At 49.4% G+C, this 284168-nt stretch overlaps 4 protein-coding genes across 6 annotated transcripts; 3 read left to right on the forward strand and 1 right to left on the reverse strand.

Annotated features, from left to right (window-relative positions):
- Window positions 1-12245: 12245 nt before the first annotated feature.
- On the forward strand, window positions 12246-57816 carry UBTD2 (ubiquitin domain containing 2). 2 transcript variants are annotated; one of them, XM_082063848.1, is made up of 3 exons: window positions 12246-12375; window positions 36891-37127; window positions 54697-57816. In XM_082063848.1, the coding sequence occupies exons 1-3, from the start codon at window positions 12306-12308 to the stop codon at window positions 55092-55094; spliced, it is 705 nt and encodes a 234-aa protein (XP_081919974.1). In that variant the 5' UTR covers window positions 12246-12305; the 3' UTR covers window positions 55095-57816. The 2 variants fall into 2 exon arrangements, with proteins under 2 accessions (XP_081919974.1, XP_081919975.1); XM_082063849.1 differs by lacking the exon at window positions 12246-12375 and adding an exon at window positions 12754-12877.
- Window positions 57817-70733: 12917 nt separating this feature from the next.
- Window positions 70734-115453, forward strand: STK10 (serine/threonine kinase 10). Its single transcript, XM_082063282.1, has 19 exons — window positions 70734-71041; window positions 82224-82388; window positions 97238-97286; window positions 99609-99758; window positions 101136-101208; window positions 101912-102106; window positions 103015-103096; window positions 103801-103935; window positions 104731-105234; window positions 106522-106652; window positions 108625-108748; window positions 110012-110191; window positions 110436-110528; window positions 110686-110815; window positions 111224-111348; window positions 111879-112067; window positions 112385-112510; window positions 112779-112892; window positions 113008-115453. Exons 1-19 carry the CDS (start codon window positions 70886-70888, stop codon window positions 113146-113148), a joined length of 2862 nt encoding a protein of 953 aa, XP_081919408.1. The 5' UTR covers window positions 70734-70885; the 3' UTR covers window positions 113149-115453.
- Window positions 115454-120511: 5058 nt separating this feature from the next.
- SH3PXD2B (SH3 and PX domains 2B) lies at window positions 120512-190962 on the forward strand. 2 transcript variants are annotated; one of them, XM_082063283.1, is made up of 13 exons: window positions 120512-120653; window positions 133727-133807; window positions 152078-152153; window positions 161223-161299; window positions 165300-165391; window positions 174450-174475; window positions 178772-178906; window positions 180356-180460; window positions 182573-182690; window positions 183996-184222; window positions 184766-184815; window positions 185291-185416; window positions 186328-190962. In XM_082063283.1, exons 1-13 carry the CDS (start codon window positions 120582-120584, stop codon window positions 187822-187824), a joined length of 2682 nt encoding a protein of 893 aa, XP_081919409.1. In that variant the 5' UTR covers window positions 120512-120581; the 3' UTR covers window positions 187825-190962. The 2 variants fall into 2 exon arrangements, with proteins under 2 accessions (XP_081919409.1, XP_081919410.1); XM_082063284.1 differs by lacking the exon at window positions 120512-120653 and adding an exon at window positions 133269-133308 and having other exon boundaries at window positions 186328-190961.
- A 2078-nt stretch (window positions 190963-193040) lies between these two features.
- On the reverse strand, window positions 193041-202947 carry NEURL1B (neuralized E3 ubiquitin protein ligase 1B). The gene is made up of 4 exons (XM_082063420.1): window positions 202568-202947; window positions 199080-199787; window positions 198021-198146; window positions 193041-196452 (listed from the first exon to the last, which is right to left on the reverse strand). The coding sequence occupies exons 1-4, from the start codon at window positions 202818-202820 to the stop codon at window positions 196208-196210; spliced, it is 1332 nt and encodes a 443-aa protein (XP_081919546.1). The 5' UTR covers window positions 202821-202947; the 3' UTR covers window positions 193041-196207.
- Window positions 202948-284168: the final 81221 nt, after the last annotated feature.

Genomic DNA, 284168 nt, shown 5'->3' on the forward strand with positions numbered 1-284168 from the left:
AATTATATATTCTAAAGAGAAACGGATAGGGTAATGCTGATCATCACTGGAAAAAATAGCAGCGCATGCTTGGGGAGCTAAAGCAAGGAAAAACAGAGCCCCCAAAATAGCACCTATGAACCAGGTTATATTTTTAGCCTCCTGTGAGTTGAGGAGCTGGGCGGGTGGGACAGGAACAAGAGCCAGGCGGGATCTGCACTTGAGCAGGGCTGTGCTCCCTCCCAATAGCACAGGACGAGCAGATGTTGTCCACAGCACAGACACTGAGCCAGCAGAAGCTCTGCTCGGTGTATCTCTGCTTACCACCCCGCTTTACGGGCACTGCACGCCAAGCCGGCTGGTCAGCAGGATGGGACAGAGGACGCCTGGTCCAAGACAGGGAAAAAAAGAGAAGAAATATGAGCCAGTGAGTTCTCACCTCCTTTTGATTTGGAAACGCCACGTCACTGTTAATGGTCTATATTATCACCAAGTGTTTCACTCAGAATATGAAATCTCTTACTAAGGAGGGAACAATCTGGGCTAAGGTTTCCAGAATCCCCGCGGTGCAGTAACAAAAAAGGGGATGAGGGATGCAGGGATGAGGGAGCCTGGCGTACAACTGAGTGTGGATGCTGAAGCGCAGATATCTTGATTGCTTCCGAGCAGGCAGGCAGTGCCTGTGGTTTAGGTGTATGAGCAACCCTATAAAAACAAGGGAGCAGCAGTGTTAACCCTGAAAGCCTGACGGCATCAGCACCAACACAGAGAAACATCTTGAAAACTCTGTCAGTTCTAAGCAGAAGGTAGGACCTGGCCACACATGTGAGTGCCACAGATAAAAACATATCTATTGATCGCCAGAGGCACAAAGAAATACAGGGACCATTCTTGTTACTCTGCTTTAAAGGCAATGAAATGGCGTTATAGATCCGTAGCACTGTGGAGCTGAGGCTAAGCGATGTAAAATGCATCCATGAAATCGAACAACACTGCAAGGGAGGAACAGGGTTAGGAACTCGGCTGTGCTGCTGGTAGACAGCGAGGGAAGTAAGTTTCAGTACATTGGGTATCACTGACCACGGACACCCAAACTTTTACAACTGAGCCTGGTTTCTGGGATGCCTTGTTTGCTTCTGAAGAGGGTCAGCTCTGCCTCTTCAGCGCTGCCAGCTCTGTGGCCTCTCCCACAGCGTCCTCTGTGTGCAGAGCGACCCTGTGCAAACCCATTCCTGGGTTCCAGAGACTGCTGAAGGCAGCTCGTCCGCAGAATCAATACGGCCCTGAACCAACAGGCTTTCCCAAGCAGTTCACTTTGTGCAATGAATTGAGGATCAGACCTTTTAGTCTTACTTGTTAGTATCCATCTGTTTGATGAATTCAGAGAAGGGAACCTGCTCAGTGATGGACAGTGAGTTACAAAGCCTGCATCCTAACAGACACCTTAAGGTGTTCTCAAGGTCCAAAATGTGTCTTAGCATATGTGTTGTGTAAAAGTCTTTTGCTTATTTAAAATTTTAGTCTACAGCTTGTTTTCTGGAGCTCTGGAAACGCTGAACCAGAGCTGGAACACAAAATCAGGTGTATAGTGTATCCCAGACTCCAAGCTTGAACTTGAACATCCCCTGGTCATGTTTGCTCCAAAGGCGGTCCTGAAAGTCAAACTCAGATACATTTGGACCAAAATGACCCATGTTCTCCCAAGCCTCCATTTACGTCCAGAAGGTTTCCAGAGCTCTGCCAGCATCCACAATATGCCTGTTTGTAGCTTTGCATCCTCTGACAACACTTTGTCTTTATTCACCTTCTCGGAGTGAAGCATTTTCAGCCCAGGGATAGATGTGTCCCGTTGCTGATGACTAACGGAGTTTCACTCCCATTAAGCTGGTACATTAATCTGCCGAAGATCACCAGAGAGAGCAGGGACTCGGTGCCTCCATAGGCTCTGTGAGAGCCTGCCAGTCCATATCCCGCTGCCCGAGCTCTGCACACAGGCAGTTGCCTCCAAGAAAGCCTCCAGCATGCAGGAGGCCAGATGGCTCTGATAAGAAGCGGAGGGATGGATCAGCACGATGTGGTTGGTGGAAGAAGGGGCCTCCTGGAGTGACACTGCTGTCGGTCCGAAGGACAGGCAGGGAAAGGGGATGTCAGCAAAGACCGACGTGCAAAAAGCCAAAAGCAGCTCAGCTCACCCTGCCTTTGTGCATTAGGGCTGAGTGTCTCGGCACGGGGCACCGTGGATCACGCCTGGGAGACCAGCCTTGCCGGAGCCATTAAGTTTGCTCTTTCTCTTCCAAACTTCCACTGCACATCCAAGACTTCATCTGCATTTCTTTCCCTGCGATATCAACCTAATAGAAGTTATTCTTTTTCTCTGCCAACTTTGTCTTACTCATACCCTTAGATCATCAGTGTTTCCTCTACAGACTTTACTACTAAGCATTCATGCCTTGACTTTTTTAGTGCCATTGAGTCCCTCCATTTATTTCTGTGATAAGCTGTGATTTAACAGTTTACCCTGCCGGTGGACACGGCTGATTCTTTATTAGGCTGCCAGGTGTGTGCTCCCACAGGCCAAAGGCAGGCTGTGTACAGTCTGGATCAGCATCAGCTCAGTGCCACAACCAAGTCCCAAACCGGAGCTGGCTCAGAGCTGGGGGCCTCAGATCACAGCAAACCAGGCTCCTTGCACCAGCCACAAAAACACGCCCTTAATCTGGGCAGTTGACCCTAATTCCAAACTGAAATGTTCTTCATTTGCTCTTCACATTAACCCCTCCAGCACAGCACCTTGTATCCACTCCCAAGTGAGGTGACAAAGGGGACACTTTGGTGGGCACCATTTTTTCCCTTGTACAAGTCAGGCAGCATTAACATCTCTTAGTTAAGAAATGTGTGAAAACCTTTTAAAATCGTTTTTTCTGGCGCAGTTGCATAGGCAATAAGAGAGCTGCCTAGACATAGAATGAAATTCGGCACCTTGGAGCCCCAGGACAAGAAATGGGTGACGTTGGGCAGCCAACGTGCCTCATGCACGAAGAGGGTGGAACTTCCAAAGCACTCGCAGGAGCCGTTTCAACCACCACAGGAGGAGCCAAACTTTCAAAGGGCAGGGGAAAGGTGAAGTACCTTAGTTCTGATATGACGGGCATGAGCTCTAATCACACATTTTGACTTATTGGTTCTGAATCTCACGATCTGATTATGTCATTTCCATTTCACGCCACACAACAGTTGGCATTGGCTATGGTTTGGCTCACCCTAGTGGTCTGCAGCTTAATGAGATGTACGTAATGCCCTGTAATTGCTTTGGGTGATTTAAGTATTAATGAAAAGTCATCCAGTCACTTTTGAGCAGTTAAATTAAAAGCAAACTGGATTTTTTAACTATGGTGTGTTTCCAGGTGATAAATGCTTTTTAACAAATCTCATAAAACCTCCTCTTTCTGTTGCACTGAATGTAATTTGGATTTTTATGGTTCTTTTTAATAATTCCTCAAATAATTTCATCAGCATAAAATCTCCTCCTGGGTGGAAATTTAATAAAAAGCTGAATTGTTGTGAAAGATATGGGCATGATTTAATCTTGCCCACTTTCATTCCCAGACCTTGTAAATGTATTTGTAACAGTCTGAGAGTTAATAAGTAATAAATGTAATAAATTACTTGGAAATTTCAAGCTTACACTCTGCTCTCCCCACCTGCCTGGCCAACGATAATTAACACTTGCATGTTTAAGTCAGATGCCCTGATGCCTCTGGCCCAGTGTAACCAGCTACGCTACCCAAAAAAAAGTCCCACGTGTTCGTACCATGACTGTGCCAGTGCCTTGGGCACCTGCAGGATCTCTCATATTTGTAAAGCTGCGCTGGTGTGAATTTGCTGGGTTCAGACCTGGGCAAAAATGCACTGAAATAAAGATGCAGAAGATGCCTCGTCCTTCTTGCAGGTCACGACGTGGCAAAACAACAGCCCGAGGACACGAACCATCATCTGGACCATGGCTGAATAAGCAAGAGAAGAGTGGTAAAGTTCCCAGAGCAGCGGATGGACTGTGCTCGATATTCAAACTCCTTTTCAAAGTTGCAGTTGCAAGTTCGGAACTTCCAGAAACCCCTGAATGCATCCGCATCCATCTCTGGGCCACAGATGTCCTCACAGACCACTTTGGGTATATAACCATCATTTTAGAGAGTTTCACAATCCGCTTGATAATTCAGTAGCACTACAATAGTGTTCTGTATCTCGCATGAATAAACCCATGATCAGGAAACAATCCCTGTTCAGTAGCTTGAGCTTTAGGGATAATTGCTGCAAAACCACTGCCTCATTTTTCCTGCAGATCTGCACGAGAGGCACCATTTATTGAAATGAGCAGGTGTGGGTAAAGCAGCTCGGAGCTCCGTTATGATCGGCCAGTCCACGTCTGCTGGGGGACCAGGACTCCCCAGCTGCTGGCCTGGGCACTTGCCCGGCTGTGTCTGGGCTTTGTTTTGGAGAGATGCTGCTTCGCTCCATCACGACATCCTCCCTCACATGAAGCATCACCCGGTGCCTGGGCTGGAAAGGAGCTGCACATGCAGGCGAGAATTAGGGGAGAGCACCGTGTGGAAGTGTGGGGATGTCCTTAAGTTGGCAGAGCTAACGGAATTCATCCCGGAGCGCTTGGGAACCAGCCAAGGACATTTCTAAAGCATCAGTGGTTATATCTGAGAAGTGATGGTGGCAGGACCCAAGGGACAAGAGAAACAAACAGTGCCCCGGCTTTAAAAAGGAGAAAAAGAGCCCCCAGGAGTTATCCACCAGCCTGCCTAACTCTGTTTCTTGGAAAGATACTGGAACAAATTATTAAATAATCAATATAAACACCTAGAAGATAATAAAATGACAAGAAAGAGCCAGCATGGATCTCTCAAGAACAAATCACATCAAATCAACCTAATTTCCTTCTCTGGCAGAATAACAGGCCTGGTGGACAAGAGAGAAGCACATGTGATATATCCTGACCGTAAAAAGGCTGTGTACTCAGTATTACATGACAATCTCACAAGTAGATTAGGGGCATATGAGCAAAACAGGAACATAAACAAAATTGCTATAATTTAAGTGTATAAGCAGGAGAAAAAAGCACTTCCCAAACAGGCCATTTCAAGTGAGAACAGAGGTGTCTGGTTTGTTCATCATGTCCATTAATAACTGATTTGTTTGATAGTGAAGATAATACAATTTCATAAGCTGGAAGGCATTGTAAACAATACAGAGGACAGGATCTGAATTCAAATTGATCTAGATAATGGGACAAAATCTGTAAGCTGAAACTCAATGAGGACAAATGAAAAAGAGCGTGCTCAGGCAGGAGAAATAGAATGTACGAATACAAAATGAGAAATAACTAACAAAGCATCTCTGAAAGGATGATGATACCAATTACTTTATCACTTGTCTGCGTGTGGAGGATTTCTTTTCTGATTACAATGGTTGACCTAGAATTTACTGCTGTGTACAGATACGGTTGATGTTGACAGAGCTGGTGGAAGTTCATGCTTTTTATTTTTGTCCAAGAAAATTCCTTTTTCCAAGGTTTATTCATTAAAAAGTAACTATTTTGAGGGGAGCTTAGGTGGAGGAAACAAGCTAATGTTGCACAATAGAAGCGATCCCCTTCCTATTGTCCTTTGGCCAGCAGCTTTCAGGTGTGATGTGAGGTGACATGAATCTGGGCTGCGGTGTTAATCATAACACAATGGACAAAGTTTCCTGGTAGAAATACTGGAGGTTGCTGCTTAGCATCACTTCAGCTGAACTGGCTTCCTCCGAGGTTCCCAATCCTGCCAGAACCGCTCCGATCCCTGTGTCACTTCTGTTTAGACTGCAGAGTACACAGTGCTGAACTGCAAATTAAAGCAACGCTTACTCGTCTGAATTGATGGGTTTTTAAACTTGGCTCTGTGTGTCCCTCACTGGCTTCCCTGCACGTGCTGGAGGCCACGTCCCCAGCAGAACAGGCCAAGGAGGGTCGTTTACACCGTGCTCCATCACACACAGACGTGTTATTTTCCTCAGTTCACAGAAAGACTATCTAATAACGCAGGAGGAGAAACTGCCTCTTTGTTTATTGGAAATATAACAATAGGATCTTATTCTAAATCCTGAGGCCGTATACAGTATAGGGGACAAACAAGAGCTGTCATGAGCCAAGATCTCTTGTTGTCATTATTGTTTTTTTAATACGCTTATCAAAAGTTCAAAACAGATTTTCAGCCAAGTGTATCATCCCTGATGCAATTCCACCAACTCAATAGAGTTACAGTATATACGAAATAAGCTTCTCCTCGGAGACAATTGTGATAAGAAGAGACAAGCATTTGACGTACATCCAGGCAAAGCCATCCAACAATTCAGTGTAAGTGTATCCTGCTATGCTGGGGATCTGGTTCAGGGTTTTATTTTCCCTTTCCATGCAAAGCTCAGTCATACAAAAGAAAACAAAATATTTCACCTCTGAATACTACATGTCACTATTGGGAACTAAGAGCTGGCAAGAGTCTGGGAGATGTGAAGTTGTATCATTTCTCCTCTTGGTAGTGCCTGGCCAGTGATAGCTACTGTTGTCACTGTTTTGATTTCTGGTTTTACCTCTATGACTGATAGAAATGAATGGGTCTGGAGCTTGTGCTCATTTACCCCTTGCCCTTTTCCTCTCCTTCCCATCCGCTGTTGCAGGGACGGTGTGGGACATCCGGACCCGCATGGCTGTGGCTGGTGGTGCCTCTTTTCCTGCCAACCCACAGAATGGGGAGCAACTGGCGGTGCTGGCGTCCCTGACCTGCCCGGGTGTGCAGCGAGCCCTTGTCCCTTTCTGTGCCCCTGTGTCCCTTCTGGGCCCAGACACAGGCGCTGCTGTGCTGTGCTCCCAGCATGGAGCCGGGAGAGCAACGCAACAGCTCACCCAGATGTTTCCTACTGCTGAGGAGAGCGGAGGAGGAAGGAATATCCCACTGGAGTACGTCTGCAGCCCAAGCGAACACTTCCTGAGCACGTGCATCTTCTTCCAGCTCTGCAGCCCATGAGAATGTCCAAGACACAAAGCTCAAATATTTGGAATATTAACATCTCTCAATTTCACATGTTCCTTAAAGCAGCATATTTCTTGCATGACTGATCCTGCCATATGGTAACATTAGCCTGTACCATTACCATCTGGCTCAGCTTCAATTTTATCAAAAGCACTTTGACAGGAGGTAGTATCTTTCCTTTTCTACCCCCCCTTCTCCTCCCACCAAAGACTGTGTGATTTCTCCTCAAATGAACCCAGGTTTTGGTCCTGTGTGAGAAGTTTGTCTGTATAGTCTGTCTAGGAAGTAGCTTTGATTTCAAATGCTTTGCCTTTGGGAAGCAGAGCTAAAAATCAAGGAATGAGGGAACTCTCAAAATTCTTCCCAAAGGAACTTCTGGTGTTCGTTAACGCTAAGCCAAAAGAGAAGCAATGGGTCATAAATCAGCCACTGCAGAGCTTCTCCTCATCGTCTCCTTTCCTCCACCCCGCCAGGCAGTGAGCAGCTTTACCTACACACCTGTTACTCTACCGGTACGATTCTTCCTCCCCAATATGGAGAAGACCCCTCTGTCCATGGATTACAGCAATTGGGAGGCCACGTTGCACCTGGGGTCTCTCTCATTCCAGCATCCAGCTTCCAGCACCAGCTGCATCCCGAGGAGGTGCAGCCAGCCCCGCAGCAGGTACAGACGAGCCAGGACACCCCTGAGGTGCCTCCAGCTCCACGTATGGACCTCTGCGAGCTTTGCAGAGTCCTGGGTCCTTACGCATTTCTTCCATTCTTTACTCAGTTACATGTTCCTGAATCAGCTCTGACTTCTCCTGTTCCCATTGTTAGTATATGCTTTCATTCTTGCACAACAACAACAAAAAAGGAAATCCAAATCTCTTACCCTGTTTCCTCTCACTTATTCATGGCCACAGATATTTCTATCATGCCCCCTGCTATGTTAAACCACATTCTACACCCCCATGTCTTCCCTTTGAAACCTCGGTGTCCTTTCGGGTAGAGAAACAGGATCCTGGGTGAGCCGTCCAGATACCAAATGCAATATTGATAATTGTAGTACATGCAGAAATGGTAATAACATAACCCACTTGTGTGGCCTCTCCTTCCGCGCTGGTTCAGGGACCCAGCAGCCCATAAAACAGCTCCTGCTGCATCAGTTTGCAGGTGGGGTCGGACCCACATCCACGCTTGCTCTCTTTGTCCTGCTGCCACTAATCCACTTCATTATTTAGCACCCGGACACATAACACTCCCGCACCCACCCAGGTAGAGAATCAATTCAAATGCGGCTGAAAGAGGAGGAGAACTTGTCCACAAACAGCAGGTCGTAACGAGATACGGTTCTCACGGCTCCTATCGCAGCCGATTAGCCCTTCACATGCTACAAGAGTACGGTTCGCTCAGCTTCGAAAAGAAAACTTAAATCCAATGCTGCAACAATAACAGCGGGATGTGAACAACTGCTTGGCTGCAGATTAGCAAGAGAGCGATACTCTTTGAATGTTGTCGGAATAATTAAAACCAAAAATCACTTAAAACGTGCAATTAATTTCTTTTGTCTGTACCGAGCGTCTCTGTGTGCAGTCAGGAAGGTCGCCACAGGAGGGAAGCAGCGTTTCACTTTTGTTTCTTTCGTTTTCAAGGCAATTTTTTCTATTTGACCATTAGGAAAAGCTCCCTGAAGTGACAAAGCAATAAATATCAACCAGGAAGATTCAGAGAATTTAAGTTGACAGGAGCTGGTTGAGACAGTGGGTTAAAACACCCTGCTTTCAGAACAGCTTGCAGAATTCAGCATTTATTGAAAATGAGAAGCATCTTTAAAGGCAAGAGCAGCAATAAAGCTGTCATGAATCAGAAAATGAAAGCAGACAGCTCAATTGCCAGCTGCCTGCGTGCCTGTCAGCACAGCACCTGCCGGTCAACACCTTGCACTTTCAGATATATGGTACCTCTACCCAGTTAAAAAATGAATTTGTAAATTCGTGATTTCCAGTGCAGACAAAAAATTGAACTTGTAGTGGAATTGCTTATACACCTATCGCCTGAAGTTAGAGCAACTCTTTTCCCACAGAAATTAAGCGTTTGAGAGACACAACAAAATTCTGGTTTTAAAGATGTGAATGAAGGGAGAGATATCTGACTAAACTCTGGACTGATTCATTTATCCATTTTCAAGGTTTCAGGCTAAAAAGCAAAATATTTGCACAGTTGCTGTAAAGTCACATCAGTACTGAACTGCCCAAGGAGAAATGAGCCTTTCCCCACCAGGCCGTTGGCAGAGGGTGGTGACGCTGGTACCTTCTGGCCCCTGGGACTCCTGCAAAGTGAAACTGCCAGCAAGGAATATTTGGGGGAATTTTGTGGGTTCCTGCAGCAGAACCCACCACCCCTGGAGATTCCAACCATTATCTGTGATGCTGCACCATTAAATAGCAATTTTTAGCCTTTCCAGTGATGCCTTTTCTACAGCAATCGAGGAGAGAAACCACAGAGCTTTGCAGAAACGTCCAAAGGAAAGCTGAAGCATCACCATTCCTCCTGTTATTAACAGAGAAGACATACAGAAGCTGCCAAAGCAGTCCGCAGGAGCATGCGTTGGGCTTTGCAGAGGTCCTGATGCCTGATGGGGTCACCTCTCTGTGCAGTAGATTTCTTTCCCTTGGTCATTCCAGGAAAACAAACTCCGCTCAGTTTAACATCGTTCCCACACAGCTTTGCGGTCTCTAGGTGGTGGAGATTGATCCCAGTCGCTTTGGTGTGGCTTTCTAAGGGATGGATTACATTAGCTTGCAATCGGCCTAAAAAAAATCGCTGGTGGGAATTTTGGAATGGCAGCCAGCGCTCCTCAAAACCGCATCTGACTGTGAGTGCTGCGCACCACGTGGGGCAGGGAAACCTCCACCACGTCGCCTGTGAAAATGGGGCTACAGCCTCATTAGCTTTCAGGGAGAGCCATGCAGAAGTACATCTGAAAATAGCAACTTGCTGAATTTCTTCGGACTCTCTGAGGAGGAAGACGGGCTCAGCATCACACAGCGGTTGGACTCCACGGTCCTTTCCTGCTTCTGCTTCCTGTAGGATCTTTGGCAAATAGCCTCATCTCTCGTGTCTCCATTTCTCATCTGTCAAAAGAAGATGAAAGAGATCTGGGTAGACTTTCACTGTAAGTGATAAGACTTTGATACTACACTTCTGGGTAGCGCTGATAAAAAATCCAAATGTTGATGCCTGAGACAGAAGTTTCAGCACTGGTGCAATTTGTCAGCATCTCATACTGGTTCCCACGCAAGGATGAATCATCGGAGAACAGGGATGTATCATACCGTATCATCATGTGATGGCAAAACCCACCACCATTGACTGCAAGCAAACTGTGAGATCCCAGTTGGAGAGAAAAACTGGTGAAGAATACAAAATATTTGAATATATAGGAATACAAATGTAGATCCACTTAGGGATTTTCTACATGCTGCATTCCTTGGGCCATGAACCCACCACTCTGGCCCTTGTAGTACAACATGCAGTCCAGCACCTTGTGCCCAAACAAAATCTTTCAGCTGTTTGCACCGTTGGGTTTATGACCCACAAAGAATAATTTCCAACCATAGAGGGTAGTTGCACCTATATGGAACAGTCAATTCACTGCACCATTTAATTTGTGAAATGACATTTCTGATCTTCAAAGTGTTTTACATCCCACATATTGCAGGCAGTTAACAAGTAATAAAGAGTAAGAATTAATTAATCCTAGCCATACACCCAAGAGATATGTAGACAAACATTAATCTACTGATAGAAATAGAGCAACCGAGGTTATGTGACTTGTCCAAGGCCACAGTGGGTGTCTAGGGCAGAGCCGAGATTAGAGCACAGAAACTCTGATTGCAAAGCTCAGTCCTTGCCTCCTGTGAAGCTTATTTTGAGAAGGAATATAATTTTCAAAAGAGATAATACATTTAGAAAAAGTCTTGGTTTGTCTTTTGCACTTTATTAGCACCTCGCAAGTGCTTCCTCTTACCTGGGGTCAGACAGTAAATATTGACTTCGGCCCACCTCGAGTGTTTATGTACACACGAGCACATATATGTATGTTTTATAAACAGTGTGTGTGGAGAGCAACAATGTATCTAATGAAAGAGTTCAGTACCAAACACACAAAATAACAAGTGCTGATGTGCTATTGCAAGGCTCAGTTTGGTTTTCTGCTCTTTTACTCATCAGAGCACTGTGTGTAGCAGAGCTTGTGTGGAGCCCAGAGCTGTTACTATGCTTTATTTTTTGCACTATTTCTCAGTGTTCTGACTTACTGCTGGTTGGTTCAAAGATCTACAATACATCTGAGAGCATATGAACCCTAACTCCCTGAACCCATGTCAAGATTGCTACTGAAATAACATAAGCCGTTGCAGCCCTAAGTGCACAGAAGTCATTTTTTTCTTCTCAGAGGATTGAAGTCAGGTGCTGATTGATCAAGAAGCGGTTTGTTTAGTTTTTATTTTAACAAGCACTGTGAACACAAGAGGTGGTTGGATTATTAGGAGGATACAGATCTATCTCTGGGTGCGTGGGTACTTTATTTCCATGTGCAGATGAAATGCGGGCGAGCACGGGAAAACCCGACACGGCACAGTAAGGAGCAATAAATACATCTCGCCGCCCAAGGCCCAGCGACCCAGCCGGGGGGTCCCTGCTCCCCGACCCCTGCGCCCCCCCGAGCCCGACGCCGCCCGGGGCCGCTCGGCAGCGCCGCCCGCAGCCGGGGCCGCCGGACCCCGCAGCCCCCGACGGAGCCCGCGGCCCCGACCTCCCGCCCCGGCCGCCCTGCGCCAGCGGCCCGGTCCCCGCGGGGGGCCGATCGCGACGCCCCAGGGCCGTCCGCCAACTTCTACGGGGCTTCGCCCCGTCCCGCGGGGCCCCGACCCCGCCCGCGGGATGAGGTGCGGCCGCGGGCTCGGCGGCCTCGGGGCCGCGCTCAGGCCCGGCCCGGCCCGCGGGGCGCCCCAGCACAGGGCCAGGCGGACCGGCGGGCCTGCCCGGTGCGGGCCGGGAGCGGGGCGAGCCCGAAGCCGGGGCGGGCCCGGCGGGCCGGAGGCGGAGCCGGGCGGCGGGAGGAGGCCGCGCCTCGGGGGCGGTGTTGCAGAGCGAGGAGGCGGCTCCGGAGCCAGCGCGCCTGCCCGGCCGGCGGCGGAGCTCGGCTACAGGGGGAGGGGGGTGGGGGGGCGGCTCGGCGGCGGGTCTGCGGGCCGGGCGGGCCCCATGGGCGGGTGTGTGGGCTCCCACCACGACTCCTCGGGCAGCCTCAACGAGAACTCGGACGGCACCGGAGGTGAGTGCCGGACCCCGGGGCTGGGCGGCGGGAGCCGGGCGGGCCGCCCCCGGCGCCGCGGGGGGACCCCGGGGCGGGCGCTGCGGGCCGGGGCCTGCGGCGGGGCCGAGCCGGGCGGCGGGCGGGGGAGCCGCGCTGGCCTCGCCGGCCTCGGGGCGCCGCGCCGCCTCCCCCCGCTCCCCGCGCCCGGCCCCGGGGCGGCTGCCCGGGCCGTAACTTTCCCGGGGCGGTGGGAGTGCGCGGGGCCGTGCCGGGCTCCCCGGCCGCACACCCCCCGGGGCTCGGCGGGGCCGGGCGGGCGCAGCCCCGCGGGCAGGGCGGCCCCGCTGCGGCTGGGGCTCCGCCGAGCGGCCTCTCGGCCGGCCTGGGCGGCTGCTGGAATAGAGACCGGCCGGGGAAAGGGCCTGCCTGGGGCTCCCAAACTTTGTTTTCCTTGGGCTCAGCTCCTTGTGGTGTGCGGAAAAGAATTGTTCAGACAACTTAGATCCTGGCACTGCTGCGGGTTGGTTTGTTTGTTTCTTTTTATTCTCTCCAAGTAACATGGATGCTTTCCTCCAGCCAAAATTAACCATGCTAAGTAATCAATTTCCAGCGACTTCAGATGCTGGAGCAGCCGAGTGTTGAGGTGCACACCTACTGAGCGAGTGTGGCTTATGTGGAAACTGCTGCAGTGGAAGCGGCTTTTGCCCTTGTGTTTTCCTCTACCTAAATGTGTGAATGATTGCTTTTTCAACGGCCTTGGGTTTGTGGACCCCTGATGTTCTCCTGCTGAGCTGTATATGCTTTATAGTCATTTAAAGGCAGCCTACCAACGGGAAACTTGACTTATAAGTAGTCCTCACACATGCAAGGTCCATAGATTTCAGGTTGAAAATTGCTGACCTAGGTCTACGTTTTCCCATGTGCCTTATGCAATATTATTTATCAGCCTGGTTTCATTTCAGATGCCCCAGCTGGTGGGTGTTCTGTCATATCAGTGACTTTGCTGTCATTCCATAATGTAAAAAAATGCAGCACTTACAATTATATCTGAAGCAGCCACCTGCTGATTAATACCACATAGAAATACCAGAAAGTCCAGCTGCTAAGAAGTGTGTAGGATGTAGTCACATCATTGTCATTAAAAGGAATTTTACAGCTGTGACTAGTATGAGTCTTCCTTACTCTTTTCCTTTATTGAAAAAAACAGGGGGGTGGGGGGAAGAAGTGGGTTATCTAAAATGTGTCTGTACTAAGAGGATTTATCAACCAGTAAAAAAATGCAAGAGTTTGAGTGTGGAAAGGACCAGAGCATATTAGAAGTAGAAGAAAAAGAATGGCAGGAATCATCATATACCCAAGAAATCTTGATCAGAAAATACCGTGAAAAGCTACACCGACATTTGTTCCGAAACCTGCTTCAGCAGCTAGGTGTTAGGAGGTGAGATCATGTCGCAGAAATAACCTCGCTTTAATTTCCTCACTCTTATCTTGCCTGTGCTGCCGAATGAATGAGATGATAGGAGGGAAAAATGATCAAGAGTTTGGCTGATACTATGGAATAGTCTTTTGACACAGGCGGTAGCAGCGCGTGAGGTGGGCAGTGTCCATCCAGGGGTCGTCGGGTGCTGTCCTGGATGGACCAACTGGGAGCACGTTTCTGGTTGGTGTTTACGCGCAGGGACACGCTGCTGTTTTGGGGTTAAATAACCTATTGTGCTTAGTGCGTTGGAACAGCAGCTGGCTTTTTCAAGATGTAAGAGATGCGAAATGCATGTCAGCTGGCTCGTGTTGATTCATGCTCTAAGGATAATGTTCCTTAAGGTTGTCTCGCTGAAGTGAGAAGTGATGAAATTTCAGTTGAATTATGGGCTTCTTAGGACTGTCTTAAACAATCAGCTCCAGTGTGCAATAGCCTGTTTTGTAACATTACGTATCCATTCCTGCCTTTCAACAAGAAAAGGGGGTGTAAGTTAAGCTGAAAGAACCTCAGAATATCTTTTATAAAAGCAGCACCTGAGATGTCAAAGTCCAGTCTGCACTAATTCTCTTGGCTTTACAAATTCTGCAAACGTGCCTGCGCCAAGTGTGAAATGTAACTTGCTCTCTCAAGAGAGAGCGTGTGTCTTGAGGCATCAGCAAGTGAACCAGCTGAAGCACAAGCACACACGATGTGGTGGTGACTGGACCTGTGCAGAAAGGTGATTTATTCCTGTTTCCCATATAAGGCTCATTTCCTCCAGCTCCTGAGCTGTGACCTGCCTTGGTGTGTTCACTTTCAGGTTGCTGTCAATGAGCAGGGCCAGATCATTTCTAAATCTCAGCAAGGTATTTTGGAACAGGAACATCTCACTTCTAACCAGAGTGTTCCCAGTGGTGGACTGATTTGGGGGAGGCTTCATCTTTTCCCCAGACTGGAAAAGTTTTTGGAGAATTACAAGTGGTCAAGCGATTGATAAGATGGTAATAGCTGCACTTGATGCTGTGTCAAAGCGGGAGCTGCGTCTCCAGTCTGATTCATACCAGTCTCAATCTATTAGAGTCCTCTGAGGAGCTGGTGGAATCTTGCTCAGTTGTGTCACTGGAGTTGAGATGAGGATTTGTTACATCCCCATATTCTCCTTGGTCCTTTTGTCAATCAGTGGCACTTCCCATTAGTTCTGTGCTGCTTGGCAGAGCTGACAGTGTGTCCTGACCGCCTGGGCTTCCTTTGTCTTTTACTGGGGGGATTTTTCAAGGTCAAGATGCTCGTATGTATCCAGAGAGTCTTTTCATATACTCGGGTGTGTCTCTGTGCGTAAGTTTGAGTTAATAAAAAATACTAGCTCTCCTATATGTATACCAGCTTATTGCACGTTTCTGTTTGCATTGACCGAAGCAGGAGGAGTCTGTTCCTTAACAAGAATTAAACAGATGCTTCTCTGCCCATCCTGCTGGAAGTGAAATGGGCTTTGCAGATTGGTACCAGCTGTTTCATTATAGCTGCTCTTTTTAGCAAGTTTGCATTTTGACAGAACACTGTTTGTTCTAATTGGGAAAAAGTTCCTGTCTCAATGCTTGGTGCATTGTAGTCCAGCGCAGCTCTCTTGTGGTGGGTGAGAGTCCTGGACGGTGAGATTGATTTATTGGTGACACTTTAAAGGACATAGGAAGAAGAATAAATGATGATCGTTAAGTGCTTTATAGACACAGTGTGTTGTTTGGGGTTTTTTTCCCCATCCCTTTAGCTCAGCTGTCTCCCATCAGATATTCCAAGCTTTCAGGAGCCCAGCACTACACTTTTTGCTGTGTCTCACCAAAGGTGACCGAATTTCTGCAGGATGGTGAGACTGGGGGAGAAAGAGCTGTTCTCTGGCCGCTTACAGGTTGAATTCTTCTGTTGTGTGTTCAGAAGAGCATCGGGTTTGGAGTTAAGTGCTGGAAAACTCTGCGTTTCTGCCTATAAGAAAGGTTTAAGAGCTGATCAGGTATGTTCAGACCAGCACAAACAGGAGACCTTGCATTGCCAGCTTGCCATCCCCACAGATAAGTCCTTTTTGGAGAGTTGTCTTAAACTTATTTTCTTTCTTTGGAGGGGAACAACAGGAAGGAAAAGGATAAACATAAACAGGTTCATTTTCTGGCAAACTCTGACCCCTTTTAGAAGTTGCATATTACTTTGTTTTGGTAAATTTCAGCAAGACAGTTATTTGTGTGGAATAAGGAAAGGGCAGGAGATCCTGTTTCTAGGATTATGGGCATGACAAGTCATTACAGATTAAGCCTTTTGGCTGCCGCTGTCCGATTGCCGCTGCGCTCTCCTTGACGTGATGTTCGCCTGCCTGCCGGTGTTCTTATCACCCTTCTTTCTTAGAAAAGATGGTGATTCTGGTTGAAATCTGTCGTCTTTACTGCTGGCCCATCATCCAGCAGTGATAACAGGGCCGAGCGGAAATAGGGCTGCTCATTTGACTGATGTTCCAGAACAGGAGTTTATTAAAAATACAAGTTCCTCCCGCAGTATTTGATGCGGCGCTAGAGCTTCATTGACTTCGAGAAACCAAATATTGTGCTCAACCGGTGCGTTTGGTAGTTGGACAGCAACTTCTTAAATATTTCCTTTGCAGTGCTGCACATCACATGTCCAATTTGAACTTACAATAACTGCTTTCATGGTGCTTCCATGGAAGAGTGACCAAGGGAATTTGCATATTAAGCAGTCAGATTTGTTGCTCACAATTGGACTAATACACTAGGGCTATGCACAGCTTGCACAGGGGCTTAAACGAGCGTCTCATGACCAAGCAGTTAAGACATTTGGTGCCTAGCCCGGCTATGGGGGCACACAAAGGATCTCCCGCGCCCACGTCGCCTTTTGCAGCGTTTTGTGTTGGTTGGTTGTGGTTGACGATGTGCATGTCCGTGCTGGGCTTTCATTCCCCTCTGAAAGAGGTGGCTCTGGACTTCAGGTGGTCCCTGCTGAGTCCCTGAAATGCTGCGCTAGATAATGTAATATTACATCGGAGCTGGCGTGACCCCTCGAGGTTATTAGGGTCTGTGTGTGGATCTTCTCCTGAGAACACCTGGTATTTCAGTCCCAGGTATTTTTCAACCGGATGGTATGATGCTTTTAATTTATAAACTAATAGGCTTTGTTTTATTTTCAGGTGATAACAAGTAACTCCTAGAAAATGAAAGAAAGTGTTATTTTTAGTGTTAATAAGGGCTGACAAACGCAGCTGTTGAGTTTCCTTTTTGGCGTTGTTCCTCCGTGTAATTGTTTGTTTGGTTTCTAGACGAAGTGATTTGTTTTAATTTCTTTATTTGGGATTTCAGTGTTGAAAGCAACAACATCCTCCTTCGCTGAATATTAAATATAATAATGGAACATTCATTCTGCTTTGGAGATTTTTGATAAATGGAAAATATTATTAGTTGCCTGTTTGAATAAACTCTAGAAAGTAATCATCCACTCTTATTGCAGCAGGTAATAGGATAGCTATTATTTTTCATGTGAATGTTGAATAGTATAATTCATGAGTCACAAATTATAATACAGTTGAAGCCAGAAACAAAGCTTTGTCTGCTAGTTAAGTTGTGCCAATTCCTGCAAGTCTGCTTGCAGGTACAGAGAGGGACCAGGTTGGCTACAGCTGGTGCGGTCACCCAGCTCTTGGGGGGGAAAAAAGGAAGAAAATAAATATGTGAAAAACTTCTGTGTTTGAGACATGAATACGACTGTTCCTTTGGTTTCTAAGCAAAAAATGACTCTAAATCTTACAGGGTTTGATGTAAAAAGCTCTTTCACCCTGTCCTGCAGACAAATGCTGTGTATAAAAATCAGGCACGTCTTTAGGCAGTTGTTTCCAATTTGCTACCTCTGCTTCGCCGCCTTAAAACTCAGACTCTTTTGATGCGAATACTGGCCTTCATGATCCTTTCAGTTCTTTCTCACCAGATTAAAACCGACTTTGTGAGCGTGGCCGGGGGGTTGTGTCCGTCCTCCCCTGCAGAGAGTCCATCCAGCGGGCTTGCCCAGGCCCTGCTGTGCAGGAGAACGTGGGGAGGGCTGTTTTCCTTCCCGTGGGGTGTCCCTGAGCCGAGGTGCAGCTGGATGTTTGGCCTCTCGCAGAGCTGCCGCCATCCCCGTCTGGCAAGGGAAGAGCGTTTGTGGCACCCAGCAGCCGGGGTGACGCAGGACGGGCTGCGTGTGGCCTCTCACGGATTTGCAGTGTCTAAGTGGCAGCTTAAAAGCAAGAGCCATTGGTTCACCGTCATCTTTCCCACATACAGGTGCTTCGGGTGCAGTTTATGTGGTTTATTGTCCCCAGCTGGAAGCTCTTTCCTTTGCAAAAGTCACGTTATGAAATCGAGCCTTTTAAATCTTGCGAATTCTAGTTTTAAACACTACTGCGCTTAGCCATAGTCATCATAATTGTAGTAAAAATAGAAAAAGCAAGCGGATGAGGTGGATGTCCTAGGATGTCCTGCCTCTTTGGGATGCTGAAAGGCACCGACCTTGGGTGATGAGTGTTGCACATGTACAGTGGGGCTTCCAGTGGTGTCTGCTTGCTTTGTTTGGCACAAACGTGTGGGCTCTGGTTGCTCCCAGCGATGCGAAGCCTTTGGCACTTGAATTGCGACTTGGCAGGGCTGGGGAATCCTCATTGGGAGTGAGTGTGCGTGACACGTCGGATCCACTCGCCGGGGCAGCGTCTGTGCCACGCTCGGCATGTGGAGAGAGCAACAGGGCTCCGGAATCAGAAGGGAAAGGCTGGGAAGTGACCCCTTCTGTGAAGCAGGTGGAGCACAAGGAAGAAGAAAAAAGCTGGAGCCAGTAACCTGGTTTCTGGCCGTCGACTGGAACACTTTACTTGCACCCTGAGGTTTTCACTTACAACTTAATCTGCTGCCTATATGTTGTTTGGCTGAAATCTGGGGTTTGAAGAAAGAGAATTGTTTTGCTACTTGGGAAGCAAAAGAAGTGCAGGTTTAGGGTTTTTAAGAAGAAAAAACACCCATAACTTTTTGCTCACATCAGGATTGTGTTTCCAGTGTGAAAAGTGCAGAATCTAATTCAGTGTTTCATACTGGGTTGGCACATCCAAAAGCAGCGAGTGCTCATGGCGCTGCTTGTACAGTCCATGGGCAACACCTATAGCATAGGATGTAACTTGGTATCTTACCATCTTGACCTGTGTGCAGTAAAATAAGCAGGCTGCCTAATGCAGTTTATTTAGGGTTCAGGTGGAACGTGAATTTTGCATTTGCTGCCTTCTGCTGACCCTGGGCAGATCTCACACTCTTGGGCAGGTAGGAGGTTTCTCCTTGCACACTCAGATTAGGTTTGTGCAAATGAGAGGTGGATAAAAGAAGGGGCAATGCAAACTGTCTAAAGGGGTTTTGTTCTGTTTTCCCACCGTTGAAGTAAATTAAAAGCTACGTCTTAAGTGCTGAAGGGGGCTGGAGTTTCTTAGGCTACCTTAAATATTTAAAATGACATAAGTAGCCTGTCATCCTGAGACTTCGCAGTGCTGAGAGATGCAGGTTCTGCAGGTGATAAGTGCATGAGCAATACTTATGTGCTATCAATTTCCAGGAGCTGTTCTACATCCATTTTACCTGTTAGGACCTATTAGGTAAAGCATTTGAAAATTATACTCCGTAAAGCAGAAATAGTGGTGGGGATGGGGATCCTTGCTGCCGTGCTTGCGTATTAAATCACTTAAACAGCTCCTCCCTTCATCCTTTTCTCAATGTCTGCTTCTCATCTCCCCCTTCCTTAGCAAACATGGTTTAAAAGGAAAAATTCAAAGCCCTGCTTGAAAGCCATTTGTGGGAGGAGATGGGCACAGCTCTGAAGAAATGATTCTTCACTTCTGTAGATACTCAGATGTGCTGTAGGATTTTATATATGTGGATATATAACAAGACATCCTTGTGCTGAAGGTTAGGTAGAAGGGAGGGGGTTTGGGGAGTTTCTGATCCATCCCGTGGTTTTACCGCATCTCAAACATGAAAGAAAAGGTGCTTTACAAATGGAAGTGAATGTTTCAGTAGTTTTCAGCAAGAACAGGAACTGCCCAGGGGAAAAGATTAGAGACTAAAATGTATCATATGATGCTGTAGATTGCCTGTTATCTTTGCATGTGTTTAATAGGGAAAGTTCACCCTTAAAACATACAGCTATCCCATCTACTGTTATTGACACTTCTCTATAAATAACTAAACATTTATAGTTCATAACAACTTACAGTTTATAGTAACTTATAATAAATGCAGCAGCTATAAATAATTCTCTTGCCTGGGATGGCATCGGGAGCAGAGTACAGCGGCTTGGGGTTGGAAGCTTCTTACCTTTTTAGCATTAAAATTCAGCCATGTAGCTCAATTTCTGCTTCCACGCTGTGATCAAGGGCACTCTGGATTCACGAGCAGGTTCTCTCATGGCATTTACTTTGTCGTTTTACTTTTCCGCCACGGAACTATCATCTCCTGTGATTTCTTGTCTGTTTAGGTAAATACCATCTTTTTGTAAAAGAGCACCTTCGAAATAGCAGGTAGATCTGCAGCTGCTGAATGCCATTTGCTTCTGCCAATTTTTTTCTTGGCAACCCGCTGCTGCTGGAGCACCTGAAGCTCCTGTAGAGCATCAGCAATCCCAGCGTAATGGCTGACTGGCGAAAAGGTAAATGGTTTGAGTAAAAATTGCTAATTCGCACACTTCATATGTACTGCACAAAGGATTTCTTGGCAAAGGGGGAAACATTGTAAGTGTCATAAATGCAGGACTTCTCAATTCCTTCGGAGTGGTTTCAGATGCATTCGCTTCATCTCTGATGCATGTTAAAGCTGTGGATGTCAAAATAACGTCTTTGATGGAGGATGTTTAGCACCTGACAAAAGCATCTGAACCTCTATTGCATGAGTCACTGTGTTGCGTGTACGTACCCCATGGGGGACAAGAGGACCTGTCCTGTGTGCGGGAACGTGCTGGAAGTGGAGAGGGGACACTCGGTGTCTCTGACCGTGGAAGCACATTTTAGATGTTTTTTTGGTACGGGACCACACTGCAGGTACAAGTCCCAGATCTACTGATCGCCAGCTCTAGTTGCTCCAAGCTCGTTAACACACGGGCTGAAGCGAGGGTGAGAAGACACGAGCAATAAGCAGTTTGGAAGTGTTAATGGGAGGCGAAGCGTAGCACACGTGTTAAATAGTTTGGAAAGCATAAACGTGACGTGAAGCTTGGACTAACAATTTCCCCAGCTCTCGCTGGATGCATTCGCAAGCAGGCTATATTTGGTAGTTAAACATACGTTCAGATGAAGCTCAGCGCTCCAGTCCTTCACACCTCCACGTCGCAGCATCCTTCGCTGTGCCCGGATCCGTTCTGGAGCCTGTTTGGGACGCGATGCGAACGCCCCACGGGTGAGCAAATCCCTTCCTTTGCCCCAGCATTCTATACATCCCATGCATGTGATGAGCAGACCCGCTGAGCGCTGGAAGTCCCAGGTCCCAGCTGAGGGCTGGCACTTTGAGGGGTGAAGAAGGGGAAAGCTGTCAAATATCTAGTTAAACTTCTTTTTAAGAGTTGGAACTTGCTTGTGAATTGCATGTTGATGACTTGGCTCAGTAAAATACAGAACAGACTGATTTTTTTTTTTTCGCTATGTGCCTACAGAAGTACGTTAAAAGAACATGGGTTGCTATAAATACAAGCAATTATCGAATAAAAATATGTGCTGTAAAGTGCTTATCAATATCAGATATTATTCTAAGACAGGTTTAAATGCTCATTTGAGATAAGTTTTTCACATCTGTAGACTTCCATTCTATCTTCATCCAAACCTAAAACTCGTTCTGGTGCCAAAACAGCTTGAATTGCAACAGAAACCCACATGAGTATTGAAACCACGTTGCTCGATGAAAGTCACATGCTTAAAATCAGACATGTATTGTATAGACTCATGCTGATGTTACTCAATGCAACTTCCCATCGCTGCCTTAATAATACAACAGAAACAAGCGGATTCGTTGTACGTATCCAGGACACTCCAGCTGCTGCAATGATATTACAGCACAAAAAATAGCTCCAGGAACAGTACAGGTGTGGGTTTTGGCTTTAACCAAAACTCCTTCAGAGTGGAACAAGGGAAAATGCATAATTTTAGTCTCTCTGGGAGAAAAAAGGAGCAGCAGTGTTGTCAGGGCAAGTGGGCATGAGTATTGTGGTTTGGTATTGTAAAGCAATACCAGAATGAGAGTCCTTTAGGTTTAAATAATCCTCTACCTCTTGAACTGTGGCTCATGATATAGACTTTCTAAACCGGTGTGAATGGGAAACAACAATCCAGCACGCAGAAAGATTGGCTGTAAACCTTGAAAAACTGTTTAACTGTATTTGGATGTTCTTTTTTTAATGGTGTGAATCCTTAGGAGACAGCAGGTGGTTCAGAGCTGCCCGGGCCACCAACGCCTTGGAGAGGTCGTGACATAAATAACGGCACATGTCCACATCCAGGTTTCTATCACCTTTTCTACCTGTTGTTTCTTACGGAAAGAAATGTGACCAAAATACACCTTTAAAGGAAAACTTCACAGTTTCATGACCTTGCATATCTCTCATGGATTCTGTCCTGCTGGTCCCTTCTTAAAACCCCGTTTCTTTGCGGGAGATGCTCTTACAGCTGGAATTGTGCAATTCCAGAGTACAAGTCGTAGTCAGGGTCTCTGTTGTGCCAGCTCATGAACACAATAAATGGAACAATGCTGGCCTGGTCTGTTGTACACCTAATTCTCCTAAATACCATTTTTCTGGTCATTAGCTTTAAGTTGGGGAGGAGGATGAGAAGTCATGGTTTGTGATTGAATTACCACTCCAGTTTTTTAGACAGCTTGGAAAGTGAAATATTCCACTGGTTTTTGGAGAGTCAGCGCCCAGCGGTGGGGAGAACACAGGATTTGGATTCTTTGTTCATCTTTAACACTCTGGGTGTCATGTAGTGTGTTTAGTTTAGCCCATCGCTTCACCTTGGAGAGGCGATTACAGGACATGGTCCGTCATGGTCGGCTCCCAGGGAGAAACTTTTTCTCAAGAATTTCTAAGTAATCATATTTAAAACAGCGTTTACCACAGCTTCCTTAAAACACTGCATTGGAAAATAAGCAAGTATTTCTTCTGCATTGCATATAACTGTTCATTTATGGAATTCACTTTTTTCTGGCTTTATCCATCCCAAAGAAGACAGGTATTTTATCTTAGGAATGTAAGTACTATTTTTTTACTCCAATTATGTTCTTTCTGATGATTATATTCAGAGAAAATCGTATAAATGGTATGCTGCAGCACTATGGAAGAAATGACATTAGCATTTTATCTTACTGCGGTGGGAAACTTATTAGCAAGAGTTAATAATTTGCATTGAGCTCCACTTTAGGTAGGAAAATATTACAGATGCTTGGGGGTGGGGAGGCAGCATTTCAGTGCTGCCGGTGTCCTGCATTGTCATCATCTCTCGGCAGGTGACATCCAGAGAGATGCCAAGAGCGCCGCTATCCAACAGTCACACCTGTTGAAGGAATTGTTTTATTAAGCGGTGACAATTCGGCTTAAAACAAGGTTGTGCAAAGTTCAAGGTGCCGGTGCCAGCAGGGGCTTCTGTATTTGCTAGTTCAGTGCTGTGTCAAAAAGGATATTCTGTCTTAGAAATTCTACCGACTGATCTAATCTTGTCCCAAAGCTCTTTCAGGGCTGCCTGCTCGAGTGTGCTGTTGCTATCTGATCCCTCTGCCTGCCAAATTTCCAAGCCGAATTCATCTCCCATTGATAAAGTGAACTTCTAGCTGCTCAGGGCACCCACCTCCCTTCCTTCACATGTCTCACTTCACTATTAGAAATTAACGTGAGGGTTTTTTACAGCTGAAGGATCTCTCGCCATGCAATTCAGATTTAGGTGTCTGCACCATTTATTTTCTTGTTCTTATTTTGAAGCTTTCCAGCTTTCACTTTTTTATGCTGAAGGCCAATAAATAAGGAATCGCTTCTCTTGCAAAACAAATATTTTTGTTTCAAGGTATTTCAGTGCGGATTCTTATGTGTTAAAGTCAGTTTTCATGCTAACTAGTGAGCTCTTTTCAGCAAAAGAGCATAGAAAGCAAGTCGTTAGCCTGATTACAGAAGAACAGAATCTATTTCCTTGGAGATTGCAGCTCAAAACAAGCTTTAACTGTGAAAACTCAACTCATGGCAGCCTTTATCCTGCTTCCATGCTCTCAAGGTGATCCTAGTGTGGAGCTTCCCTCTCTGAGCTGTTCTCATGTCTGGGTTTGGGTTTGTTTTCCTCCCGTGCTTTGTGATCTCCAGCATCTCCCGCTGGAGAACAGAGCTGGCAGTCAGTTGCTATAAGCTGCTTCTGGGTCCTCACAGCTCCTGTAATTAACTGCTTTCATTTTACTACTTAATGCGGTCACTTAAGCAGATCCCAGTGTCCGCTTCAGATTCTGTGGCTCTTTCACACCTTGTTTTAAGGCAAGTTCGTATCCTTCACGTGGGGTGAAAACTAAATGTAGGTTTGGCCCCACCAGGGTTTTTGGCAGGAGTTAATTTTCAAGGAGACAGTTCCGACTTCATCTTCAGTTGTTCTTCACTGCATGTTCTAACCCCTGGTGGAGGTTTGGGGAGGAGCAGACTTTCTCAGCATCCCAAGACAACCGCCGATAGCTCCAAATGACTCTTGTCTGAGGAGCCCAAGTCTTGCACCTTTGAGCTATTGATGCTGCTTGGCCTTCACACCCATTCCTAGACCTGCCAGCTGCTGAGCTTTCTTTAGTCTTGGCTGCTGGTGTTTCTTGGAGAATGATTGTCCAGAACAGATAAGAATTTAGTTTCAAAATGGCTTATTTAAAAATCCAACTTGCATCATTTTCCCTTAGCTGTTTTTTCCCCCGCGTGTTTTAGATGACGGGCTGTTGAACTCAGAGCTGGACTCTGCTTGGGCTGTGAGCCTATGTGCTCCCATGAATAAATTTTCAAGCTTATTAACTGGATTGTGGATCCAGAAAGTATTGGCTATAGAAGAGAAGTGAATGTGTTTGATTTTTGGCAGGGCGTTAAGCCCCCGTCTGTCAGACTTCTGCCCTGCAGAAGTTCAGTGTGCGCAGTCAAATACATGAACGCTGATGGACCTTGTTCTTCTGGTTCCTCACTGTTTGGGAGCACCTGGAGGCTCATTTAGCTGCTGTGGTCATAACTGGTTTGTTAATGTGGCAAATTGCTGTTAACTGATGGGAAACCAGGGACAGCAGGGGAGGAGAATGAGTCCTGCGAGGTAAAATATTGTAGCATGTGGAAAACTTCTCTGGGGACGAAGAGCCATTTGTGCTAAGGGCAGCTGAAATATAGAGGGGATCTTGTTAGATTGAGGGGTTTTAATGTTTGTTTTTAATCAACCTGCTGCAGAAATGAAGTTTTCCCCTTGCAAGGCTTTGGGTTGTTTTTGGTTTTTTATCCTCTGGCTGTAAACTTGCCAGGAGGGTCAAATATTCCCAAAAGATGGGCTTGTTGGTAGGTGGAAAACCAGGTCCACATTCTGGAGGAGTCTCGAGTGATGCTGTGGTGTCCTGACTTGTGCTGTGTGACCCTAAAGGATGAACCTCAACAAGTGAGGTATGTTAATTTCTGCTCTTAAATAGCTCTGTGTGCTGGGCATGGCAGGATTGACTTGGCAGCTACTACAGAAGGTGGTAACACCTGCTGTTAAGAGCTGGGTGAGAGGCTGCTTTGCAGAAAGAAGCTTGACATCCGAGGAGCATCGAGGGTGCGTTATCCTACGTTACACATCTGTCTGCAGCTGCAGGTGCTCAGCACGGCCATGTGCCCCAGGTCTGCCTGCTCAGCTCACGCTGCCAGAAACACTTCTCAGAAATTACCAGGGAAAATGAGTAGTAGGTGTTAGACAGCAAGATAAAACACTTCTTTCAACACCAGGTTGAAAGCATCTAAAAATTGATACAGAAGTCATTTATAATGGGTGTGAAATGGTAATTTTATCATGAAAAACCACCTTGTAAAATAGAGCTTATCAAAGCAGCAAGTATCGTTCCAAGGAATACAGTTTCTTAGATTAAATCTTTAAATGTTTGCTTAGGCGTCTTTCACCTGTTCCTTAAACTGAGTGGTTGCCTTCCAGTTTTCCAACTGGCATCTGTGAAACATAATACAGAACTGTAAAATTAAATCATTAAGATAATGTATGTTTGGTATGTGTGTCAGGTAAGATTCCTATTTTCAGCTTATACTGATCTCTTAATTAACTGATGAGCTTAAGTAGCTGAGATACAGTAATAGTGCATTTAGTTAATTGGCTAATGTGAAACTTTATCCCTGCCAAGAACTGTGACACTGGAATAAATTCAAGACATGGTGTTAGATCCTGTAACTAAGCTCATTTAATCACTGGTCATTGTGAAAACAGTTACTGACTTGGAGGCTTTTTTTGTTCACTCTCTTGTGGGATTTGTGCCGGCTGTGCATGGGAGAAGTGACATGGCAAAGCAATGCCGTGTTCACCTGGTATTCATTAGGAACATCACACTGCCCACCTGGCTTGGGTATTATACCTTATATTACACAGACCGTGTTCAAGTTCAAATTTTGGTGGAAGGATTTAATGCAACAGAGCCCAGTGCAAATGAACAGTGTGGTGAGATGGGATCTGAAGTCGTGCTGACTTCTGCAGCTTCTCCTAAGCAATTTGACTTTAGGGGAACTCTGGATTTCTAGTCTCTCTGTTGGTTTTAAATTTTTCCCAGGTAGCACTGAGCTGTAGTGGTGACCTGAAGAGGTTTAAATGATGTCGAAACTAGTGGTGCTGACAGAGCTTGTTTCTTTCTGTCTTCCCTTTTGGTCCTTCCTCCCAACCCAGTGAAGAGCTGCACAAGTCTGGGTTTACTCGGTGTAATGACCTAAATTCACTGGTGGCATCGTTCAGAAGTTGCGGCACCATGTGCGCACTGCACGTGGCTGCGCCGAGGAGGCCGCTCCAGCCGGCTGGGCGGAGCCGCCGCATTGTTTAAAGAAAATTATCACTTCAATATTTTTGAATGTTTTGGCAGGATGAAAGATAAGGCTGCCTTTTTTTTCTTTTTTTTATGGAAATTGTGCTAGAGTTGGGAGCACTCGCGGTGCGTTAAACACAGACCAGATGTACAGCAGATGTCCCCGTCTGTCACTTACCAAACCCGGAGAATTTGTGCTGACCTTGTGTGGTCCTGCTGCGTGACAGGCTGGCACTGGCCGCCTTGCTCCTGTGGTTTAAGCCAACAAAAAAGCAAAGCTTTAGTTTAAACGCCGCTCAGCCAGACCCTGATTTGTGTTTTGCTCAAAGCGCACAGAACTTGGCTGTTGGCGTGCAGAGCAGCACTTGCAGTTGTGTTTCGGCAGGAGGAATCTCAGCTTTTAGTAAATGTCTTTAAACCTTTCCTTAGCAGTTCATATAGACGCTTGTTACGTAGTGGTCAGAGGGAGGATGTTATCAAGGAGGACGGGGCCTCCCGAGCCAGGACAGTGTTCATTTGCAGCTGGGAATGCTCGATCTTGTGTTAAACCCCGAGGCAGGTGCCCAGGTCAGGGCGAGACACCGGCAGCGAGCTGGCCAGTCCTGGGAACTCACCGCTTCGTGGTTTTATCTGATGTGTCTCAGGTTTCCCTGTTAACTGAATCGAGAGGAAGACATGAGGGGGTTTTTGTACTTCAGAAGTCAAGTTGCTGAGTTGCATTTGTCCTCATGGTGGGAGACAGAAAGCACCAGGGATGGTTTTTTGGGGGTTTGTTGTTTGTGGTGGTGGTGTTGTTGGTTTTTGTTTGTTTTTTGTTGTTTTTGTTTTTTAATAGGTAAGTTCTACACAGCTTCCCGTTGCCCTCCCACAGCTGTTGCCAGCTCCGCTGTGCTGCGTACCGCGCTTGCTTTGGTTTGCATGCTGCATTGATGCCAAGCTCTTGGCTGTAATCACGTCTTAGCTTAAGCAGAGCTTTACACAAGTCAAAAGAATCGTCACATTATGCAGCCTATCTCAAATAGAATATTTTTCATGTTGCTGACAGTGTCCTTAATGTTGCTTGTCATAGGCTTCCGAAAAGATAGTCTGGTTGTGCACTGTAGATGGTACAGATTGAAGTCTTGGTGCTTGCACACCATGTTTCACGAATAGGTAAATCTTTATCCTGTTCTGAATCCAGCTGAAAACACGCATCTACCAGGGATAGGAACACCTTGAATTCTAATGTAAGCAGTGCTGAGAGGTAATTGCATTGATAATGTGTGTCCCTTGAAGCGGTTCCACCGTGGCACTACCAGAGCTTTCTTGGGAGGCTGAAGCGAATGAGCAGCCAGTGTGGCCACTGCTCCTCTGAGCAGCTGAGGAAGCAGGATTTGTGGCTCCAGGACTCCTCTCATGGGTGATACCAGGACAGATGGACAGTCTGGCATGTTCCTGCTTTACCCGTGGTCACCCTTTGACTGAGGTGCTAAGAATTTGAGGTGGTGATTGTAACAAAGGGGTTCGCTCCGTTCCATGTTCTCAGCGGCTGGGAGAAGAGCTGTTGCATCATGAGCTTAATCGAGGTGATTGGGAAACATTCTGTTTGTGCTTCCAGCGGGAAGCTGGTGGGTGTGCAGGGCTTGGGAGGAACCACGGAGCTTTTGTGAACTAATAACAAAGCCATAGACCTGATGCTAGAATATAGTGCTGAGCTTTTGGTGGGAGACCAGTGTGAAAAATTACCTTTGAAAAGCTGTTTGAAATGTTGAGGCAATAACTGTAGAAACTTCACAGTGGCTTTGTTTGAATTATTGCTTTATCCAACACCGTTTACTCAGAGTGTTTGTAAGCACTGGGCTTTGCCGTCCTGCTCTCGCAGCCCTGGGAGCAGAGGAATCATCCTCAGAAAAGCCGCGTGAACAGACGGGAGGCTGAAGTTCATCTCTTGAATTGCACCTCAGGTTAGACAGAATACACTGGTGTGGCGACCTGTGTTATCGCAGGGTGTCCCAGCGCAGTGTGTGCATCGCGGCTGGGCCGTCTGCATGGATCCGCGTGTGCTGGGGTGAGGGGCGATGCTGGGATCTGGTTGTACCATCAGGGAGCAGGTCTCTAACACGGGAAGCTTTTCTTCCTCACTGCAATACTGTTGGCTGCTTTGAAGTGCAAGGAGTGATTAGTGATGAGCTGCCTGGGAATACCAAGCTCTCTTGATTTCTTCCGTACCTCCTGTTGAAAATGGTGGGAGAAATGGAAGAGACAGTGTAATAACTGGTAATTAGGGCCAATTTTTCTCTTTGTCCAGCACATTCATATGCCCTCATCCTCTCATGTGTGTTATGTCTCATGCTGTGAAACCTCTGGATGGACTCAGCAAAGCTTTAGTGCACTGTGTACAGGGAAGCAGTGAGCACGGGTGACTTGTCCAAAGCTGCCTGTAATTACCAGCGTAACTCACATTTTATTCACTACAGTTTCTCCTGTGTCATTAACTCCTTTTGGAGGAAGGTATTGGGCAAGAGTTGAGGAGAAAACAAAGCCTCACGCCACAAGTTCACTTCATGCCTGGCTCAAAATCAACTGCTTTGCCTAGAACATCGTAACATGCATTTGAGTCTATAGCCTGATGTTTTATTATAGATCTGTTTAAAGACATCACTTGAATTTCTATCAGGAACTGTTTTTCTTGCAGCGTTCATTTTGCCTTTCCCAGTCTCCCTTCACAAAAAAGCCTAAAAGAATTCAGTTTCAAGCACTGTCTTTATATCTGTCCATCTGCATCAGTCTGTCTGTCTACACACAGAATTTGGAAAGCTCCCGTCTTTCTCAGACCACAGGACCACCAGAAATATCACTGTGCTCTGAATTCCCCCACACTGCACTAATAGATATTTCCTTTAGTCTTCATATGAAAAAATCGGTGCTGCTTCATTTCCTTGTTAGGAAAATTTAATTGTTCAGTGAAATATTTCATTTGTAAGGCTGGAGATCTTTTACTGCTATCCGGGGATGCTTCCTTTCAAAACGACTCTTCTTGCCTTGCAAAAATGTAACCTTCTTAAGAAAGAAAAATGCCAAAACCTAGCAATAAACAGATAAGATTCTGCCATCTTCCTGTTGTTGTGTAAGCCTGTTCTACTTAATGTAATTGAAATTGTGTAAGCCAATGCTACTTGATGTAATTCAAATTGTCTGCCTCTTAGATGCCGTGTTTCCCCGTCCCCTCCCCAGTTTCGCTGTTGCTCTGCACCCATCCTTGGTACTGACTCTTCTTCCAAACGCTGTTGTAATTCAGCGATTGAAGGGATTACACTAGAGAATGAGGCAGAGAAAATTATGGAGATGAATTGGATCTAGATATTGATAGCAAATTACAAGATACCTTATGAGGAAGTTGGAGCAAAATAGATTTAAATTGAGACTCATTTGATAAAGTAGAGTATAACTTGCTGATTGCAGGGAGGGAAACCCTTGGGACTATTACTAAAAGAAACTTTATGGGTAATAAACCGTTACCGTGCATTTAATTTGTCTTAGAAAAATACTTTGTTAGCAACTGATCCTCAACAGGGAGGCAATTTTGTAAAGAAAATATTTTTGATCATTAGTTCAATTTGAATAATATTTAGTTAGCTTCTCCTGCCTGTCTTCAAATAATTACCCGTGGCTGTTTCTCAAATTGCACATCCCCAGGAGGATATCGCTTCCCTTCTCGAAACTGGGTCTTTGGTTTAAGCAAACCAAACTGTACCTGTGTGCCACGTTTTCCTCGCTGGGCTCAGCTCTGCAAGTCTTGGTTTTTGTGGTTTTCTTGACCACTTATTTCTGTCCTTCCCCCATGAGCCGCCAGTTGGCAAATCCCACCCTCTGCACATCTCCTCTTTCCCATTCAGACAGGCTCTGGTTTGGTGTGTGTGGTGGTTGTTGGTTGGTTTGGTGGGGTTTTTGTTGTTGTGTTTGGGGCATTGTTTGGTTAGGGTTTTAGTCGGTTTTGTTAATTTGTTTTTAATTTAATTTTATTCTTGTTTTCTCCCTCCTTCAGGACTTCTGTTCGCCGCTCCTGCTCCTTTCCTCACAGTTCATTCAAAATCTTTTTCATCTCTCAACTCTTAAGCGGTTTTCTTCTTCTCTTAGATATTTTCCTAAACAAAACAAAGGGGGTGGGAACCACCACCAACAATTAAAGTATTACCAGATCTTGTAATTTCAACATGTTGATGTTCTCTTCTAATAGCTGCCTGGATCAGCTGTTACTTTGTGCCCCGCAGGCAGAGGGTCCCTCCGTGCCACCCTTCCCCGGCGCTTGTTCCTTGTTGTGCATCCATCTTCATCCATCTCCACACCCACCTGCAGAGCTCGGAGAGCACACACAGGTCCTGTTCTTGTAAATCCAGCACACAGCTGCTGGTGGATTCACGGACATCAACAGCTTTGGGCCTCCGGTCCTAAAATGGAGCATGTCCAGTCCAGGTGTCACCTCTTGGGACTTGCTCTGCCAGGCGATCCGTGCCCTGGGTGGGTTGTGTGTGCACATGGAGACTTTTCCGACACACACTTGGGCCAAATTGGGACATTTTCTCCCACCTCTTACAAGAGCAGCAAAACACCAATGCCACAAGCAACAGATGCTTTTGTTTCCAAGGAAAAGGAAGAAATGCACTGTGGAGCGCTTTCATGAGTTCAACACGCCAAATTTTATTCTGAGCGTTATTTTAAGGTAGAGGTAAGATACTTGAAGAAAGGAAGTGAGAGCGAAAGCCCACGTCAGGCTGACTGTCAGCAAAGGAGGCATTTCCTCGAGAGCTTAAATTTCAGCTCAGTTGCTGGAGGTAACTCTGGGCTCTAACAGGGGATCAGACCCCGTGGCTCCTCTTAGAGGGGTCGCCCGTGTGGTCAGTAACTGGGAAGGAGGAAAATCTGATTCCTGATGGAAGCAGAGACCCACCTGCCCTCAGCAGGGCTGGGAGCTGTCTGACGTCTCATTCAGCTCTTGCATTTGCTTTATCTGATTTGACAGTAAGCCCTTTGGGGCAGAAATATTATCCAATTTGATTATCGAGTGCTATATAGTTCATGGGTGTATAAAGTAGGAATTATGAATGCTTTAGCTGGATATTGGCTTTTAGTATGAGACTCTTCCATTACCAGCTGCTCCTGCTCATCTGGGCTGCTTTAGAGGAGGCGGCAATACTGTGATCCACAGTGATAGCGACATAACAAACACCGCAGCTGTTAAAGAAAGAGCCCTGCACAGGCGTTTTTTTGACATTCTGTTAAAAAACTGATTTAAATATCTGGAGTTATCTGCAGAAGCTCACTCGAAAGAAGTGTAGATAACTTAATGATTCCATTGCTTTGATGGGAAACTGTGAGGAAGGGAAACAAACCTTTGTAATTTGGGTTATAAGACAGTCTGCAAAGAGTGGAGAAATATGTCTTTGCTTCTGAAAAATCAGACTTTGTAGTTTTCCAGGAGCTAAGGTTAGTGGGTCAGACGGTAGTAGCTGCCTCCAGGATACTCCTCCATGTGTGAAGGGAAACACCTTATATGCAGCCAAATTCTAATAGGACAGAGCCAGCGAGCTGCTCATCGCCCACTGGTCTGGGGTCACTTTGAGGCATTAAACAGTCTAATGAGGGACCCTTGGCTGGGGAGGGGGCCTGAGCAGTGCTTGGATTTTGTGTGTGAGGGAACACCTGACTGGCAGCCGTGCTGGGTTCGGACGCGACAGCCTCTCCTCGCCTGCTCCTCCAGCCCGTTGCTGCCGTCCCCGTCCTGCCCCGGCCTCGCGCCGTGTCCCTGACGGGCTGGGTTTGGGGTTCTCCTGTGCACGCTGAGCCCTAAGTTCATTATGAATTCACAGGACTTCTTACCTCCTCAGCCATCGCTCCTGCTGCTGTTAACCTGAATGGACCTCAGCAAGTTCTACAGGTGATGTTTGGAGTTTGTGCTCTGTGTGCCAGGCAAGTAGCAGGTGCAATTGAGACTGGAAGGGAACAGGAACAATGCAGGAGGCATCTTTAAGGCAACTCTCGGGCTAGAAAAGGTCAAATGTCCAGGAGGATGAAGAGCATCTATAATCTCTTTGCAGTGACTCCTCCGAGCAGCCCAGGAAAATCCTTTGTAAGGCCACATGTGTGGTTGCTCCTCACTGAGAGAGGTTGTTGCTCTTGAGCAGAGTCCTTCAGGTTGTCAGCAGCTTCTCACCCCTCTTTGAAATGCATGGCACCACCCGAATATTTGTGAGCTACCGCAGCAAGAACAGCCTAAATTATTTTGAAGTGTCACTAATGTGCTGATCTTTTCCTTGTTGAAAAGTAGACTGCTGGTGGTCTTGTTATTTCCTTCCGAATGAATCTCTTGCCAAAAATATCAACCATTGACATCTAGTGAGATGTGCAACTTTCAGTATTGCTTCAGAGAGAACATGCCTTTTTGGCATTTGTAAAACTCTTCATATTTTCAAGCAGTGTATTAATAATTTCTTACTTATGTTGAAGTGATGTAAGATGAAAAATTAATGTGGCTGTGACTTTCTCTTCCAGATTTTGCAAGCTGGTTGTGCCTCTGATGTGCTTGGTCTTAAATGAAGTCAACATTTTCTTTTGAGCCCTAATTTACTTCCAAAGTGAGGAGTAGAAAACTGACGCTGTGAATACTTGACAGTGTGTTTCAGACTGCTGATGGTTTCATTGCCTAGTTTGAGTAGTCTTTATCAGTCTTATTACAGGAAGGGGAAAGTCCTCTGGTGTGGTCCAACACTTTGTAGAAATTAGTGTAGTGATGTTTCTCTTTAGTGACTAAAACACAAGGTGGAAAGTGAAAGATTTGGGCCCTTTTACATATCAGGGTTTTTTTACGGGTCTTAAGTTTCTTGTATCCCCTTCTGCTCCATCTGTCCACACAGCTAGAGAGAGATTAATATTTTTTCAGGGGAGGCAAAAGTTTTTAGGGGATCCGTGAAGCACTTCTAGGAAGTGGTAAACACACTGAAGACCTTTTTAAATATTGGTTTGTGGCGCCAAGTTGTGTTTAAAGGCTTAGTACTGGGATGGATGGCTTGTTAGAGTGGATTTGGCTTTAGAGCCATTTGTAGAGTCACTTTCTTCCACCATCCTTCTTTCCAGCAGGGAAAAAACAGACTTTATCACCGGGTTTATCACCGCTGCTGTCTGTGCAGGAAGGATTGTATCTCCAGGGAGAAGTTACTGGAGGCTGTTAGGATCTCTGTCTCCTTAGCCTCTCCCCTGCTATTCTTGTCTAGTGCAGAGCAATATGTGTGGGTGCTGTTGGGCAGAGCGATGGGCCGTGGCGGTTTCTGCAGCATCAGGCGGGTCCGTGTGCCTGGGGACCGCGGGAAGCGCCTTTAACCCGCTTCCATAATTAATGTTCGGGGAGAAGGAGAGGGCCCTGTGGGATAAATTAGCATTCATTGAGTGTACATGCAAACAGATGTTAGCTGAAGTAGAATGGAAGAAAAGATGCCCACTGACCCAAATTTCCTACAGTGTCCTGTTCAATCTGTCTGTCTGAAATTTTCATGCTTTGGCTGCTGAGCCTTAATAAGGAAACAATTCCTTGTTGAAGTGTTTTAGCACATATGTTTTTGACAGTTTCATAATATAGTGTTTAATGCACAGTGCATCTCGTCTGGGCTGGACCACCATGGGCTCAGCTGGGGCCGGCGCTGGGCTCTGCCAGGAGACCCCGTGCTTCGCAAACACTGGGTTTGCGGGTCTGAAATCTGTGAAATGGGCAGCGCTGCTTTGAGAAGCAAATGGGAGCAATCCCATGGAAACAAAAAGCAGTAAATGCTTGCGGTCACTTGAAAGGACTCCGAAGTTTATTATTGTTACTTTCTGCGTGGGATACGTAACACCAGCTGGAGACACGGCGTGTGTGCCGTGCAATTGTCATTTGCTGCTTTTAATTATGATCTGACTTTGTTTCCACTCAAATATATCCTCTATTATGCTTTTTTAATCAGAAGGCTCATACCTTGACATAGTTGCCAATGTCACCTTAGCATCAAGAGTTCTTTTAAATACGCTATTTTCAATTACTTAAGTCTCACCTTCTGAAGTGTGAATGTCACTCTGAGTTATTAACTGAAGTGGGTAGTTGTTTGATCACATAAGGTCAGAGTGTGTAAGGACGTGAGGTGTAACCTCGTGTGTGTTTTGGTGTCCTGCAACACCGATGGTCGGCCCTGAGAGCCAGCGCTTGGTGTTGGCTTTGAAAACAGCTGAATGCAAAGGAGAGGGAATGTTTGAATTAAACACTGGTTTTGCAAATGTTACAGCTCACCTGAAACGGGTGTTTATGATACCTTGACTCTGCCATGTCCCTCACACGCACCCTTTGCCATAAATATGTAGTTAACTGTGGAGATACAGTGTAAGTCTAGATTAAAAACTATGGAGAATATTTAGACATTACACTATTCTTCAATTGCAAACTGCGTGCTGGTGTAAGGAGATTTTTTTGTCAGCTATTGTCGACTTTCTGGCAAAAAAATAAGAGGGTGTGGAGAAAGGAAATGTTCGTTGGACACGGGCTACAGAATGCTGAATGTAAACCCGTGTGTCTGCTGGTGCTCTCCATCCTCGCAGACAAGATCAGCAGCAGCTGTGGTGTCTCGTTCTCCAAAGAGTGGCCGTGGGGTGACAGACGGTGTCTGTTTGTGGTCCCCTGGCCTGGCGGCAGCTGGGGCTCCTGTGACCCCCTGGGACAGCGAGGGCTCTTCCCGGATGGGTCTCCAGCAGCACGTGTGGTGGGGTCTTTAATTGCCCTCAGTCCCCTGTAGCTCATCTGGATTTGAAGAGCACTCAGGACTCATCACCCTGTTTCTACAACATGTCCCATGGAGGGGCTGCTGCTTTTCAGCTGCAAACGCGCTTACATTTAGTTGAACTGTTGAAGACGTTTGGACTGTGTATTCAAGATTTTGCAGTGTTGAGCTGTGTTTTAGTGGTTTGTCGCTACGATCTTCCCCGTCCTGTCCTCGCAGGGTCCAACTGCAGCGAGATTCTCAACATTCTTATGTCCAGGAGGGGCTGAAGGAAATGGGGTTTTGAGTCTTGCAGGGAGAAGGTTCTTCCCGGGGCGCACTGAAGTGTGCTCCCTTTGTTCTTCCCTTCAACAGAAATTGAAATAGCCCCGTACACGCAGAAATGGAAGAGGAGGTTTTAGCGCAGTGCTGTAATTTAAAGTGAGTAGGTAGTTTTAGTCCACCAGCATCACACCTGTGTGATTATCCTAACTGACTATTACACATAAATAGCTGTAGATAAAATGAAACAAATGCTCATTGTGAATGAGGTAACCGCTTTTTAAAGCTTGATAGATTCCTGGGTTATTCTTTTGTTGCGGTTGAGATGGACAAACGACGTAGACCAAGTTCTTCCAGGATGAAAGTAGTAGATGCCATTTATTGCCACAAGTGCATTTTTATACAGTTTTACCAATTCATGTGTCTCTTCCCTATTGGTTCCAAGTTACAGCAGTAACATCTCATTGGCTATTTTTGCTATCATTTTGTTACTCTTTTACTCCCTTCTCTCTCACAGGTACATCCTTAACATCTCCGGATACTCCTTTACTCCCATCTTTCTCATGGGTAGGCTGTAATGTCTTCAAGGCTAATTTCTGTTCCCATGCCTTCCATCAGGGAATCCACAGACCCACCATAGTCCCCCACATTCTTTAGAGATTTCTTTCTCTGACATTTTTAGCCCTTGTGCGTCTTATTTGCCTTTCTATATATACTTAACTCTGAATTAAAACTGTTTAAAAGGTGATGATGCAAAAAAAGCATCCTTAGCCTCTTAAAACTCATGTATTACCAGAGTATCATGTGGAGCCCAGGGAAGTGAGGCGATGGCTCGAAGAAGGATCAGAATTGCTCCAAAGGAAATTTTAGCTCCATAGATACTAAACAGAATAACTAAAGGGCACTTTAATCATTTTGTGCTGTTACATCTTTTAAATGTTCCTTCCTCTTTCTCCTCCGCAGTTGCGCTCGGTCGTAATCAGCCCTTGAAAAAAGAGAAACCGAAATGGAAGAGTGATTACCCCATGACAGACGGACAGTTGCGCAGCAAGAGAGATGAGTTTTGGGACACGGCGCCGGCTTTCGAAGGTCGCAAGGAGATTTGGGACGCGCTCAAGGCTGCCGCACACGCTTTTGAGAGCAACGATCACGAACTGGCACAGGCGATCATTGATGGTGCAAACATAACACTACCACATGGTAGGTGCATCGAAGGTGGATGTGGCCTGAGAGAAACAGTAGGTTAAGGCAAATGTTTGATATACCTGTATTTCAGTATGCACAATGTCTCCCTGTTTAGTGTTTCAAAGCAAAATTATATTAGTGTGTAGCGTGATCAAGAAATCTGCCTTTTTATCATTACCTACATGTCAGTGTATGATCAGGTACATGCTGCAATACACAAGTGTCTCATCTCTGTAGGCAACACTTTTTATGATCAAACACCTGCATGCTCAAAGGTACAGTTTGCTCCATTCTTTTCCAGCCTCCCTTTGTAATGGAGTAGATTGTTTTCCCTGATCTTATGGGTTTATTTGGCGCTTGAATTGTTTTGTTTGGGGTTTTGTTTGTTTAATTGATTGGGGTTTTTTTGTTTGGTTGTGTTGGTTGGTTTTGTTTGTGTGTGTGTGTTTGTTTTTCTTCTCTGAAGAGTGTGAAAACCTTTCCTGAAAGCTTGTACAAGACCTTAGAGCAAATTGTCAGCATCAGGGTGAAGTGTGAGCACACACTTCAGGTGCTTTCCTTTTCACCCTGTTCTCAATTCTGATTTATTTTTCAAGCTCTCTTCTCCCTTTATCAATCCCCTTTATTCCAAACTGAAACACACTTCAAGTTCTGCACTAAAAAAAAATATGAATGGATTAGTGGCTCCAGTGACCTGAAAGAATCAGGATGAAATAAAAATACTCAAACCACAACCAAAACAACCCACACCAAACCAAACCCCCCGCCAAGCCGTGACAAACGTTCTGGGGGGTTCTGCTGGGCGCCCTCCCTGCCAGAAGGGGCACGAAGAACATTATTGTACCAAGTAATGAACTTGTTCCAGACACGTGCAGCTGAATGCTGTATAAAAGACGTTATAAATATGCGGATTAGGGGAAGAGAAAAAGGATGATACGGAAGATTGCCTGCCTTGCTTTCCAGGATAACTAGTCTTTGTGAGATTGACAGCCCATATTAAGCTCTACTTCCTTAAGTAGTTGCAGTTGATCATGTATTTAGTTTGGAAGGGGTGGATTTGGGGGTCTGTCTGTTCCCATAGGTAGGTGTGAAACACCACTGGTGGTTGGCGCTCGGTGTGTTTTGTTCCTCCCCTCTCCCGTTCAGCAGCATCGCTGAGCGGTGGAACCTTCAGTGCTGCAACGCGACCTGGCTTTTCCATAATTCATGGGCGATCTTTTGTGCTCCTCTGGATCATTGTTTTCAAGGAGCTTTGTGTTTTGCTTATAAATGGGTGAGGTTTTGTTCAGGGCAGTTACACCAATGGAAATGACTTCTGTAGTAGCTGTGAAGAGAAATTTGTCAGCTGTTTCCAGAACCTGCCAATACCAAGAAGACATCGGGTCTTCTCTGACAGACCTGCTGGAGGTCTGTGTACATTCTAGTCTTGATCCAATAGAGAGAGACAAATAATTTCAGTGCCATAAGCTGGTGTGGTTTTCAGAAGGTGGAGAAAGGAGTTGGGTTGTCTAGTGTGGAGCTGGTACCAGAAAACCTCTGCCTGTGCTTCTCATACCATGTTTCTTTCCTTGCACTAGTACATAAAACTGGTCGGAATCTGGAAATCCTAAATTAGAATACCTACTGGGTTTCTTGATTTTTTTATATATCAATAATGAACTTTAAATAGCATTTTGTGTCCAGAAAGCGACAGAATATTCTCCTTCTAAATCAACAGTATTGCTGGATTTTTGATCTTCCAAAACATCTCTGTTGCTGAAAATGTCCCAGAAGAAGTTGGGTGTTTAAGCAGCTTGTGAGCTGGAGATAATTGTATAGGTGAGAGGGGTCTGGCAAAATGATAACAAACATTACTGGTAATTTTAAGTCCCTATTCAGGTAAATGGAAATAATTTCTTGGAGAATGAGTATTTGCAGCCCTAAAGTAGTCGCTGCGTTGTTTTGCTTAGTTGCTACAGTTAAAATAGTAGAGGTCAGGAAAACAGAATGTTATATATGGGGCAGGTTTCACAAAATACAGATTACTGTGGTCACTTGGTGCTTACGTGAGTTGGTCCCCAGGTCAGACTTTGGCTTAGCATAAAAAATCGTGTCTTAGTGTGTGAACGTTCAGGTTCTGCAGGGAGGGTCGGAGTCTGACATCAAAGACTGATAAAACATAATTCATTTAGTAAATGAAAATTCAAATCGCAAGCATGCTTTTGCAGTGAGAGGGATATTATTTGTATAATGTCGTTATGGAATTTGACGAGACCCCGGTAATTAGGTATTTTGACAGCATTTGATTATGTTTTCAGTTGAAATGCTGCATAAGTGTTCATATGAACAGCACTTCCAGAAGAAATGTTGAACTTATGGCATCAAGGCATGGAAAGAAGCCGTTTGACATGTTAGGTCTCTGCTTCCTCTTGTTCGAGCGGCGTAACAACTTGTAATTGTGGAGGAGGGTTTGATTCAAGTCGGAAGGTTTAAGTCTGCGTGGAGGATGCATCCTTGGGTTCGGAGATAAATCGCTTGTACGTCCCTGCTCCTCGCTCACAAGAAGAGAGGATGGGTGATGTATAGTTTGAAAACAGCGTTTCTTAGTTTCTCGAATCACTGCTTATTAAGCTTATCCAGAGTTTAGGGCTTTGAGTCTCAGCAGTTTCTGGTTGCAAGCAAAAATCTGAAACTGGGCAAATAACTCGCATTTCTTCTCTCTGGGCAGTCTGAGGAATGTTGGATGGATGGTGTGCCCTGGAAATTAGCCCTTTAATGTCATCCAGTGTAATACTTAAGGGGGAAGAAATATGTGAATGCTTGAACTTGGCTTTTCAGCAGACAATTTGCCTGCAGTCTGCATTCGAATGCCCACATGCGGAATACTCAGAATATTTCCGAAATAAGTCAGGAATCAAACTGGTGTCAGAAGCTCCGTTGTGAAAACCAGGCCTGACCTGAGTCCCAGTTCCAAATACAGAGTGTATGTTGGATATCCAGGATCTCAAGTTTAGTAGTGATTTTTATACCCACAAAATTGCATTCGTTGTTATCCAGCTTTCTGCTGGTGCCACTTGTTCTGTGCATCGGCTGCTTCCGTAGTGCTCTGTGCAATGTGACCTTTCCACGACAGAGAAAGCTGCTGCTTTTAGAAATGCAAGTATTTCTTAGTCATCAAGCTTTGGTAGCACCATGTGTGAACAGATTATGGATAAAAGCCTTCAATTTATGGGCTCAGAATAATATCTGTTATCAGCAAACTGAGCCTTTCTCCAGGCGGATAGAACAAACAAACTGTCCTTGTTCCAAGTGACACCAAAAACCTCTGTGCTTTTGTTTAACAAAACTTACTTTATGCAAAATTTAAAAAGGTGGAGGAATAGTTGTTAAGAAATCCAGGTGCGGCATTAATGAAGCGACCTGTGCTTACCCGACTCGCACAACCACCTGTATTTACCTTGGATCTGCTGAGCTGGGCTCTGCGCAGGACATGTATCCCCTCTAAACTTCGTCTTTTATACCCGTTTTGTTGTGTGTAGAAACTGCTCAGGGGTACCAGAGATCCCCTTGGAGTTGAGGATTTGTGTCTTCAGATGGGAGGAAAGGGGAAAATTTGCTGCTCAGGCTGTGCTTGTAAAACCTTTGTATTTCCCCAGAGAAAGCAAGCAGTTAGGAAGATGACATCTAGAAATCAAGTCAGCTTTGTTTTCCTGAGTAAATAACTTGACAGTGTAGCTCTGGCATTTTTGTGCGTGCAAACTTGTATGTGTGGTGGGGGGGGTGTCAAAGATGCGATGTTCCTCCTTTGGTTTCTTAGCTTACCGAAGAATCTTGATTCCTAAGGAAAACTGCGTTACCAACACCAAGCTACATTTCTTTAGGTCTTCTGCAAAATGATGCAATACTATGAGAGCGTTTCCTCTCATTTATTTTCTATGTGTGCAACCAAGGCTTAAAAAACCCCCAACTGAACTCCTACATCTCCATTTTCACTGTCAGCATGTTGTGTGTGCATCCAAACTCTGCAGTACTTACAAAATTAAACCTGGTGGGAAGAGGGGAAGGGAATAAGGGCTGACAGAGGTTTGCAGGTAAAATTCTGGTCTAGCTGATGCTGCAAAAATAAAATTGCTCTTTTTTATTCCAGAAACCAATAGGAAAGGAAGGGAAAACCCCCATCTCTTAACACTGCATTCAGCCAGATACCTCACTTGTTTAACCTGTTTGAGGAGGCCTCTAACCAATGTAATTTTTCTAATGGATGCCTTTTGCTGGCTTCTGTGGTTAAAAATAGCTCGTAAGAGGTATTAAATAAATAAATAAGCTTGTGGGATGGGCTTAGCACTTCTCATCTATCTTGGGTACCTCTGTGGGATGTATTTAAAAATAGAAATAACGTTATCGCCAGTTTATACTTTTTTTTTTTTTGCCTGATGTCTTAAGGTAGCACATCCTCGATATTTTATTAATGAGTCCATTTAAATGTAACGAAGGACAGTTTTACATATTAACTATCAAAAAGGAAACGTCGCAGTGTGTAGTATTTCATTAGAGTCTGCACCAGATGTTAGTGTTGAGCTGAACTTGTCCTGAAAGTAGTTAATATTAATTGGAATTTGGCTCTGCTTAAGTGGAGTTTTAAAATTTCGGGATGGACACCGAATCTGCTTTAGCATAGTTACCAGTATATTGCGTTTAACTCCTTTAATGCTGTTTAAATGATAAAAGGGCCTCTTGTTAAGCAGCAGCTTTGTGCTGGGGAGCAGCCGACTTGTCTGTGCCTTAAACCAGCTCCCATAGGTGTCCAGCGGGCAGGCTGAGCCAGCAGAGCTGTCACATTTACCGTGTGTAACACCTGAGGTTATGAAAAGCGGGGATGTGAGTATTTATCTTAAATGCTGGGGAAAAAGCAGGTGAAATTGCTGAAATGTACTTGCCATGAATAGGGCATTTTTTCCCCCTTTGGGTGAAATATTCAACAGAAAACCATAAAAAAAACCCAACGCCAGAGCCAACAGCAGCATGTAGAGGAAAGCGTGCTACACCTCTGCTGTTCACCCCAGCCCAAACGCAAATTTCTGATTCTGGCAGAACTCTTTTTTTTTTCCCCTATTGACCCGTAAGTGTGCATCACACTGTGATATTTGCTGCCTTTGGGCCTGATGTTTCCACACGGTAAAGAGCGGCTTTTAAAGCCAGGCCTGCAGCCCTGCACCCCCCTGTGTGCTGCCCCCGTCCCGTGTGCTGGGGGTTCAGAGGCTGTTGAGCCCGACCGGACACATTACACAACATCATGTGGAGCACAAGTGTGATGGAGCGGCTGAGGGACCTGGGGGTTCAGCTGGAGAACAGGAGCTGAGGGGAGACCTTCTGATCTCTGAACTGCCTGAAAGGAGCTTGGAGCCAGGGGGGTCGGGCTCTGCTCCCAGGTAGCAAGTGATAGGACAAGAGGAAATGGCCTCAAGTGAGATATTAGGAACAAATTCTTCATGGAAAGGGCTGTGGGGCATTGGAACAGGCTGCCCAGGGCAGTGCTGGAGTCACCATCCCTGGAGGGGTTTAAAAAGCGTTTAGATGAGGTTCTTAGGGACATGATTTAGTGCTGCAGTGAGGTTATGGTTGGACTCAATGATCCTGAGGGTCTCTTCCAGCCAAAATGATTCTGTGATTCTCTGTTCCTGCAGCAGCGTCTGGGTACAGGTCTGTGGATGCACACACTCCCTATTTATCAGGTTGGGTTTGTTTGCTTTTGGTCGTCCTTTTTTATTAGTTGTGCTCAACAAAGAAATTTACCCTCTGCTGTGTTGAAAACTCAATTTTTGGGGTAAATGGTTTCACGCTGTTGCTCGAGACCTTGGGAGTGCAAGGTGAGGGGAGAGAAGGTGATGGGGAAAGCCGATGGGATAGGATGATTTGGGGTGAACAGGAGAGCACGGAGCATGGGTGCGTTTGGCAAGATGTCAGCGTTGCTTTTAGCGCTGATTGCGTTGGTTGTGCGAGAAGTCCCAAGGAGGTTTTTTTTGTGGCTGAAGTAAATCACAGGGAGGGCTGGAAAACTTCTGCTCCCTGCTTGAGCTCATATTTCACCTTCTCTCGTTGGCCTCAAAGTAAATCAGAAGAATTATTGAAGGTTTTTTGGAAACGAAATGGGTTATTGATGGTGGGATCAGTGTGTTTTTATCCTGCCCGGTGCTGCTGGACTGTCTGTATGTTCCCGTTACTAGGATGGCATTTTATTAACTTTGATCACTGGATGGTTGTCCATCCTTACTGAGAGTGTTCTGATGGGGAAATTTCAGGCTGACAGGTTTTGCCTTGCTCTAACTTCTTTCCTGCAATAGTTTTATGAAAACTTTACATACCAAGATCATGCCGGTGCGAGAAATACAGCATTTGCATAAAGCGAACATTTAAAAAGGCAGAAGTCAGTTATCACACCGATTATTTCACCTCTTACTGCCCTTTGGAAAAGGGATTGAGAACTGAAAATGTAGATGCAAGTTGCAAATGTTCGAATCTTTTCTAAAGCCTCGTTTCACATTCTCTTTTACCACTTTCTGCTGTTGGTTGGTTGAACAGCGCTGTCAAGTCTGAAAAGCCTCAGCCTGTGATATTGGCACAGTTGGCAGCCTTAGCTGCATTTTTCTTTTTAAACTGGAACTTCAAGGAGGAGATATTCAATTTATAAACATGAGTGAGAAAACAGCTCTTCCCGGCTGAAAATACAGCATGTTATTTCAGTTCTTGGATGCTTAAAGCAATCCATTTGTTTACCTTCCCACTGAAAAAGGGCAAGTTTGCAGCATTAATTTATAGACTCCAATGCAGTAGAAACACCTTATTTCATAGTAACCACTTCAGAGCTGGGAGTTGGAAGCTTTGGAGAAACCTTTGATTTGGTTTTGATGTTTTAAGTGGAGTTGTGAACGCTTACACTCCTGAGTGCTTTCCCCATTTCCCTTTTGAAAACCTTCTAGGGGAGAGGGGCAGGGAGTTAATGGAAATAACCCCATCTTGCATTGACCTGGAGTCTCAGACAGTTGTTTTTGCACTTCAGCTGTGTTTTGTTTTATCCTCTCTCCGGTTTTTACTCCGAAAGGACCCATGGAAAGCAGCACGTTACTGTGAAGGTACCTATAAAGCACAAAATAAACTGAGGAAGATAAACCCTTGTTTTTATGGGAACTTCCTTGGTCCCCCTGCACGTCTCTGGAGCTGCAGGATGCTGAGCAGGGTCAGTGTGCATCTTTGGGTTTAAAATGTCCTTTGCCACAATGTTGGGTTGCTTTTGACATTGACCGCTTCCCCTGTTCAGTTTATATCAAGGCGATTTGATGGATATTGTGACAACAGGAATGAGCAGGAGCTGAGAGTCAGACCATACTGGGCTGGCGCTGCTCAGAAAAACCTCTGTGAATCCACAGCCTCCCAGGTGCTGGGAAGGGACCATTTGTGAAGGGCCTTTACTTTCACACCCACTTGCATGTGTTTTAGAAAGAGAAGGGTGTAAACCAGCAGTGATTTTAAAATGCGACGTGCTGCAGAGGAACCATCATCTGCCACATAATGAAGTGATTCCCAACAGTGGCTTATTCATTTCCACCCCCTGGGCTGGCTGGGGCTCCAGGTTTCTGAAGAGCACCAGGGTGTCGCCCCCGTGTCCCGGGACCGTGCTCGGCTGGATGTGGTTGAAGTGAGAGGCAGAGATGCGTGGAATGTCAGCCATTGCCAGGCTGCCACCGTGCAGCTTGTGGCTGAATCAAAACCGCGTCTTTGTGTGGTACTTTTCATTAGAGAAATGCTTCTTTTTAAAACGAGCTGTTCAAGAGATCCCCTGACTGAAAATTAGAGAAATGCCAATAAATTCTTGTGTAATGTGCGAGTTCCACGTGAGAAGGCCGCGTCCGCCGGGCCTGCCCCGTCGTGCTCCACAGCGCTGGTGTTTCTCTTGTTCTCAAGGAAGCAAATAACAGCCAGGCTAAAGTTTGGCCAATATTTGTGTTCTTTCTGCATTGTAACCGCTGTGCGTAGCATGTGCTGGAAAGCCGAGCACAGAGATTTGCAAGCTGAGAATGAGGGGAAATTACAGTAGCTAATTATTGAGTTTTCTGAAGATAATCATTGGTATTGGGTTAGCAGATCACTACTGGAGGTGCTTTTATTCTAATGGTGCGCTCCTTTCACTTATTTTTGTTCAAAATTCCAGATAATTCCAGCTACTGTGCTTGGGCCGGTACCCAGACACTGAGGAGTAAGTACACAAATTCACCGTGTAAAATGCGACTTGTGCTGATTTAAAGCAAAGGGTTACTGTGGAAGATGGTGGGAAGACCCATCCATATTTTGCAATTGCTTTAATTTCCTTGCCCCCTCACAGCTCCGTCTGCAGCGCGTCGGTGCTGGTGCAGGACACGTTACGCCGCCCTGCTTCACCGCGCTCCTCCTCACCTTGAAGCCGAGTCTGTTTGCTCAAAAGCCTCTTCAATCTGCAGCTACAATTAAGATGATGATTTCCATCGTTTCTGCTGTGATTAATGTTTTTAAAATAGATGCGCAACATCCTTTCTGGGGGATGCTGGATATCCGTGTTTTCTTCAAATGGAGTGTTGAACCAAATCATCCGGATGAAAAGCAGTTGTGCCTGGCTGGAGTATTTATATATCTTAAGTGCAGGTTAGAAACTATGAACCCTTTAAATAAAAACCCACTTATGGCTACATCCTAGAGTTGTTTTCCTTAAATATTTTTAACTTTTGCTTTTGTTATTTGAAAGGTATTTTGAGGAGCTTCGTCAACCATAATTGCTTGACTCAGGTCCCTTCCCCTAGGCCCGTGTGTTTCCTGTCTTTGGTTTCTCTTTGCCTTTTCTGGTGCACTGAAGGTGCCCCTACAACACTGTTTTCAGAACTGCCTGTTTTTTACCATTAATGTGTGACCAGTAAAGTGGAGATAACTCCTTTAAAAGGAAAAAAGATATTACTGACTCTACATGATGGTCATTAAATGCTCAAAATAAACCTGGACTCATGACAAAAGAATATCTCAAATTCTTCATATAAGAAGCTGCAGACTGCTTGCTGATCTTCCAGACAGGAATATGTTTAAGTGACTAATATTCCTCTGGTATCTGATAGTGGTCAGGATGTGATAATCTAGTTTATTAGGTACTCCACAGGAGTGGACATTTGCTCCATCATTGGCTGCTTACAGTGGTGAATCTGGGTATCTGTTTCTGCCTTGCTGTCTGCTGGTAAAATGAGAAAAAGAAATATGAAGTGTTTAAAATTCATTCCTCATTGGCAATTTCGGTGTAAGGCAATGAGAGCCCCCTAAATGCTGCCTTCTGTCTGAGAAGATGATCTTCAAAGGTGGTACTGCTTGCTTCTGTCATTGCTTGTGCTTGCAAAATGCCCAATGTCAATGTGTGTTTTGTAGCCTTATTGCAAAGAAAACTCACAACAAAATGAAGTGTGTGTGTGTGCATGTTTCTACTGTTAGTTATTATACAGAAGTAATGAAATCTCAGAGCTGCCTTAATTTGTTTCGTAGCAATCAAGCAGGTTTTTTGTAGAAGGTCATAACTGCAGCAAGGCCTTGAATTCTTAGTTTGGCTGGGATCTCGGGGTCTGTGCAGATCCCCAAAGCCTCTGCTTGGTGCACATGTAGGGATGATGCAGGTCTGACTCGCATGCAGACAGATAACCTGGGCACCTTAGCCATTGCCAAGTCAGCTGTGTGTGCAGGGGTACAGTGCAGGCTCAGGTAATTGTGATACAACGCTTTCTTTTCTTCTGCAAATCTCCCCACCCCATTTGACAAGCTGGGTAATGGAGAAAAGCAAATGTGAATGAAGAGGGTATACAGAGAGGCTCTTTTACCAACCAGATATTATTTTACATTTTTATCTAAGAAGCCTGTCTAGACAGACATCTATTTGAATGACATGCAAAGCAGAATAGTACATGAATACTTCATTAGTAAAAAGACTTGTTATCATTGAACCCTGATGTAATGTTTCTTGGAAGCTGGTACCTTCTTGCAGTATTAGATCCAAGTTTAGAGAGCAGTGTGGAAGTGGCAGTACACATGGTATTGAGAACATGACAACTACCGAGTGTTAATAAATAATTGACTTTCTCTATCAAACATCATTTGGATAAAGAAGAAGCCATGGATGAATCGGTCTGTTCTAGAGTTTGTATTGTAGCAAAAACCAGCAAGGAAAGGGATAGGGAAACTTGTCATAAAGGATTCCATGACTGGGTGACTGGTTATCCATGGTCACAGTGAAAATTCACCATCTTCTTTCGATGTTTAGCTCATAGTTGTTGTTCAAAGCCCTGGTGTGGTGGCTGTCGGTCCGTGGCCACGCTGTGGGTTACGGGTGCGTACGGCCCCGTGGTGTCTTAGTTGTTTGGCACAGCCAGCGGAGATGAAAAGCCAATGAACTGTGTAGACTTCTAAGTGTTTGTTTGTGCCCTAGTACAGTTGTATTAAGGATGAATTAGCTCTCTTCTGTAAGTTACGTGGCTGTCAAGTTTTGAGTTTTCTGGTGTAGGTTTTCCCATTTCTCTGGCAGATGAGCACGGTGGGGCTGCAGGTCCCACTTTTTTTGACAGGTTTGCCACTGCTGTTCTTGGCATTGGTGAGGACTTTTAAGGGGAATTTTAAGGGTGTTGTTTCAGAGCCCTGAGCCTCTTTTCCCACAAGGATTCTCCTTCCCAGATTGTTCTCTGTCCCCACGGGTCCCTCCTCCCATGGCAGCGAATCCCTCTTCTCTCCTGCCCTCTCTCCCCGTCTGGCACCGTGGGGACAGTAAGGGTTGCACATCTACCAACTGGGACTAGAATTTAAAGATAGCTGGCTTGCTTATCTAGTGCAGAAATTTCTGTTTTTCAGAAGACTGTGTTCATCCTAATTTTCTTTCACCTTCAGCCTAGTTGATTAGTGCTAATGCATTAACCGATGCCAGTGCTCTGCTATGGTAAAGAGAGGGGATCAGCATGCCCAGCAATGCACCTCGTATATCTGCACCTGCCTTTTCCCAAAATAAACACCCCCTGTGCCTTCCCTGCTCTCTCTGCCCAAAATCCAACCCTGAACAAAAGGTTTCGGACAAACACAGGTAGAAATGGCACACAGGTTGGCTTTCACTTGCAACAGATGGATGGGACGTGCCTCAGCTGGGTGACCATGGCACATCCCTCTCACCCAGCAGATCAGGGGGCTGCACAAACCCGTCTCGCTTCGCTGTTCAGATACATCCTGGGTTCTTTGGCAGGGGAGCATGGAAATGATGCCATCTCGGAGCGCCAGCTCTGCTCCTGCTCCCTCTGCCCTCTGGTCCCAGTACGTACTGGGTGCTGCTGGTTCGGTGATAGCGGTTTGGGTTTTCCTCCCCTGTGTCAGCACGCAGGTGAGAGTTGTAAAACTGTTTTTTAAGAATGGTTTACTCATGAGATCGCCAGCTTGATTCACAAACCTGCCGCACACAGGGGTAAGGTGTGCTTAGGTTGAAGCAGGATGACTTAGACATGGGGGATCTTTGGCTAGGTGCTCTGAGATCTGCACTTCAAAGTGTAATATTATCACAGCAAAAGCAACTAGTTAGGATCATTCAGGTTGGAAGGGACCTTGAGGCTGTCTATTCCAACCCTCTGCTGCAAGTAAGTGTGTCTCAGGTTCTTGCCTTGCAGAGCCTTTTCAGAGAGTTGAATGTATGTTATTCTATCAGCAATCTCGGAGCCTGGGTGAGCTGGGTTTTCTAACATCCAAGTGGAGATGAGCATGAGCAGTGCAACAGCTGAATCAGTGAACCAGCTACGAGAAACAGGGTGGGATGATACAAAGGCAGTAGCAGAGTGTATTAATTTTCTCCTCCTTCCCCTTGCTGTAATGCACCAAGCACAATTCCAGCCTGTCTTGGGCCAGTTGCCACAAGTGGGACTGAGCTGGTCCCCGCACACCAAGCAGCTCCGGAGCACTGGGATCTGATGGCTCCGGGAGTTGTTCTGCTTTGTGGAATTGAGCCAGACCAATAATGTTCCCATAATGGAAGAGTTGGTTTTCAGCGATTTGGAAATGAGAACTGTTAAATGCTTAACACTTATTATCTACAAACCCCACTCTTTATTACAAAAGGGAGGCTGAAGATGAGAGCAGAGCTGTTCTGTGTCTGCAGTTGTGCTGTGGCTTAGGAAACAAACTTGTGCCTTTATAAAGGCTTTGTACAGTATGGTAGTCTAAGTTTGTACAGTATGATAGTCTAAGTTTGCATAGCCCCTGGAAGATTAGTGTGGAAGAAGCATGAGAAGGGGCTTATGTGTTTACTAGCAAGTGTATGTACACAATTAATGATTATAGCCCGTTGTTGTTCTCTGTACGTGGTGCAAGGCACAGGCTTGCACGAGTGCTCCCACGCGTTGCCCTCCAGAAAACGGCAAAGTTGCAGTTGTTAACTGCAGCATTAAGCCATTTTAGTCATTATTAAGTTATATGGGGTTTAATGGGAAAGAGCTTTTTTCCTATTGACTCCTCCCAGTTCACGGTGGTTGTAGGTGAGCTGAACACAGCACTGCGTGTTTGCACTTGTCCCGATCCTGTTGGTGTGCTGAGCAGAGTCACCCTTCATCACCCTCGCGTGCTCTTGACGTCAGTACGGATTTTATTTTCTTATAAGATCCTGTGTTTCCCAGCCGTGACCTGCAATCAGTGACTAATAAAGATTAAGAGATAGTTCAGCTTTTCTGTCTCAGTCATTGCTCTCTAGGAATTGCTGTACTGCAGGACCCACTTGTTTTCTGATGCTCATCATGAGATTCGGGTGTTAGTGACCTATATTGGATCCAAACCAATAGTTTACAGGTGAAAGCTCAACTGTTGCCAAGTTATTCAGCAATCCAGGCTCAGCTTGGGTTTGGAATGGAGCTTTTCAGTAAGAAAAACAAATGAACCAGCTGTTCCTTTGGCAAATGTGTTATACACAGACACTTAAGCTCCTTAAATTAGCTAGTCTCATTGCAATGCTGGGCTTTGGTTTGTGTTTTAATTTCTCTTCCTACAGCAAGTCTGTCTGGGGGAAGGGAAGGCGAGATGGAAATCTGCTCCATTTTTAAGTTTTGGGCTTTTCTGAGCAATCAGTCTCAAAACTGCTCGAAATCTTAAAGAAACAGAAGGCACATAATGAACAGAAAGCAATACATTGGCTGCTTTTTCTGAAGAGAGAATGGCGTGCAGCTTTAAAGTGCATTAAAACTTATGTTTTTGGATGAATGTGGTCATATATACCTGATTGCAGAAGCTTTGGAAAAAGTTTAGATTTGTGTCATGTAGGTCTCTTAAATTACTGGTGCTTTCAAGCATGGAAGGATAAGTCAGACCACACTTGAACCGTTCGGGGACGGGCACAGTGTTTCAACCAGTCCGCCTTAGTGCTTTCCCTTGCTAATCCAGAGAAATGTCTCCAGCCTAATAATCTCAGTAAAATGAAGTTTTATGGCCTGCAGGGCAATTAATTTCAAAATGTTCCAGTTCCGTATGCTTGATGATTATCACATCGTCTTGTTTTCCTGCCTGAAACGCTCAAGCTGTCTCCTACCTGGATAGCAACCAACAAGAAGCTCTGCCTCGCAGCTCCTTCCAGAATTCCCCAGTCTCCAGGTTGATACTGCTTCGGAAACACTGAAATAATCCTGTCCGCTGTGGTTCTAGCATTGTATCTTCTGTCTGACTCCAATATAGTCTATAAAGTTAACACCATACCTGTGTTGCAGCCTCGATAGTGAATGGCTCTGAAGCTTGCTTGGCAGTGTGTTTAACTGGGAGATGTTCAGAGAAATGAATTGGTTGATGAGATCCTCAGAGCAGTCCTTTGTGTGTGCTGCGGCAGCTTAATTCTCAACGATAGAAGTTAGAGAGGGTTAGAGCTTGGGTGTGTGGGTTGGTTTGTTGGTTGGTGCTGTCGTTGGCTTTCCTCAAAGGCCGATCTTCGTGTTGCTATCAGGATGTTTTGTGTCTGAGTTTATTAAAGTCATGTCAACATTTAGAGGAGTGTTTAAATACACAAGGAGTACTCAGGTATATCAAGTACCGGTAAGCTTAACTTGTCCTCTCCTCATTTAAGATCTCTTTATAACATCTTGGCCTTTCCCGTCCAGTACAGAACCCCCCGGACCGTGTGCCCGCTGCCCGTCCTCTCTGCTGCTTCCTTCCCCAAATCTGCCCCTTTTGCGCGGTTTCTGTATGCGATCAGCAGTGACAATTCAAAGTACTGCCTGACCCTCTGGTTCTTAGCGTCTGGTGCAGGGCCGGGCTGCGGTGCCTGGGGAGGGCGCAGGGCTGAGCCGCAGCACCGCTGCTTGCCCTGCTTTTTCCTTCTTCAGTTTACTGGAGGCTGCATCCTTCCTAAGCCATAAATGGCTGGTGAGGACTCTTGTTGCCTAGGTAACGGGGAAACCGAAAAAAATAAAATAAAATCATAATAGTAATTCTTTTTTTCCTCTGTGTTTTCTCATAAAAACCTGACATCCTTTCAGCGCCGCTTCCTGCTGATTAACTTTTGTGGCCCAAGCCGATGTATCTTGCAGCAAGGATTTATGGAGCCAGGCTCTTCTCGGTGACAACCAATAAGACAAGGGGCAATGGGTACAAACTAGAACACAAAAGGTTCCACTTAAATTTGAGAAGAAACTTCTTTATGGTGAGGGTGGCAGAGCCTGGCCCAGGCTGCCCAGGGGGTTGTGGAGTCTCCTTCTGTGCAGACATTCCAACCCGCCTGGACACCTTCCTGTGTAACCTCAGCTGGGTGTTCCTGCTCCATGGGGGGATTGACCTGGATGAGCTTTCCAGGGCCCTTCCAACCCCTCACATTCTGGGATTCTGTGAAGGATCACAAATATGACTTTCAGTTACAGAAGCAAAATTGCAAAGGGTTTTTGCTCACAAGACTCGTCTTCTCTGGTTTAGTCAATATATCCAGTCTTGAAAGCCATTGAGTGGTATGTAACAGGACTTGAGAATCTTAGGGATGTTTTCACCAGTACAGGTGGAAGAATGGAATTACCAGGGAGGTTCATGGGAACCCGTTGTTACATGAACAACGTGTTATAAACCATTTCTCAGACTGGCATGGGACTGTGCAGATTTTATTGGCAAGAGGTTTCCTCTACTGTGTCTTTTTTTTGTTTGCTTGTTTGGGGTTTTTTTTGGTTGTTTTTTCTTTGTTTAAAATAAACCTCCAAGTTAACTGCTGTTTCAGGGGATTTTTGTTAATACTGCTTATCTGATTTTGATTAAGCAATCCACTGTTTATAGCATACTTAGTTCAGCTTCGAATACCGAAGGAATTCCTTAGCAAGCTGACCCCATTGTATTTAAAATTAACTCTTTGCTGTGCTGTTGTAAAGCAGGAGCATTCTTTTTGAGATACATGGCTTTTAAACAGAGATACGAGTTTGGCTGTTCTGGCTGCATTGAAAGGCTGTTGAAGTTTGAGTTTTTCTGTGTTTCTATGAACTGTGATCCAGAGTTGAGTACTGTGACATTTACTGGATAGATCAGGTGTACAGAACAAAGTGAACTTAGAAAAACAAAACCGAAGGATGGGAACTTCAGGACCTGGTCTGTAAATAACAAAGTACCGCGAAAGATATAGATCCAATACACTTTTGATAAAAGCTGGTTTGCTCTAAGATTACTGATGATACAAGACTGTAATCAGTGGTATAATGATCTTTTTCTGCATTTCCTTTTTTTGTTCTGTTTTCTCAGTAAATCTCTGGCCACAGCCGCTTTGGTTCTGCCTGTACAAAAGCAGCTGCACCTAAAACGTTGATCTTTTAACCAAAGATTTCCTCTGTGTGTTTTCATCAACACAAGTTATCCTTAAAAAAGGGGGCTTCTGTCTAAAAGAAAGATTTCCAGTGCAAGATGCTGCTGTGGCAGTGGCTGAGTGACACAGCGTGTCCCCAAGTTACCATTTTCACAGAATCCCAGAATGTCAGGGGTTGGAAGGGCCCTGGAAAGCTCATCCAGGTCAATCCCCCCCTGGAGCAGGAACACCCAGATGAGGTTACACAGGAAGGTGTCCAGGCGGGTTGGAATGTCTGCACAGAAGGAGACTCCACAACCCCCTGGGCAGCCTGGGCCAGGCTCTGCCACCCTCACCCCAACAAGTTTCTTCTCAAATTTAAGTGGAACCTTTTGTGTTCCAGTTTGCACCCATTGCCCCTTGTCCTATCACTGGTTGTCACCAGAAGAGCCTGGCTCCATCCTCCTGACACTCCCCCTTTATATATCTGTAAACATTAATTTATATTGCAGTAATTTTGCTGATCAAACAGCAAAGTTTAAGACAACTCACTGTCGGCATGAAAAAATCTCCAACTAAAAAACAACCCTCAGTTTCTGCCAAGGAGCCGTTGGGTGTTGTGTGCACAACTGCCGAGTCAAAGACTTTTTGATATATTGTGTAGCTCAAGGACTTGGCTCCTCATCAGACGTTTCCAGCTACAAGGGGATGGGTGATCTTGCAAGTGAATGTGCCCCCTCTAGGGGCAAAAATGTGGAAATTTGTTACAGCAGGTAAATCCGAGACAGGGAGAGGCATTTGCTTGGAGTGTATCTGGGTTTTTTTAGCCAGACTGGGCAGGGATTTCTGCTGTGATTTAGGACGCAGCTTCCTCTGCATCTCCTCCTCCTGGCTCTCTGCGTGTGCCGTACGCAGCAGGGCTCCGCTTTCGGGCTTCTCTTGCTCCTAACGCGTTCTGAAAAACCTGCTGTTTTAACAGCGTAGTTCTTGAAACGTCTTTATAAAGTGTGTGAAGAAGGCAGCTTGAGTTTGTTACTTCAGCAAGTGTATTAATTCTCGTCCTCAGCACCTGGGTTATCTTGAGGAACCTCCCAGGAGTCTGGGGAAATAAAAATCACTCCTGAAACTTCAAGGCTTGGAAAACGGGAGTTACAGATGCTGCGCAAATGTGAAGTGTGTGCTGGGGCAGTGACACTGTTCTGTGTGCGGAGCCGCAGGGTTGTCCGACTTGGGTGGTCGTGTTTGTTTGTTCTGGCAGCGCTTGCGAAAACACGAGTCCTGTGTGAAACCGTTTCAGCAGTTGCTGAATGTTTGAGAAGTTAGAAAATCTCTCTTTCATAGTGGTCGTTTGCCCTTGGCCTTTGCCGTTTTGCCTTTTCAGAGCTTGGGTTTAGGATGGTGTAATTTATCCGAGTGCGGTTTTCTGGGTGCAAACGTGGCCCAAACCTCGGGCTGTGCCGTGGGTGAAATACTCCGACGTGGGGACAACGTCATCCTCCCTCATCTCTCCCTTCCTGCAGCTTTTGAAGCTTATCCTGATTTATCTGGAGGGAGGGATGTATTTGGCTTTTACGGGATGCTTTTAAGTAAACCTCAAGTTTCCACATGAAAACGAAGTAAAGCAATTTTTAATGAAAACTTCATATATATATATATATATATATTTTTTTTTTTTTTTTATCAATCCTTTAAAGCCTCAATTCAGACCTCAGCACTCAGACGAACAGTGGGGTCAGCGCTTCGACGTTCAATGTGCGACGCATTCGCGTTAATCTTTTCCCTTCTTACCTCCCCCAGGTGCTCTTACGGAGTGTTACGATGAACTGGGCAACCGGTACCAGCTCCCCGTCTACTGCCTCGCGCCACCCATCAACATGATAGAGGAGAAGGGCGACCTGGAGACTCTGGATATTCCTGATCCCCCACCCAATTCAGGGCACGAGTGCCAGCTCCGTTTGCGCCTGTCCACAGGCAAAGACCTCAGACTCATGGTCCGCAGCATGGACACCGTGTACCACATGAAGAGGCGGCTGCACGCAGTGGAGGGAGTGGAGCCGGGCAGCCAGCGCTGGTTCTTCTCGGGCAGGCCGCTGGCTGACAAAATGAAACTGGAGGAGCTGAAAATCCCAAAGGACTACGTGGTGCAAGTCATCGTGAGCCAGCCCTTAGCAAATCCCACCCCGGTGGAAAACTGATTTCTGCTTGTTTATTGATTCTTCTTTCCTCCGTCTCTGTCGTGGGGTTTGTTTTCACTGCCCTCTCTTCTTTCGGTTTGTCCTGCTAATGGATTGGTTCCAAGAAATGACCAGCAAAAATTCCATCTGTGATGGAGATCTGCAAAAACAAAACATAAAAATGTCAACTGGCCTTTGGGGTTTGCCTGATCTCATATCTAATGCAACAGCAAGCAGCACGGGGCAAGGGCGAAGGAAGGGGAAGAGAAAAGGGAGGAGGTACAAGGAGGGAGGGAAGAGATTGTAGTTCACTTAATACAGAAACGTAACGATTCCTAAAACCGCAGGTGGTGTCCTGATCCACAGAGCCAGAGCAACAGAGAGCACTTTTTAAAAATATGAATCAATTTATAAGATTTCATATCAGCGCCACACACAGTTCATGCAAGAACGGCAGCTGCTCCGGGCAGGCCCTGCATTGCGTGTTCACGGGTTCCTTTCTGGTCCCGCCGAGCTCTGGTGCAGCGCTGGGCTGGGCGCTCGGGCTCCGTCCTGCGCAGGCAGCTCCTGGGGATGCTCACACCGAGCCGTTGTACATTCCAAGCTGGCAGCAGGTCCTGTGCCATTGCTGGCTCCGAGCTGGGCGCACAGCCCTCCGGAGCCTTAGGCAATAACTTAATGTATACTCTCACGTACTGTACTGTAAACTTACTTGCTACAAGACTGACTTAGCCTGAGGTTTACTGGCTGACCGGCAACTGCCGAATTACTCTATATCACTCAGATTGTTAAACTAAGCTTTGAGCAGCCTGGCTGAGCGGTGCGCTGTGCTTGAGCATGAGGTGCATCGCCTTTGGCCAGCGGCACCGCCGTGACGGGCACAGGTTACACTGCATTTACACCCAGACGCAGTGGATGTTTGCAGCTCCTCCTGCTCGGTTCCTAGAGGGCACAGAGTGTGGAAGACGGTGAGGAGGACGCGGCAGCTCGCGGTTTGCAGCTTTTCGTGGGAGCGTCGTGGGCAGCAGCAACCGTGTCCTCGCTCTGGTGACCCTGCGGCCGGGACAAGTGCAGTGTCCTCACCAGCACACCCCGCGGCCCAGAGCGGGACGCTGCCGTTTCGCAGCCAGTGCTTTCCCTTCAGAATGTACGAGGAGCCCTTTCGGCAAACGACAAATCCTTTTGCAGTCTCAAAAACCTGAATCGGAGCATGTTTTTTGGGGGGGGCGGGTAGTGGTAATCTAATTGCTAATTCCCTCAGTTAGAGATGCTCTCTGTGTTCCTTTGGCTGCCCTGCGCCCCTCTCTGGCAATGCCTTCGGTTGACATCAAATGCTCTGTTCCTTTTAAACGTGATTTCTAGTTTGCTCGGTTTTTCAGCCATCGTTTAAATTGCTTCACTTCTTCCACAGCCGAATAGCTATTCCATAGCCAAATGTTCTATTCAGCTATCAATAGCTTATTTTTATTGCTTTCTGTCTTCCCTCTCTGCATCAATGGTCTAAAGCTACAGTTGTCCCGGCTGCTTCTCGTCTGGTGGCAGAACTGGTGGGTATGAGTGAGAATTTTAAAGCTGTTACATTTGCTCTTTCATTAATTCCGTAGAACTCAGTTTCTGGGACTCCAAGGGAATTCTTGCTCCATGAGCATCAGCGCAGAGCCACTCGTGCAACGTCACGAGTCGTTCCCTGCAGGTGGAAGCAGGCGCAGAATTTATGCTGATGGTTGGAAAACAGCTCCATGTTTTATACACATTATTCCGCCCTGCCCCTGATAAGCACAGGTTTCAGTTTAGTCCCTGTGTTGCATTAAGCCTGCGGTTTTCTGGCAGCTCCTTGGGCCCTGATGTGGTACAGGACGACACGAGCAGCGGCAGAGCTGTGCGAAGGAAAAGGAGTTCCCTGTTCTTATCAACACCAAAGTGACTTGCTTTTCTTTTTTCTTTTTAAATATTAAATCAAAACTGATAAATACTGATCTTTAGCAAAAGTTTTCTATTGTGGGGTTCTTTTAAGAAAAATATCATTTACTATACTGGCTTTTTTTCAGCCAGATCTTTTGCATTCCAGAGGGGGTGAAAAATATCTGATGTCTAAACAACTCAAAAATCCCTTGGATTTTCACTGGGTAGAGGGTGGTTTCATGCCAGGAAGACACTACTTGTACAGCATAACTGTATAAACGGTCTTTACGATGTCATTTCCCTGCAGTCCCTTCTGGAAGGGAGGAAATGACGATAGATTAAGGAGTAGCAAACTGGGGTGACAATTCTGTAACTGTGAACACTAAAACACTACGTTTTTCTTTAGGCAATTGTCACTGTTTTCAAGATTATGGCGTATAGGGGCTGGGAGAGCTCCTTCTTCCCCTCTGCCCTCTCTTAGTTAGAAAAGGTTCCGTTTTGCAATGTGTAATAGATGACTATGTTTTATATTAATTGCTTTTATGCTGTGGAGGAAGGTGATGACCTGAAGGCCATGTGGTGAGCAGCCTTTGAGTAGGACAGAGAACATGTTCATGAAAATACTCTTTTCTCGAACAGCCTCCCCCGTCGTGTCCGTTAAACTCATCTAAAACTGAAAAAAAATCAAAGATAAAATGTTCTCGTTGGTGCAAGTTAAGACTTTTTAACCTCTTCTGTATAAAGTGACAGATGTGCTACACACCCTGTCGGAAATAAATTTTACAAGATTTGTATTAGGAGAAGATTCTATGTTTCAAAATTTTAGATATATATATATATATATATATAAAATACCAGTAATGAAGGCATACAGCATGTTGACTAACCTATCCCATTGTATATAGCTAGAGGTTGCAATGTACATTGAGAAAACATTCATTTCAGTCCCTGAAACGCCTGGTCTTTGTCCTTCGAGATGCTCTTTGGTGCAAATGCTGGTGCAGGATCTGGGCCGGGGCTCCTGCGGGACCCGAGCTTGGGTATAATTGGAGCAATGCAACAGGATTTTTAATGAATGCAGCCATGAACTGCAATGCCAAGTACAGACAAGTGAGGAGTAAGAGATTTTTATAAGTTTTATTTTATTTGTTTGACACTTCACCCCTTTGTGTCACTCTCGATTAGCCCTGGCTACGAGCTGATGCCAGCAGATCACACTTCTTACCGTGTTAGTGAGAAGCCTGTTTGATGTAATTCAGATTTTTATCCTCTTCATTGTTGCTTCTGCCTGACCCAGAAGTAATAACCAGGTGAAAGTCCCCACACCCGAACAGCTTGAAAAGCAGAGAGGGGTGAACAGGCAGCATCTGGGGCAAGGGAGCTCCGGGAAGCTGTGGGTGCTGTAGGGGTGTTGTTTGAGCTGTGGGTGCTGTAGGGGTGTTCAAGCTGTGGGTGCTGTAGGGACATTGTTCGAGCTGTGGGTGCTGTAGGGACATTGTTCGAGCTGTGGGTGCTGTAGGGACGTTGTTCGAGCTGTGGGTGCTGTAGGGACGTTGTTCGAGCTGTGGGTGCTGTAGGGACGTTGTTCGAGCTGTGGGTGCTGTAGGGGTGTTCAAGTTGTGGGTGCTGTAGGGACATTGTTTGAGCTGTGGGTGCTGTAGGGACATTGTTTGAGCTGTGGGTGCTGTAGGGACGTTGGTCGGTGCTACAGGAGGATGCTCGGGGTCGTCTTCCACAACCAAGTGGCAGCTGCTCCTTCTGAGCGTCCCACCCATTTCGTTGGCTTCCTCGGCTCGCTGTGCATCAGAGTTCATTGGTGTCCTCTGCAGAGAACACAGCGTGGAATAGCTGCACTGCAAGCATTTGGGTTAGTTTTCTGAAAGCCTTTGCTTCTCTGGATCTAGGAAATATTTTGGAAAACTAAATGGTGCGAGTCAGCAGTGTAATGAGTTGTGGTTTTTTAATAGACCCCCAATAATGCTGAAAATAGTAGTAATAACAACAACTAAATACCCACCTGACCCCAGGAGCAACCAAACCAAACCAAACCCCAGCTCCTCTTTGCTTTCACAGAATGTTCCTGAATGAGGAGGAGAGGAAAGGAGCTCCCTGGAGCAACAAGGCGACACGTGGCAGCGAGCGCAACCTTTGGTAAAGCAGATGGCTGACAGACACAATATTGCTGTAGTATGATGTGCTTCTGCATATATATCCATTGTTAGTAAATAATGTCAAAACTTTTTCAAAGTATTAAAAGAAAATAAATCTTAGTTTGTTACAATGGCGGGATGCTTCTAGCCATGGAGCTTTGAAAGCGCTTTAGCCGTGTAAGTGTTGATGAATTAAATGCTGAGTGTTTCTCCATTTCTCTCTTCTTCGGAAGCGTAAGCTGTAGCTACGTTTCTGACTCTTGATCTGTATTTTACAAACTCCTTTCTGTGTCACTGTACATACATCCCAGTCCCTGCACCTTATGCAGAGAATGTTTACATTTAAAAAAGAGAAAAATATGGCTGGCTCATCCACTGCGCTGCTCCGCTGCTGTTGTGTTGAAATGAAGGTGGTCTCTGGTGGAAAATGGGCTGGTTTTCCTTTGCCCTTCACCACTTCCCGTGATTCCGAGTCCCTCCTGGTCAGTGCTTGGACAGTTTGCATCCACCCAGAATGGGCTGTAGGGGTTATATGAGAAAGGTGCTTTTGAAAACGTGCTTTGGGTGGGGGGGGGTGAGCTCCATATGTTCTGCAAACTTTTCTTGGGAAAAAGAACCAAATGTTCTTCAAGCCCAGGAGATGCTGATGGGCCGAGATGCTGATGGGCTGCCGTGCAGGTTAATGCATCCAGGAAGCCTTTGAGTTAAACTTTCCAAGCTTTCTCTCCCAAAGAAGATGAATGTCCTGCTGTTCCATCTGCAGCTACAAACACTTGCGTTGCTTAATGACTGTATATACAAGCCTGCCCGCTTTAAGACTTTTCATAAAGTGTTTTTGATTTCTCTGCTCTGCAAACGACTCTCCTCTTCCACCTTTCATCCGCTTAGATACTCCATAGCTGTATGTGTTGCTGTTTATAGGCGATGGAGCTGTGGCTCTCGTTCCAAGGGGCGTCCCACTGAGCGTGCACAAGTGAAACCCTTGGAGGACGAGCTGTTTTAACCCACAGGCTTCTGACTGTGGATTTGAGACTTATCATCAACGTGTCCACTGGACTCTCCTTGAAAAACATATTCCTGCCCTCCCAGCAGGACCACTTGTTGGGTATTTATCCGGTAGGACTCTGTATTTGTATATTTTACAGATGAAGACCATTCGATCAGAGCCACGGGGCAAATAGAGAACTTAAAATCCTGACTCCTGCCTTAAAACTTCATCTTGAGCTCCAAAAATTCTGCATCTGCTCACTCCCAAGTCCCTTTTCTTTTTCCTTAGGAAATTTGAATCCAGTGATGGGCTGGAGGCAATTCAAGGAAAATTAAAACAAAATAAATTTTAGCTGATGGCTTTATTAAAATAACTAACTGGTCTTGCATTAAAAACTCTATTTGTGCCTCTCTGAAGTCCAGGGAATGTTTAGAAAGTGGAGGTGGCTTTTGAGCAATGATGGGATGGCTGCGTTAGCTGGTTTGCGAGACACTCGCTTTCCTGTGCTCGGAGCAAGAGACTCTGTGTCCTCTCTGCCTCATGGGAATGGCTTTCAAAGATGGCTGGTACCATCCAATTTGTACTTCTTGAATAAATATCTTCATTTTTATGGTAAAACTTCTTGTATGCGGTTTGTGTGTGCCACGTAACATTCACATTACGTAGGATACGGTGCCAGACACAGACAATGCACAGCTCCAACACACGCTGGAACAAGAACAAGGGCATTCCAGTGGGTAAAACATGCTCTTTAATTTGTTTTCCCCCTCCCTGGCTCCTTCAGCCAATGAAGAATTCTGGGACAATATAAAGATGCTGTGAACATCAGGTAATTTTTAAGATGCATTATGTATTTTTATGTTATACTTTGTGGTTGACACATCACAGTGGTGTGTGCACGTGTTTCTAAACCCACTGCAAAGCACAAGCAGGTTGGCTTTAGACTGTTAAATTATGTCCTTTTTTATCCTAGGGAAGCTCCTTTACCATTGGGCGCAAACCATCATGCACTTCTATTGGAAATGCTGTACAAAATTCCTGTACTTACAAAAGAGAAACCTTTTTTCCCCCCCTGCGCTTAGAAAAATAAAAGTAATCCTGGAAATGCCATCCATGCCTTAAGAAATAAACTCAGCGTTGGTTTTGCTTTTTACATTTATTCAATAGGGCTTTTAATTCTGAGCCGGAGCTCCACAACTTTCATTACCTGTCTGATACCCCAGAGATGCGTTTTGGTATTAATTTGGGTGTGTGACAACGTTTTCTCTTGTAAATACGGTGTGCAGTCCATGGGGAATGGATCTGTGTAATTGTCCTTTAATTACATTAACCGACATGTTGTCTTAATTCAGGTCACCCCTCTTACAGTCTTGATTAACTACCTGATGGATCAGAGGAGCAGGAATGAGTCTTTTTGTAGGCCACTTTGGTCTAATGCTACCACAGCTAAACACTCCAATTCTTTTTTGAAGCTTAGGGCAATTTCATGGTAGAATTTATGACGTGAGTTATAAAACAAATAAGCATGTGATGTCCCTGGAATTTTTAGCTTTTCCCCATAGGTATGTATATATATTCCTTTTATATGTGTAAGTATATATCATCTCTTTTACATATATGTATTCCCATTTGTTATGTACACATATGTGTAACAGAACAGGTGCAAAGCCTGTTTGTACCCCGGAAAGACGATGGTTCGAGGCTGAAAGTGCATGAGAGTCACAAGTTTCTCAGTGAAATCAAGTGCTGCTTCCCACCCTGCAGCACAGGAGCCTGGGGTAGACTGTGTATGATTTGCAGAGCTATGTTTATAGATGATGGCACTTCTATTCCTAATTAACACATAATTAACACTATATTGTGTCTATATTCAAGTTGCCTTGACCTATTGCTATAGGATGTTGCATAATGTTCTGCAGCCATCACGGGGTTTGTGCCCCATGGTGGATGTTGCTCCCGGCCCCGTGCCAGCACCACTTGCCTTTTGCTGCCTAAAGCTGCATCCCAGCGTGGCTGAAACACCCGTCCCGCTCCATCTGTGCTCCTGCAGAGCAGTGCTGTGCTCACAACTGGTGCTCAGCTCCAAAGGCAACACTAAGGGAAGTGATCTTTAACTCTGGCCCCACTTTGCTGCTTTTTATGCTGGAACAACAGCGCCGGTCAGTGCAGAAACCCCAAAGTTACACTGGATGCTGTAGGGAGCATCTGGCCGAACACTCTGCGTGGCTGGTCCCTCTGAATTGGGGCTAAAGATATCGAGGTAACCAATGGAGAAGGCACCGGGCGCTGCAAAGAGTGGCTGGTTGTGTTCTTTTCTTCTTTGAATAATCCCGGAAAGTTGGGATTTCAGCCACCCAGTTTATTTTCTCTGGACTCGGAGTGCTTGTGGGGTCCGGGGGGTGGGATGCGCCTTGCAGCCGTTCCGAAACCTCGCTTCATGGGCGGCCAGCAGCCGCGCTCGGAGACTGGAATGTTCTGTTCTAACTACTCCCTTATGCTGCAGCCATGGTGCTTCGTTAGAGAAGCTCTTTAATTGCAGTGAGTTTGGAGGAGGCTCGGTGATGTGATGCCCTGTGTGTACGGTGAGAGGAGGGAAATAAACTCACTGGATTACTGTGCCCAAAGGGTAAACACTTGATGTTTAGCAAGAGAAGCTAAACAGCCTCTCTTGCTTTCTCTCCACATGGACTTAATTAGGTGGTTTCGTTAACAAAGCAAACAGCGTTTCCTGTTGCTGGGCTGTTCCTCTGGTGCGCAGCAGCACGGACGCAGGAGCTGCCCCAGCCCGGAGCGCCGGAAGGTGCTGGTGTGAGGGTCTCCAGCTCAGAGACACCAGTCTGCCCCATTTCAAACCAGCCTGGCTCTGTGTGCCTCTAAACGTGGCGAAACCACACCTGGAATATTGTGTCCAGTTGTGGCCCCTCAGTTCCAGCAGGACAGGGAACTGCTGGAGAGAGTCCAGCGCAGCCACCAAGATGCTGAAGGGAGTGGAGCATCTCCCGTGTGAGGAAAGGCTGAGGGAGCTGGGGCTCTGGAGCTGGACAAGAGGACACTGAGGGGGGACTCATTCCTAGAGATCAATATGGAAAGGGGGAGTGTCAGGAGGATGGAGTCAGGCTCTTCTGGTGACAACCAGTGACAGGACAAGGGGTAGTGGGTTCAAACTGGAACACAGGAGGTTCCACTTAAATACGAGAAGAAACTTGTTGGGGGTGAGGGTGGCAGAGCCTGGCCCAGGCTGCCCAGGGGGTTGTGGAGTCTCCTTCTGTGCAGACATTCCAACCCGCCTGGACACCTTCCTGTGTAACCTCAGCTGGGTGTTCCTGCTCCATGGGGGGATTGCACTGGATGAGCTTTCCAGGGCCCTCCAACCCCTGACATTCTGGGATTCTGTGATTCTGTGAAACGGCAGCACTGGGGAGGAGGGTGATGGCTGAACCAGTGTGTGATGTCAAGGAGAAGAACGTGCTCTCTGTAAAATACCGAGGAGAAGCACCTGTGGTGGTGCATGGGGGAAGGCAACACGGACAGCAGCCCCAGTCCCTGTGTTGGGGTATGATGTTGTAGTCCCATTTGCATCATTCCTTCCTCCCCCTCAGCCACCCCGGTGCTCACCTTGGCAGGGCAGCGGTGACGTGCAGTGGAGAAGACAGAACAGCATTTTGACTTGCTCACTTTCTACAAGTTTGGTACATCTATCTGGGGGTTTTAAGCTGAGCCCAGGGCGATGGGGAAGCAAGGCTGTGTTGTTCCCAGCTGGTGAAGGTTCTTGTGCAAGGCTCTCAGGAGCTCGCTGGTCTTGCTGAGAGGCTATTCATGATCCCCTTCTTCTTTTTGTTGTTGTTTGTCAATGCAGATGACTTCAAACGTCTTGAATTCCCTGTAGATCAGTTGCTAGTTTTGGAGAGGAGATAGATCCCTAGCTTAGCAAGGCAGCCTTGTGCAATATGAACAGTGATTTCAGAGAACACCCCGAGTCCAGGCTCTTGTCCCCTTCTCCAACTCGCTGTAGTTTCCTGACTCAGGAGAAATTAATTCCAGCTGGTTGCCTGCGGCTCATCCCGAACACGTTAGAGGCTCGTGGGGCAGCTCCCTGGCACGGGGCTGGCTCTCTGCCGTTCGTGATGACTTGCAGATGTTGGAGGGATTGGTAACAGCTGGAGGGCGCGGGTGCCCTCTCTCTGTCACGGCCACGCTGCTCCTGTCGAAGTGCCCTTTTAATCAGGCAGCCTGGAGATGAAAGGATAGAATCAATGCAACCCAGGGCTGAAACAGCTTATTCTGGGAAAGGACTCTGAGGACATCAGAAAACTGTGCAGACCCCGGGCAGGACGGCGGCTTTGATACCCGGCCACACCGAGACACCACCCGGGAAACAGGCTGCAACAGGGCTACAGCAGAGATGGAATAACCATCTGTAGCAATAATCAAAGAGGTGGTGGAACATAGAGGAGGAGAATTATCAATAAAAAACAATAACCCAGGAATCCAGCAGCAGAAAGGAGAAGAAAGAGACAGGATCTCCCTCGGTTGTCTTGCTAAATGTTGTGGAGCGTGCTGAGGTGCTGACACCGTGAGGAAGGTGTCAAGCTTGTGACAGAGATAAGAGGTGTCTACAGCCCATTAATGACAGGTTCCCTACCGGTGTATCTGCAGGTGGTCATCGGTCAGAGAGCACTTCAGAGCGGGGGGGATCTGAAATAGCGCAGGAGTCCAGAGAGGGACACGGGTGAGCTGGTGGCGAAGTCAAATGGGGAGGGATGGGTGCGTGTCCTTCCTCAGACAGGAATACACCTGGTTACTCCCCCAAAATTATATCTTCCTGTTCAAACATTTTCAGTTCAGACCACGCAGTAAATCACCAAAGACCCACTCCTGCATTCCCCAGGAAGAAAACTTGGGGCTTCAGTAAGAAGCAGCTGTGGTGCAAAATGAATCCCAAGGACTGATTTTGAATTTAGGGGCATTTTCACACCCTCTCTTTCGACTGTAATTTCTCTGATTTCACCTCATTTCCAGAAATATCAGTCCTTGAATGTCTTCTGGAGTTTTGCTTTCTGGATGTTGAAGAGAAACCTTGGTGGCTTCAAACTTGTTAAAATCAATCCAATTATCCCCTGTCTAGTCCAGCAGTTGAAAGGCAGGTCCCGGGCGCCGGTGGGTGAGCTGCTTTTCAGGACGATTCTGTTTTGGGGCAGAAAGGTCTAGAAACAGATGACAAGCACCCATTTCCTGCTTGGAAAGGATAAACGGAATACCAACCGGTGGTCGTGTCCAGAGCACAAACGTGACCTCCCGCAGGAAATAACAAAACCGTGTGTTTCCTGCAGCGGAGCCGCACGGGAGCACGCGGGGGTTCGGCTGCAGGTGCTCTGCTCTCTTCTCCACAGGTACCCACAGCCAAGGGCTTGTTTTTCAGAGAACTCCTTGCCCAAGTGGGCAACATGAGCCCGGAGGAGCGTTTAGATGGTTCCTACCTGGCAACAGGTTCAGGGGTGGATTTATCCCGGAGGAGCGAGGTGGTTGTTAACAGGGGGACTGCTCAATTCACAGTATCACAGTATGTTTGGGATTGGAAGGGACCTCAAAAGATCATCCAGTCCAATCCCCCCATGGAGCAGGAACGCCCAGGTGAGGTCGCACAGGAACATGTCCAGGCGGGTTTTGAATGTCTCCGGAGAAGGAGACTCCACAACCCCCCTGGGCAGCCTGGGCCAGTGTCTGTCACCCTCACTGAGAAGTTTCTTCTCAAATTTAAGTGGAACCTCTTGCGTTCCAGCTTGATCCCATTACCCCTTGTCCTATCATTGTTTGCCACCGAGAAGAGCCCGGCTCCATCCTCATGGCACTCACCCTTTATATATTTATAAACATTAATAAGGTCACCCCTCAGTCTCCTCTTCTCCAAACTAAAGAGCCCCAGCTCCCTCAGCCTTTCTTCATAAGGGAGATGTTTCACTCCCTTAATCATCTTGGTTGCCCTACGCTGGACTCTCTCCAGCAGTTCCCTGTCCTGCTGGAACTGAGGGGCCCAGAACAGGACACAATATTCCAGATGTGGTCTCACCAGGGCAGAGTAGAGGGGAAGGAGAACCTCTCTCGATCTACTGACCACCCCCCTTCTAATACACCCCAGGTACCATTGGCCTTCCTGGCCACAAGGGCCCAGTGCTGGCTCATGGTCATCCTGTTGTCCACCAGGACCCCCAGGTCCCTTTCCCCTACCTCGTGGGACAGGAGCCCGCATGCCATCGTGGAGAACGCATTGAGGCAAATCCTCCCTCTTGTGTTTCAGCCCAGCAAATGGACCAGCAGCATGATCTGCTCCTCGTTCAGGTCACTCACATAATGGACAGAGCAATAAAACTGCGGATCTGGAGGACAGCGAGCTCTGAGGCATCGTCTGCGCAAAGCTAACAGCAATAATTAACAAGGTTTAATTTATTTTATTTTAAATGCCCACTAGCTCCCAGACAGTTTGTACAGACAATTAAAACACGGTAGCAGACAAAAGATACTGTTCGGAATTAATAGAACAGTATTAATAAGACGGCCTAATTTATGAAAAGGGCATGTGTGATTTCTGCACAGAAAGCGATGTTAGAGTGCTCGTAAATCTCTGTCTTCCCGACTCTCCTGGAAGAAAAAAGAGCTTTTCCGACAAACCAGAAACACGGGAATAGACTGAAGAACTGCAGGTGGGGAAGCTGTGAACCAGCAGAGGGGTTGCAAACAGCCTCACATGGAGGACGCTGTTGGCAAGAAACCCCCCTGCTGTCTAACACGGAGCACGATCGGTTTATGGAAAGGATTACTTGGTGAGGTTGCCGCAGTACGAAGGAATTCACTCGGTGAGCCAGAAATCCCCCTTTCCCCGTGCTGCTGGCACCTCGCTTGCACAGCTGTGTCCAGCTCCTTTGTGGCCGGCCTGGGTGGCTCCCGTGTCCATGATCTGCTGGTGGTGCCAGGACCTGGTTGTCGTGTTTGTACAGCACCAGCAAGCCCGCGGCTTCGCGCGCTGCGGGGACGCAGAGATGATAGTACCGTAAAATCAAACAGGTTGCGCAGGCTCCTGGACCTTTTTCTCTCTCACAAACGGGGAAGGGGAAGGCGATACCTTCGAAGTGAGCTGGAAATGCCTCTCGCTGGCTCCGCGTGCTCCCCTGAGCCGCATGCATTTCAGAGGCTGGTGCAGGAGCAGCCAGACTGTGTAACCTTCCAGAGCAGCCGTGGTGCGATAGAGCGGGGGGGACACTGTGATTTATGCTGTATCTGGAAGCTTCCTGGGGTACGGCCAAGCACTTGTATTAACCGAGCCGCTAGTTGATGAGTATTACAAAGTGCTGCGTTTGTTGTAACATCCGGAAGCACAATATTTGTGATGCCTGTGACCCCTGGTTTTAAATCCTAAGTGATGTAACATTCTGTGTATCTCTTTTCAAAACATTACACAGGGCCTGTAATTTTAGAGCATTAAAGCAAATCTCATTTTCAGAAGTACTTACTGTTCGGGTAATTCTTTCGGTGAACATCCAGGAACTGGAAATACTCTGCCAGTGCCACAGTACTGCAGTTTACTGCATCTAAATGCAGATCACAGAATCACAGAATCCCAGAATGTCAGGGGTTGAAGGGCCCTGGAAAGCTCACCCAGTGCAATCCCCCCATGGAGCAGGAACACCCAGATGAGGTTACACAGGAAGGTGTCCAGGCGGGTTGGAATGTCTGCACAGAAGGAGACTCCACAACCTCCCTGGGCAGCCTGGGCCAGGCTCTGCCACCCTCACCCCAACAAGTTTCTTCTCAAATTTAAGTGGAACCTCCTGTGTTCCAGTTTGCACCCATTGCCCCTTGTCCTATTATTGGTTGTCACCAGAAGAGCCTGGCTCCATCCTCCTGACACTCCCCCTTTCCATCTTGATCCCCAGGAATGAGTCCCCCCTCAGTGTCCTCTTGTCCAGCTCCAGAGCCCCAGCTCTTTATTCCTTTCCTCACACGGGAGATGCTCCACTCCCTGCAGCATCTTGGTGGCTGCGCTGGACTCTCTCCAGCAGTTCCCTGTCCTGCTGGAACTGAGGGGCCACAACTGGACACAATATTCCAGATTTCAGCTGCATTTCGGTTGGCTGTGGAAGATCAGCGAAGCAGAGTCAGCGCCACGGCCCCTCACAGGAGGAAAACTCGGCACTAGAACCAGACACAACCTCCATCCCACGGCTTCAATGCCTTTTCCACATTTTCAAGCAATCCCCTCAGATGTGGAGGCAAAGGCTCCCCTTCCACTCAGCATTAAAGGATAATATGTACTTAAACTGAGCAACAGAAATTATTACAATGCTAAAGAGCGTTAAGTCTGATTAAAATATGCAAGATAGCATAGACTTAAGGACTTATTTTATATTGTAATGCCAATCTCAACCTCAGACGAGTGGTACCCAAAGTCTGTTTGTCCGTGCTGTGCAGGTCCCGCGTAGCAGCCCCTGCAGGGCTTTGGTGTTTCCAGCTTCCAGGACCTGACAGTGTCCTGTGTGACACTCCCGGGAGCTGCAGCTCAGAGATGGCGGCTTCTGAATGCCCAGGCTCTTGTCCAAGTCAGTTGTTTGAAAGCTGAATCGCTCTTATATTGATATAAAGTGTTTATCATCCATTTAGCTCAATAAAAATGCTGCCACTAATAAGAATGGTAACTTAAAAATTAATAGCTAAACCCTGGAAAAACTGAGATTAAAAGATGAAATTCTGCCAGGAGTTGCTCTGATTCTGCTCTGTTCTTACTCCCGTATTGACAGATCTACGCAGGGTATCAGATCATCTCCAAAACCCATGAAGTTAGGTGAAAAAAAGAGTGCTCAGTTATTTTCAGCTTCTTTCTGTCCCTGGGATATACTTGGGTTGCATTTTCAGCTTGTTTTTCCTACAACTCAGTGGCGAAGGGAAGAAGCAGGGGAACACGTAACTTTCTTCAAGAAAGGCAGCTGAAATTCATGTCCGACCACAAATCGAACAGAGTTTTACATAGTATTTCAAGCGTTAGTATCGGGAAATTCCCAATAGAAATGCGTAGGCTGATCATATCAGCGTAAAACCACTTTTTTCTTAATGGCAAAGACGAGAAGAGGCGACGACCAGCCCCAGTGCTCTGGGGTCTGCTATACCAGGGAATTAATGAGAAATCACCAAGCCCAGATGTTCTCAAAAGCAAGAGCCTGTGCTGAGTTTCGCCTGCGTCACACATCAGATGGAGTGAGCCAATTCATCTGTGCCCTCGGCTTCATTAACTGTACGTGTTAACGGGGCAAAATCCACGCACGGGTGTGAGCAGTGGTGGCGTCACTGGTGTCTGCCCGGACAACCGTTTACCACCGAGTCCGGTGTTAACACCAGAGATATTGTCAAGCACGGCTGCACCGTCGGGTGTTTCCCCTAGATGTCCCCATTTAATACTTGATTTCAAGTTGGTTTTTCAGAGCATCTGAAGTTGCGCCAGGAATGAGGATGCGAAACCTTCACACTTGACACCAGTTGGGTCACATCTTCTCTAAACCAAATTCATGGCGGGTGCCCGTGGTGCTGAGACACTCGAATTCCTGCTACTGGGAGTTTTTCAAATGCTTGTGTTCGGCTATTTTCGCATGAGATGAACTGGGGGAAGAAGGAAATGTCCCTCTGTTGCCAAGGGAGTTGAGGGTTGTGTTTTTACATGTGGAGATGTGTTTCTTTGCTCGGCCCCCAGCAGCGCTGCTGTACAGATGTTGTTCACTCACCACACTCCGTACACTGGGCTGAGTGGGCAGGAACGTGACAGCAGCTGCTGAGGAGTTTCAGACCTTTCCTACCAGGTCTCCAGTGTTATTTGTATTTGGCATTATCCCCGGATGCTCTGGCCTCTTCCTTGCTGTGCTGGGGGCGCGGGTGATGGGGAGAAAAGTGACTCATCATAAGAAAAAGTTGAGGTACTAGAGAGAGCGCAGAGATGACAAAGCTGGTGAGGGGTCTGGAGCACAAGTGTGATGGAGCGGCTGAGGGACCTGGGGGTTCAGCTGGAGAACAGGAGCTGAGGGGAGACCTTCTGATCTCTGAACTGCCTGAAAGGAGCTTGGAGCATGGAGGGGGTTGGTCTCTTCTCTCAAGTAGCAAGTGACAGAACAAGAGGAAATGGCCTCAAGTGGCACCAGCGGAGGTTCAGATTCTTCACCGGACAGGGCTGTCACACATTGGAACAGGCTGCCCAGAGCAGTGTCACCATCCCTGGAGGGGTTTAAAAGGCGTTTAGACGAGGTTCTCAGGGACATGGTTTAGTGCTGCAGTGAGGTTATGGTTGGACTCGATGATCTTGAGGGTCTCTTCCAACTGAAATGATTCTATGACTCTATTACTCCCCGCCTTGCTCAGGGACATGACTTGCCGGCGGGGCCGAACTGAGCCGGGCTGTGCCAGACACGCCGAGCCGCGCCGAGCCGCGCCGAGCCCCGAGCCGAGCCGGGCCGAGCCGAGCCCCGAGCCCCGAGCCGAGCCGAGCCGAGCCGGGCCGTGCCCACCCGTGCCCATCCGCGCCGGGGGGCGGGCGGAGCGCGGCCGGCGGCCAATGGCGCGGGGCGGGGGCCAGGCCGGCAGGTGGAGCGGCGCCGGCTCCATGTGCGCGGCTGGAGGCGGCCCCGCTCCCGCCCCGCCGCTCCCCGGGCGCAGCGGCTCCGTCCTCCCCCGGGGCCGGGCGCGGGAGGCGGCTCCGCTCGCTCCCCAGCCGCCGCCGGGCAGCCCCGCACCGCTCCGCAATGGCTTTCGCTAATTTCCGCCGCATCCTGCGCCTCTCCACCTTCGAGAAGCGGCGGTCCAAGGAGTACGAGCACGTCCGCCGGGACCTGGACCCCGGCGAGGTGTGGGAGGTGGTGGGGGAGCTGGGAGACGGCGCCTTCGGCAAAGTCTACAAGGTGGGTCCGAGCTGGGGAGGGGGGCGAAGCACCTGCGGCCCCGCGGGGGTGACGGTGCCTCCTCCCGCGGGCCGGGGGCCCGTGGGCAGCGGCGGGATCCCCGCTCGCTGAGCAAACCGGGCAGCGGGGAGTAAAACCCGAGTGGGACCCGGGGCCGGCTCCGCGCATCCCGCACGCTGGGACGGCGGGGGGCAAAGGCAGCGAGTCGTGCGGGGGTGCGGGAGGGCAACGCTTTGCTTGGGGCGGGCGAAAGGCGAGAGACAACCTTTCCTTTTCTTTTCTTTTTCCGCTTTTCCCCTTATATCGCCTGTTTTCAGAGCGATGCTTTTGTAAGGCGACGAGGTGTTCCTTGCCAAGCTTGTCGGTGCAATGAATGGAGGGAGATTTCTTGGAAGTCAGCAGTCTCGGGGCTGCCTCCAAGTTTTGCGAGCCTCCGGGGGTGACATTATTTGTATTCCTGTGGTCCTCGCCGGCAGGAAACTCAGAGCGAGAAGAAGAGCCCAGCTCCTTGAGAGTGGGGACACGTCCACGCTATTAATGTTTAACTTGATGTTAGAGGACGGAAGTTTTAATCGCCAGACTCACTGTACTTTGCACTCTAAAGCAACGGCGTTCTCGTTGATGCTGTGTCCGAAACACTGCGGTGCAGCAGCTGGTGGAGGAGACTTGTGTTTGGGGCCGGCTGGAGGAGCAGGTTGGGGATGCAGCCCCTCTGGGACACCCCATCACCTGCATCACTGGGGACTGGGGCTGTGAATTAGCTGTTGGGCAGCTGGTTTTTGATGGTCTCATTTAAGAAGGCATTGCCTCTTCAGAATTGAGACATAAGTAGTAACTAAAGAGAAGGCCAGGAAGGGAGCTGGTTGGTTGTGGGTCAGGACAGAGGTGTTTTACCACAGTGTCCTGGGGTTTGTTGTATTTACTTGTCTCTATCATGCTATTTGATAGAAACTCTCTAAAAAACTGGGCCATAAGTATCCCTGAAGTGGAACTCTGTGGCGAAGGATCCTACCACCTAATAAAATGCAATTCCTAAGGATCGTATTTAAATCCCTAATATATTTATCCTTCCAAAAGTAGCACCAGTGGTGATCAGTGCTTCTGTTACCAGTTTACTTGGTGGTGTGCATTGGAAACCCATTTGTGTGTAGCAACGTTCACTCTTCTCCTCGATAGTTATTTGCTTATATTTGCTTAAGTTTCCCATGCAATGATAGGAACGAAGTAAACATTGTAAAATAAGTTAATAGGCTTCTGAGACAAGTAAAAACTTAGAAAGGATTTAAATCAGTTATTCTTTTATTTTAGACATGTATAACATAAGCAAAGTAGGTAACTTTCAGAATAAAGCTACTTTATAAGTGGCTGGTTTGGTTTTTATGTCTGTTATCATACTTGAATGCCTCTGCTATTAACTCCGGCCTCACACCAATAACAAAATTATCAGAGTAACTCTAAGTACTGTGGGCTAAGGATGTCAAGGAATAACATCTTCCTATCGCCAACTACTTCCATCTTCTTTGATCCCAAAGACAATGTGCGTTATAGTAAAGGACACAGCAAGGGCCACGTGTTTATAAACAGAAGTTCACTCCATCTATAACTAGGACATTCAGGCAACTGTCTGCTTTTGAGATGTTTTAACACGATGGATTGGGGGCGGGGGTTAACGCCGTGGCAGAAATCACAAGGCTATTTTATTCTTCTTAGTAAAGTTTTAACTCTCCACGTGCTCTGCCTGTTCTCCATCCTGGTTGGTGACCAGACGCGGCTGATTTTTGAAGAGTTCTTGTGCAAGATGTTGTTTGGTTGTTTCAGAATCCCAAATTATCCCGGTGCCACACACCATGAAGCCCTGATAACAGTCAGCAGCGTTATTGCTGGGATGGAGCGTCCTGCCATGCTAAGATTTAACTTGCATATTGTCTTTCTGTGTCTCTCTAAATCTGGAGCACTACCCTAGGTGCAAATAGGATGGAGGTGTGAAGGAAGAGGCCTGTCCTCCTGTTTTCCTCCTTCTTTAAGCCCCAAACAAACAAACCCGCTTGTGTGCAAGGAGGACGTAGGTGGCCAAGGTACAATGAACAATTTTAATCATTGTCTCGAAGCCGCTTTAAATTCAACTTGCTTCTCACACAAAAGCGGTGGTTTGGAGCCAGGCGGTGTTTGTACGGCTGTGAGAGTTTCAGGATGTTTGAATTAAGTTCCCATCCGTCTTCCGCCCCTTCTCCGCACGCGGAAACGCGGGGAGGTGACACAACCCGCCCGCGCCGCATCCTGCCCGGCGCACCACGGGTTGTACTGGCTCCAAAGAGCCCCTTGTCCCCGAGCGCTGCAAAAGGAAATCTAGATGTGGAGAAAAGAAGAAACACGCTCTTTTTGGCGGGTTTTGTTTTTACGGCGCCAGGTTGGAGCAGGCGGAAGGCGGGTTCGTCTGTGCGGTGGTTTTATTGGTGGGTGTTGCTGTCAGGGTGGCTGGGTCACCCCATGTGTTCAGCTCAGCAAACTTGAACTGGTTTGACACAGCATTTAAAAAAAGTAGGACAGGCTTGATTTAAATATATGTTAATTGAAAAGAATCAAATCCATAGTGGAGCCTGAAATGTATACAGCAGACCTTAAGAAACTTGCAGCTGGTGGAAACTAATGGGATTTCCCTATTTTTATACAAAGACCTTTTTCAGCAAAATAGGACCTGGTTGTATGAGGAAGCAGCGAAACACATTGCAGAGGTTAATGAAGCTGAGAAGTAGGAAGCGGGTGGGGAGAGACTGTTTCTTTCTAGCTCTCGTTCTACTAATGTCTTGTTTTTGGTAAGGTTATGATAAGGAAGTGATAGCAGCCCATAGATAGCAACACGCTGCGTGCCAAATATGCTTTGTTACCCACCTCATTTGTTACCCAAAGCTCATTAAATCGATGCTCTCAAGTCAGTCATTAGGCCAGCAGCTGGGAGCTGTGATGAGCGTGTGAAGCCTGGGCAGTCTGCGGCACCGCTGGGGTCGTGGGGCTGTGAAAATACACGTTCCTAACTCGGACCCTTTATGAACAGCATTAAAAAGGGCAGAGTTATTTTTCTTTGAAAACACCTAGGGTAAAATTTGTATAAGTGAATGGTGAACTGCGTGTTATTCGTCGCACCCCAGACTACTCCCTGTAAAGAGATTTTAGACCTGTACAGTATTGCCATGAACCATATGTTGACCTAAAGGAAATGGGGAGAGCAACAGTAACTCCAAAGTGTCAGAAAATATTTACCATTCAAACTTGTTTTCACATGGACCAAAAGACGTGCCATATTCAAATACAAAGCCTCTTGTCGTCAACAACTGTGAACCGGTTCATTGCATGCTGAAGCAACATTGTTGGTCAAGAAACCAGTTTCTGGCATAGCGCTATTTGTAGTTACTTTTGCTTTCTCTGAGAGACTGCAAATAATAAAATGTAGGTATTAACACCTCGTGAATACATTTAACTTTCCATTTAGCTATAGCTTTATTCAGCATGACTGTAGATAAGTGTAGCAGCAAACAATCATTGGAGCTTAAAGAACATTTTTAAAGTAAGTACCAAGGCCTCATATTTGTTCTGAAACTGTTTGTTTTATTTTCAGGGAATCCTGTTTAATTTAATTGTCTTGATTTTTTTATTTTTCTTTCAAAACACCGAGGGTAAAATTTGTGTAAGTGTATGGCTGTGGCTTCACTGGTTCCAAGTCAACATCTGTTCGTGTGTGCAGGGAGGGAGGAGCAGCAGCAGCCCCCCCGTGAGCTGTTTTTTAATCACAGAATAGTTTGGTTGGAAGGGACCACCAAAGGTCACCCAGTCCAACCCCTGCCATGAGCAGGGACATCTCCAGCTTTCTGCTCTCGGGATGTGCAGATGCTCAGAGCGAAGCCAGCACCGCGGGCTGCGCACTTGGAGCTGCTAAATAGCATCTCAGTCCTGCAAAACTCATTCACCGGTGCAGTGTTGTTGCAGGTAATTGCATTAATATCAGCGGGAACAGATGTGTGAGGGCTCTTCTGGGCGTTGAGAATTCACGAGCCGGCAGGGGCTGGACGTGACCTTTGGGAAGCGTGGGCTCTGCTGGAAGCAGCCCCTTGCTGGCGGTGGGACGGTTTTGCCACGCTCACGCCTCTTGTGAAATGCTATCTCCGCTTCCCAGGGCGCGCTGATGGGGACACCGGCTCCCCGATAAGGTTTTCTCCTCGCAGGGTGGGGACAGGCTGCTGTTGTTCTCCTTTTTTTTCCTAAGATACGGCTTGAAAAGCTGAATTTGGGTTATCTGATGTGTTGTGGTGGTGTTAGTGCTCGCCGCCCCCATCACAGCAGAAAAGGGGTTTGTTCGCTTGAACTTGCCCTCGTGCCACAGCAACTTGTAAGCCTGCCTTTTATGTTGTTGGTCTCCTTTCTTCTTAAGACACGGCTTATAAAGCTGAATTTGGGTTATCTCGTCTATTATGGTGGTATTAGTGCTGCACACGCTATGGACTATAAATGCTCTGTTTTGAAATTTGGGCAATAAAAGGCTAATTGTTAAATATGCAGCTGCCTTGTAAGGCTGGCGTTCACAGCAATGGGCCCGTCTGAAGTCACGAGACCGTCCCTGTCCCTCTCTGCTCGCAGCTGAACCTGCTCCGCTCTGGTTCTGCACGAGTTGACTCAAGTGAATCGGGCTCAGCTCTTTTCAGTTCGATTCACGAGGGATTTAACATGTAATTCCTGCAGAGGGTGTCACAGAGAGATGCTAATCTGCTGGGTTAGCTTTACAAAAAAAGGGAGAGAGAGGAGCAGGGGAAGGTTTAAGTTGACTGTAACCATTGCCACAAAAAATATTAAAGACCAATGGTAAGATCACATTATGGCCTTGTCCCTTAAAATCGCTGAAGGGTTATCTTAAAATGTTTCAGCTGGGGAGAAAAGAGGAATGGGAAGATACCACTTCCTTACTTATAGAGCCCAACAATATTAAACCCGATTGAACTCTAAACTTGATGTTCACTTTAGACTCGGTGAGACGCGTGATGCTGCATCCCTGCTGGCGTCCGAGCGAAGCTGGTCCTGCGCTCTGCGGAGCCGCGGCTGTGTCTGTGTGTTGCCGAGAGGGATGGCTCTGCATGGCCTAAATATTTCGATGATGACTTCAGTGTCATGGCCCAGAGCTTGGCATCCCTGCTGGCAGTGGGAGCCGTGGGCAGCTGCGTGGAAGAGAGCGCGTAGATGAAGGCTCTGAGCCTTTCACTCTCGAGCATGTGGCAATCACTGTTCCTTAGAAAAATCCCTGCCCAGCACATCTTGTTATTTTCATTTCTTTTTTGAGTGTGCAGTTTCCTTGGGGAAAAAAAATGGGTGTTTTTCTCATCCTTGGGGTGGTGCTGGCTGTAAATCTGGGGGTTTCCTCATGAGTCTCAAGCCAAACTCACCGTGTGTTTGGGGGTCCCCAGGGGCTGTGCTGCCCTGCGCCCCCAGCACTGCCAGCCTCCCGCAGCCCGAGACCCTGAGCCGAAAGGGATTCAGCTGTGAAGAGCAAAGCCACTTAAAATAGTCTTTAAAATGATGAAGTAGCGGGTGTGTTTGAACAGGCTGGCCTCTGGGGAGCGGTGGCACGTGGGGCTCAGCACTGCGGACCCCCCGGCATCGCCCGGTGGCCCGAGCGGCTTTGCTGCCGTTGCAGAGGGGAGAATGCAGCCTGTGTGTGCTGCCTGGGGACACGGGGCTGCAAGGGGACACGTGCCCCTGGTTAACAGTGGGCTGATGGCGCTAGTGCCGCTGGAAGCCTCAACCGGCTTGTTTCCTGTGGGTTTTGTTGGCTGGGCGATAGAAAAGCACCTCGCTTCTACCCTCCAGACATCTGCTCATCGAGACAGAATGCTCTGCCCATGCAGCACCTGGAGACTTTCCTGACGTTCTCCCTTCTTGTGCAATTCCCTGGCACCTACCTGTGCTCCTGTCCTTATAGCCCGTGTCCTTGTTTAACCAACCAAAATGTTTGTGCGGTATTTCAGTAGGCAGGAGGGACAGCAAAGGAAGCTGTGAGCCCAGCAAAGCCAGGCGGTGTTGGTGGACCTCAGCGCTTGCATCTGTTGGTGCTGAGTTGCTGCCTGCCTGCATTTCTCTCTTGACGAGCGCAGTCACGCTGCTGGGGTGCCCTCCCTGGGCACTTCTGTGCTATGGAGATCAGGTTGGTTATTTTTTCGTCAAAGGCCTTGCTTATCTGATGCTTTTCTAGCACAGTGTTGTGGCACTGACTGAATGGAGACCAGGGCAGGAGGGCTTCCCTTGGATCACTGCGCTCTTCCAGGGGACCAGTGGTTTCAAGGATGTTTTGTGCTTCCAAGTTCTAAGCCTGTGTAGGTTGAAGATGTTGGATCCATGTGCATCTTCAATCTCTTCAAACCTTGCATGGAAATTTGTTCACTTCTCACTCTCACCAGGACCACGAGCTCCCCTCAGTTTCTGTAGGTGGGTTATAGTGGGTTGTACCAGTGAAGAAGCCTCTTGTTGTTCTTCTGGCCCCTGCTGCTGTGTTTGGCTGCAAGGTCTGAACCATTGCATGGAGCTTTTCTGCTCCTTGACCAACGTGCTGCTGCTTGGGCTGGTTATCTCTCACCCCCTTCTGCTGGGCCGTTGCTGAGCTTTTAAGGCAAGAAAAGGTGTACGTGCCATGCTTGGGTCGCACATTTTTGGCATGTCTACATACAAAACAAGTCCTTGGCCATAGCTTGAGCTCTTGGGTGATGTTGCTTGCTCAAGCTTGTAAAACAAGAGGAAAGTGTTTCTGCTGTTTTTTTAACTAATACTTTTTGACTTGTTTTGCAAACCACTTCCACTTCCCCCGGCCCTCGCAGAGTGTTGGCACAGCTGCTGGGACAGCAGGGCTGGTGCAGCGGGGTGGCTGGGGCCCTGCCCGGTGCCCACGGGACAGACCCGCAGGCTCTGCCAGGGCTGTACCGGCCTTGCCACTGTGCCCGTCGGTCACCACCTGCTCTGCTGAATTAGAATCACAGAGTCATTTCAGCTGGAAGAGACCCTCAGGGTCATCGAGTCCAACCATAACCTCACTCTGGCACTAACCCATGTCCCTAAGAACCTCATCTAAGCGCCTTTTAAACCCCTCCAGGGATGGTGACTCCAGCACTGCCCTGGGCAGCCTGTTCCAATGCCCAACAGCCCTTTCTGGGAAGAATTTTTTCCTAATATCCAATCTAAACCTTCCGTGGTGCAACTTGAGGCCATTTCCTCTTGTCCTATCCCTTGCTACTTGGGAGAAGAGACCAACATCCTCAGCATTTCCAAAAAAAAACCGCAAGACAGGCTTCATTTATGGTGACAAACTGAAGTTGGCTCTAGGGGGCTTGTCAGACACGGAACGTGTTTCAGCTCCCATTGATTCTTTGGCAATAATGTGAGCACTGACTCAAGCCTGTCTATCCTGGGTTTGTTTATTGATGCACAGAGCTCAGGCAAAGTTCATCAGAGCGCAATTAATCATTACGGGGGAATTAATCATTATGTTCTCCCTGAGAAATACTGAAGTGAGCAGTTGCTTGCATACAGAGACACACAACAGGAATATGGTGAATATGGGGGGCTTGGGGGAATTCAGAACTACCAACCCCAAGTGCAGCATCCCCTGAAAGCACCAGCCTCTTTACTCCTGGTTCTCTAACTCAGCGATATCTGAAGCATCAGCTCTCCTGGCATGGAGAGCAGGCATTCAAGGATGGGAAGAGGAGCTCGCACCAAAAACGTGGTGGCACGTGATTGCAGAGCAGCTTCGAAAGGGTCGTCCCTTGGCTTGGGAAGATCGTGGACAAGCAAGCCTAGGCGAAGCAATCGAGGTGCTCTCGGTCCTAGCTCTGTTCTTCCTACCAGTGAGCGTGAGTTCACACAGGGTTTCCTCTGCCTCGCCTAGAAACTGGCCGTGCCTTCCGGTAACGCGTTCTTTAGAGGCTTAAAATAGTTCCCGTGTTTGTCGCAATCTGGATTTCACCATCGCTCGGAGGGTGAGTCACAGGCGAAGGCCAAACAGCCTCTTCTGTTACCTGCACAGGCACCTCTCGCCCCTTAAATCCATAAGCCGAGCAGCAGTTTCTCTGAGCCTCTGCCTTCTGGGGGCAATCCCGCTCATCCCTGTTCCCGGGTATTCCCAGAGTGTTTGGCAGCACCATGTCCAGCTCTTCTCTTGCTCCAGAGGGCACCAGCAAGGTTCTTTGCTGTGTATCCTGAAGCCTGGCTGCTGGCACGGCATTCTGAAGGTGGTTTACTGGATAACTTCTATTCACTGTGTTTGCTTTTATGGAATGCATGTTCCAGTCCCGTTTCTGCATACACCTATACACCTGTCAGCCGTGTTCTGCACCGTGTTCATTTGCACAAGGGCTGGTGGTGGCCATCAGGGCTTTTCAGGTTTTAAATGCCAAGACTGTAATGAATCTAATGTTCGGCAGCACATCATGGGCGCTATGCTGGCAGCTGTCTGCTTCATTTTTTTTATTGTGGTGCTAATTAGCTCTCCAGGGGCAAATTATCCATAGCATTAAAATGTCCAGGAGTGCAGGAGCTAAAAGGTGAAAACCAGGTGTGCTTTTGACTGACCAGCTGCAGGTCATGGACTGGCAACAAACAGTTTCTGCACTTGGGTTCTCACCGTCTGGGTGGTTCTTTTGCTTTGGTCCACAAATTTCACTGGAAAAAATGGGAAACACCATGAATTCCAAAGGGGCTTTGCATTTGGGGGTGTTTTACCTGAGAACAGAGGCTCTCTCCCCGTCTCTGCATCCTCTACATGGACTTTGGTGTGTTGGAGACCATGTAATTAGGCAAGGGTTTGCAGAAGATTTTGGATTTGTAGTTCAAACTGTGTATTTTGCAGGATTGCATTTTAAATTATGTGACTGTCTAACAAACTCGCTGTTTGTGAGTCAACCTGGCGTGCCTTCTTGGTAATTCTTGGTGTTCTTCTTTACTCCAAATCATCGCCTCTTCCTCTCTTTGGGATTTAAAGAAGAACCAAAACACCCACCACGAGAGAAGTTTCCATTTCCTGTGCTGCAAGATGAGGCGTGAAGCTGCAGAAACTGGTGACAGCCCTTGTCTTGCCGCCCGCAGCTCCCGCAGATGCTGTGTCCTCCCCTTGCCATGCGGGGTATCGGCCGGGTCTGCACGTTACAGCCTTGGAGGTGCTGGTTCCTTCTGCCTAATTGCTACCTTGGCTTTTTGAGGTCAGAGCAGCACGTGTTTTGCTTTGTGATAACGTCTCAGGGCAGATTCTGATCTATTGCACAAGGATAAGCAGAAATCAGGAAAAGGGCTTTAAAGCCTAAAACCTGGGGTGTCTGAAACCAGCTCCCAGGGCTGGCAATGTATGCATTTATCCTGCTCAGCATCCCAACAAACCTTCATGGAATAATACCTCTGTCATAATATGTATGTGGGAAAACACCAGCAGAGAAGCTGAAGGGAATTGTCAGATGTGAGTTACAGGGGGACTGTGTAGTGTATTTGGCCAAAATCTGACGCTGCCTGTACAAATCTGTGTCAGGGCTGGAGGACAAGCAGACAGAGAACAAAGGAAGGTGGAAGAACAGGCAGAAGCTCCTTGGGTTTCCAAAGCTCTTGCCATGACAAGTGTGAATTGCTGAGCTCAGTTCAGGAGTGCCCATGCCAGCCCGTGGGCATCTCCCTCTGGTGTGGGACAAGCGCTGCAGTGTCCCCTGCTAGAATGGACAAGGAGATGGAGATAGCTGGGAAAGTATGCTCATAGGGACAGTGCAAAGTGGTGGGGAAAGGCAGCAGCTAATTCTGTTGAGGACGTCTTTAAAAGACTGAATGCCCGGCAGGGTGTACATGGGCTCTTATCTAGAAAGGAAGCGATTGCAGGGGTTGCTGGGTTGCTCGCCCACTAGTTGTAGGAGTAGAACAATGAACACATGGGCTGCGGCCGCTCCCTCACCCACAGCTTGCAGCCCAGTTTGCAAACCCACGTTCCTCCAGCTCAGCATCCTGCACCCCTGGGTGCCTTAGCGAGCCTGGGTGGGGGACGAGAGGTGGCAGCGTGGCTGCCGGGGTGGCCCCCGAGGCTTAGGGCTGAGGGCAGGTTGTTTCAGAGCTCCCAGTGGGAGATGATGCTGTGGGGTACGGGGACGTGCTCTGCTCCTGGGTTTTTATAGGCGCCTGCAGGGCCCCAGCATCCTGGCAGGGCTGAGCTGGCCGGGACCACGCCGGTGGGAAGCGTGCGGTGGCTGAGCTCCAGGGGAAGCCCCACCTCTTCTCACAATATTTACTTCCCCTCCTTGGACCTCTCCCAACGTTGTAAGTGCAGAGCAAACAGCGGGGCACTTCTTGCTCCCGTTTGGAAGCGCTGCACTTTTCCCTGGGCTCACTGTGCTCCGCGTCCCCCCCGCACCCTGCTCCGCGTGCCCTCCTCTGGGCACCTGGGAGCAACTCGGTAAGAAACCTGAGCAAAAAAACCCCAAACACCCTCATTTCTTCTGCAACCAGCATAGGCTGCTGTCTTGCATTTGGGCAGCCAGCCCGGGTGGAAATGGGTTTGTCCCCTGTGGTAAAGACACAGCTGCCCATTCCAACTCGTGTGAGCGCAGCAAGTCTTCAAAACCCAGCAGAGACTCAGGGGTCCCTTATTTTACTTCCGTTTGTTATATGTTTTTCTCCCTATTTCCATCTCCCCCTGCCCCTGGTCCTTGGTACACGGTTATACTATCACCTAAGCCATATAAAACTGTTCAGCAGGGCTTGCAGTGTTTACACGAGGAATTCATCCTACTGTAAGCTCCCACTTAGGTTTTCCAAACACAGATATGTAAACTGCAAAGCAGTAAGAAAGGTCACAACCAGAGCTGGCCCAGCTCCTCTGGTGGTAATATCCACAGTGGGATGTTTTATGAAAACCCCTTTTTCCCCATGGGGAGCAGTGATGTGGGCACGGGAGGCTGGAGGGAGGCAGGAGGATGCTTTGGCCCCGCTGCAGCATTCGTCTCCTCTGGGAAGCTATGGGCATGGTTAGGAAGCAGAAAAGCATCTGCGAGTTTCCACGCTCGTGTTGTGGCTGGTACTAAGCATGTGAATAGCAGGAGTGAGAATCGTGCAAGTACGTGTGCTCCTGGCTTTCCTTGCCTTGGCACTCATGCTGTTGTGTGTTTGGTTTTTTTTCTTGCAGGCTAAGAATAAGGAAACAGGTGCTTTAGCGGCTGCCAAAGTCATTGAAACAAAGAGTGAAGATGAACTGGAGGATTACATGGTGGAGATTGAAATACTGGCGACCTGCGATCACCGGCACATCGTCAAGCTGCTGGGAGCGTTTTACTGGGATGGCAAGCTCTGGGTAAGGGGCCGTTGCTGTGTGTGGCACGTACAGCTGTGCGTTTCACACTCTGCACAGAGGAAACGGCCAGTTTATAGCGAAGGAAAACCTCTGGAGCAGCTCGAAGCATCAGCGTGGGTTAGAAATGACTCACCAGCTGTGCTCTGCTCCCTGTGTGATCAGTGCCTGGATTTTCCCCACTTTCTTTGATAAGCAGCTTTAGTTAGAATACAGTTTGCTTATAAATAGCCCAGGGAAGAGCAAGATAACTTCACTGTGAAGTGAAAACTGGAGTTGGTTTGTTTTTTTTCCACCGTGGGGAGTTGGTAAAGGTAGAAAATGCAGCACTGATGAGGGCATTTCTTCTACCACCTCAGCCCCTCTTTTGGAAGGTCAGATGGAAGGGTGACACTGGGTTTTGATTTGTGCCATATTTCTAGCTCAGCATCTATAGCGCAGAGGCAACTGACAGCAGGAGCTCCTTTTCCCATGATGGTGGAGCGCAGGGACATAAAATGCAATCCCACGGCTTAGTGCAACAGCCAGTCGTGCTGCGGCTGGAACAGCGGGTTCCTGCATCTCTTTGCCATAGCCTGGCAAGTGTATATATGTTGGTGTTTTGTTCCATGCCTTCTGTTTCCTTTGAGTCCCTGGCAGCAGAGGAGGGTGAGCATGAACCGCTCCAGCACGCTGCCATGGGAAAGGTGCAGGGGCTGGAGAGGGTGGGTATGTGAACCCTTGTACGCTTGCCCCATGCTAGACCTGAATAACTGTGCAGATATGCCTGTGTCAAGAAGGTAGAAATCGCGTGAATAAGAGGATTTCCAAACCCACATTTTTGGCCAGTTCGTCTGCTCCTTCATGTAACTCCTGGCAAGTCAGGGGAGTGTCCAGGGTGCGTTCAGCTCTGTCACTCTTTCCTTCCTCTTTTTAATGCTTCAGATGCCTTCGTGGCCTCCCAGGGTAATATTACTAGAGTTAAAATAAAAAGAGATCTCAGTTTCTGAGACTTGCACTTGTGAGCCCTCAGTCAGAGCCCTCAGCCCCTGCTTGTCATGCCGGGAGAGCCGAGGCTGGAGTGCAGGCTGAGCCACGGGGCTGTTGTGGAATAACAATCCACGCCGAGTTCGGTGCTGTAGAGGTGCTGGACAATGTCTGCTTATTCAGCAAGCATCTTTTCCAGTGTCAGCATGGGTCGGTGTCCCTTCTTATTTAAAAATCCATCCAAAAAGCCCGCAGGTTCTCTGTGACACCCCCCTCAGCGGGCTGCGGTACCCGGCGCTGCGCGCTTCCTTCAATGCCACTTGCTTCGAGGGTGCCGGGCTGCAAGTTGTCCAGAGACGTGGTATTTGGCTGGCCAATAACGACAATGCTGAGCCCTGGGTGCTTTAAAGAACAAAGTAAATATGTACCTTTCTGAGGAGGTGCAAGGCAAACATCTCTCCTAGGAGGGGACTTGGGATTTGGATGGATTGCAACTAATCTCGGCAAAATTAAAAAGGCAAACATGCACCGAGCTTGGGCGAGGGGTGGGACCAGTTTATATTCCACCCTGTTCTGCTGTTTTTACCTCCCTGCTCTCTGCCTGAATTTTCTACATTGGCCTTGTTCGTTCGCTCTAAAATGTCAGCCCCCTCCCCTTTCCCTTTCCACCTCCTCCCTGCAATAGGAAGCTTTGCCTTCCTTCCTGTAGGGAAAATGGATTGCAGACCTCCTCGGCTCTGCTTTTGTCTAAGAACTGCTTTGTAATGTCATATGCTTGCTGACCTACTAAAATTAAACAGCCTCTTTGAAGCTACTGGAACAAGAGCCTCCTGTGTGAGGCTTTCCCGTGAGGGCAGATGCTACAGCCCTGTCCATTGTTTTGGGAGGAGGATCATTCTCTTTATTTGATTATTTGGGTGGCATTTGCATTTCGTTGTTCAGGCTCATCTTAATAATGCTGTAGGGTTTTACTGGCTTTGAGAGAAGTAAATAAGCCAAGCTCTTATACTTCTGGAAGGCTTTTAGTTGCTACCAGGTTTTCCCTAAAGTCAAAGGGTTCTCGGTCGCCAGTGCTGCTGGAGAAGATTTGCCTCCAAATACAAACACCGGCTTTCATTGTCTTGTCCATATCCTATTCGTATCTGTGTGGTTATTTTAGGCAGCGTTTTCCTGGACCATCTGCACAATGGGTGCATGGACTTTGCTTTGAGCGGCTCAGGCGTTGGGTAAAGCTGCTGTGGGTGCGTGTGGGTCGGAGACCCACTGGGGTGTCCTTGTCCTCGCAGCCCGGTGTGGAAGGACCATGTTGAAAGTGAGGAAGGGGCAGGAGCACATGGACAGGCTGGCAGGAGCTCCAGGCTGCCCGACGGCCCGGGTGGCTGGAGCTCTTTGGCTCCAGATATTGTGCGGCTCCGTCTGTGCCACGAGCAGCCTCGGTAGCGGTGCCGAGAGGGGCTCAGCGCTGAGAAGGGCTCTTGCTAAATCGGTCTGTTGACTGTTCTTTGCCTCTTGAACTAAAAAGGAAAATATGTGCGGAAACCTGCCCTTTGGTGGCGGAGGCTTCCTCATCGCCCCGAGCTGCGTTAGGTCCTCGTAGCTCCTCTCTGCCGGGGTCTGGCTTTGCGCATCAGTAACCAGAATGTGACATGCGATATTTACAGGGCAAAAAAAGCTTTCTGTGCAAAGGGAGGTGGCTTATCCTACAGCAGCTGCTTGAAATCTGTAGCACTAAAATGAAAGCGTAAACCAGCAAACTCCTCTCGCTTTTGTACCTGATCAGCATCAAGCTGGAGGAGGAGAACCCCAGTTCTTGTGCATGGCAGAGCAGAAGCTCACTGCAAACCATGGGCAAGGCTTGGAGGAGCCCAGTGCGTCCCCAGGAATATCACTGGGGAGATGACAGCACCCAGCATGAATTTCCTTGGCATATAAATACACCGCAGAGATGCTGTGCCCTCACCAGCCATCTTGTGCCATTTCCTTTCCCCATCTCCTTTTCTCTGCAGAGACCAAACAGTCTTGCGCTGGTTGAAAACAGCCCAGGGAGGCTTGCAAAACTGCAGTGGTGGCAGCTTTCGTGATCTTCTTTTGTGATTTTAGTTTTATTATGAGCCCTGTGGCATTTGATGTTCTTTTGCATAAATCCCAGCTGCTGGAAATGGGGGCACCAAATGAAAGTTGAGAATCTCATGCTATTAAAAAAGAGAAAAAGAAAAGGTCTGGTTTGAGTCCTTGTGGCTGGGTCACATTTTAAAGTCTTTCTTTCTGAAGTGCGATGTAGGACTTGAAAACACAAAGGCAAACCCCCTCACCCAATATACAGGCAGCTTTAAAAACCGGCTTCTTAAAGCTATTTTGTGACCAAGATAAGAGTTTTGAATGCTTAATGGTGCTTAATTTGCGCTGATAATTTTTAGTACGTGGGAAGGAAAAACAACAGGGCTGTTGTGTCCCTCTTGAGGGCTGTGTGGTGGGGTTTTTTTCCCCTTTCAAACAACACAAAAAGACCGAGAGCTCAGAGGAAGGGAGGAACTCTCGATGTCCTGCTTCTGAATATCTCTGCTGCTTCCGAGCGTCTGCTCTCACAGACAGGGGAGCGGGGAGGGGACTCTCGTTGCACGGATGGGTTCCAGCTTTCCTGCGGGAGGTTCCTGCCCCAGGGGACGGTGCCATCTCCGCTGGACAACCCAACACGCCCCAGCAGCCCATCTGCAGAGCAGGACAGGGATCCTGGGCTCCCTCCTGCAGGACCTGCCGAGATGCTCCAGCACTGGGTTCTCTGGAAACTAGTTGAAATGTTATTTGGCCCCAGTTATTTAACCGCAGGGCTCTGCCAGTAGTGGTACAACTTTTCTAGCGAAGCGCAGGGGAATTCTCTTCCCCCTCCTTTGCTACAAACCATGGTTGCTATAGCAAACAGGCTTTTGAATAAACAGATGTTTCCTGGAGATCAAAGCAAAAATCGCTGTACCGTGCAGGTAACGCTGCCTTGCCGGAGCGTTTCGGGGATGGTTAATTTAATCAGCGTAAAGTTTCTTCTCGCTGGCCCGCTGCGTGGGTACGAACTCGTACGGCTTGCAGAGAGACACCAGCTCTGTAGCTGGTCTTTGTACTTCCCTTAAAAAAGCGTTTTGCATTTTCTGTGGGCAGGCCCTGACCTGTTTAGCCGGGGACTTTTTGGATTGCTACCCCTTTGATATGGATGTTGACTGGAGATTTGGGCATTCTTGAAAATCCTGTATCATAAAGAAATGTTTGTTATCCCATGCACTTGGCTGCTGGGCTATGTGAAGCATCTGCAGCTTTTAATTCTCTCAAGTTGGAAATACCTTTTGTTTAAAACAAACAAAAAAGAAAACTGATAACAGTGTCAGATTCCCTTAAGTTTCCCTTAGCAAAGGGAGGTCATTGCAGCTTGCAGGGATGTCTCGCAGGGTGAGCAGCCCTGGCTGGATGCCCTTGGGGACCCGTTCACATGAATACTGGACCAGATTGGACTCTCCAGGCTTCTCAGCCATCCGTCCCCGAGGAATCCGAGGGCTATTCGTGTGCCTGTACAATGTCACTTGGCAGGAGACCTGCAGTCTAAACTGGCCCTTCCTGCTTGGCCTTGTTTTCCTGATGCTTTGTACCAAACAACCCTCCCAAAACTGCTTGAGCAGTTGTTTGCAGCTCGCAAGCGTTGAACTGTGCACATAGCGGAGAAGAGACCTGGAAAAACAAAGTGATCTCAAACCTGGAAGCTTTGTTAACAGCTGGCCAGCCTCCCAGAGGAGCAAGCCTTTGCTTTCTCTCCCTCCTTCCGCAAAACTGCAGAAACTGAAACCCATGCCAGATTTGGCTGCACCCCGAGAGTCCCCATGCTCTGGTACCCGCGAGCTGCTGCAGAATAAGCCCTGCTGGGCAAACCGGCCTGGGGGGGGGCGGTTTGCTGGACCAGTTTCTAGATTCCTACCAGGCTACAATTTGGGCAGAACTGCAGAACAACCCCAGTAACTTCTGCAGGGTGGGTAGACAAGGAGCCGATGTGGCAGACGTCTGTGCACACCGGGCACGGGCATCGCTGTGCCCCAGGGCACATCCCTGCGTCCCCTCCTTGTCCTTAGGGTCAGCTGGATGCACATCCAGGGCTGGGAACTGGGAGAAGCAATGTAGCTCAGTGTTTGTTTGTTTGTTTGTTTTCTGATACTTCCCTGGTTTTCCAGGGGGAAGCAATTGCTGTTCAGAGTACCATAAGTGACCCGAGTGGGTGAGCACTTCTGGAGGTCGAAGGCGTTTTTCTGGCCTCCTCTCTGCTGTAAAGCTGGGCAGCAGGTGCCTGGGACCAACATATCTGCTCTGTCTTGTGAACGTGAGCTTTAGCATTCACACTCCTGGCAAGTCGCTGGAAATCCTGTTCTGGGTAAAACTGGGGCTTTCCCTTAAAGCAGGGATGGAAACAGGGTGATTTTGATCAAGCACCCAGAATGACTTATGCAGAAGGCAAGTCACCACAGCTCAGCCAAGTTCAAGAGCACTTGTACAGGCAGCAACATGACAACACAAGCTAGAATAGAAGCCTTTGTCTACCATCCTTTATACAGGATAACATTGCAAGAAAAGGCTATTGAAGCAATAATAATGCCTTGTGATTACATACCCTTGTCATCTATACACCATGGAATGCTTTTAGAAAAGAGACCTGGTGTGATTATCCCAGTTATTAGAAGGGGGAGCTGAGTCACAGACAAGAATTTGCCTAAAGTTTACCCAGCAGGTACATAGTACTTGGGAATGAGTCTTATGTGCTGAATCCCAGTCCAAGGTTATAACCATAAGGCCATAGTTTTATGAAAAGAAGGCAGCAGACAAGAAGCCCATAGGCAAATCAGTTTTCAAAGCACTTTAAAATTTTGTTTACAGATGAATCACAATAAGCCATGTTCCCACTGGGCTGACTTACCAAGGGAAATGCTAAGGAACAGTGTCTGCATATAAATGAATATTTATGAACTACCTGTGCATAGGAGACAGTGCCTTGAAGCCTAGCTTCAGCCTGTGCCCTGGGACAAGAGGCAGATTGCAGTTTCACACTTCTTTATTTTAGATATAGCCTGAAAGTTGTCATTTGGGAGGAAGGGATGGTCTTTTGCAGACCTTATGGCTTGGGGTGGTGGTTTCCATTGACTTCAAAGTCCTCACCGAAACAGTTAAATTGCGCTACTCTTGTCTTGTGGGATGGATCCAGGTACCTTGTGTTGTGAATCTGGAGATAATCAGAACAAAGAACTGTTTCTAGGGAGATGCCGGGCAGGAGTGGAAAACTTGTAAAGTCCTTTGCAACCCCTTCAAGGAGTCGTTGTCCTGGCCAGGCAAGGATTCAAGGCTGTGTTAATAAATGACATCAGGAAACTTGTCCTGGGTCAAACTCCAGCCCTCACGATGAGTTCTGCCCTTCTGACACGCATCATCTCCTTTAGATGCTGGCACAAACTTGGGACGCTTGAGGTTGCTGAGTCTTCCCACTGAAGAAGCTATTTAGATTTGAAAAGATTTTCTGCATTTTGCTGCCCATCCAGTAACAAATGCTCTTGGTGGACTGAGTGGCCTCTAAATGCCAATTAACTTGGTGAGAAAAGGGCGTTCACAGTCACAGCGCTCAGAGCAGCAAAGGCTCTGCCCTGTGCCTGGACAGAGAGCCATTCCCTGGGTGTTCTTCTGTTTCTTACAGCTCCGATCCTCTCTGCTCTGCATCTCCTACCTGTCTACATTTGCTGGCCATGGGTGCTCCTGGATTCTCATCCCTCTGGGAGACAGGTCAGCAGGTTAGGATGGTCAGTTCAAAGGGGTTGGCTATCAACCCTTGTTCCTTAAAAGAAACTCGATGCCCTGCGTGATTCTAGCAAGGCAGAAGTTGCTTTTTGCGGCATCAAAACCATTTGGTTTTAGCCTGAGAGGAGTTTTGATTTGTTCTGCCAAATTTTCAGTAGGAATGGGAATACTTGTGCCAAACTGTGGGGGGGTAGTTCAAGGAAATATTTTGTCATCTCAGAATGATTTAGATGTGAAAAATCTCACGCTTGGTCTCCCTGTGATGGGCAGGGAGCTCTGCGTTTTGAGAGCAGCGTGCAGTGATACCAACTTTGTTTTCAACACAACCTTGCTGCTCCGAAACGCCATAAACCTTGGGTTTCTCATGCACTGTCCTGCATCTTCATTCCCTCACTGCTCATGGGGACAAACTTGGGGGTTTTTTCCCTAATTTCAAATATTTTTCTCTGTAGGTTATTTTGTTCAGAAAAGGGAGGGGAAAAGGTTTATTACATTTAAAGTCTCTGAATAGTGTCCTTGTCTGTAAGGGAAAATTGGCAAGCTTGGAGCGCTCTCTTACAGAGAGCTAATTATTTTGCTTCCACCTACAGCATACTTGCCATGTCAGACAAGCTATTGACATTTGTGCTCCGCTGTGGCAGCAAAGCGGCTTTTGGTGGCTTCTGCATTGTTTGATGGCCTCTGCAGTGTGTGCTGAGGGCCAGCGGCAGCCGCAGGGGAGCGCAGACCCACTGGATTTTGCGGGTGCTGGTGGTTCTGGGGTGTTTGTCCCCTTTGTGTTGGTGGCACGCTGGCCCTGTGGGGCTCTGGAGATGAGGTTGGGACGGCTGGTGTGCATCCTCGGTGCGCAGCGGGCTGCTGGAGCAGCTCAGCCTTGCTTTCGATCAGCCCATCTGGTTTACAAGCGATGCCGGCATAATGTGTTCCCTGCTTTCTTCCAGCCCTCTGGCGTGTGTTGGGTGAAAGCGCTGGGCAGGAGGGTGGTGAGGAATGTGCCAGGTGAAGTGGGTGTAGGAATGTGATCCACCTCCTCCCTCTGCTCTGTCAGCTCAATCCTTGGACTTCAGTCGGAGCAGGGCAGGCTGGCCGAGACAACGGGGACACTCCACACTCTTGCAAATATAACGTGACCGGTCAGCACAGCCCTTGATTTTAAAGGGGAGAGTAGATCTGACCAAAGGGTATTTAAAAACTAAGGTGATGCTCCCCAGAACCAGCCCCCGCGGTCCTGCATGTGCTACGAGGGAAGGGGGGAGCTGCCCCTGGGAGCGCTGATCCGGCATTGCTCGTTGGCTTCACAGCTAATGCCAAAACTTGGGTTCAGATGTCAAACAGACAGAGTAAAGGACGTGCCCCTTGACCGTGACTAAATATGGTTTCTGCGCCTAAATATATCACTGTGTTCTTTCCACCAGCAAGGAACCGTTTTGTCCTGTGGGGTTTGTGTCACTTGGAAGCCAAAGCCCTTTTCTTAGTCCTTGGAAGTAGAAATGTGTCCAGAGTCTTTGCTGGAGCCATGAAGATGGACTCAGTCCATCAAACCAGGGATCATGATGGGCTTGGAGGGACAGGGGATGGGGCTGCACGGGGGGGCTGAGAGGATTTGGGGCAAATAGCTCTCTGCGTTCTTTGTGCTCCGCTTCGTATTCACTGCAGCCAGCATTTCTGGACTGGGGACGTACCCTCTGTGGGTTTTGTGTGGGTCTTGCATGCCGTCCAGATGCTCCTGACCTTGTCCAAGTCCTTTCGGTGCTACAGCAAAATGCAGAGTTTGAGAACAGAAGTGGCTGTTGCCGCTGTTCTTTAGTTCCCGTGGCATGTGTATTATGGGTCCTGTCATTGGTCACTAGAGAGAAGAGTTCAGCGCCTGCCCTTCCTCCTCCCCTTGTGAGGAAGCTGTAACCGCAATGGCATCTCCCCTTAGTCTCCTTTTCTCCAGGCTGAACAAACCAAGTGACCCAAGGCCCTGCCGTCCTCCTCTCTGCAATGGCAGCTCTGCATGGGGAAGGACCGAAACCGGTGACGGCGAGCGCGCCCGAGGGACACCCTGCTCCTTCTCCTTATGCTGCTCAAGCTTGGAGAAAACCAAGCTGGAAACGATCTTTGCTAATAGCGGCATCCACCTTGGGAGCTTTGTGCCAACTCAGCATCCTGGAGAGAGATGAGGTGGAACATGTGCGATGTCTGGCAAGGAAGCAACCTGGAAAGCATTTCCCTTCACCAGCTCAGTGTATAAATGGAGCACCGTTTACCAGATGTACTTTCCTTATCTCCCCAGTCCCTCTGTGCCAATACAAGGTGGGAGAGCTGGTGGCTGTGCCAGAGGCTGCTCTCTGCTGCAGGTGACAAGGACACCTCCGAGTTGCCCCACGGACGTGGCAGAGGCTGTGCATGGGCGATGGGGCTGCCATGGCCGCAGGATGCTGTGGGTTACCTTCTCCCCGGTAGCATTTTCTGTGCCAGGAGGGCGGATTTGGGGGCAGACAGGGACCCCCCCGTGCCCGCTGGTGCTGATGCTCAGGTGGGAAGGGAGCTGGCCGGGTGGTTACAGCACAGCGTGCTGTGCACCCATGCAGTAGCAGCCTGGGAGCTCTGGAGCACCACTATGACACCAAAGGAGCTGGGCTATTCAACATGCAACTGCAACAACAGCAAAGCCACAGGAAGAGCCCGCAGGCACACACCACATCCAGTGACCTGGGAGCGACAAGGGCTCCCCCATCCTAAAGGGACCTGGGGGTCTCCTTGCGCAGCCAGCTGCACCCATGGGAAGTGCTGGGCTGCCCAGGCCCCACCGCCGGGATGAGCTGCCCCCAGCTTTCCCAGCTGATGGCCTGATTGTTTTCTCCCTTTCTGACTGGAAGAGGCATTTCTGCAGCGCTGCTGCGGAGGGAACAGTTCGTGGGCCTCTGCCCTCTGACATGCCAATGGGGTGAGTAACGCCGGGCCGAGGGTGCGTCCTCTTAATTGGGCTTCAATTGCGAACCTCAGTTCAGGGACAAACAGCTGTTCCACCCTTGGCGACTGTGCCGTGTTTGGTAAAAATACCTTTCAAGATAAGCTTTTTTAATTCCTTTTTTTTTTTTTTTCCATGTTGTAGAACATTCTGGGAGTTCAAACACACCCCAGAGGCAGGATGGGAGGAGCGAGCAGGCTCTCAGTCCTACCTGGGAGGACTTTGGTACCTGGGCAGGAGATGCTGCTCCTGGTTTATCAGACCTAGAATCTGCAATGGGCTTTAATCCATCCTAGGTTTGTTTTCTAGGTTGGTGTCTGTCCAGCCCTCACCTGGTGTACAGTGCTGGAGGGATTGTCCTGGTGCAGTGTCCAATCGGTTGTCTTGAGCTGCAGAGCTGTATAATGCTTTTTTAATAATGTGTGGTACCCCCTTGCTCAGGTACAACTTAGTCCTGCATCTTTAAGAGCATTTAGGTTAAACTGTAGCTGTGTTGTACATATTCTCCTGGGCAACCCCAGGCTCACTGGACCTTGCTGCTTCTCCTCCCAGGCAGTCACTTATTACTCGAGCAGCCCAAAAAAGGGCCCCAGCATCTCTGCATGCCCTGCTCCCACTCAGGACACAGGATGCGGTGCCTAGAGGCAGGATTAGGATGAGCCATGGGAAGAATCAAGGTCACCAGCAAAGCCTTTTAATTTTAGTGGACTTTCACTTTCAAATTTAAGTCTAAATTTAATTCTGCTCATGCAAAAGATTCTTGAAAGGGAAAGATTATATGGCTTCTGCATGCAGATGTCTTCATGCTGTTTCACTAATGGTATAAGAGAAAAGGGCCCTTTTTGTTTTGTTAAATAGTAATGCTAAAAGTTTGGTGTGAAGGCTTGAGCGGTAGTGACAGTGGATTCCATTCTCTGTCTATAAATGCGCTGCCCAAATGTGTTCCTGTGCGTGCAGCTCGTGCGCCCCGTGGAGCTGCGCGCAGCCCAGCGCCGTGCCTGCGGTTCTTGGCCGTGGCGTTGGAGCTGAGACCGGGGAGCTCTGGCCGTGCTGGGGGGCAGCGTCCGTCGGTCGTGGTGCTCAGATAGCTAACGGGAGCTAAAAGTGAGATTTGCATGAGCCTACAAGGCGTAGTTGCAGCTGCTTGTGGACTGAAAACTAAAATGCCAGTAGTGCGTAATGCCCGGGATTTACAGCGGCTTTGAGGAGGTGCTGCTGCGTGTCCCCCCGCAGCCCAGCGGGGCTGGGCGGCCTTTGCTGAGGAAGTCCCTGGGTTTCTTGTGCTGAGGAAATCGTTACAAACAGGATGTTTGCTCCAGCCCTGCTCCAGGCTGCTCACTGCACACCCTGGGTGGGAGGAGGAGGAGGTGTGGGTGCTCCGCCCGGCTCTAATTAGCGCGAGGGAGCCACTTTCAGGATGTCAGCATTGGGGCAGAGGCCCCCATGGGTCTTGTATCTGTGTTTCATAAGACCACAGGGGCTTTTTTGGGACCAGATGTGTGCAATCTGTGTTCCGCAGTGCTGCTGCGGCTCTGCAGCGAGCCCTGTGCGGGTCCCAGCTCTTGCAGGGGGGTTCCTGTGGGCGGCCGAGCACCGCACAGCCCGGTGCAGTGTCGGGGGGTGAAATACAGCGCCAAGATCAGCACAGTCACTGGAGCGGTGACTGCTCCAGCCGCGGCCTGAGGACACCTCAGTGAAGGTGTAGTCAGCCTGTACATCAAAGCACGTGGAAACAGTCCTAAGCAAAGAGTTAAACTCTTTGCATCCTTGGGTACATCACAGACTCCTGGCTGCACAGATGCACAGGCTCCTGTTCAGCACTTCTCTTCCAGGATCCTCCCAACCTGATCCTCATTGCAGGAGCAACAGGCTGCCTGTCCCAGGGTGTCAGTGCCCACCTGCCTGTCCCAGGGTGTCAGTGCCCACCTGCCTGTCCCACGGTCCCCGCTGCAGGTCCAGGAGGTGCCTGCGCAGCCTCCGCTCCCGCCAGCCCCTGCACCCCCAGCTCGGTGCTGCTGCCAGCGGGCCCGTCTTCCCACCTGCTTCAGCGGTGAAACATTTTTCAGGCTGGCCCTGCTCCTGGAAGGAAGCGCGTGTGTTGTATGAGCGGTGGGATTGCCAGTTGCCTTTGTTTAAATCAGGTTTTCTGGGCTGAAATGAGCCCATTAGGTTTTTGGATGTTCAGACTATCCGGCCACACCCATAATTATTTTTTGGCATCTCTGCCCTTGCTGAAAATGCATATTTTTGTTTTCCATATTTCCCGTATTCCCAGTGCCTGGCTTGCAGCCTGCTGTGCCTGCATAAACATACACGGTCATGCTGTTTCAGATGGACTCATTTCCCTAATTTCCCATTCCTAGACTACGAACCCAAATGAGACTTTGTGAGAGGAAAATTCATCCCACACGACGCAGAGTAGGGTACGTTGTGCTTGGCCCTTCCCCGTTTAAAAGCTCAGTGTGTGTGACCAGAGCACATTTTGGCTGTGCCAGCTGCATCCCTGGTAGGAAACCTCAGCACGGCATCTGCCCGGGGGGACGCACACCCAGCGCATTGGGCTCCTGGGGGCTCTGCCATCGGGTGGCTGTGGCTGTCACCCAGCCAGCTGCCTGCTGTTTCTCCCCCCCAAATCAAAATTGAGTTCTTCCATTGGGAGCCTGTGTAAGAGGAGCTGCGTGAGGTGCCAGGGGACTTCAGTTAGTTGGGACATACAGAGGCAAAAGCTGTAAAGCTGCTTGCTGAACATTAGCACTGAAAGCAGCCAGGTCACCTGGCAGAGGCCATGTTAGCAGCTGATTCAGGCTGGATTGTTGGAAGTATTGGGACTGTTTAGATTCAAAGCTGAGCGTCGCAGCACAGATGAGCTTCTTACCAGGCCTTTCCTACTGAGTGAACAAAAGGGAGGCTATTGCTTGAACCTGGAGACCCCCCACTCTTTAGGCAGGTGAGTTCCTGAGGCACCTGGGTCGGCAGGAGCAGGGAGGGATTGTTTGCGTGAGATGAGCAAAACCCCAGAGCAGCGCAAAGATGTGATACTTGGATTTACTGGGATCTGGTCTGCTCTGTCCTTCTGCAGCCGCTGCGAACCCCGTGCCATGGGCTCGGCTGATGCGGTTGCTCGCTCTTGGCTGGTCTGGGCTATCGGCAGTTTGGATGGTTTGGCAGGGAAGGATCGTGGTACCAGTGTGCGGAGGTGCCGTCACCAGGCTGGCTGTGCCCACAGAGCCCCACGTGTCCCCTCAGCCTCCCAGAGCCAGGGGAAGCCCTGGCCGTCCCCGTTGGCAGGTTGGCATAGGTGTTGGGCTTGTTTGAGGTTTGCTTCTGGCACTTTGGGCTCTGTGGAGCCCCAGGAAGGGCTGGTGTCCATTGGTGGTGTTAGTCCGCTCTGATGAACATGATGAGGAATGCTATAAAACTAATTGTTTGAAATGAGTCTCCTAGAGCTGCGTTTGGGTGATTATGGGGCACAGGGGTCTCTGTGCCTGGGGAGACAGTGGCAGGAGGCACTTCTTGCCTTTCCATTTGCCAGTGAAGCTTCTGATACTCTGGTTCAAGGTATAAACTCAAGCAAGAAAAGGTGTGCTGACATGGCCCATGTGTGCGAGGGCTCTGCCGGCCCCGCTGGCTGCATCCCTGCCAGGCTCCTGCTCAGCTCCAAGCCAGCGCAGATTTGTTCTCCTGGTTTGTGAATGGTTCAAGCATCTCCCTAGTTGCTCCTCTCCATCTGCCTGTTCCCCAGCCTGCTTCAAATGCTTCCCCAGCCCTGGCGTCTGGTTATTCTTCTCAGCTTCCTCCAACGGTGCCTGCGTCGTGCTGCCCAGCCTGCCTGGGTTTCTGTTCTCAGCATTGTCTCCTCTCCGACACTTGAACCCGGGCCAGGTCTTGCTGAGTGATTGAAGGCTGGCCGTGTCCCAGCACCTGATCTGCTCCCCCTTCTCCTCCAAACAAAGCAGTTGTGTCTTCCACCGTGGTCCAGGTTGATAATAAGCGTTTCTCTTGTTCACGTGTAGGAACTGCAGGACAAAAGGGTGGGATGTGCCTTGCCTGGAGCTGCAGGATTAGACCGTGGGGAAGAGGGAGCTTGAACCTTCTCCCCTTGGCTCCTGCTGCAGTGCTTAGAGCAGCATTTAATGACATGACCTCCACTTGAAGGGTTTAGAGAGCCATGCTGGTAAACATTGCCTTTGGTTTGTTCAGTCACTGTCCTCAAAACAAACTCTGGCATTTCACCTCTCCGGTATGTGGCCCTGTGTCACCTCGACAAGAAGACAAGCTTGTCGGGGAGGTGAAGCGTCTCTTGTCCCTTGTAACTCCTGGCTGCCTGAAATTTTAATCTGTCTATCTGCTCAGCCTCATCTGCCCTGAAGGGGAGCTGGGGCTGGCACTGAGCCCTGGGGTCCCCCAAGTGGGTGCTGCCCACCCTGTGGGGCTGAGCTGGGCAGAGGGTGCTGGGGACCGGCAGGACTCTGGGCACATCTCTGGGAGAGAAACAGCAACAATCTGGTGAATGCACTTGACCTCTTTATTGACATGTTTTCCCCTCAAATTGCTCAAAATCAAGAGAGCAATGAACTACTGAGCAAGGGGAGGAAAACAAGAATTAAAAAAAAAATTGAAGACCCAGCAGCCCTTCCCAGCTCTCATTTGCCAAAGAAACTCCTGATTTCTCCCAGCTACGTCAGCTCCCAACTATGACAGCTATCTCATCCTGTTGGCAAGGCCACGTCTCTGGAGCAGCCCTCGCTCCAAAATGCGATGGGAAGAGCTGTAAACAGAGGGGAAGCCGGAGCTGAAGCTGGCTGCTCGGGGTGGGCGTCCAGGTACGGGGTGCGAGGCCAAGCACGACTGCCGGGGGTGTCGCAGTGATGGGGACCATCCGTCCCTGGTGTCTGCTGCGATGGGTGTGCAAGACCTGGCCCCAGGGCTGGGGCAATGGTTGGTGCTGGGGCTGTGTCCTGGGAAGCACCGAACCCTCGGCATCCCTGCGTGGGGCAAAGGGGCAGCTTTGCCAGGCAGGGAAGCAAACCCAACGCTTTTGTCTCCTCTTCCCTAGCCGGTGGGCTTTGCTGAGTGAGACGCAGACCTGAGTTTAATTCCTCTCTCTTTGTTTCCCCAGATCATGATTGAGTTCTGCCCAGGCGGGGCGGTGGATGCCACCATGCTGGGTGAGTGCGGCGCGCGGTGCTGGGCTCTTCTCCGTGCTCGGGGTGATGCCCACAAGGCATTTCCAGCCTTCTGGCACATTTTCAGGGGCAGCCTTTGGACAGATGGCAAACCTGGGTGCCCCAGCTTCCCCAGCTACTGTTTCTCTCCCATGAGTTTGCCTATTTTCATACTGGGAGCAGAAGGTGTGGCAGCCCTGGGGTTTTTCTTGAGCTACTTTGATGTCCTTTTGTGATTTAAATGTTTCTGGGATCAGCAGATCACAAGGTTTGGAGGGAAGGGAGACTCTGACTGGAGGGGAAAGGTGGCTTTAAATATTTATCTGCCAGAGGCACTGGGTGCTCGGGATCCCATTCCCACAGCTTCCCAGGAACGGCAGCGGGGCTGAGATGTTTAATCTGGGTGTCTGTCATGATGAATCTCCCAGGATCTCCTTGCTGACTTCTCCGTATGGTATCGGTCATCTGGTGAAGCAGCGCTAGCCTCTGAATAAACCGCAGCCTGCAGTCATTCCAGGAATCTGCCCATTTTTAACTCCTCCCTTCCATATAGAGCCGCTGGGACCAGGAGCATGTGGGTGTTCCCCAGAACAGCCCCAGCTGGTGCCACAGCCCCTCTGTGCCGGGGGTGACGTCCCCCCTGTGTGGCAGACACAGTGTCCTCTTGCCTGGAGCCCCTGGGATGGAGCCGTGTGTTCTTGGGGATTACTCCCTTTCAGCTTTGATGTTTCTAAAGGCCTCATTTTCCTTTTATTTCCACGAAAAGCATGGACGGAAATTTCTCAGTTTTGATTCAGCCCCTAAAACTGATGCCTCCATTAGGGATCTTTTTTTAAAGCTGGTCCAAATCACTGCAGATGAAATTACCTTTGCTGAAGTGCTGGAGGAAGTGATGCCTGGAAATACCCTGGAAAACCTTCGCAGGGCTGCCCTGTTCCTACGGACATGAAACCCCCTGAGTGTCCGTGGGGCCATGCCCATGGCAATCGGTCTCTGGAGGACGTGGGAGCTGCAATGGGAAGGGGGTGCTTAGAAAACCAAGTGGCCTGGCTGTGGTGCTGTCACCCCCCGAACGAGGGGCAGGAGGAGCTGTGGGTCGAAGCTCGGAATTGCTCCTGGCATTATTAAATTGGGAGTTGCTGAACTTGCCTGTTCCACCAGCAACTGGAATTTGCCTTTGAAATATTTCAAAGAAAACCTGTGTCCTGACTGCGCCACAAGCCTCACTTTTGCCAGATGCTCCAGGGAGAGTGAAAATCATCACATTGCTCCAGAGCAAGGGAGATCGTGGTGAGGAAGAGGAGGAGGCACAAAGTGGCTGACCCTGCATCCCCCAGCCTGCGGCTTAGATCCTCGCTCTGAAGCAGCGTCTGTCCCACTTGCTGGGGTCCATCCGCCAGCCCCCTCCTGGCCGTGCAGTTTGGGCGGTTGGAGCTGAGGCTGGTGTGGTCCCGGCGTGCTCCGCTGTGCTGGAGGGGGGTCTGTGCCGCAAGGGGCTGCGGAGGGAGGGAGGGAGGCTCAGGCGATGCTAACCATCTGGAAGTTTGATGGTTTGCAGAGCTGTTGCCTTGGAAAGCAATCTGGGGTGGTGAAGGTGGCCGGGCAGAGCTCAGCAGGGAGGTCACGCTGGTGGTCGCGTGTCCCCACAAGCTTCAGAAATAGGGACAGACAGCGGGGTATGAACTGATATGCTGGTACCTGGTGTTACCTGAAAAAACAGCTCAGAGCAGGGGGTAGGGATGACACTAGAGAGCAGTTTGTTGCTCGTTGCTTTGGGAGGTGGCGTGTCCCACCTGATACACAGGGGGGTACGCTGCATCCCTGCAGCAGGGGGATCGCCCAGCATCCCCACGCCCAGGGGATGTGAGCACCGGCCGCATATGGAGCTGTCGAGTGTTCAGGCCCGTGTTTGACCCTGCTGCTGCCTGCAGCTGAGTTCAGCTCTCTTGCCTCCGCAGCATCGTCCTTACACCGGGCAAGACCCAGCTTGTTTGTGGGGACCCATTTCCCAAAGTGGCCGGGAACTTGGCAGGCATGCCTGGGTCCCCTCTTCATCCCCCTCGTCCACTGTTCCCGGGCCAGATGCCTCAGCCGGGCATCCCTGGGATGGAGCTATAAACCAGCAGCTCCAAGCAGGCAGGCATTGACTGCGAGTGCTGACTTAGGGAATAAATTACCTTAACAAGCTGATTTGCATTGCTATCCCACTGCTTTGACATGAGGACAGTGGTTTTTCAATGGTCTGCTGGGTAGCCCGTGCCTTCCTGCTGCTCAGGTGAAGCATCGCTCAAATCCTTGTCTTAACAGTTCTCTCCCTCCCCGCAGAGCTGGACCGGGGCCTGACCGAACCCCAGATTCAAGTGATTTGCCGCCAGATGTTGGAAGCCCTCCATTACCTCCACGGCAAAAAGATCATCCACCGTGACCTGAAAGCGGGCAACGTGCTCCTCACCCAGGACGGGGACATCAAGCTCGGTGAGCTGCCCGGCACGGGAGCGCGGCAGGTGCTCGCTTGGCCGAGCTCGTTGGGAGCGTGGCCGTGGGTGACGGTGCTGCTTTGGCACTGTTTACGCGATGCTGACCATAGCCCTGTGCTGCTGGAGCTGGGCTGTAGTGTTCGGCTATGCCCGAGTGTAGGGGAATGAGGGATGCTCCATTCCGCCCTGCCTGCAGGACACCAGCTGCATGTCTGCTGGACGATGAGCTCAGGCAGGAAAAGATGGGGGAAAACTTCATGTTGTTCCATGGGAGGCCAAATCCACCACCGAGCTGTGTGCCGTGCTTCGCCCCCAGCGGGCACAGAGACTGCCCGAGCCACAGCCGTGCTGAGGCCCGTGATGCACTTTCCTTTCATTAATTCCTTTAATCCCTCTTTGAACTCAATTTTATGATTTTTGGCCTGCTGAGCATCCTGTGCAAGGTGCCAGTTGGCAGGCTTGGGAGCTGGAAGAATTTGTCTTATCTCCAGAGCAGGTCTGCTGGTGACAGGGCACATTTTGCCAAAGAGGTGCTTTGCCAACTCACTGTGGGCTTGATATAAATTGGCGTCCACCTGCCTGCTGGGGGATGAGAAGGCAGCTTTGTCTGTAGGGTCCAGTCAGAATGGGGCAGATCTCTTTCTGGACCCTGGCGAGGTGTGCTGGCAGCTGTGGGACATTCTTGGGATTTGACTTGCGATGATGGAGACCAGCCAGCCTGGGAAGATGGAAATCTTCCTGTGACCATGGGCTCTGCTCTGATATAAGAAATACTCTGGTGACTTGGGCCAGGGATGACCACAGCCAGGGGCACCCTGGGCCTGGGGTGCAGATGGATGGTACCTGGATGTCACCAGGGGTATCTTGGAGAGCAAAGTGACCTGGAATAGGCTCGGTACCCACTGCAGGTCTTACAGATTTGATTTGATTTGGGTTGGCTTCAGGGAAAGGCATCACGCAGTAGCTGCTGTGCATGGGGCTGAGAGAGAGAATATGACAGCACTTCAGTGTTTCTGGTGTCAAATGAGGCTTTTTGCTATGAAATAGCAGTCCTGGAAAGTAATCTGCCATGGAACTGCTTTTGTTTGTTTATGGAAAAGATCTTGTCTTCCCACTAGATGTGTAGGGTTTGGGTTACAGGAGGGGTGGCTTGTTATGCCCCCATCTTATGGTACATGGGTGGGGAAGGTCCCTGGTTGTCGCGTATCCAAAAGCGAACTTAATTTCTGATGCTCAGTTTAGAGGCAGCAGCACATCATATCATGTTCTTGCCTTAGATGTGTGTTTGCTTTTAAATCTGTGTTTCAGCCAAGTGTGCTAATTCAAAAGGGTCTTTCAGTTTTCCTATAGAATCTAACGTTACTGCTCTTTGCAGCTGACTTTGGAGTGTCTGCCAAAAACACGAAGACCTTGCAGAAGCGAGACTCCTTCATTGGGACCCCTTACTGGTGAGTGTGACCAGTGAGCAATCCTGTGTTCGTGAGGAGCTCATTCTTCTGAGAATCAGGCTTGCTCAGAAACGAGGTGCTGATGGCCTTTGGGATGTGTTGGTCCGTAGCACATCACCAAGCGGGAGTGGGAGGATTCTAACAAGGGGTCTGGGCTGGTGTCTACATGTGTGAGGGTGTCCCATGCGTGAAGGGAGCTGTGAGCAGCTCGGTGGTGCAAGAGCGTTACCTGGTGTCACAGTGCCCTGAGCTGGCTGAGAGGCCACCAGACTCGGATCATTGGGGGACACACGTGTGCTCGCGTGTGTGCGCTCGCTGCTCCCCATAGCCCAGGGGGTGGGGTGGGCTTTGAAGCAGCTCCAAGCACATGAGAACGACTCCTCGCTCCAGAAATGCAATCTCTAAATCACCCGACTTGCTGAAGGAACAGAATCGGCGAGGATTAATTTATTGTCTGAGGCAACATCCGCGCCAGATGTCAATGGCCTGGGGGTTTCCACGGGCTGCCTGGGCTGATCTGCGGAAGAGGGAGGGGGTTGGTGCCCTTGGAAAAGATGCTGCTGCTTCTGAAACCCAGAGCTGGAAGGAAAGACAGTTTTTTGTGCAATGCTGTGGATTATTTAAAACATTCATTCAGTTGCTGCTGCAGGGCTCACCTGGTGTCCTCCCTCACCGTCCCTGCTCCTTGCTCTGCTCCTTGCAGGATGGCCCCGGAGGTGGTGATGTGCGAGACCATGAAGGACACTCCGTACGACTACAAGGCGGACATCTGGTCCCTGGGAATCACGCTGATTGAAATGGCCCAGATCGAGCCGCCCCACCATGAGCTCAACCCCATGAGAGTCCTGCTGAAGATTGCCAAGTCCGACCCGCCCACGCTCAGCTGCCCTTCCAAATGGTGAGGGGTTTTGGGCAGCAAAGCCTAGAGTGTGCGCCTCTCAACTTATGCAGTATTTCAAGAGAGAAAATATAGTCTTTTATAGCGGTATTGTTTAATTTGAGAACCTAATGTCAATTCTAGTTGTGTTCTAGCCCAGCTGTGTGCTGGGGGCCCCGAGAGCACTGTGGGTTGAAGGCAGGATGCTCGGCATTGCCTGCGCTGTGACTGTGGATTCTGGAAAGCCTCTTTTACATTTAAAAAAATCCAGTCCGTTTTTTGTAGTTTATTTTGTTGTTGTTGTTATTTTGGTTATTTTGGTTTTTGATTTTCTTTTTTCTAATCATGACAAAACCCGCTGTGTGATAACAACAAATTACTGGGGTCACAAGCCCTGTTCCAGCGGTTCAGGTAGCAGGAGGAGCTCCCCACACAAGCCCAGCGGGCAGGGTGGGAGCTGTTCCTCTGACGTGACTCAGAAGCCAGAATTGGATCAGAGACATGCTCTGTATCTCTGAGCTGCGCTTTGCAGGCTGAGGGTGCCCTCCTATGGGGTTCCTGCATGTTCACAGCGGTCCTTTCACACTGCGGCTGCTTTGGTGGGTCCTGGAGCATCCTTGTCCACCAGCAGCTCCACCCATGGCTTCCTTTGGAGGATGGCTGCTGGTGTCCTCTCCTACCTTTCTGCCCTGGCTGTGGGGCACAGTGGCTGGCATTCAGTCCTGCCATCTGTTGCCATCACAGGTAAGGCAAAATCTAGTCCCTCACTTGGCCACATTGCTGGTTCTCTTACAAATATTCAGAATAAGTGAGCACCGGGCTTCCCCTGTTGGGAGCGAAATGGTGACGGGCCAAGAGACTGAGCGGACCCCTGTGGCATTTGAGGCCTTTCCCTCTTCTGAGCTTCTCACCAACGACTGTGTTTTAAGGTCCCTGGAGTTCAGAGACTTCCTGAAGACAGCGCTGGACAAGAACCCGGAGACGCGGCCCAGTGCTGCCCAGCTGCTGGAGGTCGGTCTGCGAGCGTGCGAACCACCCGTGTCTGTGCACCGCGATTCTCTTTAAGGGGGGGAAACAAAACAAGTGTGGATGAACCCTAGGCTGGTTTCAGATGATTTTTGTCTTGTTTAGAAAGTTCATCGTACTTTTCAGCCACTAAAATGCTCCAAAAAGGAGCAGCAATCTTTTTCCTTTGGAGCAAACTGCAGAGCTACTATGAACACCAGCTGGAATAGAAATGTCGCCTGTTGCTTAAAAATGCCAACGTGGCAGCCAGCTTGGATTATACCTGATCATCCCAGATTTAAATGAAACTCCTTTCCTCCTGTCCCCTTCCAAAGCAATCCCAAAAACCTGTACAATGCTTTTCCCCACTGACTGCAGACACCCTTGTTTAAATGCAGCTGGTGCTTTTGTTTGGGAGATGTTGACATAAAGCAGCTTTGCAGAGCACTGTGTGTCGAGCATCTGTGTGCAGAGCTGGCGCTTAACCTCAGCATCGTGTTCTCCCTCATACGTGCAGTGCCTATCTGTAAATTCATCTAAGGGGTTAAGCGTGGTGACGCTGGCAAGAACAATGTCCTTAGGTCTTTGCAGTTGTTTCAAAGCAAGGAGTTGTCCTTGCCATCACCGTCCCCATGCACTCACTTGGCTGTGAACTCATGATGTCTGTTTTTTGGCCACCTCACACATGTGCATTGTGCTTGGCTTTTTAGCATCCCTTTGTCAGCAAGGTGACCAGCAACCGGGCCCTGCGTGAGCTGGTGGCCGAGGCCAAGGCTGAGGTGATGGAAGAGATTGAGGACAGTCGCGATGAAGCAGAAGATGATGACTCATCGGAGTCTGCCTCGGTGAGCAGTCCTGGCCTTGTGCTGGGGGAAATAGCCCAGCAGCTTCTCTAGGCTCCAAAAAGCTGTTTCACAGCTATTCTGTGCCCCATCAGGTGGAGGGAGAAGCAGTTGCTTGGTCAGGGAGCGGCTGGTTTTGGGTGGCTGCCGGGGACATGGAGAAACAATGATGCTGGTGGGTGGTCCAGCTGCTGACTCACAGGGGGACCTTGCAGAAAGTGTTTAAATAAATAAACAAATTTTTAAAAAGAAGGAAAAACAGCAAAAAAAAAAAAGTGAAAAGTAGGCCCAGCTACAGGCTGGAGTAGAAGCAACACCAGCAGCACGTGGTGCAGCAGTGAGGCACCTCCAGCCCTAGGAAGGAGCTGGGCAAGTCTGTCCCTGGGCTGGGCTCTTTGAGAGGGACATTTGAAGGCTGCCTGGGCAGCTTTGCTGAGAAACGTGCCTCGACCTCCCTCGTCGGTGGCAAAGGACAGTGATTAATCCATGGTGGAGTTAGCCATGGGGAAAAGATGTTCAATATGCAGACTCCTAGGCTGCCTCCTAAGAATCTGCGGGCTCTGGAGCTCCCGCACTGTGCTGTTTCCTCCCAACCAGTGTCCGTAGTCCTTGGCACTACAAAGCTGAAGAAAGATAGATAGAAGAATCCCAAGGTGGATGTCCTAAAAGGGAAGACTTCATCCCAATAGCTCTTTAGCTGTGAGTGACTTTGCTCTGAAGCGTGGGGATTTGAAGCTCTTGCAGTTGCGTTAAAGTGGTAGTAGAAAGCCAAACACTTTCCCCTCATTGTCTTTTCAGCCCCCTGGTAAGCACAAGCGGGACCCCTCTGAGGCGAGTCAGCTGAGTTTTGATGGGGAGAAGCCTCCAGACTCCTCCTTGCCCAAGGCAGCGAACGGGCCTGTCGGGACTGGCAAAGAGATCACAGATTTAAAGAGCGATAAAGTCTCGGATGAAGGGATAAGCAGAGACAATGACAAACTGGAGAGCAACCACTCCACAAAAACCCTTGCCAGCTCTGCCACCTCGGCCACTCAGGGAAAGCCAGACATCATCTCACAGCCCAGGCCAGGCGGCAAGGAGAGGAAGAGCATCGGGGAGCGGCCGGAGAGCAGCCACCTGGAGAACTTCGCAGAGGAGAAGCTTGCCAACGGGAGCTTGGATCCCACAGCTCCATTCCCTGGCAGCCGGTCCAAAGGGGATTCGGATTCTGGCAGCACTTCAGCCTCGGAAAGCATGGACCTCACCATCTCCCTGTCTGCTGACCTGTCCCTCAACAGGGAGAGCGGCTCCATCTCCCTGAAGGTGAGAGTGGTGGGCAGAGGGTGTGGAGAAGAAAGGGCAGCAAACCCGTGCTGAAAGGTGCTGAGGTTTTGTGCCTTTTTATCCAATTCCCTGGAATTCAGATTCCTTTCATTGTGCACACGTCCCTTAAACTCCTTCCTGAGGATGCAGCATGCTGGACTCTAGATGGGGTTGATTCTTTGACTACAGGAGGAGAAAGTGGGTTGGCCCTCATCTGCCATGTGCCTGGAGGCAGGGAATGGGTAAAGCAGGAGAGGACAGAAGCTGCATGAAGACAGAGGGGCCAGGAATCTTGCTTTTAATCCCTGAGCGTGATGCTAAAGACCATGCAGGTGTCACCCAGTACAGAGCTGTGTTAGATGAGACAGCCAGGAGGGCTCACAGGGCTGATTGTGATGTGAGTGTCCAAGCTTGGAGCTCTGCACATAAACACAAGGCCAGCAAGGAGGGTAGAAGCCCATCTTCAGGCAAAGCCTTTGGTCGTTTGATTTCCCTGTCTACGGGAAGTCGCTCACATGGTGCTGGGTTAAGCTGTGCCGTGGGAATGTGGCGTGTCCTCAAAGGGAGAAGTTCTCAGTGGAGTTGCAGCAGGTGCACGTCCCCTGCTGTCCCAGGCCACTGAAACCTAATGGAAGTCTGACATTTTGTAGTTATTTTGGGTCCCTGAGAAGTGTGAGGTAACTCTGCCACTCACCTGACTTGTGCAGTCATGAGCAATCTGAGCAAACACAAATATGAAACCCAAAATGGGGTTTCCTAAACTTAATACGTTGCTCATCACTCTGTTGTTCTACCTAGGCCAAGGAGAGAGTTTATTTGGGCTGGTGCCTGTCTCAGTTTTTCCAACCTGCCATACATCTGGCCTGGTTTGTGTCAGCAGTGACTTGCAGAAAGACCTCCCAGGCTTCTTGGCTTTTGCTAAGGCTTTCTGGAGGCTGGGAATGCTTGTGAGCCAAAGCCAGCCAGGTCGGCATGGCTTTGCTCATTCCACCATTGTGCTTTTCCTGTAGGGCTGCATGATTCAAGTCTTTCATATCTTTATTTTTTTGCTGAGGAAACTGAGTCCCTGGACACAGCCCTTTGGCCAGGCTCAGGCTGCTGACCCTGCAGATGGTGGTAGCAGAGGCTGTGTGCTGTGAATGGCAGCTCCAAATCTGCCGGTGATTTTTGGCTTGCTGTGGTTTCCTTGCTTATGTTCTTCATTAACAACGACATCAAAATTGCTCTGAGGCAACGAGCCAGGGAGCTGCTTCATGGCCTCCTGCTTTCCTCCCCTGCCGAACTCAGGATTCCCGGATGCACAAGAAGACGCTGAAACGCACCCGCAAGTTTGTGGTGGATGGAGTGGAGGTGAGCGTCACCACCTCGAAGATCATCAGCGAGGATGAAAAGAAGGATGAAGAGATGAGATTTCTCAGGCAAGTGGGTCGCTGGGATGGAGGGAGGGCAGGGCGCCAAGCCAGGGCAGGGTTTTCTTCTACACAAGCAAATCCAGGAGCGACCTAAAGTCCTTTCATTTTCTGTCTTGCTCCCACTGGGACAGGACAACTGTCCAGTGTGAACATCACTTCTTTTGGCCTTTCCTTGGCTGGCAGAGGGCTTGCTGTACCATGTTAGCTGAGCTCTGTTTGCAGGCAGAGGAATGAGGGATGCATCTTGGGGACAACGTGCAGCAAGGGTGTGACAAGGGAAGCTTGTGCTGTGGCTCTGTCCTCTGAGGATGACTGAATGTGTCTCCAGAGCTGTAGATGTGCTGGCTCAGTGGAAATAAGCACAGAAATCTTCTCGGGATGCTCCTCTTCCTTTTGTTCTTGTATCTCCTCAGACTTCATTAACAGAAAGGCCAAGGGAGTTGTAAAGTCCTTGAGCATCGCTTAATATTCACGGGTGTATCCTCCCTGTGCAAGCCTTTGTGACTCCTCTGTGGATCTTAGAGCTTTCAAACCTCCATGACCTATTTTCAGGGAGGGGAAACTTATGTTTCTAGGTCCGTTACTATCAGTAGCATCACTGAAACGAACAAGCCCTTAAAATAATTAAAATACAAATTGTTTTGCTTGATGCCCTGTTCTAAGCACTCTTATGTTGCTCTGGAGGACTCTCTGTGAATATAATCTGTCCCAAGCACTGTGTGTCCCTGCAGCAGCCTTATTGCTAGGCCCTAATATCAGATCTATGCATAAGCTCCTTAGCTACTCATTTTTTGTGTGAGAAGTGCATATAACCCTAATTAAACACAGGGGGCACGCGTACTAGCACACAGGGAATTTGCAGGCTCGGCTGCTTTCTCCTGGTCCACTCCCAGCTGTGGCGACATCCCTGAAAAGAGGCTCCTTTTTAATTTTTAAATAGCGCCTGCTCAATCAGCAAGGTGGGGAAGGGACAGAGAGGCTTGGGTTGGAAAGCATCGAGTCCCTGAATACCTTTTGGGAGAAGTGATTATTTCCTTGGGACTGGCTAGGAGGCGCAATCAACTCTCCTGGCATCCTGACTTGCACTTAAGGGGCTTGTTTCTGTCTTTTTTGAGCATGCCGAGATATTGATTTGAAGGCGAGATCAGAACAGAGCACATCGTATTGCGCCAGTTGATTTAATGGGGCTCGAGTTTGTTTCGAAAGAAGAAACCGTTCCAAAGTGCTTATCCCACGGGGGCCCCCAGAGAGGGTTGTATGGGATATGTAAGGCTAATGCACAGCAGGGGAGGTCGCGGTGGGGATCCTGCATGGGGAAACTGCTGCTGCTTTTGCCTGGTACATCGGTGATTTCCTGCCCGATTGGGCACAAACATCGCAAACAGGCTCAAACGTGACAGTCTGAGCTGAGTCTCCTTTCACTGGATGCGACGCTGGATGAGGAGAGTGACACAGTGTCGTGGTAGACAGGTCAGAATTTGGGAAGACTGCCCTGCCTGCCACGTAGGTGTGAGCAAGAAGGGACGTGGAACACAGGGGCCAGGCAGAGGAAACAGCAGCTTGTGTTTTGAAGACCAGTGTGCACTAACCTGGCTGGCAGAACGAGCATTTTGGCTGCTGGCTGGGAGAGCTGTGCCTGCAGCATCACCTTAGGAGCTTTGACAGGGCTTGTTTGAGAAGCTGTGAATGCTAATAAGCCTTACCTGTGAAAACTGATGGTTTGCCAGCAGTTAACACAATTAGCATCCTGCTTCCTCACAGTTCTCTGGTGCCACGGGGCCTGAGAGCACATCAGTCAGTTGGCATTTACCTCCTGCCTGTGCTCGCAGCAAGCGGCAGGGCACTGCGGGGTGGCCGTGCGGCTTTCCTTCCCCGCTGGAGTGCTCCGGTTACTGATTCTGCCATCTCTGCTGCAGCACATGCCTGTGAACACGTCTGACTCTGTATTTCTCTCTCTCTCCATTTTAACCCCCTGCAGGCGGCAGGAGCTGCGGGAGCTGCGTCTCCTTCAGAAGGAGGAGCACCGAAACCAGGCGCAGCTCAACAGCAAGCACCAGCTGCAGCTGGAGCAGATGCTCAGGCGCTTCGAGCAAGAAATGACGGTACCTGCGCAGGGAAGGGGATCTCCCGATACCTGCTGGTGTCGCTTCTCCCCTGCAGATGCCCTGCAAACCCTCGCGCAGGGTGATGCTCTCAGGGTTGCAGCAGTCCTGGGGCATCGTGTTCGGAGGGAGCAGGACCACCAAGGGCACGCTTTGGGATTTGGGGGTGGGATGTGTTTGTGGGGCACAGAGCCTTCTGTGGGCATTAAGCACATGGAGCCTGCAGCTTGGGAAGCGCTGGCTGCCGTTGCCTGGTGTGGAGGAGCAGGAGAAGGGTTGTTCTGGACTTTCCCTCTTCAATGATCTTTCCTTGTGTGTCTGTTCGTGGCTACTGTGAGAAACAGTTTATAGTGCTGTAGTATTTTGAATTTAAAAACCATTTAAATAAGAAAGCAGTATAGACAGAATGTGAGAGCAGGAAAGCTATCCAGTTTGAGTATAAAATAAATAAACTAGGCTTGCATACCTCTGTGGACAACTTATGTTTGAGTAAGATAATTTTGTAAACAAGTCCCTGGAAAGTTTTCGTGAGCCATCTTTTAAACACTGCTTTATTAATTCACCTAGTGTGTGCCTGGTAGCGCCATTCCCTCGCAGCAGGCTGGGAGCCATCACTTATTTGGCTGTTCTGTTATATTTCTAAAGTCTTGACATGCCACGTCTGTGAATTCCTGTCTTAGCAAGTCACTTCTCATTTGTGAGATTTATTAGCCATATGGTGTGATGTGCAAAAGCCCCGAACCTGCTTCCTTTGCCCTTTCCCTGGGGCAGTTTGCACCCGCTCCCGTTGGTACCCGTGTGCTCCATCCCTGCTGCTCGCCAGGATGGAGAGGTTGGACACAAGGGCGCTGTTGGAGCACAGTGCCCTCCAATGTGGAAATCCTGGTGTGAAGAGAAAGAACTGTGATGCTTGAGCTTCACTGCCTGCAAATATTTGCCCAGGGCCACAGGTCCCAGTGGGATGCTGGAGATCAGGGTGTGAGCAAGGAGAAAGGCTTGAAATGTGCCAGAGCACATTCAAAAGTGCTTTGTGCTCACGCTAGGGCTGGCTCTGCCCTGCGTGCTTCATGGGGCGCTATTTGGAAACTTCTGTCCTCTGTGTTTAGTAAAGAGGCTCAATTCCTCAATTCATGCAAGGACAACCCTCTCCCACCCTTTTTTTTTTTTTTTTTTTTCTTCTTTTTATTTTTCTTTCTTTTAAACTTCTGAAAGGGAACAACACACAGGGGACACTGAGGTTGACCTCTGTTCCTTCCCGTACAGACAAAAAAGAAGTTCTATGACACTGAACTTGAAAACCTCGAACGGCAGCAGAAGCAGCAGATTGAGAAGATGGAACAAGATCACTCGCTGCGCCGGCGCGAGGAGGCCAAGCGCATCCGCCTGGAGCAGGAGCGCGACCACCTCAAGTTCCTGGAGCAGCTGAAGCAGATGAAGAAGGAGGTAAATATGGGGATAGAATGGAGGAAGGCTGGTTTCCTGCATCTGTTTCTTCCAGGAAAGCTTCAGCATTTCTCCGTAGCAGAGCTTGAGAGGGAAGCGGTTGTTGGGTGTCTTAGCAGGAAGCTCTTGCTTTTCTGTGGTATATTTTTGGGTGTTTCCGGGGGTCCATCTGTTTAGTGACATTAGGCCAAGAACAACCCCACCTAAAGTTACCTGCTGATAAATCTCATTTCCCTCTCCAAAGGTCAAGAATGAGGTTGAGAAGCTGCCACGGCAACAGCGCAAAGGGAACATGAAGGTGAAGATGGATGACTTCGCCCAGAAAAAACAAACCATGGTAAGGCTGGGAGAAGATTGGCACGGCTGCGGGACTGGGGAATGCGGAGTAGAAACATCCTTCTCCTTGAGGAACTGGCAGTTTCTGAAGTACCACCAGATGCTTTTCAAGTCGCAGCAGCAGGAGGGCTCATGGTGGCACTGCTGCTTTCTTCCAGGAACAGGAGTTTTTGGCCAAGCAGAAGGAGGACCTGGAGCTGGCCATGAAAAATATAACTGCCCAGAACAAAAAAGAGATCTGTGACAAGGAACGCGAGTGCCTGAACAAAAAGCAGCAGCTCATGAGAGGTGGGTGGCAGAGGCTGAAAAGGAGGAAAGCAAATGCTGTATGGATGGGTTTATCCAGCGCTGACTCTTCCCACACAGCAGATGCTGTGACACAGTTGCAAGCTGGCAGGGTTGGATTTAGAAAAAACAGCCTCCCCAGATCCTGTCTAAATGTTTAACAATAATAATGCTTAGCGCTTTAATCTTCAAAGCGCTTTACAAATACGAGCCAATTAGGCTTCATAATTGCAAGAAATTATTCCCTGATATGGTTCGCAACTAATTTCTTCTGGAAAACAGGAGGTGAACGATCACCCCCCACATCTGCTGTACTGTTCCCGTGTGTAGGGTTCATTTGTGCTGGGGACGCTGTGTGTGACCAAGCTGGGGCCAGGGTGGGTTGTCTCCTGACCCTTCTCCCTTCCTCAGACCGCGAGGCGTGCATCTGGGATCTCGAGGAGCATCAACAACAGGAGAAACACCAGCTTATCAAGCAGCAGCTGAAGGACCAGTATTTCCTCCAGAGGCACGAGCTGCTCCGGAAGCACGAGAAGGTGAAGAGTTAGTGCCTTGCTGGGTGCTGGTCAACCGGGTGCCTGGGTGTCCCCAAAGGGACCTTTCCCTTCCAGGCTGTAAGTGGGGCATGGAGAGTGGGTTAGGAGTTAAAATATTTGGTTGTTATTAGTGAAAAGAGACCAGAATAACGCTCAGATCAGCCTACTTGCTTGCGACGTATATTCTGTGCTGTATGTGTTTGACCTACAAGAAGCAGTTGTGAATTCTGGGGGCTTTTCTGGAAATCTGCCACTGTCCAGTATGTGGGATGGTCTATTCCCAGAGCAACAAGTGAAGACTGACGCATCTCAGAGATGTTTCTCCTTCCTTCCAGCCCCCTTCTCCTGTCCTTTCGCAGCGTGCTCAGTAGCTGCCCTCACCTCTTGTCCCTTTGAAGATCTTTGTCTGTCAACAGCCACCTCCATGCCACTCCCAAGTCTGCTCCCCATCTCTTTTGGGACCCCTCAGCACTTTCTTCTTGGCCTGAGGTGTCCCTCCTCCTCTGACAGCTGTCCCTCTGCCGCTGCAGGAAAGGGAGCAAATGCAACGATACAACCAGCGCATGTTAGAGCAGCTGAAAATTCGGCAGCAGCAGGAGAAAGCCCGGCTCCCCAAAATCCAGCGGAGCGAAGGGAAGACGCGCATGGCCATGTACAAGAAGAGCCTTCACATCCACTCCAGCGGGAGCGCAGCCGAGCAGCGGGAGAAGATAAAGCAGGTCAGGTCCTGCAAAGAACACGAGGGCTCGGGCTTGGCTTGTGGGGGGAAATATCTCTCCCTTGTGGCAGAAGGGAGAGTGGGAAAAGGAAACAGTTCCCAAGTTACTAACCCGCTGCAGGGAGTCAGAGGTCTTTGCTTTTGTGGCAAGAGGTGTGGTTTTCAGTGCTGCTCGCATCGTGCCTAGTGTTGGGAAGCATCCTCAGGGCTTTTCTTTTTTTCTTTCCTATATAATAGTGCAAGCTGGCTGGTCTCTTAACCGGCTTCAGAGATCAGAGCAATGCTGCCTACAAGGACACCTGCTTTTCTCTCTTCCAGTTTGCTCAGCAGGAAGAGAAGAGGCAGAAAGCGGAGCGGCTGCACCAGCAGCAGAAGCACGAGACGCAGATGAAGGACATGCAGGCCCAGTGCGAGAGCAACATGAACGAGCTGCAGCAGCTGCAGGTACCGTCCCCCGGGGCTCGGCCTCCCGGGGCTGCCCGAGCTCTGCTCCTTCAGCACAAGGGGCGTGTTGTAAGAAGCGGCTGCAGAGGACTCAGTGAACTAGAGCTGATGTCCCCTTGCTCTGCCCTGGGAGGTTTTTATGGCCACATACAAATGTGCCCTGGAGCTCAGAGCTCTGAATGCCTCTGGCCGATGCAAGTCCTGTTTAACCTCTGAAATTACAGTTCCAGCTGCTTAATGAGTGTTCTGATTTGTGATCTGTGTTTAGAATGAAAAGTGTCACCTCTTGATTGAGCATGAGACCCAGAAGCTTAAGTCCCTGGATGAGAACCACAACCAGCACATGAAGGAGTGGCGGGACAAACTGAGGCCACGGAAGAAGGTAGAGCCTCCTTGGCATGAGCAGAGTGTCCTGCTTGGCTGGTTGGAGGAGACAACGTCTGTAGCTCCAGTACAATCTCAAATACATCTTCTGTGTGTGTTCTCTTTTGCTTAAGGCCCTGGAGGATGAGCTGAACCAGAAGAAGCGTGAGCAGGAGATGTTCTTCAAGCTGAGCGAGGAGGAAGATGGACAGACACCAGCATCGCCAACCAAACACGCCAAGTTCATCCCATTCGGCTCCACAGAGAGCTCATAACGCCTCGCAGCTGGCAGGCCACCGGCTGTGCCCTCCTGGGCAATGTGGACTTAGAAGACCATCCCAGCAGCCTCTCCTCACAGCAGCACCCTCCTGTCCCCTCACTCCGTCTGGGATAAACGTGGTGTCTGTCCTGCACTGGGGGATGCTGACTGCGAGTTTTGGTGGCTTTTCTGGGAGCTGGGCACAGCTCCACGCTGGGAGGCCGGGCAGGACCCTTTCTGCAATCGTACTTGCACTGTGAGCTGGATGCGTTGCCTCTCACCTGAGCCTGGCGCTCACCGGGCTTGTCAGCAAAGACTGAAGCAATAACTGCTCCGGACAGGAGACGCAGGCATTGGCTCCTGCGCTCTGCACAGGGGTTATCAGCCTCTGTCTCCCCTGTGCCTGCTCTTCCTCTCGGTCCTCTGTAAGGACTCGTCTGGGGCAGAGCAGCTTTGGTATTGCCTTGGGCTAACCTTGGCCTTCTGCCCCCCCAACATGTGCCTTAGATTTATTTCTATCTACTGTGGCCCTTTTTTGCTCGAGGGAGAGACAGTGGTAAGGATTTTTTTTGCTTCTTTGGAGGAAGGAGGATTGGGTTTTTTCTTTCCTCTTCCTCCTTGTACAGACTGTACAGAAAGGAGACCAGCTGGATGTCCTTCCAAAGATGCTTCTGCTTCTTCATTTACCGTGATTGCTGGCACCACAGTCCCTCTGGCACTTAAATAATACTATCTTATGAGAGACTGGAGTATAGCGTAATTAAACTGTTCAGCTGGCTGCAGGCTTTTGTCTCTTAAAGAAGTGTATGTGCATGTGCAGAGCGGGAGGTTGGTAATGGTGCTTAGTCCTGCAGTGACACAAGGAGGTGTCAGTCACAGTTGTGTGCCTTCTGGTAAGGACAAGTGAGAGGCCGAAGGCTATTATTGCCAGGGCTCTCTCATCATCACACATGTGCTTGAGATTACTTTTTGAGTGCTAAATATGTGTGGGCCATGTGGGTCAGCCAGCCTGGCCGCTCTGCAGTCAGGGCTACGGGCTGCAAAGCATCATTTGGAAGGAATAAAGGAGTCTTGAAGCAAGGTGTGTAAGGGAAGAGGAGATGCAAAGACAGCTCATGGTGGCTTGTTCATCTCAGCATTGCTTTCTCCACTGTCGTCTCATCTCCTTGTGATGTCCCGCAGTTTTTCGGATGGTCCTCCTGGCTTTCAGGTTGGAGTCAGGCTGCAGAGCGGCAGAGCCGCTGCAGGTCCGGCCCCGTGTCCCTGTTGCTTTAGAGACAGTGGCATCGCATGAAAAGGTGGTAATGTGATGTGCTACACTTCTGGGTACCTGGGTGAAGGAGTCAGCCCCCGTGTCTTTAACACCTCTTCTGAGAAGTGCCCTTACATTTACTACCCATTTAGAGTTCATGATACATATTCATAAGCTTCCTGCAAACTAACAAGGCTTACATCTATTTGGGCTATTCCAAGTTTCTTCGGAATCCACACCATTGATGTCTTTATTAATGAATATTGCCTAGATGGAGATCTTAAGGGCTGGGACCCTTTACAAGGCTGTGTAGCAACTTTTCAGTAACTAGCCTGTCCTTCTAGGAAGACCATGTGCCCCACCTCCAAAAGCGCTGACTATGCCTTTCAGATGCGATAGCACCAGGTTGGGAGCTGATGGAAAATGAGTCAACGCAGGAGCTTGCTCCTGAACGATGTGCTGATTTGAGCTTTAAATTGTATTAGAAATGTGTGCTGGCAGCTGCACGGTTCATGTTCCTGGTCCCCTTAGGATCCGGTTGGATGTATTCTATGAAATGGTTGTTGTCACAGAAATCGGCACCCGGTGCCTGTCCCTGCACGTGTTACGCGTGACTTGCAGAGGGGTGTCCTGCAGCATGCTGTTCATGACGAAGGTAAATCAGTTCTCTCTTTCTCCAGTCTGGCTTGCTTTCAATCTGGAGCTGGCAGCGTGACGGAGGGTAGGAATGGTTTTGTCCCCTGCTCGTTGTCTGTTCCATCTCCGTGCGCCGGGGCTCTGGTACCATGTCCCTCCCCTAGAAGAGGGCAGGGGAGCACATATTCTGATTGTCATGCTTAGTGGGTGGTTATCTTTTCTTCTCCCTTTCAAAAGAGGAATTTCTTTGTCCTGTTCAGAAGTAACCATGAATAAACTCATGTTATTTTTGAGGGGGGTGGGAGATGCCATTTTTTCAAATGTGGCTTTGAATAAAAGAGGTTTTTAATATTTTGTAAAGTGTCTTCAGTGGGGCCACCGTGACGATGTAAAGACCCTTCTAATAAAGTAACAGACTGAGCAACCTGGGCAAGTGTCTGATTTCCTGCGTGATCACTGGCTGTGGCCTCAGAGCAGCTCAGCGCCTGGTCTGGGTTTTGCTGACTTAGAGGAGCCTCAAGAGCCAGTTCTGGCATGTGAACCTTGACAGGCTGAACTTCCAGTTCTTTAAAACAGAGCTGGTTGCTTCAGAAGCACTTTCTGCTGCAGCGCAGTGGCAATAATGTCTTTGCAAGAAGGTGAAACCCTGATAGACCTTAGTGAACGGGAGTTTTCTCTGTGGCTTTATGTATTAAAATAGTGCTCGGCTGACCCTGCTTGGTGAAGAGGGAGTATTGCATTCTGACATCTGAGGAGTGCAAACCACTTCTGTGTAGCTTTTTGTTCCTTTTTTTATTAGTTGTTCCTTTTTTTATTAGTTTGTCTGGCTGTAACAGAAGACACGAGTCAAATGTCTCAGCTCCCTTGCTTTTTTGGGTCAAGGGGGTCCTAGGAATGCCTCCCTGTCTCCTCCCCATTCTGCCCACAGCTGAGGAGCGCTTGGATCCTGGAAATGCGTTAGGAGACCAAGATGCAGATCACATCTTCCTCTGTCAGTGCAGGGGGAGACCTCTGCTTGCTCTCCCGGGCTGCTCAGAAAAGCTCCCACCACCTCTATAACCAACCCCAGGGTCTGTGTGGGCTTCATTTTGTGCTTGGAGATTTTTACCTGCTGGTTTAATTGTGATTTCGCTCATCTAGATACCCAATGCCGAGCAACGACACACGGTGTGCAGGGGCAGCTTTGACACGAGCCCAGGGAGCTGGTAGGTTTTTCCCCCTCATTTTCTGGAAGGTTGCTCTGCCAACTTCCACCTCGGGCTTCATGTGGGAAGTTGTCTTGCTACCTGTGTCCACCCTGGTCAGGTAATACCACAGGCCATGGGTTCAGGTGTGAGGTGGTGAAAGGAAGAGGGAGTTGTTGCTGTAAGGTGGTGGTGGGGTCTGCATGGGCAGCCCTGGGGTGAGAGGAGGACAAGAGCGAAGCGCGAGGGTGCCCATCTCCTCGCTCCATGAGACAGGAAGAAATGAAGTAGCTGAGGACACACAATTAGCCATCTCCTTCATTTGCATGTACCAGCACTGAACTGTCCCCTGGGGACACACTGGTCAAAAATGGCCTCATTCAATGTCTCCCAGTGAAGCAGAGGATGTCATGGGAGTATTTAACTTCATCTGCATGTCCTTGGCAGTGCCTGAGGGCAGCTTCAACACTGAGGATACTTAATGTTTATAAATATGTGGGAAGTACTGTGTATTCCAGAAATAACTGTTATCTACCAACCTACCCTGGTGTAATGCTGAAAACAGAGCAAAAGTGAAAATCTTTCCTCATTTTTAAAAGTAGAGATGACAGCCCTGCAAAGTTACGGGTGCTGCAGCAGCTGTAGCGTTCCCAGCTTTCCTCGTTACCTCCTCTGAGCTGCCCGAAGGCTTTTGCAGCATTCGTGCTATGATGGGGACAATGAAACCCTCTGGGGAAGAAAAATCAGGGCAGGCAGGGACAGTCATGGGGTTGGGGCTCGTGCCTGGCTGCCTTCCTCTTGCTGGGGCTGCTCTCCCTCCCTCGCTGCAGGAGGGCAGGGTGGCGTGTCCTTCAAAAGAAACCTACACCCTGCTAAGCCAAATGCTGTTGCATGTGGTCCTACTGCGCTGGCCACTGGTTTAGTTCTCCAAATGCCAAATTACTCACAGGACTTGAGCAAAACAAGCCTCTCCAGAGGCTGGTGGCTCCGCCTCACTTATGGGGTTTGTTGTTGTCCCTCTTCTGGGTGGGATGGGGCCGGGTGGCTGGGACACGTTGTCCTGTCATCCCGTGTGCCCTCACAGGCACCCACTGGGATGCTCCTGGGCCTGGTTTCCAGGCTTGCAAGGGATGCAGGGGTGATGTCTGCTCTTCTTTCTCTTGTTCACTAGATGGCATGCACACTGAAACGGCCGCCCTGGGTTGCGGAGCCGAGCTGCTCTGCACAAGTGCAGAGCTGGAGCTGAGCTGTCTCCTTGCACTGAAAACTTTGCTCGCTCTTTTTCTTGGATTCATCGTTCACCATGGTACACCTTTCACCAGACCTCTGCTGCTCGATGAGTGTAAACGCTGGCCCAGGTTGCCCAGAGAGGTGGTGGATGCTCCATCCTTGGAGACGTCCCAGGCCAGGCTGGATGGGGCTCTGAGCAACCTGAGCTGGTGAAGAGTAACTGCTGCTCTGCTGGGCTTCAGCGGGAGAGATTTGCCCTCTGTTGTGGTAGGAGCATCATTTTTGACTAATCCTCACGAGAGAGCTCAGGGGACACAGGTGCATTTGTCCTGTACGCAAGGACCAGGAACATTTTGTCACCTGGCACTTGCTTGTAATTCTTAAATTCAAAAGCAAGCAGCAACAGTCTGTGCCACAGGACTGCAGATAGTGTTTTCTGACATTTGAGGGGTGATGGTGGGGCACTGCTTTCTCATTCCATTTGATCTGGTACCTAATAGACCTCAGGTATGGCCCAGCTGTGCCCAAACAGCTGGCTCCTGCTCATAGCCAAGCAGAAAGCCATTTGCACATCCAAGCTGACAGCTGGCTTTTCAGAACTCATTTGCCTTCTTGTTTTAAGTTGTTCAGCTGATCCTGATAGAGAAGGGAGAGTGTACATGGGTCGAGGAGATCTTGACTCTTCAGTAGGTGGTGAGATCACCTGTGTGGTTATTTTATTTGGCTTAACAATACTTCAACCTTTGGTTAGGGCAGCAGGAGACGACTCATTTGTTCCAAAACTCCCCTCAGCTGCACCTGTACCCTTGTGCTGACAAATCCCATCATAGGAAGTGCTGCTGTTGGATCTCTGTTGCTCCTGCAGCCACATCACCAGAGGTGTGGGCCAAACACGGGACTCCAGACAATGACAAAACTCTCGTTTGGGCTCCCTTAGCTTGGCAGTTTCCTTGATAAATCACCAAGGTGCAGCAGAGCCCAAGCCAGGCTGTACATCCTCCCATCAGGTCAGCAGGCTCTGCTCCTCTCAACAGCTCTCATCAAACTCGTTAATTAAACACAGCAGCCATTGTCTCCAACCTCTGCTGTTTCTTGGGTGCTCTCAGGCTGCAGCCAGTGCCTGGTGCTGTTGAGGTCCAAACGTGACAGAGTCACTCCAGCAGGTTACAGTGCTGCGGCAGTGATGCTGATGCTTAAGTACTTCTGATTGATTTCTGTGCAGTTGCCTGGCTCCCTGCCAGCGTTCGCAGGCCTGGAGTGGGTTTACACTGGAAGACATAGATAAAGTAACCCCCTGTGTGTAACAAGCTGATTGTCTGATGCACATGATTTATACCAGAGCTAAAGGAATGGCCCGGCAGCCCTGCAGCATGTGCTGCGGGGCTGTATCTTTGGCACTACACAGAAAGGAGCTGGAAGGGTGACAGCAGGACACCAGGGTCTGGTTCCTGGAGCGGGTAGGTGAGCCCATTCATATATTCTCCTTTTCCTTTCCATGTCACGCATCTCCACATGGGAACCTTGTGGCACAGGGAAATGGCTTATCAGCAAGGGAATACCCAAAGGTTTCATGCACCCCTGAGAAGGGGAGGTGGGCACAAAGCTTCCCGCAGCAGAGCACCATCTGTGTTCCTCCAGGCTGCTTCAAGCTCAAGAGTGAGGTGCCCTTCACAGTGTCACCACAGGGTGTTCATTCTGTCCCTTGTGTGTTCCCAGCTGTGGCTGCAGGGCCAGGATTAAAGGGGACGGGGAGGCTGGCATGAAGGTGCTGATGGAGGTGCAGAGCAGCGCGGTGCTGCACAGCAGCTGGGATGGCCTGGTGGCAGGGGACTGCAGGGAACAGGCAAAGTGGCTGTAAGAATGGGCAGAACTTGTTCCTCCCCTCCCAAATCTGCCATCTGCCTCTGTGCTAAAGTGTCTGACTGAGGAGGGACAACAACAGCCAGGGCAGAGAGGGGCGTGATGTGCAACTGGTCCATTAGTGAACCAGCAGGTGTCGGGGGGTCACGGGCGGTGTGGTGTCCCCTTCAGCCAACCTAGCATCCTTCCTGCAGCCATCTCTGTAGGGCCACTGTGGTCCTGGGCTTAGGTGAGGGGAGGAGGATGAAGATGAGCTCTTTGTGAGGACAGGGGGGCCAATGAAGCCCTGGCAGCCTGCCTGTGCCTCCATTAATCCTCTGGGGTAGTTGTAGCAAAGTTAACAGTAAACAAAGGACCCATGTTTAAGGAGCTGCTAAAGAGTGAGATGAGTTGTTTATGATTAAATTAAATTCATGTGAAAGCTAATGACCTGCCAGTGTGAGCCTTGGGTAACTTTATAATGTAATTAACAGCCCACGGGGGAAGCAAGCTGTGCTATTGCCACATGTTGAGGAGCTGCTGGGAACACGGAGGCCGTGGGTGGCACTGATGTGGAGATGTGCCCAGCTGCTGCCTTGTCTGCCCTGCTGCATGGGGGGCAGAGCTGGGGACTGGGGGGGACGGGCTGCCAGGAAGGAGAGCTGGAGTGCGATGGCTCAGCTCCCAGGGGTACCCAGCTTGTCCTGGGTAAGACAGTTCTGCTGATCTGACCATACCAACAGCCAGCTAAACTGCTGATTTCTGCTCAGTTCGTTTCCTGGATCCTTAGGGTTGTGGCTGTTGGCGATCAAGTCAACACCACCGTGGGAACCGTTGTTATGGGACAAGAGTGAGGAGACGAATCAGGGAGGCCAGGCACAGCCCCCTAATGCCAAGCACGATGTGCAAGCCCAGATCCTCTCCGGCCCCGCAGCCACCTCCCCGCAAGGGCAAACAGCCAGCTGCACCCTCCCAAAATCTCTGCCCTCCCCGAGGCACAGCCGAGGCGCCTTCCCCCTCCATGGTGGGCTGGGGGACCGCGGGGCGGGACACCCCTTGTCAGCGGACACGCGTGGGGCGGGTGGTGCCGGTCGCCCCTTTAAGCGGGCGGTGGCGGGGCCGCCCCGCCGGCCGGGATAGGCCGGGGCGGGCCGGGGCCGCCTCCCGCCCCCGGCAGCGGGCGGGCGGCTCGGCTGGGCTCGGCGCGGCGCTGCAGGCTCCGGTCCCGGCTGCCTGCGCCAGTGCCTCCCCCTGCGCCTCCGCCGCTCCCCGCTTCGCCGCTGGCGCCGGGCTGCGAGGGGCAGAGGCATGCCCAGGCGGAGCATCGCGGAGGTGAAGGTGCTGGACGTGCAGAAACGGCGCATCCCCAACAAGCACTATGTGAGTGGCGCGGCTCAGCTCGGCTCGGGGCGCTCCGCTCCGCCGCGCCCGGCCCTGGGCAAACAAAGGCCGGGCGCTGCCGGCCCACGGGCGGCCCCGCTCCCCCACGGCTGGCCCGGAGGCGGCCGCGGAGCCCCGGGACGGGAGGGAGGAGAAGGGCAGCGCTCCCGGATTTGTCGCTTCCACCCCCGGCGTCTCCCCGTGAGGATCACCCGGTTCTCCCCTGCCGGCGGGGGGAGGCGCTGCCTCTTCCTCCCCAGCCCCCTGCTCCCGGGAGGGACGGGCAGGGAGAGCGCGGGTGGTGACCCCGTGCGGGACCCGCCGGGAGTGGCTGCGGTGGGTTTCTGCTGGAGGGGCTCCGAGAGCAGCTCAGGGAGGAGGAGGCACCGCCAAGAAGCGCCTTTGCTTTCGCGAGGGAGCAGCGTTTGGCGGAGGGGCTCTGAAACCTGTTGGCTGCAGCGTCCCGGGCGAGGGAGGGACCACCCGGGTGCTTCATTCTGCGCCTGGGACGGTGCTGCTGTCCCTGTGAGGTGTTCCGTGTCCCTTCTGTATGAGCTGCACAGTGAGCGTGTTCCTGCACGGTCCGGGGCATCTTCCAAACAGTTGTGGGGTTTTGTATTTTTGAAGAGGTTGGCTTTTCTTTTAATTATTATTATTTGAACTTTGGTATGCTTCCAGCACCCGTGGAGACCTTGTGAATGAATCCTGGCAACAACTGTAAAACAAAGACAAGAATGTTTTCCCCACCCTGTTTGCCTTAGACTGGGGTGACCCAGTGACACAGTGTTTGTGGTAGTTTGGGCTGTGAGGTTGTGGTGTTCACTCTGGCCGGAGAATGTGGTGTTGGTGGAGCCAAGCACCTTGAGCTCTTGGGAGATCAGGGCCTTCTCTGGGTCACCCTGGCTGGTTTGTGGCAGTGAGCAACAGCTGAAAGAAAGGAGAGGACAGGTCAGCTCTAGCCAGGATGGAGGAGAAGGTAAAGGGGGGCTGTTACCCTTTCCTTGCATCCACGGATGTGATGTGGCTGCTGCCCAGCCCCTTATCACCCCTTCTTCCTCTCCTGCCCTGTCTGTGGTTTTATTAGTTGTGGCTGAGCCTGGCCCCAGCTCCAGACATGCCCCCCTTCCTGCCGCGTCCATCCCAGACTTACTCATTGTAGCTGGGTTATGCAGCCGATCTGGAGGAGCATGTGCGTGAGGAGGTTTGCTGAGCTGCACACGCTGCTGTTTGTCTTGGCGGATCTGTTGCACCGCTGTCCGGTCCCGTAACGGGGCTCAGATGGGGTTCGCCTGCAGCTGCTTCTCCATTCTCCCTTCTACACCTTCCCATTTGCTTGCTGGAGCTGGGGACTCATTGCACCCATCCAGATCTGTGTCCCCACAGCTGGGATGTGCACCTCAAGTACCAGACATGTTTTGTTTTGGGCACCGTGCCTCCTTGTCCTCCACCTTGAGAGGCGAGGCCGGTGGAGTTGGGCATAGCACAAATAACCCCTGTGAGGCTGGAAAACTGGGACAGAGATGTTTTCTAAAAAGAGAGACTTATGGTGGGGGGACCGCAGCAGAAGCTCCTGTGGCGGTGGGAGAAGGTGGCTGCACAGAGCTCATTGCAGCCAGCTGTGCAGCGCATGCCTGCTCCCCCCTTCCCTGGCAGCTCGAGTCCTCTGCCTCTAACCTTTCCCTGTACTTGTCTTGGACCGAAACCCGGCAGCGCGAGCCAGGGCAGCTCGCAGCGGGGCTGAGCCCAGGAAGGGGAAGGCAGCTTGCAGGCAATAGCCTCCCCAGGGCAGCACTGGAGTGAATGGGAGCGCTTGCCTTGTTTGAGGGAATCAATAGGAACTAGGCAGATTCACAAAGCCAGTTAATTATATGGAATCAAAACTATATTTTCTTTTTTTCTTTTTTTTTTCTTCCTCCTGCAAAGAGAGGCAGAGGAGGAGCAGCAAATAGTGGCTGAGTCATCTTACTTTAGACCGTATCTACTGGCACACTGCAAATCCAAGTCAACCACGGAGTGTAGATGTTAAACCTTTGCTGTCTGACTTCTCATTGCTGAGCATAAACGTGCTCCCCATCCCCTGGGGCAGCTGCTGGCTGTCCCAGTGAGGCTGGAGGACCACGCCGACTTTCCCTTCCATTGCTGCTGTGCTGGCCTGACCGGCGACTGACCCGTACGGCTTGGGCTGCGCTCTGCACCAGCAAGAGGCTTTTGTTTGCTGGACAAAGATGCAGTTGTGTTGGCTGCAGCGAGGCCACAGCAGAAAGTCCCAAATTCCAGTTTCTCAGAAAAGTGAGATCAAACTGGTGTTTCAAAGTCCTTATTGACACTCACGGTGGGGAGGGGCTATAGGAAAGGCCAGCTCTATTCAGGCCGGCGTGGTTCACCCATCACCTTGGTAATTGATACAAAAAGAGTTGCATTGACTGGGACAAAAACTTATACTTTTTGTCAGCTCTGATTTGGAGCAGGAGGCGCAGTATTGCCCCAAACTGTGGGGCTCGTGCTGGGAAAGGACTCAGCAAGGTGCCAGGTACGGTTTGGGTAGCCGGGTGCCAGCTCAAACAGACGGTGAGCTCGGTGTTGCGGTTTAGCCGGGGACCTGAACTCAGCCCCATGCCCTTGATTGCGTGTGTGCCTGTGGACGGCACTGGCTCAAATCCTGGTGCAAGACGGCGTCCGTGCCGTGTGCTGCTGTCGTGCTGCTTCTCACAGCACGTCTGTGACCGTGCTCCCCTGGAAGGATACACTGGGACAACAGTGCACGTGTCCCATCTCCTCTCCATCCTCCTTACCCTGGTGACAGCCCAGTACCTGACCGGAGGGCAGGAGGAGCTGGGTGGGTTGTTCCAAGGTAGCCTGGGTGTGTTTAAACCTGCTTGGGGGACAGGGACAATACAAATGGCTTCTTGATTGCTTTTCTCTTCAGCGAGGTATTAAACCCTTTGGTGTGTACTGCAGTGAGCACTGCTGGGCAGGGGTCAGGCTAAATTGCAATCAGCGGGGTGTGCTCTCCCCGTGCATGCTTTCCTCCCTGCAGTCAGCCTGGTGCCCCTGCAAGGCTCTTGCTCAGTTCCAGCAGGACAGGGAACTGCTGGAGAGAGTCCAGCACAGCCACCAAGATGCTGGAGGGAGTGGAGCATCTCCCGTGTGAGGAAAGGCTGAGGGAGCTGGGGCTCTGGAGCTGGACAAGAGGAGACTGAGGGGGGACTCATTCCTGGGGATCAATATGGAAAGGGGGAGTGTCAGGAGGATGGAGCCAGGCTCTTCTGGTGACAACCAGGGACAGGACAAGGGGCATTGGATACAAACTGGAACACAGGAGGTTCCACTTAAATATGAGAAGAAACTTCTTCCCGGTGACGGTGGCAGAGCCTGGCCCAGGCTGCCCAGGGGGTTGTGGAGTCTCCTTCTGTGCAGACATTCCAACCCGCCTGGACACCTTCCTGTGTAACCTCAGCTGGGTGTTCCTGCTCCATGGGGGGATTGCACTGGATGAGCTTTCCAGGGCCCTTCAACCCCTGACATTCTGGGACTCTGTGATCTTGGCAGCCCATCGTCCAAGGGAAGGAGGGGACTCCCGGCCTTCGGGCGCCCACTGGAGGGTCACCCTGCAGTGACATTTCCCACACAATCCTGTGTGAAGGGATTACAGCTCGTGCCCCTCGGGGACGCTGCCAGCGAGGACTCCAGGGCCACACCGCAAATCTGAAAAGGCAAAGTCCAAGAGCAAAGTTTAAAAATAATCATTCTGGGCGACAGAGTAGCAGACTGTCATTTCTATGGTCTGGCCAAGTCTCAAATTCTGATAAATGAATGTTTATTCAGAAAAGACCCAAAACAAAGCCATAGTTGAAACAGACTCAATTTTCCTTTAAAGGACTTCACATGGGATCTTTTTATAAGTTTGTGTTTGTTATTCTCTAGTAGAAGCCCTAAAATAAAGCTTTGCCCTACTAAACCCAGACTTTGGTTGGGCTTTTTTCCCTTAGGTAAACTTCAGTACCTTTCATTTTAATACAGCTGCAACTCGTGTGTGTTGTTCTATGTGTTAATAACAATGCCATTGAATTGTGTCTTCATTTCTACGATTACGTCCACCAAGGACATTTCCATAGTTTGTATAGTTTTAAATGGTTGCTCTAGAGCACAAGCCAAAATTTTATATATATATGTGTGTGTGTGTGTATGTGTGTATATATATATATATATATACATCCGTCTGGAAAGAGAGAGCAGCATGCTGTTGGGTTGTGTTAGTTTATTGGAAACCTGGACTATGCTCTCAGGACTTCCTTTCCCAGCCTCTGTGCCACACATATCACTTTGAAAAAGGGAAATTTAAACAAAGTATGCAGCATGCACATTTATTTTGGAAGCTCAGTTAACCAGATTGCAATTTTTAAGCAAGGTGAATACCCATGCATATTGAACCACCTCATTTGTGGCAGCTGCCTTGCGAAAGTAATTAACAGCGAGTGTTGGAATCTGGTGCCTAATTGATAGCATTTATAGACATATTTTAAAATGAGTTTGAAAACCACACTAAAAAAGTAGGTGTGTTATATTTTTGGTGTGTAATTTGTGATGTGATGGTAGGTGTTGTCTTTGGTCCTGTTACTTGTAGTGCTGAGGCCGTTCATGGTTTAATTTGTTGTCCAATCCAACGCCATTGCTTATCTAGAGTTGATCATGGAGCATTCAGAGAAGAGTGCTCAAATGGCAAGAGGACAAGAGCTGTTGATCTACAAATTCAGTGATCTATAAATTCAGAGCAGAAGATTGTCTTCTGAAGAACGTATGCCCCATGGACCCACATGTCATGGTCCCCTGGTCCTGCCATGCCCAGCTGGAGCAGAGCTCTGTGGGGACCTGGCACAGAGTCGCCCTGTACAGCCGCGTTATTTCTGCTGTTGTGAATCATACCGGTTGCTTGGCTTAAAAAGGGCATTAGAGGATGACTCCCCCCGTACTGCACACTCTGGGGAGGGTGACCACGCTCTTGGTATGGTGGGAATGTCCTGTGGGGAACCGAAGGAGCTGGGTGTGTTTAGACTGAGGGAGCAGGAGGTTAAGATGAATAGTGTGAAACCTATGCAGGGGCCGTTAACAAAACCAGAAATGAAAGAGAGCAAAAGCAAAATGAGAATGTATGAAGCAAGGCTGAACCCAGGAAGCTGGAGTCTTTGCCGTGGTGAGGAGTTTCTGAGTATCAGTGGCCTCGAGAGGTTTGAGGGCTTTCTCAGCATCCTTAGTGGTGTTTTACTGCTGTAGCCTGTGGTTCTGCTGTATCTCATCCCCTTTCCTGTCGGAAGCTGATGCTCTCCTGCTCCAGGCAGGGCATTTGGAGCCCATAGCTCGTAGAAATTTGGACCCATCCTTGCGCCTGCCCCTGCTCTGCTGCACGGCATTACAGAGCCGACCAACCCTTCTTTCCCCCTCTCCTCTCAGGAGAACTGGGGCTCAAGGGAGAGCTGTTAGCTTTGTGGATGAAAACCAACACCCAAACGCAAACTCCTTTGTTTTTCTTCCTTAGTCATGTTACTTAAGACTCTTGAAAACCTTGAATGTCGCAGTTCAGTGGAAGGGCCAAACCCTGCCTGGCATGTGGCCATGGAGACGGATGCAGCTCCGTGTGGGACGCTGCTGCTCGTACTCTGTTCCAGCGATGAACTTCAGCACCGGGGCCGTCCATCGCCTCTGCCTGCCCGGAGGGCTGGCGACCTTGATCCCTCACAGCTTTGCTTTGGAGAGCATCTTTATCTTCCGGCCGTTTCACATAGCAGTGGGAAATAGGAAACAAACGAATCCATATGTTTGATCTTCAGCGTGACTCAGAGCAAACAGCGGGTGCATGTGTTGTTTGACCAAGGGGTCTGCTACACAGCTGAGCGGGGCTCGGTGGGTTGTCCTTGGGGTCCCTGTGCTTGACGTTACCCCGTGTGCATGCGTTTTTCATCCCAGCAGCTTTGGCTGTGTGCTCCCAGCGCTGTGCCCTGGTGAGCTGTGCAACAGCAGAGCGGGAAGAGCTGTCACTTGCTGGGGTTTTAGGGAGGGCACAGTCGAAGGGATGAATCAGGGCGAAGGGAAGTGGCTGCTTTGTAGTGCTGGGTGCCTGGGCAGGGTGACTTGGGTTGTTTGCTGTGGTGATGATGACATGTCTGTCCTCCCGCTGCCTGCATCCCTCTTACCCAGCTTGGACTTGTTGCAGCCGCCTCTCTCCTCTGCAAGGCCAGAGGGACCGCGGCAGCACCCCAAATGCCCTGCAGCCATTGCTGGGATCGCCTCCCCAGCCTTCCCAGTGCTGTCCAAACCAGCACGACCCTTCTCCCAGCTCTCCCTGTCCACAGAGCAGGAACGAGGGGGTGACAAGGTGGCTGGGGACGGAGCTGGGGGCTCCAAGTTTTGGTGTGCCATGGCACAGGACACCGCACTCCCCTCCCCAGCCCTGCACGCCTGCAGTGGTGAAGGCTGATGGAGAGGGGCCAAGCACAGCAGCTTTCTGCCAAGAACTTTCTTTGTTTCCAGCCACCTCCCTCCCTTTTTTCTTTTCCTCTTAAAATTTCCCACTCCCTTTTCTATATTAAACCCGCTCGGGTTTGGCTTGATCCCTCAGCTGCTTTGGTTTCTCTGCCCCTTTGAATTTCTCATTAGGAAAAGGTTCTTCACCCAGAGGGTGCTGGACACTGAACAGGCTCCCCAGGGAGGTGTCACGGCCCCAACCTGACAGTGTTCAAGAAGAGACTGGACAACGTCCTCAGACACACGGTGTGACCTGTGGGGTGTCCTGTGCAGGGACGGGAGTGGGACTCGATGATCCTGTGGGTCCCTTCCAACTTGGGATGTTCTATAATTCTCAGCGGTCTTTTCTGGTGGTGGCGGCTGAATCAGGGTGTGCGGATCTTGCGTCGCTTCCCGGTGTTTCAGGGTCGGAGGGGGTGTGGGTGGAATAGAGAGACTGATGCTTTTTTTCCCTTTGCTGGCAAAAGATGCTTTAAATATGTGGAGTTTTCCACAGAGAGGTTTATTGTACATGGTCTCTCTGGACTCAAGACCACACAGGCGCACACCCATTGGAAACAGCTCTGCACAGACAGCTCTACCTCTGCTGGAGGCTGTTATGTCTGGCTTTGCCATGGGAGCTCTGCCGAGGGGCTGGAGACCTGTGCTGGTGCCCATCAGTGGTGGGTGGGCAGAGCTGGTGTCCCTGCAGCCCCAGGGAGGTCTTTCCCCAAGTGACCGTGGCGTTGCGTTCTCTCCTGCCATCATTCACGTGCCTCTGGTGTGGCTGATGTGGAAACGAGAGGGTCTCGGTGTGCCAGGGGTCTGCGCACAGGGATGTGTCGGGGCTGGGGAAGCTGAGGAATTGCTGCAGAGCCACCTGGGGGGGCTGTGCTGTGCCCAGGGGGGCTGTTCTGTACCCAGGGGGGCTGTTCTGTACCCAGGGGGGCTGTGCTGTGCCAGGCAGGGCTGCTGGCGGGTCGTTGGCTTGCATGGCTGTGCTGCTCTGGGCTCGAACTGGCACAGCTGGATGGTGCTGAGCTCGGGGTGCACTTGCTGCCTCGCTCAGTGGTGTGCAGGGTGCCAGCCAGCAGCTGGACTCTCCCCAGAGCCTTACTTGTGAGCCCCCAGCACCGAATTCCTTGCAAACATGGAACTATTCCTCCTGTGGGAGGAGAGAGGCCGAAACCGTAGCTCTAGGTTTTCCTGCAACTTCAGTCTGCCTTTTCCCTCCTCAAATTGAAGCAGTCCAGGCTGCTTCTCATGTTGTGTTTTGTGCATGTCCATAGTGTGTTTATGCAAGGCGTCCAGAATTGGTTCTTCCAGGAGGTCACACGGCCTCATGTTTCCAGAATGGGAAACTGTTTCTGGTTTTCTTTTTTTTAATTTTTTTTTTTTTTTTTTTTTTTTTTTTTTTGTATCTGTTCTCAATTCCATTGCCTCAGGTCAGCAGTTTGAATCCCCTCTCTGGCCACATTGATGATCCCCTCTCTCTAGCCACATTGTCGTATGGGTCAACATGCCTCTTGGAAAAGGTGCAGGGCTGAGGGTTTGTGGAGGACTCCGGAGCCCTTGGTGGAAGTCACCAGGAGCTGTTGCTATCTGCAGCACCGAGGCTTTCTTATCAGTCCCTGCAAAAATCCCTATGGGGCCTGACAGCTCCTTGAGCTCATGCTTGCCACTTCATTGCTTCAAGCGGAAATAAAAAAGAAAAAGAACCCGAATGTCTGGCTTTCCTTTCAGATAGAGATAATTCGTGCTCGCTTCCTGTCCCCTCTGTTCCCGTGCTCTGGTCCCTGTGACTCCAGCCACTCTTGATACGCAGCTGAGGTGGCTCCTTCAACCCCCAGCCCCTCCGGTGATGCCCACATGGGAGTTCGCTCCCTGCCTGGGGTTCTGTCCTGCCTGGAGGGATGTCCGGGATCTCCCTCGCCATTCACCCGCTGTGGTTGTCCAGCGTGTGTCCCCCAGGGCTGCGGAGCCTTTGCTGCCATGCGAGCTGACTGGCAGCTCTCGTTGACAGCTCTGTTACAGTTGGCCTGGTGCCATTTGCATTTCTTTTAGCAACCTGCCATTTTTTGACAGTTCCCTTACGAAGGGTTTCAGCCCCACTTTCCACCAGCCCGTTTTCCCTCTGAACTGCCTCTCCGGAGATGCTGGGGAGGGGGAGAGCAGTGGCGGGCACAGGGTTACACCAGGGGGATGCTGAGCTCGCAGTGCCTGGCCAGGTGGGCTGCAGGATCCCCTGGCCCTTTTTCCCCATCTTTATATTTCTGTTTAGGGCACCCAGTTTCAAACACGGCCAAGGAGCATGTTGGGCAGTGGTGATCCTGACGGTAAACTTCTCAATTGGTAATTTTAAAGTAGTTGGTACATGGCCAGCTACTTGTAATGTCGTGAGTTTGGAGGGACCAGGGAGTTTGGGAGCCAAATCCCTGTGGTGTCTGTCTGAGTTCATCCTTTTGCGTCTGCTGGGTTCCATTTTCTGTGAAGGATCTGATCTGCTTCTGCACTCCAAGGGACAGGAACATGGGGAGCGTTTGGCATAAATATGAAGTGCTTCTCTCCTCCAGCATTAAACATCATCCACCCACACCTCCGAACCTGTCCCGGGGCCTCTGCACCCCCGTGAGAAGCCCCTGGGGAGTGAAGGGCAAGTCTTGTTTCCTGGCTTTGGTCTTTGCTGCAGCTCTGGCAAGGTTGTCCTGCCGGGAACTCCTCCTGCTCCGTACCATGGGCTTGCTGCAGCGTGGGCCGACCATTCCACAGGGCGAGGCTGCACATGTGGGGTTCTTTTAATGCCAAAAGCAGGATTTTTAGTGTATTTGAGTGACCCTGGAAACTCTGTACCCTTCCTCTATGCCCTGCTGTAGTGGGACAAATGCAGTGAGCTGCATCTCAGGTTTTCAGAAGCACGAGCATGAGTTTCAGCTGTGCTCCCTGGCTCAAATGAAGCTAAGGAGGGTTCAGCCCCGGTGATTTCTCCATCTCCAAAGCCCAGCTTGGCCGCTTGCCTTCAGGAATCAGACCTTGCAGCGGGGTTTGGTGTGTGACACGTGTGCAGGAACGTAGGCTGGAGCTGAGCGAGGGATGGAGGCTCTTGGGTTGGGAGCGGGGCAGGGTAAGGCTTCCTTTCCGGAGGGAGGGGAGCCACCGGGTCCCGGTTTCACCGAGTCAGCGAGTTCCCTCCACGCTGCAGACCCCGCCGCTGGCCCGGCTGAGGCTGTAAATATTTAGATAGTTCAGCCTGTTGGCTTTGGCCAGGGGCCCAGCCCACATGATGGGGTTGCAAAGCCCCCGTCCTGCATCTGGCTGCCCGCCACCTCCCCGCCATCTGCTCCGCTCTCCCCACCCTGGAGGACACAGCGGAGTGAGATGCGAGCGGTGGCCACCCCGTCCCCAGCTGTGCTCCCCGTGGGTGCGTGTCCCCAAGGTAGCACCAGCTGCAGCCCCGGGAGATCCCATCGCTCGTGCTATGGAAAAGGCCTGTTGGTGGTTTTTCTGTGTTATTTCTTGAAGGACTGTAGAAATCGGAGCTGGAGGAGACCCATGAGGTAACTGTTTCCACATGCCCTCACCCACACAGCTGGGCTGGGAAAAAATCTGTTCTTGGAACAGCCTCTGCAAGATGGAGGGTTGCAGGAGCAGGTGATGGGGTGGCTCCTACTGGGAGAAAATTAGAGGTTTTTTGGGCCACTGCTTCATGGTGGGTGCTCCTGGCAGGACGTGGTACAATATCATGCCAGGGGGTGAAACTTCAGGCCAAGTGCAATGTTTTCAAAACTGTCTTGATCATTTAAAGTGTCTTCCGAAAGGAGCTGAGAGAGGATGGGTGGGTGTTTGTGGGAGCTTGGTGCCTCATCATCTCTGTTTCCTGTGCAAACCATTGCTGGGTGGCCAGCTGCATTGCTCATCCCCTTCCAAATCTGTGCATCTGTTGTTAGCTGAGAAGAGCACCTGAGTTATCCTTTCTGGTGTCTTTTTTGTCCCTAGGACAACAGGGATCGATTTGGATATTGTCAGAGACCAAGATCCTTGACAGTTTTGGCCAGCAGAACACCTTGGTGGGATGGGGCCATCAGAGTGAAGGACGAGGGATATTCACAAGGAGAGAGGCGGCCAGCTTTACTGAGGCAGTGTTTTTGTAGATATCGAGGAGCTCCCATTCCTGTGAGCTTCCCTATATTTTCTGCTTTACACAAGTGGGTGAGGAGATACCCCTGGAGACCTTTCTGCTGTTCACATGAGATGTGCAAGAAACTGTTATCCAGCCTCCAGCGAGATCTGCATTTCAGCAAAACGGGAGTGAGCTTACGGGTTGGGAGAAATGCTCCTTCCTTCGTTTGCAGAGGTATAATAAAGCGTGCTGTGCCCTCAAATCTCTCAGCTCTATTACCTTCAAGAGCGTTGAATTCATTTTGGTTTGAGCAAATCCACATCCTGGTTAAACTCCCCGTCTAATAAGCTGTTGACTCCAAATAAAGGCAGGATAGAAATAAACAATGAAGAAATGTTGGCTCTTCGTCCCGCCCCAGTGGAAGGCTTTCTCCAGGCAGGCAGCCAGCAGTGATATAACCCCGTGAAGTGCTGTAGACTGGTAAGAAATCTGGGATATCAGCTGAGTTTCTAACCAAAATGAGCTCATGCTGGCCTGCTGGCAAGTCCTGGGGTGAGGGTAGAGGCAGCTTGGACGCTTGGTTAGTGTCAGGTTAACGCTTAGCTTGCTGACGGTGTGGTGGCGACTGTCAGGTATTTCAGAGGCCACGTCATGCAACTTTGTCAGCTTTTGTTGCAAACTGTGGTCAGCCAACTTGTCCCTGACCTGGTGAGGTCTAGAAGCATGTTCTTGAATGGGTGTTGTGCCTGACTCCATGCACAGTACTTGTCAAGCCACGTTGGGTGATAAGCGAGCAGTCTATTCATGGTCCATCCAGGTCTCCAGAGCTGCTACAGGTGCTGTCTTCCATCTGTCTTCCTTGTGTTAACATGCAGAAAGCACAGGTCCTTCAGCTGAAAAACAAAGAGCTTGTGAATGAAAGGAGGGGATTGTGGTTAGCTGAATAAGGCCTCGGAGGCAATACCGAGAGATTCGGATTTTGTCTGGGAGAGATTGGTGGTGCCTGTGACACCCAACCAGCTCACCACCAGCCAGCAAAGCGGTTGTAGTGGTGTTTGGGCGGATCATCTGGTTTAAGAACAATGGTCGTTTAATTCCTGTGTTGAAAGTGCCGTAGTTGTTTTTTTTGTTAGTAAGAACTTGCTTCATCTTGCTGCCTCACTTTCTGTCTTAATTTGGAAGTGATTTCCCTGGAAGAGTCTGTAGTTCCTCAGGAGTCTCCTCACCTTAGTAGGTCATGCTGGGTCAGCCCTTTCCATTACATGTTTAGTGCAGCGTTTGAGTAGATTTGAGCTCAAATAATTTAGCATTGTGCTATCCGTTCGAGTCTTCTGGTGATTGAGTTTGGATGTTGGACCAGGATGTTGGTCACTTTCCAGCATCTGCGAAAATGTGTGTCTCTGCCGGAAACCTTGTGAAACTCTAAGGGATTCTGTTTTAAATACCAAAACATCAGCATCCTAAGAGCCATCACACTTCATTATGTTAGCTTAAGTTCTAGCAGGTCCGCTCACCTGAGCTTTGGAATGTTTTGTTCCTTCTTCAATGAACTGATTGTTGAATTTGTGCTAGAAATAAGCAGGATGTGAGAGTTAGAAGAAAAAGATGAACATACCCTCACTCTGCTTAGTCAATCTGTTATCAATTAGTGAAGGCTGAGGTTTGCATCATCTGAGTGTTACACTGGCATCTTGTCAAGGGTCATCTTTGGTTTATGTGAGAAACAAACGAGTACATTAGATAAATAATTGCCCAATTCTGTTATTTGCTTGTTGTCTTTCATAGAAGAATAAAAAAACTGGGTTGGGTTTTATTTTTGCATTCATCACCAGTCAAAGCCTGGTCATATGGTCCGTGAATAAGCTGCAATTGCTAGGATTCATTGTATAGCATTTTAAGGAACAGGAGGGTAATTTGCACCCCAGCAAGTTTAAGTAAACAGAACCTCAGAGCTGCTCATGGAAGAACAGACAGAGATTTGAACCCTGAGGGCTTGAGTTCTTGCAAGTGCCAGCCCCGGACCCAGGCTGGTGGTGCCGGGTACTGTGGGCTTGTGGTTTTGGCATCTTGACATCGAACTTGATGCTGCAGCAATCGGTGGGATGGCCAGGGCACAGTTCTTAATTTGTAATGTGTCTGTGTCTGGAGAGACTTTAACTGTGTTTTCACATAGAAGCTGCCCTTTCACATCCAATATATGCCCCTGTTTAAGATAGGGAGCTGTCTTAGTGCCCAGCTATCAATAAGCATTTAGCCAACAGTTAAGCTGCAGCAATGGAGCTTAATACTTTAATCTTATATGTTTTCTGGTAGTGGTGAAATGACTTTGATTGCTCCCATGAACTTCTCTGGTTGACAACCAACTTGGGGGTGTTGTGTTGGCAGCTTTAGCAGCATTTGGGTTGTAGTGCGGGTTGTTGGGTCACTCCTCTCTGATTTCTTCCTCTGTTCCCCACAGGTGTACATTATCAAAGTCACCTGGTCCAATGGGTCCACAGAAGTCATATACCGGCGGTACAGCAAGTTCTTTGACCTGCAGGTAAGCACTTTGCCAGTTCTTGGGGCTTTGACTTGGGAGGGTTGAAAGCTGTGGTCAGTTGGGGTGCGTGTTTCTGTCTTAGGTTAAGCACGCCTTTTGTAATCTACCGGAAAATGTTTTGATCTGAGGAAACTTGTAGACAATTTTGGACATCTTTGGAAAAAAAGCAAGAACAGGGCAACCTTAAAAGCTGATTCTTTGCTCCAGTAGCTCTTCGGGCTTTTGCATGTCCCAGTGTTAGGGCTTTGCTTTCACTCCCTGGACTAAACGCACACGGGGCTGCATGGAAGTGTTTGAATTCCTCCAACAGAAATCTGTGTAAGTGGTGGGGTTTCTGCTGCGTTTATTTGCTTTGAGGCGGGGATTTTGTTAAAATTAGGCCCAAATTCCATTCCAGGAGAGCTAATACTGTACCTTTCCTAGCTGCTATCAGAGCACAGCAGGGCTGGAAAGCGATGGTTCCCTGGATCCATGTCCTGCTGGCCCGAGTTTTGGGGAGCAGGCACTGGGGAAATGCGTGGTGAGGTGCAATGTGCAATGCCAGCAGCTGCTTTAGCAATTCCCTCCTGGTGCAGGGGGGAAGAAGAAGGAGCTGGGAGGGAGGGAGGAGGCTGGAAAGGCAATTGGGACAGGCTGTGTTGCAGTAAACTGAAGCTGGTGTTCTGGGCGAGCAGGCAAAGGGTGTTTTCCACCCCCTTCTTGGTGGAGATGAGCCAAGGGGTCTGGCTGAGCTTTATGAGCCAAAACACAAACTGAGCTGCTGGAACAGGCTCTGTGCAGATGAGAAAGGAAAATGCATGAAGTGATCTATGGACCAGCAGCAGCTGCCAGAAGAGTCACTGGCACGTCCCTCCCGGCCTGTGCATGGGACTGGGAGAGGAGCTGGGCACCCGCTGCCTCCAACAACCCGCTCACGTGAAGATGAGCATCACCCTGTGCTTCATTTGAAGGGTCCTGGGTTGCCTGGGAATGAGGGTGCCTTTCCAGAAATCACTGCATCCAGATGCAAATACCTGGCTAAAATTACAGTGCGTCTGGGCCTGCCTAGCAAGGCAAACCCGGTGGGAACCCAGATGGCTTCCCCAGGTTCGGCTGGTCAGCTGGCTTCAGGTCAGCCAGCGAAGCCTGGGATTGTGCCAGATGGCTGCTCACGTCCATGGTGCCATGTCCCTTGTGCCACAAGGCACCTTCTGCAGAGCTGTGGACGTGGCCATGAGGGCGACCACACTGAGTAAGCCCTGACCAGCCAGCGAGAGCCTGGCTTTGGGTGTCCTTACCCTGCTCCGTGCTGCTGTCCTGCAGCATCGTGCCAGGCGAGGTGAGGCGGGGTGGCACAGGCAGGGGTTAAGCTGTGTGCAGCTGCTTGTGTAACCAAGGAAATAGTAAAGTAAATAAACAGGGAACAGCTGTTGGGCAGCAGCCAGGGCTGGAAGGAAATGGAGCTCGGTGCTTCCTTGTCCGCAGTATCTTGTCTTCGCTGGTGCTCCAAGGTGGTGGCCAGGCTTTTGGGGTTTATATGTGATAAACCGGTGCCTCCAGTTGTGCTGTTTCCCTGGGCTGCCTTGCTCCTTGTGTGGAAGGACATTTTGGGAAATAGTGGCCATTTTTCCTCTTTTCTTCCCTTTTGATGGTGGCTGGAGCTGTGCTCACTCCTAGATGGGAAGCACCATCACTGGAGGCTGCGTGGAGCCAGCGACTCAAACTGGCTCTGCAAAACAATCTGGAGCACCTTTAGAAGCAAAGGTACTTTATATATCTATATATCTATATATCATCTCTATATCTGTATCTCTCATATATCTCATTGTGCAGATGGGAAAGTTTAAAGCAAACATTCCCCCCCTTCCCTGTTCCCTGCAGCTTTTTCTTAAAAAAAAAAGAAAAGAAAACAAAAAGTAACCGCTCCTTTTTGGCTCTGTTGAAAGAATGAATGAAATTGTGGTTTTTCCCTTCCTTCCCCCTTATCGCACATGCTTCCTGGTGTCCTTTTTTTAAACTCGCAGTGCAGTACACTGGAAATTGGGTTGGAAGGCGAGGAGTGAAACAGATCCTCTTAGCACAGTGGAAAAAATGCTCTAGGTAGGCTTGGTAGCACAGACTGTTGCCGTTGCTGGAGGCCTTTGGTATATGACTGTTGGATGATTCTATGCCAATTTTAGCTCTTTAGGCAGAAATTTTCCATGCTGGAAATTATTCATGCCTCCAGTTATTTAAAAAAAAAAAAAACAAAACAACAAAACCCAAACCCAACAAAAAACCCCACAAAACAGCCAATTGGCTAAAATGGTTCGGTTGCTTCTGAAAATATAGTAAGAGGGAAAAATATTTTCCCCAGGTCCAGTTCTGATGATCTTTTTGATGCATTGGAGGAAGAATTGGAAACTTGAGTTGCAGGTGGTCCCTGTGTCAAGAATCTTTCATGTGATTCAGTGAAAATCCATCCAAATTTATTCATACTTAGAGCCTTGAGCAATCTCAGTACACGCATATTTGGGTAGAGATATTTGTTAATTTAACATCTATGTTCCCAGCGATTGTGGCTGCGATTTCCATGCTCCTCCCAGAAGTTGAGCAGATTTATTGTCTTTTTCTTCCCAATATCAGCTCTGGCCACATTTGGCTGAAGGTTGGTGCACCCTCTTTTGCTGTTGGTGGCCCTCCTGCTAAGCCTGGGCAGGAGGACCAGGAAGCCATTTGGTTCAAGTAGGAGATAGGAGAACTTCTCATAGCAGGGGCTGGTGGGACCAGGTGGGGGCTGCTGCGATGCTGCAGTTCGGAGCAGCCCAACCATGGCTGTGTGAGCGGTTGGGGATTTTCTCCTGATATTGCCTGTGGGGCTACAGCTGAATCACTTGTCACCTTCCATTGTGGCCAAACAATTGTTTTAGGAGTAGGGCTAAGTAAAACACGTGCATGCTTTCTCCTGACGGCCTTGCTGTCGAGCCCGTTCCCAGTGCAACCGGAGGGCAGAGTGTCCTTCCCTCCCCAGCCAGGCAGGAATGACACTCAAAACACAAACTGCAAGCTGAGCTGAAACGGGGGAAGCCTGGAGTTCTCCCAGCGTTGGGCTCTGGATGCGGAGATGTCGGACCAGCGTGTTCTCCATCCTGGAATGGGGAATGTCAAAGCCACCTTGCTGGTCGCAGTGATGTCGTGGGCTGTGCTGTTGTCAGCTGGGAGTGTTCAAGGTTTTGTCTGAGTGCTGTGAGCTTCCAGAGCTCTTCCCTTTGGCCATCATTGATACCCAAGCCTGGCCCTCTTCTGCATAAGTGCTGGTTTACAGCTCATTGCTGTCGCAGCCTTTCCAGGCACTGTCCTGTTTTTCTCTTCCAAGGGTGGCAAGACCTCCTTTTACTGCCGAATTACCCATTTTCATTCCTTTGACCACAACCTCTGGTCATGCAGAAGATTGTCACCCCTTCTCTAAAGGCTGCTGACCAACACTCACTCTGCAATTCAGCTTGTGTGTCCCAGCACAAGGCTCAAGCTTCCTGGTCCAGGTCCAGTTTTTGCAGGCAAAGTGGTGGCCTTCATCTCTCTCATCCCTTGGGAAACGCGAGGGTCGTACCCTTTCCTGCTCTGGGCTCATCACAGGAAATTATATCTAGAAATATAGAATGTCCTGAGTCAGAAGGGACCCACAAGGATCATTGAGTCCAGCTCCTGTCCCTGCACAGGACACCCCACAGTTCACACCGTGTGTCTGAGGACGTTGTCCCGTCTCTTCTTGAACACTGTCAGGTTGGGGCCGTGACACCTCCCTGGGGAGCCTGTTCAGTGTCCAGCACCTCTGGGTGAAGAACCTTTTGCTCACGTCTGAGGATGGGTGTGCTCAGGCCAGGCAGTGAAATTGAGAAGGGAATGCTTAAAATAAGGAATTCCTCCGCCTCCCATACAGCGCTTGTTACAGCAGGATGCCTCCGGGGACCAGGCGGTGCTCGGGAGCGGTTTTGCTGTAGATCCGCTGAGCTGGGGTTCCTGCCCGCTCTCCTCCCCCTTGCTTTCTCCATAGGCATTTTCCATCACACGGCAATTTACATAAGACTAACTTTTTCGGGATTAAGAAGCAAACCCTAGATGAAATTGTAATTCTGAAGTTTGAAACCGGGGGTAATCGTACAATTGGTAGTAAATTTCTAACTACAAATACTAAACTCAGTTTTGCATGAATCTCTTGACTGGAGGAATAATTTCCTTCAAATAGGACTGAGGCTCTTTCATAACACTCAGGATGCCAGATGTGAGCTATTGGGAGCAGATGGATGCCGTTCCTAAGAAATAAAGGCAGTAAGATTGATGCTCGCAAGGATGCCAGTTGTCTTCTGGACGCTAATTGGAGCTGGCAGGTACACTGGAAATGGCGGCTGGTAATCAGATATGTGAGCGGCCGTCTCGGGGGGCAGAGACGGAACACGGGGTGTTGTGTGCCTGAGAGATGTTTCCAGCCCTGCCAGCGGGAAGAGCCGTGTGGTGGCTGCGGGGCTCCCTTGGACTGCGTTGGATGCACCTCCCAGCGGGGGATTAACACGTCTTTTGGAAGGATCCTCTTGAAACCATTGGCTGTCAGGAGCGACGCTGTTACTTAGAGAACAGATACTGGCTTGTTTTTTTGCGTTTTTTATGGAAACCCCAAAAAAGAAACATTTTTTCCCCACTCTGTAATTATGAGCTCATCAGCCACGATGGTAGTCATTTCAAGTCTTCATGTGACCAAGAGCCACTGTTGTCTCACTCTGCTCCTAAAATGTCCTTATGCCCAATCCAGACCTTTTTACACATTTTTTGCTACTACCCGACCCCTGTGCTTTCCCGGGCAGAAGCTCCATGTCCTAGACCTCCCCTCCTTTCTACTGCAGCTGCTCTTTCTTCAACCAGGAGTCTTGCCCTGGCTCTTCTCAGTCCTGCTTTATTTTGCATCCTGGACAGCAAAACTCACGAGCTGTGACGGAACCGGGTCTGAAACCTCCCCCTTGGAGCAGGCTTTGCCTTTCACACCCTGTCCTGCATTCTCACCACCCAAGCAGTATTTTGTCCTCTGGCAGGCAGCTGCAAGCCCTTAACAATGAAATTACTATTCAGGAGCATCCTCCCTGGGGACAGGTTCCCCAGGGCTTTCCCCTTGCAGTCAGAAGTTCTGCCTTCAGTCCTTGTCCCAGCTGAAGGCTGGAACGGGAGAGGGTGATGCTGTGTGGCTGCTTATCTGCACGGCTGTTTAATTTAGAGCCAAGGGATGGAGATGTGCCGTAGGCTGGAGTAAGCGCGCTTGCTGCACGATTCAGAGACAGAAAAAATGAGGCTTTTGAGCAACCTTAAAAATGGCTCTGGCTCCCTCACCCACTCCCTTCTGCACATGCATTGAGTGTGTTTCCCAGTCCTCTCGTTCTTCCATATGTTTAACAAGTCCGTCAGGTTCTTAGCTGGAAACTTTCAGCTTTGACCCACCTGGAGCGATGTCATCTTGGAGACCGTCCTGCAAGCGCTCGGGCCAACAGCTTTGTGTGTAACACACGCACAGAAAATAGGCTGTTGAAGTGGTGCCTCTGCTTTTATGAGAAAGCTGGCAAAAGGCAACGGTCTGTGCATGTCGGCTCGACGTGGAACACAGATGAGCCCTTTCTGGGGGGGGCTCTTCACCTGCTGTGTGTGTGCAGCCACCAGGCAAAGACGGGAAGGGGGGAAAGTCAGTATCTTATTTATTTGGACTGGTTTTTAGCAAAGCGCTACGTTAAAACGGGCTCAGAAGACACTAGCTGGCACACAGAGGAGAATTGTTCTCATCAGCCTGTTTCAGGCCATTGGACTCTTGTAAAATTAAAAGGAGCCTCGTGTGTTGCTTCCAGTACTGCAAGTCCTGTGCTTACCTTCCTCTGCCTGCATTCCTCCTCCTCCTCCTCCTCCGCTCTTTAAGCAGGACCTGTGGTTCACAAAGGTGAAGTAAGTGTTATCTTAATTCTCCAGATGTGGAAAGCAAGGGGCAGAGGTGCTGAGTAACATGTCCCAAACAGCACAAGGCTCCTTCAGGTGGGAACACAAGCGGAGGCACCACTTGGATTTCACCCCTTTCCTGGGTCCAGCCCGGTCCTGGTGGCATCTTTGGCGAGAAAGCCCTGAGGCAGCTGAGCTACCCTGTGTCTGTGGGAGATGGATGTCTTTTGTGTCCAGGGCTTGTAAACAGGGCTTTCCATAGCTATTTCGTAACGGGGATCTTATTTCAACACTTTGGGGATTTCTTTTTTCCTCCAGGGTTTACGGAGTTCAGCAAAATTCTGTGTAGTTGCGTGCGCAATGTACTTTGTGGTTTCACCCTGCCACAAAAATAAATCACCAGGATCTTGCTCTTAGGCAGCTGGATCATGAGAGACAGGCCCTTGCGTGACCAAGGACAAGAGAAAACCCACAGCTTCCTACACTGAGGTTGCTGCTACAAAGCACCAGTGACTATTCTTTCCTCTGTGCGCTGAGCTGTGAGCTTAGGCGCAGTATGCAGAATTACAGAAAAGGTGAATTGCCATGACATAACTCAAGAGAAGAAACACTTTCCACTAAATGTTCATCTCTGTAGAAGAAACAGCCGGTATTTTTCCAGCAGTGCTTCAAAGATCTTCATAATTCTCCTCCTCAGTCCCTCCACAAAGAACATGTACAGCCAAATGCACTTCAGCCCAGTTAAAAGTTGGCTCCTTCGTTTTTTCCCCTCTCCAAATGTCTCCCATTTATAGCTTTCCAGCGTTTGGCAGCCGGCAGCCAGCGCGTTCCCGTGCGCGCTCGTGCCAAGGCAGGTCAGCGGAGTTACGGTTGGCTCTGGCTGGTACCGCGGAGCCGCCGCGGTCTGTGCCGGCACCGAGCGGGGTGCGAGCTGCCCAAAGCCGCCCCTGCCCTGGGAACGGCGCCGCCGGCCCCGCTGGGGGATGTAGGTTCCAGGGCCAGCGCACGCCCGGCGGCACCGCCAGCGCGTGGCCGTGGTGGAAATTGGTTCTGCTTCTCGAGCAGCTGCTTGTAACGGTGCTTGATGGTTTTTGGTTTGTTCCAAGCCGAGGGCCAGCGCTTGCCCTTTGCTCCGGGCGTGCAGCTCTGCAGGGTGGCTCTGCACACTCGCCAGGTTTCTGTGACGCACCCCACCCTTGCCTCTGGTTGAATTCTGCTCTTGCTGCTTTGCTCTGAGCTCCGGGGGCTCCCGCTCGCCTCCCGGCTCTCGTCTCCGCCTGCTCCCATAAGACGGTCCCCTCTTGTTCCCAGGCTCATCGCCTGGCCCTGCCATGGCGGCCCCATGGCGAAGGAGAACCGGCTCCTGAGCTCACGCTCCGTTCGTTCATCCCTGTTGGCACCCCCTGATCTCCTTCCCTCTGGAAACCTGGCAGAGCAGTCAGAGGAGACTCTGTCTGGTGTCTGCAGCCTTTGCTTCTCTGCCTTGGGGGACACGTGTCCCACGCGTAACGTCGTTTGGTGGGCGCCGTCCAAGAGGACCCGGTGCCGAGTGTAACCCGTGCGGGGGGAGGCAGAAAGATGGGGCAGATAAAACAATTTCAACTCCTCAGGAACAGAGCTAAGATCTCTTGCTGATAATCTGGAGTGGTTTTATTTGGTGAGGCTTTTGGTGATGTGTTAAAAAGTCATCCTGTAACATGAGGCAAGGGGTTACACTCCTCTCCCTGTCTCACGGGTGAGCCAAGGCCCTTCCACTCCCCAGCTATTTAATGAAAAAGGCCCAGAAATTCAGGTGCCCCATTCCTAGGAGGGCTGAGCAGGATCCCCAGGAGGGCAGGAGCTCGTGGGCAGAGCCCTCCTGCCCGTGCTGTGTCCCTGGGGAGGTGCCTGTGGAGCCTATGGCCGGGGGTTTGATGGGGTTTGCATGGGTTTGGGGGCTGCCATGAGCACCAGCATTTCCACTGTGCTCTTCATGAAATGTGGCACAGCTTTCTGGTGCAAAGATTTGCAATTTGTATCATGTGGCATCAGCCCTGGGTCTGAAACAAGCCAGTTTCAAGCTGACTGATGAGGAGCTGAGGACTGATAACAGTAAATCAGCACAAAGGAGTCTGTATCTCACAGTGCTGGGGTTTTAGTAAAGTGTCCAGGACCCATTTACATCACTAAATCCATACAATATAGTACTGACCATAGCATGTGCCATACACACATTGTGAGCATCTAAGAAGGGGAAGCATCTCTGCAGTTTTATGGTAAGTGGGAGGTGAAATTAAGAGCTGGGAGAGACAGAGCGAGATGTGGTTGTGGGGCTGTCCTGCAGTGCTCTCCCTGGGTCTCAGCGAGCCTGCGGACGAGTGAAGAATTTGACCGCCCGCTCTCCCTCCCAGCACTCTGTCCCCTCATGGTCCCAGCACATCCTTGGGCTGCTGCTGTATCCCCCTTTTTTTTTTTTTTTTGTAACTTTTATATTCTGGTGTTATATATGACTGCAATATGAGTGATAACCTGTGTTGGAAAACGTTCTCCTTTGTGCTCTGGTGACATGAGGAGTTTTCCCTGCTTTAATTCCACCACCCTGAGCCTTTCTGCCTGACTGGTGTGGTATCTCCAGGCCATTGAAACAGGAGTGAGTCACCGAGCAGTGAATTCCAAATGATGTTTATGGCTGTCTTTGCTTGGCAGCATGGCAATTAGATCTTGGAGATTAAATTTTGGAGGTGTATTTAAGGCCAGTGAATTTATTGTTTTAATACTGCCTTTGATAGGATATTTAGGGTTTGGGCAAGAAAAATATTTCATTCAAATGTCACTTTTCAGTGCTGATACCATATTAAATTAGCCAAACCGGGTATATTTTAATAGGCAAAGTGCTTCTGTCTCTGTTAGACAGGGAGTTTTATTGTCAGGTGGGAGAGGTTGAAAAGGAGCATGGTCATGCTAAGGATTAAGGCGTATCTGTTTCACATGGAGACCCCGTTTTTGCCAGTTAAACCCTGGGGGTTTGCAGTGTCTCCTTTTCCACCTGCATAATTGCACTGGCTGCTGTGGAGCTGCTCTTGATGGGCACCCCCATGAAGCCAAGCAGAATGAAATCCTCCCTCACATGGAAGCAGAAGTCTCTCCATATTGGCCTTTCTGCTGACTGTGCTTGCTTGGAAGATGGGGTTTGTATTTAGGGAAGGGACAACAGGGAAAACAGATGGTTAGCAAGAAGTCTGATGCAAGAAGAGGGTCATGAGGCTGGTGTTTCTGACCAGCAGTGCTCTCCCAAGCTTTTGCAACCCTGCCTGTAGCTCAAATACCTCCTCCTTTGTCTCATCACATTTGGGCCTGCCACAGATTTAAAACTTTGCATTAATTTCGGGGAAGGAATGTACGCTGGTCTGCTTCTCCTCCTCTGGAGTGGAGAAGGGTTTTGGGAAGGAAGGGGTTGAAGAGAAATGGGATCATTTGGGGACGAAGTGAAGGCCAAGTCACTGGCCAAGCGTGCAGCTTGGGTTGGGGTGGTGTGCCCGTGGAGTCTCTCCGTGACCGGTCACTGAAACTCTTGACTGAAGGTTGCCTCTTGGTGTGAAGCACCGTGTGAGATGTGAAACAAGATCTGGCTGGAGCGTTGTTGCACAGCCCCATCCCTTGGCTGCTTAACAGGGCAGAAGTATTGATATTTCTCCACTGCTGTTTCCATTTCTACAATAGAATGTAAATCTCATGACTTCCCAGTCTTCAGAGACCTACTTTGGGATGCTAGAGAGGAGGATGCAGGTGAACATGAACCATCTTTGCAGCTTCCCTAGGGCTGCTGCTGCCGTGACAGCTCCATGGGTGGTTGTGGTGGTGGCTCTGTGGGGCAGCTGGCACTTCCCAGGGTGACACAGCCCCAGCTGCGCTGGAGGGACGTTCCCATGGACGGGATGGGGAAGAGGAAGCGGTGGAGACCAGCGTCACCCCCTGGGTATTGCTGCTCTGTTCCCAAGCACGTCTACCAGCAAGAGTCATTTCCTATGGCAGGGTCGCCGTGGTGAATTATGGATGCCGTGCTGGTTGGTTGATGGTGTTAATGCCGTGTTCCTGGTGCCTGCGTGGACAGCTGCAGCTTTCAGTGCTCATCTGTGCGGTCTGGAGCCTGCCTACCTGGCTTAATGCCCTCCAGAAGCTGCAATTATCAGAAATGAAGTGGAAGATGGATTAGTAAAGTACTGTAAAGAGAATGATGATTTCCAGGATTCAGCACCGATGAATCAAATGTAAGAAGCGGTATATTTTAATCATCCAAGAAGCAGACAAAAGGGCTCTGCAGCTCCGTGAGGTGACTGTGTTAAAGAGATCTTTTGGTGCTCTTCTCCAAGTTCGATGCTTGCTTTTTCTTTTTTGAACACTAAACTCTCTCCTTAGTCTCTCCCAAGTATATTCTTGACAGGCTTACGAAAGGAGGGGAAGCAAGAAGTGGTTTTCAGGAGTTGTTTGGGCCATCTAAAAATGGGAGGTGATTCTGGATCCCCCCACCTTTGGATGTCTCACCTGATGCCTTCCTGGAGCTGGGTTTTGGGAAGGTGCAGCTTTGTCTGCCCTCTGGTTCCATTCTGGGTGCCTCAGAGTGGGCACCCGGAGCCGCTTGATGCTTTTGAAAGCACATAGACTTTGAATGTCTTAAAACTTGATTTTTTTTTTAAATTTAAAGCTCTTGGAAATGCACTTTGTAGATGAGCACAGAACAGACACAGAAATCTCTGCGGGAGCAGGGCCTGGTTTAACCAGAGAGATACCAATGAGCTGAGCTTATTTCAGATAGGAGAAGATGGAGATGAGCTTATTTCTCCTTCCATGACTCTCTCATTTCCCCATCTGCTGCAAACAGCACATGGCTTTGGTTGCAGCGGTGATATCGGTGACTAGAAACTCCCATCCTCTCATCCTCTCATCATGGATAAACAAACATTATGATCTTTCAGTGATTTCTGGGAGTTTAAGTTTCAAGGCTGTAATTATAAACCAGGAGGCTCATTACACTGAGGTTAATACAGGCTTTTCAGGGTTAGGCTCTTGGGGCCAAGTGCCTCCTTGACTGGGAATCCCGGCATCCCCGGGGAGCATGTGGTGCTCATCGTGGTCTCGGTTGTGTTTGCTGGAGCTGAGCATTGCTGAGGTTTCTTCTCAGAGAATCAGCAAATGCTTGGGCTGGAAACATCTCCCATCCTGGGCAGTGGAAGCTTTTTGCCTGGTTGGTTTTGGAGAACCATTGCACTCGGACCAAACCTGTGGACGTGAAGCTGCCACGTCCTCCAAGTCCCCACATGCTGGCAGAGTGGGGGTTACGGAGGGACCCCGGGGTGGCCCAGACCTGGAGGTGCCTCGGTCCCGGGGCTGTGGGCGGCACGGGGGGTGATGCTCCTGCCCTCCCCGCTCTCACAAGCTGTTCACAGGCACTGATGCCAAACGCTTCCTGTGATTTCATAGGGAATTTCTCTTGCAGTGGCAGCTGCTGCCAAGTCGTGCAGCCCTTTTTCCTCTGACCTCAGTTAATTCTTTTTTGTCTGTTGCTGGGCGATGCTTAAAGTTTCTATCGAGTTTTCACAATCCAGCTTCTGTGATGCCATTTCCTAGTGCTGAGGAGGTCAGGATTGCCTCTGCCTGGTAATGCGTGAAATGCACTTGAACTCCTCATCCCTTGCACCAGAAAAACAGGGACTGGGGAGAAACTGTGATCATCAAGAGACCACTCAGTTGTGCCCCCTTTCAGCTCTCATTACTGTCTTTGAACAGCTCACTTTGGCCATGGAACAAGCATTTATGTGCTGCCACACCAGTGAAGTCCTTCCCCTGGCTTGATCTCCTGAACTCGGCATCACCAACATTTGGGGTCTAAGCTTGCTCCATGTTGCTCCTTCTGTCTTCTGGGCTGTTGTGTTTTCATTCCCCGTGTTTCACAGACATTCCACGTGGATGCAGGGAAGGTGCCTCTTGTATGATCGTAAAGAGACTAAACATCAGTAGCCTGTGAGCCGCTGCCAGATGTCATTGTCTTTCCCAGACGATCTGCTTGGCAGATGTTCCCCAAACCAGCTGGCTTCGGGGCACAAGGCTGCTTTGATCTGCAGAGGCACGTTTGCAAAGTCTCCATTTCTCAGCACGCAGCCATGTCTGTTGCCACATCCCCGGGGTGCTGCTGTGACGGCAGATTATTGCTGCACCCGCGTCCCTTTCCCACTGCATTTGGAGATCAGTGGGATGCTGTCCCTTGGTGGATCGAATTTGGAGGAGGACTCTTCTTCCTATAAGAGACCTGACTAGTGCCCAGTGAGTGGAGATCAGGGCGAATGGCGCATGGGAACGTCCCTGTCCCTATGGGGACAGCAGGGCACACACATTACCCCTCTCAGGAGGGACAGGGTCAATGGGGAGTTTGGGAGTGTGGGGTGAGATCAGGCTTGGCTGGGACCCATCCTTCCCCTTGGCAAGCCGCTGCCTTCTCTCAGTGGGGAGGACAAAGAGCCTCCTGTGGTTCTGCTGCCATGCGCTCAGCCGGACTGTGAAGCCTTTTGTCAAACTATTTTTATTTTAAAAATTTTTTTATTTTGTCCCTCTTTCCCTTTTCTCTTCGGGTGGTGTAAAAAGCTGACTTCTCTGCTCTGGATAACAGGCATGTCTGGTGGATACATGGCTTAGGTCAGCTCTTGCTTGCTAGACCAAGAAGGAAGAATGTGGTTTTATGCCAAACCTCCATCACGCAGGCAAAGCAAATCCTGTTGATAAAAGCAAGAGGAGCTTCCCTCAGCCCATGTCTGCAATCACAGCCCATGGCCTGGCTCTTGTGCAAGAGTGGCAGAGTTTGCTTTCCTCACCCGGGTATTTCATCAGCCCCAGCCCGTGCTGGTACATCTTGCCCTTCGGTGACGTGAACAACCATCCCCTCCATAGGCTGGCAAAGACGTGTGTTCTCCTCTGCAGCCCCGGTTCGTGCCGTGCAAACCCTGACATTCAGTAACGGAGGGAGGGCCTGGGCTTTAGAGCAGCTTGGCAAAAGTAAATCCACAGTCCCCCCGGTGCAGAGGACTCGCTGCAAGAGCAATCCCGTGCCCTTCTGGTTCATTGTTTTTGGGGGAATGCAGGACCTCTGTGTTTACCATTTCACCCGGGCGTTTTCTTTCCACTAGATCAGATCATATTAAAAAGAATATATATTTTTTTTCTCACCTTTATATATTGGAGGGGAAAACTTTCCTGTTTTATTGTGGAAAGCAGAGGGAAAGAGGCAAATGATGACACACCTTCTTACCTACGGGGGTTTGTCTTGAGGGTTGCGTTTTGTTTTTGGTTTTATTTCAAGCACTTCCCGGAGTTTGGTTCTGGCTGGGTAGCGATAGGCTACGCTCACAGGCTGTTAGACCTGGTGTATCCCTCTGGCATTACGCCATCAGCTCTTCTTTGGGCAAAGCCCTTCCTGAACGTTCTGCTCCCCGGGAATACTGCTGAGCACATGCATTCCCTCTCCCCGGAATCCCCTGCAGCCCTCGGCACTCTTAATTGATCCAATTAGGATGTTATCTCATGAGTTCCCTGTTAATGAAGGAGCTGTCTGCCAGTGTGTTAGCTGTCGATACAGAGCTGCTTTTGAAAGGCTCCCCCTGCCCGGGTGGCCCCGCCGGCGTTAGCGCTGTCCCATTAATGGACAGTGTTCTCCCACAGACCCGCTGCCGTGGCTCACTCCAGAAAGCCCCACTGCACATACATTTCTGGGTTAATATGAGAAACAGCTGATTGATAGGATAGATTGGCAGTGGACGTAAATGCAGGTAAACATCCTTTATCCTCGTGTGCTGCGGGTTGGATGTGCTGCTGGGGCATCCGAGCCCCGTCCTGGCTTTGGGTGAAAAGTATGAGACAACCGCTTCCTGCGTGATAAGTGCACACCAGAATGCTTTAAACTGCATCTGCTACAATATAGATATATTTTTTTAAGGTTCTGTCATAAATGCTTAAAAAATATTATTGAAGGGGAGAAACAATAGGGTTATTGTTTCTTTATTCCTTCATTTTTCTTCCTGACCTGGCTGAGTGTGTTGCTGAGAGCCAGACTTGGCTTCTCTGCGTCCTCCCATGCTCAGAAAGGAAAGACGTGCTCCAAAGGGGCTGTGTGTCTGTCTGCAGTGCTCCAAAGGGCTGTGTGTCTGTCTGCAGTGCTCCAAAGGGGCTGTGTGTCTGTCTGCAGTGCTCCAAAGGGCTGTGTGTCTGTCTGCAGTGCTCCAAAGGGCTGTGTGTCTGTCTGCAGTGCTCCAAAGGGCTGTGTGTCTGTCCGCCGTGCTCCAAAGGGCTGTGTGTCTGTCTGCAGTGCTCCAATGGGCTGTGTGTCTGTCTGCAGTGCTCCAAAGGGCTGTGTGTCTGTCCGCCGTGCTCCAAAGGGCTGTGTGTCTGTCCGCCGTGCTCCAAAGGGCTGTGTGTCTGTCTGCAGTGCTCCGTAGGGCTGTGTGTCTGTCTGCAGTGCTCTGAAGGGCTGTGTGTCTGTCTGCAGTGCTCCAAAGGGCTGTGTGCCTGTCCGCCGTGCTCCAAAGGGCTGTGTGTCTGTCTGCAGTGCTCCAAAGGGCTGTGTGTCTGTCTGCAGTGCTCTGAAGGGCTGTGTGTCTGTCTGCAGTGCTCCAATGGGCTGTGTGTCTGTCTGCAGTGCTCTGAAGGGCTGTGTGTCTGTCTGCAGTGCTCCAATGGGCTGTGTGTCTGTCTGCAGTGCTCCAATGGGCTGTGTGTCTGTCTGCAGTGCTCCAAAGGGCTGTGTGTCTGTCTGCAGTGCTCCAAAGGGCTGTGTGTCTGTCTGCAGTGCTCTGAAGGGCTGTGTGTCTGTCTGCCTCTTGCCTCCTCTCCCCCTCTCACTGGACAAGTCCTCCCTTCTGGGACTGTGATGTGAGCGGGCTTGTTTGGAGCTTGGACGGAAACCCTGGCTGCTGAGATGATTTGTGGGAGTCTCCGTGTGCCAGCTGCCTTCCCTCCTCAGTTCCTCACCTGCTGGAGAGCACGTTTCCCCATGGAGGCTGGGAAGAACAATGGTCTCTGAGGAAATTTGTTCTGCCTTGTAGTTGGCATTGCCTGTGTCTCTGCAGATCATCTTCTGCTGCCTGTCGGTGCATCCCTCCCCCAGGGCGTGTGGGGTTGCTGCACTTTTACCCATTTTCTATCTCTTTTTCCACATCGGTGCGTGCTCTCCTTGGCTTTCCTGGTCCAGAGCACCGTAACAACCTGTGCTGTAGTCCCCATTCTGCAAAATCAGCAGGGGCAAGATGGGCCAGGAAGGGTACAAGGAGCCTCAAAAACTGGACACCCGCCAGCTGGCTTCCTTCAGGTCTATTGAGCATCTCTGAGCTCTGGATTTGACCTTTTCCCATCGCTGCTCTGTGCTTTTCCTCACTGGGGCTTTATGGCGTGTAGCCCTACGGAAGAACCGTCAGCCCGTGACCCACAGGCTGGATTTCTGCAGACATGTGCTCTTGTGTCTTGCTAACGCAAGCTGCCTGCCGTGCTTACAGCCGGCGCTGGGGTTGTTTGCTTTGGAGTAGGTTTTTAGCTATTCTACAACCACAGGCTTATGCTTAGGAAAGCTGATGAACTAGTATTTGCTTGTGCCTTCTCTGAAACTGCATGATGTGGCAACCAGGCTGGGTGGGATCCGTGGGACCGACCACTCTGCCTTGCTCCTTTCTCACCTTCTCCTTGTTTTGTGCGTAACAGAGGGTGCTCCAGGCACCTTGCAGCCTCTTTTCCTCCGTCCAACAAGAGAAAAATAGCAGCTTGTGAGTGCACGGGCACAGTGGTACCGATCGTGGAGGGTGATGTGGGGTCGGTCAGGCTGGGGTGATGCTGGTGGCTCCGGGCTGGGCTGCAGGGTCCCCACACCACCTCTGGCTTGCTGAGCGGCCACCGCGAGAGGCACTTTCAGTCAAGAAAAAGGAAATGGAGAACGCCTGGGCTGAAGTTCTGGCTGGGTTTGGTGGGTTCATGTGGTCGAGAACAGATCTGGCTGCGGGCACAGCCCAGGCACGTGCATACGGGAGAAAACAGCTCGCACCGTTGGTGCCTTGGAGGCTCCCAGTGCTCCCGGGAGCGCGAGATCCTCCGCTTGCCTTCAAAACGGAGAGGAGGGGAAAGCTTCCAATGACTCAAGCATTGTGTTGCTTAACAGCAATCAGATGTGCGGCGCTTGCGACTTGTTTTGCTCGCCCTTCGCCAGTCACAAGCTTTCCCGAGCTCTTCCCAGCAGGAGGAGCAGGGCCAGAGGCGCCGCTCCGCCCTGGCACAACACGGGGCTTTTGCAGGGTAACGAGGATGCGGTGTCATCTTTTATTTGAGTGGATTGAGGGAAGAGCAGGAGGGCTTTGTGTGCCCAGGGAGGCAGTGGTGCTGCCCTGGGAGCCCACGGTGCCCCGGGGAGGCGAGTCCCCCCTCGGCCATGCTCAGGCTCGCTTTGCGGCTGCTGCTAATGTCACCGCAGTCCCCACTTATTGCTGAGTTTGTGCTCATTTTCTTTGTTGTAAACCCTTTAAAACGTGTTTCGATAAGAAGCTGCAAACAGGGGTTTTTTTGTGCGTAGTGTCATCCTGGTTTTGAGTTGTTATCATTTTGAAGAGAATATTTGAGAGCTTCTTCTGGTTTTCCTGTTGTCTTTGGGAGTGTTGAGGGAGGTTTTTATTTCATCTCAAAATGTGGGAAAAATACTTCCTTCCTTCTGCCCTCTCTCCACCAAGTCTCAATAATTTTATCCTGGTGCATTTGAGATCCAAGAAGAGAAAATAAGGCAAATATTTCATGTGCAGAGGACTGTATTGACAAGAAGAGCTTAGCTTTAGCATTACAGCGCTTTAAATGAGCTCGTACCTAGCAGCAGAGGAGCCCACAGCCCGCAGCCAGGAGCAGAGACCTCCTGTAAGAAGCATGTGGAAATGGAAATGCCAAAGAACAAGAGCCATGAAAAGCAGGGAGCCCAGTGGGGACACATCCCTGGGGGTGTGGGGAGTCCCCGTGGTGCTGGGACTCCTGATGGAGTGTCCGGTTGCTCAGTGGTGCTCGTCCTCTTGTGGGATGATGGGCTGGGGCTCTCTGGTTGCACAGTTTCCTCTTTGCATGGAATTCTTCAAATATTAATTGTGCCAGAGGAGAATGGCTGTTTAGACTTTGTAGGTGCTCGGGACACTCCCTGGGCAGGTTGTCTCCAGTGCTTCCTGAAGTGCTGAATTATTTATGCGGAGTGCAATTGCAATAGCTCCAATGGGAGAGGGCAAGACCCATATCAAGTACCCAGTGGACCAGGGAGCTCTTCAGGTGATGGGAAACAGAGCTCAGATCCACACCGCAGAGAAAACAAGGGAGAGTTTGCATCTCCCTCCCCTTCCTTCCAAAGGAGAGAGTATCTGAGCAGTTGGATGGATGACTGGGTATGCTCTTTGCTCTTTTCTGCTCTGTGTAACGTGCAAAGCCAAATCCAAATGGTGTTTTCCAGCAAGACCAAGTACAGGAAATGCTGAGGACACGGATCCTGCCAGGTCATTGGTATTCAGCATCATAGCAGCTGCAAGGAGGTTGTGTACGTGTGCTGAAGCCCCAGTGCAGGCACTCAGCAAGAGCAAGAGCTGGTTATCACAACCCAACATGGGTTGGTCCTATGGGTCCACGTCAGCTAATGCAAACGGCCTGCCATGGTGACAGCCAGCACTGGCGTTGTTTTCTTTGGAGCAGGTTTTTAGCTGTTCCTCAACCACCGGCTCATGCCTAGAAGGGATGTACGGGTCCTTGAATGCGTCCAGAGGAGGCCAACAAAGCTGGTGAAAGGACTGTGAGGAGCGTCCTGTGAGGAGCAGCTGAGGGCTCCGTGTGTATCTGGTTTGGAGAAACTAGTTTCTGATGTAGTTTCTGTGGCATCATTTCATGGTGTAGTTTCATGGAGTAGTTTCTGTGACTATGTCACAAAAGCGAGCTTGAGTTAATGAGCTTAAAATATTCCTTTTTTTGGGGAGCTTATGAGATCTAGTGACTGAGGTCCATCAGGATGCAACTTAGTAGTTGGAGAAGCGCAGGTTCCATAAATCACCAGTGCTGAACAGAATGACAGTGATGAGAAACCTCCTTGGTGAGAAACGTCTTGAAAATAGTGGAGGTGACGCTGAGATCTTGTGCTTCTGGCCCTGCTTTGGATGTGCGTCCCTCGGTGCTGCAGGTCGCTGTGCCCCAGCTGATGGTGCCGTGTACTATTGTCTCAGGACACCACTGGTTTGGGGAAGGGGCTTCACCTCTTCCTGGGGAGACTGACTTTGTGTCGTGCAAGTTAATCACTGACTTTAATCACCCCTCTTGCATTTCCTTTTCTAGATGCAAATGCTGGACAAGTTTCCGATGGAAGGAGGGCAGAAGGACCCCAAGCAAAGGATCATCCCCTTTCTGCCAGGTAGGCAAGTGGGCTCCAGAAAACCCATGCTGGTTGTGGCATGGCAGGTTTTTCCCAATCTGTATGTGAGCATACATGTGCTTTAGCTCTTATCTCCTGAACCATCTGAGCAATAACGCGTTCTTGGCCTGTGCTGTGTCCACTAAGACATCTGTATTTGTTAGCAATGTGCCCAGTGAGTGTTAAACTCCTCAGTCATTCTCTGTCCCTCCAGAAATCATTAGTGGAGGACTTTGAGCAGCCCCCCTTGCTTCTGCCAGTGGCAACCCCCCTGCACCCTGCTTGTTTTCGGAAGGGGCCAGACCAGCACAGCACAGGGTGAGGATGGTGTGAGGCTCCCCAGGAACTGCTCATATGCTGCTTTTCCTGTCCCGTGCAACTCAAAGGGCCATCCAGAAAGAAGGAAATAATAAATAATTCCACACGTTAAATCAAGACGATTGAAAGCCTTGGCTTCCTCCCTTGATGATGGGGACTGGTTGCCTACAGCCAGGATTTCTGGGGCATGACGTGTGTGTGCCCTGCCAGCCCAGCGTGGGCTGAGCGTGTGTGTGCCCGAGGAACAGACACACCGGCCCATGGCAAACTTTGTGGTGCAAGGGATTGCTTGTGGCCGCCCTTTGGTGCTGCTGCCGCGGGGAAAAACAGAACCCAAATGTGTCCTGCAAAAATACCCGACCTTGGGGGTGCTTCATGCACCCATCCCTAATGGCTTTGAGCACACAGTTGTCTTCATGCCTACCCTCAAGTAGCTGACGGGCATTTTTAGAAATGTCATAGTACCATAATCACTTGCAGCGACTGTCACATCCATTTAGCGCAGCTCTTTGTGCTGTGCTCTGCTTCCCGGCTTTTCTAGAAACATAAAGGCGCTTAGTGGGCTTTGCTTTTCACTGACCGGTGTGAAGAAAATCATTTACACCCTTTCTGAGCAAAAATCTTGTCTGGGTTTCCCGTGGAGGGATTTTTAACTCTGCACATGTCCTTGCACTGTAACATCAGCAAAAGCAAAGCACACCTGACGTTAATACAGCAGAAAAGCCTTTGCTGTTCAAGTGCTCCTGCCAGCAAGGAGTGGGGAGAAAAAGTAGAAGCCAAATTGGCGAAGGGCATAACTTGGAAAAATTGGACATACGGTTTGGCTGTGCTGCACTTGCAGAGCATTCCCACCAAAATGCTGCTATTTTTGGAAGGAGCAGTCGTGCTCGGGCAGCCTGGTCGGACACTGCTTCTTGCAGCACACTCATCAATATTTATTCCTTCTTCTTGGTGTTGAAATAGTTTCCTTTCGCTAAGAGGCATGTCACCGGGATTTCCACTGGAGGAAAAAGGGGGTTGGAGTTGCTGGAAAAAGAAGCCTGGCTCTTGTGTAAGAAAGCAGTTTTGGGGAGTTAGGATGACCATCCTCTAGGGGAGCTTGTGCATTTGTGCGTGTCCTCTGCAGAGACGTTTGCCCTTTTGAGACAGGATTAAATAATACCATTTTCAGTCACATGTTCGCTTGGAAAACTGCTAGTCCGTGCTTCTTCCAGACATTTTTCTTGACATTTCATTTCTGCGGTGGCTTGCGATAGCTAAAGAGAGACTATTAATACATAACAACTGGCACCTGCAGCTTTACCACTTGTACTTTCAGGTGCCAGCACAGGACAAGGCGTGTTGTGGGGAGAAGACCCCAGCACGGGATGGTGTCCTACCTCCGCGCAGGAGATAGCCAGGAAGGACAGATAATCTTGCATCTGCCTGTCCTCACGGGGCAGCCTCAGAAGTCCTTTTGCTTCAGGAAGGCTGTGTTATTAAGAAGTGGGAATCGTAAGGGAAGGCTATTTAATAGTTGCTGGCTGTACTCGAGGATGTGCAAAGCAATATGGTTCCCTTTTGGAGCATTCTTGGTTTCCTGGTTTGGGAATGGCAATGCGTTTTGCTACTTGGAGCTGAACCCAAACTTTGTCTGCCTGGGAGTGCCATCCAGGTGAGCTCAGGGCAAACACCCTGGGTCTCTTACCCTGCAAAACATGGCTCTGGTATGCTTAGACTTGCTAGGGTTTTGTGTTCAGCTTCTGAGAGTACTGTAGTTTGCTCCCAGTCCCATTTTGAACAACATTTTTAGCATCTGAATTTCATTACCAGTGGAGATTTGGCTCCAGTAGTTTACTGAAAGTACGCTGCTTTCTGGGAAGCCCTTTGTAATGTAACATTAGACGTTGTGGCCACTACAATTCTCAAAAACGTCTCCTGTGACCCTGTACCTCCTGCAGCTCTGGCTTGCTTAGCAAACCCCTAAGTGTCCCAAACTCGGAGTCACCACCGTGACCTGAGAAGGTGCCATCTGGGTTTGTCTGTCAGGCTGGTTTCCTGGAATGGGAAGAGAGTTCCATGATTACTCTGTAGTTACAACATCCAGCCCACAAAGAACTCTGTTTGCTTTGTGTTGATTCACTTTGTTAATGTTTGCTTCAAGGATCTGACTTCTTGGAAATTTCTAGAGACTTTTGATCTTTTGAAGTAGGTTTTTGATGGTATCAGAAAATACTCTCGTAAGTGCAAGTCCTTCAGCCCACTCAGCTCTTCTGAAGTGGAGTCATAACGCTGGGTCCTTTGAGGCAGAGCAATTGCACTTGATGTTTGGGGCCAGGGGTTGTCCCTGCCCAGGTGTTGGCACCACCCTCATCCCATAGCACGGCTTGGTGGGGTCCAGTTTGGCCTGACGGGACATCGTGGTGCTGCTGCCCCGTGCCTGAAAAGCCTCTGCCGCCACAGAGCGGGATCTGAAGTGGACTCTTGGCTACTTCTGCTGGCTTTGAGCCACCGGCACAACCTGCCTGGCTTTGTGTGGCGCTGAGGACGGCCCCTGGGACAGCTCTGGTGGCACCCAGCCCATGCACGGCACCAATTGCCATCCCAGGAGCAGCTGTGAGAGAGAAGAGACCTGTCACTGCGTGGCCCCAGGGACATGGTGCTGGGCAGCTCCGTCCTCGCCTGCAGGAGTTCACACCAAGGGTTACGTGCGTGTTGGCAGGGAGATGATGGTGTGGAGACCCCAGGAAAGAATGAACTAAGAAAACAAATGAGCTCAGTTGGGCCTGCCGCCTAAGGGCTGTGCCAGATCTTTCAGGAAACAGCTTTTATAAGGAGAGTGGAGCCTTCCAAACTCCGTACAGCCCGAGTGGCCTGGAGCAGATCCTGGCCAGTCTGCTTCGCTGGAACGTGAGCCTCAGCAAGGAGGGGTTGCCTGAGGCTGAGATAACTTTGGCCGTAAAATTGCTTTTTAGGAAGCTTTAGCTACAGACAATAGTGAACTCCCAAGAAGGGAGGAGGAGAAAGGGGTTCGGTGAGATCATTTCCAAAAGCAGATTGATGCCTCCTCTCCACACCCTTCCCAGCCATCTGATCCGCTCGGCACGAGCAGCAGTGCTGCCCGCATGCGTTGGGGCTTTTCTCCCAGAACAGCTGTGGGGCTGCCGATAGCTCCCCACAAAGACCCCTTGAAGCAAGTGGGCAACTTACCCCTTTCAGCCACAGCACCTGACTTTCCCCAGTCCCACTGTGTCTTCATCAGAGCTGGAGATGGGGCAAGAGTCCTAATTACTCTTTTCTGCTCTGGTAAGATGCCCTAAGAGGCATCTCTGCTGCAGCACTGATGGGTGAGCAGTCCCATGCTGGCTGGCAGCCCATCATCAGTAGGGTTGCCTTGTCTGTTGGGTTTCAGCTAACCTTGCTGACATGCAGACACTATTACCCAGGCAGAGTGCTGCACTGAAGCAGATGCTCTGCTTCTGCCCTTTGAGCTGTCTTTAAACAAACCGCCTTTTGTTTTGCTCCATTGCATGGCTCTGTAGGCCAGAGAAGCAGAGGCCTTGGGAACATTTTGCTCCTGCCGCAGCAGGATCTCAAACTGTGAGAGTGGAAGGGGCTGTCTCGGTAGGGGCACTGTTTAATTTGGCTTCATTTCATAACGTATGGGACTCCATGCTTGCACCATACCCAGGGCAGCCCCAGAGGCACTTTGCTGGTCCCTCTCCTTTTCACCCGGGTTTGCCCACAGCGCAGGACTTTGCCAAACAGATGCGAAGTGCCGGGCTCCTGGAAACGTCTCCCACGCCTGCTTCCCCATCCTAGGAATAGCCCACGTAGCTGGCTGCTCCGTGGGCTGGGATTAATTATGTGTACATTTGGGGCTGCCTTTTTCTGAAGTGAGTTTGGAACCCGTGCCAGGGAAAATCTGGATGTGATTTGAAAGGTGCAGAGAAGTGAATTCTTTCCGTGGCTGTGGAGCTGGAGGAGAGTGGGGGAAAGTCCTTCGGGGTAAAGCAAGAGGCACAGACGGTTTTCCACTCTTGAAATATCTGGCTTGGTTCATGGCTGTGCTTAGCAGGGTGATTTTTTTCAGGTTCTCTGCCCCTCCAACATGCTGGATATCCAGTAACAGCTTTTGGCTGTCGAGGTGCCTCTGCCTTGGTTTTTTCAGCTCGTTACTCCCCAGTATAAGTTCAGCTCTGCCTGGAGAATTCCCACAGGAGGGAATGATTTGCAGAGCCTTACCTGTTTGTTTGGAGAGACTAACCCCTCCTGTGGCCTGCCTGCTCTATCTCAGACTGCTGGAGACCCCGATTCCTTATCAGCCCTTTCCCCAAGCTCTCCTGACACTTTGCAGACCTTGCTGAATGGCCGAGGCAGCGGGGGCCGCGTCGCTTTGCAGCCCCCGCTCTGGAGCTGCACCCTGTGCTCTCAGTCAATCAGACAAAGCACAGCAGGCTTGACAAAGGAGGGGTTCTTCCAGTCCAGGGAGAGCAGAAGCTTTCTGGCGCCAGGGGAGAGTGGACAGACAGAGCATCTTCAGTGCAGCTTCCAGAGACACTTCATCTGCCTTGATTTTTAAAGAGTTGCATGTATTTTGGCTCTCTCAATTTTATTCCCTCTAAAGGATGAGTTGTGTTGGTCAAATTTCTCCAGTCAAAATGCTGGTGAAGAAGAATAATGCTGCCAGGTTGTGCTGAAAGAGCAGATGCTTGCAGAGCTCCTAACTTCTGCTGAGAAAGCGGGGTGACAAATGTACAGCAAGCAAAGCACGTGCAACGCTTTGGAGCACCTCCAGTTATGTTCATGTAATGTATAATAAATATATTCACTGGAATAAAGTGTTGTGTATTGTACTGAAGAAAGAACACTTTCTAAATTGTAACTGGTACACAGAGTGTGCTCAGAGCCGTTGTCCTCTTTGGAGGCACCACTTGTTCCCTGGAGGTATTAAGAGGTTGAGGCAGCACATCCTGGAGTCTGGGCACTTCTTGCACAGGGAGACTTGCCAGGGCAGCCACTCCATAGTGCTGCCTTATCTCTGTCTTCTTTTTCCAAAATCAACTTACTTGACATATTCCCAGGTGACAAATGTTCAGTCTACTCATAGCTGTGTTTGTGTGTATAAAGGACGGTGTATTTTACTGCTCTTAGTTGTGCAGTGACTTTTCTTGCGCTAGCAGGGAGGGAGACTCGCTGCTTTGTTTGCTCATGCATAACCTTATATATGTAGAGAAGAAAATCTAATCATTTCTGAGTGCTTCAGTGTGTGGCAAGAGCGAGAAGCTGGTGAAGTGGAGCTTGCAGCAGTGCTGACCTTACCAGCCGATGGAAAATCCCCCTAAACAGTGAGATGTGCAGAATTGCTTTCCTTCACGTTTTCCCCTTCATATTCCCCATGCTGACAGTGAGGCTGAGGGCAGGAGCGCTGCCATGAGGATGTTAGGAGTAAGGTGAGTCTCTCCAAATGATATTCCTAAACAAAAAGTAGAGGTGGTAGTTATTTTTCTCATATTGGAGCAAATTTTGCTGAGTTTGCAGGCATCTAGGAGTCAAGGATCCAAACTGCACCGAGGCTGTCCTTGCTCTTGCTGGATACCACAAGGGCAGTGAGGTTGCTCCCCCTTTGCTGTCGCTCTGCATCCCTCATGCTGCAGATTTACTGACTGAACAGTCCAGCCAACTGGGAGACTTCAGTGTGGAAAACCAAAGCCCAGAGACCTTCCCCTGTTTTCTGCTGGCATCTTTCTGTGCAGATGTTTCTCCTCATTGCTGTGCAGATGTTCCTCCTCATTGCTGTGCACATCTTGCCTTTGCCCGGAGCCAGCTTACCCTGTGCCAAAGCTGCGCCAGCGACCGAGCCCTTCTCTGCACTGTACCTGTGTGTCAGGCTGCTCCTTGGAAGGGACCAGCACAGCAGTTACCCACCGCAGTCATCAGACTTAACTTCCCTCTTGCTTTGGCCTATCCATCTGTTTCTTTGCCATGTCTTTCCATTAGGAGCTAATCCTGAGCCTTCTCCTCCCCTTCAGCATGAAGGAGCATCTGCAGCGGGAAGGAGGAGAGTCCACCTGGAGAATTAGCAGGACAGTAACCCAGTCCCAGGCTAAGAGTTGTTACGAGCTCCTGGAGGCAGCCAAGAAAGTGTAAAGCAGAGAACACTTAGAACGAGGTGTAGGTGTGGGGCACCATTGCCTGCCCTGTGTCCCCTGAGCTGCAGCAGCAAGGGATGCAGATGTGACATGAGTAACGTCATGTGTTTCTCTTGCGTTATATGGGCTTTAGCCATGTGAAAAGCCCCAGTGGGCAGCTCCGTTATTCCTATTTTGCAGATACGGTCTAAGGAAAATGTGTCCAGGAAAACGTTGCATCTCATTGACCCAGCAAGTTGCCCATCTTTCCCTTCCAGAGGGAAGTGGTTTCCTGCTCTCTCTTGCCTTTCAAGTCAAGGATTCATATAGCCCTACTTGGCAGCACTGAAAGGTGTGCAATGATGTTAATTAGGCATTTTGATTAAAAAACCCCAGCTTTTTGTGAGAAAATAAACTTCCTTGTTGAAAAATACTAGATCTAGAGCAAATCAAGAGAGGAGCTGGATTTCCTGCTGTTCATGTGCTCTGTGCCTGGGCTAATTTAAGATCACTTCAATAGCTGTGATATATTTATTCCCCAAAACTATATTATTTTTCTTATTCACTAGCATCTGTTTGTTAAACGTTTAAATATTCTCACACCCAGAGCTGATTATTTCATACATTTGTAGTGTACCCACCCATTAGTGATTTCATTTTGACAGACATAAAACCAAAACATCTATTCCTTACAATTGCCATCGAAACTATTGTGATCCATTAATCTTTTTAAAAATCATCTGCTGCCCTGTGCAGCAGATATGCTGTGATTGCTGATGAGAAGGGAAAACTGTTGATCATTTGCTCATCTGATGGAAAATAATTGCTGTTGGCAGGGAAAGGAGCTCTGACCTGGTTGTTGCTCTCAGTCTTTCCCAACAACTTCTGTGTTCCCAGGCTATTCACCCTCAACATCTAAAGGACAGATTGAATAGAGGGGTGTTTTATTTTTTCACTGTATAGTAAAGACTGCCAGGCTTGGCTCTGGCAGGCTGCAGGAAGGAATGCATTTCAGAGCAGAGCATTTCCCACCATGAATGTCTCAGCCCCTCGCTGTCAGCAGGATGTAAATGAGAAGCAATCCTTCTGGTATGAGCTGGCCTGACCCTTTGCATTTCACTGGAGGGCAAGTACAGAGCTCGTACTGAGCGTGATTGCTGTGTGCTCCCTTGGACAGTCCAGTTTCGAAGGCATTCTGCATTAACTGAGCCTAGCAGGAGATTTGGCTCCTCCATAAAGTTCTGATTCATGTTCCTTGCAAGCTGAAATTGGGTTGGCTTAGTTCATCTCCGCTTAAAAGATGCATTGGCAAGCTGTGCAAGTCATGTGTGTTCCAGATCCCGGACAAGTCAGGGAGAACCAGGAGGGTGACCCAGCCCTGGTTTTAAAATTGTGATAAGCATGTGGCCATTTTAACACATCCTGTTCTCAGGTAGCTTGGTAGCATCCAGCCTCTGGTTCCAGCAGTGCTGCTGTGGGGCTGCAGCTGGCCATGGTGTGGCCAAGGGCTCCGTGACTCTCCAGAGGGCTTTTCCCTGTTCTCCTGTTGCTTGCAAGACCGTGTGTTGGTATTCGGTTGTGTGGTGAGTTTGGCTTCTGGATTCCCTCATGGTAACCCCTTTGGTACGTGAAGGGATTGCATGGACAGAGACATCAGTTGCTCTCCCTGGCTTTGGTGGTGGGATTGGAAACCCGAGGAGGGACAAAAGAGATGAGACTTTCCTGTGGTACAGAAGATGTCAGGAGGAACTTGAGGCAACTTCATTACCACCCATCCTGCTCCCAAAACCCAATTTTCCAGGTGATTGTATTGCAAAGCAGTGCCAGTTCCTGGTGCTTTGGGAAGTATGGGTGGGAAATCCTTCCATGTACCAGTCCTTTTGATCACCAAGTCTCTATGTGTGTCTGTTTCACTGTCTGCAAATGGCTTTTGTCTCCTTAAATGCCAGAGAAGCTGTTCTCTGTGAAAGCAGCTTGAAGCATTTAGGACCCATTAGTCTTCAAAGGACAGAGGCCTGTGCCACAAGCCAGAGGGGAGGAAATGGAGTGGCAGGAGGATCCGGTTAATGGAGAACACAAATAAACCCCAGACAGGAAGGAAAACCCTACAGGTCTGACTCAGGGCTGCAGTCCCGACACTGCGGCTTCGAGGACCTGTTGGACACGGGAGCTGCACAGAAGGAAACCCTCTGGCTGGGCTTCTGCCCTCCCCAGAGCCGGGTACGCTGAGCAGCCTGGGGCCAGCAACAAGGGTCCGTTCTTTAACTTTCCCTGTGGTCACAGGGGTGTCTGCTTCTCTGGTGACTGCTGGTGTTTGCCCAGGACCTGCATAGCCAGGACTTGCATGCCGGCAGCCTGTAAGGGGTCAGGCATGTGCTTGGATAGCAGCTGTTCCTCTGTCATTGCCACGTTGGTGAGAGAAGATGGGGATGCAGCTTGCTGATAATTGTTTCCTCTTCTCTTTCCTTGAGCATGCTTGCCACTTTAAACACACTTTATTCCAATAAGATATTTAATCTACGGGAAGGAACGGGGTTTTGACAAGAAGAGGATGCACAGGGAACAGACAGAGCGATTCAAAAGAGAGTGTTCCTGGGTGTTGTGCTGACCTGCTCTTCTCTCCCCACCTCTCCCGTTTTAGGGAAGATCCTCTTCCGCCGGAGTCACATCCGTGATGTTGCGGTCAAGCGCCTGATACCCATTGATGAATACTGCAAGGTAAGGGTGGGTTTCTAGTGTCAATCAGCGACGAAGCCACCTTGGTCATGCTCAATCCTATTTGACCGAGGATATATAATGGTGTGCCAAGCAGTGCTGGGAAGATGGGGAGTGTGGGCCGTCCCTCACTATCAAATCGTTTTTGTGATGAAAACCCACCCACTGATTTGCTTTTCACTCTGTGTGATTGATGCTGAGGGTCTGGGGTCCTGGGCTTGCAGGGTGGCCCCGCTCCACACCAGCCTGCACCTGCTGCTGTGCTTTCCCTTCCTCTTCTCCTTGCTCAAGCTGCAAACCAGAACCAGCTTTCCCGATGGGCTGGAAAGGACCTGGCTGCTTGGCTGTGTCCTGCCTGGTAGGTGGTTTGGGCCGAAATTGTTGTGTGCAGGACTAGTCCTGAAGGACTCGGTTCCTCGGGGAGCTTTTCCTTTCCTGTCTATTGGGAGCGGACCTGCTGTTCTATGTAGAACACAGCACTTTCTGGGAAGCAAATGATGATGTTAGGGCATTCTTTGTGGGGTGAGAAACAGAATGCTGAAGTCCACAAAAAATTATTTTCACAAAAATCAAGTATGCTGCATCTCTTCATGTCAAAAAGTGCACTAGTGCTTGCAGCAGCCATGAAATGGTCTGGAGGTAGGACTGGTACCTCCAAAATCCAGTCTGAGTGCTATTGAAAACATCTATGAAGACTGCAAAACTCCAGGGAGAAGATGAAGAAATGGTGAAATGTCCATCGCATTCCTTATGTGTGAGAGGTGTAGCGGTGACTGTGTCCTGGGACTTTGCACGGTGGGAGAGTCTGTGGGTTTTGGGACTCAGCCAGGCCTATGGAAGGGATGTCGTGGCTGGAATAACAAGCACAAGCATAAAGGTGAATTAGTAAATGCATCTTGACAGCTCTGTAGTGGGGCTGTGGGTGAAAACCACTGTGGGCCATGACAGCAGATGAGAGCAGAGTGATGGAGATGTAGTGCAAGGTGTGTGGACTGGGTGCTGCAAAGAGTGTGCAGGAGGCTGATGGTGCAAGTAACAGCTTGAATTTAGCCAGGTGTTATCCAGCCCTGTCTTCTGAGTCACTGAAACGCGCCAGCTACATACAGACACACACGACCATAAATTTGCGTTTTTGGGAAGAAAAAGTCCCAAAGTGATAAAATGCTGCAGCTGTCTCTTTCAGAATGAGGCCATTAGTGGCATAAAATATAACAAATCCATTTGATTTTACAACTGGAACATAATGGCTGATGTTATATGACCCACTTAGAGAGCCTCTATCTCCTCCCCCTGCTAATGCATTACCAAGTAATAACCCGCACACTGTGCCTGGCCTTCCAGTTGCTGCTGCTTAACTGTAAAGCTGCTGAGCTGGAGGTCGATGTGGGACCAAAGGCTGCAGAGACGTGGAATGAGCAAGGAGTCAGCAGGAGCAGAGAGATGTCCCTCCTGGGCACGTCACGCTGCAGGTGGCAGCCGCAGGGTCCCAGCAGGCTCTTACTGACATGCCTGTCATTGGAGGTGGATGTCGCGTGTACTTGGAGAGTGGTGGTGCAGAACAGAAATACAGAATATCTCCCCCAGCTTGGCCCTGCTGAGTGAGATTGGAGGGTTAGGTGAATATGTTGTGAACAGGTTTCCCCTGGGTAAGGAAGTTTTTGCTTATGTGCCATCTCCTGTGAGAGAAGTAGGATGTCTTCATCCTCGGGGAGCTGGGTGAGATTTGGGGTGGAAGGAGGCTAGAGGAGCAAGGGAGGGAGCCCCTGCTTTCACAAGGCAGTGCTCTTGCTGAAGGGTTCTGTTCCATGTCCCACCATCCTGAAAAATGTGGTAATTTAAGGTAAGGTGCAAGAAAAGCAGCAAAAGAATCAGAGCAACTGGTCACCAGAGCGGCCAGTCACCAAATGAGACTTGAGATGACCACAGGAATGACAAGGAGGGGGAGCGGAGGCCTTAAATTTCTTCTCATTTCTCCAGTTTGTTCTCTTTGTGTCCTATATCTGTTGGTCTTTCCCCTGGTGTGGGAACCGCCTTCCTCTTGTCTAAGGGATTTTGAGAAAGTGTTAGTTGGAGGGTTGATGAAGTTGAGATGCTGTGATGCTCTACCTGAACGAGACTGGATGAACCGCTAAAAAATTGCTGCTAGAGAATAATCCTTTCTCGCTCCCTGGGAAATGGATTTCAATGCAATAAGGCTTATCTGTCCCTGGTAGAGGACCTTTCTCCTCAGGCTTGCAGGCAGCAGGGCGGGTAAGGTGACTTGCTGTGGCTCCAACACCATGGGCTGAAGCCGCGTTCTGAAGGCCCTCCCCAGTTCACTCCTTTGGGTGGCAGAGCCAGAGGTGGGACAGACGGTCACACTGTTTGTGCCACTGTTTTTGATTTGGTGGCCGTAGCTGCTGTAGACCATGGCCAGCTAGACTGCAGGGTGGCCTGTTTGACTCGGCCACCGCCATGCCAGCTGAACCAGCTCTGGGTGGGCTTCCTTCACGGTGTCCTGAGAAATGAGCTGTGGATCTTGCCTTTCATCCTTCCAGCATGGGGTGTTTTCTGGGATCATCCCCTGCTATCGGAGGACACGGAGCCTTCTCCAGGCCACAAAATCAGAGTGGTTTTGGCATGGGAGAAATGGTGTAGATCATGGGATGCCTGGGACTGGGGAGTGGTACCCACATGGGAATGGCATCCACGCAAAACTTGGTCTTTGAATAGCCCTTCTCTGGACCCAAAAGCTATGGAGCGAGTAGTTTTCTCTCTCCTGTCTCTCACATGATCTCGATCGCAGCTGGCCTGTGATTAGTGGTCTGACTGTCTGCTGTGCTGGCAGCGAGTGACTGTGCTGAACGGCTGGAAGGGCTTTTGGGGACCAGCAATTAGGTCAGTATGGAGCCACATCTGATCTGTGTGTTAACCCCGGGGCTTTGCAGATGTGGCTTTGTCTCCGACACAGCAATGAGCGGAGGTTTGGTTTGCCCACACTGCTGTCACGAGACTGCTGTGACAGCAAATGGAGACGAGGGGGAATTATATAGAGAATGGGTTAAACCTCTGCTCCAGATCGAGCTGCAGCACTGCTCCCTGATTTCAGATCATCATTTTTTCAATTGCATGGGTTGTTTTTTTTACTTTTTGCAGTCACCATCATCTGTGACTCCATCCCCCCGAGCAGAGGGCAGGACAGGGCAGGGCTCTCAGCTGCCATCGCGCCTTCCCTGCCCAGCCCTCGCTGCAGCCCACGCTGGAAAGGACCTACACGAGCTCTGGCCACGGCAAATATTGCTGTCCCAGACTCTGCCCCCAGCTCCCAGACACGCTCACTCTCACCCTGCAAGCCCCACCGCTGCAGCCTGTCTTTTTGCAACAGGGGAGGGAGAAAAGCAGAGGCAGCTTGTGGCTGCTGCCATTTGACAGCACACGTGGCAGCCTTCCAGCCCTTGCCCTGACGAGCTGGTGTGTCCATGCTTTTGCCTCCTGTTGCTTCTCTCCCTGCCTCTTCCCAAGCTGCTGTTTCCCAGTGGAGCATTTTGGGGTTGTGCTGGTCAGGACTGATGGCACTGAGAGTCTGGCACGTGTAAACTGCCCAGCCTTTCCTGAGAACGGTGGTTCTGTGCCCGCAGCAGGGCTGGGAGGCTGAGCCCTGCCGAGGCTGGATGCTGGGATGGATGTCCCTGCGGCTCTTACCCTGCGAGGGCACATCTGTCCAAAAGGCTGGAGTTGGGCTCAGCAGGGCCTGGGCAGTCTCTGCTTATTCTCCTTCAGTCTTCAGCTGCAGCTGGGGCGGTGCGGTGGGTGTAACTGGGGGCTGTCTGGATCTCGCTCCATTCCAGTGTGTGCTTGCAGTAGCTGTCCCCAGTCTGGCTCTGCACTCCTGTGTGCTGGGCACCACCTGGGTGCTGAGCTTGATGCCACGGCATGGTCCCCTGCACTCTGAGGGCCTGTCCTCACTCGGCTCCTTTCACAGTGCTGCTGCTCCCATCACCGGTGTCTCTTGTTTCATCCACAGGCTCTGATCCAGCTGCCTCCCTACATCTCCCAGTGCGAGGAGGTCCTCCAGTTCTTTGAGACACGACCGGACGACTTGACACCCCCCAAAGAGTAAGTGGGTTGAGTGGCTGCCACCACCGGAGTGGTGATGAAACACAAACTGCCTTGGGCTTGCTGGTATCCATAAGAGTCTGACATCCATCAGTGGTTCCCCCGTGAGTCACAGGTCTGGGATTTGGAGGTTTTCTTGGAGAGGGAGTGGGGGCTGCGCAGCGTGAGGTGGGCACCTCTGCCCACTCAGACAGCTCCTGGTGTAGCGGAAAAGTAGAAACAATTCTCAGGGACCCCATGAAATGTTGGTCTCATCCCGAGCCACTTTCTACTCACAAATGCTGATTTCAGAAACGTGGTCAGTCTGAAAAGCCTCATTCACATGGTTCCTAACGACCTCTGCCTCTTTCGAAAGGCTCTTTCCCATAGCTGTGTCCATGAGCCCCATCCGTAACAACATTCCAGAGTCTTTCCATGCAAAACAAGGACCGTTTGCAAGGAATCTCGCGTGCCTTACGCAACTTGATGTGGTTATAAGTCTTGTGACTATGAGCTACTTTGGCCGGGAGCCACCCATCTCATACTAATCACAAGCAGCATAAATCTGAGCAGCCGCCTCCATCTCCTGCTATGCTGCTCTCTCTTTTTATGCTGCATGTGACATGATGTGCGGCTCTCCCGAAGGTTGAGCAATGGAAGAGGCTTGATTAATTGCAAGAGGAAAGGCAGTAAACTGATTTGACATAATTCTGTGTTGGAAGGGTGTGGAGGCTGATAAAGAGATTTTATTTTTCTGCTCTGAGCAGCAGCACTGAGCCTTTCAGGTCCCCAGCTAAGTGTTGTGCTCCTGAGGACTTATCTTCTCCTAAGGTTTCCATTTTTTTTCATTCCCTCTCTTAATTCCCCCTTCCCCCCATCCCTGCTTTCCACTATGGGCTCCTGTCTCTATTTGCTTGTCCTGTTATCATTCCTCCTGCCGCTTGCAGTCACTGGATGAGATAGGTCTGAGAGCCCTGGAGCCCATTAACTAATTGCTTGCTGTCAGCTGGTGCTCTCATCCATCCTGCCCAGCTATTGCTCACCACTTAACCTGCCGCCCCAGCGGTCGTCCCTCAGCAAAGGCAGCCGCGCAGGGGCAAGCGAGACAGACAAGAAGAAGATGAGCTTGCAAGGACATTGGGTGGGGGTTTGTCATGGGATGGACAGCCCCTGGGGCTGGTTTGGGATGCGAGGGGCTGCATGTGCAGGAGTTTTGGAGTCCTGAGTGAGAGAGTGGGGAGCTGCGTTGCAAAGGGAGCCGCTGCTTGAACCTGCCTGTAGCTGAGGCGCTGTCATACGTGGTGGATTGAAGGGCAGTTTCAGGCTCATACTCAGTTTCCTCACCTTTATTTTGTCTTATAGGCTGAGCCAGAAATCAGGTGGGGTGGGGGCTGTGGGTAGAACAAGGAGAACATTCAGATGTGGAGACCTTTGGGTGCTGAGCGTCAGCCCCAGGGCGGTGCAGCTCTGCAGTGTTTGAAGCTGTAGCTCCTGGCCAGCTGGCCAAGCCGTGATCGGTGCCGTGTCTCTTGTTGTCCCTCTGCTTTGGGTCCAGCAGGCAAGGGGAGCGGAGATACCAGTGTGAAGTCCAATCCCAAGCATGTGCTTGTGTTGTGGGTCCATCCTCAGGTACCTCCCGCAGAATGCTTTGGGGCTGCTGAGCAGCGCCCGGGTGCAAAATTGCCCTCGCTGCAAAATTGCCGTGTGTTTGTGAGTGTGGCGATGGCAGTGCCGGGTAGGAGAGTGGGTGGTGCATCACTGAATCCAGCACCGGGCCACACTCCCTCCTGCTGCCTGCGAGCTTGCAGCACACAGAACGACTTAGGAGGTGACTCTTGTCCATTTGCCTCCAGCAGCAAAATGCTACAGCATCTCAAGGACACCTCTGTTGTGTTTCCTATCTCAGCCTGAATGCCAGAGGGGTATTTATTAGCCACAATTCAAAATGCTAATTAATAAAAGTCCTTGACTTTCTCCTCTGGAGAGATTGGTGGGAGCCCTTTCCCGAGCCCCGAGTGCTGGCAGGATGCCCGCTTACCAATAACGAGATGAAGCTGTGATAGACGGCTGGGCTGGATGAGACGTGATGGCGTGTCTGGGGTTTGGCTGGATGTCATCATTCATCCGGCAGATAAATACTTTTCTCCCAGAATTTGAAAGGGAGCCAGGCTATGAACAGAGGGGAAAAAAGAGAAAAAAAGCAGCTCTTTATGCCTGGTGGCTGACAGGAGGGAATGAGGGATGGAGAAAGGACTGGTCAGCATTGGTGCCAAGCCAAGCTGTGGATGTGACCCTTCCAACTCCCCATCCCTCGCCTCGGCTTCTCCTGCTGACACCTGGGCTGGTGGCGGGAAAGGGATGTGCCTTTGGGTGCTTCTGGATGCACCCTCTGCTTGTTTTTTTCTGGGGCACAGGTAGACGGTCCACCCAACTCGCACCAGCCAAAATGTGAAACCACTTTCAGGAGCCGCAGTTGACTGTGGTCTGTGGAGTTCTGAGTTCAATTGCAAAGGATGAATTTAGTCCTTGGATCTGGCAGTGTTCGGGAGTGGGAAGAGGAGGTTGGACAGCCCACGCTGTCTGCTTTCCCCAGCGCCGGAGCTCTCCCTGGGCCAGGGCTTTCCTTCTGCGTCCCCGCACTGCAGCTCCTCCAGTGCCCCTTTGCCAGTGTTGGGAGCACCAACAAAAACATGTTGCTGGAACTACCAGGGCTGCAACCTGAGTTCTCCAGCCCTTCCCCATCTCTCGGCTGCTCTTCAAGCCCCAGCCCTGCCACTGGAGTGCACAAATATGGACGAGGACTGAGCAAAGAGGGAAAGAGTCAAATGCTGACTTTGTGCATCCTTTTTCCCCCATCGCTTCCAGTTGGGTGGTAGATCACAGCTGAAAGCAGAGCTGAGACACGAGTCTCCAGCTATCGGGGGTGGAAGAGGGAGGTGAAACCCTTTCTCCATCCTCTCCGCACACACCCACCGACTTTCCAGCGTCCTCCTGCCTGGAGCGACCACTTCAAACAGGAGAGCGATTGAGCCTGTGCTGTTTCCAGTGGCAGTGATGATCAGTGGCTCCTGTGATGTGGATGCCCATCTAGCAAGCTCTGGACTGGGATAACGCAATTGCTCCCACCTCGAGGGGCTGCCTGGTGGAGGGTCAGAGTGGAGCTGTAATCCGAACATTGGTTACTTTTGGGAAGCGGTGACTCCGCAGAGCAGTGGCGAGGGGTGGAGGGAGAAGAAAAATGGTTATAGAAAGAGAAGTCTTCCGGAAAGTTAGCAATCTGTGCGGATGTGGGATTTTTCTCCCCGGTGTTGGATGGAAGCCCTGTGAAGACTCTAATTTCAAAGGAGAGGAATCATCAGATTCCTGCTCCCCATGTATCTCAGCAGATCTGCCCAGCAGCGGGATGCTCGGCTGTTGAGGTGGGAAGTTCCTGCGTGCATCCCCTTTACCCCCCATCCACCCTTTTTCAATGTAAAGCTGTTTTTAGCGCAGCAGAGTGTTTCTGGAATAAGGCTGGGGAAGTCTGAACGGCTGGGCACAAAGCCACTGCTGAGTCAAGGCATTCAGCTGCTGACTCTCCTCGCCAGCTGAATTTGGGCTCTGCGACACGCGGGAGCCCGGGTTAACTCCACAGTGAAGCAAGATCCCAGGTGGTTATTGAATACTTGTCCACGGTGTGCAATCGGGGTGCGCTGGGGAAGGAGCCGTCATCGTGCTGCTGTTCTCTGTACGGGAGGTACCCCGGCCATGAGAAGCCTCTTTCATTAAAAGCACCTTTCATTATTTTCTTTTTGGTAGCTGAGCACACCATAAGACACTTAAAGTTGTTGTTTTGAACCTTTTAGCTTATGAACGTGATTTTTTTTTTCCAGTGTGGCACAGGTACCTGGAGAGCAAGTTTAGTATCTCTTAACGTGCTCCAAAGATGTCTTCAAGCACCCCTCCTCGCTCCTTCCGGGAGTAGTGGATTCACAGTATGAAGCTACCCGATTTCAGGAGGTCCTGTTGTCTTTAAAAGGCCTAAATTCCTCTTCTCTGAAGCATCTTCATTCTCATAAAGGATGAGATTTATTTGCACTCTCAGCAGAGGTTTCTCTGCAGTTGCCCTCCCCCCGGCATGGGGGCTGCCTCTCCTCCCCTCTTGCTCCCAGTTTACTGCGGAATGGCTCCTTTTCTCCCCGCTCCCACCAGCCTGGCCTGCCGGAGCTCTCTGGTCCCCTGTGGCACCAGCAAAATGTCCCTGTCACTTTGGCTGCTGCGTGTGGCTGCAGCATTGCAGCTCCTCTGGGCAAACCCCACTTGCAGTAGGGCTGCTCATGGGAGCCAAAGCCTGGGACAGCGTTTAAAAATTATTCCCTTCCTCCCTTTCTGTACATGCGGGCACCCTCAGAGCTCGCATCCCCAGCTTGCATTCCTGCTATTTCTCCCAAACAGCCCTTGGCTAAAGGGCGAGGACTTGGGGGTGTTTGAAGGGCAGTTCAGCTCTGCTGCTGCGGATGTTTTCATTGCTGGTGTGGAGGACCAAGCGCAGGGGGAACATCCCCACTGCTCCTGCTGCATGCCAGGGGAAGCACCGCTGGTGGGACAAGGGGGACGGCAGGACCCAGGTCCCACGTGGGGCTAAATCTCAGCTCTGCTGAATCAGCAAAGGGCTGTGATGGCTGCGGGCTGCCTGTGCCATCCAGCCTGGGAGGTGCATGATAACGAGCTGGGACCTGACCAGATGAGGAGAGCGTACGCCGCTAACGAGGTTATGCCTGCAGCAGCCTCAGCAGCCCATCGTTATTCTACTAATTGAAGCCCTGGCCATGTGCGGTTGGGTGGGGGTGGCAGTGGCAGTAATGGATTGCTTCCCTCACACAGACTGACAGGGACTCCAGGCGGGCACCAGCCCCAATAAATCAGAGCAGGGAGAACTGGGCTAAAATGAGACTCAGGCCTGATGGGACCCGACTGCGCCAGCTTGTTTGCCGTGTGGGCTGATGGAAAGGTCCTGCTGAGAGCTGTCGTGCTCACAGCCATCAGCGGTGAAAGATTTCTGTTTGGTCCAAAGCGCCAGAAGAGGATGCTGGAGAGAAGCATGTTTCCATCATTGCAACGGGGAGCAAATCTACTCCTTTCCCTTGTTTCCATAAATGAGAAGTGCAAACTCATAGCCAGTGTCTTCCAGAAGCAAGTCTCTTCTCCTCCTGCTTCCCCATAGCTTTTTGTGTGCTTGCCTTTCTTTGTCGTTGGGCTGTGCCAGGAGCAGAAGTTTTCTTTGTCACCCTTGTGTGGTGTTTGGGGGGTAATAGGGACGTGAAGTTGTGGGCCAGATGACAGGGGATTTAATAGATAAAGGGAAGGCTCGCATTCCTGATGGAATAGCTGCCCCTTCTAGGAAGCCATTCCAGGAGCTTTTGCTGGTAAACTAGAGATCCCTGAGTTGATGGATGTTGGTTTGGATAAGGATGCTTGTGGCTTTTGAGCCACGTCCTGCTATCCAGACAAACGGCAGCTTGTATAATGACTTGTTTGTTTTGCAGTTCTCCTGGTCCCTACGTGCAGATTCACCAGGAGCCTGGGCCAGATCTCAGCTCCAAAGTAGTGATCTCCCTCCCTCTTGACTGATAGCTGTCTTTCCTGGGTGACAGCAGGTTAGAAGTATCACAGGGCTTGAAGCCAATCTGCAAAAATACACTTTGTGCCAGTGCAAGCTCTTTGCGGGAACAGTGTATTTGATTTTCGGTGCTAACGGGGAAGCTTTCTGAAACCAAAAGTTCAGCTTGGGCGACTCTCCAGTGGTGAAACACGGGGTAGCACCGGCACTGCCGTGCTGGGGACAGGGGCTCCATTCAGCGCTCGGTGGAGCGTTTGCGAACCATCAGTTCTCCCAAACAGGAACTCTGTTGTACCCCAGTTCTCAGTATGTCTCATCTGCATAAACTTTGCTAAAACCTCTAACATCTCCAAGCTCGCTGAATACTTAGAAGCTATACTCATACTGAATACTCATAGCTATATTGAAGGCATTACTGTATTATAGAAGGATGTTTTTTTACAAGAGCAAGGTTTTTTTGTGTGGGAGGTGTTTTCTTGGAACGGTGACCTCAGATCCATCTCATCTTGCGTGTTGATTGTGGCTCCTGTGTGGCTGGCTCTGCAGCTGCTGGACTTGTCTTCCTTTTGCTGGTGCTTCACTGTCCCTCTCTTGCTTCATGTAAGTCCATTAAGACTTTCAGTGTCCACAATATCCTACAGTGAGGAGTTCAACAGCTCACCTACATGTTGCTGAAGAACAGCCAGTCTCTGTTTGTTCTGTTAGCTTTGCTTCAAGCCCTTGTCACAGGCTTGTTCTCACATCTCCTTCCCATCACTGCATCCAGAGGGATGCTGTCTGATACACTAGAGAGGATGCTTAAGAAACCTGATTCTCTTTTCCTAAAAGAAAAAGTTCCATGGGGAGTGTTAATTAGTTAATTAATTAGTTAATTAGTTCTGCATGTGTAAGAGTTGCCTTTCAGGATTGCACTGGGTTATTGAAGGATGGTGAACTGAGCCCACTGCACCTTGAGACTGTGCTCTAAGTGACACTCTGGTCACACAGGAGTCCTTGTCTTCAGTGTTGCTCACCAGGAGCTGGGAAAGTCCTGAGAAGCAGCTGGAGAACTGGGCCTGGGTTTTACCGCCTGGGAAGCTTTGTGGGGCTGGTTGGCGGCACACAGTCACAGCTGTGGGTCGGTGCTTTGTAACCGTGCTGTGACTGCCTGGTTCATGTGCACGGCCTGGCCGTTGCGGAGGTGGGAGCTAAATGAGTTTCACAGTGGAAGGCAGAGTGGCCTTTTCTTCTTCTCTTCTGGAGCCACCGGTTTCCAGGAGGCTGTGCATGAAGGCTCTGCTGTGTGCTTTTCTCTGCTCCATGGGGAATGGAGGAGGAGGAGATGCTGCCGGGAGTTTATTGCTGTTTCCTGTCTTGTCTGGGCTCTCGGCCCCTCTGAGGCGGTGGGCTGGTGCAGCTGGTCTTCAGACCTGCAGCTCTTTGTGTCTGTGCCAGCAGCAAAGTGAAATTGCAGGTCTTTCCTTGCCCCCTCACTCAGACCGAGGAGCCGTGAAAGGAAACAGGAGGATGAGTTGCAGTAATGGGTTTAGCAGATGGCAGGGGAAAAAGAGCAGTTATTTCCATCAGCACCCTTCTGTCAGCACGAGGGTGCCATGCCCAGCATGCTCATCTGGCCTTGCTTCACCTCACTTCCCCACCGCACCGCTGAGACGGGGTGAATTGGATGGGGCATATTGATAAATTCTGATTTAGCTCAGCAGTGCAGTCTCTGCTTAGAAATGTCTTTGGCTTGTTCTGTCCAGTAGATTCCTTCATTGTTCTCTGCACCTGGGAGATGGTGTTCAGGTCTTTGCACAGTGCTGTGGTTTCTGAACTTGACAGGTAGTCCCCAGTTTCTAGATAACAATGTCCCATTTGTTTCTAGTCTGTCTTTCTTGCATTTTATTTAATTTTATTGATAACTGTGTGGATGAGTACCACAGGTTTAAGGTGCAAAGAGAGGGAGGCACCGGGAGGTTCAGGCATTAGGAGCAGATTGTGTTGCCAGGGTGGTGGGCAGAGTCCCCCATCGCTCCAGGGGAATACAATGTCTGCAGTCATTATGGTCTGAAAATGCAGATAAGCTTGAAAGAGAACAAAGCTCAGCCCAGCTCTGGCTGGCTTTCCTGCCGAGCATGGAGGGATTTCTTTGCTTGGCCTGAAAACAAAGCTGGGAGAGGGGAAAGGTGGTTTTGCCAGTGGACTTGATAAGCAGATGATCCAGTTGCCTTTCCAAGTAGCAGCCAGCAGCTCTGCAGCCTCAGGAAAGTCCCCTTACCATGAGGTGAATGTTTTGCTCCTTGGAAGCTCCAGAGCCTGCTCTGTGCTTGTTATTCTTGCTGGAGGTGACAAGGATCAATGCGTATCTTCTGGCACCAGAATATTTCATCTTGACCAGTTGGTCTTGACCTGTCATGTGAGTGAGCCTGAGGAGCGGGCAAAGCTCCTCTGGAAGTGACCATGGCGCAGGTTTCCACCACCCTGTGCTGCAGCAGCATTGCAAGGCCACGGTGGAGCGTTACATTAAAGTGTTGAGAGCCCTTTTGTGACAACATGGGCCGCTGTGGTTGGGCTGGGAACGGGGTTGGTGCATTTGTTTGGTTTTCAGGCTGTTTGGTTGTCTTGGTTTGTTACCCATGATTTTTTGAAGCTTGTCTTGGCCGTATTTTCTTTGGTTTGGTGCTTGTTTTTGGATCATGAAATGCCCCACATTTCATTGTGCCTGAAGAAGGTTGGGTTTATGCCGTGGGTTTGAGGCTGTTCAGCAACCCTATTTCTAGGGAAAATTAGTGTAAGAGAAGGGACCCAGGACCTGTGTTTTCTAACCCATCTCATCAGCAGTGTGGCCAGTGCTGGCCACAGTGGGAGGACTTTGGCTGGAGCTACCTCATTGCCTCCTTGTAACCACCAATAGCTCCTGCTTGCTCTGTGCTGGTGGCACTTTTTCTACTGCACAGCCCTGGTGTTCGTCCTCTCTACAACACCTTCATGACTTGTTTAGTTTTGGGGTTTGCCCCTTCCCCAGCCACTCCCCATCCTTGGCCGTGAGAGAGGTGCAGGGCACAGAGGAACTTCAGTATTTCCCTCTTTGACTGTCTATAAAGTGGTTCCCACTTCTGTGGCGTCCGTGCTGGGAGCAGTTTTGGGGGTTTGGGCTTCCCCTGCTCCTGGCTCTGCTGCCAGATCATCTCAATTTTCCTGCCTTTGCCAAGGGACATGGTGGGAGTCATGGCTGTCAGACCAAGGCACCAAGGAGGCCAGGCCGGGAACCAAGCCTCACCCCAGGAAAGACGAAAGCATTAAGTTACTAAATGAGGGGAGAAACAGGCTGTTTGAAAGGCTGGTGATGGCCCATGTCACCCATGGGGAGGTTAGCTGCTTGAGGGAGGTCAGCGGCCCCACTAGGGCCATCATTGCTGTGCTCTCCTGGGTGGGTTTGTCACTTGGCCAACAACCCAACTGCTCCATCCCTTTGCTGACGCTCTTCCTTCTCTTTTTCAGGGAGCCCATTGGAAAGAAGAGGTCTGGTAAGGACTCTTTTCCTCTCCACCAGTTCCACCAGCTCCTCCTTTTACCCACAGCTGTGGTCTCTTGGAATGGGGCAAGGGTCTGGCCCCCTGGCAAGCCGGCCTCTGGCTGTGCTCCCCCACAGGGCTCCCCGACACAGTGTGCCCCCTCCGTCCACCTGAGGTTTCACTGCAGCCTCCAAGTCCCGACCTCAGGTCCGCCCGTGGTGCTCCCAAAGGTGGGACAGACACCTGCAGCTCTCTGCGCTGCGCTGGCCACCCTGTTTGCTCGTTAATCGAGTCCTTGCCACCATTGCTGCCACATCCAAGTTCGTTTCCCTCCCCGCCTCATGCCTTTTCTTCCGTCATTTTGTTCCTCCATCAGGGTTTATCCAGAGAACGGCCTCTTTCCTGCAGAGAGGTAGTAACAGCCGCTCGCTACCTGGACCTTGCTCTCGCTTTGCTTTTCGCCGGGAGGGACACCTGCTCGGGCTGGGTGGGCAAAGCCCCTTGCAAGAAGCTGTCACATCACCCATAGCTTTCTGTGGTGGCTGGTGGACGTGGGGCAGCGGTGACAGGAGGTGTGGCGGGCTCGGGATGGGCACTTGGCTGTGGGTTCAGCTCCGCTGGTGGCTCGTGGGGGCCGGCTCACACATCCTGGGCGAAGGGCAGGGCTTGGTCTGCAGCCAGGAGGATGGGGATGCACAATTTCCCAGGGCCAGAGGAGGGTCTGAGCTGCGTGGTGGTCAGCGCGAGGCTGAAAGTCTCCCAATGCAGCGGGACGTTCTGCTTCATGATTGCACCAGCTGGGACCCTTTGTGTGGATGGTTGGATCTGTGATGCTCTAACCCCTGCTCCTCAAGAGATGGGATCACCTTTGAAAGGCCTCATAGTTTGTGTGTTTTAGTGGTTATCTGAGCTCCCCAGAGAGAGGAGAAGGACAGAGGAGGGAAAGAGCCATCAGTCTGTGGATTAGGGAGGGCATATATCAGCTACTGGAGCCGCAGAAGGCATGAAAATAGCATGAGGGTCTTTGAGAAGGAAGGTCTGAGTCCTTGCTGGATGAAGATTCTGCTGAAATAGGATGTGGAAAGGTTTTTGGCCTGCGAGACGGCACTGCCATAAGTTGCATGAGCAGGCTCACAAGGGAGGGGTGTTGAGGTGACAGTCTGTGCTCCCGCCTACAGCTGCCTGCAAAACTCACTCTGTTGGGGGCTCTGGACTGGACGAATGCTCCCCGAGCCCCTCCAGCTGCACAGCTTTAGTGCTGCCTCTCATCTGAGATGGGAAGGTTTATGTCATTGCTATTTTTAAGAAAACAAGTCTGCCCATAAATAGGATGTTTTGTTGTTAACTTCAGGGTGTATTTTTGTGGTTGAGGACAATTATGCCAGGTGAAGACGCTCCTGAAATTAACTCCTACTTCTTCCTGCAAGCTCGGTTTACCACTTCTGTTGCTGGTTTAATAGGTACGTTGGAGGATCCAGAATTGCCTGCTGAAACTACAAATAACCTCAGAGCAATGGGTGTAATCATAGCAAGGGAGGCAGAAAGAAGAGTACTTATCTCTTCCTATAGCTGTTATTCTTCTCTCAGGGGCTAGGAAGATCCTCTGATTGCTTTAAGCGCCAACCTTTAATTGAGCTAGCAGAACAGATAGTCCTAGCATCCACCATTCACTTATAGAGGGCTATTTTTAATTGCCTGGTGCCCCACCTCTGGGTTTTGGTGTGGAGGAAGCTTTCATTAGTGGTAACAGATCCTCTGCCCTGGGCCAGCTCACCTGGAGCCCTGCAGAGTGCTGTTTATAGCAGAACAGCACGGGCAGTTTGCCTGCTCTTCCTTTAAATAAGACTGTCTGGAAGATACGTTGTTCATGTAAAGCTTTGTCACAGTCTTTTCTTTCTCAGAACCAGTTTGAGGGGTTGTTGCCTTGGGCACAGGAGAACTTCTCTGCAGGGGAGCAGAGCATTTTAGGATTGCTGAAGACCTGCTAGATCTTGTCCGCCTCCACTCATCTTTCTTGTTCTGGTCATGGCAGGATTGTGCCCTGCAATAGGTTTCCCTGTAGGAAAGATCTTTTGTCAGGCTGAGAACTCTCAGGTGATGGGGGAGCCGCTGGATCCTCTTGCAGTGTAGGTGCACTTGCCCATAGAAAATTCCTGACATATGGCCTGAAATTGTCTTTGCTGCATTCTGCCTTTCTGTCCCAAGGAACCCTAACTCTCTATGTCATTTCTTTCTCAAACCCTTCAGAGGCTGGGAGGTCATTGTCCCATGTGTCTGCCGTGCTGTAGCCGATAGGGAGATGGGCCAGATGGGATTTCTGCCCCAACCCAAATCTTGAGCTTCTCCGCTCAGGATACAGGGCACAGCCCCTGTAAATTCCACTGAACACCCATGACCAGCTTGTGATTCTTCTGTATCCCTCGTGCTATAATAATTAACATTATCCCCTTTCTAAAGCACTTGGCAAATATTAATTAGTTCTTACCACGCTTGGGGAGAACGGGATGATATAATAGTGTGCTCATAGAATTGTTTTGTTTGGAAAAGACCCTCAAGATCACAGAATCCAACCATTAACCCAACACTGTCACTAAACCTTGTCCCTAATAACCTCATCTAGGCATCTTTTAAACATCTCCTGGGGTGGTGATTCAACTCCTTCCCTGGGCAGCCTGTTCCAATGTCTGACACCCCTTTCAGTGAAGAAATGTTTCCTATTATCCCATCTAAACCCCACCTGGTGCAACTTGAAGCCATTTCCTCTCATCCTATCACTTGCTACTTGGGAGAAGAGACTAACAGCCCCCTGGCTCCAAGCTCCTTTCAGGCAGTTCAGAGATCAGAAGGTCTCCCCTCAGCTCCTGTTCTCCAGCTGAACCCCCAGGTCCTTCAGCCGCTCCCATCACACTTGTGCTCCAGCCCCTTCCCCAGCTCTGTTCCCTTCTCTCAACTCGCACCTCAAGGTCTTTCTTGTTGTGAGGAGCCCAAAACTGAAGCTGCAAGGCAAAACGTTGTGTTGGAGGCGAGAGCCGGGTCTTGGGGTGGTGGGGAGTCATGGGCAAGAGTTTCTGGCACATTTTGCTCCTCTGAGGCTTTTGGAGGCAGAGGGAGCAAATGCTGCTGGTGCTCTGGGTAGCTGAATGTCTTGCGGCTGGTTTTGCAGGAGGCTGAGCCCAAGCAGACCCTGCTCAGTGGGGCTGGGTGGGCTGAGTGGGCGCTGAGCACAGGCAGCGTCTGCTCCTGGGCCCTGCAAAGCCCTGCGTCACTTCACGTGTCCCTGTACACATCAAGCCTCTGTGCACGTGTGGGAAAAGGGTGGCTTTGCTTGTTAGGGTAGTGACAACCTTGGGACCACGTTTCTCAAGCAGAGACAGATGCGAGTGGAAGCCTCTGCAGCAACACTAAGTGAAGGGGGTGCATCTATAGCCAGAACACTCTCCTAAATGAAAACGTTTTGCAAAATGTAAGCCAGCCTTGCCCTGCTGCGCCTCCCTGCGTGTCCCCTGGCAGAGGAGGTGTCCCCTTAGCCCACAGTGCCACCTCCAGCCCGCCCGGGCTCTGCGCAGCCGCTGCCGCCGTGCCCGGTTCCTCTGGGTGCCCAGCCCCTTTCTGGCCAAAGGAAAACTTTGCCTACAGTGGATCCTGCCCCTTTGCTCCTCTTTGGGGTGTTCTTTGTTTGTTTGTTTGTTTTCTTTTCTGACATGAAATTGGCATCTCCAGCAGGAGCTGCTGAGCAGAGTTAGTGGAGCAAATAATAGAGAGAGCAAACTCTGCTGGCAATTTATAAGGTGACTGAAATACTGAAGGGTGATGATGACGGGGGGATGCGGCTCTGTCCTACAAACACCCCTCTGCCTGGGTGTCCGGGTTGTTTAGCCAGGACCAGCAAAACTTACTGCAGGTTGTGTGCATTGAGTTGGGGTCTGAGCTGGTCTGTGCATTGGGGCAGCTGGTGCCAGTGCACAGGAGCCCGCCCTGAGCCCCCCCAATCTCCAACAGCAGGAGCCAAGCTGCTGTGCGCATCCGTGGCAGTGGTGGAGTTGTTTGGACGGCTCTGTGAGCAGGAAGGTGGGTGGCAAGTGCAAGGTCTCACCTGGCTGTACCCATCTCACCTTCTCACCTGGCTGCTGGTTCGGTCCCTCTCCTCCTCGCTCTGCCCAAGTTCCCGGCTCACGTCTCTCACGCTGGGGTCCCCAGGATGTCCTGGAGCTGCTCGCAGGCCAGCAGCTGCTCGGGAGCGGTGACCCGTGCTCTGGGGAGCTGGCGCTGACCCCGGCACATGGGCTGGTTCTTGTCCCCCCTGTGCAGGAGCTGACTCTGCATCGGCCGACCCCTTGGTGCTGGAGCAGTACGTGGTGGTGGCAAACTACCAGAAGCAGGAGAGCTCCGAGATCAGCCTGTGCGTGGGCCAGTTGGTGGATATCATCGAGAAGAATGAATCAGGTACAGAGAGTTTAGCTTGGCAGAGGGCTTCGGGTCTACTCTGCGTTGCAAAGCAGGGGTGGGTTATAATAATCCTGTATTGTCAGTGTTTTCTTAATAAGACCTTAAGTGAAACAGCCTCCAGGCACCTCACAGGGATGTCCTTGCATGGCCAGCTACGGTGGGATGTGGAGGAAGCAGCTGCAGGCTGTGTGAACATGGACAAAACTTCAGGGCTGTTGCTAATGAAGGGTCTGATTACCAGGCACCATCCATCTTTTGCAGTCTCTACTCCGCGCTTCTTTGGGCTGAAAAACTCAGCCAATGGGTCCTGAGGACAAAAGCCATTCCTGGAGTTGGCAGGCTTGCTTATTGACAGTGGGGGACACTCTTGGGGTGCCCATGAAAGCCCCATTGTGCATTCGCAATTCCTGCCTCCAACACGGCGGCCGTGGAGCGGGACAGGCAGCCAGGCCGTCCGCTCGCCCCAAAACTTACACTTGCTCTGAACCTCTGCAAAGGGATCAAGCTGAGGGTCCAACTTCTGGACTGTGTTGTAAAGGGGAATTTAATAGAAGTCAATAGGAGTTGCTTAAAGGGGTTTAAAGTTATATAATGAAAATAGATTTTAAAATTCTGGAAACTTGGTCCCCGGAGGATTAATTGCACCAGCAGCTATGTTTGAGAATGGGGAAAATAAAAGCAACCCTGAAGCAAGGGAAACCTATTAGCACAGCCAGTGCAAAAGCTGTGGCAAATAATTTATTTATCAAACGTCAGCTCTGGTTTTCCCTTCTGTGCAGGTAGCTGCTGATTGCCTCCCTGACAATCTAATTGTCTTTTTAAATGACTCACTGGTGAGGTTCTGAGGATAATATTTAGCCATTATTTCTTTCACCCTAAAGACACACATAGCTTGTGCTTTTAATAACTGAGGAGCACGTGTTTATTTTGATTGGACACCCAGGGTGGCCCGGAGTTGCTTGTGTCCGCTATGGGGCTGGCTGGGTTTCCTCTGGGAGAGCTCATGTTTTAATCCTGCATTTGCTTCTAGCTTTTAAAATCTGCCGTTTCCACAAATGTAACGAAGTTGGGGGCGCAGCAGAAGTCAGGTATTGATTTGCAGACGGTGTATTCATCTTTGCTAATTAGCCTGGGCTTGCTGACCCAGGCTGAGGGAAAATGAACCATGAAGGAAGGAACACGAATGCCTGGTGGAGCCGTTCAGATCTCAGAGTCTCTCCCGGGGAGGGAGCTGTACATTCAGTTGCGTTCAGCGGTGATTGTCCCATGCCATTGTCCGTGCTCCCTTTCGGGTAGCGCTTGGCTCTGTTGCTCTGGGGTCACCCCAGCTTCCCATGGAGGCAGCAAGGGGAGGGCAAAGCTCCCCAGGCTCGTGGTTTGGAGGGAGGGAGGCGGTTTTCAGCCCTTGGGAGCCCTTGGCTGAGCTGCATCCTGTTTTCTTCTCAGGCTGGTGGTTTGTGAGCACGTCGGAGGAGCAAGGTTGGGTGCCAGCGACCTGCCTGGAGGCCCAGGATGGTGTCCAGGATGAGTTCTCAATGCAGCCTGATGAAGGTGAGAGGCCGCTGGAGACGTCTGCCCCAGGTTCTTTGTGCTGAGCTGCGCGGAGCTGCTGGCAGGACTGCACAGCGCTCCCTGACCTGGGCAGGGGACAGACCCACGTGTGCTGTGGGGTCATGTCTGTAATGGCCCTGCCTGCCCAGTGCTGCACCAGGAGTGGGCCAGCTGGGTGCTGGTGGTGTCTCTGTGGGCCTCTCTTCTCCCCCACAGAGGGGCTGAAGGTGTCACTTCCTTGGAACACTCAGCCCTGCCATCCCAGTGCCTCCTCTAAGCCCCAGGGAGCAGTTTTATCTGCGCTGGCGGAGGAGCAAATCTCAGGTCCTAGGACAGTTCATGTGTCTCCTAAACCCATGTGGAACAAAGAGCATACACGAGCTCACATTAGGAAAACAGCAAGGTTTTCAGATTTGCTTAGAGCAGATCTGACGTGCCCCTGGAGAACACATCCCTCTCGTTGATCACTGTATGCTCAAAGCTGTAGCTGGCTCAGCCCCTGGCCTGGGGACATGGAGCTGGGAGGGGGGCTCAGACTGGGGAGGACCCTCAGAGGGCCCCAGGTGAGTACAGTCTCGGTGCCACTCTCTGGTGTCAGCCCTGTCTCTTCTTGGACCTGAAGTGCTGCCTCCTTATGTCCTCTCTTGTCCTTCTCCTGCTTCCCCAACATGCTCTTCCCAGTCCCACGGAGATACTGGTCTCTGCCCAGGCACGTTGGCTGCCGTCGGACTCTTGGGGACTTGTACACCAGTGGATGGGGTCAAGGTGGACTACACAGAGACTTGTTTGGCTGCCCGTGTTTTGTGCTTGGAGCCTTGTTGCCTGCATGTTTGGTTGCTCTGCATGTCGTGAATCCTGCTTGTGTCAGTCCTCAGTGTGTGCTGTACGTGCTCCTCAGCCTTCCATTACATCCACTCATGTCCACCTCTCTTTCTTCTATCAGCTGCTCCTTCTCACTTTTTCAGGCTTGTTTTGGGTACAGAGAATGAAGTTTCTGCTTTCCCCCAACACAAGTATGCAGACTTCTTGCAGCTGCTGCCTTAGTTCTTGTAAGAGTAACTAAATCCTGAGCCATGGCGGGGGGGTTGGTGGCTCAGATGGGGTCAGGAGGAGAAGTGCCAGCTTGGTTTTGCTGGACGTGACAGGACATTTTCTGCTTTGACTCATTTGCATGAAGGGAGTGGGAAATCAGGCTCTTCAAGAGCTGTGCTCTTCCAACAAGGCAAATCCAGGAAACCTGCATGGTGGGGATATATAAATATGCAGAGGTGTGAGTTTTGAAAGCCAAAATGACCGTCATGCTCTTGTGGCACTGCTTAAGCTCAGGCAGTTACTTTCCTGGGTTTCTTCCAGAGAGGACAGAACAAGGTGAGGGGGAGGGAGGGAGGGAGGGAGGGAGGGAGGGATGGATGGATGGATGGATGGATGGATGGATGGATGGATGGACGGACCTGTTTGACATGTTGTCTGCATGGCTGTTAAGATGTTTCCCCTTCCTCTTGAAGGGAAGAGCATCCATGTCCCTGCTTACCATCATTTAGTCTAGTGAACAGGACATCAGACTCTCCTCTGGGCTCACCACCTGGCTTAGACCAATGTCTTGGGGGACCAAACTGTTGAATGGGGAAGTTCACGTTAGAGCTGCTGTGGTAGAGTGGTTTGAGAGCTGTGTGTGAGAGCACGTTGGTGTGTGTGGGTCACTTCCTGATGTCTGTGGGATTTCTTTCCCTGTATAGAAGACAATTCTTCTTTAAAGGCTCCAAGGAAGAAATATGAACTGAAATGGATGAGTGGAAGGGCTTCTGTGAAGAGCAGGTGAAAAGAGAGCTGCTGTATATAAGATAGTCTTTAGTCCTAAGGGAGAAGAGGAACTGGTTTAGACAACTTTTTGGGCCAGACTAGCTCACCAAAGCTTACACTTCAAAATGGAGCTGAGTTTGTTTTGAAATATATATCACTGGCATTTCTCTTCTGAATGGTTGTGTATCTCTGTGTGTTTGCACCTGTATTACAACAAGAATTATCATTTATATAAAGCACTTAACCATCGTTCAACTGAGCCCAGGTTTCCATAAAGAGCATCTCTGTGAAACGGCGCTTTCTTTCCGACAGCGGAGAAGTACACCGTTATTTACCCATACACCGCCAGAGACCAGGATGAAATGAACCTGGACCGAGGGGCGGTGGTGGAGGTGATCCAGAAGAACCTGGAGGGCTGGTGGAAAATCAGGTACCGTCCCTACCTCTTCCTCTTCCCCAGCACAGCAGCTGGGGCTGTGCAATGCAAAGACCTGATGCACATGGGATGTTCATTCCAAAGACGAGTGTTGGGAAGGGCAGAGTACCAGAACTCTTTGCTCTCCTTCCCTAAAACTAAGGCTACTTGACACTCAGGGCTTCGGCCAAGCTCAGCTGTGGTTAAACATCTTTAAAACCCCCTGATCTCCTGTGCTGGGAGGCAGACTGCATCACAGCATCACATGCCCCAGCAGTGCGAAGGGAACCGGTGTGAACGTTTCTGTTACATCGTGTGCTGCTGATAGGAAAACCAGCGAGTGTCCTGGAGGCAGGCTGCACCCTCCGACTGTGTCAGGAGGCTCTTGTGGAGAAGTACTATTGTTCTGGCCAGCTCTGCTCTGTGCAGAGTGTGCACAGACCAAACACACCAAATTGTCCCAAGCTGGTACTTCTTTTCTCCTGGAAGCTCATTTTCTCTCATCTGTGGTCTAGCAAATGGCCAGACTTGAGCAGGGTGGGAGCACATGCTGCAATTTTCTTAACCTTACATTGAACCTGTGGTCTTGGCAGCAACAAAGCCCCAGAAAAACGTCCATTGACATTTTAGGAGAGGCAGAGGAGAGCTGCCATGGGAGCTCTAAAGGCAAATACAAGCTCAGTAGCTGGTGCCATCTCAGCGTAGCGTCTGCAGCCCAGCCAGCGGGGAGGGTTCCTGACCCTGGCGCAGGACCCTCCAGCATGGCAGGGACACTCTGCCGATGTGGTTTCTCAGTCAGATCACGGGGCTGGTTTCTCTCCTAAACAGTGCAAATTCAGAGCAGGGGAGGGATCTGTGCTGCCAATGCAGGCAAGAGGGCTTATGCTTTCTCCAGGCAACAGATACATCAATCCCAGCAGCAGCCCTGTGTTTTTCCCCTTGGCTTCCCATGCCAGTGTGCTTCATTCCTGAACTGGTTCCATTGCTGAGGTCAAAAGGAAATTGGGCTTCGCGTAGTTCCCAGCCCTCGGCCCGCTGGCTGCAGCCGGCGTGCACGGGAGCGTTGGTGGCGGCTGGAGCTCTCCAGCTGCCCACGGGCCATAGAGTTTGACGCTGGGCAAGCTGGTTTTGCCCAGGTCATGCAGTACCTTGGGCAAGCTGGTTTTGCCCAGGTCATGCAGTACCTTCGGCCAGCTCTGGCGCAGGATGGCTGGTGGCTCGGTGCCGCTCGAGCGCAGCGGGTCAGTCCTCTGGGAAGGGCTCATGTCACCGGTGCTGCACGGGGGTTTGTGCAGTGATGCTGCTGTGTTGTCATCGCAGGTACCAGGGCCAGGAAGGCTGGGCCCCCGCCTCCTACCTCAAAAAGGGGAATGGAGAGATGTTCTCGCAGAAGCTGGGGTCAGGCTCCTCCGCTCATTCGTGTGCCTTGGATCTGGATGGCATCTCCCGGCAGCAGGTTGTGGTGAGCCGAGAGAAGGATGGGCTCGCTGGCCAAAGGGATGGGAGATTCGACAGCCGCCCCCTGCCCAATGCTGACATCCGACGCAGTAAGTGACCAGCTGGGAGGAGGCCAGTGGTAGCCGGGGTGTGAGCACAGCCTTTCCTGCAGGCTCTCGGGCGATGTAAGGCAGTGTTGAGGGCAGCAGAAGGCTTGCGGGCCCTGTGAGCTCTGCCGCAAGGTCTGGAGGTGGCATTGCGCAGACACGGTGCTGCCCAGAGGTCTGCTGAGCATCAGCAGATGTGATGAGGACCCTTCCCAGACTGCAGATTCAGCTGGAGATGCTCTTCTCTCAGAAGCAGGGGCATTTTAACCCCTCTGCAGGTCAGGTCTTTTGGGTCAGGCCTGCAATTAAAGACCAGTTTCACATGGTGACCACAGCAGCACCTGATGGTGCAAAGCTGGGATGCCTTCAAAACCTAGGTGACCCATGCCATCAGGGCAGCAGGCAGACAGGTTCCTCCTTTGCTTTCTGTGCTCATGGGTCAGGCTTGGTCCTAGCCTTTCTGTTTTCTTTTGCACTCATCTTTCGTGAACACACGTGCAACCAAATGCCAGAAACTCAACAGCATCTGAAATTCTTTCTCCACAGAGTCACCAAAGATGAGGCAGAGACCCCCTCCTCGCCGAGACCTCACCATAGTAAGTGCCAGCTGATGTGAGAGAGCAGCAGTGGCAAAGGGAATTAGAGAGGAGCGCTGTAAGGACCTCTGGTCGCTGGTTCTTCTTCGCCTGGGATCTTGCCCCTGTGCCATGGGCTCTGCTCTTGGTCAAGGCTGGAGCACACTTGCTGTCCCCTGCTGCCTTACGTCTCCTCTCTTTGCATGTGATCTTTCAATGAACTTTTGGCCAGTCTGTCTCACTGGGCTGGGTTGCTGTGGGAGGCTGCAGAGGGAGGGTGATTCTGCTGTCAGCGAGAGCTCCGGTGCTGAGCAGTTTTCTGCTCAGCCTGGAAACAGTTTGCTGGTTTGTGTTGGTGAGGGACCAGCATGGACACAGCTGGTCTCCCTGGCCTGGCCGTGCTGGCTGGAGTCCCCGCAGGCTGGTGGGTCATGCGGCTGTTCCGTCACACCTTGTGCAGAAACACACTGGTGGATTTTCTCTTTTCTTGTCATAGCCACGTGGTTTGAACCTGCCTAAACCTCCTGTCCCTCCTCAAGTGGAAGAGGAATATTACACCATCGCTGACTTCCAGACCACCATCCCTGACGGCATCAGCTTCCAGGCAGGAATGAAAGTAGAGGTGAGACGGTCGTCTTCCCTTCTTGCATCTTCATGTCAGCACAGCGTTCCTGACTCCCTTTGCCCCGGGGCCTGTTTCAGGCAGGAGCTCCCTTGCCAGGCAGGGAAGATCTGCTCACCACTGGGCATGGTGGTGCATCTCATTGCCTCCGTGTATTGTTAACATCCCAAAGCTTTCCTGGAGTGGGAGAGAAACCCATATGAGCTCATGAGACTTTGGAGTCCCTGGTGCTCTCGGTGGCCTCCTGTACCCCAGGTATTTGGCTGCTGTGTTGTCTGAGCTAATGGAAATTAAAACCACACCACAAATGGGGGTAGAGATGGTGGTTTTTTTACTTAATTAGGCCAGGTGTGAAGCTAAAAGCCCTTCCAAGCATTGCTCTTCTGGCACACCCACTTCTTCTGGCAGAATCCCTCTTGCAGATGGGATTTTGCTTTTCAAAATGTAAATTGTGCCTCTCTAAGAGGATTTTTCTTTTACGGCTGCCCCAGTGAGCTCCTCCCAAGTCCCAGCCCTGTCTCTGGAGCACACAGAGGCTGGACCGTTGCTGGTCCATGCAGCATCACTGCCGGTTGATCACTCCAACAGTGCCGCACAGTGGCCACCGCCAGCACCCGGCAACCTGGTCCTGGCTCCTGGGCGGGATGGTGACGGTTCAGCCACAGCTCCGTGATGTTGGCATGTCTTTCCTCGATCCCATGGCACGCAGGTCTCCTTCCCTGGCAGAGGTCATTAGCAGGTTCCCCTCCTGCTGGGAGGCCAGTCCTGTGATTACATGGCCTTTGATTACCAGGAGAGGGAGGTGCTGGGTCCACATGCCACCCTGACATCATGTCAGAGCCAGCAAGCATCCCCTTTAGTGCAGAGGAGGCTCCTGTGTGGATGTCTGAGGTTTCCTTTCCCCTCGGCAGGTTATTGAGAAGAACCTGAGCGGCTGGTGGTACATTCAGATTGAGGAGAAGGAAGGCTGGGCCCCCGCCACGTTCATCGATAAGTACAAGAAAACCAGCAACGCGTCGAGGCCGAATTTCCTGGCCCCGCTCCCCAACGAGATGGCCCAGCTCCGGCTCGGCGACGCCACGGCTGACAGCAGCACTGGCGAGGAGGTGACGGGACCGTGCCGTCCCCTGCCAGAGGCTCCTCCTAATGGTACGGACTGCGGTGGGAAGTGGGCCAAAGACTGGAAGGGGAAGGAGGCTCCCGAGAGCGGGGACCTGGCCCTCACCAGTGGCTACGAGGAGATCTTGGACCGCGACGCGGAGGAGAAGCCCAGCCTGCCACCCAGGAAGGAGTCCATCATTAAATCAGAAGGCGAGTTACTGGAGAGGCAGAGGCCTCCCCCCAAGCCCCCAGGCATGATTTTGCCCATGATCCCACCCAAGCAATCGGTGGCCCCGAAGGACAGCAAGAAGCCTGAGCTGAAACCGGAGAAGGGTAAACTCTTCCAGCTGAAAAACGAAATGGGGCTGGAATGCGGACACAAGGTGTCAGCCAAGGAGGTGAAGAAGCCAAACCTGCGGCCCATTGTCAAGCCAACCAAGCCAAAAGCTGAGCCCGTGGAGGAAAAACCTGAGCCCATTGCCCAGAATCCATTCTTGAAGTCAAGACCGCAGATCAGGCCAAAACCTGCTGCAGCCCCCCGGACTGACCCAGCCCCAGCTGATGATAAACTTGACATTTGCAGCCTGCGGAGCAAGCTCAGACCTGCAAAGTGCCCGGAGAAACCTTCTGAGCAGGACACTGCTGCCGGCGAAAGTTCCTTGGCTAATGCCGTGGTCTCTTCAGAGGCTTCTGGAAGGTTTCAGGAGCGACCGAGCGTGGAGAGCAAACCCCTGCCCAAGGTGGACAGCCACGCCATGAAAGAGGTGCTGCCCAAATCTCCCCTGGGCCCAGCAAACACCTCCGGTGCCAGGGACCCCCCGCCACAGCGCCCTGTTGTGCCACCCCGCAGACCCCCCCCTCCCAAGAAAACAGGGGCTCCTGCCTCTGGCCCCATGGCGGAGCTCAGGGCCCCGGCACGGGAAGCACCCGAAATCAGGTCATCCCCAGTGCCAGGGAGGCCCATGCTGGTTCCTCCGAAAGCCAAGCCGTTCCTTGCTGCCTCCATCCAAGACGAAGCCAAAGCGAAAGGCAGCATAAGCCCAAAGGTCATATCTAAGCCGGTGGAGAGAGGGGAAGCCAAGGAGAGGACCTCAGCCCCTGTCCCCAGCCCGGACATCTCCAGGGATGCTCTCTATGTGGCAGTGGCGGATTTTGAAGGTGATGAGGAAACCAACAGCTTTAAAGAAGGGACTTTGTTTGAAGTTCGTGAGAAGAACAGCAGTGGCTGGTGGTTTTGCAAGGTCCTGACTGGGGGGCCGTGCTGGGAGGGCTGGATCCCTTCCAATTACCTACGGAAGAAGCCATAGCGGCTCCTCTGCTTGCACAGCTAGAGGTTCCCTGGTCTCTCACCTATTTAATTAGCAGATTAATTTATAGTTTTACATGAGGCTGGCTTAAAAAAAAAAAAGAAAAAAAAGATAATAATTGAGATCCCACACATCCCAGCTGGTGGCCGTTGGAGGAGGCAGCTCGGCCTTCGCACCCGTGTGCTCCAACCCACCCTCCTCCCCGCGTCCCCCGAGTCTTTCACTCCCGTGGCCGTGCTGGCAGCCCAGCCATGCAGCTGGGGGTGCTCTGGCCAAGCTTCGTGGCATACAGTGGCTACTATGGTTCTCTGTGCTGGGGAGATGGACCTTGATAGACACTTTTTCCATCCGTACAGGGAATTAAAAAGAAATGCGGCAGTAACCAGGGAGAGAAGTGAAGCGCGGCACGGTACCGGCAAAGGAAATCTGGCCGCACAACGTGATTTGCCTTTCCCTGGGGCTCAGGGTCACAGTCAAAGGCTGTAGGTCATGTTGCTTGGTCCAGGTGTGTAGCAGAGCCGTGGGGATTGTGACACAGAGGAGGAGCAGCTGCTGAGAACAGGGTCCCTGTAGCTCCCTGTGCTGGTGCAGCCGCAGGCATTGCTCTCTGGTTAAGGGCTGCGCTTTGCTCCCTATCCCCATCCATGCCACGGGACGATCCCCTGATCCTTCCCTGCTTTACGACAAGTGTTACCTTCAACATCCTCCTGGTGGAAAAAAAATACAGAAAAACACACACACAGATATTTAACAGGTCCTCTCTGTGCTGATCCAGGGCGCTATGCAGGCTTCTCCCTTGCAGTGCTGCAGCCAAACGACAAGAGGCGTTTCGCTTTGGTAGCTGAAGAATACTATGCAAAGCACAGAGGACCAAAATGACCCCCAAGAGCCCTGGAAAGGTGCCGCTTTGCCTTCCTTCCCACACAGGCTGCCCTGCCTGTTGGACTAAGGGGGACCACCCGTTCCTGGGACCCACAGTGCTCCCTGGGCTGAGGGGCAGCAGCCAGGAGGTGGGTCCTTCCGTAGGTGCTGATATTACCAAGTGCAATCCAGAATGTGGGAGTTTGGCTCCTCATCACAACCAGTTGTGAGGTGTGTCTGGTGCTCAGGGGCTCCCTGCCTTGTTCATCACCCCATCTGCCTGTCTTCCAGGTGCTTTCGTTTCATCCTGCGTGGGGGGGCTGGCTGGGGGGCTCCAGGTCAAGCAGGACTTGGAGTTTTTCTATGCTGACATTCCTGCCAAGCCTCATCTTGCCCGCAGTGTTGCTTAACCCAGCAGGAGGATGAGTGTGGATGAGCTGTTATTCCCCAGTGCCGCTTTCTTCCCTTCTGTACTTGCAGATTCAGGGCCACATTTGTCTCTCTGGAAGAGCTTTAAACCCAGTGCTTCTCATGGTTTCTTGTTGACCAAACCCCTTTGCCCTTTCTAGTCTAATTGCAAGTGTAAGTGCTGCAGCCGCAGCTCCACAGCCGCATTGTTTTGCTGCTGAAAAAAAGTACAGTTTTCCCTCTAATTTGAGGCTGGTAGAATTAAAGGAGCGTTCTCAACTCCCCCAGGTGCTCAGTTCTTTCTCTGTCCCATATTTTCTTCCCTGGAAACATGGAGTTGAAGATGCCTCTGTGTACAGAATGAAAATGTTGGTGCCTCAGGCCAGGGTCAGTCTTGGAAGGAGATGGGGCAGATTGTCACAGCCCTGGTTTGATCTGATGGAGAAATCCTGACCCATCCCAGTCTGGCCTCATACCCACAAGCCCCCAGGCTGATTTTTAGCCGTGGGAACATGTGCACCCCAGTTTCCTGCTGATTTCTCTCCCTCCCACCTGCGGTTTTCTCTGGTGGCACATCAGCCTCTCATCAGGCTGACTCACCTGAGCTGGCAATAAGCAATACATCTGCAACCCAATGCCATAGCAAAGTTCCTTGCATGGCACGTTGCGAGGTGTTGATGTGCTCCCGGGAGACTCGCAGGGCGGGCTGGGCGAACAACGCTGCCTTGTCTCGGCGCATCTCTTGCTCCAGTAAATCCCTTTTGCTTTGGAACGAAATGGGGACAGGATGAGTTAAATCTGAGCTGCCCAGCAGCCAAATCCAGCCCCATCGTATCTGCAGAGGGGGCTGGACCTGCATCCCCTTCTCTGGCAGGTTCATGCAAGGTGTGGAAGGGCTGTGTGCCCTTTCTCCATGGCACTGTCCTTGCTCTCTCTTTGCTGAATGACCTTTTAATCTCAGAAAGGTCTCTCCTTTCTCTGTCTCAGAGACCTCACTGCCCTCAGCTTTCCTCAGAGGGGACAATGCTATTTCTGTGACCTCTGTACTATGAATGAGGGCTATTTCTGCTTTCCTCCCAGACTGAACCTCAGAACTGGTAGTGCTTCGTTTTGCTGACACAAGTACTGTATTTGGCTCATTGAGCGTGTGACAGGATCGCTCCCTTGTTCCCAAAGAGCTTCCAAGAAGGGTGGGTGCCCGAGGAGGGGGTGACCCTCGGTAGGGTGCCGACACCCGCAGCCTTACCACTTCCTACCACTCTTCCAAGTGCAAAGGGACCACAGGCTGGACAGCGGCTCCTGTCGGGAAGATGCCGAGAGCCATGGGGCTGGCAGGGCTTTGTACCCCCATCAGACACATGCCCCCTGGTTTGGAGGCCGCATGTGCCCTCTGCCAGGATGCTCTTCATCTCTGTTCATATCGCATCAGAGGTGGCCAAGCTCCCCGACTACCTCGTGAGGAGGAGGACAGCGGCCAGGAGGCTCGGTACGCTGAGCTTGGCCGCAGGGCACATCACCCAAAGATCAACCTCCCTCCTTGTCCATAACCAGCGCAGCCCCAAGGCCGCGGCTCGTGGTGGGGGAGGCATCACCGTGGCTTGGGGCCGAAGAGCGGGGTGTTGGGGGGGTCCTGCGGTTCGGCACGGTCCCGGCAGCTGGAGGCCCCCGCTGCGCCCCGCTCCTTCCCGCAGGCTCTCAAAGCCCGTCTGTCTGTCCCTGTGTCACGATATTATGTAAGCGCGTATAAATCTACATTACTGTGGGTGGGTGGTGGGGGGGAGAATGGAAGATAGATATAGCTGTGTAAATGCCATATCTATACTTTCACTGTTAGGGGACTGATTTTTATTGATTATTATTATTATTATTCAGTGTTTTGGGGGGCTTTTGTGGCGGGGGGGGGTGTGTTTTATTTGTTGGTTTTCTTTTTTTAAGAAATAAAAAGAAACTGCTTGACTGGTTTCAAGCACCCTGGTGAACCCGTGTCTGGCTGTCTCTGGAGATGTGCTGCTCTCCTGTCTGGAGCAATGGCAGCTCTGCCCGCTGACCTGGTTCAGGGTCCGGCACGTGCTGCTTGTTGCCATAACGTTGATACGGTCAAGGAGCCCTGAGCTGCTCCCTTGTGCTGCACAGGAGACATCCCCAGGTGAGACATTTCTCTGTCCTCGAGTGCTTTTGTCCTCTGGGAGGTGAACAGGGCAGTGCTGTGTTTGCCCGGCTTCATTTGCAGCAAGAGCTTCTACCCACAGCATCCCCTGCAACGGGGCTGGGGAAGGTCATGATGCTCACAACTCATTCTCATGGTCCATGGCCACAAATAGTCCAGTTCAGCTCATGGGTGGCACTGCAGGAGCGGGGCTGGGGTGTGGGTACATTGTAGTGTCCTGCTCTGCTGCAGTCAGGGGTCTGTGTCAGAGGGGAGGGAGCACGGGGGGCTGTGGCGCAGGTGACGGGAGCTGGACGGATGCTCGACGTGCTGCAAAGTCACTCTGTGGCCTGAGACCGGCAGCATTGCTCTGTTGGCAGCTCACAGGGATCAGCTCTCTGGATAAAGCGAGGCAGCAGAGTTTATAAAAAGGCGTTTTTGGCATAAATAGCCATTGCCGGGCTCCTTCGCCACCTGCAGCTCGTGTTTTCGTGCAAATGCTGAACTGTGGCCGTTTTCTTGCCAGGGCAGAGTTATGAATGAATTATTCCACGCCGCTCTAAACCACATCTGAGGCTGCTTGAGTGGTGTCTGGCTTCAGCGGGCTGCGTTTTGGGATATAAACAGTTTATGGAGCAGCCTGCTGTTGGCCTCTGCTTGCGAAACAAAGACACAGGCATCGCTACGAAACCGAACAAAAGGACAGAATGAAACAAAATTAAAATAAATAAAGGAAAACAAAAAACAAATAGAAGGAAGAAACACAGAGAAAAAATAAAAGCAAAAAGAAACAAGAAATAAAAAGCAGCCATGCAGCTGCCACAGCCCCAGTGCCTCGCTTGAGATGGGGCAGCTCGGGTGAGACATTTGGGACAATAGCAAGTCCCAGCAAAGATGGCATTAATGCAAGCCTTGCCCACCGGTGTGTCTCAGAACTGCTGGGAAATATAGATATCTAAGAAGCCACAGAGGGTATTCAGAGCCCAGTTCAACTCATTGCTTTCTGTTAGTCTCAATGCTATGGATTATTCTGGGTAACGATTATATCGTAATAGGTAAAAACAGATACTGTTGGAACTCCATCCTCCTCTTAAACTTGGGAGGATAGGCTCACCCTTCACACATGTGGTTGTCTTGTTTAGTCTCAGATGTTGCTGTTCTTAAACTGGCTACGGGTTTTTTAACTTGTTCGTAGTCCAGGAGATGAATGTGTTGGGATTTCCTGGGGTGATGCTTTGGCCACAAGCAGCGTATTATCTTCTGGTAAACAAAATTGGCGACTCCACTTTTATCTCTATTTTGTCTGTTAATGGTTATGAATTAAGGGAGATTTTGGTTTTGTTTTTTTTTCCAAAATCTTATAAATCTTGCTCTCTAAGAGTACTAAAAATGTACTAAAGAGTACTAAAAATCAACCACACCACCCCCCAACTGCTGCAGCCCTAAAATACACCCTGTTTTACTGCAGCGTCCAGCCAAGTTTTCAAGGGTTTGCAAGGTTAAATGAGGCAGGAATCCCCCTGCCTGGCTGTGCGCATCGAGGGACTGGGCAGTGACCTCCAGGAGCAAAGCAAAACTCATCCAAGGTATTTAAAGTGTCTAAATTTATGGTTATTTTAAGCAGAGGTGCCTGAGCTGAACGAAGGTGCCTCCCCTCTATGTGTTAGCATCACCGCACTTTGGAAATAAAGGACTCGCTTATTCTCCAGTCAAACGCTTTCAAACATCTGTGAGCACTCTTTACAAGCCGAAGTTTTATTTGTTTCATAAACAAGTAAAATTATATTAATGTAAAACAGGTAAATGGACAAAAGTAAAACACACAGCACTGAACACAACGCTACAGACCACTGACATGTAGAAGTGCAGCTCCCTCCCGCGTGCGATGCCCTCCCCCCCGCTCCCCCACAGGATTTGCTTGACAAGCCCAATACAGAGGTCCAAAGTCTGATTCAGCTTCAACATGATGTGCAGGTCACAGTATTGAATCATAAAGGTAACAATAAGAGAGTAACTGTCTCGGAAAGAAGGAAGGTAAAGGAGTTTTCCCCCATCTCTTCTTTTTCTTCTTTCCTTTTTAAAAAAATTTAAACAAATATGGTAGAAGGAGAGGCGGGGAGATCCATGGAAATAAACACTTTTTCACTCATATATATATATATATATATATTTATAAAAAGCAGGATTCTCAGTGAACACAAAATTCTATAAAACTACCATTGATCTGTGTTGTTTTCTCCCCGTTTTTTTTTTTTCTTTTTTAAAAGTTGCTTTAAAAAGGATAAAAAGTGCACAGACACCCTTATAAGGCACAAACAGATCTTCTGTACAAATCATATATATCATCAGACTGTTTAAAAAAAATAGCAATACGAATACTAACAATTAAATCTGTAAGAGGCTACCTTTTCCTGGAAATCTTTTAGAAGAGGCCTATTTTGGATAAAATTCCTGTTGCTCTTGGGCTGGCAGGGGAACCCGTCCACTGCCCCGGGTCCCGCTTGGTGCGCGGCCGCACTGCAGAACCCAACTTGGGTCATTCCCCTGAATGAGCTGCTCCCTTGCTGGCCCCGTTGGCTGCTGCCCTTCTGGAAACTGGTCTCAGCTGCTACAGCAAAAATTAAACCCGTGCAATGAGTCCTGAACGGCTCAGACACCACCTGGGGTGGGTGTGAGGCAAGTAAATGGGCTCTGTCCCACCAAAAGGGACTGGGCACCCCCAAAAGTGGGACAGCAGCCCCAGGGGTGGCCGCTGGTGTTTGCTGATCCAAGCCAGCATCGCTTGCTGGGGATTCACACAACTTTCCTTTAATTCATCACCGTGCAAAGGCTCATCCCCTGCTCACACACTTTGCAATCATCGCGCTCTCAGTGCTGTGCCCAGGGACCACAGCTGGACCCCAATGTGCAAACAACGAGCCGAGCTTCCCTACAGGGCCACACAAAGCCAGCAGGCTCCTGTGCCGATACATCAGGGCGATGGATGCGAGATCTCACTCTACAGCAGTCTCTTATTTATACACTTAATTAAAATGTTAATTAGCTCTCCAAGGAAGAAAAACATAGTTTTCTCCCTACCCTGTGAGTTGGCGTGTGGAACAGGCTGCTGAGCAGCCACGGCCGCTGCGGGAGGAGGACGAGATGCTCCCCGTGATGGCAGCGCGGGGCTGGGACGGGGCTGAGCGCTGGTTTGTCACCAGGCATGGCACTGCTGGCACCACCAAAGCACAGCCCTGCAGCAGCACCATGAGAGGCAGCAGCGCACCCATGGCTACCGGCACCTCGGGAGAAAGGGAACAGCAAGATGAGGTGACACTGACAACGTCGGGTGTCCCCTCTGTGCTCAGAAACCCTGAAATGTACAGGGGTTGCTAGGCTTTTATCTTTTTTGAAATACAAACGTGATAATTGCACCTTTCTCAGAAAGCTGTTCTCACCCCCTTGGTGGCACGTGGTCACCAAGCTAGAATGACACCTGTCCCTCCCTAGTCCTCCCATCTGCATCCCCTTTCTCTGCCTCTTTAGGAACCCGGACCAGGTGGCAACTGCCCATGGTGAAGGAGCAGAGAGGAGTCGTGGGGTGGATGGAGGATGGGGGTCAGCAGGGAGGAGGACACCAAGCTCCCTGCACCAGCCCAACTCACCCAGGTTGCTTGTGGTTGTCTAATATCACAGCTGAAACCCATTTACCTTTTAAGATCCCAACATCTAATAATAGCCCCAGAGCCTTTTTCTTTCCTCCTCCCAAGTAAAGCCAGGTGACACAGCTCCCTGTTCACCTCAACAAGTTCTCATCTACTGCTGGGATCCAGTGTCTGGGCAGCTGGAAGCTCTACTGGGAAACCTGGAAAGGAGACAAAGCAGGTAAAATCGGCACATACGTGGTCCCCACAAAAAAGTTGAGCCTGCTGGGACTGGGTCAGCAATTCATTTCTCAACACAGGCTTCAAAAAGTCCCTGTAGCGGGGTGGGAGGAAGGCTGGGCTGCAGGGAAAGGCTCGGGGCAGCGAGCCAGCCAGGACGGTGCGAGACAGCAGCTCTGCCACCCATGAAGAGCAGCAAAGCAAAACGCAAACGTGTGTGCCCAGAGATGACAAACATCACCCTCGCAGGTGGCAGTACCGCTGCGCTTTTTCTAAGCCAGGCTCACCGTGTGCCCATCCGAACGCACCTCTCATCCACGGGCTGCGATCTGTGGCTCCGGCAGCCAGGCGGTGCCCACAGCCCATCGCTGCTGCTGCAGCAACCGGGGTGCGCTGGGGCTCTCTGGGGGCCCGTGCTTCTCGCTGCTACGCTGTGGCTGCTCCCTGGGTCTCAGCCTTCCTGGCCAAAAGTCCCTGCTCTGCCACAGAAAGCAAAAGCTGCTTTATGTGAGTGCAGACCACCTTCTCCACGTGGCGCAGAAGCTTGTTCAGGGGGCCAAAATCCAAACAAGTGAGAATCTGGCTGTGCTACTATTCTGGCCTTAGCTAGTTCCCCTTACACAGATGGACATGTCATTTGCAGATCAGTTTTAGCCACTTCGGACCCTCCCACTGGGCCTCGTCCTAATTTTGTTCCACCACAGTACAAGCCCCTGGCAGCAGCCCAGAGCTGTTGGGGTTTTGGGGTTGGGAAGCTCAGTGGCACCGGGCACTGGCCAAGCGGCAACTTGCCCTTCCCAATCACAGCGAGCCTCTGGAGGAGGAAAAAAAGAGCCTTTGCACTGGAAATTTCTCATTTGCAGCTGGGTTGGGTCCAGACCATGATTCTCCAGATTCACCCATGGGCACACAGCAGCTGTGCCTTTGGGCCCCATGTGATCCTCAGCTCAATTTTATCCCTGAATTGTGCCCTACCAGTCAAATAAGGAAACACAGATAACGAGCCACTTGATAACGACTGACCAGCACGATAACCCATAAGCAGGGACGGAAAGGCGTGGTTACTGCTAGCGGCGTTCTCCCTTCCTACAGCCCAAGTTGGGCACTAAGGGCGGTATATTTTAATAACATCTTTGATGACCCGTCGGCAGATTGGGCAGCAGGCGTTGAGCTGCTTCTTCAGCTTAAGACCACAGGTGTTGCAGAGGCACATGTGTCCGCAGGTGTAGATCACCGTGTCCACCTCGCTGTCAAAGCAGACGGTGCATTCCCCGTTCTTGCTGCTTGATGGCTCTGGAGGGGAGAAGACGGGAGAGATGGGAGGGCTCAGGGGGGAGCTGGGAGCGGTCACTGCAAGGAGGAAGAGGAACAAGGTCATTCAGTCACCAGGACAGTGCAGGCCTGACAGCACACAACATACATGCCCTCAAGTCAGTTTTTTAAGGCTCTTCCTTCCTTAGTCATTGCCTCCTTTGTTTGGCCAAATAAATCCCAGCGTATTCTAACTGGTAACGCAGGCACAGCTCCAGGCAGAGCCTGCCATCCCTCTTCTACCAGATCACAGTATCACAGTATTACAGTATGTTTGGGATTGGAAGGGACCTCAAAAGATCATCCAGTCCAATCCCCCTGCTGGAGCAGGAACACCCAGGTGAGGTCGCACAGGAACATGTCCAGGTGGGTTTTGAATGTCTCCAGGGAAGGAGACTCCACAACCCCCCTGGGCAGCCTGTTCCAGTGTCTGTCACCCTTACTGAGAAGAAGTTTTTTCTCAAATTTAAGTGGAACCTCTTGTGTTCCAGCTTGATCCCATTACCCCTTGTCCTATCATTGTTTGCCACCGAGAAGAGCCTGGCTCCATCCTCATGGCACTCACCCTTTATATATTTATAAACATTAATAAGGTTCCCCCTTAGTCTCCTCCAAACTAAAGAGCCCCAGCTCCCTCAGCCTTTCTTCATAAGGGAGATGCTCCACTCCCTTAATCATCTTCGTTGCCCTACGCTGGACCCTCTGGGGCAAAGCACAGCTTGCCTGGGCTTCCCGAAGCAGGGCTGTGGTTTGCACACCTGTTTGACGGTGGGGCTGTGCAGAACCCCACTCCTGCATCTTGCTGGCTGTGCCAGGGGACTGTGGCACAACGCAACGGTGGCACGTGCCGGGGCGGTATTGGGCAGGGCACCCAGGGCTGTGTGCCTGAGACCCAAACACAAGGGCATCCCTCCAGCAGCACAGCCTGGGCGGTGCAGAATCTCAGAGAAAAGGAGACTGAAGGGAGACCTCATGGTGGTTACAAGTTACTGACAAGGGGAGGAGGAAGAGCAGGCACCGTTCTCTTCTCTTTGGTGACCAACAACAGAACCCCAGGGAATGGCAGAAGATGTGCCAGGGGAGGTTCAGGTTGGACATTAGGAAAAGGTTCTTCACCCAGAGGTGCTGGACACTGAACAGGCTCCCCAGGGAGGTGTCACAGCCCCAACCTGACAGTGTTCAAGAAGAGACTGGACAACGTCCTCAGACACACGGTGTGACCTGTGGGGTGTCCTGTGCAGGGACAGGAGCTGGACTCAATGATCCTTGTGGGTCCCTTCCAGCTCAGGACATTCTATTAGCTGAGTCTTCTTCTATTCTAAACCGGGGTGGTGTGAGACCCCCAGGCATGGCACCGCACCCCCTCTCTTGCAGCACTGCTGCTGCAGCAAGGGATCATTTACATTAAACAGACTAAGTGGGAAGCACCACGTAAGCCCTACTTCAGGCTGTGAAAAGCTTCCCACCACTTTGTGTTCCCTTCCCGTTATTTCTGTCAGCCTTGCAGGAGATGTGACATCTCCCCCTTAACCTTGCCCTGCTGAATCGCGTAGCCCCACCTGATTCCTGTCTCGGCACAGAGGCTGCCGAGGGCCGGGCTCCCTTACCGAGTGACGACTCTGAAGCAGACGACGACCTGTTGACGCTGAAGGCCATGTCTGAGTCGCTGTCGTACTGCGAGCCGCCGGGCGATCCTGAGGGAGAGACGGTCACTGGGCTGGACTGCACAGTGCCTGCAAACACAGGGAGAGCTGAGCGCCCATGGACACAAACCCCACTGAACACCCCCTGCCCAGCCAGTCGCTCCCTCCCCGCAGGGCTTTAGGAGAAAGCCCAGCTGCTCGTGAGTGCTGCCCCTTAGTAACGACACAGGTGCGCGATTTCGGATGTGCCCTCCAGGGTGGGGACCTGGCTATGCCATTGTACCATCTCTGCTCAGTGCTTCAGTGAAGCGAGCACCAGGTGGTCTGACAGCCATCATTTGGGGTGTAAAGTCACTTCCCCACCGTCCTGATCTCTCCAGCAGCAGCAGCCTCAAGCTACTACTGTCTCACTAACAGCTCAGGGGCAGCTGGGAAAGGGCATTGCTTTAAATGGGAAAAACTTGCTTTACAAAGTCATCAACATCTGTTTTTCTGACAGAATCTTTAATAAGAGCAAAGGAGAAGCACTGGAACTGGTCACGATCAATAGATCAAAAGTGACATCCGACACCCGAGAAGCAGCAGTGCCTGGGGAGTGATTACTGTCCATTGCCAACACATGTGCTTAAACCAGACCTGCGCTCACAGAAACCATCGCCCTCACCAAGGCAGGAGTTCAATACCTGTTGGCTGAATAGTGGGTTTATGAAGAATCCCTTTTAAAACAAAAAAAACTGCTGTCCCCACCACAGCCATCCTTGGTCCCCACCTGCTGCTCATTTTATCTCTCGAGTCTCATAATTTTATGGAGGACTTTTATAGGCTGCATACATCTCTGTGACAGCTACCATGTCTTGCTCACTTTTGTTTGCAAACACAAGGTGAGATCAGGAGCTGCTTACTCACATCAGTGACCATCTGCTAAAGGCAACACTGTGAATGCAAACCCTCAGCTCCCGTTCTGGCCCAGGAGACGTCACCAGCCAGGTGCTCCTCATTATCATCTCTTTTGGCTGCACTTACCCAATATTTTGAGCTGGTTGATCACACCGTGGATTGTAAAAAACACCCAGAGCGACTGTGAGGTGTCCACACACATTAGCATCCCTCGGCTGGCTCCGTTCACCCCGTGGTGCACCTCTCCATTCGGCAAGACCATGAAACTGAGAATGTCGCCGCTGTTGAGGACCGGGAACGCTCGGTAAACAACCCAGTACTCCTTGCGGTCCAAGAGAAAGTCCGGATCTGCTGGGAGCTCGTTTGTCCGTAAAGTACTCGGATCACAAGAAGTGATGCCAAATGAAAGGGCCCCGTAGTATGGCAACCCAAGGTGTCCTACTTCCACAAAGAGGCTTTCACCGATGTGCAAAGGCCGGTCAGAAAACACCAAAGTCCTATTGCTTTCCTGCCAGTTGGTGCATGCAACCATCCGGTCCTGAGAGAAGGTGATGTCAGGTCCACGGGTGGGGTGGAATCGCAGGTCTGTGTCCAGGAAGGCTGGGACCCCCTGGGCGTGCTGCCGTCGGTTTGGGCAACAGGGGATGATGTGGTTGTCTGTCGCAAGTCCTGGTACCCGACTTAAGTTTAAGTTTGCGATTTTGGCCACCACTTGGTTGTTCTCCAGTTCGTTGTTATTGAAGTTGGCTGAATCGTGGTTGCTCTGCGGAAGGCAAGTGCTGAGACGGGCGGTGCTGAGATGGGCAGTGGTCATGGTCTCTGCAAACACGCTGTCTGTGAGATAAAGCCAAAGATAAGGGACATTAGAATCAAGATATAAGTGCCTGCTTTTCTGGGTAGAATTGTTATTATTTCAGCCTACAGATTAACTGAATTCTGTTCCTCCAAAAGGAAAAAAATGGAAAAATTAGCCAGAGGCCAACCACTAATGAACAGCTAGCGGTGAAGAGTCGCGTGTGGAGCAAGCAGCAGGCAAAGAAATAGCTGTGTGTTGGCATTAGCTGAGGGAAAACAAGAATTATGGAGTACCCATGTCATCTGGGAGCTCCTTGCACTGGTGAGCTTGGAAAAACTGTAAACCAGTGTGTTCCTACAGCTTTCTTAGCAGAGGGGTCTCATAGCTTTGAGCTTTCTCTGTTAAAGCAGGAAACGCCAAATCCACGACACGGTGATGGGTGAAGGAGCACAAGCATGAACAGGTATTCTTTTTACACTCCTTGTCGTTGCCTTACAGCTGCGAGGTGTCCAGGCACACGTGTGGCCAAAAGAGGTCATTTTACAGGATTTCAGGCCTCGCATCTCAGGGGTGTTCACACCACTGCAGAGATTTTGAATTGAGAACTTGTCACCAAAGCTACTTGCTGCAGGTGTTGCTAAGAAGATTTTTATAGTAGAGAGTTATTTTCCCCTTTCACAGCAAAGGGAAAGTTGGGATGCTGATTCTTAATTCATTTTGCAGATTTTCACCTCAGCCATGCCAGGCCAGGGGGGATTTAAAGGTGTGAGGAGGTTGGGGAGTGTCCTTTCTTCTACTTCCAGCACTGCTTGGACACTTCACTCCCAGGTCAGGCATTAACCAGCTGAGCAAAGTCAAAGCACATGGAAGTGAAGAGTGTGCGTGAACAAAGCAGACTCCTGGTGTTCCCAGAGGTGGAGAGCAGCCCAGCACCAACACTCCTCAGAGGAGAACATCACCAGTCTTAAGTAAGGAGGGAAAAACACCCAAATCCATTAAGCAGCTGCAAAGCAGAGGCTCCTTTCTTGGGAACCCAAGCAGGAGAGGCCACTGGTGTGGGCTGATGGCTGGACCAGTTGCTTCTAGTAAGTACACAGTATCTGGCAAGAAATGTGCTCACAGAACAGTAAGACACATCCAAGCTTCATGATGCTGAAGGATGCATTTTGTGCATCTGTATTTGAGCTGTACTTCATAGCTTTCTCAACTTGCAGAATTTTGTGAGGAACAGAGAAAGGCAAACATGTCAGCTATGACACCACCACATCTGGAGCAAGGAGGCCGAGCCCCCTGGTGCCCCGGATGGCTGAGCACCACCCTGAGCCCTGGGGCAGTTTGTGGGGCCTGGTGCTTTGATTTTAAAAAATTAATCAAAGTACAGGTGCCCTCAGGACAAAGGTTTCACTCTGCACACTTGGATGCTGCAGGCAGTACTGGGGAGTAGGTGGCAGAAATAAACTGCATTTTACTTTCCTAACTATAATCTAATGAGGAAGGACTGCTCTGGTGAAGCAGCTGCACTGGCCAATGCAGCAAATGCTCCTTCACCTCTGTGTTGAGTGCCAGAGGCTTGAGTGCTTTGTAATTGCAATTACAGGATAAGCTACTGGTAAGGTTTAATTACACATTTGAGGCAGAGCAGGCAGGGGAAAGTGTTGTTTATGTGTAGCCTTCTTGCCTGTATAATAATTGGTACCATTTGGAAGAATATGTGGTGAAGCTGCCTGCCCACTGGCCTGACCATTTCCCAGCTTATTGCTGGTATTCGCTCAGTGTGAGGATGGAGGCACCATCACCTCGAGCAGATGCAGCTTAGTTTGGCTGTTAAAAACTAAATCAGCTCCTAGGAGCCTCCAGGAAAGGGCAACACTCTTGTATTTTGAAAGGATTCCCTGTGGTGTAGACCAGCTCAAAACACTCCATCTAACATTGAACTCATTTGAAATTTCAATGCCGTAAATCACAAAAGGAAAGTCATTCCATGGCAATCAGCTTGGTTTGCTAATGGGAACAAATTCATCCCCTCTTGCAGCTCTCCCGGAGGACGATGCTTGTAAATCAGCCAGGCAGCACCAGAATGCAGTGATGTGCTTAGGGGTGAGGGGGGATGTGGCACGCGATGCCAAGCATCCCAAAGCACATGGGAGCTCGCACTACATTTTCTCATCACTCTTCAGCTGGCGAGCTGCATCCTGCGCTGCAGCCGCTGCTTCGCAGACATACAGTGATGCCCGTGTGCACGGGAAGGGTAAATCGGGTTACATCTGCAAACACAGCTTGTTATACTGCCAGACTAGGTGGGGACCAGGGCCAAGAGCTCAGAAGGGCCTTGGGAAGGAGATACGTGGGGAATGGGTCATAGTTTTGCAGTGGACTGGCAGTAACTGGTAGGTGGGAAAGAAGAGGGGAAGCCAAAGCTGGCCGCCTTTGTCCCCTCAGCCCCTGGGACGCTGCTGTAAAGCAGCACCATGTTTTTTCCGGGCTATAGCAGCACATCTAGCTGAGGAAAAAGCTGGGTAAAGAAAAGCTGGGTAAAGTTACATGTAAAGATTTCCATCTAGCCCTTCACACGGCTGCAATAATGCACAGCCTTAGGACTTCTCATCACTGACATCTCTGAAATATGTTGCTTTCTGGATCCCTGCTGCTGGCGAAAGAAAAACAGTTAATTTCAAGTACAAAACCAACAGTGAATTGGTTTTCTTAAGCGTCCCATAGAAATGATCAACCAGACAGATTATGCATCTTTTCTCCATGATCATGCCTTTGTAGAAAGAGCAATCAGAAGAGCAAGCCAGGGGCCAAAACACACACTTACCTAGTATTTGCACTTCATGGGTAATTCCATAGACATCTATGAGTGCCCAGAGAGGACCAGAAACTTTAATACCACAGTGAAACAATATCGGCTCCTCATCATTAATACTGTAGAAGACTCTCCCATGGCGGTCAACCCAGAAGGCCAAGATATTGTCTCTGACAGCAAACCTCTCTGGCAAAGCTTTGGCCCAGTATCCGGGTCGGGTCACCAGGTCCGGACAGGCGTACTTTGGTATGTCGTCAGAGCTCATCTGCGACGGGTCGTGAATGGTGAAGCCGAAGCGCAGGGCCCCGCTCCAGCCGTGGTGCACGGCCACCAGCTTCAGCCTGACCTTCTCGTAGAGGTGGATGGGCCGGTTGGTGAAGGTGACCCCGTTGCAGAAGCTGTTCCTCCGCGTGGCCTTGCGGGAGTGAGCGTCCAGACGCACGTTCTTGCCTTTGGCTTGGGAGTGGAAACGCGGCGGCTCCGTGATAGCGAGGACCGAGCGTCTCTCATGGCTGCTGTTGGGCAAACTGTAGTAGGGGCGGCTGGAGATGGAGCGGGGCTGGTGGCTTGTGTCTGCAAAAGGAGAAACCAGCGGCTCCGTCAGAAGTGCTGGACCTGAGCTGTGCATCAGCTCAGCCCAGGAAACCACAACTGGCTTGCCACACCTGCCTGGCATTACTTAGAATCACAGAATCATTTCAGTCGGAAGAGACCGTCAGGATCATCGAGTCCAACCATAACCTCACTCTGGCACTAACCCATGTCCCTAAGAACCTCGTCTAAGCGCCTTTTAAACCCCTCCAGGGATGGTGACTCCAGCACTGCCCTGGGCAGCCTGTTCCAATGCCCCACAGCCCTTTCCGGGAAGAATTTTTTCCTAATATCCAAACTGAACCTCCCCTGGTGCAACTTGAGGCCGTTTCCTCTTGTCCTATCACTTGCTACTTGGTCCTGTCACTTGCTACTTAGTCCTATCACTTTCTACTTGCCGGGAACCACATTGTTTAATCTTAAAATGCCATGCTTTGCCAAAATCTGCTCTTTGTTGGGCTAATTTGGCCCTCAGCTTTATACAAATGCAAGGCAAATATGGCTCTTGGGGCAAAGGTTAGGCAGCTTCCCTTCTACACCCTGCAAAGCTGGATGGAAACGAACATCCTTTTGTTCCCATCAGATGCATCCTATTGCACTCGGAAAGTCCTAACACTTGTGGTTGTGGCTCCAAACTTCCTATTTACAATGTATGTGCTGTTAAATCACCAGCGGAGTCACACCATCTCTGAGGATCCCGGCTGTTAAGATCAGAGATAAAATCATAGAATCTGGGGACGTGCTGCTGCTGGCTGCTCTGTTCCTTAGTTTTCTAATGATGAACAGGAGCTTCTGAACAACACAAATAAACCAAGACGTTTAGCAGCTGGAGCACTACCTCTGCATCACCAGACTGTTCTTCTAAAGCTTGCAACCCAGCCCCTGGTTCAGATACCAGATTAAAAACTGGACCATATCATCCTGCAAAGCCTTGCTTTTACACAGAACCTTCCATTTGAGCTCAAAGCACTTTATAAATTATTATTGTTTTCGGCTTTGCAGCACCACAGATGGCACAGAAATCCTGCCATGCCCATTTTACAGATGGGAGAAGGAGAATTTATGGGCGAGATCTTGCAGCATTTAAAGTCAATAGCAATTTCAAGACCCATCTCAAGAACAGCAGATTTGAGGCCTAAAGTGAAGTTCACACAAGTGTGGAGCAGAAATGAAAAAAGCCCAACTTTTAATCTTAAGCCTTAGCTGCAAATTCCCCGAGGTGGGAACAATGTCTTTTGCATATCCCTGAACATGGGGTCCTGCTGAGAGACCAGGACCCCGTGACCACCATCACCACCACCATCATCATCATCACAGCGTCACAGGCGTTTAGTCCACCCATTTCCCACCCACCGCATCTTGCCTCCTCTTTGCACCTGGCTTAGTAGATTTTTAAATCAAAAATGGAAGATGTGCTAGGATCTCAAAAGCATCCTGTTAAATATAAAACTGCCTCACATGCACGCATTTATTTTGAAACATTTTGCCATGTTTGAAGCTTTAGCAGCCTCCTGCCCGGCCCTTCCTTCAAGCTGCTTCCTCCCTGTGTGTAACCCCTGCCTTTGCTTTGTGACAAGGGAAGGATTTTGTGATGCTTTCCTCTCGTGGAAAGTGACACCAGAAGACGCGGGGAGCTCAGCTGGGAAAGCTGGCAGGAAGGCTGCAGTTGCAACAGCCTTTTTTGCAAGCAAAACCCTACCAGGTAGGGCAGCGAGAGGTTGGGACTTGCATTTGCTCTCTGGACTAACAGAGGCTCTAAGCAACCGCTGCCTTTGCCAATGCAAGAGAAAAGGGCTCGCAGTCAAGATCCGAACACAGGATTAGCCCTTGAAATCCGGCATCTGCAACAGGAGGCACAGAGCGACAAAGGCAAAGAGCTCCTGTTTGCATTAAGGAAAAAGGTCAGTCCTAGATTGTGACAGGCAAATGCGGTGCCTGAATAAAAGGTCTTTTGTGTCTCTTCATTTGCACTGCACGTGACAACCCCTGCGTAGCACAGGGTAATGGTTAATCCTATTGTGCGCTAATGTAAATAAATACATCCTTGCACTTACACCAGTGCGGGGTTTGCTATTTCCATAAGGCAGAGTCCTGGGGGAGACAGAGAGAAGTCCCCCTGGGTGTTAAGTCCCCCTGGGTGTTAAATCCACCCTGCCCAGCTCGGCACTGCAGCTTCCCCGTGGGCTCTCCCAGGGCAGGAGGGGGGTCCCTGGGTCTGTGGGTCAGCCCCAGCCGTGCTTGCAACGGTATGGGTATTTCTCTTAGGTATTCCCAGGAGAAATCTCATATCTCTTGCCTCTCAAGGAGCTGAAATGCAGAAGATGGCTGCTCTCAGCACAGACCATCCCCTGCTCATGTGGGTGCTGCTCCATGCGTCTGCCTGCAAACGCTCCTGAAAACGATGCTGCGGAGGAAATACGGGTTGGGGTTTCCTTAGCAGAGACAGGCACGGTGGCACGAACCCCCCCAGCAGCGCTGGGCACGTGGCCTCGAGCACTGAGCGGGGAATCCTCGAGCACTGAGGGGGGAATCCCCTCCCAGCCGCGGTTTCCCACCCCAGCTCCCCATTTTTCACCGGGGCTCATGGAGCCTTTGTGCCCGTCAGCTGGGACGTGGGCTGAGCAAAGCCATGGACGGGGCTCCTGTGGGACCCGGTGGGCTCAGTCCTGCTCACTCACATCACACCTCGCCTTGCCGGGCTACAGACTCCCCATGTAGAAAAACCATCATTTTCTAATCCATTGAGCTGCACTTTATTTCTAAGATGGTTAAAAATAACTCCCCTGTGAAAGCGAGTGCTCCAGCCTCAATGTCCCAGTGTTGGCCAGGAGGAGGAAGGAGGGAAGAGAGCTTTCGTCCTTGTCCCTGTCCCCTCTCCACCAGCACAAAAACCCCCTGCTTTCCACCCCCTGTTCAGCACCAGCCTTCCTCCCACATCGTCCTGCCGGAGAAAAGGCCCCATAAAGACTGAGCACGGCAGGAGACGATGCTCTTGGGTACAAGTCCCAGCAGGGACTGCTCGCGCTGCTTTCAGAAAGCACAGAGGACCGAGGCAGGAGGGACAGTGACAGCAGCACGACGCATGGAACAGCGATGACACAAGCACCCACTTCAAACGCAGCTTTGGGTCCGTCCTGCCAGAGAGGAACTTGTGGCCAGGGCTTGGTGCTTTTTTGTTTTGTTTTGTTTTTTTAAAAAAACAGGAAAGTGTATTGTGGCTAAACAATAGGAAAGTCCCCAGAAGGAAATGAATGAATAACTTATTTATAACGCCGTTCCCCCCTCGCATGAACACCTGCCGGCTGCCACCAGGAATAACGCCTGACATAACCCGAGGCAGGGCAGGCAGAGCTCTCCCCTAAACATGCTCAGCTCAGGCATGTGTTTTCCTCATCATGTACGGATGGGGACCAGGCAAGCTCAACAGGATGTTTATGCCTTTGAATTGCCCTAATTTGCGGCTCAGCTTCCATAGTTTGGATCGCATTTCTGTCCCTCTGCTACCCCTCCAAACCCTCCCCTCTCTGTGCTTTACCACCCTAAAGCCGGTCAGGGGGACAATGACAGCCAAGCTCGTGGCAGAAACGCCACCCTCCCCAAGGCTGCCTGATGCGGTGACAGGCAGATAACGGCTATGCCAACTATTTTTTTCAGCTGTGAGGTTCCTACAGTGCTTTCAGCAAGTAATTTCTTCTCTTTATGCCTCACTTCCCTGTCTAACATAGAGTAATAGCATTCTTCTACCTTGCAGTGAGCTAAAAAGGATTAAAAATTGCAAAGTTCTCAGATACGTAAATCCCTGAGCATTGTAAGCATGTCAGTGGGCTGGCTACATCATCAAATGGCACACGAACCACTGTGTGATCTCTTGAGGTCCCATACAGCATTTTGCTGCTTTTTATTCCAGAGTTTCCAATTTTTCACCCCTACTCTCACCAACTGCAAGCGCATTGAGCATGAGTCCTGAAAACACAGGAGTGGGGCTTCAGCGAATATGAAGTAAGCCAGGAAAATGGAAGAAAAAGCAGAATGGAAGGATGAAGAATGGTGAAGGACTTCTCACTGAAACGTGCAAAGGAACCTCTTTTGGCAAGGCAGCATTTCCATCCACATCCCTATGGTGTCCCATGGGCAGCACTGAACAGATTTGGGTTCTGGGGACCCTTGCTCCCAATCACAAGTAGCTATCACACATCTGAAACTCCACCTGCTTTCCAAAGGCCAGCACATTTATTTCTTAGGTTACGCTGACCTTTGGAGAGGTATTTTAACAAACATGCAATTTGCATTTCAAAAAGCTACAGCAGGCAGACCCTGGACAAATTCCACATATTCATCATGGTTCCAGTTCTAAAAATAAACCTTTTTTTCACCCATTTGTTCGCAGCGTCGGGTTTGCTGTGGCACTGTAATCCCACTGAGAGCAGCAGACAGAATTCAGAACAAGAGCCCTTTCCAAGGCTGCTGCTCCCCAGGGCACGGGACCGGGGAGGCTGCTCAGCTGGGGAGTTGACTGCAAGCCAGACTGATCCTGTCTTTGCTTGCCCAGACAAGCCAGGCAGGAATAATACCCCAGAAAGCCCTAAGATGACAAAGAGGAGCATAATGTTCAATGAGACCAACGCTAGAGCAGAGAGCTGGGACGAGGGCAGCCTGGCAGGAGGAGGGCACTGCCTTGATGCACCACGGCAAATCCACGGGCTGTATTAACTCCACGACCGCTACAGCAAAAGCCTCTCCTGGCTCCCACAGCCCTTTCCTGAGGATGCACTCCAAGTAAACCCGTGACAAAAGACGCACAGGATCACCAGGCAAGCAAATGACAGGGCAGCCGAACAGGGATGCACACAGGATAAAGAGAGGATGTCAAGGGAGCAGGAATCACTGGGACCACAGCTCCCAGGAGATACAGCTCATGGACATGCAGCTGGAGCTGGATGTTGTTCAGAGTGTCCCCGTTGTTCAGTTGTCCCCGTGTTGTTCAGAGAAAAGCCTGAAAGGCAGAAGCGTTCAGCCTGAAATCTATCTATTAACGCTTTCTGCAAAGGCAAAAGAGAATCCACCGAACACACCCGTGTCTTATCTCTATGGCCACTTTATCAGCAACATTAGAACTTTTTCCTATTACAGTAGATAGTTAGGTCGCTGCTGCTGCAACAACCCTGTTGAACATTAAACAAAGTACCTGGACAGAGGGGGCAGGTGGCTTATGCTTTGAAACAGGAAAAATCCCAACAGGTGGGGACAATGCGGCCAAGTTTACTGCGTGAATGCGAGCTTGTCGAAACAGCCCTTGCAGACCGAAAGTCAATCACGGTGCGGTCCAGTAACAGTACAGCCCTCGCCATGCTCGTCCCACTGCATCCTTGCTGCCCAGACGATGCTGGAGCTTGGCCGGGGCTGCAAGGAGCAGGCGAGGCTGTTACTGCAGATAACGAACATTAACAGTAACCCCAAACAGCATTCTGTTCCGACAAGATCTTATCTTCTGAGAACGAGAGATACAAATCTGTTCACATATAAATTTAGTGCGCTGCCCAGACTGTTTTTTTTAATACAAAAACCGTGTCGGGGAGCTCTGTGGGAAGCACTGGTGTCGCCTATTCCGTGCTCACCAGTGTCACTTTGTAAAGTCAAGTTACCAAATCCAGGGTAAGGCTGCTACGAAAGATTGGCCTCATTTCTGAACATCCTCCTGGCTCAACCACTGGAAAACCCAACTTGACAATCAATAAATATCCCCCAGTTTGCATAACCAGCCCAGAGCCCCGTTCTTATGTAAAGGTCTCCCTGTCCAGTTCTCAAGCCTGACACAAATTTCCAGGGTGTGCAAAACCCCCACATGGTTCACTTGCAATAGAGTGATACAGACGTTGAGGTGTCAAGGAGAGACTGAAGAGCCTGCAGTGAATTACAGGAAATGTGACATTTTTTAGAGACTAATTTGGGAAGAAGGGGAGAAGAAAAGACAGAAGCTGTTTATTCACGGAGAGTGAGTTGTGGCACTGGGGTAACTCTCAGTGCAAACATCTAACGGACACACAACATTTTTCATTGCAAAACAGTCCAGAAAGATCTCTGACAGAGAATGGGGCTTGACTTTACATCACAAAATCAAGTTATGCCTGTCTCCATGAGGATTTTCAAGCAAGAAAACCCTCTTGCTTGTGTGGATAATGCTTGAAACCAAACATGTTACGGTGTATTTAAAAAATACAACGCTAAAATCTATTTTTTTTCCGGGCAGAGGCTAATGACCCATTTATCCTGGTCTTCTAGGTGATCCTCCATGAAAGCAGAGAGCTATTTGCCAACACCATTAGGCAAAATGCTTGTGTTCTGACCCTTTTCTCAACCCAGCAAACACCAGCAATTCCAGCAGGACCCTGCGGTATTTTCCAGGCTGCTCCATCCCTTGCCTTCTGCAAACGAGCTCCTGTATCCTTGCTCCTTCCAAATTAAGCCCTTTCCTTGCAGTGGGAAGCTCGTATGAATGCAAAGCTCAACCACATCCTCTCAAAGAACAGGAAAGCCAACACCAGGCCTGAGCTCTTCACCAAACGTCACATCGTGACACCAGCATCGGAGCTAAAAGATGGTGAGTGCAGCTGAAGCACCAATGTCTCCCTCCAAGATCCACCAGCTGGCTCCAAGCAGAAAATAACCCACGACAGAAGGTCTGCTCCAAGGATGGAAAGTGCCAAATGCAAATCTTCCACGACCCAGAACTGATTGCAGAGCCCCAAAGATTCGGGAGAGCCAGTACCATCCCAGATCAGGCAGGAAAACTCTCCCCACCCACTTCAGACCTTCTGCTTGGCTTTGCTCTTTGGAGATGTGGGCACATCTTCCACCCCTCCCCAGCCCCCTCCCACCTGGAAACAGCGGGATATCCGTGACCTATTCTGGTGCTTTTCTGTTTCTGTCCATAGGTCTTCATCTCTCTTTATCTTTGTGCCTACGTACCACAACACCACACTGAACAGTTCCCTTGTGTCTTGTACTTTTAGAAGTTTTCGGGCATCAGTATTGCTGCCTTTTTTTTTCCTAGGCTGAAGATGTCTTACTCGTTGCTTGGCCATATATTTTCATTTGGTTTAATGAAATAATTCCTTTCATCATGTGCAAATGAGAAACATTTTAAAAAAAAGGCAGAATAGCATTTCCTAATCTCGACAAACAGGAAAAATATTATTTAATGTAGAGGGTTTTTTATTTCTGTACGCGGTGAGACAGCTAAGAAATGACGCTTTGCTAGTAAATGAACTCAAACTTGATGCAAAGAAAGGCAGTGCATGACTTTAATGGTGAAGTGATGACTTTGGTCACTTTGATGGTGTTTTGGTTTGGCCTAAACCAAAACAGTCTTGCAGATCAGGCTGTGGAAGTGGGTTCTGCTACCAAAAATCTGCTGCTGGGGCCGCAGGTGTAGGTAGATCCACCTGCACTCGCCCCCATCTCCCTCTTCCCGTCTCTCTCCTGTTGTGCCTCTCACTGTGCTCATGCACGAATTTTGCTGCAAAGTTGGCCCCATCTTTATCACAGGTTTTTAGTTCTCCTGCATATAAATAGCACTAAGAATACATAGAAGCCAGCGACTAAGCATGGGAAAAAAATCTCCTCTCCCCCGTATTATTAGCAAATCTGGGTCAATGAGTCTGCAACTCTAGTAACAAATTCTTAGACTTGGTTAATGAGAGACAGAGCGAGAGCGGGCAGGAGAGGGATGGAGAAAAGGCGGGTTTCACGCCATAATCCCCGCTTAAGCCTTTCGGTGCGAGCGATGAGGGCGGCTGCACGGTAGACGAGGAGCCCTGGAAATGGCCGAGCTTATTTAATCCGTGATACGGCCTCGACGCCCCGGTCTGCTGGCTCGTGTCGGTCACAAGGCCACACTCACGAGCCAAAGAGCTTTGAAAGATGTCAGAGATCTCAAAGTCACAAAATATCACATGCAAAACTTTTGGCTACTGGCTAAAGATAAAAACCACCTCGTCAAAAATTGTCAGCCGCTCTTACTACAGCTCTGATTGGGAACTTTTGCACTGTGTTCTCACTAATATGCTGCATATGCAATGCGTAGGATTTCATACACCAGGAGAGCAAACCTGTGCCTTTTATTCAATGTATTACATTTTCGCAAAACTCTTACCTTCTTTAGAAAGTTAAGTTTAAAGGGGGGAGAGCAAAGGGCTGCTCAGCTCACTTTATCTTCTAGTCCTGATCTCAGAGTCCACAGTTTTGGGAGGTGATCGAAAGCAATGAGAAGCAAGCAGCTGATGTCTGTTTAAGCAGCTTCACAAAAGGTTTCTGAGGACTGCTAGGCTGGAAGATTAAATATTCTCCAAATCTAAATGCTCAGTTTGTCAGTCAGTAATTAAAAGACGCATTTTTGTGACTTATTATTTTCATTGTTTTCCAGAAATAGACAATAAAGTGTATCATTAAACGGAGAACACTCAAAGATGAAACACTTCAGCCTGGACGGACTGGTCTGGAGGAATGAACTCATCTGGAGACCCAAAAATGGGAGGAAAGGAGCAGAGCTGTGCATGAAAACCCTCATGTTCTCTGAGGCAGTTGGGTTCTGCTTTGAATTACTAAATTAATATAGAAATGAGGTCCAATTTCTACAGATTTATAGTGCTAAACTTTTTATTTTCCCCCAATGGCTGTTACTTTGGGCAGGTCTGAAGCCCATTACCTTTTTCTGATGCATGAATTTTGTTAAATCAAGCGCATTGTGCTCACTACAAGATAAACCCAGCTTAGAAAACATCCAAGGACGCCATTTCAACCATGGCTATCTCATCATGTCAACCACCATTTTCCTTGCGCGTTCCCTTTTTCCACAGCTTGACTCAAGGTCGGTCCCACCGCACGTGTCGGGGCGGCTTTTTCTCTAATGACTGCTCCTATAGCCATTAGAGAAGAAGGACCTTGTCTTCAGCGGTTCAGCACTCTACAGCATTGCTCAAATACAGATTTTCATTAATTCTTCACCTCCAAGACAACTTTTCCCTTACGGACAGTATAAACGGCTCAGAACGGTTTTTCAGAGCAGTGCTTTATGTTTAAAAAGCGTCATTCTGAACCGGTGTTTTACTTTTCCAATCACGGCTGTGATTTGTTGCAGAGTTACAAGAACACGCAAGCGGTGTAATCGCTGACATTGAAACGGTCCATGCCCTCACCCGCTCCCCTTGCTGCCAGAGCAGCACGTAACAACCATTAATGCAAATAAACTCCCTCTTTCCATTGAATCTCTTTCCTTCTGACCAGCTGTACCAAGTCATCTGCACTGGGGATTTATAAATAGTGACCATGTCATTCCAATGTTAATGGCTTTTAATGAAATTGGAGAATGAAATGCATTCCCTTTTAATATCCTCAGAGCAGCAATTCTATTCCATCCCATGGCTTCAATACAGGGCTTATGGAAAGAGTGCTGGAGCTTGGCACATCCTTCCCATCAACCCGTCAGTGTGTCGCTTCCAGCACAGACAGGAACGAAAAGAGGGAAAGAATGTTGTTGTCTCCCCGTGGCAGGAAACCCACCCATCCCCTACGGACAGTCAGTGTCACAGCGCTGCAGCAGCGGGGCAGCTTGTGAAACGGGGAGAAAACAAGATCTGAAAAGTAATAGCACTGTTCTCTGAAAACACCCTAAAAGCCAGTGTTTACATTGCCTTCATCCCGCTGAATTTGGACGTTATACAATTTATACTCATACCCTTCCTACCTCCACAAAGCATGTTTGGAGAAAGGCCAGTATGTAAGATGGGCTGTCAGAGCCCGCCGAGGGTCCATGTGTGCACCATACTGCACCGTACCACATCATACCACACCATACCATATCATACCACACCACACCATACCTTACCATACCATATACTGTACTGCACCGTACCATATCATACCATCCATATCATATCGTACCATACCACACCATACTGTACCATACCATATCGTACCACATCATACCACACCATACCATACCACACCATACTGTACCATATAATATACTATACTGTACTGCACCGTACCATATCATACCATCCATATCATATCGTACCATACCACACCATACTGTACCATACCATATCGTACCACATCATACCACACCATACCATACCACACCATACTGTATCATATAATATACTATACTGTACTGCACCGTACCATATCATACCATCCATATCATATCGTACCATACCATACCACACCATACTGTACCATACTATATACTGTACTGTCCTACACTGTATCATATCATATCATATCATATCATATCATATCATATCATATCATATCATATCATATCATATCATATCATATCATATCATACCATACCATACCATACCATACCATACCACACCACACCACACCACACCACACCACACCACACCACACCACACCACACCACACACCACACCACACCATACCATACCATACCATATACCGTACTGTACTGCACCATACTGTATCATATCATATCATATCATATCAATCATCATATCATATCATATCATATCATACCATACCATAACATACCACACCACACTGTACCATAACATATCATACCACATCATACCATATCACAGCATACTGTACCATACCATATACCATACTGTACTGCATTGTACCATATTGTACCACACCATACTGTACCATAACATATTGTACCACATCATACCATACCATATACCATACTGTACTGCACCATACCATACTGTACTGCACCGTTCCGTACCACACCACGCTGTACCATACCATACTGTATACCATACAGTACTGCACCGTTCCGTACCATACCGCACTGTACCATACCATACTGTATACCATACAGTACTGCACCGTTCCGTACCATACCATACTGTATACCATACAGTACTGCACCGTTCCACACCACACCACTGAGCTGTGCCACATCCAGCTCAAGTGGGGCGTGTGACCCTCAAGCTATGAAGCGTTATGAACTGAGCGTGTTTTCCACGCTCAGTAAAACCACAAGAAAACTTCCCTGTAAGCGCAGGAATTGTCCGGTGACGGGACCACAGAGCAAGAAAAGCTGCAGACGAAGGGCGAGATGAGCACGCGGAGCGATGCCACGGGCGCAGACAAAGAGATCCTGGCCATGCGGCTCTGCCTTCAACTTTTTCCAATAGAACCTTATGATAAAAGGAAAAAACCTGCTATTTTTCTTTGCCTCAAATTTGTTACAGAAGCCTCTTTTGTCTTTATCTTCTCTCTTCATAGTGGTTCTGAGGATCTCTCTTTTTTCCCCTCTTAATTACAACTTTTCTGTACTCAAAGGACAGGAAAGAATTCAGTTTAAAAGAAAAAACGGTGGAGCTATTTCAGTCCAAACAGGGATGGATAACCAGAGAGCCATTAGATTTAACTGTAGCACCCATACAGGGCTTTTGATCTGTCTTAAGGGAGCTGCAAAACCAGAGGAAAAGGGGAAAAAAGGCCTCTAGGAAGACGTTCTTTCCAGCAAGCCCTGCTCCCAGCACCGCGCAGCATTTTAAATGTCCACAGTCCCTTTTATATTTACACACAGTTTAAACAGTGATCTGGCAGCAAGAGGGGAAAATGCTTCGGCAGGAACGCATGGCTGACGAAACTAAATAAAGAAGTGGCCAGGTCTTCAATCATCCTATATTTTATATATACAAAGCCTGCGATTCCACTAAGCTTTTCCGAAACAATATGTAAAGAATCCAAAACAGGGCAAAGGGATGGGAATAACTGGTTATAATTAAAGCGAGGGGGGAAAGAGCAACAGCTCTTGCACTCTGCCGGGCTGGTTTCCCTGGGGGCATCACAAGGGGGTGGGAACTCTAATGGTTATAGGTAAGTCCAGGCTGTGCTGGGTGGGCTGGTGCCTGAGGCCAACACTGTCCCAGCAGGGAGAGTTTAAATAAACGCAATCCTGGCCAAATTCTCTTTCCAAATGATCCGAAGGGCTGGTGACTTCACTCAGCTCATGTACGCTCCAACCTCTACAATTATATCGCCTATTGTGTTGGCTGTTTTAGTCAATGTTCAGACAAATAAGCGATAGCTTTTTCTATCTACAGAAATACAGCAAAAAGCTTTAGGAAAAAAAAAAAAGAGGAGAGTCCTTTGCTGGTCCAGAAACAGAGGAAAACATTCCACTAAACAAAAACATGCATCCTTTTTTCCTTAGTTGATTCTTTTTTCAAATGCATGGTTTTCTGCTAAGCTATGAAGCCAGCCCGAGAGGCAGGTGGTTGTGCAACACTTGGCTGCCATGGGGTTGAGCTGCGAGATCCTTCTCCGTGATATTTACAGGAATTAATAAGAGGAAACAAGAGCCACTTCAAGACATTAAACTGTCCAAACAAAAGAAAACACAGTCATGCCATGACTGGACACACAATGACCTCAGCCCCTTTCTTAATCTCCAATGTCTTCAATTATTTTGACACAGAAGGGGTTTCAGCACGAGAAGTTTATTTTTAAGCCTCCATATCAATCTTGTTAATGCTGGTGGGATTTGATCCCAGCACACCTAAGTCAACAGCAGCATTTTTCTCCTTTTTCTCTCCCTTTGTTAGACCACAGCCAAGAGATGATAGAGACAGGTGAACCAAAGAAACCTGGAGACAATTCCTTGCATTGCCGAAGATGAATACCAGCCTTTTTTTGGCCAGAAAACAGCCAAAGCCTTTTTTTGCTCCATCCTCCAGCAGAAGGAATCGCTCCCAGGAGATGGGGCGAATGTGTGAATGATGCAGCAAACAAACAGCACTAAAACCTTGGCAGCGATCGCCCATGGACGCCAGGGAGCTCCAGGCAATAGAAAGTATTGGTTTACATCAAGTTTTCACACCTTTTCAAGGTGGAGCTTGGACCATCGTCCAGCAGAGCACACTTGGACAACACCTTCAAACCAGTTCACTGCAGAGCTGCAAGCTGTTGTTATTTATAGATGTGTATTTTATCTTTGTATTCTGCATTGATCATTTACACCTATAAAACCCCACTGTGTGGTTAAACAACACACTCCTTAGTAATGATGGAATTGGAAATTTTAGAAATCCCACATGAAACAATATAAACAGCTGTCTAAAACCTCCCTTTTCCACCCAGATGGCTCTTGTTTCAATTAACCAAATCAAACTTTAATTCAGAGTCACTCACTGGCCTTGTGTGGATTTACTTGGAAAAACACACCTATAAATCACAGAAAAACTGTGGAAAGAAAAAAACTTGTTTCTCTTTGGGTGGTTCTTTCTTTTTTCCTTTTTTTTTTTTTTTTTTTTGGTAGAATGAAATTTTATTACCAGACAAAAAAATATACAATTACATGTTGACAGCTTAGAGCCTCTGGTGGTTCTGGCCACAATAAAACACAGGCAGCAGTATCGCTACACGCTGTCCCTCCGCTTCTGTGGAATACAGGGCACCGAGCATCTCCCGTGCTGCGTGTGCCCCGTGCATCACCTCCCAGAGACTGGGAACTGGAAACATGCTGAAAAAAGGATGCCAAACATACTGAAAGCCTGAAATCATCAAAATGGACCCACACAGGGGCTTTCCCTTTGCCCCAAATCCACCGGACACTTGGTGCTATAGGTGAAACTGCTCACCAAGCGCTTTTTTTGAAATACCAGACCTGAATAGTCGCTTGAAGAGCTGCAGGAAAGGTACTGGGAGGGGAAGGGGCCGGGAAGCAGTGCAGCTGGTCCTCAGCATCACCCTGGGATGGACACCATGCCCAAACTCCTGTCCCAATCTGGCCCTCCTTACCCCCTCCATTTCCACACTTCTCTGCATGCTGAGATACGCTCAAAACCACTGGTTCCCAATGAGAAAGTCACCTCATTAGCACCACGGCAGCTTTTTTCAGACAGAGCCTGGGACATGGGACCAGCAAACCTTCTGCCCATCAACAGCACCAAGGCAGAGCAGGTGCCTATCTGATCGCAGCAAATTCGGGGGTGCTTTCCAGCTCGGCTTCCTGCCCATACAGAGCTTAGTGACACAGCGGTGTGTCCTTCCATGTCCCTTGAAGTTTTTTAGGCCACCCCGGTCAAGCAGGATCAATAGCAGAAATGTTCCATTCCGTGGCTAAACCACCAGGAGCCGTCACCTGCACACAAGCAGTGCCAGATGGTCATGTATTAAAGACACAGAAAAGCTCTCTGACTGCACGGCTTCCTTTGCTTGAACAACACAAGATGCTGCAAAACAGCATCTTCTTAGTTTGAGGTGGTACCTAATAAGGAGGAGGTTCCTTGCACACCCGCCTTGTGCTGATGCTTGATTTCTCATAGCAGTAACTGCTGAATTTGAATTTTCTCTGCAGCTCTCCGTCCTGTGGCAGCAGGGCTGCCCCACGGTGTTTCGGACGGGGAGATTTCTTCCTCCTCTTTGTCAGACCTACGTGTCCACATCAGGCCAAGCCCCGTTGTGCTGCATGGGGCCACCAGGATGGAGCTCAGCTGGTATCTGCCCCCATCGTCCCCCACCACCACAGTCCTGGGGTTGCTTCCCAGTGTGGATTCTGGCACTGGGATCTGTGTCTACACCCTTTACCACCCACCAGGCCTTGCCTGAACACCTCTGTGAAATGGTCATGGAGAAAAAGCATTTTGGCTCTCAAAACCCACAGCCCCTCCAAGGCAGCATCGCTCCCTTCAGCTGCTCTTCCATTGCCACACAGACTGGTGCTCCCAGCACGGCTGTTGGCCCCGGGGAAGAAGATTACGATAAAGACAGGGAGAACTTCGGAAAAGCATTGATGGGGTGGGGGGCAGAGACCGAGGTGATGAGCCTGGTGTGAAGAATGGCAAACAGCAGCCACTCCGAAGTGATGCCCTGGTCCAGCACAGGAAAATAGGCACAGAAAGGAAAAATACAGGATTATAAACACAGAAAGGTTCTCAGCAGTGACCCCCCTGGCATTTCTGCCCATCACCTTTAGTCCATCGGAAAGGAAGAAACAGATTGCTCGAGCAGGGCTGTGCTTGAGATACCAGAGCCAGCGAGCATTTGATTTCAGGGACGGGGAAAATATGGTCAGGATCCACAAGCACATAAGGAAAGTTTCTCCCTCCTTCTGGGACCGTCTCATGAGTTTGTACCGTTAATTTCATCTCAAAGGAAAATCTGAGTAACAAGCTCCAGGCTGCTTGATGTGGTTTGGTGATTGATTCCACTGGCGTGCCCATAGATTTCAGCATTTACAGGAGCGCGGGTTTTTTTGCACGGGTGTATAAACATTTACTAAACAGGAATGCATACTAAAAGATGGTGTGAAAATAGTTTGTTTTAAAATGAGAAGCGGTTTTGAGCTCTCTGGGAGGAATTTCCCCCTGCCCTCTGCTTGGAGGTGCTCAGCGAGTGCTCCAAGAGGGTGGGAGAAGCAGCAAACATTTGCAGGGAGCTGGGAAGCAGATCTGTATTTTTGTTTTGCTTCCAAAACTAGCTTCAAATATTTCTAAGAGCAAGAGGCATCTCAAAAGAAACACGACCCCTCAAAACTCAATTTTGAAGAGGGGCTAATTTTTAATCAACATAAATTTTAAAGCAGAAAAATGTGAACGCTTCTTTTAAGTGATAAACCCCATCTGTTCCACGCGGGGCCGGCATTTCATGGAGAAAGGGCCTCGCAAAGCGTTTTACTGACTAAGTCTCGGCGTCCTGGGATCAGACGAGTCGGCAGCAGAGCCAGGAACCCCCACGCTGGGACCCCGGATAATCTGCACTGAAAACCACCACGTTTCTAGTTTGAGGGAGGAAATGTCTGTTTTAACCAATTCATTAATTATGAATATGAAACAAACCAAGTTTTGAAGTTTAGTTCATAACAACTCAGACTTCCGCTGTTGTTCTGCTCGGTAAAACCAGACCCTCCAGACAGCGTCTGTCAATCTGATGGCTATGTAGTTAAATGAGGGAGAAAAAAATCAGTTCTTTCTCACTTGCGAAAAGCTATCTGTGCCTTGTAATTATTTGCCTTGATAAATTTAATTTACTTGAGTCTTCCCTTGGCCGGTTAAGTTAAACCATAAAGATTATTCATGGAAAAGCAACCACAGTTGGTTACTAGGATACAATAAAATCACGTAGTACATTCCTCCAATGAATAATCCCAGCAGAACACAGACAAATTCAATAAATTACGAATTTCTCTTTCTCTCTTACATAAACATTGGGGTTGCAGAGGCTTTTCTTGGAACCCTTTAAAATAAATTAATATCCTCATTACTATGCAATAGCAAAACAAACAGAAGGGACAGCTGAGCCTTGCAGGTGAGCTGCATCCTTTGTCTAGACTCGGGAGTTATTTTGGAGCAAGGCAGGGTGCAAATGGACAGCAGATTCATTATTGCCGGTATCTAGGTGTGGACACTGGTATTTGGCGTGCTCACGTCTTCTCAAAGTGGGTAACGTAAGCAGCAGACAAAGCTAATTTGGAAGAAGGCATTCTTATTTCAGAAAAATCTCTCTACCTGCACAATTCCACGTATACAAAAGGTCTCAGATAAAAGCACTTGTTGCCAGAGCTCTGAACTCCGAAGGTGAAGCAAGAGATGAGTTTTCCTACATGGGCTGGCAGCTGCCAAGCCGGTCCATATAACCACTGCTGCTGACGGGCCAAACAAGCTGCAATCAGAATAAGCCATAGAATCATAGAATCATTTCAGTTGGCAGAGACCCTCGGGTCATCTGCCCTGAGCCACTCAGGCTTCTTTGGAAACAACACTCTGACTCAAAAGATTGATTTTGGATACTTAACAGCGTTGTGTGTGTGTGGTTGTATCTTGCTCTGTCTTTTCCTAACCCTCATAACATCCCCTAATAACAGCAATCCCCAGGCGTGACTCAGTACCGACGGCTGTTCAAGGCTGTGGTATTTAAAGATATGCTATAGGGTCTGTTGGCTAAGATCAGTTTTTATAAACTTTAACTGAGATGGATTTCCTTGAAGTTCTGACATGCGGCGCATCTGTCCTTCTCACCCTCTCCCTTTGATCGCATCGGCAGCACAAGCAGTGCTGTTCTGCTGCTGGCAAATCACCCAGTAATTGCTATTTAAGACTCACAAATCAGATGCCAGTGTGAAGATCTGCCTCGTACTCTTCAGAGGACATCTCCTCTCCAGGCGAGACCAACCAAAATGCCTGGCGTACCGAAATATCTGCAAGCCTTCCTCCATGCAAGCGCAGGGAGGCTCTGCTGGCGTCAAGCTTTCCCTCCTGCACACATGGTCTCGATGTTCAATTTCTATTTTTCAGCTCTCTCTGCTGCCAAGGCTCTCAGATAATCCCAGTGCCGTGTCCCCACAGGCTTGTCCCCAGCCAGCTGTGGAGTCCCAAGGGGCACCGTGCCCCCGAGCAGATCCAACGCTGGTTCTCCGATAACAGCCGAGCCCCTTAAACACTCTTCCCATTGTGTAGTTTGAACCCGTGAACCATCATATCGAAGTTATCTCTGTTTTATAAACCAGCGCAATGGCCACTGCACAACATACAGCTAATGCTCTTTATCACTCAAAGTGAAGCAACAGCCAGTTAGCAAATTATTTCAGGTTTTGTAATTAGAAACCCTTTCACTTTGCAGGACAAAGCACTCAAGAGTTTTTGATGGCATCCCAAGGAAAGCAGGGCCAAAGAACAGCCCTTTGAAGAGGAATTCGTAGAAGCAACGCCTCTGTGGCAGGATTACCCAGCCCAACTTCACCACGGATGGGACTCGCTCTGCCAATGCCACTCCTACCTGATCAATAACAAACTTGTTCTTTAAGAACTCCACTGATAAACATGTCATGTACTCCACCAAGGCCCTGGTGTTAACCAGCTGCAGTCTGGAGAGAATGTGCTCAGAGGTCCTGGTCCTCCAAAAACAACTTTCATTCATTGCAGCCTCTTAGCAGCGATTTTGGCCACCATCAAGACACTAAAACAGACAGATCTCAAGCGCCAAGTGTTTTCTGCTATCCCCCAAAAAAGCTCTATCCAACCATGTCAAGTTCAAGACCCCAAGAATAGCGATTTCCCCTCATTGGGAATTATGCTTTCAACCTTAGCATCACACCGAGGAGATAACTTTTGAACGCCACTCCATAAATTACAGAACATGTTAAGCTGAGAAGCTGGTGCCCCAATGAGACGCAAACAGATAACAGGCTGTTCCCACAGTGCTAGTTATTGCTCAGGAGAGATAAACCCGGATGAAATTATTTCATTTCTGCTGCCAAATGGGATGCTCTTTTATCTCTGGCTTGTCAAGGCAGGGCTTGGAAGATTTAACATTCGAGTTATGGAGAAGGGCAAAAAAATCAAACAACTTTCTCCTTGACATTTGGAAACCTGATGGAAAACTTTTGCTCAGGGAAATTCTCTCTTAACTGACCGTCTTCCTGGTGTTGCTACACAGGCTACGAAAAACAGGGCTTTGCTTTTATGTGGTCTACTTATTTCCCCCACATTGCCATAAGGCATCATGCCTTCAGGAGTGCAATCACAAGAAACTGGAGGCAGAGACAAATGGACGGTTAAAACAGGAGAATTCCTGAGGTATGAAAGTCTCATTGTTATGTAAATATCCACAGTGAAACAAGAAAACGCAGAAAACGAAAACTGTTATATGCATCTAGCCCACAACTCTACAAACACAACTGCATCCATTTTTCTCCCTTCAAAGCATCAGTAGCTCTTAAGAAATCGTAAATGTGATTTCCCTGCTGCACTGAAAAGCTTTGAAATGCGGCTAAATGTTTTTTCTTTATAAAATCTTCCTGTGTAATTCCAGCAGCAAGTGAGAAGTAATTTCTTATCTTCTGATCTGGTTTCTTCACGCCAGTCCTGTTGGTGCAGAAAGGAAACAACGACATGGTTTTACTGGAGCAGGGAGAGGGATGGGGTCTGATCTCCAAGATGCTCCACTGGCTGAACGAACCGAGAGGAAAAGCTCCTGGGTGGAAAGCAAGCCCTGCTTACACAAAGCGGAGGAAGAAATCTCCCTGGACACAGAGGGAAAAACAAATTAACGAGCAAGAAATCACTTTCCCCTCCCTCCCTCCTCCCCAAAGCCCCACTTCACCTGTTCAGACATCAGGAATTTAATGTTCCAGCACTCAGTAATTGAGACAACAGGGCATCCAGGGCTGAAGGGAAAAGCCGGCACAGGTATGCTGCGATAAAGCTTTCAAAGCAGGCGTCTCGCTGACAGTGATTCATGCTTTTTAACGTATAGAGGGAAAAAATGCAGTCATCACCAAGATATGGAATGATCCAGAGGAAACAGCATCTCCTTCCCACCAAGCATGTCCTGCCATGGGGACACATCTCATTGGAGGGATGTTGGGAAGGAACTGCCCCAGCTAAGGCCCCTGGGCAGTCCTGCTGTGTTTGCAACACACAAAGAGATGGGATGGGTAGGTCTTCAAGGTATTCAGAGAGGTGGTGGCACCTCACGACCTCAGGGGCTGTCAAACAGCCATATGTCCCCTCCAGGACACAGCAAGTTAGTGACGCCAAAGGCAAAGGTGGAGAAGCTGCCTAAATGAGAAGACAGAACAAAGTATAAAAACACTCCTATAGCAAAATCTCCTCCAGCTGCCGCAGACAGAAAAGACGTGACATGGAGCCGGGTCCCTTCCAACAGCCCTTGGGGCTCCCACCTCCTTCTGCGCCTGTTGGTAACGGAGCCCACATCTGCCCGTGGGGTGAAGTCTGGAGCGTGCTTTGCTGGCCAAGCCGCATTTTGATGCCAGGAAGCCCCAAATGAGCGCGTGGCCGAGGAGCCCATGAGGAGCGGGAAGGTGCAGTCGTGAGCCAGCCCTGCGGTTTGGCCGCCCTGGCAAGGAGCAGGCGCAGGGTGCCAAACCGCTCCGGGCACCAGAAAGGAGGCAAACAAAGGAGATAAGACAGATGGAAATACAAAGTGAAGAGATGGAGGAGGCTGCACACGCTTTCCCCATAAGGAAACAGATGGGATCTGACACGTTTCAGGGGATGACACTTGGCCTCATCCCACCTTGCAGCTCCTGGGTTCTCCTCGCTCTCCCCTGCCTGGATCAGCAGATTCGCTTCCCTGCTTCTCTCTTGAATGCACCACATCCATCACGGTGACATCCACACTCCACCTTAGGAAAGTTTGCTCTTATTTTAGCTACCAGCCCGCACAGATAGGGTCTGTAAACAGTGGGATGCTGATGAGAAAGAAAATGTTTCCTTTCAAGGTAAACTGTGCAGCAGGACACTGACCGTCCAAAAGCGCAACTCCAAAACTCAATGTGTCTGAATGCTAAATCCACTGGAGCTAATGAGGACTAAGGTGCTTATTTGCATTCCTAATTGAAAAACCATTGAATGTGATAAGCAAGGAGGATCCTTACTAGAATGGGAAGAAGCGCACAGCATAAGCTTCGAGGTGACTCATCCTCTTCATGTCAAGTAAACACAAATGCCCGCACATTCAAACTTGACTGTCTAAACACCTTAAACATACTTAAGCACCTCCACAGGTTGTCAAACTATAATGTGCTGGGAAGCTGCAATTTCCTTTGCCTGCAGTGAGGGCTCTCTAAGAGTTTTGCCTACATACACAGACTTTGGGGTGTGATTTTGAGCATCGTCAGATGGTGACATGCAGGTCCTTCCACCCTGCAGCAATTATGTAAAGAAATAAAAGGGAGAAAGTGCTGTTTGCCAGATATCCTATGTCTTGATAAAGCAATTCCCCTCTAGAGCGTAACCAATAAAAGAGAAGGCACCTGCTCAGCACTACCCAGCATGAGAGTGGGGAGCAAGGGAAAGCTCTGGTTTAATGACACCCGTGGCGATGTGCTGTGTGTATCTGACAGCTCACCGGCCACAGGGCACAATGCACAGCTCCGCTCAGCACCACTGCGATAGGTGATGCCGGCTTGGAGTCAAGTGCAGTGATTTCTCCAGTCTCAACAGTGGGACGCCAATGGCAGCGCTGAGTTAATGATGCCGGTTGGCTGCAGCACATTTTGGGGTATGTACCGCGTGAAGCTGGTTAAAGACAGTCCTCAGCAGCCCATCAGCCTGGTCCAGCTCTAAATCACAGGGAGGGCTGAGCAGTCTCACAGGTTTCCTTTTGAAGAGTGAAAAAGCAGAAAGTGACAAAAGCAGCAGCAAATTCATTTATTCTTTTTCCACTTCTCCGTCCTTCCTGGAGATGCTTCATGTCTGCACGTTAATTAATTAACTTTCACGCATCAGCACAAGCCAAATAGTGTTTCCTACCTCCCTTACATACAAAGCAAGACACGATAAAGCCAGTTGTTCACAGGTCACACAGGGGGTCACCAGCAAAATCAATGACAGACTCTAGAAACCTCAACTCCCAGACTAAAAGAGGCTGGAAAACAGGCAAAATAGGGCTGTTCCTGAGGCAGGATTAACACCTGCAATCACAGAGTTGAACTAAACCCAAACCAAAAACTGGTCTGAACAAGTACCTTTTTCACTCAAACCAGAACAACCTGAAGTGTTATTTTGTAGTTTTGTTGAAGTCAGACTGGAACCAAACCAAACAATTTACTGAACTAATTCCCTGCCCACAGTACTGAGAACTCCTCCTATGGTGCATCACCAGCAACTACAGAGGGAGGAGGGACCAGAGGACAAAAATGCTCCTTGAAGCTGAGATGATAGCCCCTGGAAAAAGCAGGTGTATGTTTCCCACTACCTGATCTTTGCTATTCATTCTTACAAAGTGTGCATATTATGACAACAGGTATCGGTATTTTAAAAAGGATACACAGAAACATCATATTTTACCCACAATCTTTAAATTCCTGCTGCTGTACCATAACCACCATCATTATTTTGCAACAGGCTGGCAGATGGGGCCGTCAACCCGGCGAACGTCTAAACTTGGGCTTCCGAGCTGCTGGGAAAGGGTTAATTATGAAAAGCATTTTTCTTAAGAATACAAAATAATTTCTCGAAAATAAGAAATTGAAGTCACTTCTGCTAGAACAAGCCCCATTCTCCCTTGTGTTTACCAGACGCAAATGCCACTCATACTTGGTATTCCTCGCAGTTGTGAGGAAGGCTGTGGGAGAAGCGCTGTAACCGGACCTCGGCCTGATGCTTTAAAGGGAATTTGGCTCCTTTGCTAAATACCAATGACCCTATTTGGGCCAGGATCAACAACTGGATCCCAACTGGGAAGCCCTTCGCTTGTGCTGTGGCCAGCGAGTGCCTCCTGCCCACCAGCTGTCCACGCTCACCCCACCACAACCAGCCACCAGCCACCCGCTGCCTGCCCGGGTCTCCTACATGTTCCTCGCTTTGTCCTGCGCCTTGTAAAGACTTCCCCAGGCCAGGGAAATTTTAACCTCCCCCAGCCTGCCAGCCCTCAAGTATCACCGGGCATCTCCATGCCTCCATCTGGCTACTTAACCATTTGCTGAGCCCTGTTTAAAGTGTCTGCCAAGGAAAGCAATTAGCGGGGAGAAATTAGCGCTGCCTCGCGAGTTAAAAGAGCGACTCCTCTGTGGCAGGAGCGGCCACAAAGCCCCGTGTCGGTATGTGACCCCAGCCCGCCCGGCAGGTCAGGACAAGTTCCGCCCGCCGGCTGCAATGCTGCACACCTAGTTTGTCACCTGTAGGAGACACAGAACCGGCGTGCCTCGGTAATAAAGAACTCACTCTTGCCTAACCACCCACCCGAACAATGGGCAGCGGTGAGGGGAGGGAGGCGAGAAGATGTTGGCATCCAAGCGTAAATTCCCACGCTGCTCGGGAGATGCGGCGGGAGATTCTCCCACCGGAGATGCCACCCGAGTGGCAGCGGCTCCACGGAGGAGCCCGAAGGCGAGGAGGGTCAGGCCAGCCCAGAGCAACCATCCCGCTGGAGGAATGCGTCACGTATCCCTCAGCTGTCATCTAGATAAGAGCGATTTCCACCACCACCTCAGGACCGTTGTTAAGCGCATCTGACACATCTCAGCTCTTCCCCATTCAAATGCCTCCTCAGCCGGGTTCAAATATAGAAGCTGCCTTTCATTAGCCCGAGACTATTACTCATTTCAATACCGCTCTGGTTAGAAACCTCGCTGTTAATTTGACAAAGCCTTCAGCCATTGTGTGTTAACCAGCGGATACTTGGCAAACACGCGTTTCCCAAGCTCCAGATACACATTTCTCCAGCACCCGTAGCGTGGGCTCTTGTGTCATTAGGTGGAAATGTGGAGGCTGCGCAAGGATTTAAAGATGCGACAAGCACGGAAAACGTATTTGAACAAATTTAGGTATGAGAATGAGCTGAACCGCATTCAACAGGATTTAAAATCAACTTCCACTATTTGAGAAGAGTATTTCCATTTCTATATAAAACCTGAATTGTTGATTGTTCACAGCTTTTCCAGGAGCCAAATGATTAAGGTCCTTCCACATTTCCTCTACATTTGATCAGAATGGAAAGGCATTTTTCATCTTGAACTATTCCTGGTGAACAAAACAACAAAGGGGGAACAACATCCGTAGGCTTCCACAATTAATTAATTGAACACAACAGGTAGGCAAATTTTAGTTTGGGGGTGTTCTGGTTTGTTTGGGGTATTTTGTCAATAAGTTACTTCAGCCCATGGGACAGGGGACAGCAATTCCTCCATTAGTTAAAATAGAGTGAAAGTGCATTGCTCAGCCTGCCAGGGTGAAGAATGGGGTGCATTTTAGCCAAATAAAAGACATAATTCTGATTGATTATCTTTAATCATTCTAAACAGAGATAGCATTTATAAATGGGATTTCATCCAACGATTCAGTCTTCCAGAAAAACCTCATCATTTTCAAAAGGACTGTTCCAGGAACAGTTCTAAACCTGCTTCCCTCTGTAATGCCATTTGGATAATGAAAGACAAACAATGCATCCCAGCACACCAATGTGAAAAATTGCTGAATTGTGTCCAACTTGACAAAAGAAGTTTATAAACTTCCAAATTGCAAACATGCAAACTCTCTTCCCCAGCCGCAGGTTAACAGCTTCTTTTGACTGTCATTACTCTGCAAAAACTGAACACAGCTGAATTGGGGGGAAAGACACATTTTTAGTATCTTCCAGCACATGAGCGAACGGTGTTCAAGTGTCCTGCCTGTCTCTGCCTTGCGCAATCTGACAAATGTTCGCAAATGGACCATCCCCAGCAAAGCGATCCCTGCAGACGGTCTCCACCTGGCAGGACAGGACGGAGATTTTCTAGGCCACTAGAGCAATGTTAAGAGTTGGGAGGTCTACATAAATCAAGCCTTCGGGTTTTTTCCATCAAACTTTTCCTCTTTCTTAACGGCTCCTTTTGAAAGCGCCGCTGAGAACTCCCGAGTCGCAGACCCGCAGAACGACTGATGTCATCCCTTTTTTTAAATTCACGTGTGTAAGGCTGTGCATACGAAGGCTGCTCGGGAGAGACTGTTCTAGCAATAGGCAGAACAGCTGATACAACTCTCAGCAAGATCCCACGTCCCAGCAGGTGCAGGTATTTTTCCTTTGGGAAGTTCTGGCCTCACCGAGGTAACCTGCCCTGACCCAGGGGTGTTTCTATGGCTCTCCCAGCTATTTTGCATGTGTCCCTTGCTGTTGCCTCTAGCTGAAAAGCCAGCCCACAATACCAATTTTCACCAAGGTCATGCACTCCTTACAGCGCCTTTATTGCCAGTTGGTGAGGTATTTAAAAAAGTAAAAACTTCCTTATTGTGAAAGAAGCTCATTTCCCATTGAAATATAATAGAGTGGAGATGCAACTGGAAATCTAATCACAGCTAAAGACAAACCCAGCAGCTTTCTTTTCTGCCTTGAAGGTCCCAAGCACCCTCTCTTTGCAAAGACAATCTATGGCACATCCAAATGCAAATCTATTCCTGTCTTTATTTCTGTATTCAGCTCTCTGGCTGATTACAGGGAGGCATGTGTTTGTGTTCAATAGGTCCTCCTGCTTCTTTAAATAAGTTTAATAATACCCTTTTTATTTATGGGACCCCAAAGTACAAAGGATGCAACACAGGAGCTCTGGAAGAGCAGAAAAGAAAAGCCAACTAGCTGAAGATACAGACTGGCAAGGGCTCAGAAATTCAATACTGTTGATTCTATAGACACCAACTGCTTTTATTATTCACCCATTCTCTGAGGAGGAAAAAGCCCCACAATTATGAACTTACAAAGGGAAAGAATCTGTACATCTCTTGTGTGAGAGTCAAACTCGCTAAAAAGGCAGTTTAAAACCAGGGCAGCCTACTAAACGTTTGAAATAGTTTTCTTCTGGTAACTCTGAACAACTGATGTCTCTCCACATTAAAAAGCAGCATTTTTTTTAGAGAGAGAAAAAAATTAATAAAGGAGGAGAAAAAAAAAAAAGGGGGGGAGGAAATGAAAAAGAAAAAGGAGGAAATGAAAAAGAAACGAAAAATTAAAGCCCCTAAAAGGATTCGACTGCAAGGCAGGGATCAGCTGCGAGAACAGAGCCACTTCACCCGCGTCTGTCGCTCCCACATGGGGAAGCTGTACCCGCCGCTCCAGCATCACCGCGTCCGTGCCCGCCGCGGCGGGTCCGTTCGCAATAATCAAAATATAACCAAAAATTGGGAAATCTTTGTCTCATCCCGGGCCGCTCCGCAGGGCGCGGGGCTGGGAGCCGGGGGCGGCACAGCCCCCCCGCAGCATCGCCCCCAGCACCGCCCGGGACAGGACGCGCCCCCCGGCCCGCACCCCCCGCCCGGGGCAGCGCGACCCCGCGTCCCCGCCGGTACCTGCCAGGGTCTTGTGCACCGTGTTGCCCATCGCTCGGCTCGGCGGAGCGCGGGGCGGCCGGGGCTCCGCAGGGCCATGGACAGCGCCCGCCTCCCGCCGCCGCGCTCCGCACCGCCCCCGCCCCGCCCCGCCCGCCCCCGCCGCCGCTGCCGCCGCTGCCACCTCCCCGCTGCTTTTCCGGCACGGCCCGGGCCGCCCGCCCCGGTCCCGGTCCCGGTCCCGGCCGCGCTCCGCCCCGCGCGGGGCAGTAACGGGGCCGAGGAGCCGCGGCGGGAAGCGGCCGGTGGCTGTTGGCAAACGCGGGCCCGGCTCCTTCCGAGAGGATCCGGCGACCACGGGAAACTACTTTTTGCCTCTCTCCCTTAGAAAAGAAAAGAAAAGAAAGATTTATATATTTCTCCCTTATTAAAAAAATGGAGGGTTTGGAGCGCAGGGGGGCATGGCTGGCAATTCCAGCTTTATCCATCCTGTCAGCAAAACCTTCCCAAAGGGTACGGGCTGCACCGTGAGCCGATAAACCTGAACTCTTTCGCCCCTCCGTGCCTTTTACCTACGGGGTGACCTTGGATGAGCCACTTTGCATCTCGGTGACACGGCTTCCCCACCTGGGAATGGAGGGTATTAGCCGGAGCGTTGTGTTGGCAAATTAGTTTGAAGCACACGGGTACCATGGTGATGAAGGACACCTCAGCCGCCAGCATCAAGTGCGGTATTGACAAGATTTGCCTCACAATTTTTCTCTCTTCCATCTCAGACATAAAAGCATGTCTATAGCCCCATTAGAGAAGAGTAAGAGCTTCCTCCTTCTTCCCGGTCACACTTGTGCTGCTGAGGGGTGATGCTGCTGAGCCTTTCTTCTCTGAGGCCTTTTTTCTTAGTTTTAAGGATGGAGAAGTGGGAGGATCAGAGCTAAAAAATGTGCTGCAACCAACATACTGGGCTGACGGCACAGCGTGTAGTGTTCGGGAAAGGCCACCCTGTCCCTCAGCAGAAGTCACATCTGTGGACTATCACATGTCCTGGGACACAAAAAAAAAGTGGAAAGAGGGAGAGAACCAAGCATGAGTAGCTCAATGGCCTGGCAGAGATCAGGCTCTGATCTATTGTAGGGAACCTAAAATAACAAGCCTTTAATCCCTAGATCATGCTGAATGGGTCAAATATGGCTCAGGAGATGAGAGGGGACAGAAAAACCTAATTTCCAGTATTTTGTGCCATCATATGGATTTGTTAAAAATGGGATTATCAAATGAGATGCCAGCAGCTGTTCTTCAAAGCGCTTGCACCCATCTGCTGTCTTCTGGGGGTAGCGTGTGTCTCCCACTGTCTTCGGTGCCCTGAGCCGAAACCCATGAGCAGGAGCTGGCACAGGCAGCACCGCGCTGCCCTTCGGGGAGAAGGGAAGGGCAGCAAAATCATCCTATTAACACAGAGGGGAAAGTCCTTGATTCACTAGACAGCGGGGAATGGGAGGCTTTGGCTAATCCCAGCTGCTTTCCCTCAGCAGGGAGTGGCAGTTGTTATTTTAGGGCTTAAATGAGCCTTAAAAAGCCAGCAGCGGCGCAGGGGTTCTCTGTCTGCGGCTGCCGGGGCAGCTGATGGATGTGCCATGTGTGGGCTGTGTGCCACCCCCCCGGGGGACGCGCCGCGTCCCTCCTTCCTCACCCCGACCACACCAGCCCAGAGACGGTCCCTGCCTTTCCCAAGAGTCTTCCAGCCCTTCCTCCTCCCCCAAAAATGAGGCAAAAATAGAAGACAATAAAATGGAAATGCACATCCTTAGGACATGGAGGCAGCCTCCAGGAATGCAATCAACGCTCCTACTTCTTGGCATTGTAAAAATGTAGAGTTTGTTAAAATAAACCCCCTTCACACGATGCAAAACAATAAGCATGAGAAATAGTTTAGCGAGGATGACTTCACCCTCCCCAGAAACCACACTGAGAAAGTGCAAGAGAACCAGCGAATGCCACCGAGCAGGGACTGAAAGGCAACGCAAAGTCACTGCTCAGCCTGCGGAAACACGGGGAGGAAGGCAACTGTCCCGAGCAAGGGACCACAAATGAAAGCTCATTAGCATGTTCAAATCCTTTCCACTCCAGCAAGATTTGATAACTATTGATAACACACTTCAGTGGTTTCTTCTGTAAGAAGAAAGGCTGGTCCTCTGAAGAAATCCCCTCTTTCATCCTCGCTTTGATCAAGGGACAGCATGACCTGCATGTGCATGTCATTTCTTTGGTATCTGTACTCTCACTTACAGCCATAAAATACTAATATCACCTAAGATCTTGCCCAGTATCTTTTATCACTAGATCTTAAATCTTTTTGCAGACAAAGTCACTGACAATACCCTTGTTTTATAGGTGATGGAACTGAGGCACAAGGAACCCAGGAGACACGTACAAGGTGACCCCATCGGCAGACGTGGGAGCAGAGCACCCACAAAGCACCGTGTTGGATCCAGCCCACAGGACACTTTTAGCTGTGCACACTGTACTGCTGCTTCTCCCTTGGTGTTTGCTGTGGTCGCCCCCAGTTCATCTCAGTGGCATCAGTGGCGTAAGATCAGGGTGACACCAGGCAAGGGAAAAGCTCTCTGGAGGGTGCTCTGTATTACACTGCTGCAGACAGCTGCTTCCCAGCTCGGTTTCATCCCCTCTGAATCTTACTGGGCGTGGATGTGCACCCAGGCCTTTAAAATATGGTGGGGAATAAAAAAAAAGACAAATTTCTTTCTGAATCAAAAAAGGCATGAATTTCGCCCGAGGTTTGTCACAGACAGGGATATGATGCAAACCCTCCTATACCCATGTACACAGGCCAGAGCTCTCAGGAGAGGGTGCGGGCTGTGCTGGACATTAGGAGTCATGTAATGACACTTGTAGAAATGTAATGTTTCCGGAGATGCAAATAGCTACACAGAACAGCTAAATTTCCACTGATTGATACCAGCCTGAGGTGTAACTCTTCTTATGGCATCAAATGGGTTGCATTGTCTGTGGAAATCCCTTGGGGGCTCAGGTTTTTGGGGATGAAAGACGAGATGTGAGGTGTTACCCTTCCCAGCTGCCATTCTTGCCTATCTAACAGATGGCAGTAAATAATGGCAGAAGCACCTCTTTCAGTAAGAAGGAGATAAAATAGTGAGAAATCTGTCTTTCCCTTTCAGGGCAGCTAGCCCTCCCATGCTGAAGCAGAGCCATGTCCCCTGACCCCAAATCACGCTGCCCCGCAGGGTGCACCCTCCCTGCTCCTGCTGCCCCCTGCAAGCCCCAGTTTTACTCCTTCGCCCCCAAACTGGCCGGTTCTGTCTTGTTCATAGCTGAGCTCCACCAAAAACCTGTGGACCTCCCTAAATCTCTGTCTTTTGCCAATGGACAGCTTGCTGCTTGCCGGCGTTTCCCTCCAGAGCCATGTACAATGCAGCAGCACCACCCCGTCAGCTTTCACCCCGATTTCACACCCCTGCACCTTCAGTTCCCTTTCTTCCTTCCTTCCTTTCCTTGCTTCCTTCCTTCCTTTCCTTTCCTTTGCGCTTGGACCATCCATTTCTCTTTCAGCCTCGCCTGTCTGAAGCTCTGAGACTGTCCAAACCACTTCCACTTCCACCACATCTCACCTTGAAACCTCCCTTTCCCTCCCTTATTTAGCAGGAGCTCCCTGGGAATTCTCAGAGACTGCAGACAAAAGATACCCTGGAAAAATACGTGAGCTGACTGTACGAGCCTACAATGCAAAATACCACCATCCCTAAAAGAGTACAGTTACTCTGACGTGCACACCAGTGACATATAATACATCTTCTTCAACAGGTACGTTACATGCTTCCCCTATAGAAGTCAGGCTCCCGCCAGCACCTTGTGTTTCCTTTCCTCACCCCTCTGGCTCAAGCAACTGTCCAGGAGAGAGCAGATTTGACTGATAAAAACAGATGTTGCTCTTCTCACAACCTCACAGTCTCCACACCTCGCTGATGGAAGGGGAGTACTAATAAACTGTGTTCCTACTTGGAGAAAAAAAAAAAAAAAAGAAAGAAAGAACACCCCCCCTGTTCCTTGAATTCCCATAATACGCATTTAAAGAGGTATTTGTTTAGGAGGGATGTGCGTTCGGAGCATCCTCCGGCACTGCGCGCAGCCATCCTGCCACCCACGCCTTCCAACTGCTGAAAGCAATTACTTTCCTCCCCTGCTCTCAGGACTAGCACAGGATGCACCAGGTCTCCGCAGGTCATGCACAGAAACTGGTTTCACTTCATTATTTTTTTCTTCTTGTAAGAACTCAAGGGAAGCAGGAGCTTCCAGCAAAACAGTAGGAAAATCTTCCAAAGAGCTTCTTGAACTGGCCTTGACTGTGCAGCAATTGAAGCTGTTTCCTGATCCAAGTCCTCACTGCCTGCTGGAGATCTGGCTGATGTGAGGCTTTTTTACCCAGAGCTGGGGAGATTAAATCACATTTTCTGGGAGATAGGGTGGAATGGTGTTGAGCCAGAGGTGACCCATGGGATCTGACGCAGACAGGGAAACGCAGCCCGCAGAGATGGACCAGCCCCAGGGTCAAACAAGCCCTTTGTGGCTTCGAAAGAAGCAGCGACCATCTCCCCTAACCGCATTTCCATATTTGAAGTGCAGCAAGTGGCTGTGACATGTGCCAGCCATGCAGCGTATGGAAAAGGATCTGTGATGAGATGCCAGAGCAGCTCTCAGCTGAAGAACGTGTGGGCATTCCTGGCAAAAGCGACTCTGTGATGGATCCCTCAGCCGCAGGAATTTGAGACCAAGCAGAGAGAGGAAAAGGAAGCGATGAAACCACAGTGCAGCAAAACATGGTTTGGTGTTATTTGCATGAGCCACATCCCGAACGGCTTTGGTAAATATAATAACACAGTCCCCAAATGGCAGCAGAGGCAGCCAGGAAGAGCAGAAGCCGGGGTTGCAGCAAGGACAACAGGCTGCGGGAAGGAGCAAGGACAGTGAGCCAGCAGAGAGGAGGCATCAACAGGGCTTGGTGAAAGCATCTTTTTCTGGGAAGAGCGTGGCTGGGCTGATTGTCCTGCCGTGCTATTAATTTCTCTAGATAAACAGCACTTTCTCTCCAGAGGACCCAAAAGCACCACCCCGGGTTGTTCTCCACCCTTCCCAGAGGACGAGGGGAGCAGAGGGGCTCCTGGCAATGACCAAGCACAGGTCCGAGCCTGCAGCCCCAGCAGCATCAGCACTGCTGGGAGATGCTCCATCTGCAAGTCCCAGCCGAATGCCCTTTCCTTCAGTGGGGGCGGAGGGTGGGTTGGGCCCATGTAAGGAAGAATTTCCAATTTAGAAACAAACAGAGGCAGCTCCTATTATTGTCAGCGGAATGTCAGCATCTCTGGTCCCAAGCACCGCTGTCAACAAACAGGCTCACAAATGCTCCTTCAGCACCAGCCAAAATAAAACCCATCTATAACTCAGTATTCACCACACACGTAACAAGCTCTCCTTTTTCTTTTTAAATCCAGTCTTGTCCACGTAATTTTAACAGAAAGGAACTGTTTGTGGGCTATGTTATCAAATGACTCATCATTTTATGTGACAGTGTAATAGGATTTAGAGAATTCTTGGCACACTAGTATGGATTATGCATTATAATCTCTTAATTTGGACTGTTAGTGCTGTGCAGCAGTGACTGGAGCGGCAGGGAGGGAGCAGGTTATCTGAATTACCGTCCTAGCTCTGCTCCTGCTTAGCTGTGGAACCTTTGCACATTAGTTACCCTCCTTCTGCCTTCCTTTCCTCATCTGCAAAGCCAACACACACCTGTGTCTTACAGCACGATTAGCTCATGTTCACCCGGGACATTTGAAGAACATTATATAAGTGCAGAATATTACTTTAATAAGGGAAGAAAAGCAGAAGGACTTTGTTTTGGATGCAACAGGCTGATCTTGGGAAGTACTATCAACTACCAGGACACAATCTCTGGGTGCTGTATACCAGTCACAAGCTAATTGGAGACAACTAATTATTTTCAGAAACACAAAGAACAGGAAGCGCTAACGGGAAGCCTAGAGATTTGCAAACTGGGACTCTTCAGAAAATGAGAGTAATTTCTGATAAATATTGGTATGCAGAAGATAAATAAGAACCCCTGGGGGAACTCCTCTCTTATCCCCCAAACTCTGCATGGTGATGTAACCTTGACAAGCAATGCTGTGTTAGCAGCTCTGGGACTGGCAAGTAGGGTGACGAGCAATTGGGCTGATGAGAAGCCACCCAGAGGAAATGGAAGTGCGTGTGAATCAGGAACTGTGGACACTTGTCCGCTTCAGGCTGGACTAAAAGAACCAGAGTCCATTTCCCTGGTCCCACTGTCAGAGCAGAAGAGTTTGGGATCGGAGTGTGCTCGGGAGATCCCAACAAACAAGACCGGAGCCTAACATCTGCAACTGCTACTCCTGACCCCCCCTAGGCTTTCAGTTCCCCTGTTCTTGGTAAGTATAAACTGGCCCATATTTAGCAAAGGGTCACTAGGCGGGGAGGAGGTACCAATTTCCAAAGCCATCCCATTCCCTCCAGCTGGCTGCCTCCTGAGTCTGTTAAGTCCAGCTTGGTCTGCACCATTTGTGCAGTCCCTGGTCTGGTCTTAGCAGGGAGCAGTATTTGTGCAGGCAAGGAGGATGCAGTCTGTGATACACACATACCACGGGAGGAATTTTGGGAGACTGAGAAATCCTCCCCAGAGAGAAAAGGAAACTCATCCAGAAGAAATGAAAATATCTCCATTTACATTTGCTGGCAGGAGGGTTTCTTCTGAGCTCTTTGGAAAGCAGCACGCTGCTGCCAAAGCGAACCTGTCAGAATTGGGACGTATCTGGGGTAGGTAACCGGCCTTTCCTGGGGCTGACTAAAGACCGGCTTCTCCTAGTAAAGGAAGGGAGGTCGCCGTGACAGACAAAGCAGGCAGACAGCAATGAGTGGCCTCTGGGAGCTCTTTTGGGAACAAATGACAAGCGAGAAACACAACCATAGGACGTCTGCCCATGCTTTGAGCTCTCTCACCTGTTACTCATTTCCCCAGACAGGGCAATGACTGAACAGCCACTTTTAAATGCAGTAGCTGATAATATTTCACAACTTAGGAGCTCATAGAAAAAAAACATACCACATATCCTACCTCTAACACCTTCTAAATATGGGACCAACTTATTAAGTCTCTATTTGGGAGTTATTCTCTTGAAATTAAATAGGAAGAGGGAGCAAAGGGGCAGAAGGATACTGGATAGTGCAGAAAAACATCAAGGCAAAAAACCCCATCTTTCACTTCTGGCTCAACCTTGCCAATCTTTTCACACATATCATAGAAAAAAGGAGTTGACCCTTAATGGCTCATAGTTAATTTCTAAGTGGGAAGCGCTATGCCCAGAGGATGCTTGTGCTGCCATAACAGCTACCCAGGCACAAAGCTGTTGCCTGAAGGGCTGTGGGAGAGCTCAGCCCACCAAGACTGGATGCTGCCCACCTGCTTGCCGGGGACCTCAGACGGCCGTCCACCAGCACGTCATCTCGGCGGAAAAACGCACGCGGGGCCAGCGAGGCGGATAGAGCGTCCACGTAGAAACGAGCAAAAGCCTTTTGTTCTGCACATCTCCTGCGTTTCATTCAGCGCAGCCAGCGCAGGCGAGGCGAGAGATGAGTCAAAGCTCTCAGCGCTGGATGTGCCACTCCAAGGGCTCAGCGCAGTGCTCCCGGTTACGGTGAGATCAGCACCTGCCCGCTCACCCCCACGCTGTGCTCAGCCAAGGCACCCTCATCCCAAAGTCCACATCCTACCACCCGCATCCCACCTTCTGTGTCCCACCACCCACACCTGCTTCACCCACAGCTGCCAGGGAGGTGGAGCCACCATGACACTGCCTGGGATCGTAGAGCCACCCATGGGGATTTCTGGAGAGAACCCAAACCTGTGTGAGAGTGGGCTCGGGGTGCCCCACAGCCACAGCACTGCTCTTGGCCTCAGGTTCATATTCGCCCCCACGAGCACCATAGGGATTGTCATGTGGTCTAACAGCTCTGCTCTGGAGGCTTTCCTAGAAGAGATGACCCCCAGACACAGCCTCACCCAGCAGAAAACATGCCTTTGACTGGGGGATTCAGGTTTGCCCCTCCTGTGGGCTTCTCCTCTATCTTTCCCCAAAGAGAGGACCATGAAGAGCATCATTCCTGCTGGTACCCCAGTGCTGCGTGAAGGCTACCGGCTTAGGCAGTGGGAGGGCTCACTGGGGGACAAACGTGTTTGTTCCTTAGGGTCCCTGGCTACTGAACCCTCCCCTCCCTGCTCAGAGCATCTCCAGAGGACCCCTGGTCACAGCACAGTGCTTGCAGGGACCTTCTGCAGCGCCTGGCTCAGCTCTAGGCTTGGTACCAACTCCCACCATCAACACCCATCCTCCAAATCCCACCAGTGCCAAAGCCTGTCAAAAACTCCAGCCAAACCAGCACAAATAGCAGAGCATCTGTGAGCAGAAGGGCAGGAAGAGGCAGCAACAGGCACAGTGGTGCGAGGACCGGGACGGACAGCAATAGCTTACAGCAGCGCTGCCACGTGGCTTCAAACCAGAACCCATGCATCACTTGTATAAAAAAGCCCATTGGGATAAAGGAGAACCCAAATGAGAGAAACTCACCGGACTTTCCCTTAACTGTGAACAAATCAGAGCAGCGTGAATGTTGTTATTCCCTTTGTCAACTCCAGCACTCACAATAAACGTTATCTCCTCTTTGCCACAGACTGTCCTTCTGGAGCTGCGGCACCAAATCCTGACCCCATGTGTGAAACACTGCTGCCTTTATCCCTAACCCCAAGAATGTGAAATCAAATGACGAAGGATCCAACCTCAGCTGTCCTCTTTGGGGCAGAACAAGACATGATTTATAGATTTACATACACACATACCCATCTATTCATCCTCTTAGCAAACAGTTCATCAAGTGTGCCTTAAGCCTTTCTGAATCAAGCAATTCTCTGCCTAGACAATCAATCCCTAACTGAGAGTCTGCAGGGAAAGACATCATGTTGCAGGAATGCTGCAGAAGCCGTTGCATATACTGTTCCCTTTGTTGAGAACAGCATCTTTGCCTTGGATATACTTTTTTTTCCTCCTTAGCCATTTAATTTCATGAAACAGGGCCCAGTTCCAGCAGGCAAGAAGAACATAGCTAGATTTTGCTTCCCCTTTCCCGAAAGGCTGAGAAACCAGATTTAAAAAATGTGCTTAGTGGGCGTTTGGTGGGACGAATTCACTTCCATAGTTCGGCATTTTTGAGATAGAGAGAGCGAGCAATAATTACGTTGCATATGGTGCCTGGTTTTTCTTCTATAGCAGGTAGCCTAGAGAGCTGCCGCTTCCCCTGCCGTGAAAAAATAGGAGCTGTATTGATTCAAAGAAATTCTGCAAGAGGCTTCAGGTTAGACCTTTTGTCAAAAAGGCTCAGTGCAGAAATTTGTAGAAACTTATGTAGTGCTTGTGTATAACGAAAAGCAAATTATACGTTGACAGCACCCTAAAGGGCAGCAGCTCTCTAGGGCATGGCCTGTCTTATTCTCTACAGTCCAGCACCAAACACAACAGGGATTCCCAGTGCATGGCTGGGGCTGTAGCACACTCACCTATAACCATAGTAACAATAATAACCCTTCCAAAAAACATCTGATTAATCTCTCATAAGGACTTTAAAACCAGATGTACCTCCCTTGGACATGACACAGATGAAAGCAGGATCGAAGTTTCTACAGATATCCAAGTCTAAGGGCATAATTCAGCATTACTATCCTTGCAGATCCGGCAGAAAGGACAAATAGGCAACAGGGCAAGTTTCAATCCTTCTCTGTCCTCCGATGCCACCCGTGGCAGCGATGGCCCCAACAACTGTCCAGCCAAGCCTTTCCTCTGCATGCCCACGATGGGGAAAACGTGTTGGAGCTTGGGCGGAGAGAACATAAAGACCAAGGGTGATTCTACTGTGACCAGTGATCTTAAACCACCAGAGTGACCATTGTGAAGACGTGGCTTCAATACACCGGGCATTCACACACTTGGTTTGCAGGAATGGAGACAAGTGGAGATCTCCATGTGCTGCTGGGAGAGGGTTGGAGACCACGTAAGGAATGGGCCAAAGGAGCAAAGCAGGAAGATTCCTAATGAATGACGTTCCTGTTCCCATGCATTCTTATTAGCAAAATAAAAAGCGGAGAAAACAATTGCCAAGATGTGCTACATCTGCAGAATTGTGTCCAAACTAAATGCTCATCCATGTTTTATAAAGCACCAGTCATTCTTAAAATACACTTACTTTTTTTTTTAGCTGCCAATTTTAGAGACTTCCCAGGAGATAGTGGCCGAAACCTGCTATCTCAGCTATTAAATAAAAAGACAGGGTATTTTTATTGAAAAACCCAAAACACCTCCATGAGACCCAACAACTCGAACTGAAGATAACAGCCCTGCAGCCATGAAACTTGGTTTTATACTCCAATAAATAGCTTCAGATACTAAATCTTGCCTCTGTGTTGCATGTGCTAGGCAAATTCTTCATTTTCCGTTCACAGGGAAGCCCCTTTCCGCCAGCCGGCTGCAGAAATCCGTCCTTCTAACCAACACACACCTCGGCATCACACAACTTTCTGCTCTTCTTCCAGTGGGTCGCTGCAGCTCCTGGCACAGGGCACCTGACAACACGGGCAGCGAGCGCATCGTCCAGCTCAGCTCACGGCACAGACATCAGCCAGGAGCAGCGCCAGCCCTCCCCGAGATAAGCGATAACACCGGGGTAGCTATACGAAAAGCCTGGCGATTGCTTTATCCCTGAACTCAGTGACCTGATTCACGGTTGTGTCCCTACATTTTAATTTTTAATGATTTCTAGTAATGAATCCCAAACCTGAGAGCGGGCAATTTCCTCAGAGCCGGTTTCTGACGGCATCCACATCCATGCACAAGCGTACAGGTCAGGTTCCTGTGGGTACCATCAGGAGGACCTTCTGCTCGGGCTGCACTCCACCCAAAGGGCTACACCCCCGCATGGACTCCAGACAGTGAGTTTGCACCAGTTAAGACCCTACACCTACGTTTGGTCAGTTTTTCTCCCATATACAAGGCTGAGATCTGAATCTTGATGCCTATTCCTCTGTGATTTGGAGCGGGATACAGGATTTCTCTCTCCCTTTGAGAAGCACTTTGAGATAGGCAACTGAAAGACAACTACTACAGTGCCACGTGGATTTGGGGATGTTTACAAAACTGCAGAAATCAGAGCTGTCTAATAGAGAGAGAACACTGAATTCATTACGCCCCCAGACTGGATTTGGGCTCAACGAAGTTTCAAATGACGGGGATGTTATGAAACTTAATAGGACGTTCAAGCCTTGCTTTTGCGGTGCCAGAGAACCAGCCTTTTGGCTTGACATTGAACCCTTCCCTTTGAAAAGCCTGAGCCCCATCCTCAGCTTTGCACACTCACAAACGAGGCCCACGCTGGCAGGTGTGAAACACACACCGAACACACACGAGGGCGAGAGGCGAGGTGCCGGCCCAGCTTTTCGGAAGCAGCCAAGCACCAATGCGTGCCCAAGCTGACGTGTGCTCCTGGCAGCTGACTCTCCCAGGAGAAGGGCTCGGCAACGTCTGGAAAACAGCTCTTTCCAAAGCATCTCACACACCGACTCACGAGAAAAACAAGGCCTCCCAAGCAGCAATATCTACAAAACATTTCTGCAAGGTTTTTTTTCTAGGTTTTCCCGTGTCAGTGCCCAGGAAGCACATCTAGAGCACTGAGGTGGGCCACAGCTTGAGGAGCATGGTGACGTTGGCCAGGGAGGAACAAGGACTCAGGACACGTCTTCCTGGGCTGACCTGTGCTGGGACACCTCACCTGCATGCACGTGAGCTAGGACAGACCTGGCAGAGCAGCTGCTTTGGGATGGGACGTGCGTGCAAGTGAGCTGAACCACACACTGGCAAAGGGTTGTGCAGAGCTGTCTGGACCATCTCGGCCAGCTCAGAGATCTCCAAGGTTGTGGTAGATGCTCTGCAGCTGTCAACTGCAGCAGCTTCTTAGAGGGAAGCTGCATTGATGGGCATAGCATGGGACAGGCATTCAATCCCTTCTAGCTAGCCCAGCTCTTGGACCAGCTTCACGCTGGCATGCCGATATGTGGCTCCAAGTCTCTTGGTTGTGGCAAAGGGCTTTCTTCATCATGCACCTCTTCTAGCTCGTCTCACTGGCAGGGTCTTTTAGCCTTGACTGGGTTTGCTCAGTGAAAGAACTGCCCTGAGTTTTTGGGTAAAATCAACAGAAAATCTGTCATTGGTTTTCCTGTGGCCATGAATTCTCTCTGTATTTTAAAACCACGTCTATTCTGAACAGAAGGACCCATCCTTGCAGTGCACTTTGTTACTGAAGGGTTGTATTTAAAGAGAAGAGGAAACAGCGACTGTTATGCATCTCTGTTCAGGGAAAAGGAGACGATGTCTCACAATACTTGTGATACCTCTAGGTATTAAAACCAACAGTTTGCAAGACATCATCTCCACTGCCTGGCAAGGACTGAGCCTGCTGCCTTCACTATGCTCTTGGCTTACACCAGCCCATCCATCACCTGCCTTTTTAACTGGCAATGATGAGGAAATTATGCGTGCGAGCAGCCATGTGCACCACAGGGTGTAATTCCTGACGTCCCATAGCAAACATTTTTCCCGGTGCTAGCAGGTGTTTCAATCCTTCATCTGGACTTTTATGAGCAGTGCTGCTGGGTATCTCCTTCCAGCTGCTCCCACTGCCGAGCTGCCAGCTGTGTGCCAGCTGAAAAAAACATATTAAAAATACATGAAGGTTTCTGGGGCATCTGGAGCAGCTCGGTGGGTGCTGCCATCACTCTGCAGCTTGGCCTTGAAGGCTGGTAGAGGAAGAAGGCAAGAGGGTAGTAACTAGACCAGCTGCTGGCTCCTCATGTTCCCCCAGACTCAGTGGGCTGTGTTTGTGCCTCAGCAACCAGCACAACACAGGGCAACTCATCCTGGCCAGGCCTGGCCCATGAAGATGTAAGGAGGGGTTGGGGACAAGTGGGTCACTCGGCTGCTGTCCCCCCAAGTTCATATTGATGTAAGCTCTACTCAAATAGCACGACAGTGGTCCCCCCTTTTTCCCTTTCCAAGCAAAGCTGCCCAGAGCAAGTAACATCACACGCAAAGCTCGTCCCCGCAGCTCAATGACACAGCAGTCACAAGCGCCCGGGGCTCTGCCTTCTCAGGAGGGGATTTCACGACACGTTTTTTCCCACGCATCTCAGTGCTTCATTAAAATACAAACGAGCCTCAGAGCACTCCGAGGAGGTGGTGTGTGTTGCATTGCATTTCTACACTAAGAAACCAAGGCATGGAGATGTCACAAAGCTGGCAGCAGCCCACTGAAGTCACTGGGAAAGTCTCCCACCGCTTCGGTGGGAAGGTGGGTTGGGGACTCCAGACTTCTCCAGACAGGGAAGCCACTGGTGCAGCCGAGCCAAGTTTGCCGTTGCACCAGCAGGGGAATGGCACACTGCTGGGGTATGAGAGGACTCCAGGTGAGGAAGGAACAGCACTGGAGCTGGCTGCCCACAGCAGCACCACTTCACATGATGCACATTCTGCATCGCTCAGGAGAGGGCTAGCCGAGTCCACATCCATCCACCATCTACACCCAGCCTGCCAGAAGACATTTATTCCTAGAATCAGTGGAGTTTTATCAGTAGGCTTCAACCTACAGCATTTCCACGTGTATTTCTGGGCCACGCACAGCCCTGCTCAGCCTGGAGCTGCAGCGTTCCCTGCCCGCTCCTGGAGGGACTCGGGGGCTCTGTGCTGTTGGGGAGCTTTACACGGGGCTCCAGAATGACTCTCATCTCCGAGCCTGTCCCAGAAGCCAGCTCTCCAAAAAACCTAAAAGGTCAGACCACACAGTGTGTTCAGCAACGTTACAGCAGTCTGTAGAAGATGGTATTTCTGGGTCTGCAGCCATTTAATGTCCCTGGCAATTAAAAGAGGCAGAGGCCTGAGTCTCTCTCTGAAACAAGGCAAATCACTGATTAACGAGAAATGGAATAAGGAAAAACAGGACATGGGTTTACTTTCCTTATTTCTCTTGCTGTAATTGTTCCAGATCTGTGCAAGGAAAGCATCCCTCAGGGCTTATCAGAGCAGCCACCGCAAAGGAGAACAAAGGAAACACCAATCATTTCCAGTAAATCAAAAAATGACAAGCTTTAACCTTCAGAAGAGAGCAGATTCCTGCAAAGGGTTTGGCTGCTCTGTCTTGGAGTTTCCTTTTCCCTAGTCCCAGTTTCCTAGCAAAAGTTTCCTCAAACAATAGAGATTGGCATCAAAGAAGAAAGAAAAAAAAAAAAAAATTAAAAGAGCTCTCTTTTCACAAATAGCCTTAAAACAGAAAGGCAGGGCTTGTCATTTGGGAAGAATCGGTTACTCTTTGCAGCGCGGCAGCTCTGAGGTCTCGGGCCAAGCTCCGCAGCCCTGTTGTGCGGGTGCTGTACCGTCACACAGGGCAATAAGATGCACCTTGGCTCACTCTTCCTCCCTTTCTACAAGCAGGAGTGGTGTTGGGGGACTGGGAAGTCGCTGCTCATATCACAGAGCTGTTGCAGGGGCTGCACGCCAGGGCAGCCCACGGTGAGGCTGCTGAGCTGCACCAGAGCAGCCCAGGCACCGCGTACCAGGCGCTCAAAGGAGGGCACAGCGTTCCTCAGACACCAGCCCAGACAGGACCGGGAGGTCCACGCGTATCTCTGGGAACTGCACAAAACCAAATGCTGCTCCTCTCTGCTACTAATTCCCTCTGCAGTTTTGCCAACCTCATGTGCTCTAGTGTCCTCAGATGTCTCTAGAGATCTACCTGTTCCACAAAAACAGCTACATGCGGATATTCTGGCACTGAAGGATTGGCCCGGACACCATGCTGGCCCTCCTCCCTCCTTTCAAAAAACCACGTGATGCTGAGCAGGACATGCTTCTTATCCAGCAGGAATCAACGGGAATACAGTCCAACCTGAGGATGCCCTGGTTTAAAAGACAGTATCACCTAAATTGGGAGGAGAAAATAAGCCACACACCTGCACACACACCTCTGACTGTCAGAAAAGAAAACATGTGAGGGTAAGGAACCAAGGGATTCCTTGAGAGCTGCAGATGTTAGATACAGCTGTATAATTGCTCAGGCTGCTGTAAATCTAAACCCAAGGGCCACTTTTTCATGGAGGATGCTTTTCAAATCCCCACAGGGAACAAAGGAAGTCCTTCCCATTTTACCCACACATCTTTCCTCACCTAGGAAGAAAACAGGTATCTCAAAACCTTCTGTTCTGAGGAATGAGACAGCACCGTAGAGTCACATCCCTGGAGAGCGCAGGTGTGTGGCGGGTTGGTGCCATGGGCTGGCTGCCACGGGGGACCATGTCTCCTGGTACGTTCAGCCCTGGCCAAGTCCCACAGCCCTTCCTGCCCAGTCAATCAGCTCAGGTCGACCAACTGCATCTAAGCATCTGCCAGAAACAAGCCTTGCCCTGGAGGACACGGTGAACATCCACGGGAGCTGATGGAGAGCGTGTATGATGGCCTGTGATGCTGGTGCATTCACTGAAACCTGCTCAGATGCTGCAATTGCCTTTACCCACAGTTGCTGCCACCGGAGCTCCTCCGCTGTCCTTGGCCAGCACCGTTTCTGGGACATGCAGTGGGTCACCATGCACGTGGCTCTACCTTCCCCTATCCCAACTCAGTCCACATTGTTTGACCATCTTTTAATGTAACTAGGAAAGATTTGTTCTTGAGATTCGCTGGGGAAAATGCCAAAGTAGGCTGCAGCTGAGGCACGAGCTGTGAAAGGGTAAGTCATTGCTCCCAGGAATGTGCACCAACCTGAATAACGGGCTCTGCTTAGACTTTGCTCAAGCCAGAATTTGAGCAGCATGGAGAGCTCGGGCATTGCACAGGCAGAGACTCTGGGCAGCACATAGGAACGACTGCTCTGGGTCAGTGCAAAACCCCGTGTGCCTCAGGGGATAATTACTTACTCTTAAAAAAATAAAGATAAAATCAAGTTGGTTATAGCAAAGTAGAACTTCTGGTATTTTTCCAGTTATGAGAAATCTTCATTCAAGGAATTATTTAGCGGAGAGGAAGACAGGTTTGCTGAAGTGGAAGCAGGTCATGAAAAGGTAATAGAAAAATCATCCGGAGGATACCACCTCAAGCACAAATGCTGCTGCTGAGCTGAGCTGTTACCAGGGCAAATGAGGCAAGGACATCAAGGCTCATATTTGCCTGTGTGGGGAGGCCGTGGCCACATCCCAACAGCGGCCGTGCTACATTCATTCGCCCTCCTTCAGTGAGCCGGGCCGGTGTAATTACAATGTCCTGATCACTGATGAGGCCTCGCGCAGCCTGTTTTGCCAGTTCCATGTTTGAGAAGTGACTCACGAGCACACTATCAGCTCTCAGCCGCTGCAGCCACCACACCTGCCAAACACAGGGAGGGCAAAACTTCTCTTCTGCTCTGACACAGGCCCTTCCAGGGTATGTAGACATGTTTTCAGAGCACTTTTTCTTTAGAGACATAAAGATTACAGTTTTTCAGCTATGCCGTGCTCATTGCAACCATGGGGTAGACTGGGAGAATGAGGACAAAGCACTGGCTGGGGTCATCTCCATCGGTTATGTGGGAGCACCCCCTACATCTCCAGGAGGAAACGATTCAAGGGCAGCTTACATCTCCGCAGCATCATGCTTTGGGGGATGGTTTCCAATGACATCTGAGCTTCCCTGACCCATTTGCCACCTGTGTTAACAGTTGGCTGCTAGGGTTATAGCACAAGAGGGTGATTTCTGTGGAGACAGCCCATGATCAGAGGTGATCCAGCCCACCAACTTGCCCACAGATAGGGGACAGTGACACCTTCATTAATGCCAGGTTTCCAGAAGGTCCGACAAATCCAGACAAACATTGTTCGCAGTGTTACAAACATTGTTTGCAGTGTTACAGACACTGCAGCAAGTCGCGGGTTATCGGTCGGAGGGTAGGAAAGACCAGGAGAGGAACTTGGAACTTCTTTTGGGTGACTGACCCCAACACAGCACCCATATCTCTGGAGTCTGCTCTGATAACAGACTCCCCAGTCTTGACCCCCTGGAACCCAGGTGCAGGATGTTGTTGTGCAAAGGAACAAAGCTCCTCTCCTTTGCTTTGTAGATGTTTCCAGTACCAAATTGAAACCGCTGTCTTTCAAACTCCATCATCCCAAAAGCTCTACCACACCACCAACATCTGCTGCTCAGAAGCTGGATCCACAACCTCGAACCCTTAGCAAAGTCTAACTGGAATGACATGACTGACAGGACTGAGCAGAGGAATAACTTAGGCTTATATAGGTGATTTCTTAAAGCATTAGACCAAAAAGGCACTTGCTCACTACACACTTTGGGTTTTTCTCAATAATGATATTGGAGTTAGCCACACTCTCTTACCCAGCCCCATTCCTCCACTTCAGTGAATTCTCACTGGGAAAATGCTGATTTTTTTTCCCTGCCAAAAAAATAATGAAGTGAATTCTGTCAAAATGTTCAACTGCGAGAAAAATAAAATCCCAAAACAATAATGAAGGTTTTTTCAAAAGCTCGGAACCATCACAGAAAGGAAAGGATTTTCACATACTCTGATATCACCTTCGCTGCTGTGAAAATCCCTTCTGCTTTGAAAGCGGTCAGCTTGCTGATGATTTCAGCTGACTCGGAGCAGAGTTAATTATGCTAATGAGACACCAGGATACACGAAGGAGCTTTTTCATCAGGTCCACACTGTACATCTGTGCAGCTTTGAGTTTTCACACTACGTGCTTGCCCTGCCATTCCATCAGCAGTTTAATTAATTAGGATGACTTCAGAAAAACCACAAAGAGATAGAAAAACATGAAGCCCTTTGATTACAGAGCCTCCAGGTACATGCAATTGCTCGGCAAACGCTCCTGTGAGCCCGGCTGCAAACATCGCCACTGAGCCAAGGTCTGCGGCTCTGCCGAACCTTCATAGTCAGTCTAACCCAACAACGCTGGTGAAATGAATTCATTGTTCTTTTAATCTTACACTTCTCTCGATCCAGGTTATCTCTAACCCAGGTCACTTATCTAATCAGTTCACGCACTTGCACACATGGGAGGAGCCGGCACAGAGGGCAGGACGATCAGCGAGATTATGTCTCCCCATAGAAGAGGTGGCTTTTGCCCCTCCATGCATAGGTAAAACCCTGCCCTTATCTGTTTTCAGTGCCAGCAAAGGCATCTTGTGCAAGTAGAATGAGAGTGAAAAGTAACCACTTCCATCACACCGCATCTGCTCTGTGCGGAACGCACCAGCGCAATTTTGGATGGTGTGAAAATAGTATTTTTTTAAAATTAACTAGGCTTTTTTTTCCTCCAAACAGGACAAATTCCCAGTAAATGTGCTCAGGTGGCTCCAAAGTAATGCCCCTGAAGCAACTGCACCACATTTTCCATTGCCCAATGACTATTTTTTCCTGCATTTAGCCTAGTTTCCATCAAGGCCCAAGAGGAAGCTTTGGGGAGCAGCCTGCCTGTGTCTGAGCCATCACCCAAGGCTTTGGTCAGCTCCTCAAGTCCCTTTGCCCATCAGCATCCGGGCGCAGAAGATGGGATGAGACCGTGAGGTGAGTCACTCCTCTAGCAGCCACTGTCTCATTCTTAATCTTTAAAAGGGCTGGCATGGAGAAAGGATCCCTATTAAGGAAGTGCTAATGGGGATGAACCAAAAAGGCTCTTCTTTAAATCATAAACAAACAAAAAAAAAAAGAGAGCAGAGCTGTCGTTTTACGTAGATGGAATTCTGCACTACAGGAGTCTCTGAAATCCCTCCCATAGAGCTATTAGTTCTACAACCTAATTTCCCCTATGCATATTATTCACATGTTAATGTTGTTCCCTGTGATTTATCCTAGCCTGACTTTGTTTTTTAATATTTCTTTTTAACGATGCAGGGCTTTCGGCAGCTCCCAGGTCATCGGGATACAGTAAAAAGCAGCTGAGCAGTGAGAACAGAAGCTGTGAGTAGCTCGATGCGTGAGGACAGGACACTTGTGTCCGTAATAGAGAGCAGACCCTTTGGGAGCACGTGTTGGCTCCTTTGATGTGGCCTGAGCATTTCAGATAGGGTTGTGTCCAAAAGGAGAGCTGCCAGGTTTATGATTTCTAGGATGAGAATGGTCTCCAAGAATAGTCCCCTTGTTCTCCAAAGACGGTCAGAAATTGAAGGGGAAGGGGAGAAACAAAACAACACACAGTATATTTATATGTATTTAAAGGCCCCTAAAGATGTGCACAAGCCTCTGTTCATGACTCCTGGGAAAGGCAGAAAGTTTGACATCTGGTTATTTGTTTTGTGCCTTCCATGCACCTCAGTCTGAAAACTGCCTGGAATGAATGAGCTGAGAGTCACCGCTCAGAGACATCCAAGGGCTCTCAGAACGAGGAACAGAGAACACTGCACACTGACCTGTTCCCTCTCTCCCAACCAGGGGCTTTCTGCCCTCTGCTCTTCACCTTAACACTGAGAAGAAAAGATGGTATTTAACTCACACAGCCACTAATAAGGAATGATTGTCTTACATGCTCCTCGTCTCTGATGCCTTTAATTACAAGGTGGAGCCCTTAGCTCCACTTGTCTCCTCCCAGGATAAGGAAAAGTTGGAGAGAGTTAAAACATCTTGCCTGGCATAAGTTTCCCATTTTCCCTGAGGCGTACCTTGTGTGACAGGGTACTGTACAGACAACGTGCAAAGTACATCCCTGCATCTCCACGCCTGACAATCACGGCGTGTGCACCGGCGTGCCTGCACACGTGCTTTAGCCGGCACGCCAGGCCTGGCTTAACTCTGCTCCAGTTTGCTCCTTTTGGGACAGCGATGCGGCTGGTATGCAAGGACTGGAGACAAACCATGCGGCATCATCCAGCCTCTGCTCCCCCCCCAGCTCTCTGCCCTCGTCGCTGGGCTCCCGGGCGCAGGACACAAAGCATTCCGCAGCACTGCAAGATTCGGATGCCTGCAGCCCTAGCTGCTCATTCCCAACCTTGTGCCCTGCCAAAACGTGCCTGCACCCCCTTCCCTACTGGTTTCAACAAAACTGTTGTCCTGTGAAGCAGAGAAAGAAAACTGATCCATCTTGCAGAAGACTCTACTCCAATTCACAGTGCAGGTGCAGCCAAGTAAGCCTTGGCACAGGCTTCCAGCAAACAGTTTATGATATAAATCTATTACTTTAAATATGATCTGCAGGGCAGCTCGTAGTGGCTGAGTGTGACTTGATCATGGACCAGAGAAAACGCTGCCAGTGCCAGCGAGACACTGTGCCCAGGCTGTCCCAGCCTGGCAGCACCAGCCCTTGAAATAAAAAGCCTTAACCAGAGAACCTGTGCTACAGTCCCTGGGCAGTTCATGAAAAAGACATTTCCAACCCAAAACCTAAAGATAGAAAGAACAGACTTGGAAAATGAGCCCTAAACATATCCTTCTATGGTAGGCAGGATGTGGACATAACCCACGATCATCAGCCCTTGTTTTTCTTGACCCAAGACATCCCTGCAGCTCTCAGTCACAAACCTGGGAGCAGGAACATGATTCCTCCAAGCTTCTTTTCTTTCTGGCTTTAAAAGAGGATTTACTGCTACTTCCTACAAAGTTCAGTGGGAAAGCTGAGGGTCAGGCCAAGTTCTCACCTTTGAATTAGGTCTAGAAAAGGCTCTTGTCATAGATAGAGACATTTCTATTCACCACTTCTAACAAACCCCAACCTACCTTCTCCAAAGCACACTAAAAGCTGATACAAGGATCTTTGATCGTACCCTTTCCATACACCATTCAAGCCTGTGCATCGCCTGGCAAAGAAAACTCTTCTGGACACCAGGATCATCTTTGTCCTGTAGGAGATCTATCAGAGCTGAGGTGCAGCAGCCTGCGAGGGACACATCTGCACAGCTGTGAGATGGCAAGAGTGCAGAGACCACTCAGTTCAGCCATAGGGGAGGGTCTGTTGGAAGACATGTGCAGCAGGGTATAAACTCTATACGAAGACTTGTGAACCTTGGTAATGGCAAGAAGCGGCTATGTGATACTGAGATAGTGCAACTATCAGGGTTTTCAACAGCAAATCTATTTTGGGACCCAGGAGGAGGACTCCTTAACTTTCACTCTTGGAAAGAATTGTTGATGATCTCATTGCATGGCTATCAGTGTCCTGGGCCAAATACTCCTTATGCTTCTGATCAGCTAACAAAGCAGATGCATGAACTAATTAAAGAAGCAGAGCCTGTGTTTTCTGCTTCTTACAGCTCTATATTCAGTAGCTGGTACATGACACCTCGTGAACTGATGCTCGTCTGTCTAAGATGAAAGAAACATTCACCAAATAATCCAGGGGGTTGGGAGACCAAACAGTCTTTGCAGGGGCTGTTTCAACACATGGAGAAACAAAACCAATAGCAGAATCCCATATTCACGGCAGTAGTTCTCAGGAATGCTATTATGAAAAGAAGCTGATCTCTTCTGGCTGGAAGTATTTCATATCTGAGATAGCATCACCTGGAATTTGTAATCCAGTTTTGCAAGAGGACAGACTCTGTGACCAAATTCCATAGGCCTTTTCAACCTTTAATTATGACAGAATATTTAATCCTATAACATGGGAGGCAAGCTGTTTGACTTATGCTCTCAATTAATTTTATAAGGCACACATGAGGAACATCATTAAAAACAAAGCAAATTAACCTGCAATTTAGAAAAGAAACCTTCTCTTCCCCAAGTTATTTATTAACCAGTTAAGAACCTGTAAAGGCATTCTTAACTATTAGCAAACAGTTGTTGAGATCGGGACAGAATCCCAAACCAAACTGCACGATTTAATGGCAGGAGAGTCTGAAGTTTATTGCTCTCCTTGTGCAAACATTGGTCTGCAGCTGCACACAACCACCGATCCCCCAGATGTCCAAGAGGAGCTCAGAGCTTGGGGTCCTGCTCTCTACAAATGCTGCTGCAGGGGTGACTCCCAACACGCCAAGGTGACCCAGGAATAAGAAGGCCATAGAAACTTAAGGCACACAAACACATATTTGACTGAGAAAAATGTATGTTATTTCCCATTTTAATATAGAAAATATACCATTTATCTAGCAAGAAGCCAACAAAAAGCACATGCTTGGTAGAGAAAGCGTCAGGAGAAATAATGACCAGGGAACCAGCCTTAAATGGTCACAAATGCTCATGGTTGGAGATGAAAAATAACAAATGGCAACTGAGAGCAGTGACTGCCACACCAGGTGTGCAGCCACCTTCTCCATCACAGCTCAGCTCTCCAATCTGTGCAGGAGCAGCAAGTTTTCCACAACTGCCTCAGTGGCTGGGAAAAAAGATTGCCTGAAGATGACATTTAGCATATCATGTCGTGAGAAGCATTGAATAAAATATAGCCAGTCTACCAGAAAAGCAAGTATGTGAGATTGTATCACAACTTCTGGCAAGGCAGGTGCTCCTACTTGTCTCTGGCACACTGCAAATGCTTTTGAATCATTTTTGTCTCATTTCTTTTCATATTGTCTAGCCATTCCTCACATCAGGATACTGGAGTCTTTAGGAGAAGCCCTGCTCTGGGCACACGTATCTCGCTAAATTTTCCTTGTGGCTACAATTTGAACGTTCAATAAAAGTCATCTCATCAATAACCACAGAATCACAGAATTATCGGTGATTCACCAATAACCAGAGCACACCTGATGTGGTTCCACAGCTGACAAGGTCTGAAACCAGCCCACAGCAGCAGTTATTGCACAGACTGCTTTACGCAAGGGTTGAAACGGGGAAGAGTGAACAAAGGTTCCCCATGGAGCTGCTTTCTGCCAGGTGCTCATGAACGAGGACCGGACACCAACCCGTTTCCACCAGAGCAGAATGATGGATATACATCAGGGAGAATAAACATCACCTCCCTGCTGCTCATGGGTTTGGCTTCTCACCCTCCATTGCATCCTCCCTACTCCTGGAAGTGTCCCTGCCAGCCTGCCGAGACATCTGCTGCTGCTCCAGCCCTGGGCATCCCTCCCTCTCCTTTACCCTTGCTCTGTGTCTTACTGCTTCCCTTTCTAAAGGACATTGCAACCAGAGTTTAACTCCACTTATACGTAAGACTCTGGGTCCATTTAAGAAGTTATACGGATGAATCTTTGTAGCCACCTGGAGCTCTTCAGGCAAAGGCTTCAGAAATAGTGGTGGTTAAACTCCTCTCCTAAAGCTTGATGTTGATCCTTGCCAGGAGATGCACTGCTGTGCTTTGGGGAGCATCCCTGTGGGCAGCATCTGCAGAGGTAGAAGAATCTGAGATCCTGGCAATACAACCGAGCGGCCCAGTTTCACATTGTGTACAATTTCTTGCATGACTGGAAAGAAAAACTAAGTGCAATTTGTTTATCACCAGACATATGTCTCTATAAAATAAAGGGACTGAGTTCAATACGTAGTTCCTTTTGGCAAGGACATGGCATTTAAGTTATGTCTGTGGGCACAAAGCGTATGTCTGATGTACCATAAAAATAAAGATGTTCTCTTAACCATTATCTACAAAATGCAAAAGAATCAGCATCGTTAGAAATCTGTGTTTTGACATTTCCTTCCCCCTGCCTCTCTCATGGGTATCCTTTGGGCTGGTCCAAAATTAAACCTGAAAAACATTCTCCACTTCTTCCCTTTTCAACCTCATCTTAGCATTTGGAAGTTTCTGTCCTCCCTGTGGGGCATAAATGATCTTGGACATGCACACTCTCCTCAAAGGCTGCATTATGGCAAGGCGAGCTATCACGCTGATGGGTAGAAATCGGGTTTACTTGGTTTTATCCCTAGAAATTTCAAGCAATACTATATTTTGGTCATTGAGAATGCCGGTGGTAGAAAGCTGAATTTTCACACAGATCCAGCTGTATCTGAAAACTAATGACAATAATCTGGAAGGAAACCTTGCTGCAAGCATTGCTGGAAGGATCTCAGGCAAACTAGATCTTTCAACACAGTAATAACAAGCCAACTCCCATCTGCAGGTGGGGATCAGATAAGGAAAAAAATGTATTAGTAGAAAAAGCCTATAAAACATCATGATCTTTGTAGTATGGTTTTCTTAGGTTTCACCTCCAAGTGGACGTAATCAATACTGTCTACTTCTAGGATGCTTCAGCTGAAAAATGCCCAGCCACGCTTCTCTCCGAAAATGGGTTTTCCTCCCCACCATCTGGAACGTGCTCTTCTGAACTAGGAACAATTACTCTTTTCCCCATTGATTTCATCCTTTTCCACTTGAAAAATATCAGCTTGTGCAATTTCCTCTCTTTCTTAGGGGCCACGTGCCAGAACAGCTCTGCCTTGTTCATCTCCTTTTCCAAGAGCAGCATCAATACTTCCCATCAACACTAACGACACCCTGGAAACATGAGTTCTTAATTAGCAAGGCATGTTCTGCTCAAAGAAGAGAGCATGAGTTCCACAGGGTCCCAGCAGCACCTTTTTGGACTGCTGTGATGGTCAGAAAGGGGACACCAGGTCAGGATGCTCTCCTTGCCTGTTCTAATTACAGATCCTATAAACAGCTGAACTCAGTCATATTTTTCTTGCATCTTGGACCATTCCCTGGAATAGTCAGTGACTGGGACTTGGTTGTTGTGGAGGCATAAGGTGATATGAAATCTGACAATTTTTGTCGGTTCTGTAAGCACATGCAATGTGTCAAGGAGGGGAGCTACTGAGTAACAAAGCAGTAGTTTTTACAGTCATTTTCTTAACAGTTGCCACATCTTACATGTGCAGTTTCCTCCAGGCTCTTTGTTACTCTGCCCTAAGTGATTGATGCTCCCTGGTTGCTGCCATCTCTCACACAAATACCCACACAAGGACACTTTTCTACCTAAACATCTCCCTCCTTCATAAATGCCTTCAAAAAACCAAGTTTCTTTTTCAGTGACATTTTCCTTATGGGTAGTCATCAGAGACGTTTTATGTTCCTGCTTCTCAGCAGCCACAGTCATTCTTTTCAAGGGTGCCCCTTATTTTATTTAATTCAGGTTGTGCAGGATACTCTTCAATTCTGTTTTCTTACCTGAAAATGTAATTTATTAGCCATTGCCTTTCAGCTTCCCAGTGGGCAATGCTGAACAACCCTGGACTTGTTGGGCTTTGTCCCAACATGACAACAGAAGGAAAAATGAGAAGCAGGACGAATGTCAGTGAATTTCCACTACTTTCCTGGATGCTGGTAGAGGTTAATTCATGGATGTGGGATTAAAGAGTGCCAGTTCAACCACAGACGCAATCTGTGGGGTGAGACTGGAAGGGAATGTCGAATTTAGAAAGCTGGCTGTCTCTGGGATCTGACCTCCTATTTGGATATCTGCTAGCTACGTTGGAAGGTAACAAACTGGGCCTGACAGCACATTGAGTAAGTACTAAGGCAAAGAAAGCTCACAGCTCTTGTGAGAGAGAAGGAAGAATCTGGAAAAGCAAGAAATCTTCCCCCCACACCCTCATGCAAAAGGACTTTGTGTTCGTAAAGTCAGATTTTGCTGACGATTTCCAAAAGCATGGGGTTACCTGGGGGATACTCGGCAGAGATAGTGACCACCTTGCTGCCTCAGTTGCATCTGACACTGCTTATGTACCAGAGGATTTCACAAGGCAACAAGAGCTAGTGCTGGATGATCTCAGATTGTTCCTGATTTCTTCACTAAGATGAATCTTTTTGCGATGTTACCGATATCCCTGACTCATCCCTGCTGTAGCAGGTCTGAAGAACCGCGCAGCCCCGTGAATGGCTGACCCTACCTTCTCTTTTATGAGCGTTCGTCACTTCACTGTAACACAAGAATCCCTGGCTCAGTTCATAGATCTACACAATTGTTCAAAGCAGTCAGGAAGGTATTCTGGAACCTATGTAATTACATTGTGCACCCTACAATATCACCATCCAAACACCTGGAGCAATGATATTCAGATTTTAGCCCTACAAACAACTCTACATCCAGCTGCAACTCTAGTTTGTCTGTTGTTGCACAGAGACAATTTATTATTTGACAGTGGGTCTAGATCTCCATGATCCTGATATTTTTATGTCCCTCCCTGCCTGGTACACCGTGAACTTCTAGCCCTATATGTATCTTGCTGTATGCACCTCCCAGTGTTAATCTGTTATTGAAACCTTTCCCACATCACTCAACTCCAGCCTGCTCCATAGTTGATTCTGCACTGCAGCTTTCAAGGTACTCAAGCCAGGCTTGGCCTGGAAGCCACCAAATGAGAAGCTACAGTCAGGAAGCTACTTCAAATACCCTATTCTCTCTCAAAAGTAAACTAATAGCAATGAAATCACCAAGGCCCATGAATACAATTAACTTGCGTTTAACATACACAGTTATTTGCCAGAATCACATAGCCATGCAAAGCTGATGTACCTTTTAGATCCTCTGCTGAGGGTCTAAAAATCCAGCCCTCAATTCAGAGAGTAGTTTGCAGATTGCAGAGCACTCTCTGTGCTATTTTTACTTGCTTTTTAGTAAGAGACGTCTTCATCCATCAAAAGAAACCCCATGTCTGCACATACTTATCCCTAATCCCCTGCCAGCATCTCGGGAAGCGTTGCTGTGGAGACCAGCAAATGGTCATGAGCTCCAGCGTGGCACAAAGAAAAGGACTAAGGTTGTGGTGGCCATGGCTCCGGCTGCTGCGGTTGTGAGGACCTGCAGACCTGTTGGGAGGTTCTGGACCAGGTGGGAGGGAGGTTCTGGACCATTTGGGAGCGAGCGGCAAGGACAGCTGCCCCTGGTGCACAAAGAGCTGCTCTCAGATGGCCCCAGCAGAAGTCCAGGGCTCATCGTGGGATTAAACTGGCACAGCTGCAGAGCAGAGGTCCTGGCTAACACCCCTTGAAGTTAATGCCAGGCTTTACTCTGGCTTCACTGCACTTGGAGAGCAAAAGGCAGATTTTCTCCTTCACTCCAGCACTTTGAATTACCAGATTTTGTCTGAGGGGAAGAAGGAACCTGATTAAATTCCCTCTTAAGAAAGATACCAAAGTAAACACAGGTTCTGAAACCTTCTCAGTCTTTTGGCTGAGGGTGCATGTCTTTACCTCTGTGATGGTGTTCAGATCTGGAAAATGAAAGGGAGGAAAAAAAAGATCTTATTTTAAAGATTCATTTCAAGTCAAGACCCATGATCTTGTTACCAAGGTATTTTGAATGTTGAAAAAGACAGACTTCTGTGGGTGGAACGAGCAAAAAGATCAACTGAGACTCCAGTTCTGTGTAGCTGTCTTCAGCAGAATATAGGAATACAGGGAAGAGAATGATCCTGACACCAGAAGCTCATCTGCTCCCTGACAGTAGGCTGTACAGCTTCTTTTTGGGAATTGCCATAGAATAGGAAGCATCTCAAATGACCCCAAAAGATATATAAGTATATATGCATATAATACATGCACATTATATAAGGACAGATGCCTGCAGCCTTTAAAGCTTAGAGACAATTTGCTTCTGCTGCACTCAGTCACTGAAGCTCCCCAGCACTTAGAACTCCAGACTTGCTAAAATTGGATAGCTCCAGCTCAACATTTTAACTAAACCCTGTTTTCTGAAGAAGCAGAATGCATCTGCGACCTCAGCTAAGAGCCGCCTCTTCTCTTGGCACACAAGTGTAGCTCTTGGGAGCTACGGGCTCCATCTTGGATGTTCCCAGATAAAGGATGCGCTCTACAAAATGAGATCTATTGCTTATGTGAAACTCAATTTCATGTTAAAAGCAGAAGCAGCTGTGTTTTACCGTGTAGCACAGAACAACCCAGGAGCCCCCTGCAAGCCAGCTGATGCAGCCCTGCCTCACAGGAGTTTGGGGTGTCCCCAGCACAGATCGTGGATGTGTTTCAGGACCAGGACAGCATAGCCACCAATCTCAAAAGGCCAATACATTGTTAGGTCAAAACACAACCAGTCACCCGCTCATTTTCAATGATGGGCTTGCTCTTTTGTTGGTCATTGTAAAACCCAGCTTCTTAAAGTCCAAACTGCTGTGAGGGAGCCAACACTGTGCTATTCACAAGTCTGTGGAAGAATATATCAAGTCCTTCCATGGTTATTAATGGCACTGGGTCCAAACAAGGGCTACTCATGACATTTAGTTAATTGACATGAGGTCTAGTGATGCCTTTCTGCAGTCTTATCAGAGTGCTACTGTCAACAAAGGTAAGCAGAAGGGTAGATAAAGGAGCCTTGCAGCTACCTGAGACATCTCGTTATCAGCTCTGCCCTTCAGAAATGCTGGTCCTTTCTTCTCCAGCACAACCCTATACCACCCAACTCTATTCCACCCTGAGCAGAGAGCTCTTTTTCTCCCTCTCCCATCTCTAAGGCTCATGTATGGCCTTTCTTCCTCAGGTGTAACTGCTCCAGACACTCATAAGTCTTATTGCCCGTGTGAGCCGCTGTGATTCCTCCCTCTCTGACAGCAGAAATTGTGGAGCTGAGAGGGGATCCCTCCGAGCAAGCCAGCCAACACCTCCACCCCATGAGCCTCCTCCACCCCAGGGAGACACCACAAGAAAGAGCAAGGTCCAGGGAAGAGACGTGAAGGAGACGACAGCCTCACTGGTTTTCAATGAGAAAATTCTGCAATCCTCAGGTTTAAAAGGAAGGAGAGTCTCTTGTTCCCTTAGTTCACAGACCGGCAACAACACTGACATATTTCCCCCCTATATTTAGTGGCCACATTATCTGGCTCAAACATGTGCTCTGTTAGATGACAGAACAGTGGGTATGTCAAGTTCTCTGGTTTTTGTTTGTTTCTTTTTCTCTTCTCCCCTAAACATTCACATGATTTCTTGCAAAATAATCTTCTATCCCTCCTGGGCAGTGCTATCTGCTGTCACCCAGCATCGTGTGCTTCTGCCTCCGTCGGCTCACTTATACACCCCACACCACTTTCCCCGGGTCTATCACAGTTATTAAAAGCCTCGTAACAAGCTGCTTTGCATTTAATCCCATCTGTCATCAGATCCTGTTTAAACATCAAGAATTACCACTCAAATTCAGCTACTTCCTAAGACATGACAGCGTTCTTCCATTGATCTCAGAGTGGTCTGCAAGAGAAGCTGAGCATCCCTGAGCCCCTTTCTCCACGTAATAATTGATATACAGTGAAACAGGGCAGCCCAAGCAAAACAACCCAGTGCCAGGAGACACAAGAGACCCAGCTGAGCTATTCCAGCCTTGACTTGTAGCTATTACGTGGAACTGCCTTCAGTGCTACAAGAAGCTAATAGCACATTCTTTGGTAAGAGAGGATGCAAAAAAACCCACCCTGGAAACTGCAAATGTTATTATTCGCTAAATGTACTGGATCTGCCTTATGCGCTAAATGTTCTTGCCCTAATGATCTTACCAGCTAATTAAAGGAGACTGATGAAGTATGATATAAGCAATGTGTTAGCACATCCGAACTACAAATGGAAAATTGAGGCAAAGAGAGCATACATATATATTACCTACATGAAATACAGAGAGCGCATGAAGTTCTGTACAAAAGCCAGTGCTATTCCTTCAGATCAAAACACTCCTTCATCTCTTTGAAACTCTGTGCTAAAATGACACATTAGCGATGTCATCCTTGCCAAACTAATTACCTGCTTTACAATTCAGGCCAAGAGACTTGAGGAGTGCAGGCTGACTGGTCGGTGGAACTGCTCTCTGGTAAGCACTAGGGCTGGGAAAGTTGTGCCAGAAATACAGTAGAAATGGTCCCAACAGAAATGCTGGCTTGGGGCTACTTCTGGAATTGAGCTTGAATCGAGCCTTCTGGAAGGGCTTATTTATGCTTTCATGAGACGATGACACCAAACATTGGGATATCACGAGCGAGCTGGTTCTCATGGAGTTTTCCATCCTGCATTTGGAACATTCAGACTGTCCAAAAGTCCAAAGTCCTTTGAAGGAAATCCAGCTCTGTACCTTTTGGGTTTCCTCCAGCAATCAGCAGGAAAAATCAGCTCAAGTTACAACTCCAGTTCTCAATCCTCCATCCAGAGGAAAATGTCCCAGTTATGTACTTAGAAGACCAAGTCAGAACCTGTATAATGTAACTTCAGCCAAGGAAAGGAGTTCAGATTCATGCTCAGTTGTTCAGTCCCTACCCTACTTAAGTTTGTGTGTTAATTACCATGCATGCTCAAAACGCTAGGCATGTAAGCATTAGATACGACGCAATGAAATCCTTGGCATCCATACCACTGGTCATAAATGTTGTGAACAAATTCCTTGGGATTTAGCTCCTACTTCCAGTGAGACTGGAATTCCCACAGGAGAGTGTCTGTCAGGAGCTTGACATGAGAAATTTCAGAGGGTTATGAAAACAGAAACAACTTAAGCATGGCAAAAAAAAAAAAGGAAGATAAAGCCAAATGGTCACATTAAAACACACAAAACACGTTAGGTCTTTGGATTCTAGTTCATCAAGCCAACATCCTAAACGAGACTCCATCCAGCTTCAGTGATGTTTGGACAAGCCAAATCACTGTTTGATATTTAACCAAACTATTTGATGGTTCAACAGCAAAGCTTCTCTGATTGCAAGCAACACCGAGTTGCCAGGTTTTAAACAAAAGAGAGCTGTGTACAACCCATCTAACACAGAGACGGGATGGGACACAACCTGTTCCCCACCGTGCAGCCTTTTGCACTGCAGCATCAAGCTTATGTGATCTTTCCGTGGGGAGGGAATGACCCTCTCCTCTACCGAAAGGCAGGGAACAAGGTGGCACCAAGCCAGGAGTGGAGTGGGGCAGGTTCAACCAGCTTGATGCTGACAGACGACCAGCTGGCAAGCGTGTGTAGGTGGGGAGAGTCATGTTGTCCCTGTTTGCCAAAGGGGCAGAGGAAAACACATGTTCCTGTGTCTCGATGAAAGGGGAAGTTCCCAGAAGCTTGCCTCATCTCTTTCTATTCTTAACCCTTCTCTGGCACCCTCACAATTCTGGCTATTGGTAGAGAAGCTGCTCTCAGAAAAACGATTCCGAAAAAAACAGCCCTCCCAAGCCTGGCAGCGAGCAGGACCTTTTTGTAGCGCCAGCACTTGAAGGGTGATAACTGCAATGGCTTTCCCAGTATGACACCACACAGACCATCCCTGAAAGCCTTGTTTATAGATAAATGTGTCATGCATGTAGACAACCCCCAAGTGCTCTCAGAGCAGGGTCCTTGCTTTGGACAGAGCTGGGGAGGCTCTTTCTCCCTCCAACACCCAGCTAATGCTCCAGTTGCCAGTTCCCAGCTCAGCAAACCATCTCACACATTGCAAAGACCAATAAAGTGTTTCCGAGAATGGAAAGACCAAGATAAACATTTACAAAATGAAAGGAAGGTGCACTGGCTGCACACTTTGTTAAATGGAACATGTTAAACTGTGCCCAGCTGTATAAGAAAGGTTGTGTGGGAAGGTGTATTCATCCCCTTGGTTTCATCTGCCATCTGTAGATATCTAAAGGTCTGATTAAATGTGTCCATGTCCAAAAAGTCATACTGGCATCATGTATCCCATTTCTGATCACACCTGTTCCTCCATCCCCTGGGCTGGGGCAGCATTTATCCCAAAAGCAGAGGTTTTGCTGACCCGGCTTTGAGCAGAGGTAGGACTTGAAGGTCTCCAGAGGTCTCCCAAACCCTCTGCTGCTGTGAATCATCTCCAGGTACTGACTTGCATCAGTGCTGGAGGGATACAAACTAAAACCCATTTAAAATTCCCAGGGCAAGAAAGAGGCTTTCAAAGCATCAGACTTGAAAGGGATTTTACAATAAGATTTTTCTGAAAAAAAAAAGATTTTGTATCTCTGCTTTCCTCTGTATCATTCCCAAACCACTACTGGGAGACAGTAGTGACAGCGGATTTGACCACAAAGGCTGGCACAGTCCATGCTCTACTCCACCTCATGTTTGGGACAACCGTAAATCTGTGCTAGAGACAAGAGGTCATTGCTCTTTCCTAAATACCCCATCAGGGAGATCAATGAAGCTAAGAAAAGTCCCGGGCAGGACTGGGGACAAAACTTCACCCTGCCTTGAAGGATCATTTGTATAGAACCAGACTGGTCTTTGGGGGCTGCAATCTTTCAGTATCTCAGTCGGTCCCAGCTTCTTTTGCAAATTGAATGGAAATTTCCAGCATTTGTCATTCCAGCTGGGAAAATGTAAACTGATCCCTCGGTTGGTTTCTTCTAAAAAGCCTGGAAGACTTCGGCTTCCTGCAAATGAGCTACCAAAGCTGGGAAATGGGGATGGCAGATTGAGGCGCTGTTAAAAAAGTTAACAAATGCAAAAGCCCTTTTCATCTCTAGACCCAAAGGAAGTTTATCACAGATTCTCTTCCTCCACTACAGATGGAAAGCAAGGAAAAACTGGCAGTGCATTGAGGAGGGCCAAGCAAGGCACTGCAAGAACAAGGAGACCCATTCTTCTCATTCCATGCATAAACTGCCCAAAGCCTCAGACCAAGCAGGAGGCCAACAAACCGGGCAGCCATGGACTTCAAAACTATATCAGAGGGAGCTGGAAGAAACAGAGTGCGATACACTGACAGAGGACAGGCTAAACAGTGACCTCCCATCCACTGGCACAACAACAGAAAGATGTGGCAACCCAGCAAGGCTGTGCAAAGGAGCATGCGAGGTCTGGCGTGCCCATGCTCCTTCTGCTTGGGCATGAGCGTGGCTGAGGGGAAGAGAAAAACAAGGTACCGAGGAGGGTACAATTCTCTCCAGGTTCACACGTAGCAACAGTGCAAGTTTCTATAGCAACACCAGAATTATTTTTAGCATTCGTCATGTTTTAACAGTAGCAACCCAACATGGAGCTGGGGTGGAGGGCTGCATTTCACCCCCTCCACCGCTTTTTCTGTTCTTCCTGGTGATGCTGAAGCACACCCTGACAACTGTTTAAGTGCAGATACACAAAGCAAGCTTGCCTACAAATGAAGTCAAAAGGGGAGAGCATCAGGCAGAAAAGTAATCTTTTCCCCATGAGGCTCCTTTGTTGATGTCCCTTCAGTGGGTTCTCAAAGCCCTGGTGAGCTGCAGACCCTAGTGACAGTGGGGCCAGACACCCAGCCCACAGAGGACATTTTTGGGGTGTGCTTGCAGCTCCTTTCAGTCTTGATGCATTCTATAAACATGCAGGAGAGAAGAGAGGGACCACGTGTCCATTTTGCCACAGGTGCCCGGCGTGAATCACTGGAGACGGGGAGCAATGGGATCAAGCACGACCTGCAGTTAATATCTTTGATACTGCAGCAAAGGCGAAACAGATACAGTTCTTTGGATCTATAAATGAGCAAACATCTTCCAGAATGCCACTCCCCGTGGCTGCCACCAAATAACCAATTCCTTAGGCAAGTTTTGAAATTCTCGTTCTACAAAACCCAGCACACAGAAATGACAGCCTTGCTCAACTGTCACAGGAGCCAGCGACAAGCAGAGCAGATCCATGGCAGTCTTGGCCAAGCAAAAGCAGGAATACAAATTATAACATCTCCTAAGTATCTGTTATCCACCCACACACCCACAGACTTCCTATTGCCACTCAGAACAACCCAAATCATTAGCAATAAAAATGTGTGCAGTGATAATTAATAATTTCCCTGGCATGAAGTTTCTTTCATGCAAAGAAAAGCCATTGGTGCTCCACAATTCATATTGCCACTGAACTGTATAAGCTTTTCATGGGTTTTAGTCCCCCTTATAGCCATACATCATACCCATGGGAGCAAGGCAAACGTTCAAGTGTCCAGCTATGGGAATGGAGTAGGAGTAGTCCTGCTGGGATATGACCAGTAAGAGTCTTCAAGCCTCAGTTTCCTGACCTCACAAACCTTCCCATAAGCAGGGTGGCAATAAGAGGGGATGAGAAAAGGCAAGCAGGCTAACAAAACTATTTCATCCCTGTCAGGGACCACAAGAATTAGCCCACATGATAATTCCCACCATGATGCTGAGGCTCTGCTAACACTACCAAGAGCGGTGGGTGTCTGCCCTTGCCCCAAAAACATCTTGATCACTTCAAGACATCTGTTTGTGTCAGGACCTCCAAGCAGGACACAGCTGAGCTGCCTTGGGCAGCCAAAAGCACAGGGGGACAAGGGACTGGTACCTCCAGCACTGCCCATCTTGGAGATGTGCTGTGTTGGCTGGACAGCACCTGCCTGCAGTCAAGCCAAATGAAGGGAGTGGCATATTTCCTTCTCTGTGGGACTTGACATACCTTAAATTTATCACAAAAGTATTTTATTAAACTGTCACTTCCAAGAGAAGATGAGCCTGGCCTGCCCTCCAGCCTGGAGCAGATAGGATGCTCCCAGGCTGCCTCCGAGTTCTTCATGGAAACAGCTGCCAAAGAGACAGTGGTACATCAGGCTCCCCATCCTCCTGCCTGCCTCCTCATGCTGCCAGCCAGTGGCTTTTTGTTCACGGTCCATGGTTTTCCTATTGTCCACAAAATAAAATAAAAAGATTAAATCACCCACTGTACAGCACCTTACCTACCTGGCAGGATCCATTAAAGGGAATACATCCACTAACAATTTTTAAGAATACACAAACCAAACCATGTTTTAAACCAGCATCAAGGGGAACAGAGTCTGGTCACATCCATGGAAAGTAAATTCTGTTTGTCTCTGATGTTGAGCAGACTCACTTTTGCTCACTCCCAAGCCCATACACCAAGTGAGGGTCCCAGTGGAGCTCTGCTCAGAAGAGCAGGGAACCACTCCCAGAAACAGCCACATCAGCCAGATGGAGCAGGAGGAATGTTTTCCATCTTTATTCTCCCTGCTGCACCATCTACATCATCGCATTCACACGGCCACCTTGCTAGGTAGCCAGATGGGACCACTGCTCATGGTCCCCAGCACCACTACACAATGTGTTTGTCACTGGCATCTCGTTCAGAGGAGCACGATGCCCAGAACGATTGGTGAAGTCTGTCCCTTTTTGCCTACTGGCTTATGCAATTTGTGGATCCCCCGCATATTGTGGAACAGGCAGTAAGTACAAATGCCCTTGGGGAAAGGCCAAGTTTGCGTTGCGAGTTAATTGCCCGTATCCACGGCATCCAAAAAACCACAGAAGCTCCTTAGAGACAAGCCTGCTGCCTTGTGAAATTACGGATGCTGTTTTACCACTTCAGTAAGTACTCAGTGTCCCCAAAAAAAAAAAAAGAGAGGAGGTTGATTAAAACAATTTGCTCTTCAGCCTTCGTCCATCTGCTAAAACACACTGATCTTTCCCTGAGAACACTTCAGCACAAGCCAACAGGAGCAGAGAAGATGGGAAAAGCTCGGGTAATTTGGCTGTCACTGCCATAAGGGAACTGTATGAGCTGGAAAAGGGGAAAAAAAAGGGCCTTGTGGCTGCCTGCCAGGAGGGCTGTCATACCCACAGGTGAGCTAATATTAGACTCTGGGGATGGAGTCAGAATAGGCGGTTTGGTCTGCTCCTACACGGGCTCTCAGCACCAGCTCACAGGACTCAGCCCCACTCGCCGCTTCGTGTTGGGAGCGTGTTCTCCGGAGCTATTTTCAGACTGTGACAAAGAAAAGCAGAGAGACCTGTGATGGCCCCGCCGAGTGGCAGCCAGCAGAGCTGCTGTCGTCACCATTTGAAATGCTCAGCACCTGCTACCTCTGGATTTGGCATCCCTCCCCCGGGCTCCCTACCAGGATGATAATATTTGCCTTTCTGACTGTATTTCAACAACTACCTCACACTGAGCTCTGTAAAATCCCATGATAAAGGAAACCTCAGCAAGACCCAGAGAATTTAAGGATGCTCCTGCTCTGGAAGGTAGGGAACCCTGTCTCTGAGCCCCTGCCTTTGAATGTCATTCCTCACCATGGCTCTGGCTGCTGGTCTCAAACCTGAGCAGAGCAGCAGGCAGGCCAGACCTCATCAGAGTTTGGCAAGCACTGGAGAAAGAAACCACTGGAGAAAGACCACGCCTGCGGGCATGTACCCTTTGCTTTCCTTGATTGCCCCAGCTCACCAGGGCTGTGCATGAGAAGAAATTGGCATTTTCCCTCTGTCAGCCCAGGACAGGCAGGGGCTCCTGTAGAAGGCTGTGGATGCACAGGACAGCAGTGATGTTACACCAGCACCCCACAGCTCTTACTGCAGGTTTAGCCTTGGTTTTAGTGTTGTGGTGGTTCTCCCATTGTTCTAAGTACTCAGAAGTTTTTTTTTTAGTGATGGAAGCCATTTGAAAAGTATTTAATTTTCAGGCTTGGAGAAAGATTTGAGTTTTAAAGGCATGCTCCTATGTCCAGCGCTTAACAGAAATCAGTCCAGACTAAGGTCAAACAGATAGGTCTCACAGCTGGGACAGAGGTTTGTTGCTGAACTGCCTGGGATTCCCAGGAAAGCAGAAATCCCCTGTTGAGGGCTGCCACAGAGCACTACCCACACCACCTGAGCAAAAGCACCAGTTTGTTTCAGCAATCAGTGTCTTCAGGTCCTGTAGTAACTGTCCCAACACACAGCTCTTGCTGCTGGAGTTCAGCCGAGCCCAAGTTTCCCTGGTGTGGGCTCTGGGCAAAGATCAAGTGCTGGGTTTCCAGGACTGGCTCCGAGCTCTAGAAAGAGAAAGATTTCTTATAGCCAAATGTGCCCAGGGGAAAATGCAGGAGAACAGCAACAAACGTGCTCAAGGAGCTGGGAGCAACCAACAGACTGACTTCCAACCCCAAAGACAATCTCTGGAAGACCTTTGCAAGCTCACAGCAGAGCTGGTAACTCAGGAAGGAGAAAACTAATCAAGGCAAGTTTGCAGCATGATTATTCCTATGAGAATGTAAAAAAGGACACTATACATGCTGGCCTGAGCTGCTACTTCTGGAAAGGACCTGAAAGTACCATACTAAATAGCATTTAGTTTGTTTACTCTAGGGTTCAGCAACCAAGGAAATTAAATTTCATTGTTCTTTATTCAGTCCTCAATTATTTACACACACTTATCATAAGGAGCTTTCTAATGACCCTGATAGAATAAAAACTACTTCCTAAAATTAAAATCTACCTATTACTCAAACTGGGACAACCAAGGAAGGAGATCCTGTGGGCTGCAAGGCATGAGCTGCTGCCTCAGATACCCAAATCCAGCATCAACTCCCCAGTCTCCTGTCCTGCCCCAGCGAACAGAGGGGGAAAAAAGGGCAAGACACAGCCTGCATCTCTGGAGAACTCCGCTCTCCTGCGCTGCCGCTCCACAGGGATGCCGTGTTAGGCTGATGAAGCACAACGTGCCTGGCCTGCCCTCCGCTACAATACGTTTCTCTCTTCCCCAAGGAAACATAGAATTTTTCTAATTAAGCATTAAAGTGATTCAATTATGAGGAACGCTCTCTTGTTGAGCTCAAATCCATCCCAGACAAGACTACAGCAAGGCTTTGGACAATTCCGGAGAGGCTTTGCTGACTGGTAGGTCAAGAAATGTTGCATCTCAGAAATGGGATTTTTTTTTTTCCCTTATGAAAAGCACTGAATTGTGCTCTCTGCAAGTGCAAAAGATAGTGGAAAAACAAGAGAATATTATACAAACGAAAAGTGAGAGACACAGACAGGCTTCTTGAGCTGCAGAAGAGGGGCAAGCAAAAGCAAACACCCGAGCATTTCAGGCTGCTGGAGCTGTTGGTGGGGCTGCTGCCCCAGAGCCTTCCCCCAGTGCATGGACAGGAGGAGGCTGAGTTTTGGGCAACAAAACGTGATTGCTTTTGCCAACACAGTCCTCACAACCAGTCTCAAAACCCTTGATGAAAATTGCTAATTGGCACATCAAACCACTATGACTGACAGCTGTCAAGCCAACACAGCCTAATGTCAGCTCAGCGAGGCAGCTAAAGTGAAAAACGTATCACATCCCAGGAAAGGCGCATAATTACATTCGTCTCAAAAACAAAGAGTCCCCCTTCCCGCCAGGCTGCTGTCCCCAGCAGCTCTGCAGTGGCTGCAGCTCTGCCTGGGGGTCCCGCGGCTCCAGAGCCCCCTGCCCTCCTGCCCCAGAGCACGGGGGGCTGTTTGCCCAGGTCCCTGATGGGACTCAGGAGCCGCTACTGAAAGACGTGGGCTGGATTCGGATGACATGTTTCTGTAGGACAGAGCCATTGAAAGGTCAGAAACCAAGGAGGAGAGAAAGAAAAGCTGTGAAAGCACATTGCCACCACAGCTGGACCACAGGAGACTGTGTATCCCAGCTTTAGAGGTGACAGCCCTTTAACCTCTTCCCAAATCCTCTCCAGCCTCACCAAAGGCAGGAGAAGTGCAGGGAGACATCTCCCAGTGCTGCCTCACAGGCTTTCTCCTCAGGACCCCCCTGTGAGGTCAGGGTGGGAGCCAAGGCTGCACTGACAACCCAGAGATCACGCTTTGATTTGTAACGTCCAATATGGGCTAGGCTTTGGGAGAAAAGAATTTACAGACACTGTCTAGACAAACTGAGCCATCTTCCAGGCTCCCTTGCACTCCCTATGCCTTCACAAACTCCAGCTGGACTGTCCAACATCCCCTCCTTTTCTGCTGCTCTGTGTTAATGATGTCCCCATTTGTTTAAGTGTTCAGGGATCTCCTTCCAAGCCAGCACACCATGCACCCCCAGGGATGGCTGCTGAGCCATCAACCAACAGCACAACTGCAGCTCATGGTGCCACATCTGAGCTGGCTTTATACTGACTGGAGAGGGTTTTGAGATGGCAGGCTGGAGCTCAGTCCAAAACCTGGCCAAGAAAATTAATAAGTATTCATGCAGGCAGCATGCCACAAGCTGCCTGCTGCCGCTACACACTGCAGTGTGGACAAGACCCTACAATGTGTGTCTCTGGTCCCATGTCAGATCCAGTCTCCACAGAATACAAAAAGGCATTTAACCAATTGAGTCACAGTGCTTTAAGACCATCTTCCTACCCTATTTCCCCCAAAATGAGGTCTACCCTGAAAATAAGCCCTAGCATGATTTTTCAGGATTTTTGAGGATGCTCAAAATATAAGCCCTAATCCAAAAGTAAGCCTTACCCCAAAAATAAGACCTAGCATGATTTTTCAGGATGCTCAAAATATAAGCCCTACTCCAAAAATAAGCCCTAGCTACAGTTCCTTTAAAAAGTTTATTTAAAGGATGTCCAGGCAGCTATACATGTAAAAAAGTAAGCATTTCTGGAGCAAAAATTGTATAAGACTATGTTTTATTATGGGGGAAACAGGGTAAAGGAGCTGAAGGCTGGGCGAGAGCTGGGGGACACAAGCGAACCTTCATCAATGGTGATCTCTGAGATGAGGGAGATGGACACAAATCCGCTTCCATGTGAGCGGCCACCCAAAGGGCTGGGTGTCATCTCCTCTCTGTTAAGCAGAGAAGAACACTGCAGCAGCAAGAAGTTGCATTCGGCAGGAGGGCTTCATGAACCCATTGCTACTGTGAGCATCCAGTGATCAATGAATATACATGGACTTGCTTTTGCGTGCCAGCCAACAAACCACCCGTGAAACACCTTGTGCCCAACCATGTCTGCTGAGCAGCCCAGCAAGCTCAAACTGAAAGTCAGCCCCATAACGAATGCTCTTTCCAAACTCTTCTTCCACTGTTCAAGTGAAGCTCAATGAAAAAAAAAAAATAAGCCATTATTTCTCACTTTTCCAAACTATTTTGGGGAAATAGGTTTCTGTCCCACCTGGTGGCCTGGCACAGAGTGTCCCGCACTCCCACAGCCTCGGGCACTTGTTCTGATGGGAGCGGAGCGCAGAGGGCTGTGAATCCAGTGTACCGCAGTAGGTGACCTTCCATGACCCAGGTAGTTTGTGCCCTATTTTACTTAATCCCTGGAAATCCTGGACCATAACCTCAAGACCTGCCTGCAGCACACTATGCTAAAATTAAACCAAACATTTTCCAACGAGGTTTGCAGACCTCAGGCATGTATTTTCCCTCCTCAGAAGCTTTGCAATTTAACTGTTTCCAGCCTAGAAAAGTGAGCTGTAGATGGACCGGGGCAAGTGTGCAAGAACTGGCTCTGCAGGAGCAGGATTTGTGGCACCACCAATGTTGCCTGTTTGAAGTCTAAGAGTTGAAGGCCTCAGTTTCTCCCACCAAGTGTGAGGAAATGCCTAAGGATTGTTATTCTGAAGTATAATTGCTATTTAAAAAGCTCATGACAAAACAAGACTCCGAGACTGTCACTTGGGAATGAGCAGAGACCATTGCTGATCCATCATCTCATCTACTTCTCTTTGTGCCCATACACATCTCTGGGTTTGCTGCTCCCAATTTGTACCTTTGTGTCCCCTTGGCCAGGACAGAGACTGTTTTCTTATCCAGCTGGAGAAAAATCTGCTGACCACGAATCGCCTGCTCTCTTACACCCACCAGGAAGCAGATGCCACGTCCTCAGGCAGGAAGGCGCATCCTTAAAGGGATGAACCACATCAAATGAACAGTTAGACAGGGCACAGTTTGGCCCAGGTTCAGCTGACCTAAATTCCACCTAATTTCCCAGCCTAGTGGGGTCCGTGGGAAGACCCACAGCTTTCCGCAGCATCTGCCAGTAGCAAAATCAGACAAAGGTGGAAATTAGGGCATCTGAATCTGGGCCAGTGCTCTTCAGTCCCAAGATCCCGTCCTTCCTTGCGGTCCCATCCTTCTGTGCGGTCCCATCCCTGCTGCTGGGATGGGAGGCCAGCAGCCCAGCCGTTTGCCATCCCAAGGATTTGGGCTGAAATGGAGAGGTGCAAGAGAAGCTTTTGTGGAGGAGAGAAAAGGAAAGGGAACCCATCAGCCCCAGGAGAATGACACAAAAACTTAGCAAAAGGAAGGATTAAAGTCTGAAACCTTGTTCACTCATGTTTTTAATCAACATCTTCCCACCATAGTGTTTAACCCAAGCTGTAGCCCCAACTGCAAAGCTGCTCTTACCCATAGATGCTGCAGTTGTACATGTGCAAATGTGCAATGAAAGGTCCAGAGAGGAGAGGTGATCGATCAGCCAGCATAACGTGTGCATCAGTGACACTGCCTGCCCGCAGCCTTCGTGTCTGTGCTCATCTCCGCTCCCCGTGCGTGACGGAGACCTGGAACTTCAGCTGAACATCAGGGGATACAACGCACAAGCAAACTCCTATTTCCCCATTCATTATTCATCCATCTCAAGGAGCGCACGCTACTTTTTTTGCCACGTTTCAATCATTTGCAGTAAAGCAAATCAATCATTTACATGACTTACTATTTGGTTCAGCCTACACACAACTAAAAAAGACAAGGGCCCTCCTTGAATGAGGATAGCACGTTACTCGAATGATGCTGACAAGAACAGGATCTCTTTAGCTCATCTCCTGCCACTCACTGACAGTGAGGTAGAAAGGGCTGTTTGACAGTAATTTCCTCTTTACATTCTTATTCTTCCTGACTGTAAAACTACCAGCGCAGAAACAAAACCATTCAGAAAAAGACAATATGCCATTTGAATCAGGTGCCTCTCAATTCACCATCTGAGATTTTGAACAGTTTTAGAGCAAAAGCAGGGAAGACCACAGGCTTCACAGCACACCTGCAAAATGGGCCACGGCTCCTGGGCACCCTCCCCCTCTTCCCACAGATGCTGCGACTTCCAAACGTGCTGTACAGCCACAATGTCCCTCCTGCTTGGGGGTACTGGCAACACCAGAAAGCCCTGTGGATATCTTGCACGGTGTGTTTTGGAACATGCTGCATATTTGGCCAACTGCTCAGAGAACGCTCAGCCCTGAGCTCGATTACACGTGGGGGCCTGATTTTTGGAGCCTGACACATATTGCACAGATGTATCTCCTTGCTACAGAGTCTTTCTGGTTCTCTATTATTCTTGAGGTCTCACCTCTTGCAATCTTTCCCCCAGGCACTAAGCCATGCTGCTATTGAGCTGCTGGACGATTTACTTGTACATGTCTTCTCCTTGGAACAGCCCCCCAAAAAATCAACGTCAGTCGTGATCACACTCAAATTCCACATCAGGCAGCTTTCCTCACCTACCTGGAAATGTTGTTATTTTAACCTGCTGCCACAAAGAAACAGATTGGTATCAATTTTAGACCAAACTATTTAAAATCTCTTTTCTTCCTTTTCAAATCTAACTGCAGGCCAGTTAGATTGTTAGGTGCTGCACACACACCTTCAAGATGCCTGGACTGTTGGTGCAGATCATAGGTATTAAATAAACCCTGCATCCTCTAGAGGTTGCACCTATAGAGATTTAGGCAAGAGGAGAGGATGCCTCGCAGAAGGTCAGCTACCCTGTTTCCCCCAAAATAAGACCTACCCCAAAAATAAGCCCTAGCATGATTTTTCAGGATTTTTGAAGATGCTCAAAATATAAGTCCTACTCCAAGAATAAGCCCTAGTTACAGATCAGATGATGCATAAACAGGACTTGAGAAGCTGGTCTAATACACATCAGGTAGAAGTGAGCAAGAAATCCCTTCCTAATATGCAAGGAATCATCTTCACAGCTCTGGCTCTGCCTATATAGCCCAACACATGTTCAATTACTTACATATACTAATGAACACATGCTCCCCAGTGGAGGGAGAGACCTTCAAAGCAGCCATCAGGACACAAGAGCCTTTACTGCATCTTTCATTATACACTTGGGGGTGAAAATCCCTTTGCCTCTGCCTACGCCCCACAACAAGCAGCTTTATCAGACATCTATCTATAGCTGCAGAGGTTGTCAGATTAATCCTAGTCCTTTTCAAAAATCCGCCCACTGTATTTTCCCCTTGGAGACTTGTGTGTCTGCAAATCTTCTGCGTGGCTGTGAGCTCACATCCTTCAAACACAAGCTGCAAAAGAGAGATGTTGCAGGGATGATCACACCACTGACACCGCGTTACCTGGGCAGTATATCAGCAGGAAGAAGAGGTCGGGGACCTTCCCATTGGTGGTTGTGTCTCACCTCCGTGTTGCCAGAAAATTCCTTGGAGGTCCAGAAAAAAGTGATGAGATGAACAACAGGAGACTCAGCAACACGGAAGAGAAAGTTCCCTTAACACACACATGCATGCACAGAAGGACGATGGAAGAGAACAGGGGATGCTTTCCTTACTTGCTTAACTTCAAGACAGATAGGCTAAAAAGATTTTTATACTGGATCTTTTTATTTGCCCTTTTCAACAAAAATATTCTGGTTCACTTCTGACATTCTCCTTGTCAAAGTGCAGGAAATAAGGAGTACAACCATACCAGCTTGTCTTCCCTTCTCAGGAAGAGCAGATGGAAGAAAAGCTTTTAAAAACATGCACGTTTTCAGACTTCCTTTACACACAGCAAAGCAGGGCACAGGGTCAGTGCCTCTGCTCTTTCCCCAGTCACCTTCAACATGAAACATGCAGCACGCCGCAGGCTTCAATCCCAACTCTTGCATTCACTAGAGGAAAACAGCTGATTTATGGGACTGTGGCGTTGCTTCTAGGCCAAACACAACTAGAGCCTCAGCACTGAAAAACCTCCTAAAGCATTAGCCTGGCTTTCTTCTCTGCCGGCCTTCTGTTTATGCAGGCAGGAGGCTCTTCCTCTGTGCTTTGCTGTGCTTGGCAGCATCTTGGGAATGCTAAGTTAGGCAGATTGCCTTTCAGGCATGGGAAGATCTTGGTTGAAACCATAAATAGATTGTGTATCTTCATCCGCTGCTTACACTGAGCTTATCAGCACACAAACAAAATTGAGAGAAAGCTCAACGCATCACCCACGCCCCAAGGGAGCTCTTCTGTGGGACCCACACGAGCCCACACGGAATCTGGGGCGCCCGGCGGCTTCCACGGAGGGAGGAACAGCACAAGCCAGGCAAACCACAGGCTGTAGGACTGGGCAAGGAAGGGCCCATCTCTCAAAGTCTAGCAAAAGCATTAATATAACCACTAGAATGTGATTAGCTTTGCAAAGGACAGTACTGATAAGACCCAGAGGGCTAACTTAACTTCCTGAGAAATTTTATGTACTTGATGCATACATTTTCCTTGTCAGCACGGGAAGCCTGGAGAGCCCAAATATCCAAGCGCATTCGTACATGTGCACTGCTTCTAGAAACTGTACTCAGGGCCAGGCATGAAGGCAAGGCTATTTTTGACTCCTTGAGTTACAAATTATTACCCATGTCTTCCTCCCTGTTGACAGCTCATCCTAATTTTCTGCATACATGGGACACGGTATATCCCTTATATCCCATGTCATCTTCTCAGGCACGGTTCAACCATTGGGATCCCACCATTCAGTGCAAGCCAAGCATTTACCACTGGACTATTTCTCTGCTGCAACAAGAGTTTCTAACCTTAAGAGATTATTAAGTGTTCTGAAGAGAAGCTGCACGTTGAGAGGGACCCAGGGCTGTTCCCAAGAGTGAGGAGGCGGTGGCAGATGAACAGAAGAGATTGCAGAGAACACATAGAAGCTGGATGCTGCAGAAGCAGAGTCAAGACAGGGAGTCACCAGAGGCAGCAAATTCCCTTTCTCAAAGTGTTTTTCACCTTTCTGCTTCTTTCCTTGGTTTCACCCACCAGCTCCTGGCATCCCAGGCCACAGTTCTCAATCCCTCCCCTGTCGTTGCATGTTGCTTCTCCAACTTTTCCCAGATCTCTCCACCAAACATTCCTCACAAACATCCTTTTCCCCTTCAGAAGGTATTAGGAAAAAACATGAGGGAAAGCAGACAAACCAAGTCTAAACAAAAACCAGGGCATTGCAATCTGAACTTGAGATCACTGACACTTTGCCATCAGTCTTTTCCGTCTCCATCCTTCCAGCTGAATGCTTCCATTACAGCTGCAAACTCTTTGGGGCCACAACCTCTTTTTTTTTATTCTGCCCTTGATGGATTCTTTGGAAAGTGAGTCAGGTCTGAAGTGGGCAGGAACTGAGTCCACAAGAGCCCAACATCTCCTCTCATACTCCATACACGACTTTGTGAATGGTTGCACATGAAATGCCAGGAGCAAAATCTTGAGCTGAGCAACTGGCCAACTGGGAGCACAGCAGCTCACAGACACCATCTGGAGCAAATCATAAGTTTGGAGCTGAAAAGTGCCAACTGGCACAAGCTCAGACCCAGCCCCGAAAGCCACAAGTGCAGCGCTGCCAGTGAAGACCAGGCAGCCGGGGGAACTCCCTTGGCTTGAGCTGGATACTCTTGGAAAATGGATCTGCTGCAATAGGGAGACAGTGAGGCTGTCGATGTGTTTCACTGCAAACCCCAAAGGCTGCTCAGCTCAAAGGTTCTGGAAAACACTGACATTTCACCTCCTGTCAAGGAACCACCTCCTGTCTTTCGCTGAGCAGATGTTTGAAAGCAAGTGTGAAGTGCCAAGGGTCCTCTGGTTAAGTTGCAGATGGAAAGTCTTCCGGGTTGTCTCACGAAAGCTTGTCTTAACGCCATAGGGGTATATGCACAAGCAGCTCTCTCCAGTCCTTCCTTACTCATAAGCAGCCCCAGTGTCATGTCTTCAGTGGGCTGAAGGGGCAGAAGAAGGAGAGATGAGGACACAGGGCATGGATTACATGTGGCAAAGGGGGAGCAGCCAGGGTTTGAAGCAGCTAAGGACAAGGGACAAGTGGTACGAGAGCAAATTGATCTTCCCACAGACAGAGCCGTCAGCCTGCCCAGAACACAAGTTTGCTGGCCAGACTGTAGTCAGTCCTGACTCTGGACCACAGCCAGAACCTCCTCCTTAGCTTCCTCTGCTCTCTCCCTGTCTCCAGCCTCCAGTTTTCTCCCTCTTCAGCCCACTGCCCTTACTCTTGCAGTGTGTGTGCAAGATCCCTCACACACACCATAGGCACAGCAAAATCCGTGGACCCACTGGCACAGAGCAGCCCCACACAGACCAGCTCCCACCTCTCTTCTCCAGCTGATATCAAACCCAGTACAACCCCAGGAATCCCACTGCAAACACAAACACTTTATGGGCAGAGCTGCGTGTTACAGCCTTGGGGCACTGACATACAAATGCGTGCGTCCTTGTGCATTCCTCCACAGCCTTGCGGGTGATTCCCAGATATCCCAGGAACCACAGCATCTCAGAGGGGGCAGCGCTAGGAGCCTCTGCCCTGGAAAGGAAAGGGACCTTTGCATCAATCCCAGGGCTAGCACCACTGGGAATCTAGCAATCAACAAACCAGAGTTCAAAGCTTTCTTGTGGCTGCAGCCAAGCATGAGCTCCCCCGAAGGCACATGCATGCTCTTTCTCGGCTCCTTGATGCCTGTGGATTGTTTGTGGAAGGTCAGCTATGTAACACAGCAAATTAAAGTGGCTGAAGAGAGTTAATAAATGCTCTGCTGCTGTCAGCGAAACCCCATTTGATAGATACAGCTCTGCTCTTCACTAACGAGCATCCTTCCCAACTCGCGCACAAGCGGCGCTCAACTCCAGCAGCTCCATCAGCCTGGCTGAGCCCCCGCCTGCCCTGCGGACTCCCCACAAAGGCCCCATAAAACCCTTTCAGACTGGCCTTCTGTTAGCATATTCGACATTTTCTCCTCCCTGCACAGCCTCAGTTTTACTTGCTACTTAAGTTTGTACAGCTTTTGCATTGTAAATCAGTCACGCATGTCTCCATCTCCCCACCACCACAGCATTGTCCTCAGCCTGTCACTTTGACCACATCGCTCCTCTCCCTCTATCTTCCCCCCGACATAAAACATCAGCTATTCATCCTCTCACTCGTGACCCCATTGCAGCTCTCATCTCTTTCCCAGTTCTGACCTGCAATATTCTCTGCCATTGCTTTTCCCCTGTTCTTTTTCCTGGCACTTGGACAAAACACCTCAGTGTTGACTTGTAATGTGTTTTTTGGTTTATTCCTCCCTAGGAGCACTGCCAGTTGTGTCGCACTGACCCACATCACACAGTTCTTTCTGTCAGACAGAAACATCCTTTCCAAAACACAAATGCTGTTTTGCCTTGCCATCTCAAAATTGGTGGGAGCCCAGGTTCTTCCTCGGCCATATCAACTTTACGAGTTACTTACACCATCTCCCTGGTGTTTCAGATGAGGAAAGGAACCAAAAGCAAACAAACAAAAAGCCCAAACAAACAAACTAAAAAAAAACCCACAAAACAAACACAACACCCACAAAGAAGCAAGAAACAATTAATATTAAGTAGCACAAAATCCCCAGCCTGGAGTGAAGCTGCTCTTCCCATTGCAGGACTGTACCAGCTCTGCCATGTGTGCTGTTAATACAAAGGGTGACCAAGCACCAGCAAGTGCAACATGGACCTGTTCCAGATCTCAACATGACAAATTATGCCCTTAACGAGGGGTCCAGAAGACAATAGTGAGCTCGTGACATGCCAGATCCTAACCAGCTTTGACAGGACAATAGAAAAATTCATAAATAGAAAAGCAGAATCGCTGGACTGGTTTCAGTTTGTGAGAAAGTGACAGGAGACTGAGTGACTTGACCCAAAAGAGAGAGGAAGTCTGGATCAAGGAGAAGCTTTAAAAGGACTGGATAGAAGAGGACAGCCCTGGTCTTCTGATACAGGTCCAGCCAAATCTCATGTGGAGCATTCGCCTGAAGTGCTTTGTGGTGAGTGGTCTCTTTGGTGGGAGGGATAGTTGGGAATCCCATCTTGGATACACGGTGGCATCACAAGGTTGTTTCTTTGCATTGCTTTATAGCTTTCAGAAACAAACTACTCCAAAAACCTCATCCCAAAGAGCACATCCACCCTCATTCCTCTGCAAACACTCAGACAGGCTCTTAGCTTTCCCAGAGAAGTTACATGTTTAGTGCCGCTGTTTACGTCATTTTGTCTGTAAAGCCAAGATGAACAAGTATTTGAATCCAGATCTGTTAGAGAGAGAAAAAAAAAAAAGAAAATTCATAATTTTCTATAAAAATCCAAACCAAAATAGATCCCACATAGAGGGTATTTTCAAGATTTAACTTTTAGTACTCAGAGAAAAATACTGTGCCCAGTTAAAAAGGGGAGGTTCCCAGGTGGAATAACTTAACAAAAAAGATCCCACACCAAACAGGTCTTAAATTTATCCTACACATTAGGTTAAATTTGTCCTACAGGTTCAATCTGACATCCAGGAAAACCTCAAACACCCAAACCCAAGTGCATTAAAGTATTTCTCCCTGCCATGGCAACGAAGAAGAAGCTGTGAAACACCTACAGTCTGAGGCACACCCGCTAGCTGGAGCCAAGCAGCAGGGCTCTGATGGATTCCGTCATTTTGAGTAAGCAAATTAACGTGCCGCAGATGTCATAGTGAGGGGGTCTAAATTGGGAGAGTTAAATACACACTGCAATACATCCTGTGTTCACCTCCACATTAAATTAAAAGCCAAGAATTCTTGATCTATAGCCTTGTATTCAATTTGCTTGGTTAATTTTGTAGCTTAAAAGGCTATTGAATCCCTTGGGGAAAGGAAACTACACAGACAACTATAATCTCATCAGATCCTCTGCCCGCTGGCTGCAACTGCAGCGTTAGCACAGCCCGTTCAGCTGTTCCCACTGAGAAGGACACTCAGAGTGGGTTAACCAAGCAAAAAGCCCTGTTGTATGAACCCCCACAACCAAACCTAAAACACTTTGCTCTTCGTTCACATCAACCTACAGCCTTTTGCTAAGCAGCATCCTCCTAAGGGAAGTTCTGAAATGCCTGCTGCAGAGAGACACTATTATAAACCGAACACCGACGTCGCTGCATTTTTGGGCATCGCCAAACTGAGGTGCCAAGCTGCTGCTCAGGATGAGTAGGCTCCAGCACCTCTGTCAGAGGTTTCCAGTATCCCAGTCACCTCCAGCAGCTCCCAGGAGCGATACAGGACCAGTGGAGCAGCAATTCCAGCAGGGAGCTGGGCACCTACACCTTGCAAACCGAAATCTACACCAGTTCCTTATGGTCACCCACAGCCTCTTACACCATGAGAAACCAGCCCCAGCTCTTCAGAGTCCACGTGAGTGCTTTACCTAGCGAGCCACCATTTCTCCTTGGGAAACGCTAGGCATATTTCCCAACTAAGTAAACTTGAACTCTTAAGCACAAGGGAAAGAAAAAGAGGCAGCTCCCAGTGGGCTTGGGGTGAATTCTTGGCAGTGGTTGTGTTTCTCATCGCCAATGCAGCCACAGCTAATGTTTCCTCTAGTGAGTTATCTTTACAGCCAGGAAGTGGGTCTTTCCATCTGGACAGTGTCAGTCTCTTGGCTGATTCTGCTTAAATGTTAACAAATCCCTGCTGCTGCCTTTATTTCCCCTCCTCAGGGATACTTGGAATTTTTATTTTTCTTCATAAGCACTGAAGAATACATATATACTTCACAGAATCCCATGGTCTTGTAGGGGGACTAACAGAAAAAGAAAATCGCAATGGATCTCAAGGTTATCTGTTTAGCCAAAAAAAAAAAAAAGGCATAATGCAAACCACTAAGAAGTTGCATGAGAAATTTGCAGGGCCTTAGGAGATGAAAGATGCACTTACAAAATGGATTTCAGAGAGAAAACAGACGTAAGTAGATATAAACATGAAGGTCCTGTTACAAATGGGTATTTATATAGTATTTATATAACTAATATATATTATATTATATTATAATATATATTAGTTATATAGAATAGAAGAGAGGCTTAGGGCAACAATCAGAGCCACGACTGAGCTGTCTTGAGAAAGTAAAAACCACACCGTCCTGAAAGGAACAGAGGTCTCAGCTCTCTGTTCTATCTGCAGGCAGCACAGAGGAGCCACCACAGGATGGACAACTCTCTGGGTCTAGCAGAGCCTCAGCAAACACCCTCTGTCACATTTGGCAAGAAGAGTCAGCCGAGCGAGACGATATCCCTTCCTGGAACTGCTCACACCACTTGGAGACAGGAATGTCTTCTCCACAAACAGCAGGCTGTTCTCTAGGGACTTTTGCCTGGTCTCATCACAAATATGTAAAGCACAGGGACGCCCAACACCTTTCTTAGCTCAAGCACTTTAAATCTCCTGTGGCAAGAGTAGTTCGTCCTGTTTTACCCACTGCAGTTCTGAACATCCATCTCTTCTCCTCAATGAGGGTAGGGATCCAGAGGGTGGGATGGAAGCACAATGCACCGGGCTCCTCCTGGCAGGGCTGGGCGGTGGGAGGGGAGCACTGCAGGACCACCGCAGCTCCTTTGCGTTTGGGAGGAGAAGCAGCTGTGCTTGTAAGCTACAAGTGATCACACTAATTAGGACTGTGCAAACTGCCTCCACTGTCAGCCACAACTCAGCTCCTTCAGAGCAGGGCCTGAGTATTTACACCCACAGCCCATCACTACAGCTTTTTTTTTTTTGCCATCCTGGATGGCCCGAGGTGCCAAGTCAGGTCATCATACAAAGGCAGAAGAGCCAAAGTTTTTTTAAAAAAATTGAGAAAAACTGCTGTGGAATAACTCGCATCAGGTGCTAGCCGTTGCCATGAGCATCTGTGAGAAGTTATTGTCTCCCCACATTAGCTGTCATTTAGCCAAATGACTCTCATCAGCCTCCTCTTAGTTCTTCCACCCCTGCTGTCCCTCAATATTAAGAAGATAGCTTTCTCCTAAGCCACATAGAGATGGCAATCCCCAGGGAGGTTTAACAGAGCTGCGGAGTACTCTTGGGTTACAAGGCACTCAAATGATGCCTCTTTTCTCACAGTCTTTTCTACTCTGTCCATACGTTTTAAAATAGGGCTGTGCAAATGAATAGTGCTCTGTTCTGGATCCTGCAAACAGGGCCAGGGAGAGAACTGGTTTTTAAGCAGTGTCATTTCAGAGTGACTCAAAAATACTTTATTTTCTTCTCCTTGCTGGACTAAAAAACAAACAATAAAAACCCCACAAACTCTTAATCTGGCTCAGATACAATGTTTTGCTTGTCCCCAAGCAAAACACTCCGGGAACTTTGGCAAAGGTAAGCAAAGGATTGGACTCCAAAGGGTTAGACTCCTCCACAACAGCTGGATGAGAAGTTTCTCTTTTATCTCCCAATGCGGTGGTTAAAGAGCTCGCCCAAGAGATGGTCCCATACACACACATCCACATTTCACACCAGCTGGAACCCTTCATGGGATGCCCTCCCACAAGATCCCATCAAAGCAGCTTTTACTCTGGGAAAAGAGAGCGTTCTTTGGGCAAAAGAGTAAATTGCAGAAATGCATTGTCCCCCATGGCATGGGCAAGGCCTTGGACCTCTAGATGAGAAGTGGACATCACTCAGTCCAACCCCTAGTTTTGGGCCAAATGTCCCAAGCAGAAACATTGCTAAAATGTCAAGAAATGTCCACTGTCAGATCAAATTTGTGATAAGTTTAGTCATACTCCATATGCATATTTTCCCAGTGAAAAATAATTCAATAGGGACAAATCTCTATTTTTAAGACAAGTTCATCTTCTCCACAGGACCTGAGAGGGCAGATAGTTGCTATGCAACTCCTGACAGAGGATGGCAAGTCAGAAGGGTGCTTTCACAGAAGTAAGTTGTTATAAAATTGTAGCAATCCCATAAAGTGTTATTTTCACTGTTTCGTGTTCCATTTAATAATTAAAAAATCTGGCAAATAAACCCAAAGAACGAAGGGAGGATGTTTCTTGGAGCAGATGAGCCTGGATGTTTAACTAAGGAAATTCTGTCTTTATGGAGAAATATCTGTATTTTCACAAGATAAGGACTGTGCCTTCTAAAGGAAAAAATACCGAACAGCCAAGAGGACTTTCTTGCCAAGTTGGAGCGCTCCACAAACCCTCTCTGAGCACAGGGCGCTCAGCACCACCCACTCTCCATCAGCCGGTGCAGCCCAGCGCTCCTCGGTACACAACCCCAAAACATGTTTCTATCGCCCTGATGTTACTGAAAGCACTCTGGGTCATTTTTCATAGAATCATAGGATATCCTGAGAGCTGGAACAGACCCACAAGGATCATTGAGTCCAACTCCTGTCCCTGCACAGGACACCCCACAGGTCACCCCGTGTGTCTGAGGACGTTGTCCAGTCTCTTCTTGAACACTGTCAGGTTGGGGCCGTGACACCTCCCTGGGGAGCCTGTTCAGTGTCCAGCACCTCTGGGTGAAGAACCTTTTCCTAATGTGCAACCTGACCCTCCCCAGCACATCTCCTGCCATTCCCTGGGGTTCTGTCATTGGTCACTAAAGAGAAGAGTTCGGTGCCAGTTTTTGCAAGTAGAAGCTGCTAGTCAAGATCTCAGTATCAAGGAACATGAAATACCCAGATACAGCTCAGTGGAAACAGAGCTTTTGGCAGTTTGTGTGCTTGTATACCCTAGTGAGTTTGCTTAGTAGAGTAGCTTCTGTCTTCCCTGGAGGGGAGGACACCTGTCAGTGGTAATGCTCTGCCTGCGTAGAGCACCATGAAGTTTTTACATATAGCATACATCATGCCTTCCCCTTTGGGGAGCTGGAATTGCCCCAGCCTGCCCATAGCTTCCCAGCTTCACGTGATTCCACTTTGCAGAGCTTTCAGGCAAGGGTTACGACTGAGCACTGGGTATTGTACCTTCCACTGACAAACGCTCAAGGGAACCCATAAAGATTGGCACAGAGACTCACGGGCAACTGCTGCTGAGAACCAGAGAGAACTGAACAGGATGTGGGACAGATAACAGGAATATGTGCGTTTAAAAAGAAAACAAACAGCAACAATAAAAACAAATGGACAAAAGAGCAGAAGGTGGATAGTGAGATGACAGTGAGGCGCAGCTCTCCTAACGGCTGAGAATCAGTCACTGGCACATAAATATTGCCCAAATTTAGCTCAGCTAGGTGGACAACACTCCTGGTCTCATCCCAGGCCATTCCGCACAAGCAATGATGGATGGACACTAGACAGTCATTGGTGTGCAGTGGAAACATGGCCAAAGATCCGCAGCAACTGGGCACCTCGTCCTCCTCCAGACGCTGTTCTGAACCCAAGCTACGCTGTGGGCCAAGGTCTTTCCATGCCGCTTACTCTCATTTCAGGGTCAAACTATAGTTACTGATTCCTGGGCATTTCTGTGCTCTCTCTATGCTGAGTCCAAGCTCTTAACTTTAATTGCTTTTCTTATTCCCTTTCACAAATCTCAGATATCTCTTCTCTGTCATTTCAGCAGTCAGGCACAACGCAGCAGCTGTAGACATGACAGTTACTAGAAGGAATTCAGACTGATTTGGGACGGCCTGACCCATATTATTCATATCCTGAAGCAACATAAGCCCATCAGAAAATGCTGTCAGGGAAGGAGAAAGTGCCAGCTACAGATTTTTAACTCTTCAGGCAGCAAACCCACCTTGATCCTAATGGCAACCTGTGAATATATCAGGCAGTGAGAAAGCTAGTTCATAATGGAAAGCAAAATGGATCGAAATACACAGAAACTTTTGGTATAATACACTGTGGTTGTGCCACTTGGGCTGATGCTTTCGGCCGGGTAAGAGAAAGGGGTTGCTCATCTTCTGCAGATGCCCAGCCCACAGTTCCAACAACCTCCTTCAGGAAAGAGAGGTTTGCTGCTTTCTTATCATCCTCGAAGTCAGACTAACGCACTATTCCTATCGGTCCATCACGATGGAGCAAGTCAAAATCCCCAGGGCTGGGTCCCACCCAAGCCAGGAGTTGTTGTTCTCCAACTCCAAACAATGCAAACCCTTTGCCAGCTTCCTCCTCCAACACAAAGAAAGGCAAGAAGGTCCCAACGCCAACGTCAGCCAGCCACGCTGTCTGGCCAGCAGCAGACAAAATCCCCTCCGCAGCACCGATTGTGTCCCTTATCAGGGGTTTTCCCCACAACTCCAATACACGGAGATGCACATGCACACTTGCCAAAAATAGCAGCTGTGTTTTAAATGAGGGTAAAACCTGCGGAGTCCTGCAGGTGCACGTCACAAGAAAGGGAGAGCAAGTCTGAAGTCAAAATGCCAATTTGAGGACGCAAAGGACTTTCCAAGGGAAAATACAAGGGGACCTCCCAGTCCAGCCCACCAAAGATTGCCAGGGTTTGCTGGGATTTATTTACCAGTCTGACACTGGTCCTTGAACAATGAGACCAAGTGGCCTCTCTTGTTGTTTGGTACATGGTAAGTGTAACCTTTTATGCAAAAGACTGGAGACACACCGTCTGCACCAGAGTCTGCCATAAACAAGCATTTGGATTAAGAACACAATTTTTCCTCTCTCCTTATCTTGGGGAAAAAAAAAATAGGAAAAAAAATTGGTTAGGAGTGGGTACATGGTTCTTTTCTTTTGTCCAGTGTTTCCCCAGAAGTTCCCAGCAGAATCAGCAACCAGGTCCCAGCATCACCACAAGCCCATCACTCTTTTCTGCTGTCTCGGGGAGAAGATGAAGTGTTAGAAGTGCAGATACTGGGGAGAATAGCAGAACACTCCATGCAGAATATAAAACAAGCCAAGCCATAAATCTGTGCATGAGCATCAACACCTGTAGCAGCAAAGAAAACCACCACATACAATTATGGCAGGTAATCTTATTTTCAAATTTTAATAATTTGTGCTGGTATGGAAGATGGGAACCACAACCACTTATCCAGTAAACCGCATACAGCATATAATGGCTGCAGGGAGGGAAGAGAGGCTATAATAATCCTATTTCTATTCTGCAAGCCATACCACTCACATACCAATATTCCCACAGACTTCAGAATGTCAATACAGGGGAGGTGCACGTTTCGTTGTTTGTTGGGCTTTTTTTCCCTGCAAGGTTCTCAGAGGAGAAAACGCAGAGGAAAGCAAGAAGACGCAGCCCAGCCTGGAATACAGCTCTGATAGCTGCTCCCAGATGGGTTCCCAAACCTCCCAACAGGAGACTGTTGTGCATTATCAGCAAGGCGCAACTTGCCATGTACATTAATGAGAAACACTGCTGTGCTACCAATTTGTCTGGCTTGGTCTTGGCAGTATTTCTAGGCTGGAAATCCCATAGTTCACATAACTGGTCTATTCACCCCACTGCTTAATCTGTCTTCACTTGAGGAGATGAACTCCATATATAAACATGCAATGCTGTATATAAACAGCCCCCAGGCCAGTGGACAGCAAGAATTAAGCATTGCTCTGTGCGTATATGTGTACA

This window comes from Streptopelia decaocto (genome assembly GCF_964273445.1).
Source record: "Streptopelia decaocto genome assembly, chromosome: 12".
In the NCBI taxonomy this organism is placed as follows: Eukaryota; Metazoa; Chordata; class Aves; order Columbiformes; family Columbidae; genus Streptopelia; species Streptopelia decaocto.

Excerpts from the sequence above, each read along its gene's own strand:
- UBTD2 (XM_082063848.1), top strand. The coding sequence starts at position 12,306 with ATGGGCGGGTGTGTGGGCTCCCACCACGACTCCTCGGGCAGCCTCAAC. Across the intron at positions 12,376-36,890 it reads GAACTCGGACGGCACCGGAG|TTGCGCTCGGTCGTAATCAG; the intron begins GTGAGTGCCGGA and ends TCTCCTCCGCAG. Across the intron at positions 37,128-54,696 it reads AAACATAACACTACCACATG|GTGCTCTTACGGAGTGTTAC; the intron begins GTAGGTGCATCG and ends TACCTCCCCCAG.
- STK10 (XM_082063282.1), top strand. The coding sequence starts at position 70,886 with ATGGCTTTCGCTAATTTCCGCCGCATCCTGCGCCTCTCCACCTTCGAG. Across the intron at positions 102,107-103,014 it reads CTCAGCTGCCCTTCCAAATG|GTCCCTGGAGTTCAGAGACT; the intron begins GTGAGGGGTTTT and ends CTGTGTTTTAAG. Across the intron at positions 110,192-110,435 it reads TGAAGCAGATGAAGAAGGAG|GTCAAGAATGAGGTTGAGAA; the intron begins GTAAATATGGGG and ends CCCTCTCCAAAG.
- NEURL1B (XM_082063420.1), bottom strand. The coding sequence starts at position 202,820 with ATGAGCTCTGACGACATACCAAAGTACGCCTGTCCGGACCTGGTGACC. Across the intron at positions 199,788-202,567 it reads CCATGAAGTGCAAATACTAG|ACAGCGTGTTTGCAGAGACC; the intron begins GTAAGTGTGTGT and ends TTTATCTCACAG. Across the intron at positions 198,147-199,079 it reads CAACCAGCTCAAAATATTGG|GCACTGTGCAGTCCAGCCCA; the intron begins GTAAGTGCAGCC and ends CTGTGTTTGCAG.
- SH3PXD2B (XM_082063283.1), top strand. The coding sequence starts at position 120,582 with ATGCCCAGGCGGAGCATCGCGGAGGTGAAGGTGCTGGACGTGCAGAAA. Across the intron at positions 174,476-178,771 it reads CATTGGAAAGAAGAGGTCTG|GAGCTGACTCTGCATCGGCC; the intron begins GTAAGGACTCTT and ends CCCCCTGTGCAG. Across the intron at positions 180,461-182,572 it reads CTCAATGCAGCCTGATGAAG|CGGAGAAGTACACCGTTATT; the intron begins GTGAGAGGCCGC and ends TCTTTCCGACAG.